Source organism: Typopeltis vanoorti, chromosome 15 (genome assembly GCF_054136105.1).
Source record: "Typopeltis vanoorti isolate ZY-2024b chromosome 15, IOZ_Tvanoo_1.0, whole genome shotgun sequence".
Taxonomy (NCBI): Eukaryota; Metazoa; Arthropoda; class Arachnida; order Uropygi; family Thelyphonidae; genus Typopeltis; species Typopeltis vanoorti.
In genome coordinates, this window is record NC_143563.1 from 110,171,121 (window position 1) to 110,459,478 (window position 288,358).

At 38.0% G+C, this 288,358-nt stretch overlaps 1 protein-coding gene across 3 annotated transcripts; it reads right to left on the bottom strand.

Annotated features, from left to right (window-relative positions):
* Window positions 1-645: 645 nt before the first annotated feature.
* On the bottom strand, window positions 646-162,942 carry LOC150099075 (uncharacterized). Of its 3 annotated transcripts, XM_090405058.1 has the most exons (13): window positions 162,499-162,942; window positions 120,450-120,521; window positions 120,099-120,170; window positions 119,734-119,805; window positions 119,369-119,440; window positions 118,087-118,158; window positions 113,001-113,072; window positions 96,191-96,349; window positions 76,611-76,753; window positions 60,222-60,398; window positions 33,439-34,019; window positions 18,025-18,168; window positions 646-5,370 (listed from the first exon to the last, which is right to left on the bottom strand). In XM_090405058.1, exons 1-13 carry the CDS (start codon window positions 162,634-162,636, stop codon window positions 5,366-5,368), a joined length of 1,779 nt encoding a protein of 592 aa, XP_090261184.1. In that variant the 5' UTR covers window positions 162,637-162,942; the 3' UTR covers window positions 646-5,365. The 3 variants fall into 3 exon arrangements, with proteins under 3 accessions (XP_090261184.1, XP_090261185.1, XP_090261186.1); XM_090405059.1 differs by lacking the exon at window positions 119,734-119,805; XM_090405060.1 differs by lacking the exon at window positions 113,001-113,072.
* Window positions 162,943-288,358: the final 125,416 nt, after the last annotated feature.

Consider the following 288,358-nt stretch of genomic DNA (forward strand, 5'->3'; position numbering starts at 1 on the left):
CATTAAATTAGTGGAAGTATTTCCCAAGTTTCTAAAAATATTTAAGCAGATGGTGGGGAATGATCCATATAGAATAGCAAATTATTTTTTCTTTAAATGGAATAAACCCCAATTTCATGCACTTGAAAGTCCATTATAGACTAATGGAAACAGAATAACTAAGCTGTGTTAATTTGTTAACTCAGTCTCAAATTTAAGGAAGAGGTAGCTACTATGAATACTACTGAATAGAAATTTTATAATTAAATATGTATCAAGAATAAAAAATATATATGGAAGGAACCATGCCAAACTGATATGTCATTTTAGATTTCAGTAGATTCAAACCTCAATGCTTAGGTAAAGCATTCTCTTATATATACTACATCCCAAGAAACAAAATCTCATCTTGTCGATAAATGCTGCTCCTTCCAAACATAGTAAAAGGAGAGAATTGAATTTTTTATAGTAACTTTACCTCTGAACAATCAAACTGCTTATAATAGAATTCTCTTTTGTACCATTTATTACTTAAATATTATGACAAAGTGTTGTCATATTTTGTGTTAACGAGTCCTCTCCAAATTTCACAGAATATCCTTTTTTACCACTTATCTTTAATGTTAGAATGTAATTGTATTAATAAAATAAACATTTGGCCAAATGGATGCTTTTTAAAAATTTATTTAAACAAACATTACATGTCATAATCACATATACAATAAAATATTTAGAGAAATTCTACAACAATAAAGCAATTAATGTGAAATGAATTTGTGTCATTCTATTATAATTTTCATAGCAAAAATATTTACTAACATTATAACAGATGGAACACACATTCAACTAATAGGTACTTTTCGAAATCATTACATCAGAGAAGCTCAATATTTAATCAACTCACAGGAGTATTCTACTGCAAAAAAATACTAAGTTACTGCCATTTAAGAATAATTCTTTTCACATGAAACTGATTTTACTAAAAGTAGGAAATTTTTTTTTTTTTGGTAGTTTTCACAATACCAAATAACTGTTTATAAGAATATATATATTTTTTAAAGTGAATTTTCAAAAAAAAAAATTTTTTTTTCATAACATGTTTCTTATTATATTCTCTGAATGCTTCAACTTATCCATATAAATTCCAAACATTAACAAAGCTTCAACAATAAGATTTCATAGTTAACAGAAACATTGAATTTCACAACAGTAATGAATCTTATCCAAAAAAAAAACTTGGGTAGTTCAAATTATGCTGCAAATATTCAGAACTTTTCTCTCACACATATGGCACCTGAAAATTTTCTCATGTGCCATAACATTTCAAACAAATTACCTTCCTATATATTTATTGACTGAATACTAGTTATGATTAAAAATGAATCACTTCGAAATGGCAATTTTTTGGAGACAGAAAGGAGGACCTTTGAAGATATAATCTTTAGATGATCATAATATATAAATGAATTTATTCTGTTGAACTGTATAAATCAAGGTTATGTTGTCAAAATTTATTACATATGCACTGCAAAATCTCTATTTTATCAGTTTAAGGTAAAAAAAAAATAACAGATTCAAGATGTATGCATGCTGTTTTGCTGCAAAACAGCAACAACTTCTTGCCTTCCATATGAGAATACAGTTGGCTACATTTTTCCAGTAACCACAAATATATATGAGTATTACTGGCCAAAGTTATTCATTTTTCTACAAGCTTGTAAAGCACAAAGTTATAGGCATCAAAAGACAGTCCATGTCTGGAATACAGAAAGAGGACAAGTGGTGCAGTGTGAAAAGGATTGGTATTGCTGTTCTGGAGGAGAGCATAATGGCTGGAACACTCAGAGGTATATTTCAAGAGGATTTGGATGTTTTTGCATTATGACCAAAAAAAAGGAAATTTCAAGTTTCATCTGTCAAATGAGAGCTTATTCTATAGTAGAAAGGTTGACTAGGTAGGATATTAAAATTATCCTTTTTTTTTTTCCCACAAGAACCAAGTAAGAATTTCAACACCTAAAATTTGGGAAAGAAGAAAGTGTTAAGAGAAGCCTATTATCAACATAAAGTGGTGATTCTTCAGTATGAGTCCTTGCTTACATTTGGAGTAGTGACAGGACAAAATATTAAAAACAGACAATTAAATTTGGTTTGAAAGTAGAAAAAAAAGGGCAAGTTAGTGGTTTTCAGAAAATAGATTTTGGAATTGAGAAGTAAAAATAGTTTAACAGAATTTGTCAGTAAACTGTTACTGTCAAAACAGATAAAATCTGTTAAAGCAAATATCCCTGACAAAGTGGTGGACTAGGTTTCCAACAGATTTGTTTTACAATCTTAACTGTTCATATCCCAAATAGATTTTTTTTTTTTTGGGACAGTACTGTGCCAGATGATGTAATGTTTCATTCAACTTTTCCTGCTGGCAGAGAATGCATACCAGAACCTACTGTTTCCCAAAAAATAGTGATGTAGCATTCTGTCATACGCTAGCTACTTCTGCATTGCTTTTCATTATGAAAAGTGTATATAATATACAAAGATACTTCCATTAATGTGTCTGACTGGATTTTTAAGGATACAACAAAGCAACCGAAATATGAGAAGAGTACATGTGAAAATGCAAGTTTTGTTTGCATTTTATACAGATTACCGATCTAGTTTAAGTCATTCATCTTTTATATGCACACAGATAAACAATATAAAAGTAATGAGAAAACATCTTGTAAAAGAGGTTTCCCAATTATTATACATATCAAATTAAAATATATTGCATATAAGGTGATATAATAATAAATTTCAATATTATATCTGCAAATTTTTCTTATCTGTTTCTCCATCTTTTCTAAATTATTCCAAGTATGTCAAAATATCTTTAGGGACTAAATAAAGAGAATGCCTTCTACTGTACAGACTCTAGAAGCAAATAATCATGCTGAGAAAATGCATATATTAGCATAATGGAACATAACAAATATTATGCTTTTTTGATTCTGCCAATATCACGCAAAAAAGTTTAGCTTTTTTAATAAACTATTTACTTTAGAAAACAGGATTTCTAATGTGGCAAGTGCTTAACACTCACTGAGCAATGAACATAATTTATTTACGAAAACAATGGTTGAAAGTTGAGAATCTCCATTTTCTAAACTAATGCATGTATATAATTAAGAAAGTATGAAAATGATCTAAGACAATCATAAAGACCAGAGAGCTAAATAGCAAGAATAATACTCACATTGTTTTTGTAAAACATGAAAGGCAAAATTATTGTATAAAGCCATTTTAAATTGGCCTAGATACTTGGCACAAAAATATTGTAATTTTCTATGTGAATCAAAATGAAAAGTACTAAACCCACTCAGAAATGAAATGAACCAAAAAAAAAAAACCTTAAATAGAATAATTTACTACACGTGGCAGCAGTTAGGACATGGATAGCTTCGAGAAGCACCATCATTATGCAAGTTTTTGGCAGTATAACACACATTTTTTTCATCCTCCTCATTATCTATGAAAGATCATGCAAGAAAACCCTTGTCTAACCAAACTGGGCAATTATTATTTTGACAAAGTAGAAATACATTAATATTTTTTCTGTGATTCAGATTTTCTAATGCAAATTAAACACACTAGAGGTTGAAAAAAAAACCATAGCACAGAATGTAAGGAATTGACTGACAATCTGTTGAACAGCTGTAGGAGAAAAGGTTGTCTCAAAAACCAAAATAGTAAATGTGGCGAAAGCAGAGAAAGAAATGATGCTCTTCAACAAATTTGAAGATCAACTGTATATGAATGCTGACCTACTTGTCACCCATGTTTATACGGAGTTTGGAACAACCAAGTGGAAGAAATTCATGTACCAGTTCTGCCTTATTCAAAAGGCAGAACTGTGTGCAGACAGTAGTTAAAATTCTTTTTACTAAGTGAGTGATCCAATAACAAAAAATTACTTAAAAGCTTGCTCGTTGTTAAAGCAATTATGGAATCTAATCTTAAACTAATTAATGCAGGCTTATTCTCCACTGTAGAATAAATGTGCCCCCCCCCTGCAAACAAAAAATTCTAATACCTATATTCCCTTGAACTTTGTTAATAAAGAAAGCACTGTGAAATAGTTCCCAACAATCACAGACATAATCAAGTCAAATGTATACATCACTAAAAGCACCAAAAACCAGTTTGAAAAATTAAAACTTAGAAAATAATTTAGGAGCATCAATGAAAATTCTTAACAAAACTGATGAATGTAAGATACACATATTGCCTATTAAAAATTCATACCTAATCCCATTACTGTTTAGAAAAAAAGTACATATACCCATATGTACTTTTATCAGTCTTCACATAGTTTGCCATAAAATAGTTAATAGTAATTCAAATAAATCACTGCACTTTATTAAAAGAAAAGTAACCCCCTTCCAGTTTACTTGCACTATTTCACTATGAATTTTAACATTTCCAAACACAGATACTGTGAATGTAATAAATCCTTGAATTATGTTTTAAATATAATTTCATAATAAAAACAGTCAAGAGTATCACCAAAATTGTCTTATGAATAAAATCAAAAACATTAAGCTCATGCAAAGAACTAGAAAAATAATGTGTTAGTATAGCAATGCACCGTACAGAATGCTGCTGTGTTGTAATTACAACAATCTCTCAATTATTCTCACTCTTGGAAAGCAATTTACTGGTTAGTTAATTAAGGTACAGTTGCAAATGCTACTTCAGCAGTTAAACAACATGCTAATTCATTCAACAATTGGATAATTGAGAGAATATTATTATATGATAGATTGTCATACTAGGTTTATCATTTTCACAAAAACAATAAGAAGCCAAAGACTTACGTCACTGAAATATAATCCCCTTACTCTCTCTTAGAAGAATAAACACTGTTTTATATCAAAGTTAGTAACATTCAGTTAACAATAATCATGTCTCAATATTTACATTATTATGACTAGTAAAAGCTATTTAAATATAACATGTTAACTAAAGAAAAAAAATGTTCCTCTAGTCAACTCCATTATGACCAAGCATTACAGAATATATTCAAGATTAAATATAAACATTTCTATAAATTAATGTGTTTGTTATATATATTTATTTGTTTATTTATAAAAATCAACTTATTTACATTTCTAGTGTTTTTAAAACTTTTACAATCATCAACATTTATCATTTTCTTTTTAGTGGAAACAAACAATTTTTTTTTAATGTATTTGCATTATTTCTCAGAATGGGCTTTTCAAGTGATCAACCACCTCTTGGCTAGCATATTATTCATGCAAGTCTTAGTTCTTTAAATACATCAAAGATTCATGCTTTCCAGTTTTTTTCACCCTTGTAAATGACATTTGCAGGTGCTCACTAGACTTTATTCTGGGTAGAAAAAATGAGAAAGCGAAAAGAAAATTCGGGTTATTTTCAAAATTTACAATTTTACTAAAACTGAAATATTTCATGTTCTTTTTTTAAATGAAAACGAATTATGACTATTTAGTATAGAATTGTTCAAGTAGCAAGCCTAGTTATCTCTGTGGATAAAGCATCTGCTTTCCAACTGATATGTCATGGGTTTCGTTCGTAACTATAAATTCACATGTATGCCATAGTAATTAACTTTTTAATAATATCTAAATATTTCATCTTAAGCATCATAAGACATCATCAGTACAGTTATTAAACAACAATAGAAATTACATAAAAAAAATACATTAGTGCACATGCTTACATTGGAATCTTATGTATACAGTAGTGTGTTTAAGAACTAAATAATATTAGGCTATAATTAAATTAAAATATAACTTATACAGTTAAGGATAACAATTTCCCAGACTTCTGGGATAGTGAGACAATCGTTACAGCTAAAATTGGGTCTGTGCTGTAAGGCATCAGCACTTTCTTTATACAAATGCTCATGTTTATGTGGATCGATGTAGTAGCTTGGTGTGTTGGCATTTTTAACTCCATGTTAGGCGAGACCAGATTTGTGAGGTTTCATAAGACGGATGAGGGCTTAATGTTCAGGAATGCATTTATTTACAGATCTTCCTGTTTGTCCATAGTAAGACAAGTTACAAGAGCATGCCACTTCAAATATACCAGATAGCATCAGTGGTAAAAGTTTGTCTTTTGGAGAATGTACCAATTGTGAATTTGGTTTATTCGTAGCAGGGAGTTTGTATTTCTTCAAAATTTTTGACAAATGTTCAGAGATGCCTTTGTTATATGGTATAGAAGTCCTGTGGGCTTCTTCTTGTCTAGGTTGATGTTTTGGAGGACGGCTAATAATTTTTGAGTTGTTATTGGATTAAATCCATTTAGTAAGGCTGTATCTTTAATAATTTCCAATTCTTGTTTTAAAGATTATTCAGAGGAATAAAATTGGTGCGCTCTGGATACCAAAGATTTAATGATGACATATTTTTAAGATAGGTGGTGAGCCAACGTATTGTGGATATAACGACCAGAAAAAAGTTGGTTTTTGATTGACAGAAGTGGAAATGGAACCATCTTGATTAAACTGGATGTGTATAACCGAGGAAGAAATATTTTGCAATGATTCATTTTCTAGTATGAATTTGATGCAAGGATGTAGGCTGTTGATATTATTTAGAAATGAGTAAAGTTCTTGTAAAGTTCTTAAACAAATCTGAAAACAAACCCCAATTCAACATCACCAGAGTTAAAGATCGGTACCATCAACATAAGAAACCTGAATGGCAAAGAAATGGAGCTAGCTGAGGAATTAGACAAGTACCAGATCGATATAATAGGGGTGACTGAAACAAAAAAGACAAAAACTGGTGAGATCTTTCTGAGCAATAAATACAAAATGTTATATTCAGGCAACGACAATCAAGGAAAAGAAGGAGTAGCCATAGTATTCAACACAAAATACGAGGCTAATCTTCTTGAATGGCAGGCAGTCTCAAGTAGAGTAATGTGGGCAAATATGAGAATGGAAAACTGGACAATGAGACTTATTTGTGCCTATGGTCCCACAGAAGGTTCTACTAAGGTAGAAGTGGAGGAATTTTTTCAGGCTTTAGAAAAAGCAACTGACACAATGAAAAAGGAAAAGTTGGTCCTTGTTGGGGAGATCGAAATAGCAGAGTAGGAAATAATTGTGAGACATACAAAAATATTATGGGAAAATTTGGAGAAAAGAGCAAAGCTAATAATAATGGCAAATATCTGTTGGATTTCTGCTCAGGACATGGACTGGTTATTATTAACACCATGTTCAAACATAAAAATGTGCACAAATTCACATGGAGAGAAGAAGCAAGGAATAAGAAAAGTCTCATTGACTATGTTATTGTTGATAGTGATGTTTTCTCCCTGGTGCAGGACACCAGAGTGTACAGAGGATTTAAAATTGGAAGTGATCACTATTTAGTCTTGAGCAGGATAAAATTGAATTTCATATTGAAAAGAATAACATGTAAGAGGCTAGGAATAAGAAGTCTCATTGACTATGTTATTGTTGATAGTGATGTTTGTTCCCTGGTGCAGGACACCAGAGTGTACAGAGGATTTGAAATTGGAAGTGATCACTATTTAGTCTTGAGCAGAATAAAATTGAATTTCATATTGAAAAGAATAACATGTAAGAAAGTTTTAAAGCGAATAAAAGTTGAGCAGCTCTCAGATGTGAACTGTAGAAAAGATTATTGAAAAGAAAATGAAAGAGTTTGAGAACAGGAATCAAACCTTGGAGATTCAGTGGCAAACTCTGAAGAAAACATTGATTGATTCTGCCAGAGAGGCATGTGGTGAGGTTGTGTGCAAGGATAAAAAAATCAGAACTCCCTGGTGGACACAGGAAGTTAAAGAGGCAGTGAAGTAAAAAGAAGAAAGCATATCAAAAGTTCCTGCCAAATAAGTCAGCTTTTACTCTTACAGAATACAGAGACAAATGTAAGAAAGCTAAACAGTGTGTAAAACTAGCTAAACAAAAGTCATGGAGTAATTACTTGAAGTATGGAGTAATTACTTTGAAAAACTGCTAAATGAAACAAGCAGTGATGACAGCACAGTGATAAAAAACACTGACCAGGCATGCAGTCAGGAATACATATCCATACTTGAAGTAGAAAAAGCCATCAAAGGCTTGAAATGTGGAAAGGCAGCAGGAGTAGATGATATTCAACCAGAAATGCTGAAGTATGGTGGTATAAAAGTCTTACAGTGGCTGCACTGCATAGTCCAGAAAGCCTGGACAGAGGGACGAATTCCCGATGATTGGAGTAGAGCTCTCATAGTACCCATATATAAAAAGGGAAATAAAACTGAATGTGAGAATTACAGAGGTATTTCCCTACTGAGTGTTCCTGGCAAGATCTATGCAAGTATACTTGAGAAACGGTTGAGAAGAATTGTGGAAGAACAAGCTGGATTCAGGCCAAATAGAGGCTGTCAGGATCAGATCTTCACTTTACGACAAATAGTCGAGAAAACATGGGAATATAACAGAGATCTGTATTTAAGTCTTGTCGATTTGGAAAAGGCATATGACAAGGTGCCAAGAGAGAAACTATTCAATACACTGTAGTTATATGGTGTCAATGGGGCATTATATCAAGCAATACCTAGTCTTTATTTGAGTTGTAAGTCAGCAGTTAGAATTGAAGGAAGTACAGGAAGATGGTTTAATGTTAAATCTGGTGTGAGACAAGGATGTACATTATCCCCTCTGTTATTCATTATCTATATGGATCACATCATGATGGAAAGTGGTATTAAACATGATATCAAAATTGGAGTTCTTAATCTCAGCTCTTTGCTTTATGCAGATGATGTTATACTTCTAAATAAATCCGCTACAAGTCTGCAAGATTCTCTGACTAAATTGAATAGCTGTTGTAATAGATATGGTATGAAGGTCAGCAATAAAAAGACAAAGACAATGAAAATAGGCAGAATCATTGAAAATGTCAACTGTGTTGTGAATGGAGAACCTGTGGAACAAGTGAAACATTTCAGCTACTTAGGCACGATTTTTAGTGAAGATGGTAAATTAAATATAGAAATAGACAACAGAATCAGCAAAGCTGGTATGGTAGGAAGTCAATTGAATAAATTCATATGGAATAAGAGAGAAATTAGTCGGAACACTAAATTAGCTGTATACAAGACAGTGTTCAAACCAGTTTTAACTGATGGATCTGAGAGCTGGGTCAGAAGTAAAACACTTGACCAAAGACTAGAGACCGCAGATATGAGAGTCCTGAGAAAGATTAGAGGCGTGAACAGACGGCATCAATGGCAATATCATATTAAAAACGAGGATATTAGGAAAGAACTTGACATTGTCAACATCCGGGAATGAGTTAGCAGAGCTAATCTCAGGTGGTATGGTCACTTAAATAGAATGGGAGAGGAAAGATTAGCAAAACAAGTGTTCTCTGCCAGGTTGGTAGCAAAACGACCCAGAGGAAAACCAAGATGTAGGTGGATTGATACGGTACAAAGTGCCTTAAAGAATAGAAATATAAGATCTGATAATATTGGAGTCTTGACAAGTAACAGACTGATTTGGAGGAAAATTGTAGATAGGAAGTTAATAATGATGTAATTTTTTTCATGTAGTACTATCATATCCTGTACACTCCTTGAGGGTACATGGCAGGAATTTGATGATGATGACGATGACGTAAAGTTCTTGTTCCGTGTGACTCCAGACTGCAAAGACATCAACATATTGTTGGTTTTGGGTCAAGATTGAAAATTCTTTCTTCTAGTTTATAATAAATTTAGTTTAATCCTTTATCCAAGTGTAAGCAAACAAAGTTTGTGCCAAGACTGAGGTAAGGTGGTGCAACTCCGAGCAAAGGTGGACAAAGTTCTCAGTATCTCCCATAATGCAAAGCACATCTCCTTGCAGACACGTCTACTGCTATTCATTAAGGGAAGTGCCACTACCCAGACTGGTTTTGACCTTTATTGAGGTCTCGTCAGTGGGAGGAAGAAGCAATAGGAGAGGTCATATTTACCTATAAAAGTTGCCAACAGGTGTACCACCTTATTATTGAATTACTCTGGATTTAGAGAAAGATGTTGGAAGTTTATTTTGCACTTGGTTAGACTATAATAAATTTAGTGAGACAAGGAGTGATGAGAGCTTGGTCCACCTTTGCTCGGAGTTGCACCACCTTACCTCAGTCCTGAAGATATTTTCAGGCGCAAACTTTGTTTGCTTACACTTGGATAAAGGATTAAACTAAATTTATATCTAACCAACTGCAAAATAAACTTCCTTTCTTCTAGTTGACTAAGTTAGGTGATAAGGGTAAGCCCATTGCTGTTCCTTCCTGTTATTTATATATTTTATCTTTACATGTGATTGTAAATTTGAATAATTCCACAATATCGGATGGAAATTTTTGGGTTAACAATTCTTTTGTATCTTTGTGAGGGATATTAGTGAAGAGAGACACAATGTCAAAGCTATCTGACAGTTTAATGTCTTGAAAATATATACACGTTAGCACAAGAATAATGTTTAATTTGCCAAATATAAAAGAGTACACAACATCTTTTCGATTCTTACAAACCAACACAGAACAACCAAGATTCAATACATCGAATTCCAATTCCTTACATTTCTGGGATTTCAGATCCAATTTCAAGAATTCTAAAGAATTATGATCTAACAGCCACTTATACACCATACAAATTATCCACCCTGTTTCCTTCATCTAAAGATAAACGCTCAACCTTGTCTCTACCTGGTGTGTATCAAGTTCCTTGTAATTGTAATCTTTCTTACTTTGGACAAATTGGACGTTCCATAGAAAAAAGAATTCAAGAGCATCAGTCATCAATTCAACACAACAAACCTGAGAAATCTGGATTAGCTCAGCATGGATTAGAAACAAACCACAACATCCTCTGGTCCAAAGTAAGTAAGGCCTGTATACTTAAAGTATACAGGCCTTACTTAAACATCTTAACTTGATCGTAATGACTGTATATCTATATCAAAAATTTGTGAAAGTTTAATCAGGATAACACATTAATTTTTTTTTTTTATCAGTATAATGTTATTTACGATCATTATATGAATTTCTGAATTAATATCTTTATGTTTTTTTTTTTAAAAAAAAGTTTACTCTTCTAATACTTAGCGATATGACATCACGCGTTGCGTTCTATGTATGAATGATCAATTGTTCGTATTCTACTTTGTTTTTTAAAACTATTGCTATGTAGCCACTGAATATGGTTTGTAATATTCAGACCGAAATATTTGGCAAATTAAACATTATTCTTGTGCTAACGTGTATATATTTCTAATCATTATGTCACAAGTATCGTTAAAAAATGAGTTTAATGTCTTTTATTTTTGTGTGGAATTTTTTGGAAGAAGGTGAGTGGCCTATGAGGGGACGAAGAAATTGACAAAAATTTTGATATTTGACTGTGCCATATGTGTGAATTTATAGTTATGAATACGCCACACGTTTTACTATATAAGAAATGGGTTTTGATTCCCACCAAGGAAATGGATTTTTGTAAAAAAAAAAGTCTTTAGCTAAATTTCAAAATACTATATGTGCATCTGTGTTGTGTGTACACACACTTTGATTTCTGCAATGACAATCCCAAGAAAATCTAAAGATTACACAATCCAGGAACATTTTCAAGAGGCTAAACATTCTTCAGGTCTACACAATAACTGGTTTCAGGCAGTTAAAAATATAATCTATGACCTAAAGAGTTTCAAACATGCATTCTGGGATTTGAATCTACACTCTGATAGTAAAATGTAAACTATCCTCTCGGCCATCTAGACCAACAAACTAGTAACATTTGCTCAACATGAAAAGAGATGAAATAGGGTTTTCTTAACCAGCATCTTCCATCCCCTTATTTTGCACTCCTTGTAAAAAAACAAAAGCACTATTTAAGCATAAAGATTACATGTAGTCTTTAAAAGAAGAAAAAAAAAATGGATACAGACTTGTTTTAATGAATATGAATATTTCATAACTTATCCATGGCTTTTTGATGAACAGACACACAAGTAAGAAAAATACAAGTGACTATTTTCTGCATCTGCCATGCTGAAATTTAAGGTATCACATTCAGAGAGCATATTGTGTGAAATGCTGCATTGTTTTTTTTTTTTTTTTTTTGCAGTCATTCTCACACTTGCCTCATGGTTGCCTGCATCCACCCTAATAGCTTTAGTGTTTTACCTAACTTTGCACTTCATTATTAAACAACACTCTCTCTAGACACTTAACTCTGAATCTATTTAAATACTATCCATCAAATTCAGTCAATCAGTCTGCAAACTCCACAACCTGTGCATCGCTTCATTTGCAATCATTCCCTCCTCTTCAATTCGTCTATCATAGCATGGCAGCCAACTTACAATCTTCACGCTCTTCTTTTTTGCTTCTTCCAAGAACTATTTCACATCTTCTCTCTTACAATATTTTTTGCCTTTCAACTCATTAGTGCCAGCCAAAACAATCATCAATTCTTTATCTTTTTTGCATCCTGACAGCTCTTCACCAACATTATTAATTTTCCTGCCAGGGAAACAGGATATAGTCATACTTTCATTAAGTACTCTTCTTATCATGGAATAACCATAAAAATTTTCTCCTCATCCTCTTTCTCTTGTTTATTTCTACACACCTGTTACATTTTCTTCTTCTCAGCTCTAACAGTCTCTTGACATTCTGCAATCTTTCCATCTCATGCTTTGTTCTGTGAAGGACTCTACATAAGTGCGTTATTCCTCTCCATTTTATTGACCTTCCACCACCACATTCTCAAAATTTTCGACAGAAACATGGAAAATATATTATCTAAAAACATTACATATTCATCAGTCTCACCTACTTTCCATAAATCTTTCAACTTTCATGATGAACAAATCTCACATATATTCCAGTGAACAAAATATTCCACATCCAACCCACTCAACGTCTTGGCCAACATTGCTTTACTTTACTATTGGGCCATTCTGACACTATCTACTTTAATACAAATATACAACTTTTCTTAAATCTAAATAATTTAGATCTAAGAAATTATTCACTCTCACACACAAAACAAAAATTGTTTTTTTTTTGTGTGTGTGTGTGATTACTTTAATAATATTAATTAATTTTAAAAAATTACCTTTTCATCAGTGTTTACAATGCTAAAAAGTTAATTCATGGAAACACACATCCTTTCTCAATTTAGAATCGGACAAATCTCCATTTAGATTTAGTAACGGTGAACTGGCATTCATGTCACTTGCCCCCAATTCCAACTTATTCAAATCATTCTGTAAGTGCTACATGTCAGTCATATCAGTAAACAGATGTCTCCCAATGTCATTAATATACAAAATGAATAACAATGGACTATGAAGTGATGCCTAGGATACATTTATTGATACCTGTCAGTCAACCATTCTCTTATTCAAAATAATAGTTCATAATCCAATCTCATATCCTCCAATTTATACAACAACCTTCCATGTTATATCCAGTCAAATGCCTTAGCAAACTCCATAAGTATCAGTGTATCTATTCCCAATTCTCATCCAACCACAACATTATTGTAAAATGCAAGCAAGATATTCAAACATGACATTCCCTTAATAACTTCATGCTGTTCATTGCAAGGTACAGATTATTTATCGGCCAACTTCTGCACGTAACCTCTTACCAACTTTTCCAAATTCTTCACTGCTTCAAAGATATCAATAGCCATGTCTTTCTTTGCCCTTTGTGCAAATAGATCATATATTCTTTCACTCCTGTGTAATCCACCCTCTCATGAGATGCAAATTACACAACCAAGTTCAGCTTAACACTTTAGCATCTGTACTCCATTAATAAGTATAGAATAACATATATGCCACAGTAAATACTTTATGTAAATATTTTGTCTTATGTATCAGAAGACATCATCAGTACAACTAATGAACAAAAATAGGAATTGAATTCAAAAAATAATAGTGCGTATGCTTAGATTGGAATCCATCTACATATACGGTTGAGTGTTCATAGATTAAAAACTACTGGGCTGAAATTAACATTACTTAAATTAAATTAAAATACAGCAGATAAATTATTGAATACATTTGAGAATAACAATTTCCAAACTTTTTTGGAATAGTGAGAGAGTCAATTTGATTAAGATTACGTCTATAAAGTAAGGCTTTAGCACTTTCTTTATATAACAGTCCATGTTTATATGTGGATCTATGCAATAACTTGCCCTTTTGCCACTGGATTCTGTGATTAGCATTTTCAAATCCATGTGGTGCAAGGCCAGATTTGTGAGGTTTGATAAGGCAAATGTGGTCTTGATGTTCAGAGATATGTTTATTTATAGATATTCCTGTTTGCCCATAGTAAGACAAGTTACACAAAGATGGCACTTGGTATACACCAGGTAGCGTAATTGGTGAGAGTTTGTCTTTTGGAGAAGGTAACAAATTGTGAATTTGATTGAAGGGTTTGTAGGTAGCAATGAGTTTATATGTTTTCATAATTTTTGCTACACATTCAGAGATGCCTTTAATATATGGTATAGGAGTCCGTTGGGCTTATTTTTGTTTGCATTGATTTATAGGGGATTGGTTAATTATTTTTGGGGATGTTTATTTAGTAAGGCTGATACAGACATGTATCAGCCGTAATAGTATCCAGAGCACACAAATCTTGTGTGCTCTGTATACTAAAGATTTTATGATGCCATATTTTTGAGATGGATGGTGAGCCAATGTATTATGGATATAACCAACCTGAAAAAGTAGGTTTTCAGTAGACATAAGTGAAAATGGATCCATCTGTTTGTACTAGATGTGCACATCAAGAAAGGAAATGCTTTTTGTTGTTTCCTTTTCTACTGTGAACTTGATACAAGGATGCAGGGTGTTGATTTTTTGTAGAAATGAGTAGAGTTCAGGTTCTGTGTGACTCCAAACTGCAAAGATGTCATCAACGTAGCATAGCCACATTGTTGGTTTTGGGTCGAGAGTGAAAATTCTATCTTCTAGGTGTAGTTAAGTGATAAGAGTGAGCCCATTGCTTTTCCTTCCTGTTGTTTATATATTTGATCTTTCCATATGAAGTAATCAGATGTAATTGCAAATTTGAATAATTTCCCTATGCCCAGTGAGGCAGTAAATTCATTATTCGATCATATGATTTAACATCTAAAGCTACAGTGGTATTGCCTTCGTCAGCTTTGGTGGTAACTATACCATTATTACGTTTTATTGCGATTCGAACAAATATATTCCATATTTAGATTTCATATGCGATATCGAAAAGAAAACCAGTTATTTGTCTAGCATTGAAGCTAATAGACTAACTTTTGAAATAGCCAAAGTGATCTATGATATCCAACCATCAAAATTGAATATTCCATCAGCAAAATTAAAAGACCTGAATTCCCTAAAACATAATAATATACTTATCACCAAAACTGGCAATAAACCAAAACAAAGGCAATGCCACTGTAATCTTAGATGCTAAATCATATAATCAGAAAATGAATTTACTGCTTCATTAATGCAATACTTATTCCCAGCTTAATAATGATCCTACCAAAAGTCATCTAAAAAAACTCAACAAGTTACTGGATGAAACAAATCTATACAGGAAGAAAACATCAAAACACTCAAAATATACCATGCAAGACCTCACAGAATATATGGTTCACCAAAATTACATGAAAGTAACTGTCCATTCAGACCTAATTTGGATTCTATACGCAGTCTCAGATATAAAATATCAAGATTCCTGTCTAACATTTTCCATCCCCTGACTGACCACTCAACCTCTGCGATAAAAAACTCCATAGAATTTCATACAAAGATAAAAGACAAACTAGCAAATGCAGACATGTTAGTATGCTCTGACATTGTCTCTCTCTTGACTAATATCCCTCATCACAAAGAAACAATAGATTTATTAACCCAAACATTTCCATCAGACATAGTGGAATTATTCAAATTTGCAAACATATCTGATTACTTCACATGGAAAGATAAAATATATAAGCAACAAGAAAGAACAGCAATAGGCTCACACTTATCACCTAACTTACTCAAATTTTTTTCTGGAACACCTAGAAGATAGAATTTTTGCTTTTGACCCAAAACCAACAATGTGGCTACACTATGTCGATGACATCTTTGCAGTTTGGAGTCGCACAAAAAGAACTCTACTCATTTCTACAAAAAATCAACACCCTGCATCCTAATATCAAGTTCACAGAAAAGGAATCATCAAAAGGTATTTCCTTTCTTGATGAGCACATCCAGCACAAATAAGATGGATCCATTTCCACTTCCATCTACTAAAAACCAACTTTTTCAGGTTGTTATATCCATAATACATCAGCTCACCATCCATCTCAAAAATATGGTATCATAAAATCTTTAAGTATCCAGAGCAAACAAGATTTGTCTTCTGAAGAATCCCTAAAACAAGAATTGGAATTTATCAAAGAAAGCCTAATTAAACAAATACAATCCAATAACCCAAAAATTAATTAACCACTCCCCTACAAATCAATGCAGACAAAAAGAAGCCCACAGGACTCCTATACCATATATTAAAGGTATCTCTGAATGTGTGGCAAAAATTATGAGAAAATACAAACTCATTGCTACCTACAAACCCATCAACCAAATTCACAACTTGCTACCTTCTCCAAAAGACAAACTCTCACCAATGATGCTACTACCTGGCATATACCAAGTGCTATTTTTGTGTAACTTATCTTACCATGACAAACAGGAATATCTATTAATAAATGTGTCTCTGAACATCAAGACCACATCATCAAACCCTCACAAATTTGGGCTTGCACAACATGGAATTGAAAATGCTAAAAAAACGTCAAGCTACTATATAGTTCCACATATAAACATGAATGTTTATATAAAGAAAATGCTGAAGATTTACTTCATAGACCTAATCTTAATCGAAATGACTGTCTCACTATTCCAAAAGTTTGGGAAATTGTTATCCTCAATTTTATTCAATAATTTATCTGCTATATTTTAATTTAAGTAATGTTAATTTCAGCCTGATAATTTTTAATCCATCAACACACAACTTTATACATAAAGAGATTCCAATTATGAATGTCATTTGTTAGTTGTACTAATGATGTCATATAAGACAAAATATTTACATAATAAAAAAGTATTTACTGTAGCATACACTGTTATTCTATCATTATAGATACCCACAGATTAATTACACATCTAATATGTGTAATTAATTATCACTAAGCTTTTGTTGTGTAAAACTTTTATATACCCTGCCTTTATTTTTAACAAAGACAGACCTTGTCTTTCCATCCAAGATTGCCCCTCTTGTTGAAATGCTTTCACGGTGATCCAGATACAGTGGAGAAGTGTTAAAGATGATGTGAGGATTGTGAAATGTAGATTTCGAGGACAAACTAAGAATGTATGGACTGCACACACTAACAAACAGGAGAAAGATGGGTGATAGAGACCTAGGAATTTTTCATTTCAAAGAAGGCAAGAATAAGGCATTCTTGGAAGTTGAGAATAAATGCAGTAAAGAAAAGGGTGAGAGCTAGATTTTTCTCTCACAGAATGGTGCATGATTAGTATAGCTTACTTTTTGAGGTAATGAGTGCAAGTAGAGTAAATGAATTCATAAGGTATGACAACTGGTGGGAAGTGATGTGTAGCCTCTGTTGGTCATTAAGTCCTTGACTCTCTGGAAGTCTCTAATAATTTATTTTCACTATACTTCTAAATCTTTTTTTTTTTTTTTTTTTTTTTTAATTTTCTTCTCCTCCACACTACTATCAATGGAATCCAATGCCATACCATCACATTTCCATATAGTAAAACCTGTGGTCATCTGGAAATAGGTTATTGAATCACAATGATATCAGCCTGCAGGACAGGAAAGTCATCCATGGCACGCTGAAACCAAGCAAGGCAACATAGTAAACCAAAAATAAACAATAAATTTAAATTTAAAAAACAACTTTAATACACTGACAAATGTTACTCACTGCTTTCGCACGCTGCAATTACATGATAAGATGAGCTTTCTGGTAAACTTCTTTGCCTAAGTGTGGAGTATCGCTTGGGCCGACTGCTACCTGAAGCAATAGGTTTGGTGAAAGGCACTTCAGAATCCACACTTTGAACTTTACCTAAGGAATTTTCATATGCAAAAATAACTTGTATATTAAACAAAACCAAAAAAAACCTTGAAATTAAATAAAACAATGAAATAAAATTATTTGGGTAAGAGGTTCAATACTGGTTTGCAACTATATATATATATAATGGCCAATGGCCTTCTCAAAGATATCCTCAGTAACAGGGTTTAATGCACCACTAATGACAGAGATATCTATAGTAGCATAATTAATTTAGTATAGAATAATAATACCATATCAAACTATACTCCCCTCCAGCATTGTGTGTTTAAGAAAATTAACAATGTAGACTAGATAATAACTAAAAATATTTAATTACTTCCTATATTTTGCTGAAGTTAATCAGCATCTTCAGGATTTAATATACTGGTATTGAACATGTACAAAAAGGCATAAGTCAGTAACAAAAATGGAGCAAGAGAGATACAGGATGACCTAAACTCTTATAATTACACCATCTATTGGCTTTGGTTGGGAGTTCTTAGGTGTTGGGATGACTCTCTGCTGATGAGGGTTCCCCATATGAAAGGCAATTTGCAACTATATTTGTTTAGGATGGGATAGTTGCTAAGAGCTTCAGCAGGTTAGAGGAAAAGCCTCTCGAATTTAAATTTGCTTTGGTGGAGTAAAGTGGCTTTATTCCAATGGATCCTGTGCTGGGTATCCAGAGCATGGTCTGCTATGGTCACTCAGGATTAGCAGTGTATCTGCATGGATGTGTTTAATACCAGCATACTAATCCTTGAAGTTGCCGATTTAACCTCAGCAAAATATATGAAGTAATAATTAAATATTTTTAGGTATTGTCTAGTCTACGTTGTGAATTTCCTTAAACAATACAATGCTGGAGAATCAACATATAAGCATAAACACCAAGTATACTCCCCTACCATCTGGATAAGAGGGGAGCCTTCCAATATAATTTGTGAACTTAAGCATGGAAGCTGGGAGGAGAAAGCATTATATTACACTTAAGCAACTAGAGCTATGAAACAGGCACACAGCAACTGAATATTTTGTTTTCCTGATCAGCTGGCATGTTATGAGAGAAAAATGCTTTTTTTTTCTCTCATAACATTAGCCAGTCCTGCATGGAAGTGCAGGACTGGCTAATCCATGCTTATTTGAAATAGCTTTGTAAATGGCACAATTTTTTACATTCTACAGTTCATTTTCTTTTAAAAAATTATTTAAGAATGTACTCTCTTATTATTACCCAAGACTCTATGGAGTCAAAGACTCATCTGGGAGGTCCTTTTATCATACCATGCTTTAAACACTCAAATTCTGTGAAGACACCACACTCTCAGGCAAGGCATTCCAATCATTCACAACTCTGCATGAATTATACAGTTTCCAGGGATGACCTCTGTTTCTCCCCTGATCTCCCACTATTTTCTATAGAACCTCTCCAGCATTGATCCTATAACAACCCCTTTGTAGGTCTCCCCTCTTCCTCCTATCCACCAGACTCTGCAAATTGCATCTTCTCAATCTTTCCCCATACTCGACATTCCAGGTTAGAAACTACCTTAGTCAGTCGCCTCTAGACCCATTCCAACATCTCTTCGTCCTTCTGAAAACCAGGTGACCAAATCTGGGCAGAACAGTCCATTTGTGGCCCAATCAAAGACTTATACAATGGAACAAGAATGTTCCTACTTCTACAAGTCAGTGTCCTCCACATCATTCCCAGAAGCCTTTGTGTTGTCTTCACAATTTTGGCTATGTGTCCTCTAAATTTCAGATCCTTATCCACTATCACCCTCAGATCTTTTATTTCCTTTACCTCCGACAATATATCCTCACCAGGCATAAATTCTGCATCCCATCTTTGTTTTCCAAATTTTAAAATGTTACATTTTGCAACATTGAACTCACATCCCCATTCCTGTGCCCAATCACTCAATTGATTCAAGTTTTCTAGTAAGGCCACATCTTCTCTACTCTTCATGGTTCATCCCAACTTTGCATCATCTGCAAACAACTGAATATCTCCATCCAAATCGTCACCAATATCATTAATATATAAGTTAAACAGTAATGGCCCTAAAACAGACCCCCTGAGGCACACCACTAGTGACTTTCCTTTTCCTAAATATCAATTCCCCCATACACAACTTGTTGATACCTATCAGATAGCTGGTCTCCAATCCAATGTACTAATCTAATATCCAACCCCATCCACTCTAGTTTGACTATCAACTTATCATGTGGTAATCTATCAAAAGCCTTTGCAAAATTTAAGTATATTACTGTGTATCCTTCTCCTCTGTCCAAGGAAGCAGTCACCTTATTATAATAAGTAAGTAGATTACTAAAACATGACCTCCCTTTAGCAAATTCATGCTGTCCATCAAAGATAATACCACTGTTGTCAACCCAATTCAGAATCCTAGTTCTATATTGATGCTGGGGTTCTATCACCTCCCTTATGAAGCAGCACAATCTTGTCCTCCTTCCACTCCTTAGGAACTTGACCCAATGCAAGACTCATATTAAAAAAATATGTCAAGGCCAGCATCAACTCCCTGGCACATTCCTTCAGAATGCATGGTGATATATTATCAAGTTCCACAGCCTTATTAACATCTAGTTTGCTAAACTCCCCATACACCTCTTGCTTACTTACAGTCAGTCTCTGCTCCTCCCCATCATCAACTGCTCTCAATCTTTCCACGGAGTCACATTCACAAGATTGAAAGACCTTTATGAACTGCTCATTAAGTATCTCCACTATACATTCTACAACAGCTGTCTTTATACCATTTTCTCCAATCAATGTCATTCTTCCTTTTGCTGGCTACATATCAAAAGAACTCCTTAGGATTCTTTCTGGCTTCATTAGCTAACTGCTGTTCATACCTCACTTTAGCTACTCTCACCAGCCAAGTCACCTGCTTTGCCTGGCCTTTGTAATCCTCATGGAATTCGTTATTTCCACTTCTCTTATGCTGCTTCCATAATGCCCTTTTTCTCTGTATTCGCATGCTTAATCTCTTTATTCATCCATTTCACAGCTACCTTATTTAACCTTCTCACCCTTAGAATACATTTAGACATTGCATCTATTATAGTTTTTGAAAATCCCCCGAGCTGCATTGATCTCTTTTCCAGCTAACTCTTCATTCCATGCTACACCTGCAAGCCGTCTCCTGAGCTCTTCATAATCAACCCCCCCCCCCTTGCAGTTCCATATATACCCTTTGCTCATAGAGGTCCTCATACTGCTGGCAACCACCCAGGTAATCACCTCATGGTCCCTCTCATCAATTGGTGGATGATTTGACACCTCATTTATAATTACATCCTCTGATGAGATGACCAAATCCAAGACCCTTAATCCTCGTGTGCCCTCTGTTACATACTGTCTGAGGTAGTTATCCCTCAAAAACTCATTTTCTTTACTTCCAGTTGCTATCTCATCATTCCAGTCTATATTGCCATAATTAAAATTGCCCATAATGATCATTCTTTTCTTATCTGCTTGGCTAATTTGATCATACATTTCATTATCAATACCACCACTTTACCTGATCTATTACAACATCCAACCAAGTATTTTATTCCATTCATCTCTACCTCACACCATACTGCCTCAAAACCACTGACACCATTTCCCTCTTGCATCTCTACTTTGTATGGACATAACTCTTTCTCTATCATCAATAGCACTCCCCCCCTCCCCTTTTACCCCTTCTATCCTCACGAAACACATCATACCTTCCATCTCTATTCCTGTCAGGATGTCGTCCTCATCTAACCATGTCGCACTTACTCCGACAATATTTGGGTGAACAGACTCAATTAGTGCAACCATTTCATCTGCCTTGTTTCTTACACTTCTAGCATTTGCATACAAACACAACAGCTCATTCATGTATCTACAGCTAGTTCCACCGATACCACTCATTCGATGTGATCTCTTCATGCTCTACTGGGGCCATTTCCCTTTCTGCTTATTCATTTTAGAACCCTCTTCAATTCCAACTGTTTCCTCTTGATCCCAGGTCATCCCATTCCTTTCCTGTCTGCATCCTCTTGGAGCATCCACCTTTCTCATGCTGTGTACCCGTCTACCCAGAGCCTCCCAGTTTCCCTGTTCCTCTTGCACACCCATTCTCTCATTTTCCATATGCATGCCACTCACTTCCTCATTCATAACCACCTCTTCAATCTCTCCTGCTCTTCTGCATCACTTCCCACTTGATCTGATTTATTCTCTGTACTCACTTCTCTACCACCCAGCAGCAGTCTTTCCAAGCGACTCACACCATAACCACTGAAATGCAGTCCATCTCTCTCTCTTATATAGTTCACTTCGTCCTTCAAACTCATTCCACACATTAACAAACTGTAGTCCTTTCTCCTTGCACATTTCAGCTAACACATCATTCATAATTTTTGCTCTCTGCCTCATCTCACCACAGTCATACTTAGGCAACATGCTTACTAGCCTTCCTGTCACACTCTTCTCTTTTATCCGTCTAAGCAGCCTCCTGATATTTATTCTGACATGCTCTTTGTCCTCTGTCAAGTCATTCATACCTATTAAAACCATCAACTCCTTTGCTTGCTCCCTCCTCATATCCAATGCCTCAATCACTCTACTCATTTTACTGCCTGGAAAACATACCTTGTGCATCCTCTCATCCAGCAATTTTTTAATAATGGAGTTGCCATACAACACCACTCGCTCATCTTTCGTACCAACATGATTTGTTTTAATCGTTTTCATCTGAAGTTTCTTAATTTCATTCCACATCCATTTCATCTCTTGCCTCATCCAACCCAATTCAACTTTCAAATCTCGAGTCACATTCTCTCTATCATTCAATCTTTCTAATTTTTGAACTCTCAACCCCCGCTTCACACTTTCACTCTCATTCATCCTTTTGAGTTTCTATACTTTCAGTCCATGCATCCAACTTCGCTATCATTCATTCTTTCAATTTTTCCCACTTTCAAACCTTGCGTCACGCTATTTCCAGTTTCATTAGTTTTCTCTCAATTTCGTTGCCTTCTGCCACATTTACCTCACATTTGTCCTTTTTACCATCCATTACGGTTTTCAAATCACTCGTTTTCTTTTTCAATGAATTTTGAACATTTTTGCCTTTCTTTCACATCATCCTTCTCTTTCGAATGAGCACTCATCGAATTCTCATTTAGCTCACACTTCGCACACACCTTCCATCCGACCTAAATATCCACAAATTATCTATGTAATCAAAAGAATACATGTAGCACACCTCGCACTTCACAAAACGACTGAACTCTAAGTTAAAGTCATGCAATGACAAAGCCACTGCCATCTTTCCTCTCCTGGTTATTACTCTAAGATCTAATAACAACGAATTTGTAATTAAGTTTAGGCAAAATATCCCACACACTAATAATACTAGTAGCGCACAACTTTTATAGCAGCTCTTACTCAAACAAACACTCATATACAATTAATTATTTCAAGAATAACTTATCTGAATTTGAAGCTCTTCTTACACCCCGCTGCTGCCCTTGCCCTTTTGTAGAACAAATTATTGGTCCACATAATTGTTTCGATGGAGCAATGTTAAAAAACAATTTTCAGTCCACACAATACAGTATTAAATGAAAAATGCAGTGAAGAAGAAGATACGGATAAACAATATTATATACTATTTCTTTTGTACCATATGAGTTTCTTTACAAAATACAATATGCTTTCCACTATTATATGCCTAACTGTTTTCTGCAGTTGTTTCCAAGACCATCCTGTCATATTCCCCCAGGTTTTTCTAAGTATCTTTTTGGTATACGGTTCTTCACTACCCCCCCCCCCAACATTATATTATCGTGCAATCTTTCTAAGACAATTTTTCCATTCTTTCATTTTCATTTTTGGATTCAATCATTTTTTGTTGTCACTGTTTAATATTTTTCTTATCAATAGTTCTATTTGTCTAATTCTGTATGTTTTGTATATTTATTGTCATGTCATATTTTTACAGATTTCATTTAGCTTGTTTATCAACTTTTGCAGTTCATTTGGGGTCTTGCAATAAGGACGAGATCATCTGCATATTTGATATTATTTATGTTTAAACCATTGACATTGATTCCAGGCTCATCGTCTATTGCCTTCTTTACAACTTCTTCTAGATATATGTTGAATAGGCATGGGGATAATGGGCATCCCTTGCATTACTCCTTTTTGGATCTCTATAGTTTCTTTTCCTTTCTTGTCCTTTTTAATTATAGCATTTGTCTTAGAGTAATATTTTATCAGAAATTATATTATATATTTGTCTATTGCTATTTCTAGTAGAATTTTAAGAAGGATTTCTCTGTTGATGCTATCAAAAGCCTGTTTAAAGTCCACAAAACAACAATATAGTTCTTTATGGTCTTTCCAGCTGAACTCTGCTAGTTGGTGCAGTGTGAAAATTTGGTCTATTGTTGAATAGTTTCTTCGGAAACCAGCTTGTTCTATGCCTATCATTTCTTCGTAGGTGTTTTTTAATCTATTTTGTATAATTCTTATGAATATTTTATAGGTGTGGGAAAGTAAATCAATTGGTCTGTAATTTCTGCAGTCTCTTCTGTCTCCTTTCTTGTATATTGGGATGATCTTTAGTTCTCCAGTCATCTGGCTCTCCTGTTTGTAGTATTTTATTTAATAGGGTTGTTAAATATTCTATTGAGATGCTGCTTCCATATGACCACAGTTCAGTAGGGATAGTATTAATGCCTGGTGCTTTATTGTTTTTCATCTGTTTTATTGCATTTCTAACTTCTTCTTGTAAAAATTTTGGGTGGTCATTATTTTCTTCTATTGTTGGCATTGTAGTTTTGTTTCCTTGGTGGAAGATAGTCTTGAAATGGTTTGACCAGATTTTTCTTATATCTTCAATATTCCCGGTTTCAGTCATCTTGTTGTTTATCATTGTTACTGCTTTTGCTGAGAATTCCTTTGTAATTTCTCTTACAGTATCATGGAAGACTTTTAAGTTTTTTTGTTGGTATGCTTCTTGGCATTTCTTAGCTTTTTCTTCTAACCATTTTTCTTTGGCTTTTTTGCATAGGTTATCAACTTTATTTTTTAGTGCTCAGTATTTTTCTCTATTCTCTTCATTGTTTTGTTGGTTTACAAGTATCTTGGCCTCTCTTTTCTCTTCTATTGTAGCTACGATTTCTTGGGTTATCCACTGCTTGTTTATTTTGAGTTTGTTACTTAGAGTGTCTTTTGCAATTGATAACACTGTTTCTTTTCCTTCTCCCCAGTATTTTCTACTGTTCTGGAAGATGAAGGGTTTTCATTTCAAGCACATCTGTTTTAAAAATCGACTTCTGCTTGATGTTTTCTTCTTTTCCGATATTGTTTTTTCCTGTTGAATTTTAATCTTCACTTTGGCAGTTAATATTTCGTGGTCAGTGTCGAAATCAAAACTTCTTAATGTTCATACATTATTTACTGATCTTTTCCATTGTTTGTTTATGATGATAGAGTCTATGCAGTTCTTTATATTACCATGATAAATTTAGTTTAATCCTTTATTCAAGTGTGAGCAAACAAAGTTTGGGCCTGAAAATATCTTCAGGACTGGGGTAAGGTAGTACAACACAGGACAACTCGTAGCAAAGGTTTCATTAGACCGTTTATATTACCATCTGGGGATGTCCATGTATATTTATTATTAGAGCGTTGATAGAACAATGTGTTTGTAATCATTAGACTGTTTGCTTTACAGAAGTGGAGTAATTGTTCTCCTCTGTCATTAAGCTCTCCGTATCCAAATTTCCTCATCAGATCTTTTTTGTCTGCTGTGAACTGTTCTATTTTAGATTTAAAATCTCCCATCACTATCATGAGTTCTCTATTTTTGGGATTTTTTATTTCCTGTTGAAGTTCTTCATAGAAATTTTCTATTTCTTCCTCTGAATGGTTACTGTCTGGTGCATATATTTGGATTATTTTAATTGCTTTACCCTTTTTCTTCTGCTTGAAGTTTGGCTGTAATTATTCTAGGAGACACTGGTTTTATTTCAATTACTGAGTGTGTAAGTTTCTTTTCAATTAATAATGCAACTCCTTCTGTGTGTATGTTATCTTTTTTTCCTGATAGGTATAGTCTTCCTTCTGGTAAATCCATGAATCCATCTCTGCACCAATGTGTCTCTGATAAACCTAAAATACTCCATTTCAGTCTCTCATAAATCTACAAAACTTAAATACAGATTCTTGTTCCCGTGATTTCTTAACTACAATATCTGATCTTGATGACCAGTTAAGCTAGAACCCAGCATGTTCTCCAAATTCCTCAGCCACAATTTCTCTTAGTCTCTTGTCAAGTACACTTGTACAAATTTTACATGGAACAATTAGTATAGAAATTCCTCTGTAATTCTCATTAAGTTTTATTTCTTAATAAAACTTAATGCAAGATAAAAAATGTTGAACAGATGACATAGTTGAACTATTTAATGATCGCTTTATTAGTGTTTCATCCTGGTACTACAGGCTTTATTCCTAGATGAATGAGTGGTGAAGTGAATGATGTATTCCGACTACTGAGTACCTAAATGTTAATACGGCAGAGGAGCTAAATGGATAATAATAAATTTAGTTTAATCCTTTATCCAAGTGTAAGCAAACAAAGTCTGCTTACACTTGGATAAAGTGGATTGGTTAGTGGATTGATTGCACCTGAAAATATCTTCAGGACTGAGGTAAGGTGGTGCAACACCAGGTAACTCCGAGCAAAGGTGGACCAAGCTCTCATCTTTATCCAAGTGTAAAATAAACACTTGGATAAAGGATTAAACTAAATTTATTATAGTCTAACCAAGTGCAAAATAAACTTCCAACATCTTTCTCTAAAAGAACTAGATGGAATTTTATGTGTTTTAAGAGAATGTGCTATGAAACTGACCGTACTAATAAAGTGACTGTTTAATGCAAGTTTCGCAATGGGGCAGATTCATGGAGAGTATGTATCAAAATATAGACCTATTCGTATTTCTTCTGTAGTAGTGATGATTTTGGAGAAATTGGTAAGAATCCATGTACAAATTGGGCAGATGAGGGTAATATTATTTATGCAGGCCAGCATGGATTTGTTAAAGGGCATTCTTGTTTTAAATCTGGTTACCTTTTTTACAATAGGGTAAGAAGAGCAGTAGATGAAGGTAAGGCATACACTGTCATTTTTTTGGATTTTTCCAAAGGAATTTGACAGGGTGCCACATGACAAGTTGATTTTTAAGTTGCATCATATGGATTTGGATATCAGGTTAGTGGATTGAATTGGTGATTGGCTTTCTGATAGATATCAAAAATAGGAACGTTACAAGTTGAGTTCCATAGGGTTCAGCCTTGGGACCATTGCTTTTCAATGTTTATGTCAATGATATTGTCAAATAACTACAGGGAGGTGTTCAGTTGTTTGCAGATGATGTGAAGCTTGGGAGGGTTATTAGTAATAGTGCTGATGTTTTTGCTCTTCAAGAGGATTTGAATAAGCTGGAAAGGTGGGAAAAGGCATGAGGAAGTTAGTTTAATGCAACTAAATGTAAGGCTTTAAAATTTGTGATCCACAGAAGGGTGGATCTTGGGGTGATTATGGATGGAGATTTAATGTTATGGAGGCATATTGCAAAGGTGTCCGCACGGTCAGCCTAGTGGCTATGAGCTTTGCAACCATATGCCTGGGGAAGGAGTGTCCTAGGTTCGATTCCTGTCGACGGCATGAGGAGCTTAAGGATCTTCCTCAGCTAGCCAAGTTAACTGGTCTTTGGCATGGACAGCAGGATTTTTTCCACCAGTTTATCTGGGGGTTTTCATCCCGCAAGCAAGCGAACTGGCCCCATGAACACACACAGATTACAGTCAGTAATACTGACCCAGCCATAGGCCTGATTTGTCAACTATGTCGGTCTTAAGCCTAGATAAAATTTGGGGGGATTGAGATGGTGCCATACCTTCTCGTAAAAGGGACTCACGGATTGTATCATAATATGAAAACTAACTATTGCAAATGTTGTGAAGCCATTTTCAGAGAAATATGGTAATGTTGAGAAGAACATTGACCATAAGAGATAAAAGTGTGCTGGTCCCATTGTATAAAGCTTTGAACAGACCACATCTAGATTTCTGTGCTCAGATCTGGTCACTAGGATTTGAAGGGAATGAAATAACCTTGGAGAGAGTGCAGAGACAGACAAAAATGATATCAGGACTGTATAACATTAATTATGAGAATAGACTGAGGCACGGAGACCGCAGAGTTTGGTGGATAGAAGGCAAGGGGGGGATACGATTGAAACATTTAAGTTGTTGAAGGGTTGTTACTGAATCAACACTGAAGATATTTTTCATAGAATGAGGGAAAGGAGCAACGACAAGGGGCTATCCCTGGAAGTGTATAGGAACGTGGAATGCATTTCCTGACAGAGTGTAGTGAACATGCAGACTATGGATGATTTTAAGGAGTGGCATGATAGACTTCGTTTCACTAGTGTTGACCTCCTGCGATGAGTCTTTTGATTCCATGGGGATCAGGAAAATAATAACTTCAAATCTTTTTTTAATAGCTCCAGAACATTTTGCCACCTTCTTGATATTTATCATCTATATTCTTATTGTCCGCGCGGTTAGCCTAGTGGCTTAGTGCTTCGCAACCATATGCCTGGGGAAGGAGTGTCCTAGGTTCGATTCCCGTCGGAGACGTGAGGAGCTCAAGGATCTTCCTGAGCCATAGCCAAGTTAGCCGGTCTTGGGCATGGACAGTAGGGTTTTTTCCGCCAGTTTATCTGGGGTTTTTCATCCCGCAAGCAGGCAAACCGGCCCCGTGAACACACAGGTTACAGTCAAAAAAATACTTACGGCAAGGAAGGCAACGGGAAACCACCTTGCTCATAATCATCTCCCTAGTATAGTAGCATATATAGCTACCCTCCCCTGGCCGTATGGCAGAAGGGAACAGATAGATAGATATTCTTATTAGTCTTCCCATGACTTTTGTTTAGATGCTTTTACATACAGCTTAGCTCTCTTACATTTCATTTACAGCTCTCTTACATTGCTCCACGAGAATACAATCTGTATTCTCTTGGAGCATCTGCTGACTTACTTGCTAAAAACGTTTGAACGCTTTCTTCTTTTCTAAGTCTGCATTTTTACATCATGGAGTTCTATATTTTTTTTATCCTTGTACACAACTCCAAAATATGCCTTATTAGCTGATTCAATCAAGATTTTCTTCAGAGAGTGCCCAAGTCTCCAAGGTTTAATTCTTGTTTTCAAACTCTTTTCAATTTTTCTTAAATAATATTTCAAGTAGAGTCTATAGTTCATCTGTAAAAGCTGCTCAACTTTTATTCTGTTTAAAACTTTTACATGTGTTTTTAATATGATATTCATTTTTATCCAACTTAAAACTAAGTAATAATCACTTCAAATTTCCTGTGTACCTTTGTATCCTGAAACAGTGAGATACTTTTTTTTTCCCATCTTTTGCTTCTGTCAATATAGTGCACATTTTTATGTTGAAACATAGTATTAGTGATGACTAGTTCATGTTGCAAACAGAAATCCAGCAGGAACCAAGAACTTACCATTAGTATTAGCTTTACCCTTTTCTCCAAATTTTCCCCAAACATATCAATATGTCTAGGATTAATTTCTTACTCTGCTGATATGATTTCCAACAAAGGTGTATGTTTTGCTAGCAAAACACAACAAGCAGAGTTGAGTTTTGCTAGCAGTGAAATGGACAAAGGTTATCCAAACCACAGTGATAAATATTTTAGAGACTGGAATTTAGAGTATAGAAGTTAAGAATCATGAAGTTGTGATCTGTGCACATCAAGGTTTGTCAAATAAAAAAGAGGAGTGTAATGTGCTATTATCACCAAATTATGCATTGGATCTACTCCAGCTTACCAATTGGTGGTAAGCTGGAGTAGATCACTGTTATACGAAGGAAAGAGGATAGGCAAAAGAACAGAACCTTGTGGAACCCCAGCATAAAGAATCATCTAATATCACATGAAGTGTGCATCTGGTCAGAAAACTGGCAAGCCAATCTCAGATTTGGAGTGTGGGGGGGGGGAACAAATGATGGACACTTAATTATTACACCTTTATGCCATAGCTGGACTAACTTCCAAACTGCAGGATAGTACTAGTGAATAAAAAGAGAGCAAAAACAGGTGACAGAGTGGGAGTCAACTCTGGTGTACAAACCTTGAAACAAATAGAGGAATGACATCAGGACAAGTAGACTTTTTGGTATCTAATTTGTACAAGATTTTTCTGATGTTTTCTGGCAAAAGGTCAGACAAGCCATTGAGTGATAACTATTTTAAATGGTTGGGAGGAGGGACATTTACCAAGATGATCGTCAGGGTTGGAGGAGACATAAGAAGACAGGAGGTGGTTTTTTCTTTGTAGATAATGCAACAGAACCATCCTGATGTAACAATGGTGGTCAATAGAGACTAAAAGGCATGGTTGCCACTTGGACAGGAGTTACTATAAGGAGATTCAATTATAAGGGATATACTTAATGAAAATGTGATGAAAACATGTTTCCAAAGTGTGAAAATCAAGGATTTTAGTGAATAATTGGTCTGTCCCAATTGACAATATGTACTTGTTGTTATTAAGACTTACAGTCTACAGCTCTCATGAAAATTTATGACATACAGCTTTCTCTATGCCGTGGAAATTCTTATGTATTGCCATGGCTGCTTGCATTCCAAACAGGTTATCTAGAATAAGAAAGCAAGTTGTGGTAACCAGCTCTCTCAAGGAGAGGAGGATCCCATCGTAAAATGCCAATAAATTGCTAAAACTCTGGCACAACTGTGGACTTGAAAACATTTTAAATGCTTTTCACTAATATATGGTTATCATTCCTCTCTGAAACTGTTAACTCTGAGTACTCATTTGGCATAATAATCAGTATAACTTTCCAAGCAAACCAATGATCTCCATCATAGGCCACAATAATTAACATACTGCATAACAGTTAATTTTCCTGCAAAAAGATAGGTATCAAATAACTTTTGAAAGGATAGTATAGAATAAATTTATATACCATTTTGGTTATGTTCATTCTAATTCAAGATTATTTTGCCTAGATTCAACACACAAACTGCCATTTTGACAAAAATACGAGAAAGTAACTAAAACACTTTTTTTGAATGTTAGTCAAGCGGGTTTTAATTTATTGTCCTACATGTTTCGCCGATTTCTGCTATCAGCATCTTCAGGGAATACAATTGGTAAGCTATATGAAGGTAACAGACTAGGTTTTAACTGACAGTTCTAATTCATACAAAATTAGTATTGTGCGAGGCAATGCGCGTGTCTTGGGAACATGATTTATTTGTTATGAGACATAATGTAATTGGCGTGAAAGTTAATTTCTTTGATGTTTAGTGATCTGATTAAAGCTTTCCAAATTTTCAGTAGGATTAGACCTTGATTCTTATTTAGGTTTCCTATTGAACGGGCAACTGTAGCAGCCTCCTTGAAGGTTCTGGAATGGTAGTTCTCTTCTATATAGGGCATACGACTCTTATCCCTATATCTGAAGATGATATCCTAGAGCAAGCCTTGACGTCACATCTCTGTTTACAAACATTCCAGTTGTGGAAGTCATCCATATCTTAGACAACTTGTTCCCAAGAAACATCACTACTTTGTCCAATCATTGTTTAACTTCGAACTATTTCATTTGGCAAAAAACAGTCTCCAAACAACTTACCGGATTAGTAAGTTGTTTGTAGACTGTTTCACTCCTTCTTGCGCTGACTTATTCATGGAAGACCTAGAGGATAAAATTTTATCCCAAATTACTCCAAAACTGAAAACTTGGTACAGATATGTTGATGACATCTTTATCATTTGGAATCATACAAAAGAAGAACTAATGGATTATCTCAACCAAATCAATAGTTTCCACCATACCATCAAATTCACATTAGAAATTGAAAAAAAAATGAAAAACTTCCATTTCTAGACATTCTAATAAAAAAACAAACCAATAACAGTATCAACCTGTCTGTGTATAGAAAACCTTCGAATACTGGACGTTACCTCAATTTCCACTTGTCTCATCATATATCCCAGAAACTTAGCATTATCCATATGCTTAAGAAAAGAGCTATACATTACACACAGACCAAGATGACTTACAAAAAGAATTAACTACAATATCCAGAGAGCTATCCTAAAAGACTGCAACAATATCCTCTTTTCGGATATACCACAAAGACAACGTGATGACACCCAATACATCAGTACTATAACTATTCCATTTGTCAGTAGTATTTCCAAAAAATTGGCTATCCTTCTAAAACCACACAATATTAGAGTAGCATTCAAGCCAGTCAATACTATTCGGAAATTTTTAAGATCACCGAAAGACCCTCATCCATTTTACAAGTACTCTAGAGTATATAATATACCTTTCTCCTGTGGTGTTAGTTACGTTGGTCAGACCTCTAGAAGCTTTGAAACGAGACAAAAAGAACACATAGGATATGCCAGAAACAACAGACAAGCTATTTCTTGCCACTCTGCCTCTACCAACCATCTCATTGAGTGGGATAAGAGTCATATGCCCTATATAGAAGAGAACTACCATTCCAGAACCTTCAAGGAGGCTGCTACAGTCACCTGTTCAACAGGAAACCTAAATAAGAATCGAGGTCTAATCCTACCGGAAATTTGGAAAGCTTTAATCAGATCATTAATCATCAAAGAAATGAACTTTCACACCAATTACATTATGTCTTGTAACAAATAAATCATGTTCCCGAGACACACACACACACACATTATCTCACACAATACTAATTTTGTATGAATTAGAACTGTCAGTTAAAACCTAGTCTGTTACCTTCATTTAGTTACCAATTGTTATATATAGTTACCCTGAAGATGCCGATAGCAAAAATCGGCAAAACATGTAGGACAATAAATTAAAACCCACTTGACTAACATTCAAAATGTGTTTTAGTTATTATACAAGTAGTCAAGGAAGAAAATCACTATGAATATGAGAAAGTATTTTTAAATAACTTTCTCACCCAATACAGCAGCCTCAGAAAAATTTTTAAAAGAATGAGATCAATTTAAAAGGAAGTACTGTTATAAATCATCACCACTATGATATTCAAGCTGATCTTAAAGTGTGAGGCATATAAAAAAAAAAAAAAAGAAAAGAAAAAATGCTCTGCACATAAAAGTTTAGAAATTAAGGTACTTACACATATATTTATTTAATTTCCTAGAGAATTTACTTCCATAATCAAATTCTGTTTTGCTATCCTCAACTGACAAATTCTGCATTTCAGTACTAAGTGATGCAACTTCTAAACCATGCTGAAAAGAAAGTGTGCTGTCACCAGCTCCTCTGTACCACTCTTTGTCACAAATCTGGTGTTCATCTGGTTTTTTATCTTTTATACGTTTCATAGCAGAAAATTCATTTTGATCAGTTTTATGGATCGAGTCCTGTTTTTCTGTAAGCATAACTTTTGGAGATTTGTTTTTTGTATAGTTTATCCTTCTACTATTAGAAACTGACTCCTTGTTTTCTAAACATTTATTATAAATATCTTGATTATGCACAGGAATATGTACATTAGAAACATCATCATCATAAATATTAGCATTATGACTGGGAATAGAAGGGCTGCTATCAAAAGGAAGTTTGTTTTGTCTTCCTCTTCCCCTGTTTTTTCCCTGTCTTTTACCTTGGCCCCGGGGATTACCAATTATGTTGGATTTTTCTCTAAAATATGCTTCTTGATCTTGCCAATTACGAGTGTACCTTGAAGGTCCACGCCTGAAAATAAATAAGAGGTATTAATATTTGAGCTAAATGTAATATAATGGTTTATTTTTAATTATAAAACAATTAAAGTTAGTACAGATATTACTAGACTCATGTAAAACATTAAATATTATACAGAATAGCACACTGGAAATATATCACAAATGAAACATTAATATATCACCAACAAGAGAGAGAAATAAAGAGAAAATAATAATGTTAATGTCATTAAATATTTAAGCTAAAAGCAAAAATAAACAAAATGATACACAGAGAAGACTGCATAACAAGAGAGCATAAAAATTAGCATAAAATAGCACCTTATGGACATTGGTATGCCTACTTAATTCCATGCAAGTAATGCGCTAGGTAGTAATTTATTATTTCTAAACATAAATGCCAGGAGAGTCTGAAACAAAGGGTTGAGTTCATTGCTTTATTGAATACAATATGGCCTAAGATTCTTGGCATTAGTGAAACCTGACTATCAGAATCAGATATGGTAACTGGGATCGAGGGTAATGGGTATACTATTTACTAGGAATGACAGAAGAGATAGGAGAGGAAGAGAAGTACTACTAATGATATCAGATGACTTAAGTCCAGTTAGGGTAGAAATGCAAGAAAATAATGAGTGTAACAATGTCTCAAGTAGCAATGAGTTTGAGTCTATCTGGTGTGAAGTGGAGGCTAACAAAATGAAATATACAATAGGGTATTACTACAGATCTGGCTGTTCAGTTGCAGGGGATGAAGAAATGCATCATCATCATCAAATTCCTGATTTGTACCCTCAAGGGGTGTACAGGATATGCTAGTACTACATGAAAAATTTACATCATTAATAAAAAAACTTCCTATCTACAATTTTCCTCCAAATCAGTCTGTTACTTGTCAAGACTCCAATATTATCAGATCTTATATTTCTATCGTCCAAGGCACTTTGTACCATATAAATCCACCTATTTCTTGGTCGTCCTCTGGGTCGTGTTCCTGCTAACCTGGCAGAGAATACTTGTTTTGCTAATCTTTCCTCGCCCATTCTGTTTAAGTGACCATACCACCTGAGATTACCTCTGCTAATGCATTCCTGGATGCCAACAATGTCAAGTTCTTTCCTAATATCCTCGTTTTTAATATGATATTGCCATTGATGCCATCTGTTCACGCCTCTAATCTTTCTCAGGACTCCCATATCTGGGGTCTCTAGTCTTTGGTCAAGTGTTTTACTTCTAACCCAGCTCTCAGATCAATGTTAAAACTGGTTTGAACATTGTCTTGTATACAGCTAATTTAGTGTTCCGACTAATTTCTCTCTTATTCCATATGAATTTATTTGATTGACTTCCTACAATGCCAGCTTTGTTGATTCTGTTGTCTATTTCCATATTTAATTTACCATCTTTACTAAAAATCGTGCCTAAGTAGCTGAAATGTTTTACTTGTTCCACAGGTTCTCCAGTCACAACACAGTTGACATTTTCAACGATTCTACCTATTTTCAATGTCTTTGTCTTTTTATTGCTGACCCTCATACCATAGCTATTACAACAGTTATTCAATTTAGTTAGGGAATCTTGCAAGCTTGTAGCGGATTTATTTAGAAGTATAACATCATCCGCATAAAGCAAAGAGCTGACATTAACATCTCCAATTTTGATATCATGTTTAATACCACTTTCCTTCATAATGTGATCCATATAGATAACGAATAACAGAGGGGATAATGTACATCCTTATCTCACACCTTTACATTAAACCATCTTCCTGTACTTCCTTCAATTCTAACTGCTTATTTACAACGCAAATAAAGACTATGCATTGCTTGATATAATACCCCATTTACACCATATAACTGCAGCGTATTGAATAGCTTCTCTTTTGGCACCTTGTTATATGCCTTTTCCAGATCGACAAAACTTAAATACAGATCTTTGTTATATTCCCATGCTTTTTCAACTATTTGTTGTAAAGTGAAGATCTGATCCTGACCACCTCTATTTGGCCTGAATCCAACTTGTTCTTCACCAAGCTTTTCTTCCACAATTCTTCTCAAACGTTTCTCAAGTACACTTGCATAGATCTTGCCAGGAACACTCAGTAGGGAAATACCTCTGTAATTCTCACATTCAGTTTTATTTCATTTTTATATATGGGTACTATTAAAGCTCCACTCCAATCATCAGGAATTTGTCCCTCTCTCCAGGCTTTCTGAACTATACAGAGCAGCCACTGTAAGACTTTTATACCACCATACTTCAGCATTTCTGGTCGAATATCTACTCCTGCTGCCTTTCCACATTTTAAGCCTTCCATGGCTTTTTCTATTTTAAATATCGATATATATTCCTCCTGTATGCCGGTTGATTGTTTTTTAACACTGTGCTATCACTGCTTGTTTCGTTTAGCAATTTTTAGAAGTAATTATTCAATACTTCAAGGATATCTTTTATTCCCATTTTCATGTCACCATTATTATCTCTAATTCCTTTTACAGCACTCTTTCCTCCATTTCTAAGCTTCAACAAGCTCCAGAATATCTTACCACCTTCTTGATATTTATTTTCTATGTTCTTGCCTAAGTCCTCCCATGACTTTTGTTTAGCTAGTTTTACAGTGTTTAGCTTTCTTACATTTGTCTCTATGTTCTCTAAGAGCATAAGCTGACTTATTTCCCAGGAACTTTTGATATGCTTTCTTCATTTCCTTCACTGCCTCTTTAACTTCCTGTGTCCACCATGGAGTTCTAATTTTTCTATCCTTGCAGACAACTTCACCACATGCCTCTCTGGCTGAATCAATCAATGTTTTCTTCAGAGTTTGCCACTGAATCTCCAAGGTTTGATTCCTGTTCTCAAACTCTTTCATTTTTTCTTTCTAATCTTTGTGTATTTTTAGTCTACAGTTCACATCTGAGAGCTGCTCAACTTTTATTCACTTTAAAACTTTCTTACATGTTATTCTTTTCAATATGAAATTCAATTTTATCCTGCTCAAGACTAAATAGTGATCACTTGCAATTTCAAATCCTCTGTACACTCTGGTGTCCTGCACCAGTGGAAAAACATCACTATCAACAATAACACAGTTAATGAGACTTTTCTTATTCCTTGCCTCTTCTCTCCATGTGAATTTGTGCACATTTTTATGTTGGAACATAGTGTTAGTAATAACTAGTCCATGTCCCGAGCAGAAATCCAACAGATATTTGCCATTATTATTAGCTTTGCTGTTTTCTCCAAATTTTCCTAAAATAGTTTTGTATGTCTCACAATCATTTCCTACTCTGCTATTTAGATCCCCAACAAGGACCAACTTTTCCTTTTTCATTGTGTCAGTTACTTTTTCTAAAGCCTGAAAAAATTCCTCCACTTCTACCTTAGTAGAACCTTCCAGGGGACCATAGGCACAAATAAGTCTCATTGTCCAATTCCTCATTCTGATATTTGCTCACATCACTCTATTTGAGACTGCCTGCCATTCAAGAAGATTAGCCTCGTATTTTGTGTTGAATACTATGGCTACTCCTTCTTTTCCTTGATTGTTATTGCCTGAATATAACATTTTGTATTTATTGCTCAGAAAGATCTCACCAGTTTTTGTCTTTTTCGTTTCAGTCACCCCTATTATGTCAATCTGGTACTTATCTAATTCCTCAGCTAGCTCCATTTCTTTGCCATTCAGGCTTCTTATGTTGATAGTACTGATCTTTAACTCTGGTGATGTTGAGTTGGGGTGTGCTTTCAAATTTGTTCCAGTAGCTGACTTTTTGTTGTTCGCCCTGCTTCCCTGGCAAAAACAATGGAGGGTCTTGTTTAACCGGGCAACGCCCCAGCTGGCATGAAATTTTGTCATATTGTACTATCATTTATATATTGGTTTAAGCCAATAAGAATACAATTTGATCAGCTAAATCCCAAATTGGCAGCCCATCCTTGTTCGTTCAGTATCCTGGTAGAGACCCAAAAGGGTGCACCACGAGAAGGTGAGGATTGGACATTAGGTCAGAAGCACTGGTTGGTTCTCTGCATTCCTTTAAAGGCTATGTGGAGGTCTCCTCTCAGTTATACAGCTTTGACCCTTAAGCACCCCATGAAGAAATGCATCGCCAATTTATCTTTATGGGTGCTAAAGGAGTGATCATTATGGGTGACTTTAATTTTACAAACATTGATTGGGTAGATGAGAAATCTCATGATAAAAAAGTGGAATTTATTGAATTGTTGCATGACAACTTTCTCAAGCAGCAAGTGAAAGAAGAAACTCAAGGTCAAAGAGTGTTTTATTTGCTCATAAGCATCAGAAGGGTTCACTGTTAAGAATATGGTTATTTTACCACCAGTTGGTGACAGTGATCATGCTGTGCTTTCTTGGGAAGTATCTAATTGCATTGATGCTCCAATTAGAACAGGTTACAAGTTGAACTAGAAAGTTGGAAATTATGATCAACTTAGGAGAATACTATCTTTGGTCCAATGGTATCAGTTAGTGAATGAAAAAAATGTCAGCAGTGCATGGGAATCTTTGAAAACGTGCTTAAATGAGGGGTGGTATCTGAATGTATCCCTAGTGTTCAAACAATAAATAGGTTGGGAGTGAAATGGATGTGCAACCTTATTAAGCAAGAGATCCACAAGAAGATGATGTGGAAAGAATATCGTGAGAATAAGAGTGAGAAGAGCTATGAAATACGTAAAGCTCAGGGCAGAAAAGTAACAAATATTGTACTGAAAGCTAAAACAGAGTATGAAAAGAAATTGGCCATGCAAGCTAAAGGAAATCCAAAAGAACTTTATCATTATGCCACAAGCAAAAGAAAGAATGAATGTGAAAGAATAACTTTATTCAATGCAGATGGCACTTTAGTGTCGGAAGCTAATGAGATCGTTCAGTTAATGAGTGCTGACTTTGCTAAGATATATTAACCAGGTGTATGTAACATGGTGCACAGTGCTACTGTTACATTACATGAAGAGTTAGAGGTTCATGAAAATGATGTTGGAGAGCTGTTGAATAACCTGGATTTGTCAATAGGAACTGATGGAATATCAATTAAGATTTCCACATGTTTGCATAACTTGAGTCTCAGCTCAGGAATGATACCATAGGAATGGAAGGAATGTATGATAGATCCATTGTACAAGGGTGGTGCAAAAACTAATGTGTAACTACTGACTTATCAGTATCTCTGGTGTGGTAGTGAAGATTTTAGAGAAGTTGGTAAGAACACGCATACAGAAATAGGTAAACAAACAAGCTATACTCTGCAAGGAGCAGCATGGGTTTAGTAAAGGAATGTCATGGTTTAGCAATTTGCTCATGTTTTATAACAATGTTATAGCCGAGCTGGATAAAGGGAATGGATACACTAAGATAATGTTAGATTTTGCTAAGGCATTTGATAGGATACCACACGAAAGGCTGTTGCATAAACTGGAGAATATGGGATTGGAATATAAACTTGACTTGGATCGGTGGATGATTGATGACAGATAGAAAGTGTATATGGTGGGTGGGAATCTGTCAGATTTAAGGTGACCAGTAGTGTACCTCAGGGTTCAGTCCTTGGACCATTCTTGTTTAATCTATACATTAATGATATTAGGAAACGTCTAACAGGAGACGTGCAATTGTTTGCCAATGATGTGAAGATAGGCAGAGCAATCAAGGAATACTGCTGATATCCAGCACATACAAAATGATTTCAATAAACACTTCGGCATGATAAAATTTCCAACAATAAATTATATTAGTAGGGTTATGCCACAAGCAACTGACGATGCTAGGGATCTTGGTGTAATGGTGGATAGGAATCTGAAATTCAAAGGTCAGATAGCAAAAGTTGCAAATACAACTTAGAGGGTAATTGTGATGTTGAAGAGAACCTTGACATGTAAGGAAGTCATTTTGCCTCTTCATAGGCCTGGATAAGACCACACCTGGATTATTGTGCACAGATTTGGTCTCCCGCATTCCAAGGGAGATAAAGAAACTGTGAAAAAGGGTGCAAAGAAGAGATACAAAGATTATATCTGGATTATGGAATTTAGATTATGAGGATAGATTGTGAGCATGTGGATTGCAGACTCCGCTTAACAGGAGAAAGAGGGGTGATATGACAGAGTTCTATAAACTTTTGAATGGATATTATAAAATATCTGATGAAATTTTTCATTATATGACAGGTGGGGAGAGAAGATGGGGTCATCCATGGAAGTTAAATTTGTTTGCAGTCAAGAAAGGGATAAGTTTTTGTCTCACAGAGCAGTGCGTGAGTAGAATAGTTTGCCTTTAATGGTAGTGATTGCATCTAGTGAGAATGAATTTAAGGGAAGGTAGCTGGTTTGGGTGATTTATAGCCTCCCTCGACTCCCTGGAGGTCTCAGATAATGATGATAATAATACCCATGCTACTGTGCTTTACATATCTCATGTAAGATATGCTAAGCAAGAAAGGTTTTATATAAAATCCTTATGTGAGTTGAATCTTAACTATTTACCTGTACCATGTTTTTATAAACTCAATAGTTGTATCTGTGACTCATTTAAGGTATATCACAGAATACCAAACTGTTGAGCACTCTCTTAGCTGGTCTATAATTCTGGGGATCCCTTAATTTTTGGAACCATGGCAGTTGGCTAGTTTGTATTAGGATAAATGTGGATCTGGCTTTATTAATCTCCATTATAACAATTATTTATAAATTAATTAAGATGATTTGTAATTAAGAATAATTCCTTTATAAGTTAGTAAATAACAGAGGTGAAAATGTAGAAGAGATGACAATGATGGTTGGTATGAGTGGCATAACAGGTAGTGTGGATCGTGTAGCAAGAGATTTGAGATTGCTGTATACATTGTACAACAGAAACGTGAGGACAATAGAGTGTGATGTCTTGGTGTAATAATGCAGAGTGAAGAGAAGAGCAGTGACGATGAATGAGATGATAGCAAGAATATGTAGGAAGAGAGATCCGGAATAATTGGGTGCTTGGAATACATTTCAGGATGGAAAGTGGAGCTGTATGCAAGAGACCGATTACATTTGAATGAAAGAAGGATGCAGGCATTTGGAGAGACTGCTGTTTTCTGGGAAAGTGAGTATGTTAAGGCAAAGAAACTACAGTTCCAAAGGTGGAAGGTGCAGTGATGGTGGCTTGAGAAATGAGAGGATGTATACTATATTGTAGTATACACACTCTAATATATTACAGTATATACTGGAGTCTGTGTAGAGTAATAATAATAACTATGCAAATTGCAATATACAAACTGACAATGCACTGGTTTTCTGTATACAAATGCCAGGAGCTTTAGGAATAAAGGGAATGAGTTTGTGGCATTAATTGAAGACTTCTGGTATCAGTGAAACTTGGTTAACCAAAGAGAATGTTCTGCCAAGAATAGGGTGTTACTCATGGTAAGAGATGAATTGTGCTCTATTAGGGTAGAGAATGAGGGGGGTGGGAAATAATGCTAATGGCTTTGAGAGCATATAATGTTAGATGTATATAAGATAATTAGTAGGATGCTGCTATTGAGCAGGAAATATAGATGGTGATGAGTAGGAAACATTTAGGCAAATTAGTCTGACAAGTGCAAAAAGTGATTATGAGAGACTTCAAACAGAGCAATATAAATTGGACAAAGGAAGCGGTATAAGTACTAAGGGAAGTGAATTTTTGGACTTGAAGGATAACCATCTTAGACAGCATGAAGTGGAGGGAACACAAGGATCAAGTGTTCTGGACTTGGTCATAGTATGAGAGAATTTGATTGTGAATCAGATGTCATATTTGCCCCCAGTTGGCAAGAGTGATCATGTAGTCAGGACTTGGCGCATGAATAGGCATGTAGAAGTATCAAGGCAGAAGGAATTTATGTTGAATTATAAGGCAGACAACTATCATAGACTTAGAAACAACCAGCTTGAAGTGGTATAATGGATGAAAGAATTTGAAGGAAGAGAGGTCACTAGTTACTAACACCATGTTTCAATACACAGATGTGCACAAATTCACATGGAGACAAGACACAAGAAATAAGAAAAGCCTCATTGACTACGTCTAATATCTTCATGCTCATTCAGGATACAAGAGTGCACAGAGGATTTGAACTTGGAAGCAACCGTTACTATAGAATACTTTGCCACAGTAAACAACTTTTTTATAATGTAAATATTTCGTCTTATGTATCATAAGACATCATCAGTACAACTAACAAACAACAATAAAAATTGAATTAAAAAAAAAAAAACAGTAGTGTGCATGCTTAAATTGGAATCCCTCTATGTATACAGTTGCATGTTTATGGATTAAAAACTACTGGGCTGAAATTAAAATGACTTAAATTAAAATATAGCATATAAATTATTGAATACAACTGAGGATAACAATTTCCCAAACTTTTGGAATAGTGAGGCAGTCAATTCGATTAAGATTAGGTTATGAAGTAAGGCTTCACTTTCTTTACATAACAATTCATGTTTATATGTAATAACTTGGCATTTTGCCCTTATATTCATAGTAAGATAAGTTACACAAAAATAGCACTTGGTATATGCCAGGTAGTAGCATCATTGGTGAGAGTTTGTCTTTTCGAGAAGGTAGCAAGTTGTGAATTTGGTTGATGGTTTGTAGGTAGCAATGAGTTTGTATTTTCTCATAATTTTTGCCACACATTCAGAGATGCGTTTAACATGTGGTATAGGAGTCCTGTGGGCTTCTTCTTGTCTGTGCTGATTTGTAAGAGATTGGTAAATTATTTTTTGGGTTGTTATTGGACTGTATTCGTTTAGTAAGGCTGTTTCTTTGATAATTTCCAATTCTTGTTTTAGAGATTCTTCAGAAAAACAAATCTTGTGCGCTCTGGATACTAAAGATTTTATGATACCATATTTTTGAGATGGATGGTGAGCAGATGTATTATGGATATAATGACTTGAAAAGGTTGGTTTTTGGTAAGATGGAAGTGGAAATGGATCCATCTTATTTGAGCTGGATATGTACATCAAGAAAGGAAATACCTGTTGATGTTTCCTTTTCTAGTGTGAATTTGATACAAGGATGCAGAGTGTTGATTCTTTTGTAGAAATGAGTAGAGTTCAGGTTCCATATGACTTCAAACTGCAAAGACAGCATTGACGTAGCAGAGCCAAATTGTTGGTGTTGGGTCAAGAGCAAAAATTCATCTTCTAGGTGTTCAAAAAAAAAGTTGACTAAGCTTGGTGATAAGGGTGAGCCCATTGCTGTTCCTTTCTGCTGTTTATATATTTTATCTTTCCATGTGAATTAACTAGATATGATTGCAAATTTTAATAATTCCACTATGCCCGATGGAAATTTTTGCGTGTTTCTTTGTAAGGGATATTAGTGAAGAGAGAGAGAGAGACAATATCAAAGTTTACTAAGATGTCTGCATCTTATCTTCTAGTTTAATGTCTTTTATCTTTGCATGAAATTCTATGGAATTCTTTATCGTAGAGAATGAGTAGTCAGTGAGGGGATGGAAAATGTTAGACAGGAATCTTGATATTTTATATGTGAGACTGCCTATAGAATCCACAATAGGTCTTAGTGGACAGTTACTTTTATGTAATTTTGGTGAACCATATATTCCGGGAGGTCTTGCATGCTATGTTTTGAGTGTTTTGATGGTTTCTTCATCTATAGAAGTTTTGTTTCATCTAGTAACTTGAGTTTTTTGAGCTGACTTTTGGTAAAATCATTATTAAGCTAGGAGTAAGTATTGCGATCACGAAGCAGTAATTTCATTTTCTAATCATATGATTTAGCATCTAAGATTACAGTGGTATTGCCTTTCTCAGCTTTGATGATAAATATATTATTATTACATTTTAGTGAATTTGGGGCTTTTAATTCTGCTGGTGAAACATTCAACTCTGATAATCAGGCATCATAGATCACTTTGGCTATTTCAAACTATAATCTATAAGCTTCAATACTAGACAGATGGCTGGTGCTATCTTCAATGTTATGTATAAAATCAAGATATGGAACACGTTTGGGTGAAATCACAAACTTATGACCTGTTGCTAGTACGAGGTGTGGCTATTAAATAACGAGACTGGTTGCAAAAATGTGGTTTATTATAATTGTACAACTTAATTGTTATCCCCTTCAGCATACCTCCATCCTCTATCTATACACCATTGCATACAAATTTTATATTGTTGGAAACAGTGCTGCAAGTCATCAGGTGTTATCTGCTTCAGTAGCACTGCCATTTTCTCCTTTATCTCATTCACTGACTGAAAATGGGTGCCCTTCAAATGCAGATTTCAACTTTGGAAAAAGTTGAAAGTCCCACTGAGCAAAGTCTGGCAAGTAAGGTGGATGGTCCAACACTGGGATCTTCTTATCAGCCATATACTGCTTTACAGACAGTGCACTGTGGGCTGGAGTGTTGTTCTTCCACAGATCGGGTCTCTTCTTCCTCACTCGTTCTCTCAGCTTGGCCAGAACCTCAAGGTAATAATGTTGGTTAACTGTGTGACCCTCTTGTACCCATTCAAGCATTACTATGCTATTGATTTAAAAAAAAAAAAACTATCAGCATTGCCTTCAGTTTTGACTTGCTCATTCTTGCTTTTTTCATTCTTGGTGACATGGGAATTTTCCAGTGTATCAATTGTCTCTTTGTTTCTGGATCATAGTGGAAAATCCATGTCTCATCACATGTGATCTTCTCCTGCAAATCCGACTCCACTGTCAGCCATTCCATGATGTCAGTGCAAAGTTGTTTCTGGCAAATCGACTTCACACGTGTTTCTTTTATAACTGCCTACAGACAAACTACAAGGGACAGCAAACAATGCTTACCTCAATTGCTTCTAGAACCTTCAGGGTCATTCATGGCACAAGCGCATCCCACTGCTATGAGTACACAATTCACAGCCCACCTTGTCTCGTTATTTAATAGCCACACCTTGTATATTTTGCTCATCTTCAGTTACAGGCTGGACAGATAAGTTACCAACCCATTTGTCAGCAGTTAATTCAGTTGTATTTTTGTTAGATCATTCTAACAATGTTATGTTGATATGTTTATGATACTTTTTTCAAATGCTTTAGTACCTGCATTTTTGGAAAAATTATTAACCACGTGTAGCAGGTCTTGATTTTATGTATTTGGCAGATCACCTTCCAATTCTGTTGTTTTTGTGATGTTTAATGTCAGTTCCTTTTTCGAAACTCATAACTGATTTAGCAACAAGGAATGGCTAGCTTTTTGATACCTGGCGATTTAATGACTTCAACTTAGCAAAAGTGGGAATTAGTTTATAGTATCTGCACTAAAAAAATTAGATTCTGGCACACAGCTTACTTTCAATTGAAGCTTTCCCAGTAAGTTGCTCTTCTGTGCTGCCGACTCCTGTTTTTTTAATTCAATTCCTATTGTTGTTTGTTAGTTGTACTGATGATGTCTTATGTATCATAAGACATCATCAGTAAATCTTACCATCATAAAAAAAAGTTATTTACTGTGGCATACGTGTTATTCTATAGTCATGAATACCTCATATTGAAAAGAACAGTGTGTAAGAAAGTTTTAAAAAGAATTAAATTTGAGCAGCTTTTAAAAGTAAATTGTACACTTGACAATACAAACATTATTGAAGAAAATTTACAGCAGTTTGAAAACAAGAACCAAACCTTGGAGTCTCAGTGACAAACTCTGAAGAATACACTGATTGATTCAGCTAGGGGAGGTATATGGTGAAGTTGTCTACAAGGATAGAAAAATAACAACACCAATGTGGACACAAGAAGTTAAAGAAGCAGTCCTGGAAAAGAAGAAACCATACCAAAAGTTCCTAGCAAATAAGTCCACAGATGCCCTAAAAGAATACAGTGAAAAATAGGAGCAGCTAAGCTGTGTGTAAAAGTAGCTAAACAAAAGTAATGGGAAGACTCTGGTAAGAATATAGAAAATAAATAGCGGGAAGGTGGAAAAATGTTCTGGAGGCTATTAAAGAAGCCTAGAAATGGAGGAAAGAGTACTGTAAAAAGAATCAAAGATGATAAAGGTGAATGAAAACTGAAGATGAGGATATCCTACATGTCTGGAATAATTATCAATTCATCTCAAAAGTAATGTTGTTTTTAACATTAAATTTTGAAAGGATATAAAAGATAAACCACTTGCTAATTTAATGAAGTATATATTCTCCATTTGAATCAATAAAGCTCTTCCAATGTTGTAAAAGTCTCAGAACACCATTTTTATAGAATTCAGGTTTAGAGACAAAGAAGTCGCATAGGCTCAACTCAAGTGCTTCTAATATATTATATTGTTTTTCATTTATGAAATGTTGCAAACTTTGAAATAAGTAGTAATCTGAAGGAGCAAGATCAAGAGAATATGCAGGATGTGGAAGCTTTTCCCAGCTGAGTTCCTCAATCTTGGTATAGGTGATTCTAACACTATGAGGACGTGAGTTATCATGGCAAAAAACAACACCCTTTCAATTAACCAGAGAACAACTCTTTACTTTCAGTTGTTTTCAATCATTCAATCCTGTTACCTTGCATGAACCCACTGAGTTCAGCACTTAACATTCTTGTTAAGTACCCACTTTGGATCACCAGTGACGACACGACTCGAAAACGGATATTGAACCTCCAGTGCAGATATTGACACACTCTCTTCAATTGTTGTTTGTGAGTTCATGAGGAATCCACTAGACACTATTCCCAGTTCTTGCAAATGGTGATGGGATGATCAATGATGATGAATTAAGATCTTTTACTAATTCTTCAACAGTTGCATTGGCATTTCTTGCAACACAGGCAGCTTGATTGGAAGGCAATTTCAAATAGAGTAATCTGGGCACACTGCAAAATGGTGAAACAGAAAATTAAATTTATTTGTGCCTATGATCCCACAGAAGGTTTTTTAAGGAAGAAGTGGAGGAATTTGACATTAGAACAGCAGATGACAATAAAGAAAATGGAAAAAGTAAAAGTTGTCTATGTGAAGATCTGAATAGCAGATTAGGAAATTAATCCCACCAGGCATATAGAAACATTTTGGAAAAATTTGGAGAAAAAAAGCAAAGCTAACAATGATGGCAAGTATTTACTGGACTTCTGCCCAGGACACAGACCAGTCATTACTAACAACATTTTTCAACATAAAACTGTGTACAAGTTCATGCAAGGAGAGAAGACACAAGAAATAAGTAAAGCCTCTTTGACTATGTCATTGTTGATGCGATATCATCATTCTGATTCAGGATATAAAAGTGTACAGAGGATTTGAAATTGGAAGGAAAAATGGAGATCCTATAACACGAGAACAAGTAAAATATTTCAGCTGTTTAAGTACAGTTTTTAGTGAAGATGGTAGGTTAAATCTGGAAATAGACAACAGTGTCGGATTTACGTATAAGCTAAAAAAGCTACAGTTTAGGGCCTCACAATCTGCCGGGTCCTCAAATAAAAAACAAAAAGACCAGCTGATGTAATTTAAAACAGTAGGGGGCCTATGGGTTTTGTATAGCTTAGGGCCACAGCAAGTCTAAATCCGGCCCTGATAGACAACACAAAAAGCAAAGCTGGTATGGTGGGTTGCCAGCTGAATAAATTTATATTGAATAAGAGAGAAATTAGCCAAAATGCCAAACTAGCAGTATACAAGACAGTATTTAAACAGTTTTAAGTTATGTATCTGAGAGATGGATTAGAAATAAAGCACATGATCAAAGACTAGAAACTACAGATATGAGGGTTCTGAGAAAAATTAGAGGAGTGACCTAATGGCATCAATGGCAGAATCATATTAAAAATGGAGATATTATAAAGGAACTTGACATTACTGGCATTTAAGAATATGTAAGCAGAGCTAATCTAAGTGGTATGGCCACTTAAATAGAATGGGTGAATCAAGGTTAGCAAAACACTTGTTTAATGCCAATATGATAGGAAAAAGACCCAGAAGTAGACCAAAGTCGAGATGTATTAATTCGCTCAGAAGTGCCTTAGAAACATGAAATGTTAGATATTACAACATTGGAGTACTCCAATGTTGGAATTGATTTACAGGAAAAAAATTGTTGGTAGGAGATTAATAATAATATAAACTTAATCATGTAGTGCTGTCATAGTAACCTGAACACCCCCTTTGGGGGGGGGGTAGATATCAGGAAATTGATGATGATGAGGTCAGTACGGGATGAGAAAACTCCCTCCCATCCACTACTGACACCAATCACAGATTGTATAGTTCTAGTGAAAAAGATAGTGATTTCAAGTAAAATTAACTACTAGAGAAATCAAACTGCAGTAGATGAAGAAGAGGTGAAGAAAAGTTGCATGAGGTATATAATGCTACGGCTAAGAAAATAACTAGTATAGTAAGAAAAAAAAATTAGAATACAAGGAGACTAGTGCTGCAATCCAAGGAGAAACCCAAGAGATTGTTTTTTTTTTTTTTCTATGTGGCCAGTAAGAAGAAAAATGATTGTGAATGGATGATAGGATGCTCCATCCTGCTAAAGCAAGTTTTATTCCTAGAGGGATAAGGAGTGCCATTCTAGATGTCAGTAAGGGAGAAGGACTAGATGGGATTTTGCCATGTATTTTACAGGAAAGTGCTAAAGAACCGAACTTCCCATCTTGCAATGGGACAAGTTCTTGAGGAGTGGAAGAAGGATAAGATAATGCCACTACATAAGGGTGATGGTAGAATGGAGGTAGCCACAGACCAGCTTGTATTTCTTCTTTGGTTGTTAAAATTTGGGAAAAATTAGTAAGAACTGGTATACAAGGAAATATCATTTATGAAGGCAAGCAAGGATTTGTTGAGTAATCTGGCTGCCTTTTATAATAGAATAATAAGAGCAGTGGATGAGAAAAGGCATATCCTGTTATATTTTTGGATTTTTCAAAGGAATTTGACAGGGTGCTGCATAAAGTGGTATTTAAGATGCACAATATGGGTGTGGATATCAGATTATTGGATTGAATTGGTAGCTGATTATCTGATAGATATAAGAGTGTTGTATATGAGAGAGAAATATTGGGACCATTACTGTTCAATCTTTATGCCAATATTAAAATATCAAATTTTATGCCAATAGTTGTCATGGAACTTCAAGGAGATATTCAATTGTTTGTAGATGCAATGCTTGGGAGGGTTATTAGTAATGATGATGATGTCTGGACTCTTCGGAAGGATATCAATAAGCTGGAAAGGTGGGGAAAAGAATGGGGGATGCCAGTTTAATACAGTTAACAATAAGATTTTGAAATTTGGGATCCACATATGGAACGTTTCTTGGAGTTATACTGGAAAAAAAAAAGTGAAGGAAGCAAGGGATCTAGGAGTGACTGTAGATAGAAATTTTAACTTCAGAGAATGGATTGCAAAGGTTGTGAAGACAACCCAGAAAATTGCTGCAATACTGAGGAGGATAATGGCCAGCAGAGAGAAAAAAAATTATGGTGGCAGTTCCTTTGTATAAAAATTCTGATCACAGGATTTGAACGGGATGAAGTAACCATGGAGAGGATGCAGAGTATAGTTCGGTGAATAGAAGATGAAGGGGGATGTGATTAAGATATTTAAGCTGTTAACAAGTTGACACAGGAGAGATTTTTCATATGAAAGAATGAGAAGGAACAAGGACAACAGACCACTCCTGGAAGCTGTGAAAGAAAATAGTAAGAGGATAAGAGTAAGTGCAAACACTGAATGAGTTTAAAGGGTGATACGATAGACTGTGTTGTCTAAAATTGACCTCCCATGATGAGTCTCAAGACTCCATGGGAGGTCAGAAATAATACTACTAATAATTCCAAGAAAACTGTTATTTTGGGAAATTAATTTTGCTATCACTTTTGTATTTGAAAAGTATTTCAAAGATGCAATTTTCTGACAACTAATCAGCAGCACCTACCTAGAATTTTAGCATGAGTGGAAAGATTCCAACTTTCAAGTATTATATATATATATATATATATATACAGGGTGGTTCAAAATTCCGCATACAAACTTTGAGGGGAGGTAGAAAACATCAAAATCAACCATATACACATCTGAAACCATGACCGGAAATGTCACCCAGAAGTGATAGGTGGCGCTGTTCGCCAGTTGAGCAATTGGGGCTTCCTCATTCATGCTTTCAGCGTCGTATGAAGAACATGAGTCCTTTTACGAACACCAATCTGGCAGACATGCACCTCGTTTATGGGTTAGCTGAAGGTAATGGATGAGCCACTGTATGAATGTACTGCAAAAGGTACTCAAAATAGACGTGTAACACATCACCAAATGTGTGCGCATTTGCGTCAGAATTTATTTGACTATGGATCATTTGGGGATCGCAGACATGATAGTGGGCAGCCACGATCGATGCAAAATCTCACTATGGAAGAGGAGGTGTTGCATGCAATGGACAATAATCCAGAGACAAGCACACATGCTGTTGCCTCTGCTATAGGAGTATCTCGATCCAGTGTATTGCACGTCTGCACTCTGAGTCCTTACATCCATTTCATCTGCAATGGGTCCAGTTACAGATGGCCAAAGATTATCCTCGATGTGTGGAATTCACACAGTAGTTTCTGCAGAAAAGTGCCATAGACCAGGCTTTTCAAACGTGTTTTGTTCATGGATTAAGCTTCATTTACCCACAAAGAGGTCTTCAATCTCATGGGCCCACGCATGAACAATGCTCATGCGTGGGCCCATGAGAACCCACACGATGTGCAATCACATGCTGAACAACAACATTTCACCATTAATGTATGGGCAGCTATCGTCGCTGACTGTTTAGTCAGACCATACCTGTTACCATCCCGACTGGACTCCCAGAAGTGTCGGACCTTTCTGGAAGAAGTTCTGCCAGATTTACTGAACAATGTTCACAATGACTGTGTGTCATCAGATGTGGTTCCAACACAACAGGGCTCCAGCCCATTTGGGCATTTCTGTGTGTCAGTATTTGGACAGGTCCTTTGGGGTTCGATGGATTGGGCGTGGTGGACCCGTCGCATGGCCCCCATGCTCACCTGATTTATCGAGCATTGATTTCTTTCTATGGGGGGGGGGATCCTTAAAGCCATGGTGTACGAAACACCTGTTGCCTCTGACATGGACCTCGTGGCAAGAATCACCATCACCACTGCTAATATTCGGGAAACTCCAGGTATTTTCAAAAATGTATGGCAATCAATGCATCGTCAGTGTCAGGCATGTATCACTGCTAATGGTCGTAACTTTGAGCACCTGATGTGAAACCATATTATGTATCCAACTATTATTGAACTGTTCAGTTATGCCTAATAAAGTTTTTTACACTACTTACTGCCTTGTGTTATTTCTGTATCTTCGTGTCCCTGTTAGTACCGTCCGGTGGCATTTACGATCATGAACATCAAAATCAACCATATGTGAATATGGTTGATTTTGATGTTCTCTACCTCCCCTCAAAGTTTGTACGTGGAATTTTGAACCACCCTGTGTGTGTGTGCGCACGTGCGTGTGTGTGTGTGTAGGAAAGTTGACTTATGTTGACTCTGCATGATTGTTACCCAAGTGCATTTTGCATAAACTTTAATAAACTTGTACAATCTACATAATTTTTTTTTCTTTCCATATGAAGATTTGTTCCTAGTTTATTTATAAACTATCTTTCCCAGAATGTCATTGCTTTTGAGGACACCGCATTTATGGAGTGCTTGGTAATATGATAGATTAAATGTTCATGGGTTACAAAAGTTTAGCTGATAGGCAGAAAAGAAGAGACATGATAGAAGCATATAAATTACCAAATGGGCTTTACAGAGTAAATGCTCAAGAAGTATTTCAAGAGGACAGCTACAATAATGTAGCTGTTCGAAGTTTTTCCACTTGATTATACTATAAATTAAAGATACCAAGAAATTATATACTTGGTTTAATCCTTTATCCAAGTGTAGGCAAACAAGTTTGTGCCTGAGCTATTTTCAGGACTGGGGCAATTCGTATATAGAAGCTTATAACTTCACATCTTAGTATTCCATAATGCAAAGCACATATCCTTACGGGTATGTATAATGCTATGCATTATGAGAAGGGTCACTACCTAGACCAGTTTCGACCTTTATTGAGGTCTCGTCAGTGGGAGCCAGACCCAGAGTTGATACCAAGGTTGAAGTAATGCAGAAGTCATATTTTTCATATACAAGTTGCCAAAAGGTGTCACACATTATTAAAATATTCTGGATTAAAGATAGCTTATAGTTATTAGAGATAGTTAATAATGTGGTTTAGCAAGGGTTCAAGGATTAGATTTTTTATTTAGAGAATGGTAAACAAATGGAATGGGCTACCAGAAGTGTTTTTGTAAATGCATTGTCAGTGAACAATTTTAAAAAATAGTATGATGGGTACTGTACAAATAATGGCTATTACTGGCCTCCTATGATGAGACTTTGGATTCTGTTGAGATGCCCATATAATAATTTTTAAATGTTTAACTTAGTTTTGAACACTTACACATTAATGTTAGTATCTGTTGAGTTTCTTAATCATAGATATATCATGCAGCACATTTAAACAAACATCTTCACTATCAAATTTTCAGTCCTTGGTTTAATCAATCCTATTCTTAAATAGTAAACACCATGCAATGAAGTTCTGGATCATAAACCAACCTTAAGATTGTCAAATTAAAATTCCTGACTGCTGTTAAAGTGGAAGAATGGGCTAATGCAGATAGTGGATGAATGTTTCAGCAAGTGGTCACATAAATGCAACAAAAATCATTATTTTCCTTCTTGAAAAGGTAATTTCCTTTATGGCAGATAACATATCACTAAATGAAATGCCAAGTTAGTCCAATTATGACCTCACTTCAGTTCTACCCATTATTTATGACCAGAAGTATATATTAATGAAAGCCTGCTAATAATTAGGATAGGGTTTGCCAGTCACTGAGTGGAACCACTGATGAATACCTTTGAGTGATTGAGAGTTAAAATGATACTTCAGGTCACTCACTGAGGTGAGAGTGATCTGAGGGATTGCCTAGTTTTGGAGATGACCCTTTACTTATGTGGAACCAGTCTGGGTAGTGGCCCTTTCCCATAATGCATAGCATTATACACAATTGAAAGGAAATGTGCTTTGCATTAAGGGATACTAAGGCAATTAACGAGAAGTCACTAGCTTCTATATAAATAGCCTAGTTGTGATGATATTTCACATGCAAACTTTGCTTACACTTGGATAAAGGATTAAAGAAGATTATAATTTCTTGGCATCTTTTATTTAATTTATAATCAAGCAAAAAAACTTTCAACAACATGCACAAAAGTGGACAATGTTCATAAAATCTACTGTGGATTGAGAATAGTGAAATTTGCTAGGTGATGAAGGCAATGGAATGAGAGTTTGATGGTTAATTTTATCTCTCTCTTGTTCTTTTCCTTATGCAGTACGATAGATTCTAGATGAACAGGAAAGACTGTAAAGACAAAGTCTATGTAATAATTCTGGAGCAAAATCGAGAGCATTTTCCCTCCCTCTCTCAACAGCATTCACATAGTTGCATCTACAGTTTACCTCTAAAAACTGCTCAACTTCATTATTATTTTTATTTTGTAAGAAAGTTATAAAAATAATTTAAGCTGAGAAGATTTCAGATGTGAACTGCAGATGCTATTATAAAAACAGTGAAACAAGAAAAACTGGGAGTGAAAACAACAACCAAATCTTGGAGTCCCAATGGAAAACTGAAGAAAACATCAACTGGGGAAACATGTGGCAAAATCATTTGAAAACAATAGAAAATTTTTGACTTCATAGACTCAATAACCAGTCCAGGAAAAGAACAAAATATATCAAAATTTCCTGGCAAATAAGTAGATGATAAATAAATAAATAAATCAGCAGATGCCCTGAGAGAATACAGAGAAAAATGTAAGATAGCTAAGCTATGTACAGAAGTTGCTAAACAGAAGTCATGGGAAGACTTGGCTAAGATAGATGAATATCATGAAGTTGCAAAATGCTCTGGAGGCTGATGAAAAAGCTTCATCAGCTTTTTCATCAGCCTCCAGATATCAAGATGATAAAGGTGACAAAATATAAAAATTGGATTTCTGGAATAATTATCGTGAAAAATTGTTCAATGAGAATGACAGAATAGCAACTTATATTAATAACTGATGTAGAAAAAGCCATCAGAAACCTGAAATGGAAAATAAGCTGAAGTAGTGGTATTAAACCATGCTCAAATAAGGAAGGATAATGTTTTACAGTGGCTACACTGCATAATTTGGAAGTCCTAGTCAGATTGAATTCTGGATGGAGTAGAGCTTGCATAGTACATAGTTACCACCTATAAAGAACAAAGCATTAATGTAAGAATTAGAGAGGAATTTCCTATCCAGGTAACAGTTAGGCAAACACAACTGAGAAGAGGCTAAAAAAAACTGTGGGTTCAGGACAAATAAGGGCTTGTCAGGATGAGATTTTCACTTTAAAACAAATAGTTGAGAAATCATGGGAATGTAAGAAGGATCCATATTTTAAGTTTTGTAGATGAGGAAAAAGCATACAACAAGGTACTTAAGAGAAAAGCTTTACAAAATACTACAGTTATTATAGGAAAATGGCTTAATGTAAAATCAGAAACGTAAGACAAGGATGCACACTATCTCCACTCTTATTTATCATCTACACCAGTATTTCCCAAAGTGTGGTATACATACCCCAGGAGTACATAAAAGGTCTTATGAGGTATGGTAAGAGGCACTTTTTTACTTTTATATTTTTGTTGCTGTATTGTCACAGATAAGTACAGGTGTATTCTATAATTAATTTTTCAATAACTAAAAAAACATAAAGGAAGTTTTAAAACAAATATTAATTTATGTGAATACCTCTCTTTTGTATTTCTTATACCCTTTAATATGGATTACTGGTTAAAAACTTAAAATTTCATATTTTTTGCTACTGTGTGTGAGTGTGTATTGGATTTGTATAACAAATTGTATTTAATAAATTAAAAAGTGTATTTTAAAAGTAAATGTAAATGTTTTAAATAAATAATTAAATTTATTACAATATTTTTAATAAATCTAAAAATAATTTCCCATATTTTTACTTTATTATAATGCAAAGGTTAAAAAAGAAATACCTTTAGAATTATTTGTGTTTGAATGAAATATTGTCAGAACTTCTACCAATTTGCCTTGCCTGAGAGGGGGGGGGGATAGCAACATTAAACCTGATATCAAAACTGGAGATACTCACCTTAACTCTTTATTCATGCAGATTATATGAATCTCTAAACAAATCCAGTACATGTCTTCAGGATATTTTAACTAAACTGAATAACTGCTGTAACAAATTCTGCATGAAAAGCAGCAATAAAAAAGACCAAAACTATCAAAATAAATAGCGAACAACATTCAAAAACATCACCTGCATTCTTAATGGAGAACCTATATAATAAGTAAAACAGGTTCTTAATTGAGAATGAGGACCTGTATAACAAATAACTTATTTCAATTATTTAGGCGCAATTTTTTTATTAAAGATGGTAACTAAATATGGAAATAGACAACATAAGCAAATTTGGTATGGGGGGAAGCCAACTAAATAAATTTATATGGAATAAGACAGAAATCAGCCCAAACTGCTAAGTAGCTGTATACAAGATAGTTCAAACCAATTTTAACTTCTGGATCTAAGCACTGGATTAGAAAGGAAACAAGACTTTATCAAAGAGATCACAGATAAGAAAAATTAATGGATTAAACAGATGGCACCAATGGCAGAATCATATGAAAAATGAAGGCGAAGAAGGAGCTCGACATGGTTAGCATTCAAAAATACGTTAGTAGACCTAATCTAAGGTGGTATGATCACTTAAAATAATGAGAGAGAAAAGGTTACCAAGGCAGTGTCCTAAAAGACTAAAATATAAGATCTGACCATACTGGCATACACATAATAACACTATATGATTACATAACAGACTAATTTAGAGAAAATTGTTAGAAATTAGTAATGATACATGTTTAATCATACAGTGTCATAGTATCCTGTACAATGGTGTGGATACATAACTAGAATTTGATGATGATTTTTGAGCACAAAAATTTAGAACCAAAGCAGGGATACCATGGACTAGATGACTTTTTGGTATCCAAGGTATTCAGGATTCTCCTGATGTCTTACTGATAAAAATTCCACAGAAAGCATGCAACGAACTGTTCTTGGGAAATGCTTTGTATTGGTAATCTCGGCAGGATTTGAAGGAAGTGAATGATGTCAGGAGATCTGCCTCATCTTTGGATGATTTTTATGATGAAAACACTGTTGGGCAGAAGTTGTGCCCAATGACTGTAGCAAAGGAACAGATAATTGCTTGACTGCCATTTGAGCAAAAGACAAGTCTTCTGCAATTGGACCTTTCAAAGTTAGATTTGGATTTCATGGTCTGTTACAAGCTGCAGTATGGGCTGAGAAAAGCAAGAGTTTTGTTTTCAAGATATGCAAAATTTGTTTCTTGGATTGCCCTGGATTATAGCTGGATGAAAGCCTTTATGCCAGCAATTATCTCAGTTATCTGGTAAGAGCAGACAAAAGCAGTAATCAGTCCAAAAAAGAGTAGACATCATGGAGGTCATCCCATTTGGGATGACCAAATCTTCCAAAAAAAAGTGGCTAAATTTATTTAGGGATAAAGCAGCATTTACGTGCATCACTTCATAATACAATACAATAATACTGTTAACACTAAGTTAAACCCTCATAAGTAAAATGGAAAGCATAACACACACACACACACACACACACACACACACACACACACACACACACACACACACACACACACACACTCTCTCTCTCTCTCTCTCTCTCTCTCTCTCTCTCTCTCTCTCTTTTTCAAGATAGCCTAATTCTAATCAACCATTTTATTACATCCCAGGGTAGATGAATAGTGTATTTCATATATACCTTTCATTATCCAAATTTTATCCCATACAACTTTTGCATTGTAAATGATAGATGATGGAAACTCTTAACTGTCCATCACTGTGTTTGACTATGATGTCTAACATAACATGCTTTTGCCCAAGCACAGTTAAAAGCTGTAAGATATAATGTAATACGGTAAGCCTGAATTGTAACCTATGCTCTGTCTTGATTATTTTTTGGTTACTTCGCACTTAGTGTTCTACCATGGCTTTGGAAAGAGTGTAAACAGATATGATGTTTTAGAATTGCAGTTATTGTTATTTGGGCAATATAATCAGTTACATACATCAATGCTTTGCTGCAGTCATAACTGCTTCTGCTTTAAATTTTGCAAGTTGGGGAAAATGTGTTCCAGTCAGCCTTGTCAATTTTCCACATGAGGTGTCTGAATTAGAGAACATGGTTGTTCCTGGTGGAAATCACAAAGAAATAATAGCTTCCATATATGTTCTCTCTGGCATCCCACATGGACAGTGTAGGAATGGCAGCGGAGCACAGTTCTAGATCTGTTACAGAATGTTACAGAATACAAGCAGGCATATAAAACAAGGTACTGCATTCATTAAAAAGAGGGGGGGGGGGACATCCTTCTCAACATATGCTCAACAATACAGCTTTTCCTATTTGTGTTAGCACTATCCTATAGAGCATTATTTCCATTGAAGTCATAAATATGGGCTGAGGCAGTTTCAATATAAGATTATTAAATTAAATAAGATTATCTTAGTTGATTCAGAACCTTATGATAAATAAATGAAATATAATGTAGTTAGAAATCTTGTTAACAGGTGGATGGCTACTGCTTCCAGAGCAGTATTAAGCTGGGTGTGCTGAAAAGCAGTATGATTGGCCACAAGGATAGTGACTCGTCCATGAGTAGGCACATCTCCATTTCTGTCTTTATAAACAATAGTGAAATGTAACAGTGAGGTGAGTCCTTATTGGGTCTTAAATGTCTCCTGCAGACAGAAACAGGTTTATATTTGGTTTGTAGGTTGTCTAACATCATAGTAGCACACAATGGATAAATTTATTATTAAACAAAAATATGATTCTGAGGGAAATATTAATGATGAGGCAAGTACAACTGGAAGTAGTAGTAATGACGTCGTTGCAAATACGTCTCATACAGAAGAGAGCATTATATGTAGTAAAATAGGAAAAAATAATAGACAATATTCAGACGAATATTTAAGTTGCAGTTTTACATGGACCAGTGAGGAAGAATATCCTATTCCTCAGTGTCTTGTATGCAGGGAAAAACTATCCAAGAGCGCAATGGTTCATGCTAAGTTGAAATGTCACTTTATTACGAAGCATGCTAATCTTGCTTCAAAAACTAAAGATTATTTCAAGAGATTGTTGGACATTAAAGTTAAACAAGTAAAATATTTTGAAAAGACTATTAAAATTTCCGATAAGGCACAACATGCATCATATAAGAGATGGTTGAATTATTTGCTGTAAAATTAAAACCACATATATAGCAGTCTCTTATTTTATCAGCATGTTGTGAAATAGTAAACATTATGCTTGACGATGAAGCAAAAAAGAAAATTATGAAAATTCCTCATTCGGACGATACAATAAAAAATAAAATTAAAGGTAAGTCAGATGATATTGAAAAAACAGTTACCAATAAACTTTCCAAACAACATTTTGCTTTACAAATTGACAAGTCCACTGACATTAGTAATAAAGCTCATATACTAGGATTTGTTCATTTCATTAATGAAAATGAAATAGTGAATCAATTTCTATGCTGCAGAGAACATACAACAGGACAAGATATTTTTTACTTTATTACATCATATTTAGAAAATTTTAAAATTTCATGGGAGCTGTGTGCAGGAATTTCTACAGACGGTGCCATCAATTGTAGACTCTATTAAAGGATTTATTACCCTTGCAAAGAAAATAAACCCAAATATTATATCTATGCACTGTTTTTTTGCACAGAGAATCCCTAGTTTCAAAAACATTACTGACAATATTAAAACCTGTACTAGACCAAGTTGTAAATATGGTAAATTACTTCAAGTCAAGACCTTTAAAAGCATGCCTTTTTAAAAAACTTTGCATATATGAAGTTTTTAAAAAACTTTGCTTACATGAAGTTTCTAAAAAACTTTGCTTACATGAAGTTTCTAAAAAACTTTGCTTACATGAAGTTTTTAAAAAACTTTGCATACATGAAGTTTTTAAAAAATGCATATTTGAAGCCAAGTACGAATCTTTGATTTTTCACACTGAAACAAGATGGTTATCCAAGGGTAAAGTGCTATTCCAAATTTTAGAACTTAAGAATGAATTTTCCAAATAGATATTATTTTGATATATCTATAGCTGACATTTTTAATTACTTAAATAGAGTTAATACAAATATCCAAGGGAAAGATGAAAATATTTTGACATCCACTGACAAAATGTCAGCTTTTCAGAAAAAAAGTATCTCTTTGGAAAAACTGCATATCAGAAAAAAATACAGTAGATATGTTTCCTTTGCTCCATAATAACAACGTCGAGGGAATTATTTCCGTTAAAACAGAACATTTAACAATATTGGAAGAAAAGATTTCAAGTTACTTTCCTTCCTTAAATACACACAATTATGACTGGATTTGAAATCCATTGGGCACAGTTAATACATCAAGTTGTGAATTTTCGGTACAACAAGAAAATCAATTAGCTACCCTGTCAATGGATCGTATGCTAAAAATGAAATTCTCTGAAATAACTCTTGAGGAATTTTGGATTTTTGCCCAAGCTGAATACCCAACTCTCTCCACAAAGGCAATGAAAATTTTATTACAGTTTTCATCATCATATTTGTGTGAGCTCGGTTTCTCAATATTACCAATATAAAAACTAAAAAGCGTTAAAGACTTACTAATATAGACAAATAGATGGGGTAGCTATATCACATATTAGACCTAATATTGCTGAAATCTGCAAAAGCCGACGAGCTCAAGTATCACATTAAAACAAGTTCCATTTTTATAAAAGGCAATTAGTTTTATGACCCTAATGCTTTTGATGTTCCCCAAATTTTTCTTATAATCAAAAGTGTTCTGTGACTTCTAAAAGGTTAAGAACCACTGGCCTAAACAATAGAAAAGTGTAGTAGACATTATTTATATTTAATATAAATGAAAGAAATATATTGCATTTTGCACACTTTTTTTTAATTACAAATTCTGACCTATTCTCACCCATATCTCCTTCTTCTTCTGGCACGAGGAGCATTTTCTTCACAACGTATGTCATAACCATACACAGCTATTATTTCATCTTGTGTTTTTGGAGCTTGTTGATCTTCTTCATACTTATCATGTGCCCATTTGTCAGAGCTTTTCCACAGTCTATTCTTTTTCCTCTGTGTCCTTGTGCTAAGGGGGAAAAAGTTCATAAAATGCTTTAAGTGATTATACTGGTTCAAATGCACAAACAATGAACAAAAGAAGTGGAGGGAAAAAGAAATTTTAAAACTGTACTGGCTAGTTTCATATCAGCCTGGTTGATCAAGTGGATAATGTACCCACTCTTCAACCAACAGGCTATAGGCTCAAATCTATCCATAGACACACACAGGGCTCGACAAATATGCTTGCCCACAGCGAGCAGATTTTGTTAGCTGACAAGTGGCTGCAGACAGACTGGACACAACGGAATATCTTTATTTAATAAAACCTAACTTTCTAAACAAAATCTTTTAAAGTAAAAACAGATGGAGCATTACTAAGCACGTTAGTAATGGAAGGGGAGGGTAGGGTCTGGGATAAGTAAAGTTTTTTGCATAGCGAGTATGGTTTTACATTATTTGTCAAGCCCTGGGCATGGATATTTGTGAATATCCATATTACATTCATGTCTTGAGTAAGACATGAATGTGATCATACAGTTGTGTAAGACTACCTTCCTGCTTACTGGCAGTATGAAATGGATCGAAAAAGTTACATGTTTGAGTTAAAAAAAAGGGTTTCTAGATTATATATAAAAAATTTCTAATAAATTAAAAAAAAAAAAAAAAGAACTACAGACAACCAAAAACCAATGTTACTAATGTACTACAGGTTTACAAGCTTCCATGAGTCATAGTAAAAAACACTTTAATATATATTTGATTTATAAATAATTTTTAAATAACTATCATTAAATAATTATCGTTAACTATTGCTAAAAGTTTCAAAATTTTTAATATCAGTTTCATAATTACACAAAGAATTACAACAATTTCTAACCATTACTTTAATATGATGCACAGTTCCAATAAATTCTCCAGATGACCACTTTTTCTAATGGAATATCAGGTTTTTCATCCCACAAAACAGGCAAACTTTCCAGAAGAACAAGTGCAATTTATAGACAAACATTATGCAATAGCCAGACAATACAATAGCTTGAGTTGTGTCTGTACTCACAAACAAATGGGAAAAAAAAGCAACCAATCACAGGCAATTGAACCATCAACAGCAACAACTTTTTTATGACACACGACTGGCCGAAAGGTGGATGACACATAAGACAGAAGACTTCCCTGCGAAACAACTGTAACAGAATTCATATAGTTTCTGCAAGTCTGAAAAGGCTCAAGTGAGAGTATTTAATACTGTAGATGTTTCTCTTCTGATAATTATTGGAAAGAAACAAAACATGGGCTAAACGGTAAATTATCCAAACTGCAAAATGCATGTAAGTAAATGTGGTTAGGGATATGAAACATGAAAAAGTGTTCCTACAAGTCTGTTGTAGAGACCTTCACTACAACCATATTTCTTTATGGTAATTACTATTTCATTCTTCCTCTTTTTCTTTATTTTTCTTCCCATTTGCTGTGCTCCACTTCTCTCGAGTCTTTTTTGTTATCCTTTCTTCCAGACCATCATCACTGGGATCCAACACCCTACCAACCATGTTTGTTGTGCAGTGTGATCCATACACATCTGGAAAGGGGGATTCAGGTAGCTGGATGACCAGACCAGGATCAATCAGTTAGTGGACTTACCTGCAAGAGTCAACAGGCATTGCAGTAAGTCTCTCACCCCATGGTCTGGGATTGGGAACCAAGGCTTGCTGCAGTGCTAGGAATAGCATCTGGAGAAATCCTGCCGTTGTATTCCTGAGCACAGTCATTGCTTGCTGGTCTGTCGTCATCCACATCCAAAAGCACTCAAGCATGAATTCTTCATCCTCAATTGTTTCAGGGGCTCTAACAAGTCTCAACCCAAGTAATAATACCATCATTACACCTTTTGATAACAAAAGGTATGTGACACAAGATTAAATGTACCAGTGTTTCTGATCATTCAAGCAACAGGTGAATGATCACCTCTTGCTTGAATTTTCTATCCACCAAAGCTGTTAAGAAAGAACATTCCTTTTGGAAACATCATGTCAGCAACATTCTGAGAAAGTGCTGAGAGCAACATCAATGGATGGAATACTAATCAATTTAATCACTGAACAGCTGCCTACCGCTGTAGGCAATGCTTTATATCTTGATTACGTCACAATTTACTGTCACTCTTGTAACATCAGGGTAACTGAGTGTAGTTAGCAGGGGTGTCAGAACTAGATTTTTTGCTTAGAGAGTGGAAAATGAGTGGAATAAATTGCCAGACTATTATGGGTGCAATGACTGTGAATGAGTTCAAAGCAAATTATGACAGATACTGAGCAAATGTATGATAGTTCTTATGATCTGTTCTTTGAACAGATCATAAGAAGAATAGAATCCTTTTATGTCAAGTTGTATGATGATTCCCCAAGACTTAAACCAGTATTATTATCTAAGACCTCCAGGGAGTCAAGGACTCATTGATGGTGACTATAAATCATCCAAACCAGCTGTAATAAATTCCCTTATATTCATTCACACTAGATGCACTCATGACACTTAAAGGTAATAAACTATTTCGCTCAATCAATGCTCTGTAAGAGAACAACCTAGCTCTTACCCTTTTCTTAACTATGAACAAACTTAGCTTCCATGGATGCCCCCATCTTCCATATAACGAAAAATTTCATTACACAATATCCTATAATACCCATTCAAAAGTTTAAGACCTCTATCGTATCACCCTTCTTTCTCCTGTTAACCAGAGTCTGTAATCCACAAACAATCTGGCCTCATAATCTAAATCCCACAATCCGGATATAATCTTTGTAACTCTTTTTGCATCCTTGGAATCCAGGAGACCAAATCAGCACACAATAATCTAGGTGCAATCTTACCAAAACTTTATAAAGAGGCAAAAATGACTTCCTTATCCTTACATGTTAAGGTTCGTTCAACATGGCAATTACTCTTCAGTTGTATTTATAACTTTTGCTATGTGACCTTTGAACTTCAAATTCCTATCCTCCAATATGCAAAGATCCCTTGCCTCCTCAATTTCTTGTACATAACTCTGCTAATATAATATACTGCTGGAAATCTCATCATGCCAAAGTGCATAAGTTTACATTTACTAACATCAAACTGACACCCATTTTCGTTAGCCCAAATTTCCAGCCTATTCAAATCATCTTGTAAGTGCTGAATATCAATAACATCCCTGATTGCCCTGCTTACTTATCTTTGCATCATTGGCAAACAACTGCACATCTGATGTTAGACCCTGCCTGATGTCATGAATGTATAGATTGAACAATAATGGCCCAAGGACTGAACCCTGAGGTACACCACTGATCATCTAAAATCTAGCAGATTCACATCCACTGTATACCACTTTTTGATATCTGTCTGTCAAACCATTCCCTGATCCAAGTCAAGAGTTTATATTCCAATCCATATTCTCCAATTTATGCAACAGTCTACCATGTGGTATCCTATCAAACTATCTATCTCAATGGCTTTAACAGGCCTTTAATGCCCACAGCCCTCCAAGCATGCTTGGATTTCGTAACCGAAATACGAGGATAGAATGGTCACCCCTATGCCTCGAGGTGTTCCTGGCTGTATCCCTGTGTGTTCACAGGGCCAGTTTGCCTGCTTGCGGGATGAAACACGCCATTGGCGGAAAAAACCCTGCTGTCCATGCTCAAGACTAACTAACTTGGCTATGGCTTAGGAAGATCCTTCAGCTCCTCACGTCATCGACGGGAAATGAACCAAAGACACTCCTTCCCCAGTCATACGGTTGCGAAGCGCAAAGCCACTAGGCTAACCGTGCAGATGTATCCTATCAAACCCCTTAGAAAAATCCAACATTATCACAGTGTATCTATTCCCTTTATCCAACTTGGCCATAACATTATAAAATATAAGCAAATTACTAAAGCATTAACTTCCTTTACTAAACCCATGCCGCTCCTTGCAGAGTATAGCTTGCTTGTCTACCCATTTCTGTATGCGAGTTCTTACCAACTTCTCAAAAATCTTCACTACCACACCAGAGATAATGATAAGTCAGTAGTTAGACCCACTAACTTTTGCACCACCCTTGTACAGTGAAACTATTATACATTCCTTCCATTCCTGTGGTATCATTCCTGAGCTGAGACTCAAGTCATGTTAAAGGCCAAACCAATTCAACTTGACATTTCTTTAGCAAATGGGCTGATATTCCATTCCATCTCTCCCTATTTAACAAATTCTCATCCATGTTATGCAAACAGCTCTTCAAACCTCATTTTCATACCTCTAACTTTTCATCCAATGTAGCAGTAGCAAAGTGAGCACTCATTAATTGAACAATCTCATTAGCCTCCAACACTAGAGTACCATCTGCATTAAATAAAGTTATTCTTTCGCAATCATTCTTTCTTTTGCTTGAGGCATAACAATAAAATTCTTTTGGATTGCCTTTAGCTTGCATAGTCAATTTCTTTTCATACTCCAATTTAGCTTTCTACACAATACTCGTTACTTTTCTGGCCTGAGCTTTATGTATTTCTTTATGTATTTCTCACTCTTATTCTCATGATATTCTTTCCACATCATCTTCTTCTTGTGGATCTCTTACTTAATAAGGTCACATATCCATTTTACTCCCAACCTATTTATTCTTCAAACACTAGGGTTACATTAAGATACCACCTCATTTAAACACTTTCTCAAAGATTCCCATGCAATGCTGACATTTTTCTCATTCAGAAACTGATACCTTGGAACCAAAGATAGTATTCTCCTTCCTGCTTTGTATTTCAACATGTATCCTGTTCTAATCTGAGCATCAATACAATTAGATATTTCCCAAGAGAGCACAGCATAATCACTGTCACCAATTGGTGGTAAAATAGCCATATTCTTAACAGAGAACCCTTCTGATGCTTATGAGCAAATCCAACACTCTTTGACCTCAAGTTCCTTCTTTCACATGCTGCTTGAAAAAGTTGTCTTGCAACAAGTAAATAAATTCCTCTTCTTTCTTATTATGAGATGTCATATGTATCTATGTATACCAATCAATGTCTGGAAAATTTAAGTCACCCATAATGATCACTCCTTTTGCACTCATAAGGATAAATTGGCAATGCATTTCTTCATTCCCTGCAACTGAGCTGCCAGGTCTGTAGCAACACTCCACCATATATTTAATTTTGTTAGTCACCACTTCACACCAGATGCTCAAACTGACTGCTAAATGGGACATTGTTATCTTGCATTTCTACCCTAACTGAACTTAAGGCATTTGATATCATTAGTAGTGCTCCTCCTCCTCTCCTATCTTTTCTGTCATTCCTAAAATAGTATACCCATTACACTTTATCCCAGTTACCATATCTGATTCTGATAGCATCTTTCATTAACGCCAACATTCTTAGGCCATATCATATTCAATAAAGCAACGCACTCAACCCCCTTTGTTTCTGATGCTCCTGGCATTTGTGTATAGAAATAATAAATTACCACCTAGCCTATTCTAATAATTAGATATGCAGTCTATTTTGCCTTGTTGTAGAACTTTCTCTTTTCCCTCCCCAGAAATACTTTAAAGGTCCAAACCCAAAGCATATTTTCCCACCCATTCGCCATATACATAACCACGTTCGAACACATTTATATCTTTATCACGTTTGCATACAATAGCTGAACTTTCACATACATTTTCCCCATTCCTCCCTTGATGATTGTATATGGAAATAAGAATGTAATATCTGGAAGGGAAGAGGAAGAAATATGCCCTGATATTTTATAAGAAGTTTAGTATGCAATGGATAGCATGAATAATGAACAGACACTAGGTGAACATGAGTTACCAATAGAAGTTCTGAAAGCAGATGGTGTATCAGTCATGATTCTTCTTCCTCTTAAGTAGCTTCTCCAATTTGGAGGTTAGAATCGTGGCATGCCAGAATGTCCATTCCTCTGATATCTAATTAAAGGGCTATCTCGTAATAGCTCTTGTTATCCATCCATTTGTTTAAATCATCAACCCAAGAAGTTCTCGGTCTACCAGGAGATCTTCTTTCCTCTAATTTTCTCTTCAATATTTCCAGAGATGTTTTCCCTGCTTTTGGTACACATTAACTTCAATATCTCTTCATTAGTTTAAGTTAAGGGATATTATATCCCATATTGTTTCTTTGCCGAATAAGAAGCAATATGGGATATAATATCCTTTAACTTAAATAAGTTCATGTCGCCGAATTGAAGCCTTTGGGTCTTCATTATTATTAATAATCTCTTCATTAGTTTTTTCATCCTTCCAAGAATCTTCAGTGCTCTCCTGTAGCACCACATCTGAAAGGCCTGCAATTTCCTGATTATGGATTTTGAATATGTCCACATCTCACATCCATAATTTAACATGTACCATATATAGGATTTCATTATTCTTATTTTAGTCTGTTTATTTATTCCAGAGGCCATTCATAATTATTATTCCAAAATGCTCCTTTTGCCTTAGCTATTCTTGATTTAATTTCCATAATTGTTGTTTCATATTCTGTAATCATTACTCCTAAATAATTCTAAGCATTTCCATTTTGAATGAATCCCATTGATACTTTAAATCTGTGTTTTGTTGCTGTTTTTTGCTTATTACTACAAACTTGGTTTTATCTATAATTGTGATTCTTTTTAATTAGTATTTCAACTATATTTTGTAACTCTGTTTTTCATTTCACTATGAAGACCAAATCATCAGTAAATTTAATAATTCTATTGCGATTTACTTTTATTCTCATTTCAATTTCTTCATATTCTTTCATTATCATTTCACTGTATATATTGAAAAGTGATATTATACACCCTTGTCTCACTCCTCTTTTGATATTTTCTTCTTCTTCACTTCCATCTAAGACAGGTTGAGTCTTCTCTTGAGCAGGATCTTCCAGTCTTCTCTATTCCTTGCTGTTCGAAAAAGTTCCTTATATGTTCTGCATCCCGAGACGTTCTTTATTAATTTCAGCCAGGTAATTCTTGGTCGTCCAGGTCTTCTTTTTTCAGTTGGAAAAGTATTGATTAGGACATTAGGAAGTCTGTCTGCATCCATGCGTACAGTGTCCAAACCATCTCAGTTGTTGTTTTCTAATTTTTTCTATTATTGTCTTTTTATACAATAGTTCTTGTCTGACTGTGATGTTTGTTTTCTTTTCTATCCAACTTGTTCTATTTATTTTTCTTAAGCATTTCATTTCAAATGCTAGCAGTTTTTTCTCCTCTCTTTTTTTAACTGTCCACGCTTCTGCTCCATAGATGACTGTTGGTATAATTATTGCTTCATATAATTTGATTTTGACTTGTTTAGATATCTTGTTTGTTTTCCAGATTTTCTGTAATTTTCCCATGGTGGTCCATCCTATCGCTATTCTGTGTTTGATTGTTTTGAGTTCATCTATTGTTTCTGTTAGTTTTGATCCAAGGTATATGAAGTTGTCTACTTGTTCTATTTGTTCTCCATTTAGGGTGGCCGAGATGGTAGTTCTGTTCCTCCCTATTTTCATCACTTTTGTCTTTTGTATATTTATTGTCATGTCATATGTTTTACAGGTTTCGTTTAGCTTGTTGATCAACTTTTGTAGTTCATTTGGGGTTCTTGCAAGGACGAGATCATCTGCATATTTGATATTATTTATGTTTAAACCGTTGACATTGATTCCAGGCTCATTGTCTATTGCTTTCTTTACAACTTCTTCTAGATATATGTTGAATAGGCATGGGGATAATGGGCATCCTTGCATTACTCCTTTTTGGATCTCTATGGGTTCTGTTGTGAGTGTGTCCTTTTTAATTATTGCATTTGTCTTAGAGTAATATTTTATCAGAAACTGTATTATATATTTGTCTATTGCTTTTTCTAGTAGAATTTTGAGAAGGATTTCTCTGTTGATGTTATCGAAAGCTTGTTTAAAGTCCACAAAACAACAATATAGTTCTTTATGGTCTTCCCAGCTGAGCTCTGCTAGTTGGTGCAATGTGAAAATTTGGTCTATTGTTGAATAGTTTCCTCGGAAACCAGCTTGTTCTATGCCTATCATTTCTTCGTAGGTGTTTTTTAATCTGTTTTGTATAATTCTTATGAATATTTTATAGGTGTGAGGGAGTAAATTGATTGGTCTGTAATTTCTGCAGTCTCTTTTGTCTCCTTTCTTGTATATTGGGATGATCTTTCCAGTTCTCCAGTCATCTGGGATCTCTCCTGTTTGTAGTATTTTATTGAATAGGGTTGTTAAATATTCTATTGATATGCTGCCTCCATATGACCACAGTTCAGTAGGGATAGTATCAATGCCTGGTGCTTTATTGTTTTTCATCTGTTTTATTGCGTATCTAACTTCTTCTTGTAAAATTTTTGGGTGATCATTATTTTCTTCTATTGTTGGCATGGTAGTTTTGCTTCTTTGGTGGAAGATAGTCTCAAAATGGTTTGACCAGATTTTTCTTATATATTCATTATTCCCGGTTTCAGTCATCTTGTTGTTTATCATTGTTACTGCTTTTGCTGAGAATTCCTTTGTAATTTCTCTTACAGTATCATGGAAGACTTTTAGGTTGTTTTGTTGGTATGCTTCTTGGCATTTCTTAGCTTTTTCTTCTAACCATTTTTCTTTGGCTTTTTTGCTTAGGTTATCAACTTTATTTTTTAGTGCTCTGTATATTTCTCTATTCTCTTCATTGTCTTGTTGGTAATGTAATTTTGTTGGAATTCTATTTTGATATCTATTATTGCATTATTAATTTCATTTATAATTTGTGTGTTCTGATTCCAGTATAATTCTATTATTATTCTGAGGTCTTTTGTATCAATTTGAATGCCTTAATATTTCAATTAACTTTTCATGGCTTTCTATGTCAAATGCTTTTTTCAAAGTCTATAATAAAGCATATATATATATATATATATATATATATATATATATATATATATATATTATTATTTATTTCTACTCATCTTTCAATAACAGTTTCTAACTGATAAATTGCATTAATTGTACTTTTTTCCTGGCATGAATACTTTTTGATGCTCACTTATATGGCATTTAATTCTATAAAACATTCTATATGTTATTATTTTCATTGTATTTTGAAGCATGAGATATTATACTAATTGTTCTAAAATCATTACATTCTGCTGCATTATTATTTTCTGGTATTGGTATTGGAATGCAAATAGATTTTATGAAATCTTCTGGTAGTATGCTTGTATCATATATATTCTGTATTATTTCTATTAAAAATCCCCCCCCCCCATCTCTTATCAACCCATCAGCTGATATTCCATCACTTTACCATTAGGTAGTTATTTTATTGTGCTTATTACTTAGTCACGATTATGTTAAGTAAAATTTATACATCATGCCTAAGATAGAGAAGATATTAAAAATTACTGCCTTATCAGTCTCCTTTCAAACAAGATACAAAATTTTTACAAAAATCATTAGCAAAAGAAAACAGACTACTCCATTTTTGCCAAACTCCAGAACAAGCAGGATTCAGAAAAAATTACAGCACCATTGATCATATATATGTAATAAGAGAAATAATTAATAAAACAAATGAATACCCAAAACCCTTAGGTCTGACATTCATTGATTTTGAAAAGGCATTTCATTCAATCTCAACATTAATTATTTTAGAAGTCCTTAAAAATCAAGGAGTTGAAAAAGCATCCATTGATATATACTTAGTCATATATACAAGTAACCCTCATATAATGCAGATGTTAGGTTCCACAGAAATGCTGCGTTATATAAACCACATTATGCGAGACTCAGATCACATAGAAAAAGTAGGGTCATGTTCTGAAATCGTTTTTTTTTTTTTTTTTAATTATATAAAGAACAATGACATATCCAACAAAAAATATTTTTATTTAATTCAGTTAATTCATGTAAGTTAAGAAAACGTATAAACTATGAAACAAAATACATAGTATAAACTTATATAAATACAAACTGTGACTGTCCATCTGACTGTTTCAGACCCAGTCAGAATTCAGAAACCCACTAATGTAGTTAATACAGTAATGTACCATTTCTCCAACCTAAAAAATGACTGGTATGTCAACTGACTTCTCTGTGGAGCACCATGTAATAGTACTTCAATTATCCAAACTGTGTTCTGATAATTGAAGAGTTGGATAAACAGTTAACAAAAGCATATAAATTGACCAGATCCAGAATTAAACACACAGCTGTGGTATAAGTGGTATGGTTCATAAGTTTTAGTACAAAAATTATAAAAAATCAAAAACACATTAGAGAAAGATAAAACATTTATTATTCCAATTATAATTCACTGGCATCTATTCATCACTGTCTTCAAAATGAACATTTCGTAGATGTTCTTTATTCATGAGTGGTCGGACGTTATCATCACTTGGAATCTCTTGGACATCATTTGTATAATTCTCATTGCATGCTTCGGCTGGTTTAGTTATCAAGAAGTCAGTAATAAAACCTTGCTTACCACTATGCTGCAATTTTTTATTACGTTCATAATATGGAGCTAAACAAATATCCAATTGTCTCGTGAATTTTCCGGAGCACTCCATTGAGGGATCACTATCAGTAATAACTTTCCAACTTTTTTGCCAAGTCCAATCCTTCTGCTAATTTCTTTAAACTGAATTCTTTAACAGATTCATCAAAATCAGAATCTTCGCAGAACTTTCCCCACCTTTTGATTTGACATCATGTATTAATTGTACCAGGTCCTCCTAATTTAAATCTATTTCTCCATCAATTAATTCACTAATTTCGATTTCAACTATATCGTAAAAGTCCTCTAAGTGGCCATTAATATAAAAATAAAATTTTTACATAAAAGAGCATTACATATCGTATGTAACTCACCAGAAAATAAAGTGCTCAGTTTGAGATTAACACACTTATGATTTTTAATCTGCTTTCCTGACAGAAAACAAAGACAATTTTCAACAATAAACACTTTATATGGTAAACGATTGACATACAGGCATGCTAAAGGGTATTTCCCCCTAATACAAATTCACTACTTATAACTACATTTGCGATGCAGTAGACCCAAATTTAACGAAGATAAAATTTGATTTTTAAGTCACAGGGTGAAAAATATATAAAAAAATAAAGGGTTACTACAATTTGTAGACCGTGTTTTTATCAAAACTACGTTGTATAAGTACTGCATTGAAACATTGAACAAGGGTTACTACAATTTGTAGACCGCGTTGTATAAGTACTACATCATACGAGGGTTACCTGTATATCAATTCAACTACATCTTTAAATTTTTAAAATCAGCAACAGATACGAAATTTCCTATAAAAAAGGGAATTAGATGGGGAGATGCCATTTCACCTAAATTATTGATGGATGACATTTTATAATATAATAAGGTAATAGAGAATTTGGATAAAAGAAATGGCTACACTATGATACTGCTGGACTTTGCAAAAGAATATGATAGAATACCACATGGTAAATTATTATGTAATTAATAATTTTATGGATAGAGAGGTGGCTGATAGACATTAGAGGGTGGTCTATGGTGGAGTAGAATCAAGGTGATTGATGGTGACTAGTGGAGTGCCCCAAAGATCTATACTAGGACCACTATTTTTTTAAATTGTACATTAATGATATACAGGAGATTGGATGGTGGTGGTGGGGGGGGGGGATATTCAGTTGTTTGCCGATGAGGCAAAACTGGAGAGGCAATAGTTGATAAAGGTGATGTAGATATCTTGCAGGATGACTTAAATAAATTGGCAGTGTGTGCAAAGGACAATGGTTGTCAATCTAATGTTGTAAAATAAAGTAATGCACCTTGGGATGAAACGATTACATACTTCATATCATAATGATGATACTAGATTACAGGAAAATGATATGGCTAAAGATCTGAGGGAGGGGTTATGGTGGATAGAGATTTGAAATACAGAGGACATATTGCAAGAGTTGTCAAAATAGCTCAGAGGATTACCTGGATGTTGACAAACACATTGAAAAGTAAAGAAAGGGAGGTTATTATCCCTCTTTATAAGGCTATGCCATTATATTCAGCCACATCTTAACTACTGTGCACAGATTTCATCACCCGATTTCTTGGGAAATCAGGAGTTGGTAGAGAGGATTTAAAGACGAATGACTAAGCTGATAACAGGTCTGTGGAATGCTCCCTATGTAGTGTGTGAGTTACAAAGTTCGGTTGATAGGTAGAAAAGAGGAGACATGATAGAAACTTATAAAATATTAAGGGGGTTTGATAAAATTGACCAAAAGGAAATTTTTCATCATCATCATCAAATTCCTGATGTACCCTCAAGGGGTGTACAGGATATTATGATAGTACTACATGAAAACCTTACATCATTACTAACTTCCTATCAACAATTGTCCTCCAAATCAATCTAAAATATATCAAGAGTCCAACATTATCAGATCTTATATCTCTGTCTCCTAAAGCACTTTTTAACTGTATCAAACCACCTATATCTTGGTGGTTTTCCTGCCAATCTGGCAGAGAACACTTGTTTTTACACCTGAGATTAGCTTTGTTAACACATTCCTGGATGCTGACAATGTCAAGGTCCTTCCTAATATCCTCATTTTTAATATGACATTGCCACGGATGGCATCTGTTCATGCCCCTAATCTTTCTCAGGACTCTCATATCTGTGGTCTATAGTCTTTGGACAAGTGTTTTATTTCTAACCCAGCTCTCACATCGATAAGTTAAAATTGGTTTGAACACTGTCTTGTATACAGTTAATTTAGTGTTTTGACTAATTTCTCTCTCAAGCCATATAAATTTATTCAATTGACTTCTTACCATACTGGCTTTGTTGATTCTGTTATCTATTTCCATATTTATTCACTAAAAATCATGCCTAAGTAGCTGAAATGTTTTACTCGTTCTATAAGTTCTCCGTTCGCAATGCAGTTGATATTTTCAATGTTTTGGCCTATTTTCATTGTTATTGCTGATTTTCATAACAAATTTATTAAGAGTTATACAATTCAGTCAGGAATTTTGCAGACTTGTACTGGATTTATTTACAAGTCTAACATCATCTACATAAAGTAAAGAGCTGGGATTAACATCCCCAATTTTGATATCAGGTTTAATACCACTTTCCTTGATAATGTGATCTATATAGATAATGAATAACAGAGGGGATAATGTACATCCTTGTCTGACACCAGAATTAACATCAAACCATCTTCCTGTACTTCCTTCAATTCTAAATGCTGACTTAGAACTCAAAGACTAAGTATTGTTTGATATAATGCTCCATTGACACCATATCTGTAGTGTTTTGAATAACTTTTCTCTTGGCACCTTGTCATATGCCTTCTGCAGGTCTACAAAACTTAAATACAGATCTTTGTTATATTCCCATGATTTCTCCACTATTTGTCGTAAAGTGGAAATCTGATCCTGACATCCTCTATTTGGCCCGAATCCCACTTCTTCACAAAGCTTCCCTTCCACAATCCTTCTCAACCATTTCTCAAGTATACTTCCATAAATCTTACTAGGAACACTCAGTAGGGAAATACCTCTGTAATTCTCACATTCAGTTTTATTATCCTTTTTATATATGGGTACCATGAGAGCTCTACTCCAATCATCTGGAATTCGTCCCTCTGTCCAGGCCTTCTGAGCTATGCAGTGTAGCCACTGTAAGACTTTTATACTTCCATACTTGAGCATTTCTGGTCAAATATCTACTTCACATTTCAGCTTTTAATGGCTTTTTCTACTTCAAGTATGGATATATATTCCTGATTGTATGCCTAGTCAAGTGTTTTTTACCACTGTGCTGTCACTGATTGTTTCATTTAGCAATTTTTCGTAGCAATTACTCCATACTTCAAGGATATCTTTTTCTCCAGCTTCAAGGATATCTTTTTCTCCAGTTTTCATGTCACCTTTATCATCTCTAATTCCTTTTACACACTCTTTCCTCTATTTCTGAACTTTTTCAACAGCCTCCAGAATATTTTGCCACTTTCCTGATATTTATTTTCTATGTTCTTCCCAAAATCGTCCAAAGTTTTATTTAGCTAATTTTACACAGTATTTAGCTTTCTTATATTTGTCTGTATCTCTAAGAGGACAAGCTGACTTATTTGCCAAGAACTTTCTATATGCTTTCTTCTTTTCTTTCACTGCCTCTTTAACTTCCTATGTCCACCATGGAGTTCTGATTTTTCTATCCTTGCAGACAACCTAACCACATGCCTCTCTGGATGAATCAATCAATGTTTTCTTCAGGGCTTGCTACTGAATCTCCAAGGTTTGGTTCCTGTTTTCAAACTCTTTCATCTTTTCTTGAATAATGTTTGTGAACTTAAGTCTACAGTTCACATCTGAGAGCTGCTCAACTTTTATTTGCTTTAAAACTTTCTTATGTGTTCTTCTTTTCAGTATGAATTTCATATTGAAAAGAAAACAAGGAATAAGAGAAGTCTGATTGACTATATTATTGTTGATATTGATGTTTTCTCACTGGTGCAGTACACTCTAGTGTCCTGAAAACATCAATATCAACAAGAATATAGTCAATGAGACTTTTCTTATTCCTTGCCTCTAGGGGTCATCTGTGGAATTTGTGTAAGAGTGTGGTTGGTAAGGATATACAGACATTTTTTGCATGGTGAATGAATTTCCAGAATGGATCTCCCTGACAGTGAGTGAGTTCAAGGAGTTGATAGTTTTTTTTTTGTATAAAATATTTAGCTGGGTCTCTCAGAATGAATCTTTGGGCTCCATGGAGATACTGTATCATTGTAAAACCTCTCATGATATGCAACTTCATAACTTATCGTGTACATTTTTACATGTTTTTTGTTTAGGGAAATGTACTTAGAATAATGTTAATTTTTTTGACAGAAATAATCTTTTCTGTAATAATATCGTATTGAACCTTTGTAAAAATAATGTGGCACATAACATTATCATGTAAGGCTATTAAGTAATGTTAAATCAGTAAGTCTAATGCAAAGATTAGTGAAGAAAATTCCAAAGAACAATTGAAGAATGACTTCAGTATGTCCGAAGGTAAATACGCGACCAATTTTGAGAGAGATGCGCATGTGTAAAATGGAGGTCTGGGCCTACATAAGGCAATTCATCGGGAAAGAATTTTGTCTGAGGGTTTTGTAAGCTTTCTCTTACCTAAGTCCCTGTCATGCCAAGATCGCTGTTGGAAATCTAAAGAGAAGTGTTGAGGGTTCTGAGTCTTCTACCTGGGTACATTGCCACGCAAGAAATATTGTGTCTTTCATCTTAAAGGGAAGGAGAGGTACATCGCCACCATGTTAAGGGTCCTGTAAGGCAAGGCATAGTCAACAACCCTGACAAGGAAGAATTTTAGCAGGAAAACAGGATTGTGTCAGTAAGCGGAAAGAAAGACAAGAAGAATTATGTGTGAATAAAAGGTTAATGTGAAACACTATCTGCTGAACAAGAATGTATGTCAAGCGTCTATGTTTATGATGTACATTAATGGTGAATTAGGTTTAACCAAAGTATGTCTTATATTCAGTTAATGTTATGCTAGATTGTGAATTACCTTAGAACTAAGATTAGATTAGAAAGGCTTGAGGATAGCAAAAAGAAAACTTTTTGTAATGACACTGTGTATATACATGAATGTAACTCACTCTGTACATATTTCTGTTTGACTTATTAAATGGCTTGTAAACAACACATTGGACTGATTCTGTCAATGCACTAACCCAAAAATTCGAACCTGCATAAGGTAGATGTTTATATGAATTATATTTAAGCCACAACTAGTTTAAAGTAAGAATAATATAAGTGGGGAATATATACGATATCTGCTTAATCTTTGATTTAAGATCTTATATTCTCATACTCAATATATAGTCTACCTGGTGCAGTTGATAAAACAAATAAATTTATTAGACTATAGAGCATGAGAAATAAGATACAGTAGAAATAGATAAGTGGTGGCAGTCGATAGTTAAGGCAGCCAACCATTCACAATAATTAAGTAAAAGAAAACGTAGACAAAGCACATAAAATAGAATACAGATGGCAATATAACAAATGGTGCAGTCTTAATTATAACATAATAATAACTAAAGTAGAATATAACAATCACAATCAATTCCATTGAACAACAACACATACTCTAAGTACTTTGAATAACTGATTCAAAAACAACGCTGAAATTATTTAAAAATCAATAAAATCATACTCATTGATTTCATTTTCTTGTGTTGAATCAAATATTCTATCATCATGCTCATAAAACGTTCCTTTCTTTGGAATATACTGAGGATTTCGACGATCCTCATCATAATCAGGAACTTTCTCTTCAATACAAGGTGATTGCACATTCTGCTCAAGAAAAATAAAACAAATTAGGATATATTCAGAGATATCTTCTTATATTTATTATTAGATGAGGATCTATTTAATATGGTCATGTTGGATTTATGAAATTTGGTAACAACAAGCAGATGATACATAAACCAATGGTAATGATTAATTCATATAATTAATCATGTAATTAATTCTTATCACACAGAATATTTTTATTATTATAATTGACTTATGTATACATTTCATGTAAAATTAGTAAAGCGATCTGGACACAGTGCAAAAAGGAGAAATAGAAAATTAAATTTATTTGTGCCTATGATCCCACAGAATGTTATTTTAAGGAAGAAGTGGAGGAATTTGACATTAGAACAGGCAGATGACAAAGAAAATGGAAAAAGTAAAAGTGGGTCCATGTTGAAGATCTGAAGAGCAGAGTAAGAAATTAATACCACCTGGCATAGAGAAACATTTTGGAAAAATTTGGAGAAAAGAGCAAAGCTAACAATAATGGTAAGTATTTACTGGACTTCTGCCCAGGACACAGACTAGTCATTACTAACACCATGTTTCAACATAAAACTGCGCACAAGTTCATGCATGGAGCAAAGATACAAGAAATAAGTAAAGCCTCGTTGACATCATTGTTGATAGTGATATCATCATTCTGGTTCAGGATATAAGAGTGTACAAAGGATTTGAAATTGGAAGTGATCATCATGTAGTGTTAGGCAAAATAAAAATGGATATCACATTAAAAAAAACAGTATGTAAGAGTTTTAAAAGAACTAAAGTTGAACAGCTTTTACAGGAAAACTGTACACTTGACAATACAAACATTATTGAAGAAAATTTACAGAAGTTTGAAAACAAGAACCAAACCTTAGAGTCTCAGTGGCTCTGAAGAAGTCTTGGAGTCTTAAGAAGCCATTGATTGATTGATTCAGTTAAGGAGTTATCTGGTGAAGCTAAGTATGGATAGAACAATAAGAACCCCATGGTGGACAAAAGTTAAAGAAGCAGTTCTAGAAAAGAAGAAAGCATACCAAAGTTTATAGCAATTAAGTCAGCAGATACTCCCAAAAAATACAGTAAGTTATGTGTAAAAGTAGCTAAACAAAAGTCATCAAAAGACTTTGGAAAACTGTACACTTGACAATACAAACATTATTGAAGAAAATTTACAGAAGTTTGAAAACAAGAACCAAACCTTAGAGTCTCAGTGGCTCTGAAGAAGTCTTGGAGTCTTAAGAAGCCATTGATTGATTGATTCAGTTAAGGAGTTATCTGGTGAAGCTAAGTATGGATAGAACAATAAGAACTCCATGGTGGACAAAAGTTAAAGAAGCAGTTCTAGAAAAGAAGAAAGCATACCAAAGTTTATAGCAATTAAGTCAGCAGATACTCCCAAAAAATACAGTAAGTTATGTGTAAAAGTAGCTAAACAAAAGTCATCAAAAGACTTTGGTAAGAGTATTGAAAATAAATATCAGGAAGGTGGCAAAATATTCTGGATGCTATTGAAGAAGCTTAGGAATGCAAGAAAGAGTACAGTAAAAGGAATTAAAGATGATAAAGGTGACATGAAAACTGAAGATAAGGATATTCTAGATGTCTGGAGTAATTATTTTCAAAGACTGTTAAACAAACCAAGCAGTGACAGAGCCATACTAGAAAATTTTCAAGAGGAATGCAAAGAGGAGTATTTATCAATACTTGAGGTAGAAAAAGCCATCAAAAACTTGGAATGTAGAAGGGCAGCTGGAGTAGATGATATTTAAGTATTTCTGGTTGAGGTATAAAAGTTTTGTAGTGGATACACTGCATAATTCAGAGGGTGTGGTCAGAAGGGCGAATTCCAAAAAATAGTAGAGGAATTTCTCTACTAATTGTTCCAGGTGGGATTTATGCAAGCATACTTGAAACAAGATTGAGAAAGATTGTGAGAGAGAAACTTGGAGAAGAACAAGCTTCAAAAACACTTCAATTATATGGGGTGAGCAAAACACTATACAGAGCAATACATAGTCTATATTTAAGTTGCAAGTCAGCAGTTGGAATTGAAGGAAATACAGGAAGACAGGTTGACGTAAAATCAGGGGTAAGACAAGGATGCACATTATCTCCACTCTTATTCATCATCCATATGAATCACATTATGAAAGAAAGTGGCATTGGGCCTGATATTAGAATTGGAGATGTCAAACTTATCTCTTTGCTTTATGCAGGTGATGTTGTACTCCTGAACACATCTGGTGCAAATCTCCAGGATTCACTAACAAAATTGAATAACAACTGTAGCAAATTTGGCATGAAAGTCAGCAGAAAAGAAAAAAAAAAAAGACCAAAATTATGAATATAGGCAAGAGCATAGAAAAATTCAGCTGCATTCTGAATGGAGATCCTATAGAAGTCAAATATTTCAGCTATTTAGGCACAGTTTTTAGTGAACATTGCAGGTTAAATCTGGAAACAGACAACACAATAAGCAAAGCTGGTATGGTGGGTAGCCAGCTGAATAAATTTATATAGAATAAGAGAGAAATTAACCAAAATACAAAACTAGCAGTATACAAGACAATGTTCAAACCAGTTTCAGTTATGGATCTGAGAGTTTGGTTTAGAAATAAAACAATTGTTTAGAGACTAGAAACCATAGATAGTGGGCTCAGCAAAATATTAAGGGAGTGAACCAATGGAATGAATTGCAGAATCATATTAAAAATGAAGATATTAAAAAGGAACTTGACATTATTAGCATTCAAGAATGTGAAAGTAGAGCTAATCTAAGGTGGTATGACTACTTAAATAGTATTGACACTAAACACAGTATCTGGTTGGATGAAGCTTGTCTTCTCCATAGAAGCAATTTTAAATATAAATGGCTTTTCAAAGAAAATTACAAAGCTCTTTTACATCAGCCTAACCTGAATCAGAACGATTGTCTCTCTCTCAAAAGTTTGAGAGATTCTCATTTTATGTAAACATCAAAAATAGTTTTAATATTGTTTATTAATATTCATTTCCAGCTCATGGCAACAGTTTTTAATTCGTAAACCAATTGTTGTATGTACCCTGTACTGCTGTTCTTTGATTTGCTTGTTTTTACACGCTGATGATGTACTGTTATTTTCAGTACGAAATATCTCTACTTTCATTAAAGTTACTACTGACTATAACTTGTTATTTATAATAATGCCACAGGATCTTTAAAGATTAGACTTAAATAGAATGGTAAGTAAAGGTTAGAAAAACAGGTGTTTGGTGCCAAGATGACAGGAAAGAGACCAGAGGAAGACCAAGGTCTCCTATGGTCTCTTTCCTGCCATCTTGGTATATATAGTTGGACTGATTTGGTCAGAAGTGCTCACAACAGAGTGCTCATAAGTAATAGACTGAGTTGTAGGAAAACTGTTGACGGGAGTTTAATAATGATGTAAAGTTAATCATGTAGTGCTGTCATAGTAACCTGAATATCCCTTGGGGGTACACATCAGGAAATTGATGATAATGACTTCATCAAGGAGAATGGAAGACTGTAGAGGTTGCACAGAAGGATAAAGGGTAATAGTGTGATAGGAAAGGTACTCAGTGTGTTACCCAGGTATGACAGTGATGAGAGAAGACAAACAACAAGGATTATTAATGATATATTAGCAGAAATGTAAGTAGAGAAAGGAGTGCAATTTTTTAATGTGTGGAATGAATATGAAGGATGAACTGAAACTGCATTTGAATGGTTTCGGTGCGAGTCATTTGGAGAGAGTGCGGCTGGAAGTGAGTAATAAATGCAGAGAATGAATCTAAGTAAGAAGTGATGTGAAAGAGGGAGAGTAAGGAAGGAGGGATTGATGTGGTGCTGAATGGAGAAGGGGGTAGCAAGAGTGTAGAGAATGAGAGAACAAGTGTGGAAGACAAATCAGGGAAATGGGAGACTCAGGGTGGACAGGGAAACACAAGTGTGAGAAAGGTTGATGCTCCAAGAGGATGTGAATGGATGTGTAGACAAAAAGGGAATGGGATTGCCTGGGATGTAGGGAGAATAGTTGGATTTGAAGAAGGTTCTGGGATGAGCAAGGAAAAAAAGAAATGGTTTGAGGAATGTATGGAGGTCACTTCTAATAAGTTGTATCACTGAAACTTGTTACAGATCCCAGAATGAGATGCTATTCGTGAGTGAATGCTAGAAGTATCAGAAATAAAGGAAATTAAATGGTCGAGTCAATTCAATTAATTTAACGGAAATTAAATTAATTCAGTTCATTCACCCAAAATTGTTGGAACAAGTGAGACATGGTTAGATAAGCTTGACATCCTGAGAGGAAGAGAGATGGAAGGGTACGATGTTTTTCATGATGATAGAAAGGGTGAAAAGGGAGGTGGAGTGCTATTGACGATAAAAAAAAAAAGAGTTATGTCCATATAAGGTAGAACTGTAAGAAGTGGTGTTTTTGAGGCATTGTGGTGTGAGATAGAGGTGAACAGAATGAAATACTTAGATGTTGCTATAAACCTGGTAATGTGGAGGATTTTATTTATTTTATTCGTGTGGGTTCCCCTCCCCCTTATTCTTCGACCGCCTCTTAGACTGGTAGAGCCCTCCTAATGAGGGATTAATTACTATATCCTATGACTGTAGCCTGTGTTCGCGAGGCTTGCTTGCAGAATGAAAAACCCCGGATAAATTGGGGGAAAACAACCCTGCTGTCCACACCCAAGAACGGCTAACTTGGCTATGGCTGAGAAAGATCCTTAAGCTCCTCATGTTGTCGATGGGAATCGAACATAGGACATTCAGGAGGACAGTGACTATGAAATGTACAGCAATTCCTCGATTAATGCGTTCTTTAAAACAGGCGCATTAATCGAAAACTCACTAATCGAATATAATAACCTATGGGAAAAAGTATAATTCGTTCCACACTTTGTAGAGCTTTGCTTGGCTTTGTGCAAAAAATAGTTGATTCATGCTGAAGGGAAGAAAGAAATGAAGGAAGTATGAATTGGTCACCAACACACAAAATCATGTGTTTTATAGATAAAATTTCCCAACTGTTATACAAGCAAAATAGTTACCACTTTAAAAACTACAGTGATCATAAAAGAGAAGTTAATTTTCCGACATGTAATAATAAACAACTCATCCCAGAAAATGGATTGATTACCCTATTATCGGAATTGATTCTCCTTTTTGTGACATGCGCAGAAGTGTCAAAGGGTCTCGAATCTGTGGGCGTACTATAGCAGACGACATAAATTTTGGCAGTAAAAATTTGGAACATAGTGTACATGGAAGCAGTGTAGTATGCCATTAAAAATAACTTTAAAAATGTTTTAAATCGGTAACTAAATTATTTCATTCTGGTGAGTGATTTTTTAAAATAGTTAGCCATAAAAATGCATAGATAGAAAATTTTTAAAATCTGTAACATTTATTTTTAAGATGTATATAGGCGCACTAATTGAATTTGGGTATCGGAAAAAAATGACACACTAATCGAAAATGCACTAATCGGGGGTGCATTAATCGAGGGATTATTGTATAAGCAAATTAGACAAGCAAATAGGAAAAGGATGATTTTAATTATGGCAAAAAAATTGGAATGACAAGATAGCAACCAGAAGTAAAGAAAACAACAGAGGGACAACTGCCTCAGACAATATGCAAGGGAGCATGCAAGGATTGACAGTCTTGGATTTGATCAACTCATCACAGGATGTCATTATAAATGAGGTGTCAAATCTCCCTCCAGTTGGTGAGTGACCACAAAGTGATTAACTAGGTGTTTACCAGCGATGTGGATTTGGGTGAGGGAAGGGAATATATGGAACTACAAGGCTGGTAATTATGAGAAGCTCAGGAGCCATCTTGCAGCTGTAACATGAAATGAGAAGTTGGTAGAAAGGAAATCAATTGATGCTTAGATGTTATTCAAGAACTATCTGGTAGAAGTAATGTCTAAATGTATTCCAAGGGTCAGAAGGTTAAATAACGTAGATATGAAATGAATGAATGAAGAGATTAAACATACAATACAGAGAAAGAAGACATTATTAAGACAATATGAGTGGTAATAATTCCATGAGACATACAAAGAGCAGGCAAGGAGGATATCAACTCAGTTGATAAGGGTAGCAAAAGTGCTGTATGAGCAGCACTTAGTTAATGAATCAAAAAAACGGAGTTCTTTTGACAAGTAGCCAACAAAAAAAAAAAAAAAAGGAATGTTTTTTTATGGTAGGATGACACTGATTGGAGAAAATAGTATAAGAACAAATTGTGCAAAAGATATAGTTGAGGTATTTAATGATAAAGCCTTTCATCCTTGTGACTGTGACATCATGAGGAATTTGAGAGCAGTAGATGAAGAAGAGAGACTGACTGCAAGTGAGCAAGGTGTATATGGGATACTGAGCAACCTTGATATTAATAAGGATGTGGGACATGATATATCACCACATATTTTGAAGGAATGTGCCATGGAGTTGACATCTGCCTTAGCATATTTGTTTATTATGAGTCGTATACTGAGTCAAGTTCCAAAGGCGTGGAAGGAAGACAAGACTGTACCACTTCATAAGGAAGATGACAGAACTCAAGCATCAAATTATAGGCTAATCTGTGTATTAGGTGTTGTGGTCAGGTTAAAGTGTTGGCTGGGCAAGTGAGAACCAGATTCTAGAATTGAGTTGGCAACAATAGTATTTGATGGACAGCATGATTTGCTAAAGGGAGGTCATGTTTTATAACCTATTTACTTAATACAATAAGGTGACAGCTGCAATGGATGAGGCGATGGATACATAGTAGTATATGTAGATTTTGCAAAGGCTTTTGATAGATTACCATATAGTAAGTTGATAGTCAAACTAGAGCAGATGGGTGTTGGATATTAGGCTAGTGCATTAGATTGGAGACTGGCTATCTGACAAGTATCAACAAGTTGTGTACAGGGAAGAAATATCTCAGAAGAAGAAAGTCACTAGTTGTGTGCCTCAGGGGTCCACTGTAGGACCATTGGTGTTTAACCTGTATGATAATGATATTATGGAAGATCTGAATATGGATATTCAGTCATTTCCAAATGATGCAAAGTGTGGAAGAACTAAGAGGAGTAGAGTAGATGTTGTGGCCTTGCGAGAAGACTTGAATAGACTGAGTGAATGGGCATAGGAATGGAGATACCAGTTCAATGTTGCAAAATGTAAGGTTTTAAAATTTGACAAACAAAGATGGTATGTAGAATTTATGCTTTTGGGGATATATTGTTGGAGGTGTAAGAAATAAGAGATCTTAGGGTGATGGTGTATAAGGATCTAAAATTTAGAGGACAGAATGCTAAAATTGTGGACAACACAATGAAATTTGCAATGATGCAGAGGACACTGACTTGTGGAAGTAAGGAGATTCAGGTTCCATTGTATAAGGCCTTGATTAGCCCACATATGGACTACTGTGCACAAATTTGGTCACCTGGTTATTACAAAAGGATGAAAAGATATTGGAAAGGGTCTAAAGATGATTGACTAAGGTAGTTCCTGGTCTCTTTAATGTTAAGCATGAAGAAAGGTTGAGAAGATGCAATTTATAGACTCTAGTGTAGGGATGCCCAGACCGCGGCCCTCCGTTGATTTTCTGGCGGCCCACCTCACCGTGTATTATTTTTACACGATAGGCAATTTTTAAAAATGGTACATGTGCAAAGCAAAGTAGCTGTGACGTCACGATTGCCTGTCTACTTACGATAATCGGTTAGCAATAATGTTAACAAATTTTATAATTCATCTATTTGTCATATGAGTATTTTGTTTTCGTAGTGCGGTTGCTACAATTTATTATCAACCCTAGGAAACGGTAAAAAATAAATTCTAAAATGGATAAAGCAAGGCCAAGTAGGAAACGCAAACTACAGGATGAAAAAGGGTAATTTCAGGATAGCTGGACCGAAAAATATGGTTTTGTGCAGTCGTTTAATAATATCGTGTGCTTGATTTGCAAAAGTGCTGTAGCCATACCAAAAGAATACAATATAAGGAGACACTATGAAAGTCTGCATTCTAAAATCATTTTCAAATCTACCCGAAGAACTACGTAAAGAAAAGATTTCATTTTTGAAACGAGAATTGACAGGTCTGCAAGTGATGTTTACAAAACCTATTCAAGATTCAGAAATTGCAACAGAAATAAGTTTTGAAATATCTCGTCTTATAGCAAAAAATGGTGCCGACCATTTACAAATGGAGATTTCGTTAAAGATTGCCTTGAGATAGCTGCTAAAAAAATTTGTCCTGAATCAGCCAAAAATGTTGAGAAAATTCAGTTAAACAGGATGACTGTGCAAAGAAGAATTACTGCAATGTCAGAAAATATAAAGGACCAATTAACATGTTATTCAAAGAAATGTGCCTATTTTTCATTACCTATTGATGAATCAACTGACATTACTTCCACAGCCCAGTTGTTAATATTTGCACGTGGAATAACGCAAGAGTTTGAGGTAAGTGAGGAGCTGACAATGAACTAAGAATGAGTTCATTGTCAGATCAAACGAAAGGTAATGACATGTTCACTGGGCTTTTGGAACAGTGTTCCAAAATTGATTTAGATTTGACAAAATTATCAGGTATCATGACTGACGGAGCTCCTTCCAAGGAGCTAATTCTGGATTGGTAACATTATTGAAACAGCATGACGATGAGTTGATACAATTCCACTGTACATCAGGAGAGCTTGTGCTCTAAGAAACTTGGATTTGAACATGTCGTGAAAGCTGTGGTTTCAACGATTAATTTTATAAAATCCCATGGTCTTAATCACTGACAATTTAAAAATTTCTTGAAGACATCGAAAGTGAATATGGTGACTTAATTTTTTACACAGAAGTGAGGTGACTAAGTTGTGGACAAACACTGGAGCGGTTCCTAAATTTAATTGATGAAATTGAAATCTTCATGACTGAAAAAAACAAAAACATCCCCGACATAAAAAATCCAGATTGGTTATGTGACTTAGTCTTTCTGGTTGACATTACTAATCATTTAAATACGTGACTTCAGGGCAAAGATCAATTGGTTACTCAACTTTACAGCCACATTTTGTCTTTTCAGTGCAAGTTAAATCTATTTCAAATCCAACTGAAGTCAGGGAATTACATCCATTTTCCTAATTATAAGAAAGTTTCTGAAAAGTTCAATGTCAACTTCAAAACTGTGTATGTTGAAAAGATTGATAACTTGATATCAGCCTTCAAGGATCGGTTTTCTGATTTTAAAAAAGTGAAACTGTTGCTAGATTTATTTAGCAATCCTTTTGCCATTTGGCCCGAAAATGCACCTGAATCAGCACAGCTTGAACTCATCGACATTCAAAACGATCAGAGCCTGCGAAATAAATTTAACGAAGGCAATTTATTAAACTTCTATCGTTGTGTCGATAAAAACAATTATAAATGGTTGCTAGATAATGTATTAAAATGTGCAAGCCTCTTTGACTCAACATATATTTGTGAACAAACTTTTTCAGTCATGAATATTAACAAATCTAAAAAATAGGAACCGCTTGACTGATGAAAATTTAGAACCAATTTTCGAGTTTTGTAGTTGGCTACTACAAAACTCGAACCAAATATCAAAACAATCGTCAAATCAATGCAATGTCACGCATCAAATTAAATTTACTTACTTTTTATTACTTTTCTTGTAACAATTATGATAGGTATAAATAAAATAAACAATACATGGTAGATAAATTTCAAGTTTTTTTTGGCAGCCCTCCCATAAGTAACAGTGGAACTATGCGACCCTCAGCCTTAACAAGTTTGTGCATCCCTGCTCTACTGGATAGGAGGAAGAAAGGGTGATATGATGAAGATATGGAAGTTGGCATGGGGTTGTTATAGGATTAACATTGAAGAGGTTTTTCATAAAATGGTGGGAGATGGAAGGTAGAGCAAGAAGTCATCCCTGGAAGATATATAAAAAAGGTGAGCAAGGGAGTGAGCAGATTTTTTTCTTTTTGTATGGAGAGTTGTGAATGATTGGAATGCATTGTCTGAAAGCATGGTGACTGTAGAGAATTTAAATGTATTTAAGACACATGATGATGAACTATGTATATGACAAAGGGACCACCCCAAGAAATGAGTCCTTGGATGATGATGATGATGATGATGATAATAATAAATTGCCCTAGCATCCCACAATACAAAAGCACACTTCCTTTCAGACATGCATATTACTATGCATTAAGAGAAGGGTCATAACCGATCAGTTTCAATCTTTAATGAGCTCTCATCAGTGGGTACAACTTCCATGATAGGCCCTAACAGACTTTTCTAACAACTTTACTACTACTCCAGAGGCTAAGTGGCTAATTATTTGCTCTACCTGTTCTGCAATCTCTTTTGCAATAGAAGTAACTTCATTTTTTTTCATTACGCTGAGACTTAATTAAACAACTCAGTCAAAGGGATTAACAATTTTCCTGCATATTTTGTTAACATATGTTGTTATCTAACCGTATTACCATATTTGCATGGTTTTGCAATATCATTAGCATTCCACAGTTAATCTGTCACTATTCTCTCATCAGATGCTATTTTCACCTGGATGATGTACCATAACAAATGATCTCTCAATAATTCAGCTCTTCTGAATTATTTCTTCTGCTGCCATCCTTTACTAACTCGAGTTATTCTTCCACACTTGTTCTTCCTTTTATTTTTGCCTCCTTTATGACTTTCTTCTAGATTAAATGTTTGCTGCTCATGAAAGTATGTCATATTTCTCCAAATATCCCCTCCACGATTTCTCTTTATGCAACTCATTATTCATAACTCTACTAAATGAATTCTTCTTCTTAACTCATGCAATAGTGTCTAACAAAACACTCCTTCACTCTTTCTTCAAACATTCCACAATGTTTTCCATGCTTCAAGCTACCTTTAAGTTGATCATACACTGTATATGCCTTATTAACCAAAAATTCCATATGTCTGGCCACATTCCTGATCAGGGCCAAATGGTAATGCTCTTTCTCTCTAAATTAAACAAAGTGACCACATTTTTGTGGGTGTATCCTCTCTATTAACAAATTCAACATTTTTAAATCCTCAGCATATCTCTTAATAATATCCTCTCAAAAGTAACAATCTATTATTAACTCTATAAATTCCTTTTTCTTCATCACATGAGCCTTTTCCACTTTAAATTGCTTTCATTGTGATTTCTTTGGGCAATTGATATTGAGAGAAGAAAGTTAAAATATTTTGGACACATTGAAAGGATGGAAGGAGGACTTCTCAGAACAGTAATAGAAGGTAAAGTTCCTGGAAAAAGAGGAAGGGGAAGACCGTCAATGAGATGGATGGATGGTGTGTGTGTGGAGTGACTGATCTTCAGAGAGCTGAAGCTGCCAGAAAAGCATACAACAGGAGTACATGGCGAGGCCTGGTGTGGCATATCACCGAGCATCACAGTGACTATATGGCATCTGTGGATGTCCAGCGAACATGTGATGTGATTTTTTTGGGCAACTGAGCTAATCTATACATTTCCTTTTCCTCTGCAGGACAATAACAGCTCAACTATATATTTTGTCCTGTTTGACTACTCTATACCAAATAGTCTTAAATCTACTGCTGCTCAGGTCAATAATGTTCTTCATTCTGTTTCTCTCTCTCTCGTCTATTTCCATGGATATTGTCCTCCTCCTCGCTGATGACAATTTTTGATCAAGTCTCAATGACCAATATAACAAACTCCATATCATTTCTGATACATGTAGCAGCAATAAATAAGTATAATGTAATAAATGAATTGAAAAGAACTTTCATCTTATGAAAGCCATCATAGTCACTGAATCAATTCACAATATTAATATTTTCAAACTGTATATAACTGCTGAACATCAGTAAGATAAAAAATGTGTGTGATATTTAGCATAAAGTCTAGTTTTTGATACTATTGCTGGTTTTAAAATTACAGTTTCCTTTCAATGGTTAGAGATATCTACTTTGAATAACTCAAAGCAAATACAAATAAAATCATAATCAACATAGTTTCAGATTTGTTGTAAACAACATCAGCATAAAATAAAAATTAGATGAAATTTTCCTAAGGTGGAGACTTGTCATGTCAGGGCCGCCCCTAGGAATTTTTCCGCCCCGTGCAGTAGCATATTTTGCTGCACCTTCTCCCTTATTTTTTGTATAGTTTATGCCTACTTTTGCTGCCACAAAAAAACTTGCTGCACCGTGCAAATGCACGTCTTGCACCATCAGTAGAGCTGGCCCTGTTTCATGTCTGCTGCCATGGCAGCACCTCCCTGTGATATGGCTGTTGCGTTGGCTAGGCAGCAGTACATTAAGGTTGGTATGGAGTGGATGATGGATAAACAGCTAATAGACATCAAAGAGTAGCATTTTTACCTGTTTACTTTATTAATTATTGATATAGGGAATTTTTATTTTTGAGGGGGGGGGGGATATTCAATTATCTTCTAATATTGCAAAACTGGGGGAGAGACAATAGATAATTTAAATAGACTAACAGTAGGGACTAAGGATAATGGTTACAAGTTTAATGTGGCATAATATAAGGTTATGCACTTTGGAATGAAAAGATAAAAAGCTTTGTAAATATTATAATGACGGAAATGGATTGTAGGAAACTGATAAGGCTAGGGATTTAGAAATTACGATGGGATATGGATTTCAGGAGTATATTGCAAAAGTGAACAAAAAAGCTGAAAGGATTGCTTAGATAGTGACAGACAAAAAAAAAGATGGAGAATATAATAAAAACACATAACTGAAGGGATTTTATAAAGTAAATGCTAAAGAAATTTAAATTTACATGAATGGAAAGAGAGAGAGAGAACAAAAAATCATTCCTAGACGGCATGTGCTTGTTTTAAGATATATTAGAAAACAATAATGAAGGACAATGCTACATTTAGTTGGTATATTCGAATTACTCGAAGGTGTAAATAAGTGAACCATTATTAATAAGTCATGCAAGAATGGGAAATGTAATGGAAAGAATAAGTGTGAGTAGAAATACTTTCATTAATGGCAAACGAATTATTAATAATTAACATTTGTGATATGTGTGTCCTATAAGTGAGCCTCTGTAGCTCAGTCAGCATAGATGAAGCCCTTTGGTCGGAAAGACCTGGGTTCGATTCCAGTCAGTGACTTGAGGAACCTTTATCCGGCCTCTTTCAATGAAAAGTTAGTTAGATAAAAAACCCTCTCGGTCTGATAAAAACTTAGGTTTTTCATCCCTCAACACAGACAAACTGACCAGTAGAACATACGCAATTTACAGACAATACTTAGAGACATAGGGGTAACCACTTTATGCTTGTATTATGGTTGGGAAGTCCAAGGATACCTGGAAGGCCATGGGCACTTAAGTGCCTGTAAAAGCCAGTGATGGATGAATGTGTTGTATAACTTGCTGGGTAGAGTGAATAGCATGTGATCCTATAAAGTCTAGACATGCATAAGTGAATTTATGATGGCATAATTAAACAAAAAACTTATGAGGAGAGGGAAAGAAATTTGTTTGCAAAGTATAAATAACTAACCAATAATAAACAGCTACTATATACATTTAGTGGGGTGCAAAGTCCAACTCTACTTCCCCGGGGGTGTTGGGAATCCTAACCATTATCGGACTTGCACCCAACACTACTAACAGAGCTCTGGCGAACACTTCAGAACCCTGGTGAGGAGAGTGTATATGCGACCACAGCAAAGATGCCACTACAGCAACAACAGAAATGGTCCCAAGTCATGTGCAGCCCACACTCACCTTTCTACGGTGGAAGTAAGGCACCGAATGAGTCCAGGGGTGCTAAGAATCTCGCGGATGAAAACAGGCCGCCTCTTAAATCTATGAAAATGGCAGTCAGTATCCTCAATACTCGAACTTTGGTAAGAAACTACAAAATAGATTTATTAATCAAAGGACCAACTAATATCGACTTTGATATCCTGCTAGTGAATGAAACAAAAAGATTGAAAAAACTGACAGCAAGATGGTACAATGGCTCACAGATACTCCTCAGAGCATCCTCAAACAATGGCAAACAAGGCAGAGTGGGCTTCATTGTTAAATCTAAGTTCACCAAGTCAATCCTTTCTTGTAACATCATATCTGAAACGATAGGTGCACTCCTAATTAGAATAGAGAACAATATAACAATAAAATTAATATCCTAAAATTAATATAATGCTCCAACATCTGTAGCTGATAATCAAGAAATAGAAAAGTTTTACATGAATCTTCAATAGGCATTAAATTACAGGTCAACATACACATTTGTTGGTGGTGACTTTAATGCCAAAATAGGATGTGGAAAAGAAAACGAAAAGTTTATTGGTCCAAATGGCCTGGGAGAAAGAAACAGAACAGGAGAGAGGTTAGCTGAATTTGCTGCAGCTGAAAAACTTTTTATCATGAACGCTTTTTCCAACAAACGCCCAGGTTGTTGAAAGAAGATGGACTTGGCAATCACCGAATGGAGATACAAAAAATGAAATTGACTACATTTTAACAGACTATAAAAAAACTGGTACAAAATGTCGGTACAATAGACGAAACATACTTCGACATAGATTCCGAACACAGATTCCTCAGAGCCATTATAAGAATAGACCACAAAAAAGAACAACATATCAGAAAAACATCAAACCACAAAAGACACTACCAAAAGTTCAGGAGAGTACATAGAAGAGACTGAATGGACTATTAAGAACTGTTACATAAATAATGACTATATCATCATCAACATCAAATTCCTGCCATCTACCCTCAAGGGGAGTACAGGATATGATAGTACTACATGAAAAATTTACATCATTACTAACTTCCTATCTACAATTTTTCTCCAAATCAGTCTGTTACTTGTCAAGACTCCAACATTATCAGATCTTATATTTATATCGTCTAAGGCACTTTGTACCGTATCAATCCACCTATATCTTGGTCATCCTCTGGGTCGTTTTCCTGCCAACTTGGAAGAGAACACTTGTTTTGCTAATCTTTCCTCTCCCATTCTATTTAAGTGACCATACCATCTGAGATTAGCTCTGCTAACGCATTCTGGATGCTGACAATGTCAAGTTCTTTCCTAATACCCTTGTTTTTAATATGATATTAAAATTGATGCCATCTGTTCACGCCTATAATCTTTCTCAGGACTCTCATATCTGCGGTCTCTAGTCTTTGGTGAAGTGTTTTACTTCTGACCCAGCTCTTAGATCCATAAGTTAAAACTGGTTTGAACACTGTCTTCTATACAACTAATTTAGTGTTCCGACTAATTTCTCTCTTATTCCATATGAATTTATTCAATTGACTTCCTACCATACCAGCTTTGTTGATTCTGTTGTCTATTTCCATATTTACTTTACCATCTTCAGTAAAAATCGTGCCTAAGTAGCTGAAATGTTTTACTTGTTCCACAGGTTCTCCATTCACAAGACAGTTGACATTTTCAATGATTCTGCCTATTTTCATTGTCTTTGTCTTTTTATTGCTGACCTTCTTACCATATCTATTACAACAGTTATTCAATTTAGTCCGGGAATCTTGTAGACTTGTAGCGGATTTATTCCGAAGTATAACATCGTCTGCATAAAGCAAAGAGCTGACATTAACATCTTCTGCATAAAGCAAAGAGCTGACATTACATCTCCAATTTTGATATCATGCTTAATACCACTTTCCTTCATAATGTGATCCATATAGATAATGAATAACAGAGGGGATAATGTACATCCTTGTCTCACACCAGATTTAACATTAAACCATTTTCCTGTACTTCCTTCAATTCTAACTGCACTTACAACTCAAATAAAGACTAAGTATTGATCGATATAATGCTTCATTGACACCACCATATAACTGTAGCGTATTGAATAGCTTCTCTCTTGGCACCGTGCCATATGCCTTTTCCAAATCGACAAAACTTAAATGCAGATCTTTGTTATATTCCCATGCTTTCTCGACTATTTGTCGTAAAGTGAAGATCTGTTCCTGACAGCCTCTATTAGGCCTGAATCCAGCTTTTCTTCCACAATTCTTCGCAACCGTTTCTCAAGTATACTTGCATATATCTTACCTGGAACATTCAGTAGGGATAAACCTCTGTAATTCTCAGATTCAGTTTTATTTCCCTTTTTATATATGGGTACTATGAGAGCTCTACTCCAATCATCGGGAATTCGTCCCCCTGTCCAGGCTTTCTGAACTATGCAATGCAGCCACTGTGAGACTTTTATACCACCATACTTCTGTATTTCTGGTCGAATATCATCTACTCCTGCTGACTTTCCACATTTCAAGCCTTTGATGGCTTTTTCTACTTCAAGTATGGATATGTATTCCTGACTGCATGCCTGTTGAGTGTTTTTTACCTGCTGTCATCACAGCTTGTTTCATTTAGCAGTTTTTCTAAGTAATTACTCCATACTTCAAGGATATCTTTTTCTCCCATTTTCATGTCACCTTTATCATCTCTAACTCCTTTTACAGCACTCTTTCCTCCATTTCTAAGCTTCTTCAACAACCTCCAGAATATTTTGCCACCTTCTTGATATTAATTTTCTATATTCTTGCCAAAGTCCTCCCATGACTTTTCTTTAGCTAGTTTTACACAGTGTTTAGCATTCTTGCATTTGTCTCTGTATTCTCTAAGAGCACAAGCTGACTTATTTCCCAGGAACTTTTGATATGCTCTCTTCTTTTCCTTCGCTGCCTCTTTAACTACCTGTGTCCACCATGTAGTTCTAATTTTTCTATCCTTGCAGACAACTTCACCACATGCCTCTCTAGCTGAATCAATCAGGGCTTTCTTCAAGGCATGCCACTGAATCTCCAAGGTTTGATTCCTGATCTCAAACTCTTTCATTTTTTCTTCAATAATCTTTGTGTATTTTAGTCTACAGTTCACATCTGAGAGCTGCTCAACTTTTATTCGCTTTAAAACTTGCTTACATGTTACTGATGACTATATTGACTTTATTAATAAATTCAATGAGTGCAAGAAAAATTCAGAAATTCCTGTAAAACAAAAGAAAAGAGAACAACTCTTACCTCAAACTATAGAACTACTGAAAAAGAGAAGGGAACTGAAGAAATCTGAAGAAAATTTTCTAGAATACAAAATCATCTGTAAGTTACGAAGGAAAAGAATTCCAGAAGGCTACAAAGCTTTCAGGATACAAAAACTAAGAGAAGCAGTGCAGGCAAAAACCAGCCTGAAAAAAATAGAGAAAGACTTAAATTTTAAACAGTCAATTCCATCTGCTTTACAGGATCAAAATGAAGAAAAACATACTAATAGAAAAAAGATGGAAGGAATTGTGCAGAATTTTTATAATGATCTTTATGCAACTAAGTGCCAAGTTTCAGAACCTATCATTCCAAAACCAAACAATATACAAGATGTACTTCTAGAAGAAATAGAACATGCCCTTAAGAAAATGAGTAAAGGGCTCACGACTTGATCATGTTAAGGCTGAAGAAATCCAACAGGTAGTCAAATTATTTTCAAAGCTTTGGCTGCCAGATTCATGTGGTATTTCAAAGAAAGAGATTCCAGAGAAATAAAAGACCTCGAAAACCATACTTCTATTCAAAAAAGGGAACAAGGAAGACATAAAAACTATCACCCAATCTGTCTACTCTTTCACACATATAAAATCATGAACAGAGTAATACTGAACAGAATCCAAAACACTCTCAAAGACAACTCTAGTAGAGAGCAGGCAGGATTCAGAAGAGGCTTCTCCACAACAGATCATATCCAGGTCATTTCACAATTAACAGAAAAATGCAGGACTAATCTTGCCAATCTTTTCTCTCTCATTCTGTTTAAGTGACCATACCACCTGAGATTAGCTCTGCTAACGCATTCCGGGATGCTGACAATATCCAGTTCTTTCCTAATAGCTTTGTTGATTCTGTTATCTATTTCCATATTTAATTTACCAGCTTCACTAAAAATTGTGCCTAAGTAGCTGAAATGTTTTACTTCTATAGGTTTCTCCATTCACTATGCAGTTGATATTTTCATTGTCTTTGTCTTGTTATTGCTGATTTTCATAACAAATTTATTAACAGTTACTCAATTCAGTCAGGAATTTTGCAGACTTGTACTGGATTTATTTAAAAGTATAACATCATCTGCATAAAGCAAAGAGCTGGGATTGACATCTCCCATTTTGATACCAGGTTTAATACCCTTTCCATCATAATGTGATCCATATAGATAATGAATAAGAGAGGGGGATAATGTACATCCTTGTCTCACACCAGATTTAACATTAAACCACCTTGTTGTACTTCCTTCAATTCTAACTGCTGACTTAAAACTCAAGTAAAGACTGGGTATTACTTGATATAATGCCCCACTGACACTATATGACTGCAGCGTTTCGAATAGCTTCTCTCTTGGCACCTTATCATATGCCTTTTCCAGATCTACAAAACTTAAATACAGATCTTTGTTATATTCCCTTGATTTCTCAACTGTCTGTGGTAAAGTGAAAATCTGATCCTGACAGCCTCTATTTGGCTGAATCCAGTTTGTTCTTCACCAAGCTTCTCTTTCATAATCCTTCTCAACTGATTCTCAAGTATACTTGCATATATCTTACCAGGACACTCAGTAATGAAATGCCTCTGTAATTCTCACATTCAGTTTTATTTCCCTTTTTATATATGGGTATTATGAGAGCTCTACTCCAATCATCGGGAATTCATCCCTCTGTCCAGGACTTCTGAACTATGTAGTGCAGCCACTGTAAGACTTTTATATCTCCATACTTGAGCATTTCTGGTCGAATATTATCTACTTCTGCTGCCTTTCCACATTTCGGGCTTTTGATGGCTTTTTCTACTTCAAGTATGGATATGTATTCCTGACTGCATGCCTGGTCAGTGTTTTTTACCACTGTGCCGTCATCACTGCTTGTTTCATTTAGCAAATTTTTTGAAGTAATTCTTCCATACTTCAAGGATATCTTTTTTTCCTGTTTTCATGTCACCTTTATCATCTCTAATTCCTTTTACAGCACTCTTTCCTCCATTCCTAAGCTTCTTCAACAACCTGCAGAATATTTTGCCACCTTCTTGATATTTATTTTCTGTGTTCCTGCCAAAGTCCTTCCATGACTTGTTTAGCTTACTTACATTTGTCTCTGTATTCTCTAAGAGCATTATTCAAATACTGAACTCTAATTCTATTTATTACCTCTCCCCATGCAGGAATCAAGATGGTCAAAGTCACATCCTTACTATTATCAATCCAGAGTTTTTCAGTGAATATTATTTGTAATATATGCTAAAATACATATTTTTTTATTCAATTAATTCATAAAAATATACTGAACTATGAAGTAACAATTGTGATGTAGTGACAAATGTAAAAATTTCTTGTACCTTTTCATCTAATCCTTCATCTAATAATTCAAAGTCATGCAACAAAAGACTGTGTTCAAACAGCTCATTTTCTACTTCAGCAATTCCCTCTTCTCCACCTTCTTCATCAATTAGACCTGCTGGAAAGCTTATTTCTGATCGCAGATCATCTTCTGATAACTAAAAAAAAAACAACAATGATAAATTGATGTTAACTTTTTTTATCAGCAACTTGAAAAAAAATTAAAAATAAATAAACCAATACAACTCATCTTTCAAACCATTTTCGCTCCTAAACAACTGCAAAATCCATTATGGGCTATAGTATGGCTTGTTTCTACAAATGGGACTCTGGCAAGGAGAATATTGCTATCTTAAAAGTATTCCTTCCCTAGATGGATGCAAAGCCAACTAGACCTCTAGGGTGGATTTCTTTCATCACCCAGTGAAACAACCCCATCCTACGTATTTGCCACTTCCTACACGTAACAGGTGGAGGCTTCAATGTTCATGCTCTCTACACCATGATTACTTATATGTGGAGCCAGTACCTCTTCCATTTGAGGGTAAAGCAGTGAAATGGTCTCTGCAGACTAGACAACAAGTATTACGTGGGACCAAATTACGAGGGTAAAGCAGTTAATACGTCAGGAGGTTTCCTGATCAAGCAAATAATCCTACTGATGCTTACTTTGTCAGGTTGTACCTGGAGTGAGTCTGAGGATAACATCTTGCAGGGTGCACTGCCTGAAGACTTGGAGTCTGGATACTTCCGGTGTAGGAGTGATAACAACAAGTCTTTCACCCTGATATATGCACCTGCTATATAAATTTTTCTGATATTTTGTTCACTAACATGACAATAAAAAACTATAGAAACAATGTAGTAAAAAAAAACTAAAATAATAATAATATCAAAAACTCAGAAAATATTTTTTAAAAATCTATCAAAAAAAGGTGCAAAACTGCAAAAAAACAACAAAAATCTACACTCAAAAAATCAAACAAAGGATCAAAATTCCATGTAAAAAAATACAACTTTCAGACTGACTTCACTAGCATCTGAGGTCTCAATTCTAATAAAAATTATGTGCACCACTACCTACAAACATCCAAACCTAATATGTTATTCATTACCTGATTCTCTTCCATCAAGACAGGTTGAGTACTTCATGAGTCCATCTTCTCCGCTCTTCTCTTAATAAAGTCTTTCTTGAAAGATCTTGAAGGCTGTTGATCTTAGCAGCTTTCTTAATATTAGTGATCCAGCTTATCCTTGGTGGTTTTCTGTCCCTGTAGGACAACGTAAGGTAATCTCTGTTGATTTATACTTAATCTCAAATTAATATCCTCTGGAACTGCATCTCACTTCAACTTTTATCATCACATCATGCATGATGCCTTTTATAAAAAAAGGGTGGGACATGCACATTAGTCTGATCTGATGCCCCTAATCAGACCTGGAATCCCTTTTATATAATCTGATTTAGCTCAAGATTTCTTTACTTCACTTTGTTGCCATCATTTGCTGTCTCTACTACTCTCCTATCTCTGAAAGTTGATTATTTATCAACTATGATCTAGTTACCCTAACAGTGAGAATCTTACTTGATGATTTCAATGTCCAAAATTTAGACTGGCTTCCCATCTCTAACTTCACAAACCAATCTGAAAGAGAAGCTGAACTATTTACTTGCTGTCAATTTAACACAAACTGTTCACCAACCCACAAGAATTCCAGATGATCCTTTTACAAATGCAAATGATTAATCTTAACATTTGAAATAAGAATTTGAATTATCTTTTTTTTTTTTTACTTTATTTTTACATTCTAACATTTTAGCTACTATGCTCCATTGCCTGTGAGTTTTTTTTTTTTAAAAAAAAGATAAGCCTTATAAACTCAAGGGGCTTACAAGCTTCTCTAGAGGAAGCTTTTACAAATGTCCATGCCCATGGAACCACAAACTGTTTGTTAAAGAGTAGGTATGCTATCCGTTTGGCCAACCTGATCAATAATTTTGTTGCAGTAATTCTAAATAACATCATATTGTTGACCAGAGAGCAATAATATTATGGTATTGAGATACTCATCACCTAAGTGTTTTTATATTAAATACTTTATGTAATTTATGTGCATAGTAGTTGATTTCTCCTGTCTATATTCATGTCAGAGGAATAAAATTGAGATTTTTGTAGTTACAGAATGTCATATCATGTGATAATTATCAGCAGATGGAACTGTATATGGAAAGAAATTGGTGGTGCAAACAGTTCAAATATTATGTTTTAACCATTCAGTTCACAAGTGTTTATATACTTTTGGAATGGTAAAGGAATCCTTCTGGTCAATTAACAGCCAGTAAATGGAAATATCAAAGCTGAATCATATCATAACGTGACGGTGGTACACAAATGTTGTGTGCTGCCATCCAAAAGAAACATGTACTTGCAATGTAAATTACTTCTAAATTTTTTAAATGATGAAGCACCTCTCATTCTGTGCAAATGGAGTTAGAGGTGCTTCCACTACAGTTGTAGCTCCTACTTCTGCCGATTGTTTTCTGTCATCTCTTTCAGACCATAAATTAAAGAGATGCCAAGAAATTATATTCTCGGTTTCATCCTTTATCCAAGTGTAAACAAACAAGTTTGCGCATGAAGTCACTTCACAACTGGGTTACTTGTATACAGAGGCTAATAACTTCACATCAATTGCCTTAGTATCCCATTATGCAATGCACATATCCTTACAGACATGTATAATGCTATGCATTATGGGAAGGGTCACTACCCAGAGAGGTTTCGACTTTTATCGAGATCTCATCAGTGGGAGCCAATCCTAGAAGTGATACCAACATTGAAGTAATGCAGAAGTCATATTTCCATATACAAGTAGCCAAAAAGTGTCACACCTTATTTCTGAAATACTCTGGATCAGAGACAGATGTTGAAAGTTTATTCACTTGGTTATACTATAAATGAAAGATCACATGAAATTATATTCTCGGTTTCATCCTTTATCCAAGCGTAAACAAACAAAGTTTCCGCATGAAGTCACTTCACAACTGGGTTACTTGTAGTCAGCTAAGTACAGGAAGAAGGTATGATGTTAAATAAGGTGTGAGACAAGAGTGTTGATTATCTCCACTGTTATGTATTTCAATTCAATAATCCTGCTATATAAATAACCCAGTCATGAAGTGACTTCATATGCAGACTTTGTTTACTTACACTTGGATAAAGGATGAAACCGAGAATATAATTTCTAGGCATCTTCAATTTATAGTATAACCAAGTGAAAAAAAAACTTTCAACATCTATCTCTAATACAGAGTATTTTAGAAATACTCATCACCTAAGTGCGATGAGTATACAATAGGCAAAAGGTGTCCCACCTTTTGGCTACTTGTATATGGAAATATGACTTTTGCATTGCTTCAACCTTGGTATTACTTCTGGGTCTGGGTAGTGACCCTTCTCATAATGCATAACATTATGCATGTCCATAGGGATACGTGCATTGCATTATGGGATACTAAGGCTATTGATGTGAAGTCATTAGCCTCTGTATACAAGTAACCCAGTAATGAAGTGACTTTATGCACAAACTTGTTTGCGTACACTTAGATAAAGAATGAAACTGACAATATAATTTCTTGGCATCTTTAATTTATAATATAACCAAGCCATAAAAACTTTCAACTCTTTCAGACCAGTGGTAGGTAGCTCAGCTCTTTCAAGCACTCTCTACACTTCACTCCTTTGCAGCATCTAACCACTCTCTTCTAGGTTGTCCTTTTCTGTTAATGGTATTTGTTCTACAGAACATGAAAGCATTGAATCCTGCTGTCATCTGTCTTGCAGATGTGTCCAAAAAAGTTCAGATGTATTCTTATTATTTTCTACATTAGATTCTTTTTCCAATTTACTTTTCTGTGGAGTTCTTCATTGGAGGGATGCAAAATTTACATCCTTCCATTTCATAGAACTTTTTTTATAATACTTTCTTCCAAATGCCAATATTCATTTTACTGAGTCTTTGACCATTATCAGTATCTAACATCCATAGAGAGCAATCTAGTACTCTCAGCTTTGTATCAATGCTCACTGTTTTACTGTTTCACATCTTATGCACCTGCAAGCTTACTTTCACTTTTGTTATCCAAGTTCTTACCTCCTTTTCAGTCTAAATTGCATATCATGTTGCTCCCTAGGTATGTTCCTTACTCCATCGAGCTCATATTTGTTGATCTTTATTTGCTTGTTGATCCTCTTATCCACCAAACAGTTTTAGTTGATTCAATGCTCATTATCACTTAACATCTCTTTCCTTCACTTAACTATAGTACTATACTTTTTCATTCTTCTTTATCTTCTTCAATAATGACTGTGTCACCTGCAAATCTTATGTCATTAATTTTTGTAATTTGAATTGAAATTCCACTTATATTTCAATTTATAACATTTATTGTTCTTTACAAAATCAGGATAAAGATGCTCGGGGATATCTCTCATTGTTCAGAAGAGACTCCTTCTTTTTCCACTATTTCTCATAGCAACTTTTACACTATTTTTGATATTCTGTAATAGATATATCAGATTCCTGTCCACTCCATAAGATTCAAGTATGGCACACTGTCACCTTCTGATCTTTGCTATTAAACGTTTTCTGAAAGTCAACAATCAGGCATGTACCTTCATATTTTTACAAGCTTTCTCCGAGTAATGTCAACATTAATATTTGATGCACTATACTCCTGTCTCAACTAAATTCTGCTAGCTCACCTTTCTGTTAATATCATCATAAGCATATGACTTGGTAAGGCAGGTGTTCTGTAATATTCTGCACTCCATTTTGCTTCCTTTTATTATTGAATGAATATTAAATTGATCTTGGGTATTCTTTTGGTGCTTTCCCTTCATTCCAAACAATGTTACACAGCTAGTGTAGCTCATCTATCATTATTTCACCACCTCACTTCAAGCATATCTCGGGTGACCTCATGTTCCTAGAGCTTTGATGGTTCTTCTGATGCTTTACTTCCCTTGTAACCTCTTCCCTCTATATCCATCTCTGTGTGTATGTGCTTGATAGTCATATTTCCTTCATCTTTTTTTTTTTTTTTGAACCTCCAAATCTCCATGCGTCTTATGTAACTGTTCATCTCGCCCTCCCATCCCATTTGTGTTCAAGATTTCACCCTTTTTTCCTCCTTTATATTTCTCTGCTGCAGGCTGCATTTCTCGTTGATGTTTCTAATCATCTTGTATACTTCTGTTGTTCTGTATTCATGTTAGTATTCACTCATATCTTTGCACTATTCCTCTAATCACCTTGCCTTGTTCTTTCCAACCACTACTTTGTTACATTTTGCTCCATACCATTTTTCCACTTTCAGTGAAATATCTCTTTTAATGCTCACTGGATTCTCTGTTTCTAGGACCATTTCTTCCATTCCTATTTTTTTTTTTTTTTTTTAAACTGCAGATACTACTTTGTTATTCTTATTGCGTTTTAGGTCTTGTGTACTCTATTGTGTGAGGTTAATATATATATATATACACACACACACGAGGATGGTCTGAATAGTTCTCAGCCTAACAATGAAAAAACAAATTTATAATTTCAAAATAATTTTTATTTTTCACCATAATCTCCCTTAAGACTAATACATTTATTCCAGCACCATTATCCCATCCCTGCAGTGGTTCTCAGTAAGATCTGCAAAATACCCCTCTACAGCTGCAATCACCTCTTGATTCAAATAAAAATGCTGACCAGCAAGGAAGAGTTTTAGTTTTGGGAAGAGACAGAAGTTAGAGGAAGCCAAATCTGAGGAATAGGGTGGAAGTTCCAACAATTCATAGTGCAGATCCCTTAATTTTCCCATTGCCAAAACACCTTTGTGGGCAGATGCATTGTCCTGATGAAAGATGATTTTTTTCTTCTGCAAACCGAGTCTTTTCTCATAAATTTTTTCGTCTAGTCTGGTTAAAAGATTGGAATAATAATCCCCGGTTATTGTTTTATCCTTTTCAAGATAATTAATAAACAAAATGCCTTTAGCATCCCAAAACACAGATACAATGACCTTTCCTGCTGATGGAACCGACTTTGTCTTCTTTGGGACTGAACAACCGGCTTCTGTCCACTGTTTTAACTGCTCTTTGGATTCTGGTGTGTAATGGTGAATCCAAGTCTCATCCATAGTAATAAATCAACGCATAAAATCAGTTTTATTCTTGTTAAAACACTACAAGCACTGTTCAGAGATTTTCATGCGAGTACCTTTTTTGATCTGCTGTGAGCAAGCGCAGCATCCATCATGTGCAAAGCTTTTTCATTTGCAATCCTTCACGCAAAATATATCCTACATGTCCTTTTGAAATGCCTATGGTCTCAGCAATTTCATGTACTTTGATTTACCAGTCATCCAATATATTGTGCACTTGATCAACAATTTCTGGTGTTATTACACTTTTTGGCCATACCTTCAAGGCTGGTATGGCCAAGAATTAGTTAAACTCAGCAGCTCATTTCTTAATTGTCAAAAACGAAGGAGAAAAGTGCCCATAAACTTTTATGGGCACTTCAAATGAATTTCTTTTGGCATTAAATCTTTTACAAAGAATTTTATAACCGCACGATACTCAATTTTATCCATTTCAAGGGATAGATACAACATTTTTGCTTCAGAAGCTTTATAAAACAAACCTTGATAGAATGACTTGCAATTTTACATGAATGCTTATGACAGATGTACCAACATAGAAAAAAAAAATCTTGCCGATAGTGTTGCAATCTATGGTTGAGGCCGAGAACTTTTCAGACCATCCTCATATATATATATATATATATATATACATTCTCTCAATTCTTCCACAAGTACCTTCATGTGTATTCTATTGTTATTATCTGACACCTCCAGGGAGTGTAAGGACTCATTGAGGGCTCTTACAACTCCATCTCCACCATTCAATCACCAACTAACCGCAATTACACCAACACCATCTACCACAACTAGTATTTCCACAGACAATCACAAACATCCATGCCCACGGCGAGATTCAAACCTGCAGTCTTTTGGCTGGAGAGCAGATAAGCTATCTGCTTGGCAACGAGGCCGGCACTTTCTCTGATCTTTGACTTTGAAACCACACCTTCTCGTGTCATTTGGGTTTCAAATTAATATTAGTAATCAACTATTAGTATGCACATTCTTTGTTTTTTCATCAGGTTATCTTCATGTCCACTTTCTGCATACTTTTTGCTGGGAATTTTGTACTGCAAATTACTTGTCATACTTCAAAGCAAACTCAAGCATCGATATCTGCTCATTACTCTTTCCAATTCCTCATTTTGATTTGTGACTATGACATTCCAATACTATCCGATGATCAGTATGTTTATCTTTGGTATTGATTTTGAAACTGCTTCTCAGTTGTTACAGAATAACTATTTCTTCAGTTATATCTGAAATGGGTGAATAGTGGGTGAATCAACAGAAAAAATAGATTATGACAATACCTCTGACATAACTCCATTAGAAATCTTTGAAATAGAAAAAAAATTAAAACAAATGAAAAAAAAAAATAGAGCTTCTGGGGAAAATTGGTTTAATAACAGAAATGATTAAAGAAGGTGAGGATATTCTAAAACAAAAATTTTCTCCAAAAAAGGGAGAAATACCCCAAATACGGAATACTGCAAACATTATTTCATTGCATAAAAAAGGAAGTAAATTAAAACTAGAAAACTACACGCCTATCAGTTTGTTATCCCACATTTATAAGCTTTTCACTAGAATTATAAGCAATAGAGTAGAAACAAGACTTGATTCAATACAGCCTTCTGAACAAGCTGGTTTCAGAAAAAACTTCAGTACAATAGATCATATTCAATCAATAAGCCTGCTTATTGAAAAATGGATACAATGTTCTTCTTCATATGGCCTTCATAGATTTTTAAAAAGCTTTTGATTACATAAAAACACCCTCAATAATAGAAACTCTTAGAGATTATGGCATTGAAAAACAATTTATTAACATAATAAAATATAAAAGGGGTGCTTAAGGGTCAAAGCTGTATAACTGAGAGGAGACCTTCACATAGCCTTTAAAGGAATGCGGAGAACCGACCAGGGCTTCTGACCAAATGCCCAATCCTCCGGCTGGGGGGTCGCCTGGTTAAACAAGGCCCCCATTGTTTTCGCCATGGAACCGGACGAACAGCGAAAAGTCAGCTACTGGAACAAATCTGAAAGCACACCCCAACTCAACATCATCAGAGTTAAAGATCAGTACTATCAACCTAAAAAGCCTGAATGGAGCTAGCTGAGGAATTAGATAAGTACCAGATCGACATAATAGGGGTGACTGAAACAAAAAAGACAAAAACTGGTGAGATCTTTCTGAGCAATAAATACAAAATACTATATTCAGGCAATGACAATCAAGGAAAAGAAGGAGTAGCCATAGTATTCAACATAAAATACGAGGCTAATCTTCATAAATGGCAGGCAGTCTTAAGTAGAGTAATGTGGGCAAATATGAGAATGGGGAACTGGACAATGAGACTTATTTGTGCCTATGGTCCCACAGAAGGTTCTACTAAGGTAGAAGTGGAGGGATTTTTTGAGGTTTAGAAAAAGCAACTGACACAATGAAAAAGGAAAAGTTGGTCCTTCTTGGGGATCTAAATAGCAGAGTAGGAACTGATTGTGAGACATACAAAAATATTTTGGGAAAATTTAGAGAAAAGAGCAAGGTTAATGATAATGGCAAATATCTGTTGGGTTTCTGCTCAGGACATGGACTGGTTATTACTAACACCATGTTTCAACATAAAAATGTGCACAAATTCACATGGAGAGAAGAGGCAAGGAATAAGTAAAGTCTAATTGACAATGTTATTGTTGATAGTGATGTTTTCTCCCTGGTGCAGGACACCAGCGTGTACAGAGGATTTGAAATTGGAAGTGATCGCTATTTAGTCTTGAGCAGAATAAAATTGAATTTCATATTGAAAAGAATAACATGTAAGAAAGTTTTAAAGCGAATAAAAGTTGAGCAGCTCTCAGATGTGAACTGTAGATTAAAATACACAAAGATTATTGAAGAAAAAATAAAAGAGTTTGAGAACAGGAATCAAACCTTGGAGATTCAGTGGCATGCCTTGAAGAAAGCCCTGATTGATTCAGTTAGAGAGGCATGTGGTGAAGTTGTCTGCAAAGATAGAAAAATTAGAACTCCATGGTGGACACAGAAAGTTAAAGAGGCAGTGAAGGAAAAGAAGAGAGCATATCAAAAGTTCCTGGGAAATAAGTCAGCTTGTGCTCTTAGAGAATACAGAGACAAATGCAAGAATGCTAAACACTGTGTAAAACTAGCTAAAGAAAAGTCATGGGAGGACTTTGGCAAGAATATAGAAAATTAATATCAAGAAGGTGGCAAAATATTCTGGAGGTTGTTGAAGAAGCTTAGAAATGGAGGAAAGAGTGCTGTAAAAGGAGTTAGAGATGATAAAGGTGACATGAAAATGGGAGAAAAAGATATCCTTGAAGTATGGAGTAATTACTTAGAAAAACTGCTAAATGAAACAAGCTGTGATGACAGCAGGTAAAAAACACTCAACAGGCATGCAGTCAGGAATACATATCCATACTTGAAGTAGAAAAAGCCATCAAAGGCTTGAAATGTGGAAAGTCAGCAGGAGTAGATGATATTCGACCAGAAATACAGAAGTATGGTGGTATAAAAGTCTTACAGTGGCTGCATTGCATAGTTCAGAAAGCCTGGACAGGGGGATGAATTCCCGATGATTGGAGTAGAACTCTCATAGTACCCATATATAAAAAGGGAAATAAAACTGAATCTGAGAATTACAGAGGTTTATCCCTACTGAGTGTTCCTGGTAAGATATATGCAAGTATACTTGAGAAACGGTTGAGAAGAATTGTGGAAGAAAAGCTAGATTCAGGCCAAATAGAGGCTGTCAGGAACAGATCTTCACTTTATGACAAATAGTCGAGAAAGCATGGGAATATAACAAAGATCTGTATTTAAGTTTTGTCGATTTGGAAAAGGCATATGACACGGTGCCAAGAGAGAAGCTATTCAATATGCTACAGTTATATGGTGTCAATGGAGCATTATATCAATCAATACTTAGTCTTTATTTGAGTTGTAAGTCAGCAGTTAGAATTGAAGGAAATAAAGGAAAATGGTTTAATGTTAAATCTGGTGTGAGACAAAGATGTACATTATCCCCTCTGTTATTCATTATCTATATGGATCACATTATGAAGGAAAGTGGTATTAAACATGATATCAAAATTGGAGATGTTATTGTCAGCTCTTTGCTTTATGCAGACGATGTTATACTTCGGAATAAATCCGCTACAAGTCTGCAAGATTCCCAGACTAAATTGAATAACTGTCGTAATAGATATGGTAAGAAGGTCAGCAATAAAAAGACAAAGAAAATGAAAATAGGCAGAATCATTGAAAATGTCAAATGTGTTGTGAATGGAGAACTTGTGAAACAAGTGAAACATTTCAGCTACTTAGGCATGATTTTTAGTGAAGATGGTAAATTAAATATAGAAATAGACAAATGAACCAGCAAAGCTGGTATGGTAGGAAGTCAATTGAATAAATTCATATGGAATAAGAGAGAAATTAGTCGGAACACTAAATTAGCTGTATAGAAGACAGTGTTCAAACCAGTTTTAACTTATGGATTTCTGAGAGCTGGGTCAGAAGTAAAACACTTGACCAAAGACTAGAGACCGCAGATATGAGAGTCCTGAGAAAGATTAGAGGCGTAAACAGATGGCATCAACGGCAATATCATATTAAAAATGAGGATATTAGGAAAGAACTTGACATTGTCAGCATAGCTAATCTCAGGTGGTATGGTCACTTAAAGAGAATGGCCAAAGAAAGATTAGCAAAATAAGTGTTCTCTATCAGGTTGGCAGGAAAATGACCCAGAGGAAGACCAAGATATAGGTGGACCAAAATATAGGTTGATGATGATAAAATATAAAAATAGGCCAGTCTGGTTGGCCAAGTGGATAGCGTATCCGCTCTACAGTGAAAGGGCTGCGGGTTCAAATCCCGCCGTGGGCATGGATGTTTGTGATTGTCTGTGGAAATACCTGTGGTGGTAGGCGGTAGATGGCATTGGTGTAGTTATGGTCAGTTGTGATTGAATGGTGGAGATGGAGTTGTAGACCTGGTGCCCTCCCTCGATGAGTCCTTGGACTCCCTGGAGTTGTCAAATAATAATAATAAGAATATTTATAGAAATGCAACATCAAATATCATTCTTAATGAAATAAGCAAAAAATTTCACATAAATTAAGGAATAAGGCAAGGAGACACCATTTTTCCCAAACTTTTCACATTAACAGTAGAACATATAAAGTGAAATTTAGAATGGTCCAATAAAGGAGTCAATATTAAAGGAACTAAATTAAATAAATTAAAGATTTTCTGATGATATTCTTATTATTGAAAACAATATGAAAGATTTAAAAGAAATGATAGAAGATCTAATCACTAAATCACTAGAAATTGGATTAGACATTAATTCTGAGAAAACCAAAATAACGACAAACCAAAAAGGATACAATGAAAGATGCAATGTTAAGGTAAACAATAAAGAAATTGAAATAGTAGATGAGTATACATACTCAGGAAAATTGTTAACAATGAAGAAACAAAGAGTCATGGAAGAAGTGAAAAGAGCAGGAATGGGATGGGCAGCTTTTGGAAAATTGAAGAGATTTTTAAACAGCAAAATAAAACCTGAAAACAGAGCAAGACTCTTCAACCAATGTGTGTTGCCTGTTATGACATACGGAGCAGAAACCTAGTCAATCTAAAAGGAAATAATAGATTAAATGCAAAAAATAGAAAAGAAAAAAGAATGGAAAGATGTCTACTAAATATAAGACTCAGAGATAAAATCAAAAATGAAGAAATAACAGCTAAAACAAAATTCTCAGATGTGTGGACAGACTTATGTGTTCGTCGAACATGTTGTTTATTATTTTAACGGTATAATAGAACACAGAAACTAAGTAAATAATTAATTTATTAACTCGGTGCTGATATTTCGCTGGTATTATAACCAGCATCTTCAGAGCACAAAAACATTGTTTGTCACAATGTGCGAGACTAAAACAACATGGTGTACTTAAACAAAATTGTAGCAGCAACACAAAGACTAGAGTCCTGATTTTGGCGCCCTCTATCTGAAAAAAAAAAAAAAAAAAAAAAAAAAAAAAAAAAAAAAAAAAACGCTATCATATATTACTAGAGTCCTAGAAAAGTGCTAGTTTTTTCTTAATACGACTGTCTCCCAGATCTTCGGCAAGTTAATACAGCCATATTTGTTGAGATTTGGAGTGTGTTTTAGGGCTTCTGTCGCCTCTAAGAACAATCTCTCTGATTTATATGGGTTTCTGTGTAGTACTTTTGTGTTTTTCCAGTTGATCCTGTGTGCAGGGGTATCCAGAGCATGGTCTGCTAGGCCCGACTTCCCATAATGATAATTCCGGACGTATCGTTTATGTTCGCTAATGCAGATATTCACAGTTCTTCCTGTTTGACCGTAGTAGGCTTGATTGCATGAGCAGGGTACTTGGTAGACTCCTGGATGTGATAAAGGAGGAATGCTGTCCTTGGGTGAGCGGATGAGGGTGGCTAATTTGCTACATGGTCTGAATGTAGTGCGTAGTTTATGTTTATTGAGAATTCTTGAGATCTTTTCGGATGTGTCTTTAATGTAAGGGATGGTGACTGTTTTGTTGTAGTTCTCTGTGGTGGATGGTGGGAGGGGTTTCTTAGGAGTGTTTAGTATTTTGTTTATTTTTTGCCGATTGTAGCCGTTGGCCAAGAAGGTGTGGCGTAAGTGAGTCAGTTCAGCAGTAAGAGCCTTGTCATTTGAACAGATTGCTCTCGCTCTAGGATTCTACATCCAGGAGTCTACCCTGCTCATGCAATCAAGCCTACTACGGTCAAACAGGAAGAACTGTGAATATCCGCATCAGCGAACATAAACGATACATCCGGAATTATCATTATGGGAAGTCGGGCCTAGCAGACCATGCTCTGGATACCCCTGCACACAGGATCAACTGGAAAAACACAAAAGTACTACACAGAAACCCATACAAATCAGAGAGATTGTTCTTAGAGGCAACAGAAGCCCTAAAACACACTCCAAATCTCAACAAATATGGCTGTATTAACATGCTGAAGATCTGGGAGACAGTCATATTAAGAAAAAACTAGCACTTTTCTAGGACTCTAGTAATATATGATAGCATGTTTTTTTTTTTTTTTTTTTTTTCAGATAGAGGGCGCCAAAATCAGGACTCTAGTCTTTGTGTTGCTGCTACAATTTTGTTTAAGTACACCATGTTGTTTTAGTCTCGCGTATTGTGACAAACATTGTTTTTGTGCTCTGAAGATGCTGGTTATAATACCAGCGAAATATCAGCATCAAGTTAATAAATTAATTATTTACTTAGTTTCTGTGTTCTATTATACCATTAAAATAATAAACAACAAAATTCTCAGATATTGGAGAAAACATACTTTAAAAGAAATGGAAGGGACATATCACAAGACTCAAGGACAATGGATGGACAAAAGTTTTACTGGAGTGGCGGCCATATGAAGATAAAAAATCAGTTGGAAGACCTGAAAAAAGATGGTCAGATGATATAAGAAAAACCATTGGAACTCTTTGGAATCAGCAAGTTCAGGATTGAAACAGATGGAGGGAACTGGGAGATACCTATAGCCAGAAGTGGTTATAAAATGGGTTAAAAGAATAATAATATTGATTTTGAGAATGCATCTTAGTTGTTATAAAATAACTATTTCTTCACTAATTTCTGAAGCAGGTGACTAGATCTGGTCCACTGCAATGTTGAACAGTCTTCCTAACAATCCTTGTCATTATCATTCTTTTGTTTACTGGTTTAACTCTGCCATTGCCAGTCCCAAGCCCAGATGAGAAAGGAGAAGGGTTGTACTTGTGGCTGGCAAGCACAATATGGAAAAAACATATTGCTACAGAAAGCTCAACCATTGTTGGAAAACCGATACAAAACCAAGAGGGAGAAGTACTGGGGAAAATGAAGCAAGCCAGTGAAAGCCATAATGGGGAAGCTGACAGGCAGAAAACACTCTTTAGCCCAAAACTTTTAACCAAAATTGGATGCTGGAATATTAGGACTTTGTATGAAAGTGGAAAAGCTAACTTACTAACCAGAGAAATGGACAGATACAAAATAGAAATACTAGGTCTAAACGAGACAAGATAGAATGGAGCGGAGAAATCCAACTAACAACAAACAAATACATTTTATACTCTGGAAATCAAAACGAAGATGACACACACATAGCAAAGGTGTAGCTTTCATGCCAACAACAGATGCTAGAAGAGCACTAATTGAATGGAAACCAGTTTCTGAAAGAATCATCAAAGCTAGATTTAAAACTAAATACAGAAATGTGACTATAATCAACATATATGGACCAACAAAAATGCAAAAACAGAAGAGAAAGAAGACTTCTATGACATGCTGCAAAAAAGAAGTAGATGAAGTAAAAAATAAAGATATGCTTTTAATTATAGGTGACATGAATACGAAAGTAGGAGATAGTAACGTGGGATATGAACGAATAATGGGAAAAGAAGGTTTAGGAAACTGTAATGAAAATGGGGAAAATCCTAAAAGACTTTTGCACTTTTGCACTGAGGAAAGTTACTCAGAAATGAAGCAGACATAGAAAAAAGATGGGTAGAACATTTCCAAGAAATTTTAAATGAAGAAATAGAAAACCTAGAACAAGAAATAAATACAGGAACTATAACTAAACTAGAAATAACTCAGGCAGTAAAGAAAACAAAAAACAATAAAGCCGCTGGGAGTAACAATATATAGGCTGAACTACTGTTGAAATGCTACACCTGCTATATAATCAAATATGGGAAAAGGAGGAATGGCCAGAAGACTGGAATACAGGACTCCCAGTGAAACTGCCAAAAAAAAGGGAGATATAACACTTTGTAAAAATTGGAGAGGGATTTCACTTCTAAATGTTGTAAATAAAGTATTTACTAGAATATTGCTAGCGAGAATTAAACAAGAAATTGAAACTAAACTGAGGAAAGAACAGGCTGGGTTCAGGCCAAACAGATCTTGTATTGACCAGATAATAACATTAAGAACAATTGTTGAACAATTAATTAGAGCAGCAGAGTAGCCTATTTGGGATTCATCAACTTTGAACGTGCATTTGATAGCATAGACAGAAAGACTATATGGAAGTTAATGAAGCACTATGGGATTCCTCAGAAAATCATAAATATAACAAAGAAAACTCATGAAAAATACAAAATCCAAATAATAAATAATGGAAAACTATCAGAACCATTTGCAAAAACACAAGAGCAAGGCAAGGATGTATACTCTCCCCGACCATCTTTCTGATTGTTATTGATTGAGGGATGAGGAAAACATCTGAAGAAAGAATTGGCATTCAATGGGGATGGTCAAATAAAATCAGTGACCTGGATTTTGCAGATGATATATGCCTTTTGGCACAAAAACATCAACACCTCCAAAAGAAAATAGATAATTTAAACCAGGAAGCAAATAAACATGGAATGAAAATAAATCATAACAAGACTAAAGTAATGAAGATAAATCCCAACCAAATTAGTCTTTGAAATACTAGGGAAAACACTGGAACAGGTAGATAACTTTATCTACCTGGGATCAGTGATTAGCACACAAGGAGGAACCAAACAGGACATACAAAATAGAATCCAGAAAGCACAGATTGCATTCAGTATGATTAAGAAAATTTGGGGTCCTAAGAAATAAAATTAAAAACCAAAATTAGGCTCTTCCACACTAATGTTAAACCAGTTTTACTATATGGAGCTGAGACATGGTCACTAACAAAGGAAAACATGAATAAAATGCAGGTCTACATAAACAAATGCTTGAGGAAGATACTAGGAATATACTGGCCAAATAAAATAACAAACATAGAACTTTGGGAGAGAACAGGTCAAACCAGCATCAGAAATGAAATCACTAAAATAAAATGGAACTGGATAGGTCACACAATCAGGAACCCAGATAAAGAAATAGCAAAAATTGCACTAGAATGGAATCCCCAAGGCAAGAGGAAAAGAGGCAGACCCAGGATAACATGGAGACGAGAACTAGAAATGGAGGCAAAACGCCTGAGATGTTTGGAAAGAGATCAAAAAAGAAGTATTGAATAGTCAGATGGAAGTCAATGGTTGAGGCCCTATGCTCCACAGGGAGCGAAGAGGATAGGTAAGGTAAGATAAGGTTTACTGTTTTGTATCCTAATAATGCTTCTCAGTCTCTTTAACAGAAAAAATATGATCCCTTCTTGTGTTGTACTTTTCCCAGATAAGATGATTCTTCTGCCTTTCTTCTCTCCTAACTCTGTGAAGCACACCTCCACTAATTCATGGATGTCATGCCTGTACTGCTCCATCCCCTCACAAAGCAAGCATATCTTTTCCAGGAGTCAACACAGTATTTATAACAGTATCATATATCAAATAATAATGGAAAAGACTAATTTATTCTCAATACAACTATTTCCATAAAAGATAAGATGGAAATAATCTGTGTATGTGTGTGTGTGTGTGTGCAGTATATATAAGTTACTATTTGTCACTTTAAAATTATATATAACATCACGAAAGATGGCTAAGTGGAAGGAAAACAGAGAGAGAGAGAGAAAAAACACTTACCGTACTACATTCTGAGTATTCTCTTCCCTCAACCACCTCATCATCTGATCTTTCATTTTCAAGGTTGAGTGCCTTTAAGTAATTGTAATAAAATATTATTATCCACTAATTATTTTAATCAATATTCCCTCATTTTGCTGGCCCATGTGCACATGAAAAACAGTTTGAGCACAAGTTTCCAGTCATGTGTTCTAATGGAATATTTTCATATTAATACTGCCCTTTTTTTGTCCGGCTATTACTGTAAAACTGTGAGGAACAAATTAATTTGTTTAAATATGCATAGCTACAAAAATCACCATATGTACAAGTTGAAGTGACTGTTACCGTCCAAACAGCAGACACTCTAAACAAGCCTCTGCAACTTGCTGATGTCAGTGTTAATTCAGCCACACAGTGCAGAGCAAAAGTAACTAATTGCAGTGAATTAACTTGGAATGGGTTAGAGTAATATTGAAGTGAAGACCTGGAGAAATTGCTAAATAAAATAAATGACATGAACAGCTTAGAGGGAACATTGATTTTAATCTTATTCCTTTATTACTTCTCCCATATACTGATGCAAATGATGTATATATATAGATAGATAGTCAGTAACACATATGCAGGATTGTTTGGGGTAGAGTCCATAGGATCTGATTTTCCTAAGGGAAAAGCTTTGACTTTCTGTACTCTTATCTAGCAATTTGCAACTAGCAAAAAGAATTTGATATGCTAATAAAAATCCAAGTCAGAGTGATGGTAGGAAATCAGTACACTAATTATCAATTTCATACATTAATCTTTTGGCAGAGAGATGCACTCTTCTTAAGAGAGATCTATAGGAGAATCTAGACCCTTTAGATCTCCTACATATGCCACTCAACAAATTATCATCTATTGCACTTTTAAATTATACAAAATAATTAAAACACCATGTAGCAAGGACTTAAGTTTCAGCTATTATTCACATTATAACTTACTCTCTAACAGTATTAACTCAACAAGATAGAAACAAATTTTAAGAAATAATTAATGATATCACTGATCATTATTAGGAGTAGTTCTTGTTTTTATGAGTGTGTTTGTTTTGTGAATAAAAGTTTATCACTGTTTATTATGCAATCACAATGTGGTACATTGGATCAATGCAAAATAAGAACAATGGCAGCCAAGACATCATTGTTTACACGAGTTCAACATGAACAATTCTGTAAAAGGTTGTGCATAGATGTAGTCATTAGTGCAAGTGAATTGTTTGTGGCTTGAAAGCAATCATGGCAAAAGGGTATTTTTTGTGAATACTAGAAACAAGGTCAATTCAAAAGCAACAGAGTGAAGAGATGAAAGTAATGGGCAAAAGATGTGAAAGTAGCACTGAGAAGATATTTGCAGGAGTGAATGAAATATGAATAACAAAATGAAAGAAGGATGTGAAACATGACATGAATAATTAGGTGGCAGTGATGAGGAAAACAGCACATTTGATCCATAACTTGAGCAACTGGAAAAGCATCTAGTACATATGGTAAAACATCAAAAAGAATGAAAGAAGTGCATGGGAAGAGTATGAAAGAGGAAGAAAAGCAGAGATCAGGAAAAAGTATTGTATGGCAATTCTACTAATAAAGAGATATGCTTGATGACAGAATGCCAAAATCAAGTTTGTTCAAAGGATGCTAGCCAAGTTGTTAGAATGCCAAGAGAGAAAGTAAAAGAACTGATTGTTTTAAAAGGTACGAATGATCTCAAAAAAAAAAAAAAAAAAAAAAAAAAAAAAAAAAAAAAAAAAAAAGTCAGAGACAAAAATTACTAGCATTAGTGAGACTTTGGTTGACAGTAGTTAATATAATTAGAGCAACAGAAATACTGCATTTTCAGGAAGGATAGAAAGAACAGGATGGAGTGATGAATGCATCTAAAAAAAGGTAGAAGTTAAGCAAGTGGAATACAGGATTGAGGGAAGCAACACATCTGAAACTATCTGGTGTGAGAAACAATCAACAAGACAAAATAGAGTAAATAGTTGCTGTTATAAGTCAGGGATGCACAGAAATATGTTGGCACCATGTATCAGTAACAATGAGTATAGGCCATGCAAAATTGGAAAGTGCATTTGCAGGATGGAGATGGAATTTATATAGCCAAGAGATAATTCCCTGAAACAGCATAAAAAGATGTATCCACTAGCAAGTAGCCACTTTGCTCTAATGATGTGAGTGATCAAGAGTCTTGATTGATGAAAGGCTGTAAAAACATGAAGAATTTTCATTTAAGAAGAAAAGGTATATGTGAAGAACCAGTCATTATGACAAAATCAGGAGGCTACTTGAAGAGGTTTGATGGCATAAACTGGAAGGAAAGGATGTTAGTTGTGCATGGGAAATGGTCATGATCTGTTTGAGAGAAGCAATATTAGAATGCATAACCATAGTTGGGAGGATAAATCCATTCACAATCAGTGGCAAGCACAAGAGAGAAGTGTGTCTACATGGTAAGGAAGATAAAAGGAAGAATGATTATGGACAGATAATATTAATGAATTCTGATAATAAAAAAAGGTAGAAATAGAAGAAATACTGCAGTTAAGTTAATGAGTGATCACTTTGCAAGAGTACATTATCCAAATGGAGATAGTGTAGAGTCTTTGGACTCCCAGGAGGTGTCGAATAATAATAATAATAATGTGAGAAACCATTATGAAAAGACAAAAACAAACTAGAAGTGTTTAAGATTTTACAAAATATCAATGTGAATGATGCAGTAGGAGTTTATAGAATTTTGGGGATTTATTATTATAATAAAAAATCAGCTAACGCCTTTTATTCCCAAATGGGGAGTAGGCAAGGCCGTTTTTTTAGCCCCATCTAACTTTTGGAGACTGAGTGGGCAGTTCAATCTCCACTGGTAGCCCAATCAGAAATAGCTGGCCCAAGGCTATCACTAATTAAGTGACACGCAGTGAAGAGAGACAGCTCAACAAGTGCCGCCATCTCATGGTCCCTAACCTAACACAATATATTTAATGTCTGAAATAGTGTGGGTTCTACAGTCGATTTCCTTGAGTTTAAGGGACAAAAAACCCAAGTTTCCGGGAGAAAAAACCCGCTTGCCTGTGCCAGAGATCGACAAACTCAGGAACCGGTTGAAAAAAAGCTTAGAAAAATTTCCTCTAGATTCGAACCGAAGTCTTCCTTTGTGAGGTCAAGTGCCATGGTGTGCAAACAGCACATCCACTGAGCTACACAGACTCTTATTATAATTATTATTATTAATAAATCAGTTGATTTATTAAGTTGCTGATATAAACAGCAGCAGCTTAATAAATTATCTGGTTTAGATGGAAGAAAATAACAGAGGATTAAACAGAAGAAAATGACAGTACAAAGAAGTCATTCTATTACAAATCCAAGAGATTATTTCTGGAGTTGATATCAGTAATGAAGCACTTCTAATCTCAAACAAATATGGCTGCATGAATTTACCCAAAATTTGAACCTTCAAATCTCCTATGGCCATTGGACCTTCAGTCCAATGGCCATGGAATACTTATATAACCAGTCCTACTGACACTATTAGGATTTTATTTATTTTGTTTTGTGACAAGTGCTTTATGTTTTGAGAATACAGATTCGAAATCTAGTGAAATATCAGCAACTTAATCAATTACAATGGCTTATTTTATTTTTCTATATTTCTAAATGGAAGAAGCATGGAGAGGCTTTCCATCCAGAAGTGGACTGAATGAAGAAAGCCGTTAATGATGTACTAAAGAAAATCAGATAAGGAAAGGACTGAGAAATAAGGGAGACCGGAAAGTAATAAATTTTTTGAACTACATTTTTAATATAAATTTTATTAAAGAACAAATTAACATTATTCAATTCTATAATCGGCATCATTAATTATAATCTTATTCCAACGATCTACAAAGTTTAGAATTCGTTTTTTTTTTGAAAAAAGTTTTTTCTTTGGAGGCAAAATATGATATCAAACTCCTTTGGACATCATCTTGCGAACGGAAGGTTTTATTTCTTATGCTGTGTTCTAAGGACCTGAATAAGTGATAGTCACTAGGGACAATATCCGGCGAATATGGAGGATGTGGTAGAAGTTCCCATCCTAACTGCCTAATTTTTTCTTGAGTCATTCTTGCAGAATGTGGTTTTACATTATCTTGCTCCAAAATTATCCCTTTTCGACTGACAAGTGCAGGATGTTTGATTAACAATGCTTGATGTAGTTGCTCTAATTGTTCACAGTAGATGGCTGCTGTGATAGTTTTACCTTGTTCCATGAGTTCACAATGAATAATTCCATGAATATCCCATCAAACACACAACAGACCCTTTCGTGGATGAAGTCCATCTTTAGGTGTTGGAATTGGAGTTTGATTTGGAGAAAGCCACTGTTTTTTGCGTTTATTATTCTTATACACCACCCATTTGTCGTCACCAGTTGAGACTCATTCCAAAAAGAGGCCATTTTGTTGTCTGGTGAACAATGAATTGCAAATCGCCCATCTCTGTGCTTTATTGTTTACTGACATTTCATGCGGTACCCATACACCCTGTTTAAGAACCTTGCCACTTATGCAAGTGCTCTTGGACAGTTGACCATGATGAATTAAGTTTCTTTGCTAATTCTTGTATGGTTTGTTTTGGATCTGATTCAACAAGAGTCTTAAGAGCATCATCATCTAGAGTAATAGGTCTTCCAGATCGAGGACGATTAGAAAGATCAAAATTTTTTTCTGCAAATCTCCTAAACCATCGCTGACATTTGTTAATCTTCAATACATCTCCATAAGTTGAGCAAATGATTTTGGTAGCCTCGGTAGCATTCTTTCCTTGGTGAAACAAAAACAGCATACAATGACGTAAATGATGCTCTTCATCTTTAAAGTCTGCCATATTAAAAAATAATAATCTAAAATTAAATAAAAACAGATTTTTTAAATAGAAAAGTAATGCTAATATTTAAATAAAAATAAAAATTAATAATTTATGTGTTATTTAAGAAAAAACAATCAGCTAAAAATGACTTATTAAAACTAATTGATTACTTTCCGGTCCCCCTTATATATGGGGTAAGAGAATCCACTTACTGTATTATGTTCTGAAGATTCTTTTTTCTCAACATCTTGCTTATCTGATCTTTCCTTTTCAGGGGGAGATTCCTTTAAGTGATCAAAATAAAATACTATATCAAGAAAAATATAAAATTATTTTCTTCATTATTAATTCTGCTATGACTAACAGCAATAATGGATTTATATCTAATCAAATTTTTATTTGAGTAAAAATCAACATGAGAAAGAAATAAGTTGGAAAAAATTATATAGTATTAGTAACAAGATATTTTTGCTGTGTTATCCATATACAGGGTGTTCGGGATAAATTTGACAGTTTCGTAAGGAAAAAGAAAATCTTCTTTGTATCTATTAAATTTAATGAATTGACAAAAAACATTACAGGCAGAGTTAATTACAATACTATCAACAAGATTTACTCAAAATAACCACCATTAGCATCGATCACAGCTTCAATCCTGCTTCGGAACCTCGAACAAGCTGATGCTACAGTCTCTCTGGGAAGGGCCGCAAAAACTGTTTTAATTTTATCCATTAACTGGGCTTTTGTATTACTGGAAGTGCGATTGGTGTCTTTTTCAACTGTGCCCCATACAAAATAATCCATGGGGTTAAGGTCTGGGGAGTTTGGAGGCCAAACATTTGGACTGGTGAAGTCGTAGAAATTTTCAGACAACCATTTTTGACTTTTCCCAGAGGTGTGGCAAGGGGCCGAATCCTGCTGCCATACATACGGCCTACCATTGGCTACCCTTGTTATCCAGGGCTTGACTACAGTGTTTAGCAACTCCACGTAGCCTGAATTCCAATGCCAGGGATCTTCACAACACCTGTTCCTGCAGATTTGCGAGGAATTCTGCTGTACGAATGCAATCAGATCGTCTGCAAGGGATCTTTCTTCTTGCTACATCCTCGTAGTCACCATTGCAAGTCTCTAGTTCATGCCTGATTGTTTTTACTGTATTCAGGGAGCATTGGGCAGCAGTCGAAATATCCTTATTTTGATGGCCGGCACGAATCATCATGATACAAGTTATTCTCTTCCATGATTCAGGTGGGTTCCAGCTATCCATCCTTTATGACATCTTGTATATGAATGAAGAAGGGTCCAACCTTTTAAATGAAGAGAAGTGTGTGTTAATACATGTAACTTACGGAAAAATATAATTAATTATAAACATGTCAAATTTATCCCGAACACCCTGTATATGACATTGTTAATTCTCATGATGATGTATTAAAGAAAATCAGACAAGGAAAGGACAGAGAAATATATGGGGTAAGAGAATCCACTTACTGTATCATGTTCTGAAGATTGATTTTCCTCAACATCTTGTTTATCTGATCTTTCCTTTCCAGGGGGAAATTCCTTTAAGTGATCAAAATAAAATACTATATCAAGAAAAATATAAAATTATTTTCTTCATTATTAATTCTGCTATGACTAACAGCAATAATGGATTTATATCTAATCAAATTTTTATTTGAGTAAAAATCAACATGAGAAAGAAATAAGTTGGAAAAAATTATATAGTATTAGTAACAAGATATTTTTGCTGTGTTATCCATATATATGACATTGTTAATTCTCATGATGATGTACTAAAGAAAATCAGACAAGGAAAGGACAGAGAAATATATGGGGTAAGAGAATCCACTTACTGTATCATGTTCTGAAGATTCATTTTCCTCAACATCTTGCTTATCTGATCTTTCCTTTCCAGGAGGAAATTCCTTTAAGTGATCAAAATAAAATACTATATCAAGAAAAATATAAAATTATTTTCTTCATTATTAATTCTGCTATGACTAACAGCAATAATGGATTTATATCTAATCAAATTTTTATTTGAGTAAAAATCAACATGAGAAAGAAATAAGTTGGAAAAAATTATATAGTATTAGTAACAAGATATTTTTGCTGTGTTATCCATATATATGACATTGTTAATTCTCATGATGATGTACTAAAGAAAATCAGACAAGGAAAGGACAGAGAAATATATGGGGTAAGAGAATCCACTTACTGTATCATGTTCTGAAGATTCATTTTCCTCAACATCTTGTTTATCTGATCTTTCCTTTTCAGGGGGAGATTCCTTTAAGTGATCAAAATAAAATACTATATCAAGAAAAATATAATTATTTTCTTCATTATTAATTCTGCTATGACTAACAGCAATAATGGATTTATATGTAATCAAATTTTTATTTGAGTAAAAATCAACATGAGAAAGAAATAAGTTGAAAAAAATTATACAGTATTAGTAAGAAGACATTTTTGCCATGTTATCCATGTATATAACACTGTTAATGATGATCAGACAAGGAAAGGACAGAGAAACGGAGAAATATATGGGGTAAGAGAATCCACTTACTCTATCATGCTCTGAAGATTCATTTTCCTCAACATCTTGCTTATCTGATCTTTCCTTTTCAGGGGGCGATTCCTTTAAATGATCAAAATAAAATACTATATCAAGAAAAATATAATTATTTTCTTCATTATTAATTCTGCTATGACTAACAGCAATGATGGATTTATATCTAATCAAATTTATATTTGAGTAAAAAAAAAAAAAAAAAACACATGAGAAAGAAACAAGTTGAAAAAAAAATTATACAGTATTAGTAACAAGATACCTTTGCTGTATTATCCAAGTATATAACACTTTTTTCTTTCCATGATTCTACACAGTTTCATTCAGAACAGATTTCAGCTGTTATCATCAGACCTCTACAGAGCCAAGAGGGAAAACATAGTAGGGCCTCACAACAACGAAATCCAATGTTCATCTAAATGCACCTTTAAATGCATTTACTGTTTTTAATACTCATCACATTCAGGAACTGCATTTCACTAATGACTCTCCACTGCAATAGGAGAGCAATTGCCAACTGGATTACTCAAGCATTAAATAGCTAAAGGTACAAATACATTATGCTGTAGCAGAAGTCATTAATCAAAGGTTCATTCATTTGAAGATCAGATAATTGAGAGATCACTGCATTACAATGTGGAAGATTTCTAATCAAAACATTTTAATACTTCCAATGTTTCAGAAGAGTCAAACACTGCTTTTATCAATGAACAATGTACAAAAATGTACATGCAGGCACCATGTTGGGTAAGTGAGGATGATGCAGAACATAAGGGAAATAGGCCTAAAAACCCTAAATAGTCTCACTTAGTGGGCTAGAATGGATATTCTTGGCCATTGGGCTGATTGTTTGAGGATGAGATTTCCACATAATTGGATTTAAGAGATATGCACAAAGAAAAATGCTGATTTCATTAAGGGGAAAGCCATTGGCTAAAAGGGTGTCCCAGACACAATTTCAGTGAAGAGAATAGTGAAGTCAGAGTAAAGGCTTTCCTCTTCACAAAATCAACAAAACCCTGCAAATCCTCCAAACCCAATCCCTCCCTCCCTCCCAACACACACACACACAGAGAGAGACCTTCTTCAAACCATACCAAAAATTAGCTACCCTTATCCACTCACCAAAAGATCCTCACCATCATCTTGACTATCCAGGGAATGACTATCCCTTGCTCCTGCAAATTTTCATATTTTGGACAACAGAAAGAACCACTAAGATCTGGAGGAATTTATATAGAAGAGTCCATTACCTACACTACAGGCCATTCTGGAGTATCAGACCATTCATGGATACAAATCACCAGGTCCAATGGAACAAACCTCCTCTTTTATACAGGAATGGATATAAGTGAACAAATTCAGCTACCTCATTTTACCAAAAATCTGCAAGACTGTTATTTTGACACCTACAGCAAGATTCCATTACTAGTGAAGTGTGCCTTGTGCACACATGCTTAGCTGCAATTCTTTATGCCATAAAGATGCTTTGGTGACCATGGTGAAATACTGATTTAATAATTTATGAGATAAATAAATTTAGTTAGTAATTTGTTGTTGTCATCTGAGCAATTCAGGTATAGGCTTTTAAGGTCCTGTTCCTGCTCTGCAGATGAATTTGGTCTTTCCATCTGAGTCTTGGATGTCCGTGGTCTCTTCTTCCTGTAGGTATGCTAGTTAGTAATTATTATCTCTAAATGTATGTTTTCTCCACAAAACATCACCATACATGATAATCAATATCCAAGAATCTAGACCACATTAGAATCGAACTTATAACAGATTTTTTTTAAGCATCCTAGCACTATGTAAGCAAATGCTGTATCCACAGGGCTACACATATACTGTATAGGTGTTTTAAGGATTAGATATTCTGGAAATCCTACCCTATAGACTAAACATATATCTTTCTTGATCCATTTCAGGCCTACACATATAATTTCTATATTATATAAACTGTAATTTATTTTATCCATCCACCTGGGGTTGAAAACATTCTTGAAATATTTTGTAAGAATTCATATTGAACATGCAGTGGTGGAAATTATTATTATTTTCCTGACTTCCATGGAGTCACAAGACCCATCGTGGGAGGTCAACAAAGTCTATCACACCACCTCCTTAAACTTGTTCATTGTCTGCATGTTGGCCATCCTCTTAGACAATGCATTCAATGCTCCTACAACTCTCCATTCAAAAAACTTACTTCTTACCCTTTTACTTACCATTCCCTTCTGCAACTCTCAGGGATGGCTCTTTGTCCTTGCTCCTTCCCCTCATTCTATCATATGAAAAATCTCCTCGGTGTTAACATAACCCCTCAAAAGCTTATATGTCTCAATCATATCTCCCATTTGTCTTCTATCTACCAAACTGTGCAGTCTGTATGCCCTCAGTCTGACCTCATAATCAACATTGTACAGTCCTGATATCATTTTTGTTATCCGTCACACTGCATCCTCTCCAAAGTTACTTCATTTCCTTGAAATCCATATGTGGTTTGATCAAAGCTTTATGCAATGGGACCAGCACACTTATCTTTTGTGGTCAATGTTCTTCTCATTACAGTTGCAACCTTCGCAATATGTCCTTCAAATCACTATCCACAATCACCTCAAGATCTCTTGCACCCTCTACTTCTTCCAGTATAACCCCACTCAGTGAGTATGAAGTATCCCATCTGTGGATCCCAAATTTTAAAGCCTTACATTTAGTTGCATTAAACTGACACACCCATTCATTTGTCCATCTTTCTAGCCCATTCAAATGCTCTTGAAGAGCAAAAACATCAGCACTATTATTAATAATCCTCCCAAACTTCACATCAACTGCAAACAACTGAACATCTCCGTGACAACATCACTGACATAAAGAATGAACAGCAATGGTCCCAGAACTGAACTCTGTAGAACTCCACTTGTAACCTTCCTACTCCCTGATATTGCTCTCCTATACACAACTATCTGATATCCACCAGAGAGCCAATCACCAATTCAATCCACTAACCAATGGCAGCCTGTCAAATGCCTTTGAAAAATTGACAGTGTATGGCATTAACCTCATCCATTGCTCTTGTTACTGTAGTGTAAAAAGGTAACCAGCCAAATTACCAAAACAAGAATGCCCTTTAACAAATCCATATTGTCCTGCATATTGCTTTCATCTACCCAATTCTGTATATGAGCTCTTACCAATTTCTCTAAACTCTTAACTACAGAAGAAATACAAATAGGCCTATAGTTTGATACCACCCTTATGCAATGGTACTATCTTACCCTCCTTCCACTCTCTAGGAACCTGCCCCATTGCAAGACTATCATTAAATAGCCAATTTATTGGCACATTCACAGTTGCAGCGCAGATTTCCCTAAAACGTGGTGAAATGTTAATGAGGCTAGATTCCTACCCCCACACACACACCTTATTAACATTTAGTGTACTCAGTATTCGGAATACATCCTCTTCCTTCACTTCTAACACTTCATCACTCAATATCCTTCTAGGAATATGGCCTGCTGTACTGGGATGAAATCCTAATAAAGTCATCATTAAATAGTTCAAATATGTCATCTGCTTTGGTCACCAAATTCCAATTTTCATCCAACAAGGATCTATCCACTATTATTTTTTCCTACTCACCACACAGGGAAAAAACTCTTGGAATTCTCCTCTCATATTCTAATTTTTATAGGAGAATGAAGTGGACCTAAATAAGGAAATAACACACTTCCATGTTATCCTTCACATTACAAAGTGTGAAATCAGAAATTTGCAGAAGCAGCAAGAGATTAGCAGGGTTGAGAAGAGAAAGCAGTAGGTAGTCCAAGGTAAGAATAAAGATCACGTGAACAAATGAGAAAAACAAGTTAAAGAGAAAATTATGTATGGAGACTATGATTAGAGGAGTACTTAAAGAAACCATAACAAAATCACATTTTGCTCACACAAATATTAACGATATTCGTTCTGCCGTCCAGATACAAAAAGGAAAGGCAAAAGAACTAATTGCCTTGGTTGGCACTAATGGCAGAAGCGAACTGAAGAGGAAATGATAACAAACAAATCAATACACAGGTTGCATAGAAAGAATGATGTAGGATGTGTGGACCTATGGTCTTAGTATGACAGGCGACTGTTAGTGTAATCTTGCCAAATGTTATAAGCATTAGTGAGATTTGGCTAACAGCAGATGTAGTTACGGGGGGGGGGGGGGTACATGTTAAAATTACATGGGATAAAATTACACTGCCAAAATTATACAAGGAAGAAATTACACAAGGATGAAATTACATATAGATAAAAATACACTAAGAAAAAATTACACAAATTTGAATATTTACACCAAAGTTTTTTACTTCACAGTTTTTAAATTTTTATGATGAATTTTATATTTATTTTCAGATAAGAGTTCCGTTAATTTTGTAATACTTTATAAGACCTACCTGTTGACTTTAATTCGATTAAAATATTATTGGTATTTTGTTGTCAAATTAAACACATAAACTTTCTTAATATTGCAAAAATTACTTTTATTTAAAAAAAATAATAACAAACACTAAGTCATATAAGCTACACAACGTAAAAAATCCAATCGTCTATTAGAGTCGTAATTTTGTACAATATTTGAAATACATTGCTTTAACGAAATGTACCTACGATGTCCTGGGTTTCATTGACCAATTAAATGCTGCAAATAGTTTGTATGTTGTAAAGATAATTCTTTAACAATGTTATCCAAAAATTTCCAAACAGTTGGATGGGAACACTGAAAGAGCAACTGAAATTCATAGTGCCATCCTTCAACTACAACTTGTAGTTCTAGCTATACAGTTGGCTGCAGAGTGTCTATGGTTCCAAGTAGAAATATTGAATAGAGGTTGTCTATAAGTGCCGTTCCTGAGCTGTTGACCTCGAATATATGTACGTTCGAAGTAAAGGAGAACTTGCTCGATTTGTTCATTATATTCGTCTAAATTAGAGAACAGATCAGCAACTTCTAAAAATGTTTCTAACACTTCTTCTTCTGGTAAAAGTGCAAGGGATCGTAACATTTTAATGTGTACTGCAAATGACTGATTGGATTCATATAGAGATTTTAGTCCACATTCATTTACTTTGCTTATAATAGATTGTGATAAGTGGAAAAAGCAGCCACCAATTTCGATGTTTTCAAACACGGTACGGAAAGCATTCATTGCTGCTGTTTCAAAATCAGTCAAAATTTTTCATGGTCGACCTTGAGGAATTTTCTCCAGTTACATGTTCAGCATCTTCACATATATTTCTTCCTTTTTCCCTGGTAGAAGAGCCAGTAGCCAAGGAAATGCAATGCCTGAATCATATTAGACATAGATACCACATAACTGATAATATATTTCTGGAAAGACTTTAAATGTACCATCTGCTAGCCAAAAATCGTTTACTACAAGTTGATCTAGAAGAGTCTTGTGACCAATTAGTATTATACGTTCTGGATCTTCTGCCCCGGAATCATGAATAATCCATTTAGAGTACTTCTCTGGTATTTCAAAATGTTTGTTATCTGGATTTGACAGAACGTTTCCGATTGTTTTAGCTTTGGATCTATTTAATCGTCTCGTCATGGAGCTCTTCTTCGGTAGGCACATTTTTAATCCGTCTGTTAGATATAATTGCACGAGCCATTGCGTCTGGATTCGACATTTTTCTTTTCATTTGATTTGCAAGTTGATGAGCTTCAGATTCAAAAGTCCTATTAACATGACAGTGTTCTGAAGACTCATGGATAATCTTGTTATCTCTGGTATGGAGCAGCGGTCGACAATGTAAAGTTCTAAACTTTGCACACTGCCAATGAATAGTTCCAATAGCAGTTTCACGATGACGAACAAATTCAAATCCTTTGTAAATTATAATTTGAACCGCCTTTATTACTAACGCCGTACTCAAAATCAGCCATGGGTAAATTAAAAATTAATTAAAAAAATTAATCACGAAATTTATTTCGTTGCAAGTTATACACTAGTTTTGTATTATGAGTCAGTAAACTAGAACTGAAGAATGTGAGACAAAAATTTACTTATATACCTTCACCCAAACAATTCTTAGAAATTCTTGAGCAGCTCATTGTGATTAGCAATTGTCGATTGGTTTTACCTTAGGAAATTATTCCTTGTAAATCTGAGGTAAGTACTAATTAGAGTAGCTAATCACTACATCACTTTGAGTTTCCAACTCAACCACCTCCCTAATCCCCTTGCCCAAATCTGCACTAGTGATTTACCCCTTGCTGGTTATAAATTTTGTACAATTTTTGGTAAATTTTATTTTATGTGTAATTTCTTACTTGTGCATTTTTTCCTTTTAATTTTTTTTCTTAGTGTATTTTTATCTATGTGTAATTTTTTGTTTGCGTAATTATTTCCCTGTGTAATTTCTTCCAAGTGTAATTTTTGCAGCGCAATTTTATCCCGTGTATTTTTTTCCTGTGTAATTATGTCCTTTTTTTTTTTTTTTAATTTCGTATCCAAAGACAAGTAGTACAGTAGTAAGTAAGTGGTACAACATGATTTACAACAAACTAGGATACATTACAATGAGATCAGCTTAGATTTGATAGGTGAATTATACAGGGAATAATAATCAAATATGAAAAAAAAAGGAAACTATACATAACTTATATACAATAAACACGGTCAGATGTTCCTCCAGTATCTTGCACAATCAACTGCTCTTTCTGTGCAGGATATAAGGTCCTCTTTTGCACAAGGCGATGGAAGAAAGGGACAAGAAAGAAAGTGTTCCATGGACTGGGTTGTCCCACACTCACAATTGTCTGGGTCAGTGAGGTAGCCCCATTTGATGAGGTTTTGTTTGCAGCATCCTGTTGTCCGGAGTCTGTTCAGGCTTCTCCAAGTATTCCAGTTCAAGTGGGCATCATGTGGAAGATGTTCGGCTGTTGGAATACCAGTATTATTTTCAGGATATAATGCAAGCCATTGTTGAAGTCTTGTCTCTGGGAGGTTTTTAGGTGGTTCAATAGTTGTCAGGAAGCTATGTTGGGATCTTAGTCTTTGGGGCATTGCGGTCTGGCCGAACAGTGGGTGGCATTCATCATTCATTCATTTGTCTGCTTCTTTCATCAGCTGAGAATGCAGATCTTCAAATTGAAGGGGGTGCAACACCAGCCAAAGTATACAGGTCTTTTAGTGGTGTTGGTTTCAGGCATCCTGTAATTAAGCAGCAGCTTTCATTCAATGCTGGATCAAGTTTTTCAGCATGGCAGGATCTGGACCATACTGGGCAAGCATATTCAGCAGAAGAATAGAAAAGGGCAAAGGCAGAAGATCTCAGTGTACTAGGGTCTGCACCCCATTTGGAGGAGGTAAGCTTTCTTAGTATGTTATTTCTTACATTCACTTTTGCCTTTGTTTTTTCTATGTGGGTTTTATATGAGAGGGTGCGTCGAGAGTCACACCAAGGTAGATTGGTTTCCAGGAATGTTCTATATTAGAGCCTTCCCAAGAAATCTGTAGCTTCCTTATTGTTAAGGTGGAAAAGGCCAGTCTGGGTTTTCAAGGGGTTTGGTTTTAGTTGATTGCTGGTATAGTATATGGTTAGACTATTTAAGGCAAGTGATAGAGTAGTTTCAATGGACTTGAAATTTTTTGACTGAGTAGCTATGGCAAGGTCATCAGCATAGATAAAATTTCTAGTTCCTGAAAGATGGGAAGACATTGATGTTGAAAAGTAATGGTGATAACACACTTCCCTGGGGGAGGCCATTTTTTTGGCCTCCTGTTTTCCAAGAGTGATTGGATCAGGAGGACAAGGCGATAGTCTCTAGTTATTCTGTATATTTTATTTCTGAGTGTGAGATGGTTTATGGTATCATATGCTGCAGTTAGGTCTACAAAGACTACTCCTGTGGCTAGTTTTTGCTCATAACCATTTTCTATATATTGAGTGAGGTTGAGAATTTGTGATGTGCAGGATTTGCCTGGTCTAAAGCCAGCCTGCTCAGCAATAAGATGGGGTTCGATTAGGGGTTGTAGCCTATTCAGAATTAATTGTTCATAGAGTTTAAAAAGTTTGCTGAGTAGTGATATAGGTCTGTAATTTTTTGCTTTGGTTGGGATTTTCCTTGGTTTCAGAAAGGCCACCACTTTGGCATGCCTCCAGATAGTTGGTATCTTTAAGGTTCTGAGGCAAGTGCTGCATAGGTTTAATAAACACTCTTTAGTCCTGGTTCCAAAATGTTTAATCTGTTCATTACAGACATCATCAAGGCCTGCAGATTTTCTAGGTTTTAATAGGTTTATGGCAGCGTTGAGTTCAGTAATGGTGAAATCTGAGTTAATCATATTTTGTTCCTCACTTGGGGTTCTAAGTATCTTATTTTTTGTGTGTTTTTTAGTGAATTTTCCATTCAGCAGCAGCTGGTGAGCAATTTGATTAGCTGTTACCTGCAAATGCTCATATGGCTTAGTGAAATCCTTCCTAATTCTGTTGATAAAGTTCCATGCCTTTCTGCTACTATGGATCATATCAAGGGCTTCTATTTCTTTTTTCCATGAGGAATGCCTTTCCTCTGCCATCTTGGAGCATGATTTTTCTCCTGCTTGGATAGTCTCTTCTGAGAAGGGGTTGGTATTGTAAAGTTGTAAGTAATCGGCATACTGGGCTTGTATGTCCCTGGAAAGGCCTGAAATGTAGTTTGTGCGGCATCCTCGGGGGATGTGTTTGGTAGAGATTTTCCTCAGTATTTTTATGAATTCTGGATACTCTTGAGGGTTTGGAGGGACTTCTTCTATGGAACGGTTAAGATCTTCCATGAAACCCTTCCAATTAGCTTTTTGGAAGTTAAATCGTCGTCTGTAAGGGACGGTGTTAAGCATAATTGCTGGGTTGAATTGAAGCATTATAGGTGTCTATGTTGAGTATGTGGAATCCGATTTAAAACCTTTTTAACACAGATGTTGGATATTTTTGAGCTAACAAATATGAAGTCAGGGTTATAGCCTCACTTCCATCTGCCACTGTTGAAAGATGCAGCGAGTTTTGGATTATGTATCAGGTTTAGAGAAAGGTTTCAGCCCATTTTTCAACAACTTCTCCATCTTCGTTGGACTTTGTGTAACCCCAGTTAACACTATGGCTGTTAAAGTCACCTAATACAACATTAGTCATGTATGCATTATTATTGAGGAGGATGTCAGGGAAGGAGAAAGCTTCTTCTGGTGGTTTATAGACTGAGGTGATTGAGATATTTTTAAATGTGATCGTAATAATCTCAATGTTTCTGTTGTTCGTTGAGTCAATGGATGATGGGATCAAGTTCTCTTTTGTAAATATTGCCCTGCAATATTTATCGTGGGGTATTTCTTTGATGAGTTTCATGCCATGGATGTAAGGTCTTGCAGCACCTTCTCCTCTGTGAGTTTCTTGCAGGCAGAGCACATCGCAGTCATTATCTCTGCAAATATTTGCAATGAGATCTTGCTTGACAATGGAGAAACCTTCAATATTAAATGATATTATTTTTAGGCTTGACCCCAGGTAGGATCCTTTAGGGCAGAAATTTGGGAGCATTTTAGTTCGATCACTTGTGTTTGGTTGATAGCAGCTTTAGCTTCCCCTAATGGGTACTAACAGGGTGCAGGAACGAGAACCTAGCTGCTGCGCACCCCCATTTTGTCCTGACACAGTTACAGGGATAGAATGTGAAGAGTTTAGTATTTTAGAAAAGATAGAAAAGATAAGAATTGGAGATAGGCAGGATTGTCGCTGTTCATTTGAAGGAGCCTGGTTTGAGATCAAATACCGTTCATTGTCTGCATGGCCAACATGCAGACAATGAACAAGTTTAAGGAAGTGGTGTGATAGACTTTGGTGACCTCCCACGATGAGTCTTGTGACTCCATGGAAGTCAGGAAAATAATAATTTCCACCACTGCATGTAAGATCGGGATAAGCATTCATCACCGTATGCTTTTTGAAATGCATCAAATGCTTCATAAAGCATAAGGTGATGAATGTTTATCCCATACTCGAGTTTACGAGTGGTTTAAGCGATTTCAAAGTGGTTGTGAGAAGTTGAGAATGATGAAAAGCCGGACCATCCAAAAACTGGACCGAGCAAAGTTAACATCCAAAAAGTGGGTGATTTCTTCAAAGAAAACCCAAAATTGTCCGTGAGATTGATTGAAGATGAATTGGGGATTCCAAAATCAACTGTGCACAACATTTTGACTGAAAGTTTGGGCCTTCGTAAATTGAATTTGCGATATGTTCCCCACAAGTTGACTGATGACCAAAAAACGTATCGAATTGAACTGCAAGGATCTTGTTAAAATGTTGTAAAGACTCAAACTTCCTTATGATCATTACTGGTGAGGAAACATGGTGTTTTGAGTATGAGCCCAAAACAAAGTGCCAGAGTGCTGAGTGGAGACCACCAGAAGAGGGGCATCCGAAAAAACAGTTGCTTGGAGAAGTCAAAAGTAAAGACAATGCCGATTTGTTTCCACGATTCCAAGGGCATTATCTACAAAGAATTTGTTCCACCTTGCCAAACGGTCAATGGTGATTGTTATCTTGAAGTTTTGAAGCGATTTGATAGCAAGAATTCATCGCGTACGGCATAAATATCGTGACGACCGACCCTTCGTCAAAACACATCGTCACTCTTGGCACTATAACTCGGTTTCTAATGAAACAAATGTCATAAACAGTTGGCACAACACTAATGAAGGTTGCCACTTTCGACAACAAAAGATACAACAGGTGGCGCCACTAGTTTCTTCTATTTTTGAAAAGTTCGGTTTCTTTTTGGACAGAGGGTGTATATATATATATAGAAATTTAGAAGATTGGAGTTTGGAGGACATATTGCTAAGGTAGCTCATAAGCTTACTTGGTTATTGAAGAACACATTTACAAGTAGAGATAAGTTGTTATTTTCTTTATAGGGCCTTGTTACATCCACGTTTGAATTACTCTGCTCAGGTCTGGTTTCCCAAGTTTCTTGGAGATGAGGAAGTGAAGGAGAAGATTCAAAGGCTAGCGACCAAGATGACGAGTGGTCTGTGGAACATTCCTTATGAGGATAGATTGAGGGGGGGGGGTGTAGATTGCAAAAGTTGGTTGATAGGTGAAAAGAAGGGATATGATAGAAAAACACTTACTTTAAAAGGTTTTAGAGGATTGATGCAGAGGAAATGTTTTAGCACTTGGCTGGACTGGACAGAGCAAAAGCATCCTTGGAAGTTAAGTAAAGGTGTGAAGACTAGATTTTTCACTTGGAGAGTTGTAAATGGAATGGGTTCAAGATTCATTTGTGAACACATTGTTAATGAGTTCAAGGAGAGGTATGATAGATTGTGTGGATAGCTTGGGTCTTCCACAACGAGTGTTTGGACTCCATGGAGGTGGCAGTGAAATAATAATAATAATAATATATATATACACATATAAAATTTCTACATTTCACACTTAAAAGCTGCTCAACTTCGATTCGTAATAAAACTATCATTCTTTTTAAACAGAATGCTCATTTTTATTCTTCTCAAAAATAAATAAGGTTTTAAAATTTGGGATCCACAGATGGGATGCTTCATACTCACTTGGAGTTATACTGGAAGAAGTAGAGGAAGCAAGGGATCTTTATGTCATTGATGCTGTCACAGGACTACAGAGAGATGTTTAGTTGTTTGCTGATGATGTGAAACTTGGGAGATTTATTAGTAATAGTGCTGATGTTTTGGCTCTTCAAGAGGATTTAAATAAGCTGGAAAGGTGGACAAATGATGGAGATGTCAGTTTAATGCAAATAAATGAAAGGCTTTAAAATTTGAGGTCCACAGATGGGATACTTTATACTCACTTAGTGTGGTTATACTAGAAGAAGTGAAGGGTGCAAGGGATCTTGAGGTGATTGTGAATCGAGATCTGAAGTTCTAAGACCATAGTGTAAAGGTTGTGAAGACACCTCAGAGATTTGTGGCAATGATGAGAACATTGACCACAAGAGATAAAAGTGTGCTGGTCCCATTGTATAAAACTTTGATCAAACCACATTTAGATTTCTGTGCTCAGATCTGGTCACTAGGATTTGAAGGGAATGAAGTAACCTTGGAAAGCGTGCAGAGATGGGTAACAAAAATGATATGAGGCCTGTATAACATTGATTATGAGGATAGACTGAGGGCATGCAGACTGCAGAGTTTAGTGGACAGAAGGCAAGAGGGTGGGAGAGATATTATCAAAACATTTAAGTTGTTGCAGGGTTGTTATCGTATTAACACCTTTGTGTTGACCTCCTATGATGAATCTTGTGACTCCATGGAGGTCAGGAAAATAATAATAAATGGCGTTCACTTTTTTTTTTCTGAATTTTTTTGTATTTTGAATTAGTCTGAAGATATTGCAGTACAGTTAGCGATGCATGCAAGAACTGCTGCTAAGAAGATGAGCTATTTTATTAACATTCGGCCAAGGCTAAATATTAAGATAGTAAGCATTAAGATGCCAAAAATTAAATGGCCAGCTTGATTGGATAAGTAGATATCATACTCTCTAACAAAAAAATTGTGGGTTAGAATCCTATCATAGATGTTTATGAATGTATTGGAGTGGGGAAAGATCCACATTTGTTCTATATAGCAGGCTTTCTGGATTATATATAAAAAGAATTAAATAAATCAATAAAAACAATACATATAAATAAATAAAAACTTAGACCCCCAGCTGTAATGCAATATACTATAAGTTTACAACCTGTCAAATAGGTAGGGGTCACAAGAAATAAAAAATAGCTTATCGTTGAAATGAAGAAGTGTGTTTGTAATTTATTATTATTATGGGTATCTCCATGGAGTCAGTAGACTCATCGTGGGAGACCCAAACTATCAAGACATATCTCTTCTTGAACTCACAACTGAGACAGGCAATGCATTCCACTCATTCACCACCCTCCAGGCGAAAAACCTTGTTCTCACACCCTTGTTAACCGCACTTTTCCTTAATTTCTAGGGATGACTTCTTGTTCTTCCACCACTATCACACAGCTGAAACATTTTCTCCTGCATCAATCTTATAAAAACCTTTTATTAATTTAAATGTTTCTATCATACCCCCTCTTCTCTGCCGTATTAACCAACCTCTGCAATCCACAAGCTCTCAATCTATCAATGTAGGGAGCATTTTTTACATCACTCACCAACTTAGTCACTCTCCTCTGAAACCTCTCCACAACTTCCTCATCTCCAAGGAATCCAGGTGACCAGACCTGAACACAGTAATCCAAATGTGGAAGTATCAACTCTTTATAAAGGGGAATAATAACCTCTTTATCTCTGGATGTTAGTGTGTTCCTCCATAACCAAGTAATCCTATGTGCAATCTTGGACACCTTAGCAATCTGTCCCCTGAACTTCATCTCCCTATCCACCAACACCACTAAGTCTCTAGTCTCATCAATCTCTTGGAGTACCGTTCCATCGATGTAGTACACAGCTGATAATTGTGAGCTAAGTGATTATTACTATCTATATATACATAATAGTGGAGGCAACTAGTCCTCTGTGCAAATCTGATATCGATTATTTTTGTATGGATACATCAGTGAGAGTAATTTGTGGATAAAATGAAGAGAGAGAGAGAGAGGAATAAGAATATGTCAGGAATGTGTGCTGATTATACACAGAAAAATGCAAGTATAATTTCAAATGAAGGATCACATGAGCTGTCAATGCAGATAGCAAAGTGTACAAGAAGGAATGTAAGCATGAAATGAAATGTCCAAGCTAGCCAAGAAATTAGTGGCAATACTCAAGGAGTTGGTAGGTCATTCCCCCTTCTATATCAGAAACACACAACACTTCATAAACATAATCAAAGACGTTACATTAGAAAAAGATGATTTATTAGTCAGTTTTAACGTCTCTGCCCGCTTCACGAATGTCTCAATTAATGACACAATCCTTCTTTTACAGAACAAATTCCCTCCAGATATCATAGCACTCTTTGCACAAGTATTACGTTCTGGTTATTTTGTGTGGCAAAACACTCTCTACCTACAAAAAGAAGGCACAGCCATGGGCTCGCCATTATCCCCCCCCCCCATTGCTAACTTTTATATGGAACATTTTGAGCAACATGCTCTAGATTCCTCTCCTTTAAAACCCAAAATCTATCTTTGATATGTTGGCGATGTTTTCGTGATCTGGCCCCATGGCCGTCAGACACTAGACACTTTCCTTAGCCACCTAAACAAACAACACAAACGCATACAGTTCACAATTGAGATTGAAAAACAGAACACACTTCCGTTTCTAGATACACCTGTCACACGTCTTCCATCTGGCAGTTTTTCCTTTACTATTTACCAGAAACTGCCACATACTGGCCAATATATACACATAAACTCCTACCACCACCCAACACAAAAACTAGGTGTCATTAATACTCTAAAAAAACAGGACTTTAAAGATTTGCTCCAATGAACAAGCACTGAAAGATGAAATTAAAGTTATCAGCAATACTTTTCTAAAAAATGGTTACAACCAAAACACCATTAACAAACTTCCCTACAAGACCTCAATAAAAAACAAAGATAAACCAGACTACAATAAAACTATAACTATTCCTTACATTAAAGGGACATCAGATAAAATAAACAGAATACTACAGAAATACAACCTCAAAGCCACCTTTAAACCTCCTGCAAAATTACAGAGCTTACTCAACTCATCCAAAGACCCACCCTCCACTGGTCCACCCTGGAGTATACCATATTTATTGCACCTGTAACCTACCATACATAGGGGAAACAGGAAGCACAATTCCTATCAGACAAAAGGAACATAAACGACACATTAAATATAATAACTATGGTGAAGCTGGCCTTTCTGATCATGCCCTGAACACTTTACATAGAATTGACTGGAAAAGCACCAGTTGTTTACATCACACCAAAACATGGTATAACCGCAAATTTAAGGGAGCCTGTGAGATTCTTATCGACCACCCCAATCTGAACAATAATGATGGTCTAAAAATCCCAAGCATATGGAAGGCACATATTCTACCCACTGAACCTTTCTTCCTAAGAGCTAACTATAAACAGGACTGTAGATAATCCAGAATCTTAAATCTAATATAACAACTGTCATGTTAAAATAGGACATCATTGTTACTGTAAGAAAATTATCAATATGAAAGAATATTTCTCCCATGTTATCTTAAATAGGATTTAGCTTTGATGTAGTTTCGTTTCTAAATATTTAATGAATTTTTATCTGTATCTTTTTTTTTTTTTTCACTAGAGATCATGCAGTAGAATAACTGGTGATCAAATCATTGTTTCTTTAGCTTACTGTGGGAAACTCAGATGTAACTCAGCTTGTCCTTATATATACTCCAGATGATGACCTTGATATGAAGGTCGAAACTTTGGGAAATTAAAAATAGTTATTTATAACATGGTTGTAAAGTCCATAATCTCCAAAATGAATGAAATGAAATGCTGAGAATGCATTACAGTAGTGCAAAAAAAAAAAAAAAAAAAAAAAGTGATTAGGGTGACAGAAGTAACAGGGAAGGAAATACTGCAGCACAATGTTAGAAATCTCAAGGTACTGATGAATGCTTTACAATATCAGACCACAGTTGAAGAGACTAGAAAACAAGTGCTTTGTAAGTAATATGAAAGACAAGAAAAGATACAAAATACGAGAAGAAAAAAAAAAGCAGAAAAGCATGAAAAGAATATGGTAACGTGTAGTGATTCCGCAATTAGGGATGTGCTAGATAAATGGAGTAAAGAGCATTTTCTCTGTGCAAAGACATATAAGCAGGTAGCACATATGGAAGAAATTATGAGTGTTGGTCAAAACAAATGACTTGAGAAATGAGGAATATGAAAGAATATATTCAGACATTGGTGGATGACGTGAAAAAACTGCAAGTCTGTTGCAAAGATATATGGGTGAAGTGAACTCTGATGGAGAGTTGCTGTGATAGCAATTAATTCAATATGAAGATTTTATAAGAGATATCATGTGCAGCATGCTTCTATATAGCATGATTTTCATGGTTCACAGGATTTGTACTTGCATGGAAGATTACACTTAAAAGGATTTGGTGTTGGGTGCTTAGAGACTGCCATTTAATGAAAATATACAGTCAAGGAAATTAGACATGTCATGGTGGTTGTGCAAAATCTTGGATGTGAACACTTAAGTGAGTGACTGAAATCAAGACTGTACACATGAGAGAGAGAGAGAGAAAGAGTGACAATATGGCAGGGATGACCTCAAAAATGATTAGACTAGTTTTGCTTAACAAGAAAAGTGATGACAATATCAATGGATAAAGAATATAATTTGAGGAATCAGCTCAGGCTGCTTATTAAGACAGTCGGGTTGTAAGAGTTACCTGAATACCAGTGACCAAGTGATCAGCTATCATGCATATTCTCTAATGCCAAAAGCATCAGGAATAAAGGGAAAGAACTCTTAGCACTGATAAATGCAATCAGGCCAAACATTATTGACATTGGTATTAACAGAAGAGGATCAGAATGTAATGAGTACAGTGCATTGAACAAGGATAAACAAGATAGGCAGTGTGGGAAAGAGTACTGCTAACTATTACAGATAAATTTAACCAAAGTGGTGTATCTCAAATGAAGGCAGTAGTATAAGTAAAACAGACAATGGATTCAAAGCTGCTTGTTGTGAGACAGAGTAATGGAACATAACTCAGTGGTGCAATAGACCAAGATTATCTGAAGGGGGGAGTTGAGCTACAAAGATTAACCTGATGGATAACAGGGATATCACTAGTGATTTCAAATATGCAGATACATAAGGAAAGAAAGAGAAAGCCTGCAAGAGAGAAAAAGAGAATTTAGTTACTGTAAATTCTTAAGCAGCATGTGATGGGACTGGATATAATAACAGCATCTGAGAACATGTCTAAAAATGAGCTGACTGTTATTCAACCAAATGGTGAGGATAATTATGCAGTTCTGACTTGGGATATCAATTCATAGGAGAGCTTTAAGACTAAAAAGAGACATATGTGAAACTATAAGGTGGGTAATTATAATAAACTGAGAAAATAGCTTGAAATAGTGCCTTGGCATGAAAAACTGTGCAGAAGAAAAATCAGCTATTGTTAGTAGTTTTGGATTTATTGGTAAAAAGACAGCAAAGGTCATACTGTGCCATTACAAAGGCTACAGCAGTATACAAGGTAAAAATATAAAATATATCATTAAATTAATTATGTGTATATATGTATTATACAAATAACCAATCTGGTTGGCCAAGTGGTTAGCATATTTGCTTTATAAACAAGAGTCTGCAGGTTCAAATCCTGCTGTCAGGGATGGACCTTGTCTTCATTCCTTCCTCTTGTTCTACCATACAAAAGAACTCCCCAGTATCTACTGTAACTACTTGGAACAGTTTCAAATGTCTCAATCATATCTCTCTTTCTTTTATCTACAAAACTTTGCAGTTCACATGCCCCCAACCTATTCTAATAGCTAACACTGTACAGTCCTGATATTATTTCTGTTATCTGCCTCTGCAACCTTTCCAAGATTAATTTATCCCCTTCAAATCCCAGTGACCAAATCTGAGCACAATAATCCAGATACTATCTGATTAGAACAATGGACAACCTTCATCATCTTTGCAACATGTTCCCAAAACTTCAAGTTTCTATCAATCATCATCCCAAGGTCCCTATGTCCCCACATTTCCTCTAGTACAGTTCCACTAACAGAATATGTATATCCGTATGTATAAAAAGTATATCTGTACCGTGGGTGGGCTATGAATTTTTTCCCTATTTTTTTGTATGTTTTATTTATTTTTTTTACAGTCCAGAAACCCTGCTCAGAGACCAAACATGGAATGTTTTCAAGCCACTTCAGGCCTCCAATAATTCATCACCCAGTGGTCTCACACTGGGTGATGAATTTCATTTCCCACCTTAAGACAATCACAAACATCCATGTCCATGGTAGGATTCAAATCTGCAGCCTGTTGGTGGAGAGTGGATACACTAACTACTCAGCCAACCAGCTGTACCCATTTGTCAAGCTTACTCAAATTCTCCTGAAGGGCTACCACATTTGCTCTATTACTAATAACCCTTCCCAACTTTGCGTAATCTGCAAAGAATTGAATATCCCCCTGCAATCCACTGACAATGTCTTTGATATAAAAGTTAAACAGTACAGGTCCCAGTACCAAGCCTTGTAAGAACCCTAATTGTAACCTTCTGCTTCCTCAATAGCACTCCTTCACATACAACTCTCTAATATTTATCAGAAAGCCAATCTCCAATCCAGTTTGCTTAACCTGACATCTAAATCCATATGGCATAACTTAAATATCGGTTTATCGTGTGGCATGCAAACGTGTTAAATGCTTTTGTAAAATCAAAAAGTATATGCCTTTCTCTCATCAAGTGCTGTTGTCACTATTATAAAAGGCAATTAGATTACTAAACGAAGAGCACTACTTAACATATTCATGTCAACCCTCACAGATAACATTATCCTTGCCTGCCCAATGCTGTATAAGATCTCTCACTAATTTCTACAAAACCTTAACTGCAGAAGAAATATAAACTGGTCTATAGTTGCAATTCTTCCATTCTACCACTACCTTTATGCATTGGCACTATTTTACCCTCCCTCCACTTGGGCACCTTTCCCATAGCCAGACTCTCACTATGAAGCCAAGTCAAAAGAGTTGTCAGTTCTTTATCATATTCTTCCAAACTACATGAGCAAAAATCATCCATTCTCATATTCTTACTTTACTTATTATTAATATTATTATTAGTAACTATAGAAATTAATACAGAATTAATAAGGTTATATTCATAGTGAAACCAAAGATCAATCTGTACTATTGATTATTTGAGAAGGTAATAAATTTTAATTCAAACCCACATACAACTTTCCTGCATTAATTTCATTATAAGTAAAAAATATTTTAACAAATAGTGCTCAGCAGAAATTACAAAACCTGCCTTGACAACTCAGTATATGCCACAGCTTTTTTTTTTTGTAAAAAATGTAAATAAAGCTGCAGGTTCAAATCATGGACAACACAAGCCTGTTCACAAAAACCTGCTCTAGAAAGTAACAAACAAGTTGTTCAGTTACAAGGTCTGCAATCTTTTCTCCAGTATGGAACTCACACTGCTGCAAAGAAAATTAATTAGTAAATTAGAAGCTATAAATAAAGTTGTCTAAATGTATGGGATTACTTGCTTTTTTAATTTTTCACTTAACTGAGTTTTGTTATTCAAACCTCTATGATAACTGAATGGAACACTAATCACGTAATGCCTTGAGTTTCATGAAAAATGCCTATTAACATGTGACCAGAGACCTCCAGGGAGTCAAGGACTCATTGAGTGCCACACATCGCCCACATCAGCTGTCATACCTTCTCTTATATTCATTCATGCTAGAAGCACTCACTTCAACAGGCAATCTGATTTTCATGCTACTTTTTGTGAAATTAAAATCTAGCTCTCATGACTTTCTTAACAGCATACACATTCAAATCCTGTGGATGTGCCTTCTTGTTCTTTCCTCACCTTCCGTAACACCCTTTCAGACATTTATTGATTTCTACCATATCACCTTCCTGTTGTTCATGACCTATGTTCCATAATCCCGATATCATCTTTGTAACACTTCTTTCTGCCCTCATTACAGAATTAATAAGTATATCACTTGGTAAGTGTATCACTTGGGAAGTGACTAAGTTTATGAATGTTTCATTCAGAAAAGGTTACATGCGGAACTACAAAGAAGGAAATTATGACCAACTGAGAAGCATACTGAGTTCAGTGGAATGGGATTGGTTGCTGGATGGAAAGAATATCGACAGCACATGGAAGCATTTAAATAATACTTAATGATGCAATATCAGAATGTGTCCCGAGAGTTCGAAGAATAAATAGAGTAGGAGTCAAATGGATGTGTAATCTTATTAAGCAAGAGATTCGTAAGAAAAGGCCAATGTGGAAGGAAAACTATTTGCATAAGGATGAAGTCTGCTATGAACGTTATAAGCAGCTGGTTAGAATAGTCACAACTGTTGTACAGAAAGCAAAGTCTGTGTATGAAAAGAGACTGGCTCTGTGTGTTAAAGACAACCCACAAGAATTCTATCGATATGTTGCAAGTAAAAGAAAGAATGAATATGAAAGAATAACTCTTCTAAATCCAGATGGTGTGAGGGTTACAGATGCAAAAGAGGTTGTTCAGTTAATGAGTGCCCATTTCACTAAAAGCTATCAACCTGGTGAACGCAGCATTGAGCTCACTGTTACCTCTTCACTAGATGAAGAAATGCAGGTGGTGAGGTCGAGGTATTAGAACTGTTGCAAAAATTGAATAAGAATTCAGCAATAGGGACTGATGGAATATTAGCACGTGTGATAAAAGTGTTCAGCTGAACTGGCCATTCCTTTGACCAGGATGTTTAATATGAGTTTCAGAACAGGGAAGATTCCACAGGAATGGAAGGAATGTATGGTAATTCCATTGCACTAGGGTGGTACAAAGACCGATGTATCTAACTATCAACCAATTATTATCTCGGGAGTTGTGGTGAAGATTTTGGAAAAATTGGTTAGAGCATGCATTCAGAAATGGGTTGACAGTGAATCTCTACTTTGCAATGAACAACATGGGTTTACTAAGGGAAGGTCATGTTTTAGCAACTTGCTCACATTCTATAACAATGTTACCACTGAATTAGACAAGGGGAATGGATACACCATGATACTTTTGGATTTTGCTAAGGCTTTTGACAGAATACAGCATGGAAGACTGTTGCATAAATTGGAGAAAATAGGTATGGGTTATACAATATTAGCATGGATAAGAGGATAGCTGACAGACAGATATCAAAAAGTGGTATACGGGGGATCTGAGTCTGCAAGATTTAAGGTAATAAGTGGTGTACCACAAGGATCAGTGCTTGGTCCACTGTTATTCAATGTGTATATTAATGATATTGGGAAGGATTTGACAAGTGACATACAGTTATTTGCTGATGATGCAAAGATAGGTAGAGTAATCAGGAATGCTGCTGATATGCAGTCTTTGCAGAATGATTTGAATGGGCTGGAATTGTGGGCATGGGAAAATGAGTGTCAGTTCAATGTCAGTAAATGTAAAGTCATTCACTTCGGCATGATTAAATATCCAATGTCATATTATATTGGTGGGATTAGGCTAAAAGAAACTGATGAGGCTAGGGATCTGATATTCTGGAGAGAGTACAAAGGAGAGTATATGAAAGAGGGGTGATATGATTGAGACTTACAAACTTCTGAAAGGGTCATACAGGATTTCAATTGATGGAATTTTTCAATTTATGGAGGGTGAGGAGAGGATGAGACAGCATCCTTGAAAGCTGAGAATGAAGGCCACCAAGAAGGGTGAGAGAGCTAGTTTATTCTCTCAGATGGTGGTGCATGGTTGGAATGGATTGCCTTTGGATGTTGTGAGCACAAGCAGTGTGAATGAATTCAAGAATAAGCATGATAGAAGGGTGAGAGGGCTAGTTTATTCTCTCAGATGGTGGTGCATGGTTGGAATAGATTGCCTTTGGATGTTGTGAGCACAAGCAGTGTGAGTGAATTCAAGAATAAGCATGATAGCTGGTGTGTGTAGTATGTCTCTGACTCCCTGGAGGTCTTAATAATAATAATAATATATCGTAAGGAAACCAAAGGGAACCCTATACTATTGATTCTTTAAGAAGTTAAGATTAATTCAAATCCACAAAATTTTTATGCATCAATTTCATTATAAGTAAAATATTTTAATAAATAATAAAGAAGTTGATGTGGAAACTCACTTTGCTAAGATATATTAACCAGGTGTATGTAGCATGGTGCTACTGCTGCGTTAGATGAAGAGTTACGGGTTCATGAAAATGAGGTTGAAGAGCTCTTGCATAACCTGGATAAGAATTTGTCAATAGGGACAGATGGAATATCTGCCCGTTTGTTAAAGGAATGTTCAGCTGAATTGGCTAGGCCTTTCACACATTTGTATAACTTGAGTCTCAGCTCAGGAATGGAAGGAATGTATGATAGTTGTATTGCCCAAGGATAGTGCAAAAACTGATGTGTCTAACTACCGACCTATTAGTATCTCTGGTGTGGTAGTGAAGATTTTAGAGAAGTTGGTAAGAACTGGAATACAGAAATGGGTATACAAGCATTCTATACTATGCAAGGAACAGCATGGGTTTACTAAAGGAAGGTCATGTTTTAGCAGTTTTCTCATATTTTATAACAATGTTATGGCCAAGTTGGATAAAGGGAATGGATACACTATGATAATGTTGGATTTTTCTAAGGCATTTGATAGGATACCACACGATAGGCTGTTATGTAAACTGGAGAATATGGGACTAAAACATTATCTATTGACTTGGATCAGGGGATGGTTGACAGACAGATATCAAAAAGTGGTATACAGTGGGTGTAAATCTGCCAGATTTAAGGTAACCAGTGGTGTACCTCAGGGTTCAGTCCTTAGGCCATTATTGTTCAATCTATACATTAATGACATCAAGCAGGGTCTATCATCAAATCTGCCATTGTTTGCTGATGATGCGAAGATAGGCAGGGCAATCAGGGATGCTACTGATATTCAGAAATTACAAAATGATTTAAACAGACTGGAAATCTGGGCTAACGAAAATGGCTGTCAGTTTAATGTTAGTAGGTATAAAGTTATGCACTTTGGCATGATTAGAGTTCCAGTGGCATATTATATTAGGGAGGTTATGCTACAAGAAACTGAAGAGGCAAGGGATCTTGGTGTATTGATAGAATAAGAATTTAAAGTTCAAAGGTCACATAGCAAAAGTTGCAAATACAACTCAGAGGATAATTGGTAAGTTGAAGCGAACCTTGACATGTAAGGAAAAAGTAATTTTGCCTCTTTATAAGGCTTTGATAAGACCACATTTGGATTACTGTGCACAGATTTGGTCTTCCAGGTTTCAAGGGGATAAAAAAGCTGTGGAAAGGGTGCAAAGAAGAGTTACAAAAATTATATTCGGATTATGGGATTTAGATTATGAGGACAGATTGCAAGTATGTGGATTACAGACTCTGGTTAACAGGAGAAAGAGGTGTGATATGATAGATGTCTATAAACTTTTGAATTTGGGTGTTATAGCATTTCAACTGATGAAATTTTTCGTTATATGGAAGGCGGGGAGAGAACACGGGGGGCATCCATGGAAGTTAAGGTTGTTCTCAGTCAAGAAAGGGTTAAGAGCTAGGTTTTTCTCCCAGAAAGCAGTGAGTGAGTGGAATAATTTGCCCTTACGGGTAGCGAGTGCATCCAGTGTGAATGAATTCAAGGGTAGGTATGATAGTTGGGTTGGGTAATTTACAGCCTCCCTCGATGAGCCCTTGACTCCCTGGAGGTCTTAGATAATAATAATAAAATAATAATAATGCACAGAATATCAAAGCCAGCTTTGACAGGTTAACATGTTGTCAACATATTATTATAACATAATAATACGGATATTATTGAATAAAGGGAATGGATACATTATGATACTGCTGGACGTTGCATTTAGCGATGTCCAATAGTATCATAATGTATCCATTTCTTTATCCAACTCAGCTGTAACATTATTATAACGTAAGTGCAGTCAGCCTTGAGAGCAAATCTGTAACAGTACTCCAAGGTGCAGTTGTATCAAGGCTTTAAAACAGGCAAAATGACCTCCTTATCTACATTTCAGTTACAATTCTTACATGAACATTGCGTTCTATTTGCGATCTTCGCCATGTGACCTTTGAACTTTAACTTCTTATCCACCATAACAATAAGATCCCTAGACTCATATTCTCAAAACATAATTCCACTAAATAACACTGATTCCAGTAGAAAGGCTTATATGTTGGTTATTCATAACTGTCATATTTCAGGAAATTACAACACGTACTGAATATTAATTAGAATAACTTTAATAATACTTCTGATATTTACCAGCAAAGTCAAACTGCATTATCAGGGAATACAGAACAATGTGATATATGCATTATTAGTGCCTGCATAGACTGCATGCAGGCACTAATAATGGGTAAATGAGGCTCAAGAAAGGCAACCAAAGATGGACCTACAGTCCTAAATAGCATTTCTCAGTGGGCTAAATTATGTGGTCTTGGCTGTTGGGCTGAAGATCTGAGGATCGGTGCTCCCCAAATTTGTTGATGTTTGAAAAGTTTCTTAAGGATGAGGCAGATTTCAGGAATAGCCTCTCATATTTGTATTTGTTGCAGTGGAGTAGAGTGGCCTTCTTCTAGTGTATCTTGTGGCAAATGTCCAAAGTTTTCCAAACCTCAACAAATTTAGATGCATTAAACTTTCTCAAATTTGAGAAGCACTCATCCTCAGACAAACAGCCCAACACAGAGAAGACCACACAATTTAGTCCACCAATGAATACTATTTAGGACTCTAGTCCAAACTTTGGTTGCTCGTCTTTCTTCAGCCTCATTTATCCAGTGTTAGTGCCTATGTACACATCATATTTTCTGTGTACCTTGATGATGGCAATTTGCAGAAATATTGGAAGTATTAATTCAAGTTATTGTAATTTTTAATTAAAACTGAATTGACATCCATTATCATTGTGCCCACAGTTTCAGCTTAACTCTAGTCATTCTGAAGCCAGCACGGGTCAGTCATTCATTGTTCAGTAGGTAGGCTGCAGTGGCAGAAAAGTTAAAGTCTGATGTGCAGAAAGATCTAATAAGTGACTTCCAAATATCACAAAATCATTTCTTGGTTTCTGTTGAGTGTGTCTTATGAGTGAATAACCATCGTTATTCACTCATAAGCCTCATTGATGTTGCAGGCACTGAATTTGTCTTCTATGTATGGCATGGAGCTCTTGTCCCATTCAATACTGTGGCATGTGTGAGAGAAGTGGTGTTATATCCTGGGGGGGGGGGGGCGTTAATATTTCTTTTATATTTTGTTTCTTTCGTTCTTTCCTTTCATATATATATATTCCTTCTTTATACACTCGCTTGCTTGCTTCCGCGTCTCTATCAACTCTTTATCATGCAGTCTTAGTACACACCTTTGGCCTACTTAATATAGTGATATTATATTTCTTGTGCGAATAATAGGAGGTGGTATTCTTATGGATGAACCAGCCCTTCTATTCTTCTGATAACTGATTCCTATTTCAACACTGAGAAAATTTATTTGAACTGCGCCACCCTGCGTCTAGATAATTGAAAGCGTAATATCCAGGAATCAATGATCAAGGAATACAATATCACTATTTCTTTAAAGACTTACTATATGTTTATTTCTATCCTTATACACATTACAGTCATGGTCTTATACTAATAATTTGGGTTCCTGCTTAGATCCGACATTTTATGAGTGGTAAAGATGAAATTATGTCAGGCAAGCACATACTTCAAATTAACACAAAACATTTATTATACTAAAAACATAGAAATTACACACACTTTAAGATCTTAACTCACATTTAAATATCAAGGTTAAACTCTTTCTTCTAGAACAACACAACTCAAACTTCATTAGCTTATCTGGCTACTTAGCAGAATATCTCAGGATTACACTTAGCTCACATCAAAAGAACATACAATTTTATCAACTGAGATCAAACATAAACTCATATATATACAAGATAATATTCAACTTGATCATACAAATTGATCTCAGCTCCTTCACTATAAAATTCCTGAAGTCCTTTTCTCTAAATTTCGTTACTCTAAATAAAATCTTATCAAACTTCCTACACGTTCTCAAGGAACTTACATTATCTCAATACTCACATTTCTGTGAGCTTACATTAACTAAACACACGTTCTCAAGGAACTAAACAAGATATCACAATCCATTCTCGAGGAACAAAGAAATTACTAAGCCACATTTCCTTGGAACAAATATTAAACTCTCGCATTCGTTCGACATGAACCCTTATTAAGACTACACATGTCCCTTCTTTATGAATCCAAAATGTGAAGACAAAGAATTTCTTACTGGGACTGAAGTCATACTTTCATTCTCAGCTCGATATCTGGAATGGTGGTTCCTCTTTCCTGTTCCATAGACACTTATATTGGGAGACCGTACCGCATACCACAGGTGGAGGTTGAGTCTTCGTCAGTAACATACAGCATGTCATGTTGGAGGCTTAATGGATTTTTTACAACACTCAAAAAGAATTAAAATAGAATTTAATTCTTTTTGAGTGTTGTAAACAATCCATTAAGCCTCCAACATGATGTCCTCACAGCACTTAAGCCTCTACACACGAAAACATACAGCATGGCCCTGAGGTTCCTCATCTGCCTTGGCTATCACAGGAGTGCATACTTTCTGACTACACGACATCATTCCATAGGTTTACTACCTTAGAGGTCTCCGTGAGGTTCGGCGTCTACATACTGGAACACAGGAACACAAGCTGGCGCAAAAGCAAAAGCTCAGAGATAAGAGCTAAGAACTAAGAGATAAAAGAGCGTTTTCAGCTCTGCTATTCCGTTTTGTATCTCGCGCCTTCTTCTCCCATTGGTTCTTCTCTTTTCATGAACAGCGCATGTCTCTTTGACAACTAGCACCAAATTCACTGCCTACTATCGTCCTTGCCACATTGCATGACAAGCAGCACCAAATAGGACTCTAGCGGATGATACATCTTTTGCATGCGTTACTCATGCTCGGAATCTCATGCCTTCCCTGGCAGGCACTTTAAATAAGGGGATTAAGGTCCCATGCATAGTTTACAGCATACATATAAATTACTAAGAATTAATCCTTTTTGTGAACAGTACTGCTTACAATTCAAAGTTGTTACTTATATCTTACAATTTAAGTGGAGTACAATATTAGACAAAATCTTACTATTTAGTTCTGATTAACAAGAATTTGCTTTAGAAATGGCAGATCACGTTAAACTCTGAATGAGATACTATAATTGTACAATTCTTCTCATTCAGAATTTAACAGTGGAAAGCTGGGTCTGAAATGTCTTCTCTGTTGTTATTAACATCTCCAATATGCTCTTTTTTGTTTAATTTTCAAACTTCTAGATGTAAGCAAGACCAGAAAAACACAGAATATTGTCACCTCCAGGATGTTTGTTGAAAGAGTTGTGGTCCTTCGGTGAACGTAACAGAGTTTATATCGTCATAATGGGCTTGAAAGCCATGCTTATGCATGAGATTTCAGGAGACTGGCAATTTCAAAAGAAAGTTTGCCAATATAAGGGATGGAAAGCAAAGCTCTATAGTGAATGTCAGGGATCTGTTAGTATTCTTCGTGCCATTTCTTAGAATATCCATTGCTGACAAACAGTTAGAGAAGAGAACATAATTCTTCCCTTAGTGTTTTTTCATCTCCTGTAATAGAGATTGCCCTTTTTTGTCAGTGTATGTATAATATCTAATTTTTGCAATATATGATGCAATGAAGAGAAATTAAGTAACAACCTATACTCATGCAGATTGTTACCAACATTTCTCTTCATTATACGAGCTCTATTGCATTCACCTAAAGACCACAACTCTTTCAACAAACATCCTGGAGTTACAATATTCTATGTTCTTGTGACCTTGCTTACATCTAGAAGTTTGAAAATTAGACAAAAAGAGCATATTGGAGATGTTAATAACAACAGAAAAGACAACTCAGACATAGCTTTCCACTTCTCCCACACTCACCACAATACTGAATGGGACAAGAGCTCTATGCCTTAAATTCAGTTCCCACAACATCAAAGAGGCTATGGTGGTTATCCATTCACAAGACATACTCAACAGAAACCAAGGAATGATTTTATGTGATATTTGGAAGTCACTTATTAAATCTTTCCACACACCAGACTAACTTTTCTGCGAACTATCATGCATACCTACTGAACAATGACTGATCCGTGCCAGTTTCCATGCTACAAGTGTTTCTTTTTTTTTACTTTTGTGTAACAGTTCCTACATGTTTGGTTTTAGTTATGTAATGGTTCATGTTCACCACTTATTGTATTTTTTTGTTCTTCCTAACTCAAACTTCCTAGTGGCTTGTTCATCCTACTGTCAGAAGAGGCCACTAGCATATGTGAAAAACTAGTCAGTTCAACTATCTATATCAGTAGTTCTTAACCTACTGATATAGATATTCTATATCAGTAGGTTAAGAATTATATTCTATGTTTGGCAACATTGTTCAGAATATTGCTTGTTTGGCAATACTGTTCAAATTTATTCGCTGCTTATTTTTTAGAATTTTTACATTGAAAGTTAGGTAATTGGCCTACTTTTTAGTCTGAATTTTCTACATTGAAAATAATTAATTTGGGCTATTTTTAGCAGAATCCACTACTTTTATAATCTTTATCTGCTATTTTTCCTAATACCTAATACAACCCTAGTTTGTTGATTAAATCTAGCCAGCGGTATCGTGTGGTGCACTTCGTTGATATTGTGTAGCACTGTAGCCCATTAAAATGAGTGAAAAGAGAAAGTGTTGTCAATATTTCAGTGAATATTTAAAATATGGAGTTATTCTGTCTGTAAATAATGAACAGTTACCAATGTGCTTAATATGTGAAAAAACTTTCTCAAATGAAGGAATGAAGTCATCAAGAATGATTGAGCATTTAAGAACAAAGCATCCAAATAAAGCAAAAATGGATGTGGAGTACTTTTGCAAATTAAAGACTAAATTTAAAAATTGTCCTGGACTTAAAGGGTTGGTTGCAAAACAAAGTAACAACAAGAGAAGGGACTCATTGTGTCTTACAAACTTTCAAAATTAATTGCCAAATGTGAAAAGCAACATACTATTGGTGATAAATTATAGCCACATACCGGCTATAAATGAAGTTTTAGATACAATGATTGGCCCAGGTAAAGTAACATCAATTCCTTTAAGCAATGGTTCAACAAGAATTGACGAACTAACAAAGGACATTGAAAAAAAAACTTTGTGATGATTTAAAAAGCATAGAAATTTCTTTGCAACTCGATGAGACAACTTTACATGACAACGAAGCTTTGGTAATGGCCTACATGCATTATATAAATACTAAAGAAGAAATTATTGAAGAGTTTCTATTTGCCGAACAACTGAAATTGACACAAAAGGTTCTACAATTTTTAAGGTTGTTAAAGACTTTAATGCTTTAAACATTCCTCTCACAAATATTATTGCATGTGCAACTGATGGAGCACCAGCTATGATTGGTCGTCACCGTGGATTTATAATACATTTAAAAGAAGCAGTTCCAAATATCTTTACAGTTCACTGCAGTGCTGTCTACAGCACTTAGCTGCAAAACAAAAGGGAATTATAAATGCTTTTATCGACAAATTAACATTCTACTAGCAGAATATTGCAAGACAAGATTTTCTACAGTTCCCAAGTCTACAAATAATAGGTGATGATTTAACATTAGATACAGATCATCATCATCATCATCAAATTCCTGACATGTACCCTCAAGGGGGTGTACAGGATATGACAGTACTACATGAAAAATTACATCATTACTAACTTCCTATCTACAATTTTCCTCCAAATCAGTCTGTTATTACTTGTCAAGACCCCAACATTATCAGATCTTATATTTCTATCGTCTAATGCACTTTGTACCGTATCAATCCACCTATATCTTGGTCATCCTCTGGGTCGTTTTCCTGCCAACCTGGCAGAGAACACTTGTTTTGCTAATCTTTCCTCTCCCATTCTATTTAAGTGACCATACCATCTGAGATTAGCTCTGCTAATGCATTCCTGGATGCTGACAATGTCAAGTTCTTTCCTAATATCCTCATTTTTAATATGATATTGCCATTGATGCCATCTGTTCACGCCTCTAATCTTTCTCAGGACTCTCATATCTGCGGTCTCTAGTCTTTGGTCAAGTGTTTTACTTCTGACCCAGCTCTCAGATCCATAAGTTAAAACTGGTTTGAACACTGTCTTGTATGCAGCTAATTTAGTGTTCCGACTAATTTCTCTCTTATTCCATATGAATTTATTCAATTGACTTCCCAACATACCAGCTTTGCTGTTTCTGTTGTCTATTTCAATATTTAATTTACCATCTTCAGTAAAAATCGTGCCTAAGTAGCTGAAATGTTTTACTTGTTCCACAGGTTCTCCATTCACAACACAGTTGACATTTTCAATGATTCTGCCTATTTTCATTGTCTTTGTCTTTTTATTGCTGACCTTCATACCATATCTATTACAACAGCTATTCAATTTAGTCAGAGAATCTTGCAGACTTGTAGCGGATTTATTTAGAAGTATAACATCATCTGCATAAAGCAAAGAGCTGACATTAACATCTCCAATTTTGATATCAGGTTTAATACCACTTTTCTTCATAATGTGATCCATATAGATAATGAATAACAGAAGGGATAATGTACATCCTTGTCTCACACCAGATTTAACATTAAACCATCTTCCTGTACTTCCTTCAATTCTAACTGCTGACTTACAACTCAAATAAAGACTAAGTATTGCTTGATATAATGCCCCATTGACACCATATAACTGCAGCGTATTGAATAGCTTCTCTCTTGGCATCTTGTCATATGCCTTTTCCAAATCGACAAAACTTAAATACAGATCTTTGTTATATTCCCATGCTTTCTCGACTATTTGTCATAAAGTGAAGATCTGATCCTGACAGCCTCTATTTGGCCTGAATCCAGCTTGTTCTTCGCTAAGCTTTTCTTCCACAATTCTTCTCAACCGTTTCTCAAGTATACTTGCATAGATCTTGCCAGGAACACTCAGTAGGGAAATACCTCTGTAATTCTCACATTCAGTTTTATTTCCCTTTTTATATATGGGTACTATGAGAGCTCTACTCCAATCATCGGGAATTCGTCCCTCTGTCCAGGCTTTCTGAACTATGCAGTGCAGCCAATGTAAGACTTTTATACCACCATACTTCAGCATTTCTGGTCGAATATCATCTACTCCTGCTGCCTTTCCACATTTCAAGCCTTTGATGGCTTTTTCTACTTCAAGTATGGATATGTATTCCTGACTGCATGCCTGGTCAGTATTTTTTACCACTGTGCTGTCATCACTGCTTGTTTCATTTAGCAGTTTTTCAAAGTAATTACTCCATACTTCAAGGATATCTTTTTCTCCTGTTTTCATGTCACCTTTATCATCTCTAACTCCTTTTACAGCACTCTTTCCTCCATTCCTAAGCTTCTTCAACAACCTCCAGAATATTTTGCCACCTTCTTGATATTTATTTTCTATACAGATTTGGATTGTTATTGTTCCCATCTTCTGACACTGAAAGAAGACTTGATGATCAGATTCAAAGATTCTGATGAGCTTAAAATACCTGATTGAGTCTCTTAAATCCATTTCTTTCTTATGTCACTTCTGTTCATCCAAATTTGTGTGAAGAATTTATTGACTTAAAAAATGATTTTGAAACTCAAGTACAATTTCAACAGCATGGATATGAAAGATTCTGGCCAAATATGCAATGTAAGTATCCTCAGCTTTGGCAAGAAATAAAATTACTACTCATTGCTTTTCCTTCTTCGAACTTGGTCAAGAAAGGATTCAGCGTCGTGTTGCAATTGTTAGCTGAACAGCGAAATAAACTACAAATAAGTGAAAGAGGAGACTCCGTTTGTCGAACATTAAACCTGATATTGAGAAATTAGCAGGATCTCATCAGACTCAGGGTATCCATTAATGATTGGCTTATTAAATAGAGTAAGTTTACATCTTTTTTTTTTTGAGCAAAGATTAATTTGTATTCAAGTAATTAATTTTTAATTAACTATCAGTTCAAATATGTTGATAGTAACTTAGGTTTGCCTAATAATATATTATAATTATCTTATTGAATCATTAAATTAGTGAAAATTGTGGAGGGGGCACCAGGCCATTCAAATATTTGAAAGGGGGCTCCAAGCAAAAAAATTCCTTTTCTTGTTTGGAGCAAAAATTTTCCTTTTATCCCTTTCTGAACTGAATTTTTTTTTCCAAGCGAAAAAAAGTTTTCTTTCTATTTATTTTATCTTTAGGTCTAAAAAAGCAAGAGTATCAAGTATTTTGATGAAAAATACATTTCAGGATAGGAATTCTGACCAACTGATTCTATATGGAATCATTATATTCTGGTAGCAAATATTCAACTTCTGAGCTTATACTCTATAATCCAATATATGCATATTATTCTACTAAGTCATAAAAATTGATATTGGTAAGATTTATACGTATAATAGTACCTGTTATTATATTAAAGAAATGGAACTACGATGTACGATACCAATTGGAATCATTCGCCACGTAATATGGGCTACGAAAGCCGAGACAGTGATTCCAATTGGAATCACTAGGGCAGAAAGGGTTAAAAAAAGAATTAAGAACCACTGAGCTATATTATCAAAATCTATTAAACCCAGTGTTAGTTATCATTTGTGACATTCATTTTTTGGTCGGAAAATCTACACTCATCACAATACAATTACAAATTAAGTCAGTTCGTGAAAATAAAGCAGCTAAAATATCCATGAAACTGAATTTACTAGATGCAAAATTTTCTCCTTGGTGTCTAAGGCATCTTCAGTACACCAATGATGAAACACAATGAAAATGCACATAATAGAAATATTTTAAAATGCACCATCATATGGTCAACAAATTTCTAATTCTAAAAAATAAATAAGTAAATAAAAGCATATATACAATTATAATAAGACAATCATTAGGAATTTACAGACTGATACAATATTTCCTAAAAAAAAGGATAACTAAATGCTATCAGATCTTAAATTCAGACAATGTACAAAAGCTTTACAGCAATTTTTAAAAACCTGTTCAACAAGGAATTTATTTGTGTAAAAGTTTTTTTTTTAAATAATTATGAAAGAGAAGGTATGAGAATGCCATCTAAATAAAAGATTCATGTATTCCATTTTTCGTGACAGGACAAAAGAGCATTATAATGTTGAGAAGCCTCAGAACTTTAACAAATAGAATCAGATATTCTCTTAATATAGAAGAGGCATTCGAGAGATTTCTTTCTCAAAACTAGAGACTGGGAGCCTAAAGGTGTTAAATGCTTTGTCAATAAAAGATTCATTAACCATGTAACCAGCCTTGATCCAAAGTGCATATTAAAATTGCATACCATTGATATACAGTGATTGGAGAATGATATAAGACTCAGGCCAGAAGAGTGACTAATATGGTAAGGAAGGCAAAACTGGAATATGAGAAGTGTTTGGCACTAAGATCCAAAGATAATCCTAGGGAATTTTTTAGCTATGTGGCCAGTAAGAGGAGAAATTATTGTAGAAGAATGACATTGTGGGATAAAAATGGGAATAGAGTGACTGATCCAGAGGACATAGTCGAGTTGTTCAATAAACACTTTACTGGAGTACTTCATCCTGGAGAAGTAAGTTTTAATACTAGAGGAATAGAGAAGGTTCGAGGTTTAAAAGTGCAAGAGGAAAGTGTGTTCCAAATACTGAGCACTCTGGATGTCAGTAAAGCTGTGGGACCGGATAGTATTTCACCACGGGTTTTGAGAAAATGGGCTAAAGAACTGACAGCTCCATTGACCTGGCTTTTCAATGAAAGTCTGGGTACGGGAAAGGTACCCAAGGAACGGAAGGAAGGTAAAATAGTGCCATTGCATAAGGGCAGCAGCAGACTCGATGTGTCTAACTATAGGCCAGTTTGAGTTTCATTAGTAGTTGTTAAGATCTTGGAGAAATTAGTGAGGGACCATATACAGGGTTGGGAAGATGAGGGTAATATTACCTCTGAGAGTCAACATAGATTTGTTAAGGGCTGCGTTTGCTTTAGTAATATGATTGCCTTTTATAATAAAGAGACAAGAGCAGTTGATGAGGGAAAGGCATATACATACTGCCATTTTTTTGGATTTTGCAAAGGCATTTGACAGAGCACCACATGATAAGCTGATATTTAAGTTGAAGCACATGGGTTAGTCAACTGGATTCAGGATTGGCTGTCTGATAGGTATCAGAGAGTTGTGTATGGTGGAGCAGTATTAAGGAGGCAGAAGGTTACAAGTGGGGTCCCACAGGGCTCAGTACTGGGACCTCTATTGTTTAACCTTTATATCAATGACATTGTAAATGGATTGCAGGGGGATATTCAGTTGTTTGTAGATGATGTGAAGCTGGGAAGGGTTATTAGTAATAGTGCAGATGTGACAGTGCTACAAGAAGATTTGAATAAACTAGACAAATGGGCAAATGAATGGGGTGTCAGTTTAATACAGCAAAATGAGGTCTTGAAGTTTGGAATACATCGATGGGAGGCTGCATACTCGATTGGAGGAGCTGTACTGGAAGAGAGAGAGAGACAAGAGATCTGGGGATGATGATTGATAGAAAACTGAAATTCAGGGAACATATCGCAAAGGTTGTGAAGGTAACCCAGAGGATTCCTGCAATGCTAAGACGGATGCTAACCTGCAGAGATAAAAGAGTTATTGTTCTATTGTATATGACCCTGATCAGACCACACTTAAGACTATTGTTCTCAAATTTGGTCCCCAGGATTTGAAGGGGATAAGTTAACTGTGAAAAGGGTAAAGAGACAGATAACAAAGATGGTTTCAGGACTGTACAATGTTAGTTATGAGAATCAGCTGAAGGAATGTGGACTGCTATCTATCTGGTAGATAGAAGAAGGAGAGATGATATGATTGAGACTTTTAAGCTGTTGAGAGGTAGCTCGAGGGTTGACACTGAGTTCTTTCGCTTGGTGGAACAGCAGGAAGGAGTGAGTGATGACATGAGTGATGCAAAACGAAGCTGTGAGCAAGAGGGTGAGGAGTGGTTTTTTTTGCATGGAGGGTAGTTCAACTGTGGAATGAATTGCCTGACAGAGTGGTAAGGGCAAGAACGGTCAATGAGTGGTATGATAGACTTGTTATTTCATAGGAAGGATAACTCCATGATGAGTCTTTTGACTCCATGGAGACCTGAATAATAATAATAATTTCAGCATTGTGCTGGCCTGGTTGGGCGTGGTTAGCATATCCACTCTCCAGCCAAAAGGCTGCGGGTTCAATCCCGGCATGGGCATGGACATTTGCGATTGTCTGTGAAAATAATAGTGGTGGTGGGTGGTAGATGGTGTTGGTATAGATGATGATGGTAGTTGCAGTTCTTTGTAGTTAGTGGCTTGTGAGGGGTGAAGACGAGTAAGTGCCCTCCCTCGAGTCTTTGGACTCCCTGAAGGTGTCACGTAATAATAATGATTTTGTTTATTTATTAATGTGAGATTTTCCTATTCCTCAACTGCCCCTTAGAACTGGTTGAACCCTTCTAATGAGGGATAAGTACTATATCCCTCATTAGGATATAGTACTGTTTGTTCACAGGGCCAGTTTGCCTGTTTGTGGGATGAAAAACCACAGATAAACTGGGGGGGACCCAGTTGTCCATGCCCGAGACCAGCTAACTTGGCTATGGCTGAGAAAGATCCTTAAGCTCCTTGCGTCGTCAAATAGGAACTGAACTTAGGACACTCCTTCCTCAGGCATATGGTTGCGAAGCCAAAGCACTAGGCTAACTGCATGGACATAATAATAATATAATAATATACTTAATCCAAATGCATGTTGAAGTCATTAAAATAATTTTTTTTTTTTAAAATTCAGATTTCATATAATTTAATTCTTGGCATAGAAGGTAATCACAGAACATAAACTATGAGCACAGCATAACAAGGTTTTGATGGTTCATGGATGTAACCATTAGTGGTTATACAAAGAGCTGTGAGGCCTTTCTACATTGGTCAAATTTAAAAAAATCTGATGATCTTTGGTTATCTTCTTTATGGCAAATACTATTGTATCAACAGTATTTGCCATAATTATTATCTTATTATAACTGTATATATTTTTGTTTATTTTTTTTTTAATCAGGAATCAGTTGACTATTTGCTGTCTTATTACATTATGGTGATGTTTTTAAAAATATTTTTTTATATACATTTTTATTGTGTTCTATTGTTAATGTACTGAATATGCCTTAAATACCAAGTCAAAAATTTTGTCCAGTAAATTTAATTTAATGTAAGTTTAAGACTTCCATATTTATTTTCACAAACATGCTAGGTTAGGTACCTATTTTGAAACAAATTAATTATTACCAGTTAACCTAATAAAAATTGCATGGCAAATGCAAGCAAGGCTATAGATATAAAGTGGCGGCTTATAAATAATATGTTAAAATATATACTTCATAGGATGCAGGTCACCACTTTTTTTACCTAAGGCTTGCATTTTACATAACAGTTTTCTTGGTCTGAGGACACCCAAGGAATGTGAAGTGCTAAAATATACAATTCAAAGTGTCAGTCATACACAAAAGAAGTGGGGTGAAATTATTGTATTGATGAAGTTTCACTTCAGGAGATAGAACATTGGAGGAAGTAACAGATATGGGAGGGTTGGCAGATAATGAGTTAAAGTCTAGAGGACATACTGCCAAGTTAGAGGTTTTTCAGTAAATAGCTATCATAATGAAAATGACACTGACTGTACAAATAAGGACGTGATACTGTCACTGCATAAATGCAGTGATCAGGCCACATCTGGTCTGAGCACAGATCTCATCATTTGAATAACAGAGTAAAACAGAAACGGAGAAAATGTCATGGTCTGTGGAATGTTAAGCATGAGGAACGGATAAAGAAATGTGTTCTGCAGTGAGACTTATAAGCTGGCAAGAGGACACTGAGATAAACATAGAGCAATTATTGCATAGGTATCAGGCCGTGGAGACAAAATAAGGGCATCATTCCTAGAAGCTGCATATGAGTGTGCATAAGCTGCATATGCATATTAGTGAGAAGAGGGGGAGTCAAGAGTTAGAAAATTAGAAAGATTTAATGATAGAGAGAATGTGTCGCGAGATTCGTAAAGTGAATTGGATTGGATGAGGCAAGAAATGAAATGGATGCGGAATGAAATTAAGAGAATTCAGGTCGAAACTATTAAAATAAATCATGATGGCATGAAAGAGTTAATGAAAGATGAGCGAGTGGCGTTGTATGGCGACTCCATTATTAAAGGTGTGCTAGAGGATAAAATGCACAAGGTATGTTTTCCAGGCAGTAAAATGAGTAGAGTGATTGAGGCATTGGATATGAGGCAGGAGCAAGCAAAAGAGTTAATTGTATTAATTGGTACAAATGATTTGAGAGAGAACAAAGAGCATGTCAGAATGAATGTCAGGAGGCTGCTTGGAAAGATAAAAGAGAATAGTGTGACAGGAAGGGTAGTCAATGTGTTGCCTAGTTATGATTGTGATGAAATGAGGCAGAGAGCAAGGATTATGAATGATATTCTGGCTGAAATGTGTGAGGAGATGGGAGTACAGTTTGTTAATGTGTTGAATGAATTTGAGGGACAAAGTGGGCTGTATGGGAGCAATGGGCTGCATTTGAGTGGTTATGGTGTGAGTCGCTTGGAGAGACTGCTGCTGGAAGGTAGAGAAGTGAATAGGGAGAATGAATCAGATCGAGAGGAGAGTGATGTGGAAGAGCAGGAGAGTAAGACAGGAGAGATTGAAGAAGTGGAAATGAATGGGGAAATGAGTGGTATGAGTATAGAAAATGAGAGAATGGGTGTGAAAGAGCAGGGAAACGGGGAGGCTCAGGGTGGACAGGGGTACACAGTGTGAGAAAGGTGGATGCTCCAAGAGGAGGTGAGAGCATGTGTAGGCAGGAAAGAAATGGGATGACCAGGGATCAAGAGGAAACAGATGAAATTGAAAAGGGTTCTAAAATGAAGAAGCAGAAAGGGAAATGGCCCCAGTCCAGCATGGAGAGATCACATTGAGTGAGTGGTATCAGTGGAACTAGCTGTAGATCCAGAAATTAGCTGTCATGTTTATATACCAATGCTAGAAATATAAGAAACAAGGCAGATGAAATGGTTGCACTAATTGCATCTGTTCACCCAAAGATTGTCGGAATAAGTGAGACATGGTTAGATGAGGACGACATCCTGACAGGAATAGAGATGCAAGGGTATGATATGTTTCGTGAGGATAGAAGTGGTAAAAAGGGAGGGAAAGTGCTATTGATGATAGAGAAAGAGTTATGTCCATACAAGGTAGAGATGCAAGAGGGAAATAGGGCCAGTGGTTTTGAGGCAGTATAGTGTGAGATAGAGGTGAATAGAATCAAATACTTGGTGGGATGTTGTTATAGACCTGGTAATGTGGATGGTGGTGATAGTGAAATGTATAGTCAAATAAGCCAAGCAAATAAGAAAAGGGTGATCATTATGGGTGATTTTAATTATGGCAATATAGACTGGAATGAAGAGATAGCAACTGGAAGAGAAGAAAATGAGTTTCTTGAGTTTTTGAGGGATAACTACCTCAGACAGTATGTAACAGAGGGCACACGAGGATTAAGGGTTTTGGATTTGATCAGAGGATGTAATTATAAATGAGGTGTTAAATCTTCCACCAATTGGTGAAAGTGACCATGAGGTGATTACCTGGGTGGTTGCCAGCAGTGCAAGGACCCCTGTGAAAAAAGGGTATATGTGGAACTACAAGGGGGGGGGGGATGATTATGAAGAGCTCAGGGGACAGCTTGCAGGTGTAGCATGGAATGAGGAGTTAGTTGGAAAAGAGATCAATGCAGCATGGGGGATTTTTAAAAACTATTTAGTAGATGCAATATCTAAATGTATTCCAAGGGTGAGAAGGTTAAATAAGGTAGGTGTGAGATGGATGAATAAAGAGATTAAGCATGCAATACAGAGAAAAAGGGCATTGTGGAGGCAGCATAAGGGAAGTGAAAGTAACCAATTTCATGAGGTCTACAAAGACCAGGCAAGAAGGGTGACTTGGTTGGTGAGGGTAGCTAAAGAGAGGTATGAACAGCAGTTAGCTAATGAAGCCAAAAAGAATCCTAGGGAGCTCTTTCGGTATGTAGCCAGCAAAAGAAAGAATGATTATGGAAGGATTACATTGATTGGAGGAAATGGTATAAAGACAGCTGTTGCAGAATGTGTGGTGGAGATACTTAATGAGCAGTTCATAAAGATCTTTCAATCTTGTGAATGTGACTTCATGGAGAGATTGAGAGCAGTTGATGATGGGGAGGAGAGACTGACTAAGTGAGCAAGAGGTGTTTTGGGAGTTGAGTAAACTAGATGTAAATAAGGCTGTGGGACTTGATAATATATCACCACGTATTCTGAAGGAATGTGCCAGAGAGTTGACACCTGCCTTGACATATTTTTTTAATACGAGTCTTACACTTGGTCAAGTTCCTAAAGAGTGGAAGGAGGGCAAGATTGTGCCACTTCATAAAGGAGGTGATCGAACTCAAGCATCAAACTATAGGCCTATCTCTGTCAGGTGTTGTGGTTAAGTTGTTGGAGAAGCTTGTGAGAACTAGGATCCAGAGTTGGGTTGACAACAATGGTATGATCATTGATGGACAGCATGGATTTGCTAAAAATCCATGCTGTCCATCATGTTTTAGTAATCTACTTGCTTATTCAAATTAAGTGACTGCTTCCTTGGACAGAGGAGAAGGATACACAGTAATATACTTGGATTTCGCAAAGGCTTTTGATAGAGTACCTCATGATAAGTTGACAGTCAAACTGGCGCAGATGGGGTTGGATATTAGATTAGTGCATTGGATTGGAGACTGGCTATCTGATAGGTATCAACATGTTATGTATGGGGGTGCGATATGCAGGAAAAGGAAAGTCACTAGTGGAGTGCCTCAGGGGTTTGTTTCAGGGCCATTACTATTTAACTTGTATATTAATGATATTGGCGAAGATTTGGATGGAGATATTCAGTTGTTTGCAGATGATGCAAAGTTGGGACGAACCATAAAGAGTAGTGAAGATGTTGTGGCCTTGCAAGAAGACTTGAATAAATTGAGTGATTGGGCAGGGGAATGGGGATGCGAGTTCAATGTTGCAAAATGTAAGGTTTTAAAATTTGGAAAACAAAGATGGGATGCAGAATTTATCCTTGGTGAGAATATATTGTTGGAGGTAGAATAAATAAGGGATCTGGGGGTGATAGTGGATAAGGATCTAAAATTTAGGGGACACATCGCCAAAATTGTGAAGACAACACAAAGACTTCTGGGAATGATGCGGAGGACACTGAAGTGTAGAAGTAGGGAGATTCTTGTTCCATTGTATAAGGCTTTGATTAGGCCACACATGGACTATTGTGCCCAGATTTGGTCACCGGGCTTTCAGAAGGATGACGAGATGTTGGAAAGGGTTCAAAGACGACTGACTAAGGTAGACCTCTGGAATGTTGAGTATAAGGAAAGATTGAGAAGTAATTTGCAGAGTCTGGTGGAGAGAAGGAAGAGGGGAAATATGATAGAGACCTACAAGTTGGTAAGGGGTTGTTATAAGATCAATGGTGGAGAAGTTCTACAGAGAATAGTGGGAGATCAGGGGAGAACCAGAGGTCATCCCTGGAAACTGTATAAAGAGGGTGTGAGTATGTGAGTAGAGGGGTGAGAGGCAGGTTTTTTCTTGCAGAGTTGTGAATGATTGGAATGCCTTGCCTGAGCGTGTGGTGTATGCAAAGAGTTTGAGTGTGTTTAAGACACGGTATGATGAGATGTGTGATAAAAGGACCTCCCAGATGAGTCTTTGACTCCATGAGGTCTTGGGAAATAATAATAATAATAATGTGTGAATAAGAGAGAGTTTTTTTTTTTTTTTTTGCATGGAGAACAGTAAATGACTGGGATGCTATACCTGTGTGTGTGTGGAGTGCACCAATCTGGCTGCCTGTGATCACAAGGCCATGAAAATAATACTAAATTATTATTATCAACAGACCCCCCATGGAGTCTAGAGACACATCATGGAAGGTCATACTCTATGCAAAAATTCTACTCCTCATTCCTTGCTCACACCCACCATATACAGTTTCCAGAGATGGCCTCTTGTTAATATCTGGAGATGTTCTCCACATCTCCAGATATTCTATTAAAAATCTTATTCGCATTAATCTGGTAATTAGGCCTTACCACCTTACACATCTTGATCATGTCTCTCATCTGCTAGGCTCTATAATTTTCATTCTTTCAATCTATTCTCATATTCCACATTCCAGAGACCAGAAACCAACTTAGTCAGCTGCCGTTGGACCCTCTTCAACAACTCATCGTTTTGAAAACCAGGAGACCAAATCTGTGCACAGTAATCCACATGGAGCATCATCAAAGCCCATCATCATCAGCGCACAATGGAATCATAACATCCTTACTTCTACACATCAGTGCTCTCCACATCATACCCATATTCCGTTGTGTTTTCCTCACAATTTTAGCAAAATGTCCAAGAAATTTCAAGTCCCCATCCACCATCATCCCCAGATGTTTCATCTAATTGGTGTCCTCTAAAATAGCCCCACCAATCCTATACTCTACATACCATCTTTGCTTCCCAAATATTAAAATCTTACACTTCACTACATTAAACTGACATCCTCATGCAGTCTACTTCTGATAACTCTCCATATGAATAAATGTATATCACTATTTAAGCATTTTCCAATGTTATTTATATACAAATTAAGCAATAATCTCCCCAAAAGGGACCCCTGGGGCACGACTACTGATTTTCCTCTTCTAGGATATCACTCCCCCCATACACAACCTGCAGATACCCCTCAGACAGCCAATCTCAAATCCAGTGCAGTAATCTGCTATCCACCATATCTGTTCAACTAGTTTGGCATGTGGCAATCTATCAAAAGCCTTTGCAAAATCTATCAAAATTTACCATGGCAAATCTAAATACAGATTATTATTCCGGGGGGGGGGGGGCTGATAATTTAAATACCAGTTAGGGTTAAAGGAATACTCTCAAGTTATTATGAAGTATACTAAATTTAATTTTTCTGTATAGCAAAAATGAAAGCTGGTAGTTGTAATTACCATGAACATTTTTTCTCCTGTATTCGCTGCTTCGTAAGGTTCCTGAACAACTTCACACATTTTATCACTGGTTATAGTTTTAATAGGCATCGATGTTTCCGTAACATTTACCGAGTCCGGTCGTAAAATAGCTGCCATAATAGCTCAATTATGTTATCCTAAGAATTTTGCATAAATCAACATTTATAATTTAAAATGAAGTAAGTAACCGCATTATTTACTTGCTGGCAATTCACCTGTTTGTTCTTTCAAAACAAGTCATTTCACACTTTATTTTTAAACAGCGCACATATTTCTAATATTGATTAAAATAACTTGATCAATTACGTGTATACGAAGTCACTACACATTTATAAATATCAGGCATTGTTAGAAAGCTAACAAAATTAGTGAGTGACATTGAATATCACATAATGTTTTAAGTTGGCAGCGAAAACTCACATTTTTCTAGGTTAATCGTCCTTACTGATTATAGCACTACTCCACATAGCGGCTGTTTAATAATACAGATAACCCGGTTTTAGACTCTGATTTTTTTAACAAAAATTTTGCATTTCTGATCAGAAAATATCTCCGTTATTCATCATATACTGTAAAGAGGAATTAGAATTTCCCTTGAATTATTTCATGTGTGTGTGTGTGTGTGTGTGTGTGTGATCATAGGCTTTTACTCGGTTGTTGTGATATATTAAAACATAGATTTAATGACTTAAAAAAACGAGATAACTTATAAAGATTTTAATGAGAATAATACAACTAGTTTCGGCTTATAACAGCCTTCCTCAGGTATTCATAAAGGAAAAGAATAGTAATAAACATTGAAGTATCTAAAACAACTGGAAATTACAGGTAAAAATTGCCACACATAATTGATACATGAAAAAACGTTTTTTATGTATCGATTATGTGTGGTAATTTTTATCTGTAATTTCCAGTTTACTTCAATGTTTATTAGTATTCTTTTCCTTTATGAATACCTGAGGAAGGCTGTTATAAGCCCAAACTAGTTGTATTATTCTCATTAAAATCTTTATAAGTTATCTCGGCTTTTTAAGTCATTAAATCTATGTTTTTTTAAAAAAAAAATAAATAAATAAAATAAAATATATATATAATAAATATAATAAAATATAATAAATTAGTATTTATTATTATTAAATTATATTTTTATTATTATTAAATTATAAAAAATCCATGAAGCTATAGACTGTACAACATAATTGTATTACATGATATAATGTATCACATATCACATATTATTATCATTATTAGACCTCCAGCGAGTCAAGGACTCGTAGAGAGAGGCCATACATCACCTACACCAGCTGTCTTACGTTTTCTTAAACTCATTCACGCTAGATGCACTCACTACATCAACCGGCAAACTGTCCCACTCACTCACAGCTCTGTAAGAGAAAAAAATAGCTCTACCACTTTCTTAACTGCATGCAAACTTAATTTCAAGAGACGCTCCTTGTCCTCTCCCTACATTCCATATAATGAAAATTTTCATTAACCAATATCCTATAATGTCCTCTCAAAAGTTTACAGACCTCTATCATATCACTCCTCTTTCTTCTATCTACCAGTGTATGCAAGTCCACATACTCTCAATCTATCATCGTAATTACATTCCATAATTCCGATTTTATCGTTATAACTCTTCTTTGTGATCTTTCCAAAACTTTATTCCTTTGGAACTCAGGAGAACAAATCTGCTCTCAGTAGTGCAAGTGCAGCCGTATTAAAACCTTGAAAAGAGATAAAATAACTTCCATATCCTTACATGTCAAATGTTGGTTTCAACATCGCATTATGCTCGGAGTTGTATTTGCAATTGTGTTGTGTTCTCTGAAGTTCAACTTTCTATCCACCATAAATCCACGATCTCTAGCCTCGTCAGTTACTCGAAACATAATCCTACCAATGCTATTGGATATCATGTCACGCCGAAGTGCATAACTTTAAACTTACTAACATTGAATTGAGGGCCATTATCGTTTGCCCACATTTCCATCCTCTTCAAATCACCATGTAAATGCGGTATATCAGTAGCATATTTGATTAACATGCCTATCGCTGCATCGACAGTAAACAACTGAAGATCTTCTGTCAGCCCCTTTCCAATATGATTAGTGTATAGATTAATCAACAATGGTCCAGAGTCTGAACCTTAGAGCACACCACAGGTCACTTTAAATATGGCAGATTTCCATCTCCCATTTATCACTTTTTGATAATACCTATCCATCAGAAACCCAATTATCCAAGCCAACAGTTTATATTCTAATCCCATGTTGCCTACTTTATGCAACAGCCTTTCTTGTGGAATCCCATCAAATGGCTTAGCTAAGTCCAATGGTATCATAATGTACCGTTCTCTTTATCCAACCCATCCTTAACATTAGTATAAAATATTAGCAAATTGTTCAGGCACGACTGCCGTTTAGTAAACTCGTGTTATACCTTTCAAAGGGGAGGAGGTGGAGAGAATCCAGAGACGAGTGACCAAGATAATAGCAGGACTATGGAACGAACCATATGAGAACAGGTTGAAGATTTGTGGGCTGCAGAAATTGGTTGATAGGCGGAAAAGGGGTGATATGATTGAGACATTCAAATTACTGAAGGGTTTCTATAAGATCAATTCAGAAGATATTTTTGAGAATAGGACTGGTAGTGGGAGGACTAGGGGCCATCCATGGAAGCTTGGTAAGAGTGTGGTTAGCAGGGATGTTAGAGCTAGGTTTTTTACTTGGAGAGTGGTAAATGAGTGGAATAAGCTGCCGGAATCTGTTGTGGGTGCCACAGACTGTAAATGAGTTCAAGGAGAAGTATGATAGATACTGTGTGAATGTTGAATAGTTGTTCTTGACTTGATGTTGGGCCTCCATCGATGAGTCCGAGGACTCCTTGGAGCTGCCCGTAATAATAATAATAATAATAATAATAATAATAATAATGTACAAAGTATATTTTCTTTGTCGACTAATTTTTTTATATGCGAGTTCTTACCAACATCTTTAAAATTATCGTAGAGATACTGATAGGTCGATAGTTAGATACACCAGCCTTTGCACCACCTTTGTCCAATGTGATTATTATACATTCCTTCCATTCCTGTGGGATCTTTACTGAGCTCCAATCATACAAACATGTGAAGGTGTTTAAATTGTTGTTCAAATTGTTGTGAAGGTGTTCAGCTGAACATTTCTTTAGAAATGTGCTGATAATCCATCTTTCCCAAATGCCGAATTCTTATCCAGGTTATGTAACAGCTCGAGAATCTCCTTCACATGCATCTCTTTAATGAATGTTGTGGTAGCACTGTACGCTATGTTAAATACACCAGGTTAAAAGATCTTCATGAAGTGAGCACTCATCATTGTCAAGTCACAGATTAAAAAGAGCCAATTCCAAGGAATCTGAATTCTGTTGATAATAAAACAACAGACTATCAATCACTGTCTGCACTTTCTACAGCAACTGCCATAACGATGTTTCCAGAATAAAGTTATCGATTCGATTCACTTCATCAACTAGAAAGTTTTTTTTTCTTTTAGAAGAAACTGCAGTTCTTAATTCCCGAAACTCCGCAAAATCGATCCTAGAAGACATAAAAGCACATATCAATAAATAGTTGGGATTTAGGAAAAGGTTAGAAACATCGTACTCGGTAAGAAAACGAAGGTGAAGTCCTGGTGCCTACTATCTACCGATTTCAAAACAAAAGATAGAACTAAAAGATTGTCATTTGGGGAAGGAATGAAAAGAAGTTATCAAAAAAAAAAAATCAGCTAACGCCTTTTTATTCCCGTATATAGGGAATAGGCGAGGCCGTTTAGCCCTATCTAACTTATGGAGACTGAGTGGGCAGTTCAATCTCCACTGGTACCCAATCAGAGATAGCTGGCCCAAGGCTATCACTAATTAAGCGGCACGCAGTGAAGAGAAACGGCTCAACAAGTGCCGCCATCTCGTGGTCCCTAACTCTAACACTCGTATTTAATGTCTGAAAATAATGTGGGTTCTACGGTCGATTTTCTTGAGTTTAGGACGAAAAACCAGAGTTTAAAGAATTAAAGAATGTATTTCATTGCGATTTCCGCAAAGTCTAAAGACATTCTAGAAGGTTAGTCAAAAGTAAAGAATGCGGGGTCGGTTAACATGATAAATGGTAATATAAAGCAGAAAACACGTGAACTCTCAGTGGGCAATGACGTCACTGATGTACCCAAAGAAATGAACAACCTCTTTCCAAACTATGGTACTTTTTGTTTTTTATTCTGCAAAGGATAAAAAAAAAAAAGGAAAAAAATGGGATGTGACTATATAAATGTCGAAAGCTAAACATTATCATTAAACATAAGTTACAGTTCTTTACATATATTATTAATAAATATTTCGAACACGGAAAATATATAGAACACAAACATTGCTTCAGTTATTCCGCCATTTAAAGGAGGTAATAGAAATGAAATCAAAAATTACAGACCAATATTTATAATATCCACAATCTCAAAGATTACTGAAATCCTAATAAAAAAAATAATTAAAAAAAACGATTAAATAGCAATCTAAATACCATATCCTTTTACGGATCTAATCAATGTGGCTTTTGATCAGGATACAATACCGAAAAAGCGCTATTGGAGTTCCCTAAAATAGTTTATAGTGGAATAAATACAGGAATGTACACTGCAGCCGAAGGCGTTCGACTGTGTTCATCATGACCTACTACTACTGAAACTGTTTAGATAAGGCATTAGAAGAGTTACTAATAACCGGTTCAAATCCTATCTGAATAATAGAAAACAATATACCAGCTACGGCACATTTAACAGCGCAACAAAAATAATTAAATACAGAGTCCCGCAAGGTTCGGTGCTAGGACCCATCCTCTTCTTAATATATGTTAATGATCTGCGCGAGTACAAACTTTTTGTATGATGATATCCTTCGCTGACGATACGGCATTAGTATACACCGAAACGACCTTTGATCTAGAAAATCGGATTAATCGTAATATGTGGAAACTAAATAAGTGGTTTAGCAATAATGGACTTAAAATTAATACCGATAAAACGATATATATGTACTTCACGTTAACAGATAAGCTAAAACAATATAACCATAAAATGGCATGAAAGGAAAAGTAGTGACATCCAAAATTGTAACTGCAGCTTTGTCAAAAAATCAGTCAAGTATTTGGGCCTCCACATCGACAGCAACCTAAAATGGAACTCCCACATTACATTTTTAACAAATAAGTTGAAGTTCGTAATTAACAGAATATATTCTGTTAAAAAATTTAAGAAAGTTAATGCGCAGCATTCTTAAGATGCTTATACTATTCTTGGGAAATTTCCTCACTGCAATATGGATCACCTGTTGGGGAGGAGATTATTACAAACGATCTGCTTCCATTGATACGAATACGAAACAGAATAAGAGCTATAACCGTTACTGACTTCCCACATTCACCCAACGATCTGTTTGCCATTACACAAACTGTAATGTTTGCCATTACACATATAATAATACAACCACAAATATATGTAAGAAAGAACGTTGTAAGTTCTTCGGTATATAATGTAGACTAGGATTACGCTGTGGCCGGGAACTTGCTGGCAGTACCCAAGGCAAACAAAGAAATTTTTCATAAATCTCTTGAACACCTAGCAACAGGCAGCTACAATAAATTGCCGAATGAATTCAAGTCTGTAACATCAGGATACACTTTCAGAAAAAGATTGAGACACTACCTCATGGGGCTAAATAATGTTGACATTTATTTTAAACATATCTTATAAGAGTTCACTATTACTTACATATCATGTCCAATTATGATACTAATCTATTAACAAGTACAGGGTGTTTCAAAAAGAATGTCCCGATTATAAAATTGTATATCTCTGCAACCACGAACCACAAGCGAATGCGACTTGTACCATGTGACCAAATGTTGAGTGAAACTTTAGGCTTTACTTCATAGTTGGTAATGTATTTCGTAACTGTACCACATTTTCATTATTAAATATAATTATTTGAAATCGGGTCATTCTCTTTGAAACACCCTGTATATTCCATGTTCTATGAGCCATCATAGATACAGTCACTGGATTTTGCAGTGACTCTGCTTGCATATATGAGAAAAATATTTTTATTTGTCTATAACAAAATAATCAGCCAAAAATAAATGTAAAAATCAACAGAAAATATGATAGAAATGCTTGAATTGTACATTTATAAATATTATGTATACGTGATGAGAATAATAAACTTTGTATAATTTTAGAGGGAAGAAAATTTACCTACATTAAATAAAACACTCATCTGAGGAAATTTGTGAATTGGCAGTAGATTGGCTTTTTCAGTAGATGATGATACAATAGAACATTTCTAGGTAATTTCTAGGTAAATGTCTTCCCTTAACCGTTGAAAGCACTCAATGCTAAATGCCTCCTTTGAGCTTCTACCAAAATTGATCACAAGAATCTTGCATTAACATTAAATCTGTCTTGGCACAAATGTGTTATCATTTTTGAACTCCCTCGGCATCCAGAAAACTAGGATTTCTCCTTTATTCAAGAAGCTAATTCTGAACAACTTTATAAAAATTGCACATCCGACTAGCTGTGGAATATTACTCTCACATATGGGACTGTAACCCTAAGAGCTCCCTAAAAATGTTCAAATATTAATATAGAAAAGAGCAATTACAGTAGACTGATCAATGATCCATTGCTTACCAACTCACTTTCACATAGGCGTCTTTTGTCTACAGCATGAGTCTTCAAAAAATATTTCGATCGTCACGTCGACTGCTGTCTACCGGAACAGTCTATATATATGAGGATCTTTCTCAGATATAGCCAAGTTAGCGCAGGGTTTTTCCTTCCACAAAGCAGGCAAACTGGTCTTAAGAACACAGCGCTTCATAGACAATTACACATGGTTGAGCGTGGGGTAACGACCCCACCTCGTAGTGAGTTATGAAACCCAAAAATGGGAGGCCAACGTCCTACGTGGGGCTGTAGTACCAAAGAAGAAGATATAAAACTCAGCTAACGCTATTCTTCTTCTTTATCTAGTGATAAAGAAGCTGGCCCAAGACTATCTAGTGATAGTCTTGGGCCAGCTATCTCTAATATCATGGCGTCCAGTGAAGAGAGGCGACTGACAAGTGCCGCCATCTCGTGGTCCCTAAGCCCAATGTCTGAAAATAGTGTGGGTTCTACGGTCGATTTTCTTGAGTTAATAGGACGAAAAATCGGAGTTACCAGGAGGAAAAACCGTCTTGCCCGTTGATCGAATAACTAGGGAATCGGTCGAAAAATGGTTATTAAAATTCCTCTAGTCGGCGACTAGAATCGAACTTACGAGGGTCTATCTTCGGGCACAGGAGCTATATATATGTACGAGGGTGGCCTGAAACGTTCTCGGCCTCGACCATACATGGCAACACTATCGGAGAGATTTTTTTTTCCTAAGTTGGTATATCTGTCATAAGCAGACATGTGAAATTGCAAGTCATTCTATCAAACTGATTTTGTGCGTCGATTTATTACTATGGATGAGACTTGGATTCACCATTGCACAACAGTCAAAACAGTGAACAGAAGCCGGTTGTTTAGCGCCAAAGAAGACAAAGTCGGTTCCATCAGCAGGAAAGGTCATGCCATCGGTGTTTTGGGATGCTAAAGGCATTTTGCTTATTAATTATCTTGAAAAGGGTAAAACAATAACCGGGGAATATTATTCCGATGTTTTAACCAGACTAGACGAAAAAATTCATGAGAAAAGACCCATTTGCAGAAGAAAAAAATCATCTTTCATCAGGACAATGCACCTGCTCACAAAAGTGTTTTGTCAATGGGAAAATTAAGGGATCTGCACTATGAATTGTTGAAACATCCACCCTATTCCACAGATTTGAATCCCTCTGACTTCTATCTCTTCCCAAAACTAAAACTCTTCCTCGCTGGTCAGTTTTTTCTTCGAATCAAGAGGTGATTGCAGCTGTATAGGGGTATTTTGCAGATCTTACTGAGAACCATTACAGGGACGGGATAATGGCACTGGAGTAAATGTATTAGTCTTAAGGGAGATCATGTTGAAAAATAAAAATAATTTTGAAATGATAAATAAGTTTTTTCATTGTTAGGCCTAAAACTTTTCAGACCACCCTCGTATATAATATCTATATATATATATAACCCTCATCATTCTTCTAACACATTGGCCATCTTAATCAGCTCTCCAAGTACACTCTGAATGTGGGCATAACCTTAAGTCCCTTTTTCTATAGTTGTTCCCCCCCCCCCGCCCAAGCACATGTCAGCTTCATACCCTACGACACCACAATGGTCCCAGCTGCGATGACCTCCAGAATATTTAAATATCTTTTCCAATATTAGATTATCGTTTTCATTCTCTTGATTCCAACGTAACAATAAAACTCAGCCATCAAACTAACGTCCAATTGCTATCACCGTAGTACTCTCGAAAGTGATCGCGATCATCAACAATCAGCTCCTTGGAGACCAGCGAATTAGCGACCACCAATAATTCAGCCATTTTAATTGTACAGTCGATTTCCTTGCTAACCTTATCCACTTTTCGACAAAAAGCGTGTAAAAATTTGGAGAAACGCATGCAGCCACTCTTCAAAGCCATTCGATTGTGTCTGGCATTGAGAGCTTCTGAACGAGTTGCCAGCTTCTTCTGTGGTCGTTCGTTGCTTGTCACGACAGATTGTTTCCTCAAATCAGAATTATTTATCAGAGCTAGATAAATTATTCTCGCCCATGCTTTTCCTCCTGTTCATAATGATGGTGTCACTTTGACTTTAAACTTTATTCATAATTTTAGCTGATGCCAGTACTCTTCATTCCAGAAACTCTGTACTCAAATTAGAAGTGCTAAGATCTTCCATAAGCAATAACTTAAATCCTGGTCTCCTCACCATTCTCAAGTGAGGCGAAAATAACTTAGTGAATTTCAATGCTATTAAAACCACTCCTGTCTTATTATCCGTAAGAACAGGGGCGAATGCTGGTCTTAAAATTCACGCTTGCTCTTGTTATCATTCAGGGAATGAGAGGTGTGATTGAAATCTGATTATCGGAATAATGAATTACGGTATTTAGAAATTTATGTACATTTAATCATACAAATACAACATTTATTTTACAAATGATATTCTATATTTTTCAATTTAGTTACTTGAATACAAATTCTACCCTATAGTTCTTTATGAAATCGGTCAATAACATCGTCATAAAAATTTGATTGTAACTTCGTTTTTCCAAGCAACACGCACACTTGTAAAGGCTGGCGAGAGCTACGTTGACTGCGTATGGCCTGTGTTTAAGCAACAGAGTGAGACGACGTGAAATGGCTATGCGCGCGCATGAAATCACACTGCTGCTGCGAGGACCTGGAAGCTCACACAACCGAGCAAGCCAAGGTAGCTTTGACTAGACGAGCAAGCATCGGCCTTCGATACACAACGCAAAGTTCAAGTATTACCGCGCAAGCAAGCTTAAAACGTCTTCTGTCTACAAAAATAAAAGCCTAAATGGAATGCTTATAAATGCATGCATTTATTATCATATAAATATATAAATATTACTTCTTTCTCAATTAATGAGCTTGCGCAGCAAGCATAACAAGCATGGAGAATTCGCCACTGCGTAAGAAAGATCCTAATTCACTCCACTTACTTTTGATCCTTCAATACCAGATTTACCTTCTTGGACTGACTATGACATTCAGCTTTTTCTGATATAAACATATTACATCAAAAGTCTCCTCAGCCTCCAAAAACTTGTTCCTTTTCGTTTAATAAAAAAACAAACATTACTTCTCTCCTTGATCACTCCTAACACTTAAGTCTTAGATCCGACCAACGTTTTAATACTGTTCTCACATTTTGGGTGGTGCACCCAAAACCACCGCAAGCATTCCTGATGACATACATAACAGGATGATCTGCTTAATAGGCAGATTGTGTACTTTCATGAGCGCTACCATTCCTCCAGTTTCTTCTTATTAGAGATGTAAGAACTAGTGCAGCCACTGGTGAACACACACACTCTCCAACTTCAAACACACTAAACGAACTTCATCTGCTTTATCCCATCCACCTCTCTTCTTTGGAACAATGGCTACCCTACTATTTTTTCCCAGTGAACACACACAAAAAAAAAAAAAAAAAATCAGTTACTGCCTTTTATTCACCTATAGGGAGTAGACAAGGCCGTTTTAGCCCTAACGTTTGGAGACTGAGAGGGCAGTCTCATCTCGTGATTCCTAATCCTAATACCATGATTACTGTCTTGAAATAGCGTGGGTTCTATGGTCGATTTTCTTGAGTTTACAGAAGGAAAAAAAAAAAAAAAAAACAATTTTCCTGGTTTTCGAAGCGGAAGACAGAAACCGCATGACCGTGCCAGAGATAGACTAATTCAGGAACCGGCCGGAAAAAAAAAAAGTGTAGTAAACGTTCTTCTAGTAGGCGACAGTTGAACTAGCGAAGCTTTTTCTTCGGGCGGTCTAGCGCCATGAACGGCACACGTCACTTCCGCTGAGCCGCACACGAAGTTCTGGAGACTGAGGGGGCAGTTAAACCTGCATTGAATACAATTCCCAACTTATTAAGAACCACATTAAGAGATTACTTTCCACGCATAGCAATATTGTGTTATACGTCGTGTGACATTTCTTGTGTGTGTGATCATTGTAAAAGGAAACGTCACCAAAAGAAGAAATGTCACCATACTTGCTGTAACTTCAATATTTTGAAGTTACAGCACGTTAAGAATGATTTCATGTAACTTATTTGACTAATCTTTTATCCACCAAAAAATTATATTTTTTATACCTTTGTTTAATGAGAGAAGAAATGAGTAATTGGAATCAGTGGCGGCCCATACATAAGCACTGTGACACTGCCGCACCCTGAAGGAAAAAATGAAAAATTTTAATTTTGTTTGTGTTTATAAATAATAACAATGCTTACAACATTATATTAGTGCAGTACAACATGTTAAAGGTTACAGCTTATATTTTGACATTGATTGAATAGTTAATAATTGGAATTGTTCGATTAACGCTTTAATTATGAAACAAATGCACTACGATCTAACGCCGATATTCGTTTGCACTTGTCATTGCACGTTACGTCATTAAATACACTGCTGTCTGGGCAGTGTATCTTATTATTGCGCGCGTTATTTCTGTGAGATATGAAAAGTTTATTATTGGTGCGTGTGCGTGGTGAACTATTTTTTGTCAATCTTATTTTATTTTGTTAAAATAACATATAATTATTTATTTATTATAGATACAAGGCTGAATTATGAGGAGTGTCACTGTTGAAAATATGAAAAGAATTATGAGCTTAGCGGTTTGCCTGCCTGGTTTGATGAAGAAGTGTTTCCTTTCTTTTTCAATTGTTTTTCTTTATTTATTGAGGTAAAATTTTAGAAGATTCGATGTTTCCATAGTTCAATTTAATTACTCTTCGAAATGGCCGCTCTTAGCTAAGCTGCACCTCCTAACTCGTCGACTGCGGAATGTGTGAACGTATGACGAACTGAGATCATTCATTAAAGTGCCTTTTAGCATTAGTAGGGACGTGACAATATGCAGCCAAAAGATTCGATCCTTTTAGCAAAGCATACATCCAGAGAATAATTGAAATTTCGATCTCTGAGAGTAAAAGAAATCTGGCATTTTAAACTCAGAGGCGTATCGAACTGACTTCAGCTTATTCAACCAAAGTTCGATTTCGTCATTTTGTTTCTGAATGATTAGTCTGCAAAATAAATTTAAAAAAAAAAAGGTACGATGATTTAATTCTAAACGTGTAGATGGCAGCACATACGAATATGAAATAGTTTGATTTTCAAGTTTATCAAGCATGATAAACTCTGAATGCGCGTTTACGTCCTCTGTTTCAAATTATTATTATTATTATTATTATTATTATTAAATTTTGTGTTGTTCAAAGCAGCTCTTCTAAAACTGCTAAATGACATGTCCAATACCAACAATAAGCACAACTTATACATCAATCAACGAATCGTTTCTGGAATATAAAATAAAATAAAGCAAATGTTTAAGAAATTGTAACGCTGGGCGATTTGAGAAATCACTGGTAATTTGGTCGGTTTTCAAGCAATTTGGTCGGATGAGTAATTTGGTCGGTTTTCAAGCAATTCACAAAATGAGTAAGCACTTATTCTTGTCCCCTTCCCCCCACCCATCCATATGCATATCGCTATCCCACTGTGGCTGACGGGCATCACTGGAACTTTGTATTCGGGATCTTTACTGAAATGTGTCGAATTGTTTCAATTTCATTTCGGTCCGACCGTTTTCTTAGTGGCACGGTTAAGCTAAACAAGATTATTTGTCCACAATATAAGCTGACAAAGAGAGCCAATTTTATTTTGTCGCTAATACTGTTCGACGGAAACTAAAATGACGCGACTAATTTAAAGAGAGATCATAAATACCATCAAGTAAATGAGGAATTCGTTATAATTTTGTATCGTTATGCTAATAAAAAATGATCAGAAATTATCCACTCTTGCACCTGTAAATTGGTGGCTTACAACGTATTCCTATGACCAGATATACGGTCGGATAAGCAGCGTCTTATAACTGCTTACGTACGATACAAATCTGATCTGGATGAAACTGTGTTGGAGCAGAGTAAGTTGATATGCGCTCTCGCAGTGAGGATTACATCCTGTCTGTGCAACAAGATGCGAAGTATTCGATAACAACGAATCAAGTTACATCGTCAACAAATTACAATGGTCATTATTCAGTGTTGAATAATACTATAATAATAATCAATACGTGCGAATGAGATTGAGATGAGAATGAGAGTTTAGTACTGTATTTCAACTCCAACAGAAGTAAGATGCTGCACTCAAAAACGATGTAGAATAAGGTTACAAAAAGAGCAACTATCTTGAGTCATCATACTGGAGGAGAGATAACACTTCATATATTACACGCCAAGCCTTTAAAGCGAAAGCTTTTAAAGCATGGAGAGTGCTTTACAGGCAGAGCTGAGTATTTATAGGCGGTTAACCAGAACAAATAGCAATAAAGCGTTTCCTAAAGAGGCCCTGTGCAACAAACGCGATTGTGCTATGAAAGCCTCCGATCCCTTTGAAAGAACAAAATCAACCATGCTCGTTAAATCTCGATCTCATTCAAGCCATGTCGAAATTAGCTTCTAATTTTATTAACAGTGAAATACATTTGGTGGCTCTTCTATAAACTCCACCATTAACCTCGTGGGAGACTGGGGGGGACTGCACTTCCCCATTTCATCAATGTTTGTCATCAGAATAACAGCGTAGCACAATGAAAGGGTTTTGCTCAAGGAGGCAAACGCAAAATTTCCATCCCAATTATTTGTTGAAATGCATAAACAATGGGAAAGCATTATGAAAAGAAACCCCCTCCCCCCGCCTCTTCTAGTTTAGCTCACGAGAACAACTGCTCCTTACCCTACCCCCCACTTCGTTACGCCGCTGGGGTGACAATTGTGATAACTTCACAAGACTCCTACGAAGCCGTTATTAAAGCTAGCAGCTTGAAGCTCCTCTGCACCATCGTCAACGATGGGATATTCGAGCTCATCAGGAATTTGAAGTCTCATGCGAAAGAACGTGTCCTCAGTTTCCTATTCGTTACTTAAATATCAGTGAGTTGGCTACATGCTGCAGCATTTTCTAATTTTATTTACAATCCCACCTCTGGAATCTGGTCTTGGGTGCAGAGATGGAAAACGTTATTTTAATGAAACGAATTTTCATTTTTTCGTTAAGTCCCAAATTAAAGTACAGAATCATGAAAAGCATCGTGCGTACCCGAAGTTCATCTGGATTAGAAAATGGAAAGGTGACTGTATATAAATATGAACAGGGGGAGAGTGCAATTACTATGCAAAAAAAAAGGGGGGGGGATCGCAGAACCTTTAGCCATAATAGAGACGGAATCCTTAAATTATTACAAACAACATCTTCTAATGTGTGTAGGAGGACAGAATAATCTTTGGACTAAATGGCGGTAATTTCTTATTCATAACGATAAATTATGAAACTTGTTGGCGTTGAAAAGGAATACTTTTGTGCAGTATTTCTTGACGTGATCTGGGGATTACATTTTTCGTGTCCTGTTATCTGCTTAAGAAAATCTCCTGTTTGATCTTCATTTTTTTTTTTGAGGAAAATACTGACTTATATAACTATGTAAGCAGTAATGGACTTAATGTCATCCGTTCACTGCACATTGTAACACGGCAAGATTAATTTATATATATATTTTTTTAGTTTCGATCAGAATTACGAAAGTTTGCAATGAAATCTGTGATTTCAGTGCGTTGGGATAGATTTCTCACCAACCAGATTTCCGTATTGTGCAAGCAGTCTTAATCATGCAAACTTTTTACGGTTTTTAAGTTTAAGAATGCGTGGTCATTCAGATTTCACGAGATACTGTCCAATGACTTTTGCATCTAAAGAAGCTCGTTTGCGATTATCCATTCGAGTTACAAACTCGGCTTATGAAGTTCAACAAAAGTGTGTGCGGTGTTTCATTTTGTCTAAACGAAGACTAATTCTTTGAAAAAAATAAAAAAAAAAGAGTTGGATTTTCGATCTCTAATATTTTTCGTAAAAATGGAAGAGAGATTTGTCTGTAGTTTAAGTCTCTTGTTGTCCCCTTTCCTTTAGCCTGATATTACAAGAGTCTTTTTAGAATTCATCCGAAACACACAAGTTAAACACGTACAGTAAAGGTTCAGTTGTGTGCAATTCCTTGACGATGCTAATATTTTTGTTGGAGTTTTTAGTGCTTTTTAAGCTCGTTTTACCGCTTCTAAACATACTTAAGAGTTGTTATTCTTTGTGTAGTGGAAATGACCAATGCCTATAAGTATTCCACGGAAGATTTTCGCTGACTGTGACAAGATGATTACTGAAGTCACCTGAGTTTGTTCCACTGCTGTTCATATAGCGACCGATATGCTTATAAAAGACCCCATGGCGAGTGTGGGAAAAGTTCGGCCTGAACCGCCTTCTCTGTTGTTAGTCACGTCTGTTCTTTTTTTTTGTCTTATGAATTACGAATTTTCTAGAATACTATTCTGCACTCCTGCTCTGCAACAAATTCCTGGCATTCGCCACAGAACCTCAGTTTCCATCCCTTATATCGGTAGACATTCTCCCAAAATCGCCGATCTCCTGAAATCTCATAACCAAAGAATGGCTTTCAAGCCCATTGCGACTACACGAGCTTTATTACATTCACCTAAGAACGGCAAACATATCAACATTTTCACTTCTCCCACAATAGCGAATGGAACAAGAGCGCAGGGATGCTCACTAAATTCGTTTTCACGTACAACCAATATTATCCCCCCCCCCCTGTCGTGTTTTATTGCTTTTAGAACACCAGATACCATTGCAGTCAGAACATGCTCTACAAAGTACCGGTTTGCTTGGGAAAGTAAGATCTTAATCTAGCCTTGTGTTAATCCCGCTCTTCGTTCAAAATTGTCTTCTTTGGGTATTTTTAACTCACATTGACGTCAGAGCCTGAATAGCGGTTGAGGTAATTCAAATAATTCGAGAGAACGTTACTCGCATGAAGATGCATTTTGTGAGTTTTGCGTCATTTACGATAAAAATTTCCTTGTTGAATTCGCACTTCGTCGTGATATTTTTTTTTAAACTGATGCGACGGGAAAGTTGATGTCGACATTTCTTCGCCAACCTATCTTTACGCCATCAAGAAGTTTTCAGTGTCGATCACTTACTAAGATAAGCAAGCGAAAAGATATCGTATGTGTGAGTGAGGGTGGGTTGGATTTGTAAGCTAAAGAATTTTATGATTTCGAAACGGAGGGATACTTTTCATTAGAGTTGTTAATTTGTCACAAAACAGGATCGAAATGTTCACGTCTTGAAGTACACAATTCGGCATTGGGAATCGTATGAATTCAAACGTCTCTACTTAGCAAACGTCGTCGTGATTTCTTGTTCTTTGTAGCAAGTTTCACTAATATCTAATCCCACAAAATATTCTTCATTCTCTTTCAAAGAAGTTCGAAATCGCTGTTCTGCGGACTTTATTCTAAACTTTTTTTCTTCCATCGCACAAGTTTCCAAAATTCCGAGTGAGCATTTCGTTGAAGACTCAAGTAAGGGTGATGAATCGTTTCTTAAATAAACGGGGTCATCGAAAAAGAAGGTCGCAAAGCCAAAAAGCAAACGACGTACGAAGAAATTTTCAACAAAGCTGACAAGAATGAGCGACTTAATGACGAAATTGAGACGAAAGTAAGAAAAATTTAATTTTACTATTTAATTTGAATTGTTTTCAACTGCACATTTTGTGTCCTTCTGCGCGTTCGAGAAAGGCTGCGAATTGGTCCGACACAATCATCCGGGGGTTTCGTCGAGAGAGAAAGCGTACGGACAAGAGGACAGAGTTCAAAAGTATCTTTTTCGTTCACGTTTCACAAACTGTGAAAGTCTTCTCACAGTGTTTCGAGTCTTATTTTGGAGATAAAATATTTCTTTTGCGAAAATAAAGGAATATTAAGTGAATCGACACCAAAAAATGTCCTCTCACTGCGTGTTTAATTTAGAGATGTTCTCGCTGATTTGGGGGGAAGGCTCTCAAATTTTTCCCTCCAAGAAGAAAGTTCTTTAAGGGTTCATGATCACGCTTCGGATGCGATCAGAGAAAATCTAAGACAGATTATCTGTCTTAGATAATCTGTCTTAGGGTGTAAAGTGACAAATGGAATCATGGGAAGACTTTGCTAAGAATACACTGAAGAAGGCGAATATCACGAAGGCAGCAAATATTTTAAGGCTATTACAGATGCTTCGAATAGAAAAAGAGTTCAGAAAAGGAATCGCAGGTAATAAAGATAATATAAAACTGAAGATATTCTAAATGTAATTAACTTAAAAATATCGATGAATTAAACACGCAGTGAGAGGACATTTTTTGGTGTCGATTTTCTGGAGGGATGCACACACGCCTGAATGAGAAACCTTCATGCAGATGTTCTAGGAAAGCTATTTAAGAAAGCCGCTGCTGGTCAGTAATCGACGACAGTGTCGATCACAATGAAAAAACAAACAAACAAAGGATCTTTCGGAGTGCGATAAAGGGCAAATTGTGGGCGCACGTCTGGCTGGAGTAATGATTTTGAAAACAGCAAAGCGGACTGGTTTATCAAAAGATGAGATACCTCGGGTGTTTAATCGGTGAAAAAAAAAAAAATCTACTTTCTTGTCTAAGAGGCATAACTGTGGTCCTAAGACAGTGTCAAGAACGAAATTCATCTAAGAAATATTTTACAGACGAACAGAACTTTCTGCGTGCAGCAGTTGATCGAATCATTTAACGAAGGCTGTTTCCGATCCACATCTCACCGAACTGTGCGCAGGACATTGAAAACGATCGATATGAAACCACTGGATTAAATAAGTTTATAATTCAGCGGCAGGTGTGTGTACACATCCACACTCGGGCCGAAATGGGGAAGGCAGATGAAATTCGACCAGAAATGATCAAGTATGGAGGTTAAAAGTCTTACGGTGGCTGCACTGCCTAATTTAGAGGGCCTGGTCAGAAGGCAGAATGAGTGGAGCAGAGCTCTCACAGCGAAAAGGGGTAAGGGGTCCTGGTAAGATTTATGCAAGCATCCGTGAGAAACGGACGTAGAAAAATTGTGGAAGGGAAGCTTGGTGAAGAACAAGCTGGATTCAGGCGAAATAGGGGGTGTCAGGATCAGGTTTTCACTTCAAGACAAACAGTTGAGAAATCATGGGAATACAACAAAGACCAGAAGAGGCAATCAAGAGAAAAGCTTTTCAAAACGGGGCGAAGGGAGCATTCTACAGAGCAATACACGGTCTCTATTTGAGTTGTAAATCAGCAGTTAGAATTGAAGGAAGCGAAGTATGTGTAATCAGGTGTGATCGCTACTCTTAGCGTCATCTACGTGGGTTGCATTACGAAAGAAAGCGGCACTCAACCTAACATCAAAACTGGAGCTGTTAATCTCATCCCTTCATTTCATGCAGCTGAGATCATAAAATCCGGTGCATATCGCCAGGTTCTCTCGCCAAATCGAATAATAACTGTGACAAGTTGATGTTTGAACTGGACAATTGACCACCTTTTCTACAAAAAGTTCAAAATGCATTTTCACTGTCCTGCTGGTGCGAGAGTAACTTTCCTGAAATAACGATGCAAGAGTTACCTTTACGGCATCGGTGATTTTAATCTCACACTCAGAATATCGATTGCGCTGTAAACGTAATCTCGCACTAATCTTTAATTTTGTTTATTGCGTAGTCGTTGTTAAACCATCTTACAACGAACACACCTGTAAGATTCATTGCCTTATTCTAAATTCCCTAACTAGTTTTTCTGATCATCTCAATTTCGGCACGTGGTTGAGGAAATGGCGTTTACCTCCGGAACGCTAGACCGTCCGAAGAAAGACCTTAAGTTCAATTCTAGTCGCGGACTAGAGGAACTTTTTTCTGCGCAGTTCTTCGGTTGGTTCCCGAGTAAGACGATCACTTGCCCAGCAAGTAAGGGTTCTTAGTCCCGTATCTCAAGAAAATCGACAACACTCCCACTGCTTCAAGCATATATATTTGTTTTGGTCAGATATACTTGATATTTGTCGTAAATTTCTCGCCTGAACTCGTTGAGAGCTTGCATACTAGTGGTGGATGTCCAGGTGGCGATCCGTTGCTCGACGATCTTCCAAAAATCAGTTAGGACTAAGGAGGAGCTTCGCCTACTCCGTTTAGGAGTTACGTGGTTTGTTTTTACTCGGCAATCACTAAAATTCATAAAATGACAAATTCAGAGAAGAAATTCATGAATGACAGAATTTTATTGCTCTTTATAGTCCCATCCATGAATCGAATTTATTATTACAAACAATTCATTTATTTTGTGGAGAATTGCAAATGGGGGTGATAATCAAGCAACATTGCAATTACCGACTGTGCGTATGAGTTACTCGCAGATTAACCGAAGAAAGAGAGACAAGTTACACGCATGCGTCATAAAGATCGCTTTTGATGGCTTCTACAATCTTAGAAACTTGTCTGTTTCGGTATACGCGGAATCTCCTTATTTGCGTGCGGGGTGGGTGTTTGAAAAGCAAAACTCAAAAGGAGTATTTGCAATCCACGTGTCGCCATTTGCGGGTTCATGACGTTCCTTGATTACAAGGTGACGCAGATCCTAAAAATAAAACTCATTAGAGGCGTGCAATTACGTGCATTGCGGATGCACACAGTTAAAAAAAATTTTTTTTTTTTTTTCGTTCGCAAAGAGGAAAATGATCAGACACATTCAGAAGTCATTCCACACGTACATTTACCGATAAAGCAGCCAAGTCAGCACGTGTACCTCCATCCCCCCTTCAGTTCAAAGAACTCAACGCAGTCGTCAAGTTAATTACGCTCAGAGTTTTTTTTTTTTTAAAAAAAAAAACAACATCCCCGGGTCATTTATTGCAGTTGATTTCGAAACTCATTGTGAACGAATGCCCACCCTTTCCCATTGCGGCATTTTACGTTCATAAAAACGCACGGGACAGGAGCCTGAATAGCAAAGTGGGTGGGGCGGTAATTCTTGTTTATAGAGCCTCGGTAGCTGCATTGATGTGGACGAGCCGCTTTGGCTTGAAAGGCTCGGGTTCCAACCCCACCACGACGTGAGGGACCTTCATCGGGTCTTTCCAATCAAACAGCGAGTTGTCAGGTCTCTTTGGGATACAGATCGTCAGGCACAAATACTTCCCCTTAGGGGATGCTGCAGAGGAGTGGCGTGCGAGAGGGCTACATCATATCGCAGTGATCCCTAATCGGGGAACTCGACCTGTCTTAAGGGAGGAAGAATTGAAGATTCTTGCTCATAAAGACAGTCAATGATTCGGTAAAGTACTTCACGTAAGGGATTCTTTTAGTCTAAGCTCGTTAGTGTTTTACGCCGCTTAAAGAGAGCTTTCTGGGTGTTCGAACCACTCTTAGAAACCTTGAAACGCACCATTGAAAATGTGTGTTGACTGCCTCGTTCCGGCAGTCACCCACAATACTAAGTGGTTTACTACCCAACGTGGAATTGCCGTAATAATAAGAAACTCTTTCTTCCGATGGGGAACCGAGTTCATGGCACAGGAGGAGGGACTTCGCTCCAAGGGGAAACACGAGTGCAACCTCACTTTCTGCCATCGATTCTCTTCAACTGCCAGTCATGGCTGGTCATTCATCTCTCTCTCTCGTAGCGAATGAAACGAAAGAAAAAGCTTTTCCCTGCAAGCCACCAAGAAGAGGATTCTTGCGCTTTCCTCGACCCAGCAATGAGGCGATCAGCGGCTTACGTCTTCGAATTAAATCCAAATTCATTCAGAAACTGACGAATTTTACTGTTTATTCGTTCACTTCCCAATAAATAAACAAAGCGTCATCTGGGCTTTATTTATCGGTGCTTTACGGGTGGCATAAACCTCGAAAGCCTCGTTTGTTTTAAAAGCAGCGTCAAATTGCATTTGTGCATAATCACTTGGGGCGACTCCTCTGATTAAGATGCTGCCCGCTGAATACGTTCTTCGTTTAAGAGACAATCGTAAGCAGGTCCAGCTGCAATTACAGAGGTCACGCTGTTCTGATCAAGATTTCTCTTTTTCCCTCGACAAGGACTTCTTGCGCTGCTTCTACGATAGACCAGAGACGGGCCGTAATACTTCGCTCAGTGCAATTGGAGTGGATGAACAAAGGCCATAAAAATACTTCTCAAGGCGACAGAAAAATCTTAATTATTCCACAAATCTTTCATAAGCCCACACTCATTTGTGCAGCCATATTTAAAATCGGGGTTTGAAGACAAAGTACTTAAGAAATTGAGAATTTCTGGACTTCGCGTGTATCGATTTCACACCATCAAAGTCAAGGGAATCATAAAATGGTGTTCGAACGCATTTTTTTAACGATTAGAAAGTGGCTAAGTCGGGTTCGAGCAGGATTATCAGCAGTACAGAAAAAAAATCAACACAATGCAAAAAAATCATTGAATTTAATATTTTAGAAAATATCAAGATATCCCTGTACGCTTTTGTTAGCTTGCGTTAGCGAAGTGTAAGTGGGAAGTTACACCATATTAGGGGGTTCACATAAGGGCAACAGTACAGTATGTTTTCCACTAATGGATTTTCAGAAAATATCAATTACATTCATTGAAACAAAGTAAAACAACTGATCTGTCTCGTGTACCGATTTATTCCCTCATTTACGATTTAAATACATAAAAGTATTGGATTTATCCCATACAAAAGTATGGGATAAATCCAATATAAATGCGGAGGGGGCAGTCCGTCCCGGGCGGCACTTTGAACCTTTGCAGTTAAAACAGTCTCGAGAACTCATTTCCAAATATTGTAATCCTACTGCGATTTTCCTCACAACTGCTGTAAGTATTGCTTGTTGTGAGAGGAGTTTTTCGAAATAAAATTGATTAAGAATGACCTACATTACTATGAAATAGACTTCGCCAATGTCATCGACGATTTTCTAACAGAAAAGCAAGAAAAATAACATTTTAGAATGTTGAAATTAAAGTTTTACTTCAAAAATAAACACAGTGTTTTTGCCAACACCTGGTAGTGCAATGCTAGGGAAACTCGTATTAAAGGTGGAGTAAGCTTTGGTCTTTGAGTTTCTTATTCGGCTAAGAAATAATGTGGAATTCAATATCCACTTCATTTGGAATATTTTACTTCGCCGAAGTGAAGCCTGCTGGCTCTTATTTCAGTAACAGGGTTTTAATTTGTTTTCCTAATACGTCGTTTGGACTTTTTGTAGTATTTTTGATCGTATTGAGAGGGCGGCAAACTCATGGACCTCCCCGGGCGGCAAAAGCTCTAGCTACGCCACTGATTCATCCTTCACAGCCATAAGGTTATTGTAGTTGTTTCATCTGCAATATTTTTACTCGGAGCAAGTCTCCCCTCCATGAAATGACAGCTCCCCCCTCCCCCTAAAACGTCTTTCGTAAAACAAATTGGCCTCTTGGTTGACAGCCGTAATTACACCGTTCTGGGCTATAATTCAAGAGCGCAGTCCGACCCAACGCATTTTCAACGTACGCTGACCTGGGAGATACGGAAAAGTACAAAAAAAAAAAAATCTTTTATAAAATTCGCCGCTTTGTTTCGGCTGAAATATTTTAATAACAAAATCAAATTGAATAAAAAGCGAATGTTGGAATATTCTGACGTGAAAGTAAAACTTTCAGTCGTTTATTACAGCTCAGTCTGGATTGGTGTGGGGGTTGTTAGACGAGCTTCAGAAGCATCTCGAGATGCTTTTATTTCAGACGAATTGTGCAGATTCGTTAGCGAATCCACACAATTAATAAAATAGGAAAAAATTAGCGTGACTGGAAAAAAACTTGACTGGAAAGCGTACACACTCACACACAAAGGGGGTGGGGATAAAAAATCGTCGATTTCACCACGACCATACGTCGCTATCGTACGTATTGAGATAACGAAGCATCGTTAATTATTAATATTAATAATTGTGCGTCACGCTGATGTTTCGGGTTAAGTTGAAATGACTGAAATTGTGAAACCAAAGCTATAAGGCAGTAGAATCCATTTGCGTGTATTCTTCGGTTGTCTTCTCTGTTTTGTAAGGTAAAAAACTCGGAAAATATTCAAATTATGCTTAGTAGGTTTTTTTTTTTTAATCCCGAGACCACGTACTCGTACACGCGTAGAAACACATACAATCGCCGTAACAAAAAGGGCTCTCGCTTCTTAAGTGACCTTTTCTCATATAACGATACTCGAACACTTTCTTTCGTTTGCTTGACGGCATCTTTCAGCTGTGTGGTCGGAGGTCCAGGGCTGAGCACGCCCACGCACGCAACTGCCGTGTGACGCGGAGGCAAAACTGCTGGACCATCGCTTGTTTTCGTGGCGAGGCGAATTGTGCGGACGTTTACGGGGTCGAACCGGAGATCGTCCGAATGCCAAATCCACTTGTAGGCTCGAACTTCTTTTGAAGCGAGAAAGGATTTTAAAGAATGGCACAAGATGCCGAAAGGAGGCGCCACTCTTCGCACACGGGACCAAACAGAAAAGCAAGTGCAAGGCCAGACCCCGCATTTAATTCATTCTTCGTGTTTCGCTTTGTTTGAAGAGTTCGGCCCATCGCAGCGTGACGAGGGGAGCGCAAGGAACGCACGACTTTGTTTGTTATCGTCCGAAAGATGAACTCATCCGATCGGAGAGCCGAGAATGATTGCTGACGTCATCGCGAGGTGTTTGTTTCCTTCCACCGCGGTTGTCTGAAGGACGCGACCTTTCCCAGGGATCTCGCCGCCCGAGCGATAAATATCCTTGACTCGTGTCTTAAAAGGTCGGACCGACCTCATCCCGGTTGCTAAAATTACGTCCGCCGACAGCGGTCGTTACCTAAACGGACGACGTGCCCTCATCGCTGTTGTTATGCCCAACATAATATCGGCTCGTCTTATAGCGCGAGGAAGATTGATGAACTTTCCTTCCGAACTGCTTGTAACGAACAAACACCTTCGAGGGACAATCATCAAAAACCACGCCACTTCCAACATACTCGGGAGAAACAGTCAAAGCGCACAAAATCGTCCTTTTTTCGCAAGCAACAATTTTAATGAAAGAAAGTCGAGCGTCTCATCTTCATTATCAACAAGGTCTCTCTCTTTCTTTCTTTCTCTCTCTCTCTTCATCAGTCAACAGCTTTCGATGGTGAATAATCAGATTTTCAAGCCTCCTTTCAAGTGCGTTTCCGATCGGAGACGCTTCGTGTATTCCCGGGGGAGCACCCATCCGAATCGTCCCTGAAAGTGGAATCATTTCAATGAAATGTGATAGTCGAGGTCCTCGTGAAACTTCGCGAATTCGTTGCAGTCTTACTTTAATTGGGCCTAACTTTCGTTAATTGCAGGATGCTACGGGGCGGAGAACTTTTTTTTTTTTAATTGGGGGAAGGAGACAGAAAACACACTGCTCTCGTTCGGCAGGCGCAGTTCGTCGAGTGGGATTTTATTTTTGTCACGAGTTTTGCATTCGCGCGAGGTTGCAGTAAAACCGCAAGCCTCGAGACCTTCCTGCGCTGCGAATGAGCGATGCAATTCGAATTTTCGTCCAAGTCTGCGGAGATTGCGTTTGTTGAGGTTACGCACTTTGTTGATATACTTAGTGGCAGATTTCGGACAAAAATGTGCCGAAACACATTTCGTCGTCGGTGTCGCAAGCAGCCGCTTAGGAAAGCAAACGCGTGTTGCTTTTCAAGCAGCGCGGATTTCAAATGTTTAGAGAAATGATTGTAATCAAGAAAATCGAATTGGGATGAGATTGGTAATCGCAAGTGGCGCACTCAGAGGGGGCCCCCAAAGGGTCCCGTCACCCTCCCCCCAAAGAAAAAGAAGAAAAAAAAAACACTAGAAAATTTTCGAAAAATCTTTTCTTAATTAAAATTCATTTTTTTCTTTATGTTGTGTCTTCTATTTGATATATATACGGCTGAATATATATATATATATTCAGCTGTTTGTATATAAGGAGGATGGGAACGCACCATAAATAGCGCCGAAAACTTAGGCCGTATCCACACTGATCTTTCAAACCGCCAAAACTCAATTCATTAAGCATGAATTCAATAATTCAGTCTTCGTTGGGAGAAACGAAGAGAAGGATAAAGGCCTGTCCTTAATGCGGGGAGGGATGGCTCTATTTCACCTTGCCTTCACCCTGGTCACCGCGTTGAAGTAGAGCAGACTCTCTCGGTCAGATTGGGAAGTGCACATTTTGCATGCACGTGCGAAATCATGGGAAGAAAATCATAAACATTCCTGCCCATGACGGGATTCCAACCCGCATTCTATCAGTTGGAGGGAATACGCTAGATGCTCGGATTACCAGGCCGACACACTCCCATATTCCCACGAGGATCTTAGCTCCGCCAGAGACGATCTGACATCCTCTTGGTACCGAGTTATTGAGAGCAAGAACGCAGTTTTCGCGATAAACAGAAAGCCACCCCTCAAAGCTTTGAAAAAATGAGCGCAGAAGAGTTCTCGAGATTTTCATCCGAAGAGTGTCCCAAATGAAACGAGATGTGATCACGATTGTTGTGGCTGCAAGGAAACTCCACACAGGCCTGAACCCACTGGGACAATAACTGATTGCGGCTGCACGATAGAAATGATTGCGAAATGTTCACTGGGATGAGAAGAAAGGAGTAAATAAATATTACTTATTAAATATTAAAAATTTTAAATATTAATCAACACGACGTTCTCAGAACTGTAATCTTCTTCTTCTTCAACCTTTTGGTTCTGTCCACTGCTGGACGAAGGTCTCCCCCATGATTTTCCAGACCACTCGGTTTTCTGCCTCTCCCATCCATCTCACTCCTGCAATTTGTTCCAGTTCATCCCTCCATCCTCTTCTCGGTCTTCCTCTTTGTCTTGCTCCATCCATTGGTCTCCACTCTGTTGTTTTTCTAGTCCATCTCCCGTCACTGCATCTGGCAATATGGCCCGCCCATCTCCACTTGGCCTGTTTAATGTATTTTACAATATCCGTGACACCGTTTGACATCTTATCCGGGTATTTGTCTTCCTATCTCTTAATGTTATTTTTAGCATACTTCTTTCCATGCGATGTTGTGTTGTTTTCAGCTTTTTGTTTAGGGCTTCTGTTCAAGTCCATGTTTCTCCTCCGTACGTTAGGACGGGAAGTATGCACTGGTCGAAAGATTTCCTTTTCAGACTCATAGGGTTGTCACTTCTGAATATGTCTCTCATTTTCCCATAAGCCATCCATCCAAGGTGAATTCTTCGTTCAATCTCTTTTCTTTGGCAATCCTCAAAGGATAGCAATTGGCCCAAATATACATATGAAGTAACTTGTTCTATTTCGTGGTTTTCAACTTTGACAGTTCTTTGGTTTATGTATTTATTCATCGTTATTTTTGTTTTTTTTCTCTATTTATTTTTAATCCAATTTCTTTGGAGGCTTCGTTTAGCTGATTTAGCCTTTCTTCCAGATCTTCAAGGTTATCTGCTATCAGGACAACATCATCTGCAAATTTCAGATGATGCAGCCTTTCTCCATTTACGTTTATTCCTTTTGTTTCTCAATCAAGGCTTCTAAAGACTTCCTCTAGTACAGCTGTAAATAATTTAAGAGATATCGCCTTGCCTGATGCCTTTTTGTATTGGGAACTTTCATTGTTTTTATATAAATCAATTACAGTAGCCAATATGCATTAAAATGACTGTTTTAATTAATCGACGCGCAACTATTATCCTTCGAGATATAAGAAAAGATGCGAATAATGAGACTACGCTTTCGTCAGCGTTTCATCTTATAATTGTAATAATAATAATAATAATAATAATAATAATAATAAATAAGTTAAGTTTGTTATAGTTTATTGTATTTCTTTATAGAAATATAAAGCCAGTATATTTCTTTATACAGGCTGCATTTAAAGATTTGAAGATTTGTTACTAGATGGCGCCACAGATAGCACTGAAAAATATCTATGGCTGTGTCTTTCGTATTTGTTGATTCTAAGCCCTGACAAATAAAAAGAAAAATTTCAACCCTAATCCTTGTATAAAACATCAAAATGGAAAAATGCTACTAGAGACACAAGATATCATAAAAAGATGGAAAGAATATGGAAAAGAACTGTTTGACTCTGATCGCACAGGCGTACCAGATATACAAAATATGGATAGTGAACCAAATACGCTCTAAGTCAAATGAAAACAGATAAAACACCAGGCCCTGATCAGATCCCTATTGAATTGTTAAAGAAGGTAAATGAAAACACACTTAATGACCTAAAGGTTATTTTCAATAACATCTATGATACAGGATACATCCCTGATGATCTAAGGAAATCCATCTTTGTCACTATTCCCAAAATTCCAAGAACTATTGAATGTTCAGAATATAGACTAATAAGTTTAACAAGCCATGTTACAAAATTACTACTGAGAATAATCCTAGAAAGAATAAAAGACACTTTGTCAGTAGAAATAGAAGACACGCAATCAGGTTTTCTAAAAGACAAAGATACAAGAGAAGAAATCTTCAATTTGAAAACATTATGTGAAAGAAGCCTTGACAACCAGGAAAAGCATATATCTTTGTTTTATTGATTACACCAAAGCATTTGATTCAATAGATCACAAGAAATTAATACATATCCTAGAGATTAATGGGTTAAATGGAAAAGATCTACGTATAATTACAAATACATACTGGAATCAAATGGCCTAAATAAGATATAAAAATACATATTCGGGCAACTTTGAAATCAAAAAAGGAGTAAGGCAAGGATGTGTCTTATCACCCTTGCTGTACAATATATATAGTGAGCAAGTTTTTAAAAATATTTCAGAACTGAAGGGTGTAAAAGTCGGAGGAAGGAACTTCAACAACTTCGGGTATGCAGATGACACAGTTCTTATAGCTGAATCTGATCTGAAGATGACCTTCAAAACTTAGTCACAGAAATTTACAACAGAAGCTTAGACATGGGATTAATTATTAACTTAAAGAAAACAAAGTGCATGACTGATTATAACAAAAGAACCAATAAATAAGAAACTAAACATAACTGTTAACAAAAAGAAAATTGAACAGGTTCGGCCTTTTTTATGTTTGGGACAAATGTTTACAGACAGAGGAAATTCCCTTAAAGAAATAAAAAGAAGAATAGAGATAGCAAGAAACTGATACGAAAACTGTTCTAACATCCAGAGACATTAATATAGATACGAGGAAAAGATGAATAAAATGCTATATCTGGTCAAGCCTTCTCCACAACAGTGAAACTTGGACTCTGAATAAAGAAGCAGAGAAAAAATTAGAAGCTTTCGAAATGTGGACCATCAGAAGAATGTTGGAAATACCATGGACAGAGAAAATGAAAAACGAAGATGTTTTAAAGAAAGCGAAAATGAAAAGAAAGTTAATGAAAATAATTAAAGAGCGAAAACTTAAATATTTTGGACATCTAACTAGACAAGAAGGCATTAAGAAATTAATATTAGAAGGGAAATTGGATGGGAAAAGAGGGAGACCCGGGAGAATGTGGTTTGAAGACATTAAGGACAGGACTGGCTTGAAGTACCATAAATGGTACAGAGCAGCAAAAGAAACAACAAGGTTCCGGGACATGGTTGCCAACCTCCTTCTAGGGGATGACACTTGAAGAAGAAGCGGAAATTATGGACGAGGGAAATGTTGACTGAATTGTCGCGGAAGGGAGAGGCATTCCTTTCTTTTATCACATCTAAGGAAAAGCCCGATTCGCCAATTAGGTTGGATCATAAGGTTTACACGCGATAAACGGTCATCCTCTTTAATTTGCACGCTGCGATGCACACAAGCGCTTTGACAGTTTCGTTTGCCAAGGAAGAATGTTTACCCACACAACCTTACTGTAAAAGCAGTCAAATAAAACCCTTGAGAGTAAACATACGCTACGAAAAAAAATTCTTTTAAAAAAATGGAAAACATAAGAAAGTGAAACAGACGCTTCATCTCAAATTCCGGAAAGCACTGAAATTGGATCCCAGTTAAGATTGTTAAGATTGGCAGTTTGTGTACTATTAAGGGCGACGAAGAATATTAATCAGTGTGTGTGTGTGTGTGATTATTTACTGTAAACGACAGAATTAGTCTGTTGCATGATCGATACGCGGAAGGTCGCGTCTAACCTGTTTACTAACAGCGACAACACATTAAAAACAAATAAAAATAATTGGATCGCAACAGAAGGGAACAAACTGGCGGCTGTGTTGGAGTTCAGTCCCTTCGGATGGGCGGGAGAGTTTCCCGATTTGAAATACTCGACCGTCAACGGTGATTGGAGTTGTAACAAAATAGAAAACGAAGCAATCGGTGCTTGGACGCATCTGATTTGGCAAAACGGGCCCCTTCTGGGCAGAAGGGGTCTGCCGCTGTTCCCGTAAGTGCACCGAAATTAAAAGTAATAATCCGAAGGCTTCGATAATAAATGATGGAAACAAACGAAATTTGTGACGTCACCCCCCCTCTTCGATTTAGTGGGCGCTTTTTTTTATTTTTATTTATTTATTTATTTATTTTTTATTGTCGTATATTTTGATGCGCTGGCACTGCCACGTGTTCGAAGTTTACTGACCTGCGCTACGACGGAATGTTGTGTTTCTAATAAAATCCGTTTATAATTCGTTCGCCCATCTTCGCTGCAACCGATAACAGTCTTGCGTCAGAAATAATCGGTTCGGTTGACGTTAATCGCTGATTTCCCAGTCGATAATCGTATCACATTGGGGGGGGGGGGAGGAAATGACGTCCGCACATCTCGAAATGTAAGAAGACCGCGCAGAATTAAACTGCTTGGTGAATTCAGATGCCGCAGGAGGGAAAATCGTTCGTCGGAATTCGCTTAAAACGCGGCTGATTCGTCTGCGTCTTGGTTGGCGAAAAAGGCGAGACCGAGAAAACGATCGAATCCTCGTGAAGGACAGAAATTATCGCTTGGCCATCCCACGCACACTCATCGTATCACATGCACTTGGAGCATGAATAAGCGTCTTCAAATTCGTTTCCACATCGACGGTGCGACAAACTGTTAGCGGGGCTTCGTCGTTTCCAGTTAGCAACGAAACGTTTTTTTTTTTTTTTTTCAATTAGCTTCAAAGAATGTTTTTAACGTTCCTCCAGATGGATGGGTATGGTGGTGTAAAACTCGATGTAGCTTGGAAATACCAAAACGCTTTATATCGATTTTTACAGAGGTCAAGTCTCATGGGATTGTTACAAAAATAACCTCCTTTGTCTCGATATATTTTATGCTAAATATTAATGTAAGTGATCCTATGGGAATTGACTGTCTTTACTGCTTTAACAAAAATTTCTAGAATGTCGAAAACAAAAGCAATGCTTTGCATCGGAACTTTGTATAAGAGCTCTACATGAGGGCATAAGAAAGTTGTTTACAATTAGGTGTATGAGAAAGTTGTTTGCGAGCTCTGCGTATAAACACCTTCAAAGTTGGTGTCAAAGAGATCGGCAACGTTCAGACAAGATAGGATTAGAGGAGTGCGCGGAGGAGAAGAAAGGACGGGTCCGTCTTAACAGAAGATGAAGGAGACGTGCCGAACTCTTCGGGAATTACAACCCTTGGTACAAGGTCCCGGAGAATGCAAAATAAAAAGGGGCCGAGAGGGGCAGTTAGAGAAATCGGCAGTTAAAGTTATCAGAGTCGGCAATTAAAGGCAGAAATATCGGCAGTAGGATCCAGAGGACCAGACGTTACAGCGAACCCATGCCAGAGGAAAAGAATGGGAATGACGAGAGAACAGCCGATGCAAATACTCGAGCCAAGTGTCGGTCGGATGTCTTTTTACCGCGGGAGGTCAACCGAAGCCAAAAGTCGCAGAGCGATCTTCATGCCCGTTTGCTGAAACCTCTCGCTTGAGCTTTTCGAGTACCGGAAAATTGCAGTCTAAAGCCCGCCAATATCCTACCGAAACGCCCCCTGAAGCAAGACTCTCCAAACGGAAGCCTAAGGCCCGAGATGAAAGGAAAAGCACTTTAGTGCAGGAGCTTTGGATGAGCGTGCGACGCAGAGCCTCTGGAAGTTTGTTCCTTCTTTTGTTGCCCGTTCCTTTTGTAATCTAGGAGATACGTCATAGATAGACTGATAAGAAATAGCAATGAGAAGTGTCCATAAGAGAGTCCTCTGATTTGTTATTAATTGTAATATAATTTGTGAGATAACTTGGCATAGCTAGCTAACCTGTTAGTCAGAGTTTTCAATAATTTCATTTAATAAGCGGAGAAGTAATTGAGTAATTGTATTGTATAGTTAATTAGTATTGAAAAGGGAAAGTTTGTTTCTTTATGCTGAAAATCTAACGGATGGGTAGAGAGAGTAACCTCCCTATCGTTTAATTAATTTACTTTGATATTAATATAAATAAATCTGTTTTATTTATATGTCAACAGAGTGCCGCCTGATTCTTTAAATTACAATGCACTGTTCCGAAAAAACTCGTCGTTGCGAGCGGGAAACAACTAAGGCATTTAAGTACTTGAGAAACCACGACTGTTTACGTGAAGTTTTTACGTAAACTTCAACAAAGTTTACGTAAAAACTTGGTTGACGGAGTTTATGCTAGTAAGAGAGAGAGAGAGAGAGAGAGAGAGAGAGAGAGATCTACCGGACATTTTATCGAGTCTTATGCCGATATTGGTGGCGCAGTCTTACAAATAAATTTTCCAGTGTTCAGAGGCATACGACTAGTAAATACGAAAGGGGGATAAACATGGTACGACAGAATAAGAAAGTTTTTAAAACTTACAAGAAAGATCCGTATAGAAATCGCAAAAATCTTCATAACGAATCGGTTCCTTTATTTTTAGAAGAAGAGAAAAGCAGTAACCGTGTAAGGTGAGAATGAAACAAAGTGGAAGCCTTCTAACTTTTTATTAAGGATTAACAGACGAGGGATATTTCACGCAGATCGCAATCAGTTTAATAAAATGCGGCCCAAAACTCACGAAGGGTTTAAAATGTGAATAACTTTTTTTATTATTAATTTTTTTCATTTTATGTTTTTTTAGATATTCTGAGGAACATTTGGGAAAATAATCGTGGAAAAGTTCACAACCCGACAACGAACCAGAATCGTGCAATTTTATTTAGAAAATCAGCCTTCGTTTATTATTAGTTGGCAATTAATTTGATCTTATTAATTGGCCATCGCGTTATCCACATCTGACGGCTCCGACTTCTTCCTATCGGGTTACCCGAACAAATGTGAAAAGGTGGATGTGCACAAGCCTCGGACAGTCCAACGGCAGAAGGAGAACATTCGTGCAGAAAAGAGGGCGCTGCAGCCAAAAGCATCGACAGCTGTCGTGGAACATTAATAAATAGAAAATTTATGAAATTTTAATCCCGACTTAACGGCCACCCTCTATTGGAAAACGTAACATCCGGGTATATCGTGGGTAGGGCGCCGCGTGATGTCTGAGATGATTCAATTACCTTACTGATAAAGGGAACTGTCGCATCCGGGGAACGAAAGTTCCATTGCGCCCATGAAGTCGAAACAGACAATGCGAAAGCTGGGGCTTGATACGCCCTCGTGCGCAAAGGGAAATCCGAGACAGATCATGCACGCTTTGGCTGTTTGTGGTCCCACATTTAAAAGACAGTCAACCTCCTCTCGTATTCCAGCAGGAAGGGCTTTGCTCACGGGATTCTCCTCCTCCTTCGATGACCGGGCGTTGGATGCGAAAATTGACCTGTCCCTTGACGACCGAGATCGCTCAACTCCTTTCCCCTTCGGGGATGATGCGAATGCAACGCAAAGTGTTCCACGAAGGTGGAGGACGTTCATCTGAAGGGGAGTATCATAACTGCGGTGATCTCCGTATCGTCCGATACGACAGACAATGTTTGAACAGCAAATGAAACGCCGTCGTGACTTTGCGTGTGGTACGAACGGTGAGCAAAATGAAAGTTGGGGATGTTGAATCATCACGGATTTCATTACGCATCGCGAAACCCGGATGTCAAGCTACTGATTAAGATGCGTGCGAACATTTTTGCATCCTTCGATAGAAAAAAAAAAAAAAAACGCAGCAGCTCTAAGGCTTCACAAGTGTTTCATTTCCATAGACGATCTGTGCATTTAAGACTGAATACGGGAAAAAACATCCTTCATTCAGCGAGATGAAGGAAAAACCATTCGAAAAGACGCTGCTTAAAGAATGAAGCGCTATTCTGGTAATGGGCACGCGATCTACAGAACATTCCTGATTTAAACGAGTGTATGGCTGAAAAGCCGTCAGTGATTTTGGGAAGACTGTGTCATTCATTCTCAAAAACAACAACCCTTGACCCCACCTAGAGGGCGAAGTCAGCACACTGGGAGAGGAGCTCGAATATTTCGTGTTTTTGTTAGAATTCATTTCTGCACTGTGCGATTTTGTGATGGGTCCAACCTTGTCAAGGCGATTTAAATACGCCGCATAAAAGTAGGTGCTTCTTGAACCTGCGTGTCTTCGTACGTTATTCAAGTCTTATATTTCAAGTAACATTTTGAATCCAAATTTCTAAGCTGATCATTTACTACTGTGGATCAGGATTCAAAACTGTTGAGTGCTTAGCTGGAAGTGAAGTGCACCGAAGAGGTTCAAGGCCGCTTCAATTTATGCCCGCAGAAACAGTGACCTCTCGAGCTACTCTTCGACAATCGACCTGTCGACAGTCAACCTGCCTTGCTCAGGACGAGATTCGGAAAATGAGAAAAAGAAAGTCGCAGGCACGAACTAGCTCATTTCAAGGACGCGTGGTCGATTCGACGACTTGCAACCGAATCGAAAACGAATCCATTCCAAGCATACTCGGGATGGGATGGACGCACGAGCGAGTACGAAGGACAACTAACAGGAGGCAGCTTGTCTTCGTTATTGCACTGTTCAAGAAAGTATTCCACGCGCTTAATTAAGAAGGAAGTCTCGAAGGCAAATGGGAAAAAGAGAGAGAGAGAGAGAAGGCGTGGAATAAAAGGACAAGAATGCTAGATTCTTATTTAGGGTGGTGGAAAACAAAGAAAACCACATCGCAATCGCCAGCCTTCGGTAAGAAACAACATCCAGAGAAAAGGTTTTATGTTTGCGACTTCCAATCGCATTTTTATGTCTCAAAAAGGAAACGAAATCAAACTCTTCGATTCACGATTGACCTTTCAAAAAAAAAAAAAAAAAAGCCGTTCAAATGATGCTTTTTGAAAGTTCACTGAAAGAAAATTACCTCTGGGAATACGAAAAAGGCAACTAAGGTCGGGATGTGTTCTCCGGGGGGGGGTTCTTTTGAGGGAAGGAAACCCCCAGGTTTCCAGGTGGGGGAATCCGATCAAATCTGTTTGAGACCAGTTTCATCTGCCTTCGGGTGAAAATCCTTCAAGACGGCTCGCGTCGGGACGACCCACATCGTCCCAAGCAAAGGTCACACGGCTCGAGCTACAATACTCTGCAGACGCGACAGGCGTGGGGGATTTAATCCTGTCTCGAGTATTAATAGTAGCGAGAATGACCCACGTGCATGTGGACCGCAGCATTCCGTTGCATATCAAGCTACAATCGCAAAGTGTTTCCGATGTTCTCACCGCAGTTTGCGAGGCTAAACGCGTGTCTGAGCTCAGCCAAAAGTCGCAGTTCGGAACATCTTTCGCTAATTAATTACTTTTTCTTTTAAAAAGTCATTTTTTTTACCAGAAATCCGATTTTTTTTCAATTTTTTAAAGCTTGTTGGTTCTAGATGTTTTCCACGCACACAGCAATAAATGCTGTGCACGCACACACACACACACACACACACACACACATTGGGTTGCATGTGCCGAAGTTACATAAAATTTCTGTTTGCAGTTTTGTTTCGTGAGAAGCAAACGCACTCACCGAAAACCTTCTTCGCTTTTTTAAGGTATGAAAAAGAAAACTATTTTCGTACCGAGAAAGTTTTGATTTCGATTTGGCAAGTCCATACGAAGAAAGTGGAGGGTGGTTTCGAAACTACCGCATCGTCATTTAACTATTTGTATACGGTTTACTGATGCTGCAGTTTCTGTAAAGAACTGTCGAGCTTTTGGATTCTTCAATGGGTAAAAAATGCGCGAGGAATGGCATCCTCATTAAGTTTGTAAATATGCGGGTTTTAAGGAGAGAATCTCGATCCCCGAGTCAATCCCCCTCATAAGGAGGCTACGAGTTCTTTCGTTCCCACAGAACAACGCAGCACGTAATGAGCGGTGCAGTTTCATTTTTGTCTCCGTCGCTTGTGATGCACGAGCTGAAATCTTCTCCCGGAATGTGACCCGAAGATTATGAGAAAAAAATAAGAAATTGGATGATTAGAATTCCTGTTCGCCTTCTTCGCAAACTCTTAAAGTGCTAACACGAAGTACTCGAAAGCTTCAGTTGATGTAACACAATATAAACCGCTGCAATACGCACGAAATACTTCGGGATTCCGGCGACTATCGTGAGTGTGTTTTTCATGGAAAATTTCGTTCGGTTCGGTGCTGCCTGAATCGCGTCGTCTTTTATTTACTTCGTTTTTCGACCAGCTTAATAGCGAAGCCACGCCTCTTTCTGGCATCCTGCAGCACTCACGCGAGGACACAAATATATATAATTCATTTATTTTTAATTATCGCACGTGTTTTCCTGGCCGATTTTCCGGCTTTGTGCGATGAAAAACCCCCGTTTTAAAACGGGGGGGGGGGGGGAACCTCATTGAGTGATTCCATTTCGATCGCTTTGTTAGAGGTATGCAGGGCCGGTTTATCATCAGGCGACCCTATGTAATCGCCTGGGGACGTTAAGCTCTACGATGGCTCAGGAACGACTCACTGGTGTAGCAGCGACATCTACAGAGCACGAAATTGCATCTACAATCAATAAAGATGAATCAATTCAAAACTTTGCCAAAGCAAAAGCCCGAAAGATTAATTTTTGTATTTAAGATGTAATAACTTTTTTGGTATACGGATATTAATTAATAAATAAATTTATTAATAAAATTTTAATGTTCGTAATGATATTTTTTTTATAAATATCCTCACGTGTGCTTGTGTGAGTATGACAAAATATATATATAGAGAGCGATAATGTATAGGGTCGCCTAAATTTTCTTTGCCTAGGGGCGTCATATACTCTCGGACCGGCCCTGGATGTATGCGTGCGTACGCCAGAGAGAGAGAGAGAGAGAGAGAGAGAGAGAGAGAGAGAGAGAGAGAGTAATTTTGCAGCCCAATTCGTTATCGTCTTTTACCTTGAAATCTGTTCATAAATATGAAAGGCGGGAGGGGTGTGCAGGAGGCCATAAGCGCAGCGTGGACGCGATTTCGCCGCCCCGTTTGAACGTGCAATAATCGAATGAAACATCCGAGTGTTTCCTGCGCACGCATTCTAATCAGGGTGTCGCCGCTTCCATTTCCTGTTGGGAAACTGATTAGTCGGAAATGCTGCGCGTCATTTACGTCAACAGATCTACCTTATCCTGTGACCTTGCGGGAATTGTGGCGCCACGAGAAGGCTCGCTTACCTAGAATAGCGCCGGGGATCGGTAGGCGCTCTTTCGCAACGACGGCGGGCAAGAGGATCGCGCCGTCGTCGAAACCATCTCGTTTCGTATTTTCACGAAGGATTTCCACAACAAATCGGCGAAAGATAAAACAATCGCGTTCAAAACTGAGCAGGAAATGTTTCGCAAACGAATCCGTTTTCCCGCACGCGACTTTTCGAATCACGTGAGCATCGGCGGAATTCGGTGAAATGCAAATTTAAAACAAAAACCGCAGATTTGTTAGCGAATTAAACGGTGTATTTTCGGAAGCCAGGCTGCACACGGCGGGGGTTGCTCTTAAGAAAACCGTAAAAGACAAGAGAGGATGAAACCCTCCCCCCCCGCAAGATATCGATAGCACGCTTCCTCTTTTCTCCTCATAAGAAATCACGTTTCTTTCTTCATCACTTAATCCAATCCCACTCCAGATTTAATCTTGATTTGAGAATACAAAATGACGCATCGCACACGCCCTATGACTGAGCATCTGCAATGATCGCCAATACATGACACCCGTGGTTTCCTCTGACCCCTCTCGGGCAAACGAAGTAGCGCCCGAGCACTGCTTCGTTCGCCTTGCGTTCACAGCGGCCGTGATTCCCGAGAGCTACAGGGCATCCCCACCCTATGCGACCGCTAATTCGCAAGTAGTAGAGAAACAAAAGACGCAACAAAAATTAAAAAAAAAAAAAGAATTTTAATTAGGAAAAGATTTTTGGAAAATTTTCTAGTTTTTTTTCCCTTTTTCATTTGGGGGGGGGGGGCCTGTTCTCCTGTGGGTGCGCAACTGTGTATATATATATATATATATATATCTTTCTTGCTTATTCAGAAGCAAGGACGGATCCTCCCCCCCAACACACACACACACAGCAGGCTTTATTTTCGGGCCCTTCACCGCTGCATCTCGCAGAAATGGTGCAAACGCGACATGCAGCTTTGGGCATGTCCATATTTCCGACGTATAAACGACGCAGTGAACGTGCCCGAGCAGTTCACATTTCTTCTTTTACAGAAACTGAGATTCGGAAGGTCATAAGTAAGGAGAACCCCCCCCCCCCCATCCCCTTTACTGCCTTCACATCTTGGGATGTACTTTGAAGTCCTTAATCTCTGAGTTCTTCCTGCAACTATTTCAGAATAATTTACTTTCATGGGGGGGGGGGGATTATTCTGCGTAGTATTTCCCGACGGGTCTTGCTCGGAGGAGTTATGACGAATGCGTCAATCTTACAGCACAACACAACAGCACAGGGGGGGCGCTAAATTTTTAATTAGTTTTTTTTTTTTTTTTTTTTTTTTTTTTGCGTAACCAGAAAACGCTGTACGCCAAGCAAGGAATTTCGAGCCCTTTCAGGTAGGGTGGGGGAACCCACACCGGGCGACGAGATTCATCTTCTACCCCAAAACACCCATGCCGGGATTCGAACCCCTACCCTATTGCCCTCACAGCATGAACCCTCGGTTATGCAGGCGGGTAGGTGTCGCCTGTTATCTGAATTGAGGTTTTTTTGGGGGAAAATTTGTTTCAGCGATCGCAGTCCACGGGTGCGGCGCATCATTTCCAAGCGACCTTTCGCTGAATAGCTTCGAAATCTTTCACCGCATTTTACGCTCGATTTTAATTTCGCTTCAAAAGGTTTTAGTGAACTGCGCACATTTTTCCGAAGCTCACAATTCAAATCGAATTCTCTCTTTCAGCGCACTTCAGTCATAACACGTTACTGCAGGATGGAAACTGTGCGCCTCGATGAGAAATCCCGTCGGGGTGTTTCTTCTCTTCATGCAGATTGTCAGTGGAGGACTGCTTTTGTTCAAAAAAAAAATATATATATTTTTTAAGAAAAAATAAACACGCACATCAATCAGTCTTCCTGACAATAATTACTTTCAGGAACACAAAAAATTATTAAAATCCTAAAACCAAACGGTAAAATTGTTTACCGCCTGACCCACGGAAAGCTGTTTGGATTCGTCAAGTGTCGAGAAAAGCATTTCGCGCAAAAGAGACTCGCTCATCGCTGCTCCACACGAGCAGACTAATTTACGAGCGCAATCTAAAACCAACAACACCTTTAAGTGTCTCAAAGTGGGATTTCCTCGTGCAACTGTGTTTACAGAAATACCCCTCCTCGTATTAATCCCCTCCGCCCACTCGCGGTATTAATACGAACTAAAAATATTTTAAAAATCGACTCCGCTTCAGTGCTAAAAAGGAAGCGGGACAAAAGGACGGTCCCCTCAGCCAAGTATCAGGTTGGCATTTCTAGGAAGCTCTTAGGGAGGACGCCATTCGAAATGGAAACAGTGGGACGGATGGTGTAGAATTAAGGGCTGTTCAGAGGTAAAAGGAAGGGGATGCCTTCTTGGATGATGAAGAGGGGGATGTTGGTGATGTCGATCTCTAAACGAGAAGGCTCCTCCTCGTCAGATAGTCGGGTGACGATCAAAATGAAGACCGGACGAAGAGGGTTCTTTTGTGCAATACATAAAACGCAATTAGGCTTAACTGGCATCGAAATCGAAAAGGCCATCAGACGCCCGCTGAAAAATGGGCGGAACATCGGAAATTACGTTGTAGAAGTTGCCAATCTGGAAATTGTTATTTGTTGTGTTGTGCAGGATGTAGGAAATGATTACGAGGAGGGGGGGGGGTGCATTGGGGGAAGCTTCTCCATTTCGCATTGACCCTAAGTTGGGTTAAACGCTTTCTAATATTGAGTCGAATTGTGATATGCGGAACCGGAAAGAAGAAGTAAAGAAAGCGAAACGTTTTTAATGTGGGAAAAGAAAATAATCCGAAAGATTCGGGGGAAGACAAAGAATTCTGCGCCGGAATAAAAACCGTGTTCACATTGTGGTGCACACCTCGCGTTCTTCCCCTGTTTTTTTCTTCCATTTCTAGTCTACCGGTGTTCTGAGGGGTGGAACTGGAGACGGCTCAACACCCGCTCTATTCGGATGCAGAAATAAAGTGACTTTGCAAGTTGTCCACCAGGCGGACACTTGTAACGTAACTAGTAATCGTAAAAGTGTCTTGAATCGTCGCGTGAATTTCAGTTTTAAGCGCGCTGGAAAATGAGGTCCAAGATGAATTTCATCGCTGTGTCAGCCTCACTTGTTGGAGGCTCGCAGTGGCTTAATAAATGTTCGATCTCGAGTGCGGAGTTTTCGGACTACGTAAATTTAAAGATTTAAAGAATGTAAATTTAGATTTAAAGAATGCAAAAATAAATAAACAAATAAAAAAAAAAATGGAACCACTCACGACGGTACTAAAGTACTATAGGTTTATAACCTTTTGTGTACGGATTAAAAAAAAAAAAAAAAAAAAAAACTGGAAGGAATGCCGGGAATGGTGTGTGCGTCAGTACCTAAAACGCATGTCATTTTTCGTTAAATTTTAACCTCCGATTCCAGCGCTACTTTTCTGAAAAGAGGGCAAGTGGGAGATACTTTCTGGTCCGGCAAACCATTCTGGTGGAGGGTGAACCGAAAATCTAATGAAAGCATTGAACAACAGTTTAGGCGAAGCGAGGGTCAAATGGCGCGGGTCACTTCGTGAAACAGTTCATTCCTTTTTCTTATTTAAAAAAAAAAAAGGAGGGAGGGGACAATGAATTATTTATTTACCCGCGTCCGTTATTTCAAATGAAACTTTGAAATAACGGACGACTACTCGGAAGCGTTAGTTTAGCTCCCTGACCCTCCTCCCCTCCCGAGAGTTCATTTCAGACTTCAGGATCGCTAAATTGAAACTTGTCGTTTTCGTTTCCGCCGGTTGCGACTTCGCCCGAATGCTTCCTCAATCGAGCACTTTATGTTTGCTAAGCCACCGCCCTCGCACGGCTCATGGGACAACAGCCGGACGATCGCCAACATTCGTGTGCCGTGTCTTTTTTTTTTTTTTGAGATGGGGGGGGGGGGAGGAGTTGCGTCACTGAACATAAGGAACTATTTCTGGAAGCGGATGGATTCGCACGATTGCATTCCGTTTTCCACATGCAGGAAGGAAGCTACCGTCTCTAAACTGAGCGACCTTCTAAACTTCCTTAACCCCCCCCCCCCCAAAAAAAAAACAACACTTGCTTTACTAGCATTTATGAGGGGGATACGGACCTGAACGTCACTGAAATTTTAGTATAAAAACTGGGGGGAGGGGGAATTTCAGTGAAGTTCTTCAAAATACATCGTCACTGAACTCCCCCCCCCTGCTTCAAATAAAGGTGGACCAAAATTTGCTTACAAAGCACTTCTTTCGCATTTAATTAAGGTGAGATTGCCTTCGCGATTTTTTCCTTTTCTTTCATTAGAACTGATCGAACGATTTTTAGGAGGCGTAAAAAAATGTGATCGACGAAAGAGAAACCGTTTTCGCAAAGCAAACGCGGACTTTCAGCAAGGAGATCGAACTGAAGCATATTCTGAACCGCTGACTTCCTTTCCTCCCGTGTGGTGTGCAGTGAGGACTTTTTCCCCTTCTGGTCCTACGCAAACACGTTTGAATTATTTGTCGGTCCTTCCTTCACTCCAATTGCAAAGCTAATAACCAAACGGGATTAGCCGATATGGGAACTACACCGGAAGTCCTGGGCACAAACAGGAAGAAGGCGAATTAGTAGAAGTAAGCCTATTTTTGGCTTTCCGATGCAGCGCATAACCAACCTACTCGAACTCCATTTCTACCGGAACTCCCTCGACGTCATAACCGGATGACTAATGGTGTAATCTCGCTCTGCTTTTCTACTTTGTCAAAGCTATTTTTTTTTTTTTTTAACCTTTCTGGCCATTACTTTTGTCAAATGTGGTTCGTAGACACACTCCCCTCTCGCATCCCGATGAGCAAGAAACGGAAGCGCTTATACTAGGGGGGGGGGTATGTTAAGGCTCCTTGGATGAGATCAAGATGGACGTGAAGCCAGCGTCTCCACTTAGTAAGGTTTTCGTAATATTCGCAAGCCGAAGCGCAGTTCTCTAAGTTGATTTTGCGCACCGATTTTGGGTGAAAAGCCAGTGCAACCTTTTTCAGCTGCACGTAGTTTAGAAATCTGTCACTTATACATTCTTACCATCAAATCACAATGCCAATTTTTTTTTTTTTTTTTTTTTTAAGTTTTCCGAAAAATCCACTTTAGCCTATTAAGAAATGCCAGAGATTTGCAGGCGGAAATATCTTTTAAGTGTTCTCAACCCGAAAATGTAATCTGGCGGTGGCCCACCCATCACAGACACGGAAAGAAAAATTAGAATGAATTCTCCGATTTCGAAGCATAAAATGGCTGCAGTGAAACGCGCAAACCCCGTGAAACACACGCAACTAACAGATGTTTGATGGGTCATGCTTTTAGCTTCCTCGACTGCAACTCATATTTCTCTGTGATGTAATACTTTTGTTTCTCCCGACTTTTTTTGATTGATTCCTGTTTCTGCCGCCGATGTGCACAGTAAATCCGGGTGCGTTACATCTACGAGTGACATAATATCGTCAATACATTAACGATAAGTTGTCGAGGACGAAATGCGGTGGTGTAGGCAAAATCCGTTCGCTGAAAGCTGCAGTTCATACTCCAACATGCTGCTGATTGTAGCGTAAACGATTTCTACTTAAGCAGTTATTCAAATAGCTTAAATAACTTGCGCACTAAGGATTCAAAGCCATGACGACAGCAGCGTGTCACCGTGAGCACACCCTTAGTGTCCGAAATGGTACTGTTAAGTGAACCGAACGGTCCCTCACCAGGTCAATCGACAAGCAGTGCAACGGCATTCTTGCACGCTAGCGATGAAATCTGCCGTTCATTGTAACAGCTGCTGAACTCGCTGTTGCTCCGTGGACACGCAAGATCGCTTGTCCGTGGAATAAACACGACGGCCCTTGTTCCTTTTGAAAAATAAGGGGAATCCAAGCATTCAACAAAAGATTAATTTGTGCTGTGCATTAATATTTCCACCACGTTGGAAATCTATTTCACTGTCCCACGCTTTAAATGGTGGTGGGCGCACCCAAAGGTGGGGGCCAAGGAACCCTGGCCCTCCAAAGAAAAAGGAAAAAAAACACTAGAAATTTTTCCAAAAATCTTTTTCTAATTAAAATTAATTTATTATTATTTTTTAGTTTCTGTTGTGTCGTGTTTTCTATTTCTATACTGCTTATGAATTAGCGATCACTGCCGATGCTCCGTCATAGGTAGTATGCGATGCGTCGTGTGTATTCTCAAATCGTCCACTCAAATAGCCCTCCCAGATTAAATGCTGAGTGCGCTACTGGTCCCACGCATTCTAATTTGATTTGACATGAACATTAAACGGGGGGGGGGGGGGAAGGACTTCCTCTCTTACTCCATACGAAGTTTTCTGAGTGGTCAGTTTGCCTTAATAAAGACAGAGAGGAGGTGCAAGTGATGCGAAATGTGTTTTAAGGATCCTCTTTTGACGACTATTTTGTTCAAAAAATTAATATTTAATTGTTTACTTAACGATAATTTAAGTGTCGAAATAATCTACCTGCAATGAGTGGCTATTTTATAATTAAAGACGCAAGAAAATTTCGGTATTACATTCCGCGTAGAAATGTGGAAAGCCAGTGATCGCATCTTAGATGGTCTTCAGATGAGTGGTTTTCTGATACTCCACGTGTCCGGTTTCGAACCAACCTCTCCATGTGATCCACAAGCGGGTACCGTTGCGGGTCTGTTATCGAAGTATTCTTCGGCCATTCTACGGTTGACGTGCGTCCACTTCGCGAGAAAGCTCTTTGACCCGCGTTTCCCCAATCACTTCAAAAAAGAACCTTTGGCAGTCAACCGAGGTCACTTTCGTGTCGGAATGAACCATTCCGCAATAAACATTTAAAATACTTTCTTAATTTAATTCCTGTTTTCCTTCTAAGACATCCCAACAGCACTTCTAATTACGATTAGAAGATGATTCGTTTTCTTCTCACTTCAAAAACTTTTTCGACATTACTGTTTAAGATTCCGAAGAGACTGCCGAGGCCACGAGGTGAGTGTACTGCATTCGTTCATTGCGCTGTGTTCTGTGGCCGCTTTGAATCTAAGAGGAGAAGAAGAAACTATTCGCGCCATCATCTCTACTTGCGATCGGCGAACTCACTTCCCGACGAACCTTCCTTTACTTCTTGGACAGGATTCGAGCACGTGTCTTTTCAACCCGAAACACGCGTGTACACAATAAATGACACGCGCGAGTGCGGAGCTTGTTTCCAACTGGAGGTCATCTTCCAAGGAGCACCACAGGATGAACAACCCCCCCTTTCTGCGTCATTTCAGGGAAGTGAGGTTCCCTTTTCCCCTCTGGAATTTCTCTTCTTTATTTTTTGCAATTCACCACCCACCAGTGGGGCATCTTGCTGCGACCACTTCTTCGGTCTCTACCGACTCCCCTTTTACGATTTGTCAAGAAAGGAAATATTTTGACGAAGTGTTTTAATGAGTTTCGAAATCCGTCGTGGGAATGAAGTTCCGAATCGGCAGAGTTTGATGCAATGGAGGAGTGTTCGGTTCCATTTAAAGCAGCGTTTCCATTGCAAATATTTTTGGCAACCCAAATTTGCCCTCAGATCTGTTTAGAAAGTTTTTTCTTCTCAATCGATGCAATCTCTTCGCAATTCACTTAATCGTAATCTCATCGTAAACACCGCTCTCGAGTTAGTAATCAATTCCTTAGACTTTCCCTAATTTCCTATGAGATTATTCTCAATGCGAATCTCAACACATCCGGTTATCCAATAAATTGAAGATGCCAAGAAATTATATTCTTGGTTTCATCCTTTATCCAGGTGAAAGCAAACAAAAGTTTGCGCCTCAAGTATTTTCAGGACCGGAGCAAATCGTACATCGAATCGAATGGCTCCACATCATTCATCTGTTTGCTTACACTTCGAAAAAGGATTAAACCAAGAGTATAATTTCTTGGCATCTTCAATTTATAGGATAACCCAGTGAAAATAACTTCCATCAACTGTCTCTAATCCAGAGTAGTTTAATAATAAGGTTTGACACCTTTTGGCTACTCATGTATGGAAATATGACTTCTGCATTTCTTCCTTCTTAGTATCACCCGATCAGTTTTGGAATTGTGGCGCGTTTATTACACTATGTGTCTTGATGATCATGCAAGTTTTGAATCAGTGCTCTTACCAAATCAATTCAGAGTCCTGCAGCAGTGCCGGTAAGACTACAACTGCACGGTAAGCGTTTTTTTTTTTTTTTTTTAATATCAGCTGTAGATACTGCACATTGTTACGCATGGAAAAACAGCTAAATGAATCAGTATTTGAGGAAGTATACAGAGAATTTATAAGACTAGGTGAACTACTTAACAACAATTGGCCGGGAAAAGTGAAACTTTACGAAAAGTTTCCCCCGGAAAGAGTCACAGACGCTGTCGCAGAAGATCAGTCAGAATCGGTGCCTTCTACTCCCTCAGACCTTGTAGAAGTGCGTGCACGCAAAAAGCGAAGAACAACAGAAGAACCGCACAATGACATTAATGAAATGGAACAGGGTTCGGACGCCGCTATTTCTCACAAAGAAAAGGTGCCTCCGATCATCCTTAGAGAAAAGCAGAAGTAGGCAGCTTTAAGATCCACAATCTCCAAACTGCACATTGGCTTCATTAAGGCCAAAAACATGGATGAGGCACAAAGATCCAGCCAGCAACAGTGACAGACTATAGAAGGTTGTCCAAAGAACTGGACAACCAGTATCATACCTTTGCGCTCAGCTCCGAAAAAAACTTAAAAGTGGTCCTTCGTGGTGTCTGTGAAGACAATGACACAGCAGAAATAGCTGCTGACCTGAATTCTCAGGACCTGCCTCCAGTCAAGGTCAGCAGAATGTACAAAGCAGACAAGACTCCCATGCCATTAGTCCTAGTCGAGATTCATAAAATATACAAGGATATCTACAACTTAAAAACAGTCTGTGATATCATCGTCACACCAGAACCGCTCCAGAAAAGATCATCTGGGCAGTGCCACAGGTGCCAGAAGTTTGGCCATGCCAAGAATCTATGTAGAGCGGAATATAGATGTTTGAAATGTGGGGACAGCCACCTAACCAATACCTGCACAAAGCCGAGGACCACCTCGGCCAAATGTCCAACTGCGGTGGCCCTCATCCTGAGAACTACAAAGGATGTACTCAGCATCCAAAAAACAGACGGATGGAGGCAGTCAATCAGCCCTCCTCCTACAGTATAAGAACACCAGAGGCCCAGGCATCAAAACCGGAGACTCAGCGGCCACAGTAGGAGACCTCCAAAAATAGAGACACCCAAAAGCAAACAAGAAGTTATACTGATGTGACCCGTAGAAATAGACCAATACCAGAACAAAATCAACCAACAGCACCTAAAAATCTAACAGCTGTTATTACGGCCTCACTAGCAAACATGCTACAAAATTTCAGCCTATCAAACCCTACTGAAACCTCCACTAAAAGATTTCTTCGTGAAACGCAGGTCATCCTCACAGCTCTCATAAATGAATAGTAACAAACTCATACCAGCATCTCTTCAGATAGTTGCTTGGAATGCAAATGGCCTCAAAAACAAAATTCTGGAACTCCGAGATTTCACATATAGGTATCAACCAGATTTTATATTAATCAGTGAAACTCATTTAAGACCCTCTGACAATCCTAAAATAAGGGGTTATCGCCTATACAGAAATGACAGTTACTCTACAGAGGAGGCGGCACTGCCATCTTCATTAAAAACTACATTAAGCACCACTCTGTGAGCAACCCTTCAACCACTAACCTTGAGATCACTGGCGTGGAAGTAGTCACCAGCTCCAATGGCAAACTAAAAATCTACTCAGCTTACAACCCTCCCCAAAAAGCACTACTTTACTCTGACCTAAATGCCATCTTATGCATCAGAGAGCCCACCATTATAGCCGGGGATCTGAATTCCAAGCACCCTGCGTGGAATTGCACTACCACCAACAAGAATGGTTGCATCCTTTCTAATTACTTAGGATCAAGCAACGCTGTTGTGGCAGGCCCCACGGAACCAACTCATCTCAGTACGTTTGGCACTGCTGACATCCTGGATATAGCTATCCTGCAGGATATCAAACTTCAATACAGCATCATATCTATGGATGAACTATCATCCGATCACAACCCAATTCTACTACAGCTGGGAAAACAAGAATACCTGTGTCCTCCTTCTCACTCCTACATAGCATGGGAAAAACTGTCAACAGCACTCAAGGTTTATATTGGACCTGTTCCTCACATACGCACAAAAGAAGAAGTAGAAACTGCAGTTACAAATCTCACACAACAAATTAATTCTGCTATAAGGGTAGCTACCGCCTACAAATCTGCCCACAAGCCAGATCGTTTGCCTGAAGACATCATGAACTTGATCAGAGACAAAAACACAGCTAGGAAAAGATTCCGTAGCACGTGTGCACCACAAGATAAAACAGCTCTAAACAGGATAAATGGGGCAGTAAGAGATGCACTTAAAATTCATAGAAATCAAGTCTGGGATAAAAAGTTATCCTCTATCTCAGTTCCCCCCCCCCCATAATCTCAACCCGGGGCTTAGTTCACACAGATGTAGATAAGGTAGAAGCCATACTACAGAATCTAGAGGAGCAGTGCAAACCTTCTTATAACAACTTAGATTTCAATCACCTGTATAAAATCCACAGACAGGTCAGACACGCATTAAACCTCCCAGATACCAGCGCTGACCATATTGCACCCATATCACCTGTTGAATTATATGATATTATTAAAAAACTTAACAATAAAGCTCCTGGACCAGACGGCATCTCAAACATGGTGATCAAGCTGCTGCCTCGAAAAGCTGTAGTGCACCTGACCATTATAATTAATGCAATCTTAAGACTTCACTATTTTCCTTCCACCTGGAAACTGGCTGATGTAATTCCTATACATAAGCCAGGCAAAGACCCACACCTACCGCAAAATTATCGTCCAATCAGTCTCATTTCCAATCTGGGTAAGGCTGTGGAGAAAGTCATCCTCTCACGATTCCAATCCTCAGTAAATGACCTAAACATCCTCCCTAAAGAACAGTTTGGTTTCCGGCAACACTATAGTACTACCCAGCAAATCCACAGAATTGTGGAATACATCACCACCAGCTACAACTGGCGCCAATGCACAGGAGCTGTTTTCTTAGACTTATCCAAAGCATTTGACAAAATCTGGCATTTTGGTCTCCTTTATAAACTTATCTCAGTCAGTACCTCACTAAAAATGGTTCATCTAATCCATTCATATCTTCAGAATAGATCAATGCAAGTCAAAATCAAAGGTTCTGCATCGTCCCAGCGCCATATCTTTGCTGGAGTGCCGCAGGGATCTTTACTGGCTCCATTGCTGTTTTCTGTATACATGTCAGACATCCCGCACAATCCGATGTCTTCATTTTGGCCCTGTATGCAGACGATACAGCAATACTAACGAGATCTCTTCGACCCCATTTCATTACCAGAAAGCTTCAAGAAAACCTTCTAAAGCTGGAGGGTTGGTTCTCCAAATGGAGATTGGAAGTCAACCCCCCAAAAAGCTCAGCCATTTTTCCCCCGAAAAGGCCAATATCTTCTGCAGGAGATGTGTTACTATTCAATACTAAAATTCCCTGGCAGACAGAAACAAAATACCTGGGTGTAATTCTCGACAAAAAGCTATCTTTCAACCTTCCATCAAGTCTACGTGCGCAAAAGCATCTAAAGCTATAGCTCAGATCTATCCGCTAATTAATAGAAATAGCAACCTCAGCAACAGAATCAAATTGCAGCTATACCAGATGACGATTCGTCCTATAATTACCTATGCCTCTCCGCCCTGGAGCCACACCTCTAATGCTAACATTTCAAAATACAGCGAATACAGAACAAATGCTTGAGAATGATTCTGAACGCCCCGTGGTATGTTAGAAACAATCAACTTCATAGATATACAAATATTCCTTATATTTTCTCTTTTCTACAATCCTTAGCATCCAAGTTTTTCCTAAAGACGTCCACACACCCCAACGATCTGGTTCAGCAAGCTGCAGCATACGAGGCAACGGACATATCCGATTATAGAAGACCAAAAGCCATATTAACCTCCTATAGCGATGCATAATCTCCATGCCCATTCAGGGCGAGCAAACTGCTCAATTTTACCCTCACTGTAACCACAACAGATAGCGGGGAATATGAAAAGCATCTTGCTTCACCCCTAAAGACACAACTGTCAATTGTCAACTTAGTATCACCCCTGGGTCAGGCTCCCACTGATCCTCTTTAGCTTAGAAGTGGTCGTCTCACAGAGGTATGAGAGGTTCTGCTCGGAGGCAGTTTTTTGCCCATCTCTGAGTAGGGCCGCCGCCGAGTTTACGGCTCTCCTCGGTGGTTGGGGTGAGCCTGCCATTGGTCAGAGCCAACGCTGAGAATTCCTATCCGTGGCAGGGTGGGCCTGTCACTGAGCGGAACCACCGCTGAGTAAAATGATCCTAAGGTTGGCTCGCACTTACTGAGTTTAGGGTGATCTGGGGAATCACCTGAGTTTTTGGAGACCTCCTTTCAGTTATGTAGTGAAACCGGTCTGAGTAGTGACTCTTCCTATAATGCATTGCATTATACATATCCGAAAGGATATGTGCTTTGCATGATGGGATACTAAGGAAAGTGATGAGAACTTAGTCCACCTTTGCCACGAGTTGTCCCAGTCCTGAAAGATGCTTCAGGCGCAAACTTCGTTTGCTTACACTAGAATGAATCAAGGATTAAACCGAGGATATAATTTATCGGTATTTTAATCCCACCGCATCTATCAAGTGGCCGAGCAACTTCTGAAGATGAACGAACAACTGGACAAATCAAATCGTCACCACAATCAATCATTCCAAGCAGATACTAAGAAGCTACCCCTCACCCTTTCATTCACCAGTTGCGCATCTTTTGTGTTGCGGCAGAGATATTCGGGTCGGCGTACCGCCGAGAATATTGCGCACTTTTTGCTTTCTACAAATTGCAGAGTCCCGTAAGCGAGTCTGAATGGCTTCGAGGCAACGTCTGCTGCCCGCTTTCTCTCCGACTCCAGTCGATGTGTCGAATGGACAAGAATTTTGGGTTTGAACTGAACTTGACCTCGCAATGCAACTAAAGCCCCGCTGAATGGCATCTGCCACGCCCGAAAGAATTCACGGCAGTGAAATCGATCCTTTTCTAATAAAAATTTCAGCTTATATCCTATGAACTCCGTGTGCCGATTATCACTGCTGTTTAGGTGCGTTTGCGACCCTCGATGAGTCTTTGGACTCTGGAGGTGTCATGTCATGTAATAATAATTTTGAAGTTAATCTTCAACGATTTAGAATCGTTAAAAGTGAGGCCCCGAAAGGTCATCATACTCAGTGTACACGTCGTTATTCGATAACACCTCGTTTATGAACTGAAACTGCATTTTTAATAACTTCCAAATTGCATTTCACAGAAAAAAGCCAGTTAGCATTTTAAACACTTTTTCGCTCCTTCCAATTCCGTCACCCTGATTGTCGCATCCTCACTCTTTGGCTAACTCTCCACTTTTGGTCCGGTTTTCGGTGTCGGCTATTCTTATTGCTTGTCGGCACAAATTTTGAAGAGATTATGCGTTACTTACTTACCAACTTACTACTTCGTCATTGTTCCGTCTAAATGTTCCGGCTAAATGTTCCGTCAAGTGTTTGAGCAAGATTCTACACCCGCCTGATTTAGCGCTATTCCTGCTCTGCTAGCAAACCTATCTGAATATCTCTTTTTTGTAGATTCGCTCGCTACCCGAGTCTACTAAGTCAGCGTGCGCAATGACCTTGTTCAGAAACTTTCGACAATCTTAATTAATGATTGCAAATTCATGAGATCCGTGAATATGCGGAAATAAAAATGACCTTCCGAAATCAAGTCTGTTATTTGAAGAATCACTGATTTAAAGAATGCCATTTACGTTCCAATGGCAACCATGATTGCTCGTGTAATCTCAGCCGATGGTCAGTGGTGATTTTTCTTGTAGTCATGGTTAAGCTACTCTCTTAACAAATTCCCCCCCCCCGCATTACAATACTGTTCCCGTATTAGTGGTGATGTACCAAAACCCTCGAAAAATCTCTCTGTTTCGGTGAAATTGCTCCTGATGGTTCATCATCAGGCTGATTGTGAATGTTTTGCGCTTGTTGAGAGTACGAAGCCATTTTTGGTGCAATTTACTTCTTCGTTATTGTAAATTCTTTTTTTTTATTGTTCACTTGAGAAACCATTGTGTTGCAGAATGTTGTAAATAGTAAAAATTGCTTCTTTTATTAATTTTTTTATTGTTTCCTAGCAACAACCTCTTCTTGCGAAGAAATATTTTCTTTAGTAAATAATAAAGATCAAGAAAATAACCTTCGTGATAAATATTTTCTTTGTTTCAAATGAAACAAAGAATAGCATCTTTTTTTTTTGAAAAGAATATTCTCTTGTGTTGCAGAGCCGGCGGCACCGCGAGTTGGAAGTAAGACATCGGCCGCAAGCCACCCACGACAGTTTCAATTTTTTTTCTCAGTCTTCAGGAAGAGCTTAGAACTTAGTTTTTCAGTTGTTTCGCCAGTTCAGCTCATCACAAAGAGAGAAACCCGCTTTGGTAGAATCACGAGGGAGAGAATATTCCTGTGTGAGGTCTCTCTTGGTATTCGCTTCGAGTCGAAATTATTTTCGAGTCACGAAAAGTGTTTCACGCATCTGAAGCGGGAAGGCTTTCCACTGTTAGCGTTATCCGACTAAAATCGCATTAGGCTTAACATGGGAGTCACGTGGTGTAAAGAAAATTTCACTCAAACATTCTTCAATCTAGAATTCAAAAGAAGACCCAGAAAGAGTCCTCTTTTTCTTCAGCATGCCAGAAGTCGTGGAAACGCTAAACTGATGGTAGTCATTATTTACGAAACAGAATAACTCGTAACGTGAATCTCTCGTTCTATGTGAAATTCCTGATGCGAGTACACGCGGTGGGATGACAGCACTACGCAATTGCACTAACATTAGCGGTAACTTTTAGTTACTTGTAGTCTTCAATGATGTTATTTCTGTTATAATATTTCTGTTCTTCTAAGGCACTTTGTACCGTATCAACCCATCCATGTCTTGGTCTTCCTCTGGGTCGTTTTCCTGCCAAAGAACACTTGTTTGGCTAATCTTTCCTCTCCCATTCTATTTAAGTGACCATACCACCTGAGATTAGCTCTGCTAACGCATTCCTGGATGCTGACAATGTCAAGTTCTTTCCTAATATCCTCGTTTTTAATACGATATTGCCATTAATGCCATCTGTTCACGCCTCTAATCTTTCTCAGGACTCTCATATCTGCGGTCTCTAGTCTTTGGTCAAGTGTTTTACTTCTGACCCAGCTCTCAGATCCATAAGTTAAAACTGGTTTGAACACCGTCTTGTATACAGCTAATTTAGTGTTCCGACTAATTTCTCTCTTATTCCATATGAATTTATTCAGTTGACTTCCTACCATATCAGCTTTGTTGATCCTGTTCTCTAATCCCATATTTAATTTGCCATCTTCTCTAAGGAACTGGCTAGCTAAGTGAGTTTCGACGGTGCTCTTTGGAAAGTAATCACCAAACAAAGAGGCAAAAATGTTGGCGGACAATTACTGCCCAAGTACGAGCAGTGAACAGCTAAACTCACTTTCCTACGCAATGAATGTTTGCCATCATTGAATCTCGCCAGCTGGATATTTAGTTTTGATGCTATTCTGTGAGACGGAAGAATAGAGAATGGGAAAGGCCTTTCCCATTCTGGGTAAAGCATGGGGATGCAACAGGCAGATAATAACAACAGACGGCGAGTATTATTACGTAAAAGGAATGTATTTGCACGTGTAATATGAAATGTGCAATCTCGCTGACTCGAACGGCAGATGTTTTACAAAGCGCGTGTATTATTCCTCCCTGACTACGGGCGGGGAAAATGTTCGTTCTTTTAGTACCAAATTCATCGTCAGTGGCATGACTTGCTTTGCTAGCACAATCGAAGGTCACATTTCAGTGATGTTGGATTACGTTTCACCGAATTATTTCAAGTGCGCTGTTGTGTTACTGGAAAAAGAGACACGTGTTGTTGTTCCTGACCCGATCTCATTCCCAAATCCTTTGCTGGAGTCCGGACTTCGGAATATTTCGAGCGAAGCATTACCTGAGTAATCCGATAGCACCAATTAATGTCAAAATATAACCCTCGATCGCTGCACTCTCATGACAGGAAGATAAAATAACTGCGTGGTTGAGAGAACAAGAAAGGAATGCAACTGCCAGTCTTCCATTATGTTCGTTCAGGAATGACAGAGTTTGCAACGATATCGAAACATCCCCACTATAAACGCTGCATCCACAAGCACATAAAACAACCTGCGAGGGAAGAGTCATTCGAAATGCTAAATTGAAAATGATATTAGCAAAAGAGGAGAAAGAAGTCGAGAATATTTTCCCATGCCAAACAAAATACGTTGTGGAAACAGTTCTTGCGTTTCTGTGGTAGTTTTTAATATTTTTTCGTCGGTGCATGAAGTAGACCGAGCGCAGGCTAAATTCTAATGACCACAACTGAATTTGCCCGATCATCAGTTTGCAGATCACTAAATAAAAGAACTTCGGAAACCACACACACGTCCGATGATATGAAAAAATGTTCAGGCCTACTCTTCTTATCCCGCAGATGCTGGACGAACGCTCTACAAAACATGAACAAAGACATTGCTGTACTCAGTGCGATGGAATGATTGGGCAAAGAGGGGACAGATCCGCAAGAAATATTGAGCATGAGTTCAGGTTACAGAGTTGCTGCACGCAGGTGTGGATCTTTCAACCACAGAATAATGGCGTCAACTTTCAGCATCCTCTCAATGTTTTTCAAATGTAATCAGTGGCATCTCCCGAGCAAAATATTAAAAGGCTTCCGCATGTAAGGTTTGCTGGGACTACATCCGAATTAACTAAGGCTTTAACACCAGTGGATTATGTCTCTTCGAGCCAGTTTTCGGGATGAAAAACCCGTCGATCGCTGTATGAGATTGGCTAACTGAATTTAGTTGAAATGCCCTCTTAAGGTTCTTCGCATCGTAGACGGCATTCAAACCCAGATGGTCTCTCCAACCAACCGTCATCATGGAAACCAACGAAGCTACACGAGCTCTATTTTTAAATTATCATCGCTCGGCGCTTCACAAAATCCGTAAAAGCCATTAATAATAACGCAGATCCGAAATTTTCTTTAAATGTTCTTTTAATTGGCCTCAATGCTGAATTTAAAATCCGTAAGTACCTACTTTGACCGCACATTAGTGTCGCAAATTATTGCATGATGACTATGTGAAACAAAGAAGACAGTGCGTAGCGATTCGAGTTTTGTAGGCTAAATATAGAGTAGGTGCAGAAATTAATAGAAAGCTTACGTAAAGTAGAGTACGGTAACAGTGGTTTGTCGTATGGAATGGTGGGTATGCAAGAGTGCAATTTACGCATTCAAAATTAATCGAACGAGTGTTAGCGTAATTAAGGTTCTCATCCACACGAAGTTACTGATGAGAGCGGGGATGATATATCCGACAACAGGAGTTAACGAACAGAACAGGGAAACGGTAGATGAAGCGAAATTAAGGTTAGTTAGTCAGAGTGCAACGAAGGTCCAATCGAGTCACAGTTCTGTCCATCAACCAACAAAAGTTCACTCCCATAAAGTATGAAAGGATTAAAAGCCCCAGTTTCTTCTGGAAGCATCAAAATAGCCTTTGGTCTCCATGCCGGGTCACGAAAGTTACCATAACACTTTGCGAGCATCTATTTACGTCATTATGAGTTAATGTAAGACGATATTTCGAAAACATTCCCCTGCGTTTTCATCAACGAAGACATTCCTGCTGTTTTGCTCAATTATTAAACATAGCGAAAACTTTATAAATAAAGACGAACAAGTACAGTAAATTGTGTGCGTGGTGCGCAGAACGTCTAAATACTTAAAATATGATAACTTTAGCACCATACAGATAAGGGATAAAGAAAGGCTCGAGGCCCTTTTAAATGAAATTGGGTGCCCCGAAACCCTGAAGAAAGCCGCAGCTGTGATCTGAATCTGTTTACAAACAGGAAAAAAATCGCTTATTTCTGAGGTCACAAAATCCTACGTGGAAAACTTCCAAAAGAACGCGACTCATTTGAGAAAGAAAATTAATTTGAGCTTCATTTCGCAATCAGAACAGCTTTCGATTAGCAGTGTGCAATGCGCCCATCATTACTTCCACGTGTATACTGCAAACTGGATACGTCATCAGCTTCATCATAATACGTATATTTAGATGTTATTGGTCCCGGTAGTTCCTCTGGGACCCCTGCCCCAAGAATGGATTGTAGAATTTGCGTATAGGATCGAAAAATCCGATCCTTCTTAAAAGAACCTTCCACCTCGGTCTCGCTAATTCGGCAGTGGTTGTAGAAACTTTAATTTCTCGGTGTATTCTTAGTGCAGTTGCTATAAATGACTGCATTGCTCTTCCGAATCAGCCATGGAAGAGTTCATCGAGAGGGAAGGGTTGCTGTGGAAACAATTGTCTGCAGTAAGGTCTGCTCGAAATGCTTTCGCTCCTTTATTTTCCTCATCCCTGAAGATTCGGGTGATTGCGACCAATCTGTCACGTGGCAGATACACGCGTAGAGTGATTTAGATTTTGCAAATTTGCTCTTACCTGTGTCACAGAGTAATCGCTTAGTATGGTGTCAGCACTGACCTCCTTCTCCGTTTATTTATAATCGTCTATGACGCATTTCGTGATTTGTTCCCCCCCCCCCCAGGGATATTTTATTCCTCTCGTGTTCCACCGATAACTTTCAGCCAACGCCAGAAATATGGCTGTAAAGCAGCTGACCGAGAGAAATTTACCGACTCGAAGATCACGCCAATCAAAAAACCACGCGCAGGGAATTCTCACTTTGCCAGCTTATTTCCTGCTCGCGTTCTCAATATTTTTTCCTTTGCAAATGAAACGCCAAAGAACTTCAGCCTCATCAACACCAAGTTGTGAACGTCTACTACTATAATGCCCCCGTCCTTCCGAAGTATATTATTTTTTGAAATCTTCAACTGACCGAAGGCTTCGTGTGTTTGCTGGGAGTTTTGATTTTCTGCTTCCGTGACGGAGGAGCGTAAATTCAAAGAGCGTTAAGGCTATTCATATGTCATCGCTTTCTAAGCTAAATCGCTTGTTGAAGCAGAAATTGAGTGACTTGCCAATGGAATTTCTTTGACTTCCACGTGATCAGTTAATTAACGAATTAGACGAAGATATGTGCTTCTATTCATTGCAAAATCTCCCACCGTACTAAACTAAGCGCAATTGATATTCGTTGTAAAACGGACTGCTATTGCATGCTCATACAACCAGATGCAAAGTTGTAAAAACCCATTGAATATCTACCTGGACGTGCCACTAACCTGCTTTACTATTATTATTATTATTTACAAAGAGGTATTCTAGCAAACAACCACTTTTGAATTATCTCCACCTCATTTGTAATTCAGCGAGGGTGCTTTAAGGTTTATTTCGTGTATATATCTCCTTCAAAGCGCTACCCGACCCTTGCTCCCAACCCCCCCCCCCTCTTACCTATAGAAAAGTGAGCTGCATTCCAATGGAAACAAGTCCCATTCACTTGTCATTTCCTGAACTTGATTAACGATAAGTCCTCCGACTTGTGCATACGGCTCAGTCTTTGAGTGGCGAAGAACTGTAAGGCCACATCGAGCAGTCCAACCGGTTCGTCTTGGAGCGAAGTTATTTCAAAATGACCTTATAATCCGGAATGCCTCGTTGGAAGGCCTCAGACAACATCACACTGAAGAAATATTCGTCAGCACGCAGGCGATGCGAACCGTTGATGTGGGTGTATGAGACAAGATCGAAATGAACAGAAAAGACCGAAGTTTTGGATTTGGACTTTGCAGTTCGGCAATGACACAAAGATCCAGTTCACGAGAAAGTTTTTGTGTTTGCTGAAGTGAAAGATGGCAACGATGAGCGTGCATCTGACTGAGAAACGCATCGCGAATGCAAGTTGTTTATGGGAATGAAGATGCAGCATTGTTCAACCCCGAGTCGAACTCGCCCGCGATACAAATCGCTTGTAAGGCAAATCCACATAAAGACAAGAAAAATTAATTCTTTCTAGCTACTACTGACTTTGGAATACCACATGGGGGGATAATAATTAAAGCATGGATTTTAAAATGTCCAAGTTCTATCTTCAACCTGACAACGCACAGTCTCCGACAAGTGCATCAACGACTGCAGAAATTCACTGAGTTTCAACGTCTTAGACTTGACTCCATCTGACCTCCGTCTCTTCCGGAACCTGAAGAGATGAAGCACCACCATAGTTTGTGCTGTTACCATTCAGTAGGGCTGTCGATATCGATGCTCTTTTGTTTGAAGAAAAAAAAAACTGGGTTCGGATCCCCTGTAGGATGCGTAGACATTTAAAAGTTTTTTTTTCCATCTGAAGACGAGTTAGTTGGTCTCCATTGGGTGGTGAAAGAGAGCCTTTTTTTTATCTTCTTCTTCCGGACACTCGACCTTTACACCTCCTATGAGACAAACCAATCATAAGAACACAACACACTCGCCTCATAGCCTTGGTTGTTGCGGCCGTAAATCCAAACAACCGCAACCATTCCGTAGAAACCAACATCACTTCATGCGTTACTTACGATGAAAATGCAAACTCGTGTGTGAAGTTGTTTGCTGTTTTGTTCGCCTTTCTGAAGCTTTCCTCATGTTGTCGTTGAAATTTTCTTAGCTAAATTCGCAAATCTTTTGTGGGATTGTCTTATTTTGAAGAACCGAGCGGATTAAATGCATTTCTGTCGCCATTTGCGTGTCCGCAAAATATTTTAATATTTTATTAAAAGAACTTCGGAAATCGTCGCATTCTTTCCATTTAGTCCACAAATTGTCGAGTGACACTCTTCCCAGATATCGAAAGTAAACTTTCAACATCGCAATCCCATCCGCTGATTATTTGTAACAACATTAAAGTCTTTGAACGTGTTCCTTGTGGATGCAGATGCCACTCGATTTGGTCGAACTGGCGTGTCTTCTGATCGTGAACATCGGGTGACATGTCGAGGAAAGTGCGTATCAGCTTCCTCTTGTTTGCTTCCCTTCGTGGACGTTGACTTTTTGGTCAAGTTTAGCATTGCTGCTCTCTTCGAAGACAAAACTCGTCAATTTCATATATTCGGGTGGTTGGGACATCTTATATTCGCTTGGACCACTGATGATGAGTGGAAGCGCAACATCTGACCTGTTCAGCTAATTACGAAACTGGCTTTCTCCGGCGAAAACCTGTTGGGAAGAAGTGAAACTAGATGGCGGGTGATTTTCGTGATGAAAAACCACCTTTGCTTATTGGAAGCATGAAATGGTTGATGCGTTTAGTCTCAAGAGTAGGATTCTGGCTTCCGTTATCAACCTCAACACGCAACGCGAGTAGTGTCCCTTAAAGAAATGGCAAACATACTGTGAAGACCCACAGACTCCCTCCTCCATTGCACGGTACAACAGTAAACCATTCTGAAGGACGATCTGGTGCAATCAATCCCCACAACTGTCAAGAGTCTGGATGGTCAATCCGACCATAACCTAAGACAAATGCAACTTCTGTCGTTCGTCTCCTTCAGAGACAAACAAGGCATTTCAGAAGATAATCTGTTCTTCAGAAAGACAGAAGGATCTTGAGCAACTTACTCGTGAACTCACGTGGTCTTGATGGTATCCTAAAACTGCACTCAAAAATTCGGAAATAACGCCTGTTCCGTGTCGATTCCATCCTCCTCGATACATGGTTAGCATTTAGTGCTCAACTTAGAAGCAAATTCATCCCGTCCACTAAAGAGGAGATAAAATCTTTCGACTGACTTTCTGAAGTCTTAAAATAATGAAAAATGCCGTCCAACAGTTAAGCGGCGACTAACTCTTCAAGAAATGGAGTTTGTTTTCCACTGCATGCCATGGTGGATGGTAGCTGAAGATTCGTCCACCAATCCAGGAATGTCCCATGCTCTTCTCCCACATATAAATCAACCCCTCCCCCCGATCTTTTTAACTCCGCCCCAATTCTTTTCCACCGTATTGCTGCTGGTAGTGGACTTTATTCCTCCTATGAGAAAACGCTCAAGCATCCATAACCTGCGGTTTCCCTTCCATTTGCAGTGGGTGAGGACAAGTTAATGCTACAAGAAACAGAAAGTTTTCTTTTAACAAAGACAAACCAAACAAAAATTTACTTCACTTTCCCTTCAAACAATATCCAAATTCCCAGACACGATCAGATCAGATCTCTCTCTCCAGGCTGCGATTTATGTTTAGCTTTTCTGGATCCAAACGCATCGCATTGATATTTTCGCAGCCTCCTAAAAACATTTTTCCATTTTCGAAAACACACTTCTTCTTTATCCAGGTGCTGTCTATTCTGTACAAATCCCGAATAATCTTCAGATATTTCGGGTAGAACACCAGTTCCCGTAAAAATCCTTATTCTAAATAGCAGATAAAAAAAAAAAAAGCGTGGCGTCAAAAACCTTTGGTAATTTTTTTGTTGTTTCTCCTACCCACAAAAGGTTATTTGGCGAACCTATAGTACAGTTTTGTATCGTGATTTTTTTTTTCTATTTTTCAATCAATTGTATGCATATATATTTTTTAAATTTATTTTTACATAATCTGAAAAAACCCTGCTCTAGAGACCAATCAGGGAACTTTTAAGTCGCTTCAGGCCTCCAATAAGCGAGGCTTTGGTCTCACGTTGATGATGAAATTCATCTTCCATTTAAAGACGATCACAAACATCCACACCCACGGGGGAATTCGAATCCATCGTCTATTGGTTGCAGTGCAAGCAAGCTATCCACTTGGTCAACCAGGATGACAATTTCTTGCCGATCTTACGTCAGGTCATGGGGCTACAACGAGATATATTTTCGTGAGGCAAAAGATGCGTAAGAAGGCTTCGTGCTTAAAGATCTCCGACTTACTTCTCGAGGCATTGCTCAGCCTCGTTTTATTTCAACGCTGACCAGCAGCTGCATTCGGTGACTTCAAAAGCGCGTAAACGTCCTCCAGTTCAACGAAGTGAAAGCGAATTCTTAAAACGTGTTCTTCCAGAAAGTTTTCGCCATCATTATTTGAATTCACTTCAGATGAGTTTTTGTTATACGGACCCCACCTGAAACCCACAGGGGTTGTAAAATCAGGAAACGTCCACTGAATTATTTTGGGAGGAACAGAAAGTGTAGAGGGCGCTGCTATTACCCAGTAATGATTACGAAGCATAATAAAAAGACAAAGGAAGCACTCTGACTTGGAACATTCCTTCTTCAATCTGATTGCTCAAGAAATACTGTGCAATTTCTGTTATTGGCGATATTTCTTAGCGGTGGCTGATTTCAATCAATCAATAAATAAAAAGAAAGGATAAGCTTTAGTTTTAAATGTAAACATTTCATTTAAACATTTCTAGCGTTGCACGTAAGAAAATCTTTGTACAGTTCCCTTCGCAAACATTAAAACTGCAATATTTATTCGTAATAAGGCTCAGCTCTGATTTTTTTTTTTTTTTTTTTTGTTTCTGTAACTTAAACTTGAGAAAAAAAAAATTATTTTTGCGGCTATGTTTTCACGCCATAAAAGATCTCATACGGATATAGCAGGGTTTTTTCCTCCCGGAAACTCGGGTTTTTCATCCCGCATACAGACAAATCGGCCCTTCAGAACACACGCAATTTACAGACATAGAATACTAGTTGTAGTGGTGGTGGAGGTGGGCGGTAGATGGCGTTGATGGAGATGATTCGTAGTAGAGGTTCGGTGTAGTGGTTGAGACAGTTGTATCAGTTGAGAGAGTTGTTGTTGTCCTCCCGCGATGAGTCTTCGGACTCCTTGGAGGTGTCACGAATAATAATAATAAGAAGAACTGCACTCTCGTTTACAACAGGCGATGCTCGTACTTACGTCTCATCGCCATGTTGTTTACCGCGCCAGCCAGTAAAAATTTGGAAGTATAAACTGCTGCGCGAAGTTTATACTTCCAAAGGGGAAGCGAAATTAGTGAGATTTAATTAATAATTTAATTAATACTATTAATTAACTGTTTGCTCTATCGCACAATAAAAGTGTTTTTGTAAGCTCTTCTAAATTTCAATTATAAGCTGTGTCCGCCTCTGTCGATATAGTTTGCTAGACCCACCCATCTCTCTCGGGTCATTGCTGTTCGCAAATAATTTTTAATCAGTTTAACCTTGGAAAAACTTATTTCCGCACTTGCTACGTTAACAGCCCTACCTCAATATGGCTGAACGAGCGCCCTTATTAAGCCGCGGCGTGAAGCAGGCGGCCTCTATGCTACACCCTGTCGACGGCACTGCGAGAAAAATCCTAATCATTTTTAAATTTATGTAACTGAATTCGAACCGATTTCAATGATTCGTGAGATGTTATTTCAATTCATTCCTGCGATGAAGTTAACTCAAGTCACATCGCATCGAAATGCAACTAATGCCAGTTGCATCTAAAAAAAATAATAATAAATAAATAATAATAAAAAAGGAATTCATCGTGAGCGCGTATGTTTTGTTTGCACTTTAAAGTATCCCCATAGCGATGCTCCACTTTCTCCTAAACTCCTTGGGAGAATTTGCTTTTCTTGCTGAGAGTTTTTCCAACTTCAGGATCGTTTCGATAATTAGCCGACTCGGAGAAAAGCTGGGTCATCGTATTAAGTTCGCCTCTCGCAGTCCCAATCAAGAAACACTAAAAAATACGATGGGGAAATAAGAGGAAACACTATTCATAAGCAGTCGCTTCTATACCAAAAATGAAGTCCAAAATTATGTCATGCTCCCCCCCCCCCAAGTTAAATCAGTTTTGTTATTCTCTCTCTCTTTCCGACAACTTGTGTTGATTTCCGATCGAGAAACTCTCTTCGTTGATGAGATATTTCACATTAAACAACATCCTAAGACATAGCAGGTGAGGGATGATCGGAATTGACCCTACCCTCGCAAGGGGCCAGGTGAGCGAGGGAAGCAGTCAGTCGCACGTGCAATTCGACTTCAAAAACACGCTTCGGTTTTTAGCAGTTAAACTGAAAACGTATTTTTGGGCTTCAAATTAACTTTTTAAGTCGTTTTAAAATTAAAAAATAGAATTTGTGATGGTGACAGAAACAGCGCGTGGCCTGAAGAACGGTTTTGGGTTAAGTTCACATTTAAGTTTGTTAACAGGAAGCGAAGCTATTCAGCATCAGAACGGAAACAGAATTTTTGAGACGAAATCACATGACTGAGCGATGTCCAATCATAAGGGATCGCATTCGGTCGGTTCTCGTGAAGGCCTTCTTCGCTTTCTTTAACACGTCCAACCCGCAATATCCCGTCGCTGTCCCACCATTGCGATTTTCGAGAAAACGTAAAAATATCAATTTATTCGACATTTCGTCTCCTACTCGTACAAAACTCAAATCGTCACACCGCTTACGAGGAACCGCTCCCAATGATCGGGACTGAGGGGAAAAAAGTGGGATTTGTTTATTTCCAGCGATGCATCTTTTATTTGATAATTAAGAAAATGGGTTTTCGATGAATGCGAGAATTAACGATGAAACGGACTTCAATAAAATGGCGGAAGGGGATTCGTCAAGGGCGTTAAAAAAGTCAATTGCGTTTGAAAGGGGTGGGATGAAAAAGAAATGGATTACGACAAACCTCCATTTGCTTCCAAGGTCGTCGTGAAGTGTGTCATTAAAAGTGGATTATTTTGCTGCATTTACTTTGTTAAGTGCTCGACAAAAAAGTTAATTAACTCTCCGATGTTTGCTTTTCAGAAGCGAAATTTAAATACTGCTGTCAACGCATTCGAGGGATTTCGTCTTGTTCGTGGTCTACGCTTATGTTTGGGTCACTGAAATGTCGTCGGATGCGACAGCGTAAACAACGTGCGGAATGGAATTCCGAGCAAAGCGCTATCGAATACGCGATGTTGAACGTGACATTTAGGATACGGAATATCCGTTTAATACCTGCCATCGATTGTGTCCGATACCGCGACATAAGAACCGGTCAACAGCGAGAGAACTCGCAGATTTCGAAAAAGAACCTAAAGTCCGATGGGATGGTCCAGTCCATGGGGGATGTCTGGAGAACGTTTTGTGCCCGAGTGCATCCCAGCTGAAGTTCGGCGGCAGGGGTGAAATAATCCTTCGCTGTTTCTTCCAGTCCACGTGGATTATTTTGCCTGGAAGGATGAATGCACGCTCGTGGGGAACGAAGGGGCTTTCTACATTAGGAACGTTTTTCGGAAAGGATGTCCGTCACGTCCGACTGGAGTGTCTACCTTGACGAAACGGAATAGTTTGGGGAAAACGAAGTGGGAAAATGTGATGGGCGTGGACGGATTCCCCGAGAGACTGATGGCCATGAAGATCCGATTTTAAAATCGGTAGATGGATATCGAAAAGGCTAACGAGGGTGGAGATAAAGGGACCATCCCCCCCCCCCCTACATACTATTCGGGTGTGCGAGATTTACATTTCTCCGAATAGCGTGTTGTCCCAATATCTATTTTGGCAAAACGCACGACCCCAAGATAAAACGAGAGAAAAAGGTCAAGTTTTATGGAAAAAAAGTATCCGCTGTGACAAAACTGGGGCCCGAAAGGGTCCTCCAAGTTTCCACTCGGATTCCAGGAGAACCGACGAGGACGAAGGAGTCCTGGAAACTTCAATGACAACACGGAACGTGCAATTTTGGGCGACTCGTGCCGAAAATTACGCAACTTTCAGGTTACTTTTGAAAACCTATGAAAAGGTTCTTTGGGTGAGCGAGCGTGCGGATAAGGGAAGGAAGTTTTATGTTTTCGTAAATGCGATGAGGAGTTTCGTCCTGACGCAAACGAACGACCAAAAAAATTGAACACAAAACGTCCTAAAATATAAAACTGAACTGGGAATTAAAACTCCGATCGACAGACCTCGTGCGTGTCGGTTTTCGTTTAGTTTTGTTTTAAAACAGAATTGCGTTCGTCTTCAGTTCGTCTGTTTTTCAATCAAGATCAGACAGGTTTGAACTCTCGAAATGCGCGATTGGGAAGATCCATTTCGAGGTCATCGCATTTTGCAGACGGGCAAAAATAAAAGAAAAAAAAAGATTTCTTAAGGATTACCACCAGGAATGACGATTAATAAACAAGCGCGGAAAGGACGCGAGAAAAACTGGAGGAAATATGGCGACCGCACCCTTGGAAGCCAGCGAGGAGACGCTCCCATCTGAACAAAACACTCCGTCAACTTCTATTTTTAAAAACGATGCCTCGAAGTGAGAACCTTTTTCTACGAAAGGTGAATCCATTCCACGATGGTCAGCGTTTCTTCTTCCCGGACTACTTTCTTTCTTTCGTGCGCGTAATATTACAATGGCATCCCCATCGGTCGAATCGTCCTGCATGGCAAAGCTCCAAAATGTTGCCCCTCCCGCCCCCGGGGACATCTTTTTCGAGTCGGCATTTACAGAAATCACTCACAGAAATGCTCGACTACATCCGAGTTATGTTGAAGTTCTTTTGTTTATTTATTTATTTTGTGGCGTTTCAGATAATTGTGGGCAGTCCGTCATCTACGAAAGATTCAGCCGCAGCTCATCATGGAAATGCCACAAAATTTCCCGCTTTAGAATGTGCAACACTCTGAAGTCATTCATGATTATCACGCAACACACAAACTTCACATTACGGCAGATTTCGGAGTCACCAAATTCGTCTTCAAACTATTTATTTTTCTAAATGTTCGCCTCTGTAATCAAGACCGACACTCGGATTAAAAATTATGTGAGAAATAACAGCAATCTTGTGCGCTTCGATATGCGGTAGAAAATGAGTGTTTTCTGCAGCAAATTTCGAACCAAATGACAATATTGAAACGAACTTTGAGGATATAAAAATAAAATAAAATAAAACTCCAGAACCTGGATTCGGTGTTGAAAACGCGAAAAGTAGATTACGATGAATCGCCAATCAGTTGTTAGCGCATGCACAATCCATCGTTGTCATAGGAACAGGAAGGCATAACGTCATATCCGAAACGAAACACTCTCGTTATGTGACGCAAACTTTTCGAGTTATTTGCTTAACTATATGTTAAGCAAATAACTCTAATCCTCGAGTCAAAAAAGTGAGAAATTCTTAAACATGTAATCACGTGAAACTACCGCATTTTTCTAACTAGATACGATAACCGAAGGACAACGGAATTATTTGGCGGACGAGAAAAACTTCAGTTCAGAACTGGGATTTTTTTTTCTCAAGTTTCTCAACGCAACTCGCTGCGCTCCTTCTACACAAAAAAGCAGCTCGTTTCACACGACAGCCCACCTGGAGTCGCTTAAAAGAAGCGGATACGCGGAGAATGCAACATACAGAAAGAGTGTTTGCCTATGTTTGACCTTTGCCCTTTCCGTATTAGTGAAGGCAGAATTCACATGAAATATCGCTGCAGGAATTTTGCATCCACTTCCTCCTCTCGACACAACAAACTTCGAAGCCAAGATGGTACGCAAACAGAACGTTCGTTTCCCGATATCCAAAGCAGTCGTAACTTACGGGAAAGAAGGGTTTGGGTCAACTTTCCTTTTACGCGAGCGATTTTTCGTTTTACTTTCTACAAAACGATGCACAACTCACATGAAGCATCACCCCCCCCGCCCGAGGTGTCAGAATCTTTAGCACACTGGTGAGCTGGGAATGCAGAAGGAACTTGCCGATGTTCTTTAAGAACAGCTGTAAGTTCCGCTCGCTCGTTGCAGTTCAAGAGAAGCTGATGTGGCGGATTTACAGTTGAACCGTTTTGCGATTTCGCAGATTGGAGGAAGAGGGAGGGTGGGGTGTTGCAGGTCAGTAATTCGACGCCTCCACAGAAGCAGTTGGAGAAGAGTTTGATGAGCTGCCTTTAATACTGTACTAAACTGCTCAATGCCATTTCTCGGGGGGGGATTAATGACCCCCTTTTTTTTAAGCAGCGTTCCATTCCTTTGCCTCCTTCATGAATAGTTCCACGGCCATCTGTCGCGTCTAAATTTGCACTGCGATTCCCCCCCCCCCCAACTCTCCGCAAAAGCGACTTCGCACATCGGTCAAGTTTCGGGTGAAATGTAGGATGAACCCGTTTTCTTCTTCGTTCGCTCAACTGTTGAAACAAGTGTCGTCCAGCACTGTTTCCCATAAACTTGTGGGGGGAGGGGATTGTTTACATATGTGGAAGAAGATGAATCTTTGATCCACCTCCGGATTATGTCGTGGATTTGGGATAAGAAAATAAACAGGTGGACTGAAGAAAATGGCGACATTAATGTTATGTTCCTTCCTTTTCAATTTTAATGAAGCTGGAAAAGAAAATTCAGTTAATGAATAGCGAACTCATCTAACAAAAAATAAATTTTGTTAAATTAGAATATTAAAAAAAAAAACGAATAGTCAATACGAACACACCACGCGTGTTGAGGGTTCGTAATTTTTTTTAATAATAATAATAATTATGCGATTTTGGATGAGTTCACGCCTTAAGTAGAACAAAGCTAAGGCGGGGCTGGCGACTTCTTGGTTTCTAAATTCATTTCGAAAGCTTCAGTGCAAAGAAGATCCCCTCTTCTAATTCGCTTCTATTCATGTGCATCCCACCCATGGAGGGTTGTCAACTGATCGCGGAACGGAGTTTATAAACGGGAAAGGAACCTTTTAGGCTACTTGCGATGTGCATTAAGCAACGCTGTGTTGCTATCACATCCGGCAGTTAAATTCATTTTCAGCCATTTGGGGTCAAATAAAAATGGCCCCTAACGTTAACCTTCTTAATCTCCTTATGGTCCAGGCGGAAACCATTCAGCTAAATTTGTGGCCCTTCTTCGATTGCATTATTATTAAAAGCTGTGGGGAAAAGGCGAAGCAAATACGAGGGTTTAAGGGGGGGGTTGTGATATCGAATATTCTTAATCTTCACTTAGAAATGTGTGGTCGATCATTGAAAACAGCTTGAAGAAATAATTACTAGAAACGCCACACGATTAAGCGAACAAAACTGCAGGAAACGAATATTGCAACCCGAAAAGATCACAAAACATCAGTGACGGCTCGTGGCTTGAAATCGTCGGTGTGTGCTGCAACTTTCGAAATATACATACACACTGTAAGTACAGTGTATACGTGTTTGGATAAAATACCAAAATTATGGTAAAAATTAAAAAAAATTAAACATCAAAAAATATTGTTGATTATCGATGAACATAATAGTTTGGTATAATTCGAAATTACTTAAAAATAAAATCCATTATCATAATCCCAATGATGTTCTAAAATAAAAACTATAATAAGTGTTATGTCTTTAATTGTAATGTCCAAATATTTAAAGAGACGGAGTAAACACGATAAGCACGAAGAACACTCTACGACGCAAACTGCATCTAAACCACAGTGGAACTGCGCGACGGACAGTGCCGCATTACGCTAATAGCTCGCATTTCACTATGACGTGCATATGCTTGCGCGTGTAGCAATATGACGCTGTGGAAAACACAGTGCTCCTTCGCCCTCCTAACTGCTACAAGATGGATTTTTATTATTTTTTTATACAAAATAAGAGAATTGTTGATGATAAAATTAAATATTACAAGCAAATATAAATAAATTAATAAATATATTAATATATCGAGAAAAATTGGGGGTGCTGCAGTTCCGTAGTGCGTATGCTCGAGCCGCCCCTGCAAAACATTAAAATGTAATCGGAAAAACGGAGGGAGAAAATGCTTCGCAGCTTTGTGTATTTATGTGATCAGAATAAAACTTCGCTTATGCAAGAATCCCATCGATACAAAAAATGCATACAAATAGTGGGGTACAGTGGGGGCATTTTCCCAGGGTCCCGCACTTCCTGAATGGCCCTCATGGTTCTCAGAGCTATCGGTTGCTGTGATATCTCCCTGTAAGAGTCGGCTTGTCCGTGATCGAATGCTGAGCTGGTTTGGAAACGGGCAAATGGAAAAACCTTTTCTTTATAAAAATCATAATATGAAAAAAAAAGAAAAAAAAAGAGGATTTTTTTTTCATTATTCAAAGTGAAATTCCCAATATTATTTTTGCTTCATTAAGGGGGAAGAGTTCTGTTCCCCCCTCCCGCGGAATCCTCCGCAAGCACCGTCTTCTCATTATGCGCAGCTGTCATCGGCGGTGCACGTCTTTCGCTGCGTTTCGATCCAAACGGACTTCTTTGTTGTACAGCCGAAGAACCATGCCGAGGTCAGAGACTCGACACTTCCGTGTGTGCGCGCCTAGCCCTGATGTCAGATCCTGTTCGCGTTTCATTTGCGACGACAGTCAACGCGAAAGCTTCTGCCTACGTTAACCACCTCGACGTTCGCCCTCGTGTTAAGCGAGGCCGTCTGTCCTGGAATAATTAAGTTGTTCGCGACCGACATCGTTCGACGACTTAAGAATTCCCACAGACAATCGTCCCGATAGTTTTCGCCTCGTCTCTCGGAATTCCAGCCATCCCGTTCATTCGGAAACCCAACCGTTGTTATGTTCGAAAGTGAAAGCTCTTAAACCGTGCTCACCACGACCTCTCTCTCCATGTGACTGGTCCTTCGTTCATGTGTTCTTGCGACTGTCGGAGCAGCGGTTGTCAATTTCAATTACCACTTTCGACACGAGTCGTCTGCTATTCGATCTGCGATGTATCCACTTTCTTGTTGCCAGGGCAACGACAAAATGGCAGCCGTTCCATTTCCACCTGTGACGTACAGTTCTTTGTTCGTGCCGTACTTCCTTCAAGTAAGTGCTTTGTTATTCAAAGGAATTTCGTTCGATACTTTATTTTAGCTTCAAGTTATTTCCTCCACGAGAGTTTGTTAATATGCTTTCGGCTGACTGTAAATGAAATCAAGCGTGGCCTGTCACCACTGCTGTTTGACGTCACCAATCACTGAACCAATAGCGATGTGATCTGTTGAAAGGCAATAAAGAGCAAATCTCGATATCAGAGCGTAACTGGCATGCTATGCTCGCAGCTTTACCGCAGTGCCCCGAAGGCTTCAAACTACGAACAAACCGTAAAAGTGTCGCAAAAATGAGTGTTCTTTTAAAACCTTCAAAGCGAAGTTAAGCCACGCCCACATTGCAACTGTCAACAGATCATCCATAAACAGTTTTCGTTTCCGAGCAAACCACACGAACGCAGATTACTGTGTTTAGCTGAAATTCCAAACTTTTGTGTGTGTGTGTGTGTGTGTGTGTGTGCACTTACTTGCTTGCAGGAATCACTTTCAAGTTTCCCCGTTTTTAATAATTTCAAAAAATTAAAACTGCATAATTTATAATTAACTTATACAGATTTATCATTTAAAAAAATTTCTGTCGATATAAAAATAAGATCGATTTTGATATCGCCTCGCACACAAGTGCGTTGTTACTTACTTCTGCTATTTTATTAGAAATTACGCAATGTATTCAAACATGGCCGCTGCATGCAACTTGCAAAAATAAATCAGATCTTTATATTTTTTATATTGCGGTGATTGGTCAACGGACATTAGAGCGGGAAGAGAGAGTCGCCTGTAATACGATTATGTAACATAATTATATAATAAGTCGTTTTAATTAACAAACTCATTAAAATTGTTATGATTACGAAATATTCCACTCTGCACGTCACTAGAACAACTTCTCATGGACAACTCGAAGTGTCATTTATTGTCGTATGCTATCGTTTCAACCCATTACACCTCGCGCTGCAGCTGCTCTCCCAATACAAAAGATTTATCACTCTTAAGTCATTTCTCATTTTAGAAATATCCGAACTCGTGAGACAAACGGAAGTACGTCACTTGATTTGTATTTCCCGTTTCTCAATGTTTCCTTTGCTACTTCACAGTTTTGTAGCTTTTTAGTGTTTTTGATTTCGTTTTCTCCATTATGGCCATTAAGGAAAAAAAAATGCAATTTCCATTAAAAGTCGATTAGTGAACTAAACTGAAACATGTCCAATAAAGTCCGGTTAAATATGTCAAGGGAAATGGACAGACAGACAGAATAAACAGAACATTTATGGGATAACTCGGGAAATAAAAAAAGGAAGTAAATGTGTGTGTGCGTGTGAGGAGGAGAATGTAACAATATTACTGTCATAATAGATCGCGCGAGCATTTTTAAGAACAAAAAGAGGTCTGTTTAGGGAAGTCACACACATTGCAAGTGTTTGTAATCCCCGATTTCCGCAAATGGAAGGTGAGTGGTTGAAAGCATGCCGCAATTTTCGATTCTACGCAGAAATTCTTTTTTTTTTTTTTTTTTTTTTTTTCTGGGAAGGGGATTATTAGATGACACGAATTTCTATACTAATTCCAAAAAGTTCGTTTCACCTGGTATCATTCGATAGCAATAAGTTGGGAGGGGGGGGGGGGGGAACGATTCTAATTTTAAAGGTAAAGAATTTTTTAAAAAAATTCCTTTCGGAGTGGTTATTTCCGGATCTCTCTATCCACTGCCCTGTTACGTCCCTTTATGTTGCGATACGTAAGAGATGCTTCCATTTAAAGAACTGAAATAGCTCGCCCGGATTTCCACGCACGGTGTTTGGAAAGACCTGGGTTCGAATCCCGCCTACAACACGCCGAACTTTAATCAGGACTTTTCAGATAAAGGCGAGTTAACCGGCCTCATGCGGAGATGGAGGGTTTTTCATCCGGCATCCAGGACAGTAGAACGAACATCATCACTTTGCGTGCAAAATATATTTCTAGGCACAGGGCCGACCACCTTATCCTGGAGTCAAAATCTCTCGAACGGCGCTTGAGGATTCGTTAAGAACAGCAGAAGTAGAAGGTGATGCGTCATCGCCAACATTGGCTCTCTTACATTGAGTAGCAGACAACAGGAACGCCAAGGGTCTGAGTCTCCCCTCTCTCTCAAGACGATTACATCTCTATGGGGCCTAAGTTGATTAAGTGTCCTCGAAAATCATGTTGATTTTCTGTACCACAAAAATGTTACATTTCCTCTTTAAAAAAAATAAAAAAATGGTGAGTTAATTTTAGGGCCACACTTGCATGAGAACAATTTATGCAAACCTCCACTAGAATGAGGGTTGCCATTTCCCCCTTACTCAAGGCTTCTTTTTGTTGCCTCTTTCTATTTTATACACATATTGATCAACACTCACAGAAATAGCACCAAAATATGCATTTCAAACAAGACGTCCTTCATGAGAATCGGCAATAATCCAACATATCATGGAAGCATCCCAAAGTAAGACGAACATAATACGGCATCGAGAAATCGTAGAACTTTGGCTAAATTATATCTATCGTGTCATCGTTGCACAGAATGTTATAACCCTCCCCACTTCGCAACTGGCGTTCTTCAATGGATTGACCAAGAGTTGACCTTAAAAGCGTCAATCGAGTGACTCATTTAGTGCACGCTGGAATGAAACTGAAAGAGCGATGGAAAGACTGCCGGATGTTCTGTGCGGTCATTGTCCTGTGGGGCTCGAGCAAAGGCGAATTTTTTTATTCTTTTTTTAATTTGATCCAAGTAGTTTGCTTGAGGATGCAATTCAATTGTGTGGTACTTCCGAACGGGCTACTTCCTATAAAAACAAAGAAGTGTTGGACTTCGCCTCATTTAAGTGTCAAAGGCATTATTAACACTTGGCTGCATTTTTATTCTACTTAATTAAGTTTTTACTCCTACGACAGTACAATATGTTGAACGATCCTACGTGTAGCCTAAGAGCAACAGCTCATCCAGGTATGTTATTACGTTTTAATTTATAAACGCTGCATAATATTTGGCACCAATCAGTAGTCTCTACGTAATTCAGCAATGGGAGGTGACGAGATATTAAAGAATTCACGAGGTTGGTTACGTCATCTTATTAGCAACAATAAGAAGCAATTATCAATACTATTTCACATAATTTAAAGGCGCTTGTTCATACATAAGAAAATCTTCATCTAAAATGTTTAAGTAAATTTCTTAATAAAAATATTTTAAATAGAGCAGATTCTCACTACAGCGAACTCCCAGTTCACCATACTGAGAGTTTGCTGTAATTTATTTATTTATTTTTTAATAGCAGTATTGAGCATGTGTTACTGGTTACCGCGGTGCCAAGGAGTCTGAAGTCCCCCTCCCCCCAAACACACACACCCCTTTCAAGGATTCATTGCTTCAATTTCGACGGAAATCTCGGTGCGTTTTTGAATTTGTAAAGAAATTGTCTTCATTCTGCGAACGAGACAAATTCTGTCGCTGATAGATCATCCCCCCCCCCTACGGATAACGAATCGGAAACAGTTTGGTAAACACTTTCACTGGAACTGACGGCCGCGTGTCTGTAAATAGCAGCGACCTCAAAACCGAGAGATATCTGGAAACGAAGAACCATAGTAGCGCGTGGTCACGTATTTCTGTCGTGCGATGAGGATCTTGGCACGTAAGCACAACCTTCGCTAGGCCTCTGAAAATTGTAAAGGGCACGACTGGGGGAGGGGGGGGTTAATGATGACATCACAAATTGTAGGACGCCTTCAGTAAAAAAGAAATTAAAACAATATAATAATAAAAAAACACCAGGAGCAGGAAAAAATATACAAATGCACGTGTTCAATTAATTAAAGGCCAAATTTTCAGATCGCGCACTTGAGAATACCGCTGTCCTGTTCATGTGCACTTCGCAATTTTCCTCGTGAGAAATCCAAGAAAGGACAATTCAAGCACGAAAGTAATCCGCGCTGTTTGTCGTGTGTATTGTACACGAACCCTTCTCAACAGGTAGAACGTTTGGGGAGCATCTCATTTAAGCTTTTTGAAAAAACCGAATCCGTGGTGCGACCAGGATGACAGTGTCGCGGTTTTTTATCGAAAAATATTTTTAAAATGTATGACGGCGTTCACACTTTTTTTTTTTTTTTTAGCACAAACCTTAGGTACGTGTTCAAACAGGGGAACATCTGCAGTTGGGGAAGTTTTCACTTTTAACTATCATGGCACGAGGTGAGTGAAAGAGTTTGAAACGGGTCAACCGCGAAGATTGTGCGGACAGGCTTCCCGAAGAAACTGACACCACCGTGTATTTCATCTTTGCCAGTGAAATACAGGGTGGTGTCAGTTTCTTCGGGAACCACATTACGAACCTCGAACCACATTATGGATTTTGTTTCGTTGGAGCCTGACGGCTCATTTCGGAGGCCTCAGCTACAAGTCAGGGTATTCTGATCGCCAGGTGAGTTCATCGTAAAATTTAATACGACAGCAACGAGAGACATTTTCGGTCTGTGACCAAAGCTGTGGTTCAATGGTGCGCTCATTTCGACTGCTCCATCACATCGCGGGGCCCTTCGTTTGCTTCGATCACTCGACGAACAGCAAAAAAAAGAAAAGGGGGTCGTCTTACTTCCGCCGATTGCACTAAAAAAACCAGTCGGAATGCGAACACAATTCGCTTCTTAAGTGAGGGTGTGCACGCCGTCTTACACTCATTTCTCGGGTGTAAAATGTTGTGCAGCTCTTTCTCTGGACCGACGTTGCCACTGAGGTGTGGTCTCGAAGCGCGTGCTCAATCTTCACGACTGCGCCTCTCGATGCAGAACTCGAACCAGGTTTCTATTTTCTTATTTCGCAAGGAAAGGTGGCATTCCTCGGTGACTAAATTTATTCGCGTAGTCCTCCTTGCGTAGAAAGCATGGGGGGGGGGATATTCACGCGGCGTGTTAACTTTTCTTTTTTGTTTTCCTTTTCCCGCTGCTCATGACGCAAATGAATACGCCAAGCGGATCTTGCACGAATGATAAAAGCGAAGTTCTCTGCTGAAATAAGTCGACCTCTCGTCGGCGGTGATTGCAGAATACAAATAAGGGGCGACTGCTGTCATCAAATGGATGTAAAACAGCGCGTGCACTTCCATCCCTAATTTTTTTTTTTTTAACATTCGATGAAGCTCGTCTGCGACTTTAGTTATCCTTGTGCTGAAGGTGATTGAAGCTTGCTGCATGTTTTTGATAATCTGAAAGGATTTTCATCTTAGAATTTTGAATATTTCAGTTTCTCAGTTGCGTGTTCCAATTTTTTGCTGGTTTTCGATTCAGATTAATGGCAAAAAAACAAAGAAAATAAAACTCCTGATCTCTCTTCATTCCTTAAAACACAAACTTCTTTTAGTCTCAACTTTGGAAATCGGTAGGTAGCTTGTCTCCACACTGCGTTGCATTGGCAGCCGAGCTCATTTCGACCGATGGTTTGTAGACTAAGAGAACACGCCAGATCTCGTTTTCCTAATTTCGAACCGATTTTTGTGTGAAATAGTGCGAGTTCTGTGGTCGGTTTTTCTTTTGCTTGCGCAAAAGATCAACAACTCAGATGGAAACGCCTCGAGAAAGTTCCTGTAGTTGGTGACTACAATCTAAACTATGATGATCTGCTAGATCGTCTTCTGTCAGTCTAGCATCATTGAAGTTAGCGCAAACTCCCCTTGTGACAATTTGGCAACGAAAACAACTTCTTGAAATAGCGTCAGTGTGACTCTTCATCAAATCACTAAAGGAATAATAATAATAATTAAAAAAAAAGATGTGTTCAAGAATTTCAGGAGAAATCAAACAAGATAAATGGAAGTTAATAGTAGACGGTATTTATTTCCCCTCCCCATCCTTTTCCATTGAAAATTTGCTTTTTCTCCAATAACATTTTTACGTAAGAAGAACAAGGAGTTTTTTTTGGGGGGGGGGATAAATGCCGCAAAGGAAATGGGGTTCAGATGACGGAAGCGATTCTTTCGAGCGCATCATTTGATGGATAATAAGATGGGAGTCGCGTTCAAGGCCTCAGAGACCACAGAATTCTTGATTTTGTGCGCGAATATCCACCGCAGATCTCTTTGACGAAATTCTTTTGGAGCCGCCACTTCCGGTTGTTCACAGCTGAAAGCAGCATGTGGTTGTTCATATTCGCAATTGTGTCACCGAACACGTTCCGTTGTGAGATCAGCAGTTCTCAAAGGGTGTTCTCTCGGGAGGATCGGAGAACATTTTCACGCTTTGCAAAATATTACCACGAGAGCTTCCAGAAGGACGTTTTTTCTGCAAATAGTTCGCGAATGCATCCGAGAACTCTCCTATTGACACGAGAGAAGTTCTTGTTAAGCAGCAGGCTAAACAAGGGGGTGCATTCGGGGTTTTGTTGTTCGGATGACGGACTGCACCAAAAATCTTCTAGAAGCGACATTTTGCAACCTCCGAGGCGAAGGGTGACAGGAAAAGGAATTTGGTAACAGCTTCGCTCGTGTTCGTGCGCCAGGAGGTCGCGAGGGAATTCACTCCACCTGACAGGTGTCAGAATTTTCGTGCACGCGAAGTTGGCCACACATCACGTGACCCGAAAATGCGTTTCGGGTTAACGAAAGACACCCGAGGTTCCTGTTCGATTAATGCTGCGGGGAAAAGGAGAAATCGCTCGGAACGCGCTCCCACGTGGTAGCGGATGCGCCTGCACGTTTTCGGTAATGATTTGTTTCAACTGTTCTCCGAAGCGGAATTTCGTTTATCACGTATTCGACTATCGGTTCGGTCAGCAGTTGAATCGTCATCCACGCACATCGCGGGTTTCAATTTTTCCCAAGAATTCCGGTTGCACCGCTGGAATATTCCGCCGAACATGGCGGAGCTGCAAATTCAGTAGAAAGACTTCCCAGATGGGATTCGAAATATTTCATAAAGACAGACACCCAAGGGCACATCCGAGTGATAAAATATCATCTGCATTCCTCTTTTGCATTATAGCAGGTCGACGAAACGCACATCTTTCCTCTTTTTTTTTTTTATTTTGCTTCGATGTGCTGTTTACAACGGAGCAACCCTCTTAGAGGTGTGTGCATGTGTGCGAGCATTTTAAGGCTTCCCTCCGTTCCTTCCTCTTTCCATTTTAACGCTATCTTCAGTACTACTATCAAGCACAACTTGTAATGCACTTCGATCCCTCGTGCTCCAAATTAGTTTGGGTTATTAATCAGTCCAATGATATTTTCCAACAAACACATTTAATGTACGCAATTTTTTTTTTTTTTTTTGCAGAAAACCCTTCTTTTTTTTTCCCCTTAGCGACCACCTCCCCACATATCCATTTCCCTTTGCATCCAAACTTAAAGAAAAATGTCTTTAAATATTGAAAATATTTAAAAAAAAATTTAGGATTTGAGCGGCTTTTTTTTTTATCATCGCATCGCAACAGAGTCGACTAAAATATAAAAAACAAGTGAAGTTGAGAATTGTTTTTTACAAAACAGCTTCGCGGAGACTTTGCTATCTTATAGCACAGAAATTCTTCCTGCCATACAAACCCAAAATTCACTTTGGTCCAGACTGGGCAATTTGATCTTTTTTGCAAACTGAAGTCTGTACGAAGAAAAGGGAATTTTCCTCTGCAGACTGTGTGTTTGCAAAACCCCAGGAAGCGTTAATGCTACCTCGCCTTGCACTCTCGGGTGCAGTTTGAATCGGCGTATTGAGATGCCTCCTCGTGCATTTTATCAGCAAATAGCCGATGTATTTGACTGTTTGTTACACCACGCAATTTTTATTTTAACTCATTATTTTATTTATTAATGGGATTGATTTAATTAAACTGTAGAGAATCCGAACGCATACGACTTCCCAAAGCAAAAAGCCTCTCCTCCCGCTGGGGAATAAAACCGACACCTTTATGTTCATTCTCAATTTTATGTCGAAAATGTGTTTCGGCTAAATAGCAAACGGTTCGGCCAGTTTATTCCCACTTAATTGCATTTTGAAAGAATGCAGTTCAAAATAAAGAAAAGCCGACGTTTTGGGGATTGCTGTTGCCAAGTCGAGCGTTTTAACGTAGTCCATCGTTTGTTAGTTCTATAGCACGTGCACATTTTTATTCGACTGCGACTGTTAACGAGATTGCACGCTGAGAACTCCTGCATAACTCTGGGGCAAAAGAATCGCGTAAGGGCTGTTGAAGTCTTGGTTCTATTCACTTTTTCCTTCGTTCATTTATTTTTCCTAATTAACAGACGCGGATTGTTGCTGTGCGGCAAATTTCGTCCTTGAGATTAACGAAGTTAATAATAAACGGAGATAATACACGAAACGTTCCGTAAAAATGCGAATAGGTTGTCATGTGGGTACGCCGTACGCTTGTGACATCCGCTTCTTTCCCTAAACTTTTCTCGAGGTTACTGCTATCATTTCTCGCTTGACCGCATCGTTTGCACGGTTGGTGCGCAGCAGGTGTTGCCCGAGCTCCATTGACGTCAATCGAACCAGGTGCACGTGCTGGTGGGACTGCTTCCGGACCCGGAGAATGCGCACACAGATCGCAGCCAAACAGGTATGGCTATTTTTACACCGCAGCTCGACCTCCGAATCGCAAGAAACGCCCGCTGCAGGTTTTTTATTCTTTCGTCTTTCACACGACCCCAAAAAAAATCCTGCTGCGCCAAGCCGATGTGTGTCATCGGAGACAAGAAAACGGTGCCGTGCAAAATGCTTCACGTGCATTCTCAGAAGCGCCAAAAAGATCCCTGTGTAAACTTTCCCCGGCATTCGGGTGAGCGTCGTGAATACAAAGTAGATGTCGGGATGCACGCGGTGTGGATTGTCTGCACGTATTTCGGTGCTGTAAATTCGTGTCTATTTGACCACACTACAATCCCTACGTGCAATTTACTGCTGATCTTTGCACGATGTTTTTGGCATTTCCGTCTTCCTTTACTTTGCCAATGCCTTCCACTTTTCGTTAAACGCGCGTGCTCTTCGCCATCCATGGTTTCTTTTGCGGTGGGAAGCTTCATTTGCGCTTCGTGTGAAACTATTTCTGTTTCATAGCAGAGTCGCGCAACTCTGCATTTGTGCGCCCCCTTTTATTTCAATCGAGCCCTTCGTTCACACAGTTCGACTTTTTTCTCGGAGACAGCGAAAAGTAATCTTGCAGAACTCGCAGCTACGCTCACTTCGTGAGAATCGTTTGCTAAAACATACATTTCCGGCATTTGCAATAAGACCAACGCCTACAATAGAGTACGACATCCAAATTTTCGTTTGTTCCCCCCCTCCGGCCTGCATGCAACACAAGGAAACGGGGTCGAATGCCCTTTTTCCCCTTCATAATAACTGGACGTGAATGTGCTAGTTAATATGAAGCGTATGATCCCCCGTCTGCCAAAACCCTCCCCACAAGCGAGAATTACGAAAGGGAAACTCATACAGTAAACTCAACTAGTGGTGGGCCTCTAATTATTATTATTCTTTTTTATTATCATGAAATGTAAAAATCCCTCTTAATTCAAATATCGAGTACGATGGCAACAGGCTGAAATTACCAATAAATGGATAGAAAAAAATACGATGAGTATTAGAGGTCAAGCATAGCTAGTACGGGCCTCCTGTTTCTTCGTGGATAACCTTGCGACCAGTCGGTGACCTGGCCGCGCAGGTTCCTGAAAGCCTTCGTTTTCTTCCATGTGGTCCCCCAGAAATATTCTTCGCCGGGGTGCCCTTCTTTGTTGTTGACCGACAAGGGGGAGGCAACCCTCACAGCACTTAGGCCGAGTGTGCTTCGCTGCTAGTTAACACTCGTGTCGCTATTCCGGCATCGCAGAAATATAATCGGGACGGGGTCGTACGACATAAGACCGAAGCGTGGACACAACGCAGGGTAAATGATTAAACATAGCATAAAGTTTTCCAGATTTACCTGAGTTAAGGGGGTTTTATTATTATTTATTTATTTATTTATTAAGAGAGCAGCCGAAAATTCCATGAAAAGTCTCGTTTGTTTCAACTCTGGAGAACTGAAGCCGCTTTCTTTCATCTCATTCGGTGCATACTGCGCATGCGCATGGCGGGATCCAGGCTTCGCCGTTCACGGTGGGTGGCAGATGTATTTTTACGCTCATGCTTTTCAGGCACAGGCTCGAAAGCGGTGCTGAGAAACGAAATTTCAACCCCCCCCCCTTCTCCGTTCGAGGTGTCTACAGTTTATTGCAGTGCACCTGCAAGCAAGCAATCCCACCACACAAATCCCCCTTTGACAAAACGTGGAAGAGTTCAAGGGCTGACAGACGATGCTGTGAGGGATGTTCCTAGAATGCTCTTAAAAAGTAACCAATAAAAGACTTAAATAACATCTTTCGAATAAATAAGAATAAAATAGGGACGTGTGGCATCCTCGAGATAAGACAAACTTTAAGCTCTCCTACCCAACACCATCCGCACTGCTTCGCTTCCTTGAGCCGCAAGTCCGATTGCTTTCACTTCCCTACCTGCGTGCAAGTTTTGTATTTGTATTTGCACACCGTCATATTTTCGCGATGGTGACAAAGCATCGCATCGTTTACCTTCGTTCCCAGACGGTGGGGTTTCGTACTCATTAAACTGCTAATGTGACGCTCAAAATATACTAGCAAACCACGTGATCAAGAACAACATGGGCGACATTTCCCCAAGTCGCCTGCTTTCCTTAGATGTTCGTTGGCGAGCAAAAGATCGTTGTGTTGAAATTGCTTTGTGTCTATTCAACAGGGGGTGGGGGAACAAAATGGATATACATAAACGAGATGAAGGGGGTTCGTTAAAAAAATTTTACTGCTTTCCGACTCGGCTTCAAAAGACTTCGTCCAGCAAATGAGATGAAAGATTCTTAACAAGTCCCAGAACGTAAGCAATGAGATTTATGACAGGAATCTTCGTATTAATCTTCTCACCTCGTGGAATCCGAGAACTGTTTTTCCGGGACGGTCAAGTGTGTTGACTGTCCTGTAAGTTTAGTTGCATCCCAAGCAACTACGAGAAAGGCTAACTGGGTGTTGTTTTGAAAAGCCCTTATGAAGGTTCTTCGAGACGGGATTCGAACCCAGGTGTTTCTAGCCAAAGGACAACCGAGGCGGCCGAGGTCTTGCACCGATTCGTTTTTTTCTGAACACGTGGGTGTGATGTGCTCGCGAGAAACACGAAGCCATCGGAAAGTAAATAAGTCGGCACCTTACCGTGAAGCTGTAGACGTGCTCGTGGCCTTTTCAATCCTGCTTTTGTTTGGAACGGATGACAAGCCTTTCTCTCATTTGGAGAAAGGAGACTCCCTTTGCGAAACGAATCCACTGGCCGTGGCTCGCTTTTGTCACCAGCTGGCATGCTCCACTTGATTGCGTTTCTCTGAGGTCATCTCGATCGACAACATCTCCAGTTGAAGGCAAATTAAGGTGGCGTCGACTGTTTCACGATTTGTTATGTCGAAATGCATCGAAAACGCGCTGTTGTGGCAAGATCTGATCGAACCACATTCTCGTGGAGCTTCTACGATCGAATCCAGTTTGCAATCGAAACACAAAAGTTCGCGGGCGTTGCCAGGTGTTTCTTTTCTTAATGTTAAATACCCCTCCCTCCCCTCTCCCGATCGAAGGCCGTAAATCCATCGTTAGCACTTGGCTTATCGGGGAGGCAAAAATAAAATAAAATACGAACATGAACAAAACCAGAGATCAAAGTACGTAAGATGACTTTGCGTCGCACTGTAAGATAAAGAAGAACCCTCATCCAATGTAAACTTAAAGTTTTGGCTTTTCTCACATGAGAAAAGCCCAAACTTTGTTATTTTGATGAGAAAAGCTTCTGCTGAAGCTTTTCTCATCAAAATAACAGAACCGAGAAAAGAGGTTCACGTGATTTTGGTTCCTAAGATCTGCGTGCCACTTATGGGTACACACATCGCTTTAGCCTCTCCAGAGGCACTTTTCGAACTGTTCCAAGTGTTTTGGTTTTCTTCTTTCACTTCCACCAGCCGATGGGATCCTGAAGGGTTAAAAAAAAAAAAAAATCCGTAGAGAAGCAACGAGAGCAGATGGTTTGCTGGATACCTGGCTGCGGTATTTCTCAGAAACAGCTTACCGGAAGTAGCTCAAACTGTAGAACAGATTTGAGAAGAGAATTTCAGTCCAAAAAATCATTTTGGATTGGAATACTTTCTATAACTTGCGATGGTGGATAATCTGGAGCTACATTCTTCTAAGTCAGTCGAGCGTCCAATCCTCGTGAATCCAATGGAAGAAGCGCAAACAAACAATTCTCGCAAGAATAGGGAGGGAAGGTTTTTTTTTTTTTTTTTTAAAGCGAGATGGGGAATGAAAAGTTCGACGAACTGTTTCCAGATGAAGCATTTTCATCTGGAAAATGCTTCATCATTTCCATAACCTTGTTTAGGAACGCAGAAACGCACACTAAAATAGACGTTGTGTTCTTGCACTCACTTTGCATTTTTTTAACGGATCCAAAAATAACAATCCAGGATTTTGAGGGGCGGGGTGGAAATCTTCTCAAGACCGAAACGCACTCGATTTCTGTCAATAATTCGTTTGTCAGGCGCGGGATCCACTGGACTTTGGCGCCGATCGAAGCTTCAGCAAAATGGGACTCATAAGGCATATTCCGGTAATTGGACCACATTTTTTATTATTATTAAGCTAAAAGCACAATAAAGAAATAAAACCCGACAAGTTTCGTAAGTCGTTTGACTTGGGTAAAAGGTAACTGAAAGTTAAAACAACAAAAAAGAGAAATTCACACTATTCAGTTGTAGCCGTCTGACTGTTTATAAAATGAAAAAATCAGAATGCTGATTCAAAGCAGTGCTAAGTTTAAACAATGCTGGATGATGTCACGTTCTGTTGGTCACGATCATAATGTCCGAGATCTGAGTGATTTTTTTTTTTTTTTTTTTTTTATCAAAGCTGATCAAACTTGGTGTAGAATTAAGCCTTGGTTTTTATTGCATTGCGTTGGAATTCTAAGCATGTTTGCAGCTTCTTTAAATTTCCTCACGTAACAGTTTTTTTCTATATAAGACATGTTTGTTTTCTGCCAAAGTACATTGTGGCCGTGGAATGGAAAGCTAGACCTGATTTGTGCGTTCATGCGAATTTTCAGGACTCGTCAAAAATTACTTCCAATCCCAGAAGATGAGTGAAGGACGCTTCCCTGGCGTCGCAATCCTCGCCCTCGAAAAGGAAGCGGCGCAAACAAAACACACTTCGATCACATCACGGATTCACTCGCTGTGTGTGCAAAACCCGCGCAGTAAAATTTTGAGGGACGTTTTAAGAAATATTTTGGCTGCATTTTGTCAAACAGAAAACGAAATCTGATTTTTCTTGATCCGAAGTGGAAAAAATAAAAGTTATTAACCCATTTCGGTCTCGCCCCGCTGAGGTTTTTGTACATCCAACGATGATCCAGAAAAATACTCTACAGATAATCCACAAACACGACGGGCCGTATTGTGTGCCGTATAATCGCGCAATGTTTCTGCGATTTATCACACGATTCACCGAAAATCGATTCCGTTCCACTCTAAACAGCCAATCATCACTCATTTGCTCAACTCCTTACGACTACTGCAAGTATCTTAAGACCAGCTCGTTATTTTTCGAAGGCAGTACCAGTGAAGCCCCCCCCCCCCACTTCCTTATCGGTTTTCTATTTGCAATCTCGGTCCCTTAAACTATTAACCCGAGGGTGGAATAGCAAACATATACTTCGGTACTGAACTGCGACGGTCGATTCCTTTGCTATTAAGATCGCGGGGTGTTTCATTACTTGTGTCGTTTGTTCCTTTATATAGGGTGTCCCAAAATTCACGCAAGAAGTAATTTTGATGGAAAACAGGTTTTTAATTAAAAATTGTAATTTCTTATTGATTCATAAAGTATACAGTATAGGGTTATGCATGGAATAGCATATCGGGTAAATGGCCTCCACGGCTTTGATGGCACATACGCACTCTTTTGTCGAAATTTTCCATGACCGTTTTGCATAAATGTGGCTGAATTTCGTTGATACAGCGCTCAATTTCCTCCCTCAAGGCGTGGGTGGTCGTGGACTTGTTGGAATAAACCTTAGACTTCAAAAAACCCCAAAGAAAAAAATCCAACGGCGTTAAGTCACATGATCTGGGCGGCCAATTCTGATCACCAAAGCGGGAAATTACACGACCAAGAAATGACTCATGCAGTAATTGAATTGTTTCTCGGTCTGTATGGCATGTGGCACCGTCTTGTTGAAACCACATGTCGTCCACATCCATATCTTGCAATTTAGGCACAAAAAACTGGATTATCATGTCGCGATAGCGAGCACCATTAACTGTTATTGCCTTACCAGCCGCATTTTCGAAGAAGAATGGACCGATGATGCCTCCAGCCGAAAATCCGCACCAAACAGTGACACGTTGTGGATGCATTTGTTTCTCAACAATCACTCGTGGATTTTCTGAACCTCAAATGCGACAATTTTGTCGATTAACGAAGCCATCAAGATGAAAATGAGCCTCATCGCTGAAGATGATTTTGTTCGAAAAATAAGCATCCACTTGTTGTTGTTCCATAATCCATTCAATGAACTCTCTTCGCTGTGTGTGGTCAGTAGGCTTCAGTTCTCTTTGTAAGCATAAAGATGCAAATCTTTCGTGAGAATACGATGTAGAGAGCTTCTCGAAATGCCCAATTCAAGACCACTGTGCCGAATTGATGTTCCTGGACTCTCAGCAACACTCTCACGAACTGCTTCGATGTTTTCTGTCGAACGACTTTGTTGAAGGACGGCCAGAGTGTATAAGATCACTAATTGATCCAGTTTCCTTGAATTTTTTAATTAATCTTTCCACAGTTGATGAAGTTAAATCACTATTCCGACCATATTTTGTACGAAAATTGCGAACTGTAGCTGCCAAACCTTCATTATTTTTAAAATATTGCTCAACAATGAAAATGCGTTGTTCTTTCGTGTAGCGCTCCATTTTTAATAACCCTGAACTGTCAGCTGTCACGCGGTCTTTTTTTTTTCTCGTTGGCAACACTTTACCGCACAAATGGTGCTAAATTTAGATCTTGCGTGAATCTTGGGACACCCTGTAGAAGGAAGATTTGGAATTTCGAAGGTTCGCCGTACGAAAAAACCTTGAGAGCCGAACTAGTGTTCAACCGACATGTGATTGCAGCACTTAACATTTGCAGTCGCTCCAAATGGTGCGTGATGATTACCAGACTCGACTTGCTCGATTAAAGCACATACGACTGTTCCTGGGCGAGAAACCACGATATTTTACCTCACACCAAGGTAAAAAAATCTGAAAGAATTACCTAACTTGTCAGAATAAAGAGCTTTTCCTCTCTCTCTATTTTGCATGCCCTTCTCCAATACTTTTGCTAATTAAAAAGAAAGCAAAAAAGCAACTCGTTCGAAGTGCGTTTGAATAAGTGGGGGCAGATTCGCGTCTGTAAATGATCTGCTTACTTCGAGGATTAATGGGGAGGGCAAGGGGGATCATCAGAACCGAAGGGAGGTTGAAACTGAATACTTTCTGGTTCAGAAATGCTAATTCGGAGCATAAAATATTCCGAGAACAAAAATATCGGAAGTGCTTCGACGCTGACTTTCCGATGCTTGAATCCGACGGGAGCAAATGAACGCATTTCGGTTTCAGACGCGTTTAAACATAAGAAGCCCGTCAAGAAGTAAACGCATTTGTGTCGACTCACCTGACACGACGTTTCCCCTTTCAACGGACTTCGGTCAACGACATGAACCTTGCGAGGTGACAGTTTTGGTGTGGTGACGCCATTTCGCGGGAAGAGGTCTTCGAATCACTTTCTTTTGAGACTTCTTTTTGAAAGGGCTTGTGGCGTCTGCTTTGGAAAAATCATTCAACTTCAAAATAAGGAAGAAAAAAGATCCTCTGTTTCCCTTTTTAAGGAGAAAAATCTCTCTTAATAGGACAGGCCGTAGTAGTTTACGGGGGGGGGACGACAGTCAATCGTTTGCGACAGCATTTCTTTGTTTAATATACAAGGGGTCTGTTTTTCCTGTTGAGCGAGAAAGAGTCGGACAGTCATAAAAATTACAAAGTTGCATTACGTGATTCATATACGGTCCCTTGTAAAAAAAAAAAAAAAACTTGATATAATGACAAGATTGAATCCGCACGACAACTCCTCTCCCCACCCCCGCGGATCAAGCATCACCCGGATATTGGAACCCGTTTTCGAAATTTCTTATTTTGCATTCCGATGAGCTTGCTACACACGAAAAAGGTTGTCGCGTGTGACAACCTGCATAAGCACGTGCATTTCGAGACCCCGTTAATAATATTAAGACAAAGTAACGAAGGAAGACGAACACGTTTCAAATAACGGTGCAGGACGAATAATTTCTGTCTTCGTATTAAAATATCTTCGATTTTGTTTCTCAAATTGCGGTATTTTTAACTCAAACCCCGTGATGGGGTTAAAGCAACAAAAGTAGGAATTTTTTTAAAGTAAAATTCTATTTACAGAAGAGAAAGGCACAATTTATTAATATTAATGCCTCAAACTAAATATTGTCCATCCGAGCGTAAGGGATCGAGAAAAAAGGGATCAATAATTTTGTTACTTGAAAACTATGTTCCAAGTAAAGTTTATTGTCACAATTTATGGCATTCGATTGTGTTGGGATTTCCGCTCAACAGCTCTTGGTGAACGGAAATATATGTTTCGAATAAACGAAAAATATATTTCGTTTCGGGAAAGACGCTGCTGTTGCGTGTGGGAGTATCCAGTGGCATTTGGATCCGTGATGAGGTCAGACGTTATTACTTCGTAGGTGGGAGCCGCCGCAGGATACATCGCTCCCCCAAGTTCTCTATGTTTGTAGTTACGTGTGGTCACGGGCCCACCTGCCTGTTTTGAGAGATGAAAACCCCCGCCTCTGTATATGAGACGGGCTAACTCACCTTTAGTCGAAAAGACCCGATAAAGGAATCGAACCCAAGGGCTTCGCCTATACCGACTGAGATACGGAGGCTCCACCGAAGGGCGCCGAATATAATTTATGGTTTGTACCTCGGAAAATTGTATACTACTGCATTAGCGCACTTAGGATTTAATCTTGGGGTGGGGTGGGGGGAATCCCAAGTTGAGTAGACGATTTGAGAATACACACGACGCATCGCTTACGACCTATGACGGAGAATCTGCAATGATCGCTAATTCATACGTAGTATAGAAATAGAAGACACGACACAACATAAATTTAAAAAAATGAATTTTATTAATTAGGAAAAGATTTTTGAACATTTTTATAGTTTTTTTTTTCCTTTTTCTTTGGGGACCATGGCTCCTTCGCCCCCCCCTCCCCCTCTGGGTGTGCCACTGTACTACTGCTGGGTTAAAGTTATTTCGACATCATTATGTTCTCCATTCCTCGCCAAGACTTCGTCCTTCCAATTTCGAAATCAATCCCGCGAGACTCTCTTTTACCATCTGGTAAAAAATTTAAGCTGTGAATCCGTTTTCGTCTTTCTTAAAAATTCCTTTCTTTACTATAAGAACATTCCGGTTTAGGGAATTTCTCATTATCAAATCTTCTCCGTACCACCACACGCACGCACCAATTCATAAACCTGAGAAAATTAAGTCGAATGTATTCGCTCCACGAACTACTGCTTAAAAGGGGGATTTGGTGATATTAATTTACCGCTGCAGTCTCTTTCTGTTCCTCTTCAATTATGTTTAAAATATGTTACGTGAGGCCCATTAAACCAATAGGTGTGTGTGCAAGTATGTATGTATGTGTGTATATATAAATATATATATATATCTTAAGCGATCAAACAAATATAATACAACCAACAGCTTTAAAATGATTTTCCCACCTGCATTATGATCAGACATTTACTTGAACAACAGAAGATGGCGCTACTTGTTGTACATAGTAAAATTGACGATTTTCTGTAGCCTAACGCGAGTGCAGTGGTTGTTATCTTCGTTTGAGACGTGGCGCTTGGAGGACGCTGCACACAAATAGGTCACACGTATTTCGAAATTTGAGTAGCACATGACCAGTACGATTTTGAAGGCACTTGTAATTTATATATTTATTCGTATGGAGTTCCCTCCCTTTTCTCCCTGTCCCTATTGGGGCCAGTTGAGCCCCCTCATGGGGGGTTAAGTATTTATGGCTGAAGTGTATCCGTCTATGTGTGTTCAAGGGGCCAATTTGCGGGATGAAAAGCCCCAGATAAACTGGGGGGGGGGGGGGAACCCTGCTGTCGAGACCGGCTAACTTGGCTATGGCTGAGGAAGATCCTTAAGCTCCTCACGGAGGCGACGGGAATCGAACCTAGGACACTCCTTCTCCAGGCATATGGTTGCGAAGCTCAAAGCCGCTAGGCTAACTTAGTGGGTGTGCGCTTCGCAACCTTAGTGGGTTGCGAAGCGCACACCCACTAAGCTAACCGCGCGGACGCAGGTGTAATAATAATCTGCTATGACCAGTACATGCGCAGTCATCATTCGAGATGACAACACAATTTTATACGAAGCGCTGCTTGCATTTTGATGCATCGAGAAATGTTCAACCACTAAGAAAATAATGCATGCATTTATTTTGTTGATCACTGAGGAACCATACCATTTCAACATCCCCTCCCCCCAAGGGTAACCAACTCTCTGGGAGTTTAATACCTTATGCATTATGTGGAGTGCTGTACGGAGATTCTTTAGTAAGAGGTGGGATAGATGAGAGTTTGGCAAAATCGTACCAACCTGGTGCGAACGTTAAGGATGTACGCGATTCAATTAGAATGCAAAAGCAGAGGGTGAAAGAATCGATAGTAGTAGCAGGAACGAATGATTTGAAAGGGGACAAAATGGCTATGAATGAGGATGTGAAGGAATTGCTTAAAGTGGCAAAAGAGAAGAGTGAGAGAGAGTTAGGATGGTGAGTCTGTTACCGCGGTATGACAGTGAAGGGTATAGAAGGAGGACCAAAATTGCTAATGACTTTATGCGCAGATTATGCAGGAGGAGTGGGGTGGAATTTGTGGATGTGTGGAGCGAGTTCGATGGGTGAAAGGATTTATATAACATGGATGGTTTGGATTTGAATGGATTTTGTGTACGGAAACTTGAAAAAGTGTTGTTGAATGAAGTGGATGTGCAGAATCAGGGAAACTAAAGTTATTAAGGGGGGGGGGGAGGAAGAGAAGTAGATATGCAGACTTTAGGGAGACAGTTGAGTATGAATGTGTATAATATGCCCGAGAAAATAAAGACAACAAATCAGAATGGGATAGTTAGTACAAGGCATCAAAATAGGAATGGGACAAATGGGCTTCTGCAATTCATGTACACTAATGCCAGGAGTATTAGGAACAAGAAGGAAGAATTTTTGGCCTTGGCTGGCACTTCCAGGCCACAGGTTGTTGGTATTAGTGAAACATGGCTGACTGAAGATGATATACGTGTGTAGAGGCTTAAGTGCTGTAATCCCCGTAGATGTCCTAGTGACTAGGACGAAATATAAGAAGAATTAAATTCTGTTTTAATTCTTTTTGAGTGTTGTAAAAAATCCATTAACCTCCAACATGGTGAAGATGATATAGCTAGTGGGTGTTCAGGAATGACAGGGAGAATAAAATGGGGGAAGGAGTGTTATTGATGATAGCTGATGAGTTGCAGCCAAGGAGAATAGAAGTTGAACTGTAAGATAGAGAAAGGAGCACATTCGAGGCTAATTGGTGGGAGAACTGAGGCTAGCAGAACAAAATATACAATTGGGTGCTGCTTTAGACCAGGTGATGGAACAGATAGTGGCGATAGTATGCATAAACAAATTGATGAAATGCGTGGAAGGGGGATAATTATTATGGGAGATTTCAACTATGGTAGCATTGATTGGAGTGAGGAGAGGACACACGGAAGGAAGGAATTGGATTTTATTCAATTATTAAGGGATAACTATCTGAGACAGCATGTAATTGAAAATACTAGGGGGGTGAGAGTGCTGGACCTGGTAATAGCATCTCAGAATTTGACTGTAATGAATATGACCATGTTGCCACCTATTGGTGAGAGTGATCATAGGGTCTTGACTTGGGAGGTGGCAAAAGAAGGGGAATTTACAATTAAGACAGGGTACATGTGGAATTATCGTGCTGGCAAATGTATGACAAGCTTAGGAGTTTGATTGGTTCAGTGCCATGGTATGTAAAACTGCAAGGGCTGGATGTTGATAGTGCATGGGAGGCGGTTAAGAAGTGTTTGCAGGAGGCAATGGCTGACTGTATACCTAGAGTCCGAATAGTAAATCAAGTAGGGGTTAAATGGATGAATAACACCATTAAGCTTGAGCTGCAAAAAAAGAAACAACTATGGAGGGAATTTAAGGAGAAAGGTGACTGGCAGGCACATGAACAGTATAAAGCGCAGGCCAGGAGGGTGACGAGTGTGGTAAGAAAAGCAAAAGCGGATTTTGAAAGAACATTAGCCATGCAGGCTAAAGAGAATCCTAAACAGTTTTTTCGATATGTTGCAAGTAAAGGAAATAATGTATACGGCAGGTTGATTTTAAAGAATGCCGATGGTAGGGAGGTCACCGAATCAGTTGATATAGTGGAATTACTGAGCGCGCACTTTGCAAGAATATATCATCCAGGTGGTGATATTGCAGGAATGAATGAACCAACAGCTTATACGGGAATTGTGGTGAATGAAGTGGAGGTGAATAGTCTATTACAAAACCTCAATGTCAATACATCTGTGGGATAGGATGGTATACCAGCTAGTGTCGTACGTGAAGCGGCTAAAGAACTGTCAGTGCCCTTAACCATTTTGTTCAATTTGAGTCTCGGGTCTGGGTTAGTCCCGAGGGGGTAGAAAGAGGGGAAAATAGTTTCACTGCATAAAGGAGGATCCAAGACTACGGTTGTAAATTACTGACCAATTAGCATATCAGGAATCGTTGTCAAGGTCTTCGAGAAAGTAGTCAAGAGGAAAATACGGGAATAGATAGATGAAAATGGGGTACTGCATGGGGGGACAGCATGGTTTTGTGAAGGGTAGATCATGCCTCAGTAACTTGCTCAAGTTTTATAACAAGGTGACGGCTGAACTGGATAAGGGAAATGGGTTTACAGTGATACTGCTGGACCTGGCAAAGGCCTTTGACAGGATACCACATGGAATACTAATCCGTAAACTGGAGCAGATGAGGATAGATAGGGTGGGTGAGATGGATAGGTGGGTGGTTGATGGAGAGATATCAAAGAGTAGTTTATTCAGGAGTAGAGTCCAAAAGACGGCCTGTAACTAGTGGTATGCCGCAGGGTTCTGTTCTTGGACCACTGCTGTTTAATCTGTTCATTAACGATATAGGAAAGGATCTGAGAGGAAGTGTGCATCTGTTTGCTGATGATGCAAAGTTGGGTAGAGGAATAATGAGTGCACAGGATGTCAAAATCTTGCAGGATGATTAGGATAGTTTGGAGGACTGGGCTAAGGAGAATGGATGTCAATTTAATGTGGAAAAATGTAAGGTTTTGCATTTTGGAGTGAAAAGATTAGCAGCAGTATATCACATTGGTGTACTCCAGGAGATTGATGAGGCCAGGGATTTGGGAGTGTTGGTGGATAGGGAGTTGAAGTTTAGGGGGCATATTGCAAAAGTGGCTAAATCAGCTCATCAAATCACTTGGCTTCTGAAAAATACTTTAACATGCAGAGACAAACAAGTTATTGTTCCTCTGTACCGAGCCCTGATAAGACTTCATCTCGACTACTGTGCCCAGTTATGCGCCAGGGTTTCTTCGTGATGGGGAGGAAGTGGAGAGGATCCAGAGGCAAGTGACTAAGATGATAGCAGATCTATGGAATAAACCATATGAGAACAGGTTGAAGATTTGTGGGCTGCAGAAATTGGTTGATGGGGGGGGGGGTGCTATGATTGAAACATTCAAATTGCTGAAGGGTTTCTATAAGATTAATTCAGAAGATATTTTTGAGAATAGGATTGGTGGTGGGAGGAATAGGGGCCATACATGGAAGCAGGGCAAGAGCGAGGTTAGCAAGGGTGTTAGAACTAGGTTTTTTACTTGGAGAGTGGTGAATGAGTGGAATAAGCTGTCAGAGTCTGTTGTGGGTGCCATGACTGTGAATGAGTTCAAGGCGAGATAGATACTGTGTGAATGTCGAATAGTTGTGATGAACATGATGTTAGTACCTTCCTCGATGAGTCTGTCGACTCCTGGAGTTGCCCGTAATAATAATAATAATAATAATAATAATGTACTTGCATTGGGGTGTTTCGTAGTGGGGTAGTGCCGTCGCTCTTCTTGATAATTGGCATTTGTTCTCTGTACATCAAACGAGACTTCATTTTTCAAATTTTAAGGGAGGACCTTCTCGCATTGGGATTTCAAATGTTTTTCCTTCGTTATGACGAGGGAGGCGGGCGGGGTTGCAGAACGTAAAATAATTACAAAAGTGAGACAGGGTTTGGGGTAAATATGCGTACCTAATGACACAATGAAGGTGGAGCCCGAGACAAAATCGAGGCACGTGGCTTATCATATAATAGGGCACATGCAGAACGCAAAAGACGGAGGGGCAGATAATTGTCCTCCGTGTGTCGCAAAGATGTCAGAGGGTCGAAGTTTTTCTTGGCGAAATATTTTCAATTGAAATACATTTGCAGAAGATGTTGGCGCATTATTTGGAAGAAAAATTTGCCGGCTATGAAAGAGTTTTATCTGATGAGCCAAGCTAATAACATCGTCTGCTGAGAGTGCACTGGAAAAAATGAAAAAAGTCGGGTTTTGGAGCGCGTGATTTCCCCCTCTCCCCGGAACTACGTACCAACCGAGTGCAGCAAATCCGAAGAGTAAACGAAAGATGAACAGTAGGTTGAACGATTGCTGCTTTCGGGCAGTTCTTATTGCTTCCGGATAATCCTCTGCTTGGGGACGTTCAAAAAATTATTCCTGCTGAAAATAGCGAGAAAACAATCGGTGGGAAGGAAGAGTTGCGAAAAAATATCGGAGCCTTGACTACAAGCAAGGCTTCCATTACACCACGCGAAAAGTTGGGAGAAAATAAAATAAACACATCGCTGTACTTGCGAAAAATGAAAGGGAAGTTGCTGAGGTTTATTAGTTCATCTCGATTAAGTGGTTTCCTCAGCTGAAACAGATTTAAAAAAAAAAAAAAAAACGCATTGCACACAAAACATGTCGCAGTTATACGAATGTCTGTAGACTCGGCGTTAAAAGAATCAGAAACCGAAATAACACTAAAAAAGGAAAAACGTTTTTTTTTTTGTTTTTTTTTCCCGAAAGTTTAATAAGAGGCTTCATTTGCGCGTCTAATTTTAAGGTTCAATGCTATAATTACTACTGATGTGGGGGAAAAAAAATCAAAATGGTGTATTCTGGGCATCAAAATTCTGCTTTTCAACAGATAACACGAAAGCAAATTAATCGGAACTGCTTCAAAATAGGGCGGCGAATTCGAAAACTGCGAACTGCCGGAACGAGTTTTGCGCCTTCCCTTTCTTAAGAGAGCTTTTGATCTTCTTCTGCGAGGAGGGGAATACGCGCTGCGATGGTGCTCTACCTGGAAGAGGTCGCGAGGGAAAAACCCCCATTAGGAATGGACATTCGTGTTATTTTTGTGGAAAAGGTAAAGTGAACTCCAACACGTTCGCCTTCGCTGTCTACGATTTCTGTTTCGTACTTTTTTTCCCCCCGTATATAACGAATGTGGCCAGCGACGTCTTAACTTCCTCACTCAACTCGAAAACGATCCTCGCGCATTTTTCTAATAAATATCGCGCAGTAGTGCAAACAATAATCGTTGTGGCGCGTTTATTTATTGACTTAGGAAGGCGCGAGTTCAATGCGCGCCCCTGTCTTAACTCGGCACGCATCCGACGTATAATGGACCGCTTGCAAACGTGCCATTGTACTTCCGGTTTCCGTTGATTCTTTACGAACCCTCACGGGGAAGAAAACTTAAGGTTGCAAAACAGAGGTGCGATGCGACCTGGAAATTTGGCCTTTTTGTTCCTGAGTCCCCCCCCATTCAAAGAACGGGCGTCGCTTGGTGTCTCAACGATGTCGATTCCTTTAAATTGATTGCTTCGCCGTTCGATACATTTATCACAAGGCGGACGACGCCGATAGATTTCCCTAAATTCCGGTTTCGCCCGAAATCGATTACCGAAATTCTGCGTATCATAAAACACACGGAACTGCTTGTTAAACTGCCGCCATATTGGCATCCACCGATTAGAATGAAATGGGATGGGCGCGCATGCGCACTACACTTTGCGGAAGTGAATTTCACAAGATGTTGGAGATTTCAAAACGGGCATCCTTCAAGCGAAAATTCAATTCCATAACGGACGAATTTGGTCGCTTTGGCGCTCGTGCTCCTCTAAGCAGATTCCCGGATCGAATTCGAAATAGTTTTTGCGCAATAGTTTCACTAAATTTCACCCGCGCGTCCGAACGCACACGTATGAGTGAAATCTGGCGAAGACTGAATGAAGAGTGTTCCTGAGTTTTGGTTGTAATTACGGCCAAATCAGTAACGCTTTAAGCAGTGGCGGCCGGCGAAAATTTTAAGTGGGGGTGCTGCATGTACAAAATAAAAAAAAATTCTTTTTTCCATAATCAGTAACGAATTTATTAATAAATAAATTTGCATATTAAAAATTGCTTTATTAAAAATATTTCATCCTCACCACGAACGAACACCAATAATAAAAATTTCGTATCAATAGCAATGACAAGCGCAAACGAATATCGGCGTTAGATCGCAGTGCATTTGTTTCGTAATCTACAGCGTTAATCGAACAATTCCAATTATTAACTATTCAATCAATGTCGAAACATAAGCTGTAACCATTAATATGCTGTACTGCATTTATATAAATTTATATATGTTATTATTTATAAACACAAACAAAATTTAAATTTTTCATTTTTTCCTTGGGAGTGCTCTCAGTGCTTATACAAGCCGCCACTGGCTTTAAGGCTAATCACGTGCATCCTTCAGTTGGGTTGCAGGATGAAAATGAAATGTCATGCGGCGGTCCTTGTTTCGAATTATGACCGAAGCAGCTGAGGTGCATTATTGCGGGTGTTCTTCTGGCCGGTTTGCCTTTGTGGAAAAAAAAAACCGTCTCGCTCACCCTTCAGTTGAAAATTCCTATCCACATCTTCGGGATTAAAAGGTAAATCCTTGTGTCAGTGACGTGATTGTTACTCCCTACGTAGGTATCGCATCGAGAACTGATCTTGAAAGTGTCCAATTGAATATTTAGTTCGTATTACTTCAGTGATCAGCGGATCTCCATTCCAAAACGTAGATGCTAACCAGCGACAGGTGAATAATTAACAGCATTTAGAGTGTCTTTTTTTTATTTTTTTTATTTTATTCAATTGTGGGAAGCACCAAGAGGTGAAACAGAAAGCAAAAACGGTGTTTTGTTAAAACACTGCATCATGACTCTCGCAAATCCGTAATTTTCCGCTATAATTACCGGAAACATGACTATGGCGATCCACCTACAGGCCTGTTAGCGGAAGGAGCAGCCCAAGAGGAAGTTTTCGTTCGATATCTTCGCTTTAAGTGGCGAATCAAGCACAGAAAAAAGTGACGGGTCGAAAACAATAACGTGCGACAAACTGATACTGCAGTTGGAGTTATTTGATTCGAAAAATCAGGCAAGAACGTTGCTAGGGAAACTAGGGACTACAAAACCATTGGCTCTGATAATCGCGAGCGTTCTTAAGGCTCGTTTACCCCCCCCCCTTTTTTTTTTGAGAGATGAAAAAAAAAAACAGTTTCTGGGAGCGACAAATCCTTCCATCTGGCTATTGTAACTCATCTTCAGATGAACCAACCCACCATAAAATGGGTTTTCACATCCAACGCGACAAAGGAACCCACCCACGTCTTCCGACTAAAGGGAACTTACGCAGAACCCCCATTTTATCTAACTCTCAACCCGTCTACGGTGCTCCTAGGCGATAGGGTTTTGTGCATGCACGCTTTACAAAAATTGCTGCGAGTTGGTTGCGGATTCGGACTTGAAGCGGAATCTTTGCTTTACTACAGGCGACTACCATCGAAGCGCATGACTATAGCGAATTTCCGTAATCGAGCTAATGAGGGTCACTTCTGATTAGTTACGGTACGAATCAAGGAAAGTCGTTGATTGTTATTTCAAGAAATCTCAAATTTGAAATAATAACTACGAGTATTTCAATCCACTTTTTTTTCTTTTTTCCTGGTGCTTCCTGTTACAGCGGGGCGACTAATTAAAGTTAAATCAGGCAAAGCATTAAAATGTTGCGGATGTCCGAAATGAAAGCAAGAGCAACACGCGATTCCGTGTCATTTCCGTGTGATTTTTGAGTCATTTCCCCTTGTGAATTCATTTCGGGACAGCACCGGAGGGGGTTGCACGCGACACTAAAACGAAAGAAGCACATCCTTTCTGATTATCGAAGCACACACGAGCCAAGCTGATTTCATAACATTGCCGAGCCTCTGCTCTTTCTCCTTCCAATTCTACGACTGCTCACGCCACTGAGGTCACCTCAAGAAGAACGCTTTTATCACCTTCGTATTCACGTGCTCTGCGGAACGACACGAAGATCGAAAAGTGTGGTAATTAGTGATCACGGGAGAGAGAGAGAGAAGGAAGGAAAAGTACCATCCCCTGACAACAGGGCTGATGGGCAACCGAAAAAAAAAAAAAAAATGAAGAAGTATTAATTTATAAACTGAATACTTACATCATGACTGTTGATCGCTTTCGACTCCACCCGATAAAATATCAAAAACATTCTGTTGCAGCGAAAAATCAGCCATCGCAGAATTATTTGGAGAGGCAAATATTCGCGCTGTTGCTCGTCAACGCAGCAAAACGGTTTTTTTTTTCTCTCCCTGCTGACGAGTTTACTTCCTTTGAATTCTGGGTTCGAAATGGGCGAACCTACGTTTCGCCGACCCAGCGGCGGAGATAGGGATGTTTGCCTCTCGAGAAATTAAAGTAACGCATTTTTATTTTATTTCACAATAAAAGAAAGCTGGGGGGGATGTTCTTGTATGGCGAGAAATGAATACTCTCAACGGAGAACCGAGGAAATGTTGAATAGATCGCCGTCTAATATCTCGAATGCCCGCTGGAAACCAATGTCTGGATTCGCAGCACGCAATTCAATAAATGGGCACACCCCCCCCCCCTCCAAAAAAAAAAGAGAAACAATCCCCGAGAAACCAGAATGGAAGAATATATTCTGCAGCTTCGATCAAATGACAAAAACAAAAGTACTTCGAGTTGTAATAAGAAATTCGGAAGAAATGTTAAGAATATTTGGCCTAATATAGATTCCAATGGGTCCTCGAGCTTGTATTCTCCCCCCCCCTGTTTATCCCTTAAGATATCGTTAAAAATGTGAGAACAACTGCGCGTGTGACTTGTATGTAACTCTAAATATGAATCGATGGCAGCACGTACCAACAGCGAGACACGATTGAACCTGAATGTCCTTGCAGAGGCTCACTCGATGCCTGAGGATCTCTTCATTGAGGGGATGGACCCACTTTCATCCTTAATTCAACACAGCCGCAATTCTTGAAGCGTCAGCCGGGACAGAGTACATTATTTTTCCAGTTAAAAGAAATTCCTCGTGTGTGCTGTTGTTATTTCACTCTGAATCTCAAGAGAGAGTAGTTCCCGCCTCTTTAAACCCATCTTTCTATTTTTGTCCTTGGATAAATGGAGCAACTGGTCTCGTATCAAGGCATCCCGTGGGTGGGGCAGTGCTTGAATGCCGCGTTAAAAAATGCTTCGCTTACCTCGAAACTGGCCACAGCAACAGATGTCAGGTGAACCCATTTTGGCTCATTGCCGTAATTGGATACGGCTGTGCGTGGGAGAGCCATCAAATAAACAGCGCGAGGAAAATGGCCACACTGCGGCAGAGATGTCATCAGATACGCGAACGACTTCGAGTGACAGCAAAGTTGTTGCGGTCGAAGATTAACACTACGAAAGCGGAGATGAGTGGAAGCAGTCGTTCTTTTGAAAAGACAGACAAAGGAAACGGACAGTGAAGAGAGAGAGAAGGATACAGAAAGGAAAAGAGCGGAACCATTAAAAAAAACGTTGGGTGAAAATGCGGAGAAAGTAATTCGAGCCGATGGAGGGTGCTCCGGCATTAAAACAAGAGTCGAAGGTTAATCTGCGTTCAATTAGAGTGAAGGAGGAAAAACATTGAAATGGGGGGGGGGAGTTGGCGGCATCAAATCCCACGCCAATTAAAGTGAAGAGAAAGCCAACTGCAACATCACGACAGGATGCGAGCTTTTTTTTCATTTGTGTATTTTAAAAGATAAAATTCGAAGAGAATGTAAGTAGAAGATGAAAGCACGAGACAGGGATAAGCGGAAAAGGAAGCTTTCGCGAACAGAACTCGGACTAATGAAACCATTCGAGTGTCAGTTTTACTGCACTCGTGATTTTCGAATGAATAACGCAACTGGAGGGCGGTAATTCGGAGGTTGCTTCGAAGCAAAATGACGTCTTCCCATCAGACGTTCTTTAAATTCGAAATTTAAATTCGGTTTCAACCAAGTCGACTTGCCTTTTGGGAAACTGTTTTGCTGATGATTGACCCTTTCCACATAGGGAGCGCACCTGTCGACTGTTATTTGATTTGCGGGGAGTGGGGAGAAACTGTCATCGTGAAAGTGGTCACCTGCCTTCAGCTGAGGGTCCTCCTGAATGTTACCCACAGGTAAAAGGGATTCGCAGGCAGGCGTTTACAACCGGAAGGTTCCCAGCTCATATTTTGCTGAATATCTTAGAATGGAAAGATCGACTTCCTCTTTTTTTTCTTCCACCGGGGAATCCTCAGACGGGTTCATCTGGGATTAACCCGTCCTCATTTTTCCACTGGGGATTCTAATTTATTCCCACACGATGCAGACGTACTGTAAAGTACAACGACCATTCTTTTGTGGGTCAGATATTAAAACCGACGGACTTCGCTCGTTTTTTTTTTTTTTTTGTGCGAACGGAAAATAGAAAAGTTGGACCGTTCGTTCGTTTCGAAGGACCCGGCAGGAAACGCAACTCACTTACCAAGCATGTGGAGGTTTCCTCCACATCCAACAGTTGTAAATGATGATGAGGTTGAAATACAAGCGGGGTGATCGATCAGAGGCGCGATGTTATTCTGAGAAACTGTAGGATCAAGATGACATCACGTGTTGGGAATGATTTTCAATTCACGTTCATCGGGGTCCACCTTCCGGTTCTTTCAGCTGTGAACTGTCTGTCCATTCATTCATTCGGATTGTGTACTAAGACAGGTGTGAGGATGACAGTTGAACTGCTGAGGGTTTACTAGCAGTTTACTAGCTGCTTGTACGACAGCAGAGGTTGAAGCAATATGTTGGACTCGTTGACCAAACTCGTATCTCGCCTCAGTAACGCAGCGAGTAGGAATCAAGACAATACTGACCTTCATTTATAAAAAATCAGGGTTCGAATCCCGTTTGCTTCCTGGGAAAGTGTTTAAAGGTTTTTAGTCGGCACGGAGCGGAGGTAGCAGAACTTCACCTCCGAGAAACTCGGCTTTATCCTGCCAGCCTCACTCATTCTCTTTTATTTCATTTGTCTTCACTAACAATTGTACAGTATATAGAGGTCTGACCCTTTCTGTACGTGCCCCTACTGAGAATGCGTTTTTCTTATTTCTGTAGCTTGTCTTTTAAGGTCGATTTGCCATTCACTTGATCCCCACTTATCTTTAATGTAGTAGCTCTTGGATGCTTTACCTCAAAGATTTGTCCTGTGGAACACACTTAAGATGCCATCTGCATAGAGAAAAGAGCCAAGCTTAATATCTGGCATTCAAAGAGAAACTGAATACGAATTAAACTGGACATTGAAATATGAATATCGGATTTAGTTCCTTTCCTCAATGACGCGATCCGTACGTATAATAAATAACGGACGATCCTCTCTTAATTTTACACCAAGCTATCTTGTTTAGCATCGCTCAGTTTCAACGAAGTCACCAAAGATCGGTCGATTTCGACGATGATTTGTTTAGAATCTCGGCAAGAATGCAAACAACCTTTATAGTGTGTGTGTGTGTGTGTGAACGTAGGGTAGATGGGAGAGAAGATTTTTTTCCTCCAGGAAACTGAGGTTTTTCCTGCCGCAAAACAAGCAACCCTTCCACAAGGGGGCACAAGCAATTTCCAGTGCATCAAAGCCTTAATTGTAAGCGACCCATCAGCCCAGCAATTCCCCCTTTTACTGGGTACATTTTAGTTATCCACACACGGAGGCCCTTGTAATGCGAGGCCCTAAATTGCGCGTTACATTCATTCGTAAATCCGGTGTGAGACTAGACGGTATTTTAAGGTTGTCTTCAGCGTGTGAGACAGTCGAGCTTCAGTCAGGAAGAGTAAGCGTGGTGTAGCGTTTGAAAACTACAAATGGACGTTGATAGGTTGTGAACGGAGAGAAGCTTTTTCTCCCTGCTAAATATTTGCATTTTTTAGGTGTTTTGAGAGAAAGGAGAAATCAGAGATTGAGGAAACAAATATTGTGATATGCAAATACGATTCTTGGAGTTAACAAACCAGCTCATCAAAGAATGAAAGCCTCCGGGATAAGAGAATTCTCGGGAAATTATTTCAACCGAAAGTTTTGAAAATGAACTTTTCAATAAAATTAAGAACAAAGATATTAACATTCTGAACACGTTCGCGTTTAATCACAAGAATGGCAGAATAAAAATCCAAAAAAACCCTCAAGCGTGGCTTGGTTTCTTTCTTTAATCAATGTTAACAGCGGACGGCTGGAAACAAACCTAACAGATGGCCTTTCTTTATTTCTCTTAAGATTTTATGATAGTCCGTCTTGCCTTAAGTAATCCTGTAATAGTTAAGAGTGGTTAGAGCCATTTTAATCACCAGACGAGACTGTGTTCACTGAGACTAAAGATTTATTTTGTTTAAGAAAACTACAATTCGGTCAAGTTGAACTCCTGCACGAATTCAAGTCTGCGAAGCTGAATTCATCGAAGTCGCGTCTTCGATTTACTTTGGTTAAGAAGGAAGCCTTTTTAAGAAAGAATTTCGGTGTTTGACGCCATCACCAAAGAATGAAATATTGGATTAAACCATTTAGCGAACATCTTAATTCTAAAAGAAAACCGATTCAATTTCGTTTACTCTTCCCCCCGCCCCACCCAAAAAACCCCCTTAGCACAGCCAACTATGGAAAATGCGAGGAACTCGTTGACAACTACAGAAGGTTGCGGGCGACTAATTTCGATGTCGCATCTGAATGAATAATCACCAACGAAAAAAAAAAAAAAAAAAAAAAGATCGAAGAAAGTGATGGAAGAAATCGAGGGAAAGATGAAAATCGTGGCTGGAATGGAACCATTTAGTTTGTCTTAACTTAGAAAATAGAAGACTAAATGCAGGTGAAATTTATGCTGTTCCCCCCCTACTTTAAGGATACATTTCGGAAAACGATAATATCGGCGGAAAGGCGGCCCTCGCAATAACAGCAGGATTTAGCGAACTGTTCGACATCGTCACAAATGCGGTCGAAATGCCGGATTTTATAGTTCCGTGTCCTAATTGGGCGCGATTTTCAGCGTTCGTGTAATTTGAACAGCCGGGGAGGAGACTCGTGCAACAGGATGTTCATCACACAGTTCGACGTCGAAAGAAATTTCGAGATTAAGGGGATGTCCGGACTCGTTTTTTTTTTTTTTTTCTCCCTTATCAAAATTACGTTTGCGCTAATTAGTGGACACGAGAACGTCCCAGTCGAGTAGTAAAGCAGTTCCCCCCCCCCTCCTCCACATACACCGAATGTTGCCTCAAAAAAATTCAAGGCACACTTAAAAAGAAAATAATCTTGTTGTGCGTTCTTTCTTCATGTTATGACTTCAAGGACGATGTGACCGATCAAGTGGATCGACTCGCTTTCAGGCTCTGATGGCTTCATCTCAATCCAAAAATCTACTTCATGGATTGGGATGAAGGCGTCACTGATGAACTTTGCTAAAGTTGTCTTCGTTTCGGTTTCATTTTCAAACCGGAAATTCACCTCTTCAGAAATCTTCTTATTGCAGAGAAGATCAAAACGCGCATCGATCTTCTCCTCAGACTCGTGGGAGGTTCAACTTAAATGCGAATATTTTGTTTGTCGTTCGCATCCTGCGGCAAATTTCTATATTTTTCGTGGGTGATACCGAGTTTAAACTCCCCTCCTGTTTTTATTAACAGTTTCCGGCTATAAAGCAGCTGCTTCCCTCCCCAGTGGGACTCGAATCCCCCATCTTTCCGACCAAAGGGGGAAGAACAATGTTGTTGTGATGACTTCGCTACGAAAATCAGTGCAAAGCCCCACTAATCTGCTAAAGAAAGGCCACTTTTTTTTTTCTCTCTCTTCGACACGCAAATCGGGAGGTGCAGTTTATTTCACCAAACTGAAACCTTTCTGAGAATAAATCAACTCCGATCTTCACTAAAAATATCGAAATATTACAACACCTGCCGTGAATATCAAACAGGTCGCTTTCTATAGTGCAGTATCCTCACCCATCCACCCGCCCGCCCAGGGTTAGTCGTGGTCAACCACCAACAACTGCACATCTCCCCCCCCCCCCCTCTGAAATTTTGTGTTGAAGGAGATAAAACTAAGCAGTGGATTCCCAAACGGTTAACGACGTATTAAATGCACGCGATCGTATCCAAAATCAGGGGACACGTACGAAGAAGACAAACCATGTATTTGACAAAAATTAATCACGCACTGTCCTCCCGCCTGTAATGACTGCTTCACTGAATTGCACGTCGCATTCTCAACAATGAGAATGTCATCCAATTAGCCGCATCGAAGTTGCAGTCCAGCTTCCGTAGCACTGGAATCACTTTTGCTTTGAGATCGATTATTTTTTACACGACAAACCAACCCAGAAAAATTGGTTAAACGATGCGATGTGTGAAGATGTCCGGGGAGGAACCAAAGGAGATGGAGGCGGGGAAACGCTCGAGACTTCTTTTTTATTACTTTCCTTTTGAACTAATTGGATTTAACGATTCGAATGTAGCGGGCGATGCCCATCCTACATACCTTCGCCAAATGACAACTGGAGTTACTGATCGTCGAAATGCGACTTGGTGGTCAAGCGACTCTTAAGCCGAGTACTTGACACAGCGTGCAATGCGAAAGTTGCGGGGATTTAAATGTATGCTCGCAAGAACAACCGACACTCCATTCACAGCAGTCCCTTCTGCCGCAGGTCCTTGGATGAAGACAATGCTGGAACGCCTTGAGCGGCACGTATGGCGTTCAACCCCCCCCCCCCTGCAGCAACTGCCGGGAATATCTTCGGCGCCCTGAAACGACGCTCTCTCTCTCTCTCTCTCTCTCTTCATCTCCATGATCAGCAAAAGTGTGAATGGGATTAACTTTTTCGCACTAAGAAAAAGAAATAAGAAGCAAGAGTAAGCACGTCCCCTCTCTGCCTTCTTATTGGCAGAGAAACCGTCCGTCGGATGTTTCCGTTTTTCAGAATTCAATACGAACTCGTGTAAGAACGACTTGAGACAATCTGCTCGAATGTCCAACTGAAACGTCTTAAAATGTCTTTAAGACGTCTTAAAACGCCGATGCAGTGTTGGCTCAGAAATGACCTTTTCCACTCAAATATCCAGCGATACTCCTGACGTCATGTGGGTAACTATCGAGTCCTTCCCCGTTAGAATGCACCTCGACTGTCCGTAATGGCAATGGCGACAATCGGCCGCTTTAGTATTTCAATTTAGAAGTAATCGCATTCAAAGAAAATGAAGATGTAAGCAAGCAATCGCTGAACACTTAGTTTGTTCTTATCTTCATCGCCTTGCGCTTAACGGAAACGAATTTCGCAATTAGTTCGATGTCCAAGCGGGAATAAATCGCTAATTTATGGCATTCGCGCACCTGCAGATGCAACGCCATTCAACACCGCAACAAGCATGCCTTCACACGGATTCTGTTAACACTAAAGGGGGGGGGGGTGAAAAAATCTTTGAGAACTTGATGTAAGTCGATGTAGTCAAACCACATCGCGTTCCTCTCTAAAAGGTCTTCTCCATCAGCAGTTTAGCTGGATTATGAGCAAGAATTGGGGTTGCAGATGGATGATTGGGATAACCCCCCCCCCTTCGAGATGTCGCGAAATAACAGAATTCCAATGGCGTCAAGTCCAGGCTGCACAGAGGAGTTCCGCTACCTCCAATTCCGTTTTAATGGACTCCAAGGTCTTCGTTGGAGTCCAATCCTGTAATATTTAGTTAACTTGTTCCAATCATTTCTCAGTTATTCGCTCATTTGCTGCTCTACGCAATGCTACGCGATCGTCTACGCTACACCACTTACAACACATCGCTAATTCACACGGAATTTCTGACCAATTTGCCTGTTAATCGGAGCAAAAGGCCCCACGAGGGGAACCCGGGAAAGTATAAATTATATTTAGAATATAATTCATATCAATAAGTATCAATAAATATCGAGGAAAATAATAATGATTTAGAACGGAAAGTTCTTAATGATATTATCAGCTATCGCAGCGTCCTGAAATGTTGATCAAATGTGCAAAGGTTTCCACAGCAACACTCAACAAGACTCGGCCAATCAGTGAAAAGCATGCAAACGCCACCACATCAAGCCGCGTGATTGAACAACAAGATTATATTTGCATCTCAAACAGTTGACGATTGAATATCAGCGTCCCTGACGAAAATATTGTTAGGTCACGTTAGCCGCAAATTTCGTTATCCGTAGAAAAGATGAAGGTGGCGGATGTATCGCAGAAAACAGAGAATTGTCATTTCTACGAATTTCAGCAAAATGGAAAAAGTTGGGTGAGGGATACAATCGTTCAATCTCAAAGAAAGAGAGAGAAAAAAAAAAGAAAAAAAAAAACAGTGGCAGGATGAGATCCTAATCTCAAGATCGCTGACAATCAGACGGCAATAATTTCATCTCCGATGCTGATGATTAACTCGCCATACGCACTAAAACAAGGAAGAAATTGGAGGGAATTTACCCCCACGAAACTCAGGGATAACGATGATGGATTGGGCCTTTAATTTCAGCGAAGGTCCATCATTAAAACATTGCGACAGCTGTCGGATTATTCCGAAAAATGCCTTCAAGCGAAAAAGGATCTTCGATCGAGGCCATTCTCAACGACGACAATGCAATTCAAGGACAGGAGAGATTTCGCCATTTCTACGATGACATCCTTCGTAATAAGCTCCTGGAAGGAAATACAATCGAACTCACAACTTGACAATAAGACTCGAAAGCAAAATAAAATTTAAGCAAAAGGGAGGATCAGATCAGCACCTTCTGTGAGCATCGTGGAGGTTGCTGACGCGAATGAATTCGTTCAAATGTTGGGAGAAAATTAGCAGACGACGATGGAACTGTCATTTGCCAACAAAATTCACGTGGCTGTTATTTCTGGAAGTCGCTTGTTGGGGGAGACGTCACCAACATTACGAGGAAGAATCAAAATTTTAGGAACACTCCACAGTGAGGAGGAGAGATGGCGACGTAATCGGGTCATGGAGATGACGCCCTCTCAAAGTGCGATACTTTGATATTGCGAGAACATTCATGGACGCATGCGCATCTTGAACTCATCTCAATATTACGGCGCTGCGGAGATTTTTTTTTTTTTCTCGTCTTGAATTATGCATTTGTCACGACCTCCACAAACTTGCAATTACGGAAGGGATGACGTCAACAATCACGTGTTTGCCATCAAGAGATGGCCGCAGTCAAGGGTCCCTCTCACGGGACTTTCGATAAAAATTGCGACGTGCTCAGGCCACGCTCCGGTGAGGCACGTTTATTTTTAGCTCAAATGGACGCGGCGTAATTAAGCTCCTCCCTCATCGGTTGAGTGCGCTGCGTGTTGCGGTAACGTCTGGATTGCGTCTTAATAATTTCTTCTTCGGCGAGATATTTACGAAATGGAGCCCGCTTTTACCAATCGCACACATCGAAGATTGCACACCGCGGCCTTGCGATGTGTTTCTCAAGCACACGTGCAGACGCATATCCAATTTCCCAACAGGCACGACGTTAGCGATGAATTTTCCACGATGAGAGAATTTACTGTGAAAGGTTTTACTTTCAAAATCGGCACATTTTTCTCCTGCGGTATGTAACTAGAGTTTCACTGTGGACAGATGGGCGGGACGTCATGTTTCCAAGACAACCATACGTTCCACTTTTAGTATGAATAGGCAAAGTTAGACCATATGCGCTTACTTAAAACGTAAAACACGGACAGTAAAAATGGGACATGTACAAAGTCTAGTTGTTGTTGTTTTCTTGTACAGGTTTTGAAAGCCCTACAGAATTTGTGTGTGAGGATTAGTCAGCATGACCAGCATCCGAACTCAATCAAAACCCGTCCAAAAGCCTCTTTGGGTTTTGGACGGGATCTGATTGAGTGAATCACCCCCGTTTGCAAATTAATCTTCCGAATATGAAGAGCCGTGCATTTTAAAAAGCTTTATTATTGTCTCTAAAAACGACAGCGCTCGTTTGGAGAAACCTCGGTTCAAATCCCGTCGAAAACGTGATCGAAGGATTTTAATGAACGAAGATTAGAGCGTCTTGTGGAAGGGGTTTTCCATCCTGATATTTCTTTGCCTGTAAAATGAAAAGAAGAGTGGCAACAGACTCACGCAGTCGACCGATCATTGTAGCCTCGCGCTTTTACAACACTCCGTTTATAAGCACACCTGTTTATGGCTGTTAACTAGCTGTAAGGAGTTAGGAGGGGCGGAATCAGTTGCGACTGAAGTACGCCGATGACGTAGAGAGAGATGGATGTAAAGCGAATTTCACGTGGGTGTTAATCGATGGCCAAAGCGAATCCTGTTTCGCTCTGAAACTTCGCGGTTTCAATTTCTAAATGCTGAATCCGTGGACAGTCGAGCAAATAGCAGCGTGATTGTGATAGACAGATTCCCGTGCATGTGGGAGCGACAGCCTCCGGTTTCTCTCTGATGAGTTGGATCTGACACGTTTTCTACCCGGAATGTCGTTTTCAGCCCAAACTGAAGGTTCGCTGGGCGCACTTGATTTTTTTTTTTTCTCTTCTTCGAATTCATTTCTAAGAGATTGCATCGAATTAACTCTCCCAACACGCGATGCACTGAGGGGGGGGGGGAAGAATATTTGGATTAAGCTGAAAAATATCGGACGCATTTCCAGACTTGTAAGCGATCGGTTAATGTATGAAGGCGAAGATGTTTCTTTGCTATTCGCATGCGCTTCCTTTTAATGGCGATAGACGACACAGGGGTTGATTGTCACGGGCCTCGAGTGCATTAAGAGCACCTTTCTCGCTCGACTTCGACCCACAAAAAAAAGCCCCTTCGTTTAAAGCAAACACCCTCGCTATTAGCAAGGGCCAACCTCTAAGTGGCGGACCGACTAAACACTTCGTTTGCGTCATTCTTTTAAATCATCGCAGTTAAGAGGACGTCACGGGGTGCTTGGCAACTCGCGTCACGGCCCTCCCAACCGAGGGATTCGTAAACAAAATTGAAAACGTCGGTAAACAGGGCGCTCGAAAGACCTCCTCCGAAGCGGATCGCTTCCTTATGAGTCCGCCAGTGGGCGTTCAAGTGCTTCGGCTGGTGCAGTTTCAGCACAGCTGGGGCTCGTTACGAACCCGACACATTGAGCGAGGCAGATGTGTTCGGCTGAGTGCTTATCCGGGAGTTCGTTCCGCCGAGGGGATATTTGACTCCCCGCTTCCAGCTGTTTCAAGTTCAGACGCAACGAGTTCGTCCTATTTTCGAAATGCCGTTCCCCCCTCCCCTCCCCCGCTTTGTTATTGCTTCGTTGCAAACACGCTTTCCCCTACCTGCATTCATTCGGATCCACGGAAAAGAAAACCTGTTTTTTTTTTTCCTTCGTGAATTCCCATCTTGTTGAAGTGTTTCTTCACCTTTGAACTCATCGCCGAAAATTATGAGAGACGAACCAACCCACGCTTCAGATCTCCAATAAGAATTTCATTTTGAAATGAATGGGGGGGGGGGGTATTTAACTTTCAGTTGCGGCCAGCGTCTTGTCTTAAGCTTTTTCACGACCCCCCGAGGTTCTTTTAGCTGCCACCGTCCTCGTGTGTCCTATGTCTGTAGATGCGCGTGTTCACGGGGCCAGTTTACCTGTTCTGGGGTACGAAAACCCCAAGTTTCCGGGTGAAACCCCCCCCCCCGTATGAGACTGGCTAACTCACCTTTAGTCGAAAGAGACCAGATACAGGTTCCTCACGTCACGGACGGGAATCGAACCCAGGTCTTTCCGACCGAGCTACAAAGGCTCATTCCTGTCAGCGCAAAGAGGTCACTACCAAGAACAGAATTTCCTTTCCCGATTTCTAAAGAAAAAAATTATGATACCGAGTGCTCCTCCCCATCCCCCAAATTATATCACCACCTGAATACGTCGTTCTGGTGCATTGGAACCAGCGGCACATACACAGCGCAATTCTTGGTGCCGAGAGGGAACACGTTAGAAAGGGGGGGGGGGGACTTACTGCATGGATCCAGTGAAGCGATTCATCCAACGCTGTGAGCAGCATCAATCGATCTTCCTTAGAGTACCGATTCTGTTATAAAAATATGCGATGCCTGTACACGCGCATCGCAACCGCATCAAGGTCGTCAAGAGAAACGAAAACACCGAGTTACGAAAATAACTCTGCCGTAATTCCACTCATTTGCACGAACGGGAAACAAATATAATCGGCAGAGGGCCGCATCTGGTCTCACTTGAAGGATCGCTGCGGGAAATCCCAAATTCATCGAAACTGTTGCTATGGGTTGCTCATTTGCATACAAGAAAACATGCTATCAAATGTTTCGTGCACGTCAGTAAGAAAATTGCGAACAGATTTAGAAATTCTTCCCTCCAAAAGAGAAATCTCTTCCCGCTGTTTGCAAAGAGTTTTCTCAAGTGTTTCGTTGCACAAAGGCGACCGAGAAGAATCCGCAATTAATTTCTAACTGCTTCCTCTATGGAGGTCCCCAACTCATCTCCAGAGACCCCCCCCCCCCCACACACACACCGTTAATCCCGTGTTCTCTGATGTGCTTGCGTTTCTGGGAAGAAATCTTTCCGCTTCAGGCATGATACCAGTTAACTCACCTTCCGTTGAACAGTCCTTAAGTTCGCTCCCGGGTTGGGATTCGATTCGAACCCAGGCAAAATGACAAAGTGCACTTCAGCTCACTCAAAATGACTTTTGAGTGAGCTGAAGTGCACTTGGGGCGTGTTTGCTGACCCCAAACTGTAACTGTCTGAAGGTCTTTCCGCTGTTTGGGCTGCAGGCCCGACAAGCACGGGCCAGCCCAGAAAGAAGCCTCGCTCTCAGAGACGAAACGTGGAACTTTATGAAGCCACTTCAGACCTCCAATAACCGGGGTGGTCTCACACCGACTTATGAACGGCAGGGTTTAAACAAGAAGTCGGCTGAATGAGGAGCCGATACGCTAACAACTCGGACAACCAGCCCGGCTTACTGTACTTTGTTTTTGTGACCTTTCAACTAAGTTTTTTTTTGTGTGTGTGTGTGTGTGTGTGTGTGTGTGTGTGTGTGTGTGTGTGTGTGTGTGTGAAACTAATTTGCTATTTTTAAGAAATCAGCACTTCTTATAGTTTGCATCTGTTCGACTGTGTCTGGAGAGAAAATTAAGACTGTCACCCGAGAATGCGTTTATTTTACTGTTCTTCCGTTGTAGATCGCAGTGTTATTCACGTGAATACTAAACAAAGGGGTTGTAAGACGGACCCTTGTGGAGCACCACAATCTAACGCTTTGAAACTGCTGTTTGCAGTTGGAATAACTTTTAAAGTAATTTTGAGAGTCCTTTGGGGTGCTATCAACTTCCAATTTCTTCTTACAAGTTCGTTGAATAGTGCGTCTAAGGTTTCGTGTAAATAAAGCGAAGAAAACTGTTGAAGTCTGTTTGTTTGTCATTTTCTACGGAGATAGAAACAGTCTGTCAAGTCCAGCATAGCACGTTCTATACCGAACTTTTGTCGTCAAGCAACGATTCTGCTCAATTACTTCAGGTTACTTCACGAACAATTCTGCTCAATTACCGCAGGGGTTTGGCTTCAGGAAAGCTATTTTTGCTCTTTTAATAACACCGTGGATTTTTTTTTTTTTTTGACAATTTCTTTAACTCTCCCACCGTCAACGGTTAACTGACAATGGCAGGGTACGTTCCTGCAGATGTCAACTAGGGTCATGGGATGCATTCCTTTTACAGAACAGCAGGAAATAAACCCGGGATGGAGATGAAGCGTCAAGGTTATCAGCGGATAAACCCATTTAGCGACGGAGTTTTGTTTCCTAAATTCTCGGGAGGGCCATTCAAATTTCGCTAATCTTTACTGACAGCAAGGTTACCGAGACAAAAGAGTAAGTGAGGGATAAATTCCTGCGCCTCTTACCACCTGAAAGTTGATAACATCGGGCTTATGATTTTATCACGTGGTCACGTTGACTCGGTTGCTGACTAACGTTTCTACACAATCGGCATTCAGGTTTTTTTTTTTTTTTCTGTGTGTTTCATTTACGATAACAAATGTACCAATTAATGACCCCAAAGGTAGTTTACGATCATCAATATTACCTTCTTATCTTTTATCTTTCTTTAAAAAAATAATCGGAAGATAGAGTGATAGGTGAAATTGCAAATAAGATAACTTCATCGTGTATGAATCATCAGTTTCATCAAAATTCTGTCGATTAATACTGTTTATTTATTTATTTTTTAACCGAACAACAAAAGATGACTTTCTCTGGTAATGTGCTCATTTTTAAGACAAATTTCATAAACGCAAGGATTTATATTAGGTCGTCCAGAACAGGCTTTTACAAACATTTATGACTACAGCGGATTCGAACCCACAATCTATTGGTTAGAGGCATGTGTGCGACCATTAGTCCGACCAGACACGAAACAACCGTTCCATCTCCGTATAAGACTGGCTAATTCACTTCAGTCGATAAATAAATCTCATTCTTACGCGACACCTCCAAGGAATCCAAAGACTCATCGCCGGGAGATTCTCCTCCACGCGGCCCATCGTCTCTTCTTTTGCGATTTCGAAGAACTTGGCCCTTTGAGTAGAGCAACACATTTTCAGTTGTGCATTGCCGGCATATCGCTCTGCAACCAAAACGCTGAGGGTTCGAATCCGCCGTGGGGGTGATGTTTGTGATTGTCTTCAGGTGGGAGATGAATTTTATTGCCCGTGTGACACCACCGCCCTGCTTACTGGAGGGCTGAAATGGCTTGAAAATGTTCAATGTTTGTTTTCTACAACAGGGTTTCGGAGATGTAAAAATAAAATAAAAACATCAATTAACAGAACCTGCGAAACAATTCTTAGCCCACCAACACAAGGATTTGCCTTTCGCAAATCATTGTGTTGGTGGTTTTCGTTTTTAAGGTACAACACGAAAAAAAATTAAAATGTCAGTTTATCTTTTTACTGCGGACTATTCGTGTAATTTGTTTTCGTTTATTAAATTGGCAGCCACCCTGACAACAAAATGAAGTTTTATACAATCCCTTTTAAAGAAATTGAGATTCAGTAAAAGGAATGTTACAGAAGCAGCAGGTCTGTGTTAAAACGAACGCAAGTCGGACGCTGATTTTCTTTTAAATGAGGCTTCGATTTCCAGTTGATCGCGATGAAAACATTATCTTGCATCAGGTCAAGTTTAAGACGGGTTTGAAACTCAGCAAACGATTCCGCTGTTCGTCACGTCTTAACAAAACACCTTTCTGTCCTGTCCCATCACTTATTTCATTTTCAAGTTGCTCCGCTGTGACCTTTTCACAGAGCATGCGCGCCTCGACTGTCTTTAGAGTGAAGTTATGAATTTTATATCGGAATGAGCTCCTTCAGCGAATTAATTTGACCGGAAAGAGGAAACTGCTCAATAAGCATGTGATCGGTCGGGTTGTTAAATATTAATCTGGAAATGACCTCTCCGGAGACTCTCCTTATGAATAATGGAGAAGAAAGGGTGCTTTAAAATAAGGTCAAATAGCAGCTTCCTTTCTCAATGTCTTATTTTTCGCCATTGGCTTGTCGGATGAATTAAGAAATATCCTACGAAGGAAACTCAAAGTATTACCATACAATCGTATCTTTCTCCGTCAGTAATCCCTGAACCAGTTTTTATTTTTAACGCTTCGTTTTCAAATTATCCTCATTCAGAATCAAAATCCGTTTCCGTGACAGTGACGCAAGCAGAGGCGAGTCCTCATAAACACGCGGAATTTTCCGTTTAGAAATAACGCCATTTCCACCGAATTTATCAGGACGTTCCCTACGATTATCTTTAACCTCAATCCCAAAACAATCTTGCACCTCGTGAATGTCTCCGATTCAAAAAAATTATCTCCTTTGTTAAATTCGGACACGCTTCGTTCTGAGTTCACCGAACTCAAACGGTATCGATAATCCACGTGCTCTTTTCGATGTCTGTCTTTGTTTGCTTAACTCGGTCTCAAAGTTGTGGTTCGGTGTTACTGCAAGCAACCGATCGTGTAATCCTTAGCCTAGATAAGGGGCTCGATGTGCGATAGGTTTACGTGGGTGGATTTGTATAAAAATAAAAATTAATAATAATTATCCCCCCCCAAAAAAATGAACGCGAGTATCAGCAGTTTATTAAAAATTCATGTAGAATGGCTCACTCAAATTCACTCAGCTCGCTTGATCTTTCTTTTTGTCATTCTTTCACACTTTAATTTTTTGTTCATGTGAGCCTACGTTCAACGGTGTTGCGACGAGGGACAGTTAAAGAAATGCGTTCGTTTTCTGGGCGAATAAATTGGCTTCAGTCAGGTTTCGTTGTAAAACTGTTTCATTATGAAAAAATTCGAGGGCGGGTAAAATCTGGGGGGCGTGGAAGTTCCGTGTTGTGTTTATTTTCGTAGAAATCGTGCTTGTGGGAAAGCAGTTTCAGAAAGAAAGAAAGAAGCAGGAAAAATTTCAGAAAGAAAGAAAGAAGCAGGAAAAATTTCAGAAGTTTTCACGGATTCGTATTTAAAACGTATCTAAGATGACCTTGAATATTTTCAACCTTTAAAAAACCGACAGAAAATGTTTCTGTTTACTGATTAAATAAAACGCGATAACCCCACTGCTACTTGCGATGTACGTTCGCGGGAATACGGAGGGGAATTCGACTTCCTCCTCCGCACAGACGTCACCGAGAAATATCGAAAGTAGGCTTTCTGTGACGTCAACAACTGCTTGAAGAGTGCGAACGAACGCTGACCCAAAGTCACGAGTTTTCTACTTAATGTTTATTTTCTTTGAAATGACGCTCAACGTTGATGGATGGATGGATGGACGGACGGCAGCGCTTAAGACGGACAAAACGCTTCGTTGTAACGATCGATTCCATCGGTAGCGGCTCTGTGGAAAAAGGGCTTCTTAGGGAGACTCGCTCTCCATCACACACGTGATAATAATAGTAGTTGTAACGATAATAAATTTCCCCGGTAAGGCACGCAGAGCTGAAGATGGGGAAAATTCCATAATGATATTCGAAGTGTCATTTTACGGACGAAAATTTGAACGTCACGATTTCGCCACTCGCGGAACATTTCAAAAACAAGTCTTATCTGTCGGCAGTGCTCAAGACTTTCTTACATAACTCGTCGACCTTCTCGAAAACTGATTCATTCCTTTCATCATCAACATGAAAGGAAATCGAAAACGTTGCAAAACTTAAAAAGGTCGGCGCGAAATCCTTCGGCAACACCAATTTTAGCAGAAGTTCTTTAGAAAACCAACGACGGAAGTGATTGCGGACTCTCATAAAGAGAGGGTTTGTTTCATACCCGCATTTTCTCGTGTAAGCGGAACAGCAAATCCAAACCCGTTCATTCTGTTTTCCTGCAATTCAAGTGGCGAAGTGAAAATGGATTCCAACTCGCAAATTTCGCTTAAATGTCACGAAACCGGGAAGGAATTATCGTTCCGCCCGCCAAGAAAAATAAAATAATAACGAGTGTTTGTGTGGAAATTCACGACTCGTTCCAAACGAAGTGCCTCCGGCAGTAACTGCAGCGCACCGCTGGAACTGAACACACAGTCCGGAGGTTTCCAACCGAATCTGAAAATTGAACGGAGTTGGCGTTCCGGTGGAAGTTTCGTTGCTCAAATAAGAAACATCACGTGGTCTGAGACTCAAGTGCTCTGTTCAAAGCCTCTGTTGAGTGGCACGTTTTTTTTTTTTTTTTTGGGGGGGGGGGGTTTGAAAAAATTGGACAAGTATAAAAAGTAGAGATGCGATGCAGGATTCGGTTCTTCACGCGTCTGTCGCAAAAAAATAAAATAAGTCAAAACTTGACCACAGTTTCATGAATTCATCCAACAGTGACAAATTCCATATCATAACGCTCTAAACAGGTCGTAAGGTGTGTGGTGGGGGGAGGATACAGCAAAGCAACGTAATCAAATAGGGGACACTATAATGTGCGTAAATGGTGTGTTTTGTGATTTGAGAGAAAAAAAAAAACCCTTCGTCGCAGACCTGACAACTCACCTTAGTTGAAAAGTCCAAATTAAAGATTCTTCCCTCTATGACGGCAATTCCAGGTCTTTCAGGAACAAAAAAAAAAAAAATTCATTTATTATGAAGTAATATTGTTGTCGCCACTTTTTCAGTTAAAAAAAGTCAAAATTACAGTAATTTTTCTTACTTTCCTTCGCTCACTTGTTGCTGATCTGTCTTCTCATATACTTTTTTTCCCTTTAAATTCTTTCCAGTAAAATTCTTGAAGAATCAAGAATTTTACTGGAAATTCCTTCTGACGTACCTCTCCCAAACGACCAGTCTTTACTCATGAGGTTTGTGTTGTGCGCATGCACAAAAACGGGGATTGGCTTTCTCTTCCGAGGGGATTTTAAAAATCTCTCAAAAATGTCTTTTGTTGACACTTACGGGTTTTCATTTCGTTCCCGTTGACCAAATCAGTGCCTCTCATCAGTTCAATCTTTTTGAATGCGCTGTCTTCACATGCATGGTTCAAGTAGAAAAAATGTTTTCTTTTCAACATCTGGAAAAAAAAATGATTCAAGTAATGTCCGACTGTGGCGTGCACTTCCTGGTTGGCCACGTGCCAGGCATGTGTCACTTCGTTCCTAATTCTCAATGAACTAAGCCTACCTTTCCAGGTGGAGAATCACCATCACAGAAGCGGCAGGGGGAAATACAAGAAAGATAATTCAATTGTACTAATTGCATCCCACGCCTCGTTTCTTACCTTATCTTAGTCATGCGTGACAGACGCTGCAAAACATGTTTTAAAAGCTGTTTAAATCACTTTTAAAATTAGGAACTAAAAAAAAAGAAATCCCATCTACGATATTAAAGAGCGGAATTAAGATTCATTGACACTGCAAACCGCTGTTACGTTTTCTTCGTTCGCAGCACGGTCTTCCAACGCCAACTTGCAGGATTTTTTTGTCTTTGCCCAAGTCTCCAGAACGTTTACATTACGATAATTTTTGGCGCTTGGATTCTCCGCATTCATCGTTAACGAAATGAATCCATTCTGTTTTAAAAGCTCCTCGTACGACTTCAAAGGTCGCAAACACCGCAAGGGATGGTTCATCAGTATCTTTAAGCAAAACACTTGAACTCGCTCTGATTCTTCGATCTATTTGTAGCGATTTTCAACCATAAAACCCCCACCCGAATCAAGTTTCTTCCCCTAAATACCCTCGGCAGATATCGATCCTGTTTCCTAGTGAAGCCATTCATAGTTGAACAGCTTTACCAGGAAACAGCTTCAAAATCAAAATCGGCTTTAACTTGTTGGCGTCTTTAGAATTTCCTAAGAATTTTCCAGAACCAGTCACTGGACGAATATTTTTTTCTTACATAATACTCTTAATTCTTGGGCAGTGTTCTTTGTTTATCACGTTCTTGAGATCAGGGTAAACTCTCCTGACTCGGTCATCGCAGCGAATTATTTATTCTCGAGTTGTCTCCGCACAATTGTAGGGAATCCCCATAAACAAAATTTCCAGAGCGGTGTCAACACTATCAACATCCTCCATCATTATGGAGGATGTTGATGTCCAAGGGAGCAATCTGAAATTGAAATCCCGGATTCGACACGGTCATCTGTAATAGGCGAAATCATCGAGTCGGCGTACAGTATTTTGTTTGGCGAGCAAAAATGTAGAACTACTTGGTGTGTGTGTGTTCTCTTAATTGAACACGTCTTCCCTTCATTCTGCTTTTTTTAGGGGAGGGAGAAATTACTCTCACTTCCATGCGAGACTAATTCATTTTCAGCTGAAAAAGTCCTCGCTGTGATTCATCGCGCCCCACAGGATTCGAACCCGATTCTTATTCAACCTACGGATGGAAACATTTCTGTAACTGCGTTTGTACTTTTCACCTCACTAAATTAACTCCTTAATATGAAAACCGGACTAAAATCCCCACCCCCCAAACATTAATCACACGCTGGAATTATTTTTATTAATTGGACAACAGAGTTTCGTTGGGACGTTTTGCCTCCTTCCAGCTTTTAACTGCAAAGGAAATGTGAGCTTCAGACCCGGGAAAAAGACCAAAACATCGGTGGAAAGCAATTCGAGTTTGGGTTCACGTCGCAATAGAAACCGATGTCATTTATTTTAAGACATCTTCCATTCAGAGATGTGCTGCATCTGACTCACGTAAAAGCGATGAGAAGAAACTCGCAAAGCAGCCAGGAAGGAGAGTGGAACAGAAGAAAGAAAGAAAGACGTCAAAAGGAGTTTCGCCTTTCGCTCGAATTCTCTGCTAAGTATCGCTTTTAGGATCGGCCGATAGAAGTGCCGTCCAAAATGTTTTCTTTTCTATAAATATACGGAAGGCTAGGCTTTTATTTCTGTGTCACGACATTTGCACTCTAACGAGTCTACCACAACTCGTGCGTAATTAGCCCCACTGTCGGAAGCCCCTCAGTGAGATTTTGTTTCACCCCGAATATAGAGTCGCCATTTATTGCAACCGGAAGCGCTCTTTTCTGAATTTGCAGCAGCGCCTTTCCTGCGAAACGGATAAACCGAACGTGTATTCTCCGACATTTGAAGAGGGCGCTTCTCTGCACTCTTTGAAGTGCCGCTTCCCACTGAAACACAAGCGGACACCAAAGAGAGCGGTCGAGACAATATCCTCCTGGTCGATTGACGTCAATGCTAAAGATAAACGAACCTTTGAAGACGATTTCAAACACATCGAACTTTGCTTCGTCGGAATATTCATTTCACATGCGCTGCTCAATGACGTCACTGGTATGCGAAGGGTTAGTGTTTCATTTCAGATCGGTCGTTTCATCCGCAGCTTTGGCCGATCGCCCCCAAAGAACATAACACCATCGTACGAAAGTGGAGGGCAATAAAACGTGTCAGATGTTTCGTAAGAACTCAAGCTTTTCGACGAATCCAATGAGCTAAGTCGGTAAGAATAAGAAAATAAAAATAACAAGTTGCCGATTGCACTTGTTATTCGCTGTTAGCAGAACAGATGAACGCAGAAAATGAAAGAAATATTCACAAAAACAGTCGAGCCATAAACTAACAAAAATAATGGCGATCTAAAGAAATAGTCTGTTGTTTTAACGTCTGCTGCTGTTTCCCTTAGCAACACAAAAACAAGCTGCCATTGATTCATACATGGCGCATGCGCTTTATTAAGAAAACTCAACAACCTACGCTGTCCGACACGTGTACTAATGAAGCAGTTCTCTAAGAAAAATTCTCACTTATTGAGAAAATAAACGCGACGGACCGTGAACACAAAGCGTCCGATTATATTTTGCTTTGGCTGATGACGTGAAAGAGAAATACACCGACGCATTCAAGTCTGGTTTACAGCGGCATCCCACTCGAAAAACAAGTCGATAAAATAGCGAAATTAACCTATTTATTTAAAAATAAGGAAATCACTGCCGATAATCACTTTAAAAACATTTCGCAACCGCATTCTCGTGTATCGACACCATTCATTACCTCAACTAAAAATGAAAAAAAAATAAATAAACCTTCAGATTCCTTTTCTTCATCGTCTGTCCGTACGCATGTTATACCTCGGCTCTAGATAGCCGTATTTCATTCCAATTCGGTACTCGGGATCCACATGGAAACTCATTCAGCCATCTAGGTTTTCGTTTCAATCGCAGCTTGGAATGAATTCCTCAGAGGTTTCCGAATGATCGGAGCTTGAATAATTGCATTCGGGATTGGCTGAGGAGGACTTGAATGGAATTTGATGGATCCTGAATCCACGTGGGACAATTTGATTGAAGCAGGATTCAGAATTAGAGCGAATAATTCCTCTGTTACTAAATGGAATTGGGTGGATTGACATTTAGAAAATTTCTGCCAAAATTCGTCAAGTCGCTCGATTCATTTTGAGGATCATCTTGATCGGACCATTTGGAGTTGCAAAAATTAGCGAAAACAAAACTGCACGTCTCAAGTGCGACGGCTCTACTTTCATTGCTGAGCTGCGAAGGTTATCGCTACCCAAGTGTGCTAACCCTTTTCGAGAAGTTTCAGTTTTCTAGTTTATCCTTTTCGTATTGAAGCAAAAAAGTTCTCGAACCGCGAGTCCGATGGGGGGAGGGGGTAGATAACTGAAAGAAAGGGTTTAATATGCTAATTCAGAAGGGGAGGTTGATTAGTTTTGAGGCTATTATTTGATTAATTCCGTTAAATTAATTAAAATAAATTTCATTCTATTTAAAATGTGTTCCCATACGTTTATGTAAATTCGAAGGGTATTACACAGTTTGAGAGTTTTCCCTCCGGTTGCACATTCCAGTGCGCTGTCTGACTTGAAAGCAAATTAAGTGCTGTTTTGTCGGATTACTTTAATACACGATCAGAATAATTAATTCATGTTGTGGCTTTTTCTTTATATCCAATGTACACTGCTTGGAAAGAAGTCAACGGACACTAGAATATGCGACTTCACCAAGTAGAGCCATGTAACGAGTGACGTGTTCGTAGTCGGTATAAATTGGAGGAATGCGATGCTCCCAGTCGGTGCACCTCTACTTGGTGAAATCGCTGCGAAAATGGAACTGACGGACTTTGAAAGAGGCATCGTAACAGGATGCCATTTTGCGGGCCTATCTGTTCGGCAAATTGTTGACAAATTGGGACATCCCAGGTCAACAATCGGCGATACCATACTGGTGGAAGCGTAGGGAGTCGACTGCAAGTGCTGCCTGCAGTGGACCCTGAACGTGACCGTAGGGTGCCATGGAGGATATGTACAAACCGCCATTCGTTGGCTGACACGTTGAATGCGGAGTTCAGGGACATCTGGAACAAGAATCTACACCAGAAACATTCAGAACCGAGGCTTACAACATGGGCTTCCATGGTAGGACCGCAACACGCAAGTCCAACATTACCCGAACCAACATGCAGGATCATTTTCACTTGTGCAAAGAGCGTGTGCAGGCGACGTGGAAGCTTGTGTTATGCTACACACTCTACCGAGCAGATGGACGGGTGTGGCGGATGCCCGATGAACGTCTCTTACCAGAGTGTGAAACCTCAACTATGAAATTCGGAGGTGGCGATGTGACGGTATAGTTCTGTTTTTCCTAGTTTGGCCTCGGACCTCTCTTTGTGGTGCCACGAACAAAGTTTCGGAATAAATGAGCCGTGTTCTTGGCACGAGCTCCCCGTTTTCCATTTTTCTATTATAATACGTGTCGCCAAATTTACGACCATATGTATCTCTGGGATATATTATATTTTTCTTTTGAACAGGCCCCATTTCAATTAAAACAACTCGTAATTTTTCATCAATATTTCCCCATTCACCTGGATCTTCTAAATTTACAGAGACTAATAATGTGTTAGTTTCGTGGTCAACTACAACTAAGTCTTCTAACTGTTTTTCACTTAAATCATGCGTCTTGTTATCTTGTTTAGTTGAAATTGTATTTTCATGAAAACTGGATGATGTGCACGGTTCTTCAACTCTGATTTCTGATGTATCGAGTTGGTTACAATCTGCATCAGAATATTTTAACAAATTTTTTAAGAGCCCTAGTTTGTTTCTTAACATCTGGTTCTTTCGCAGCATGACGCTTACGATTTTGTGCACTGGATACCTTTTTTTTTAATTTTTGATTCCATTTCTATTTTATACCCGCAAGAAATTATTACACAACACGACACAGAGTCGAAATAATAGTCCGCACTGCGCTACTGTCAGTAGCCTATTGAGATGCGTATTGTTATAAATTCACTGTTGCTATCCTGTCATTACTGCGACATTGTAAAATTTTATTATTATTTTAACTTTGTATACTTGTAATTTCTATTAATTACTTGCGATGTCTTTTTTCTTTACTTTATATTTTATTCTCCGATGTAGCTGTGCGCGATTTCTCTCTCTCAGAATCTCTCTTGTTTATATTATTACGTGCTATGTTTACAAGAAAGTCAAATAACATTTATTTCGAAATGTACACGAATTTAAACATTAGGGTGATTGCTTTCTCAATCCTTCTATAAAAACTCTTTAGCAAAATTTAGAACCTTTTTTCTTCAACTTTAACACGTTCATTGCCAATCACGCGATATCGCGTGGACGTCGCTAACTAAATAAAAAAATAAAAAAAATTTGGCCACCACACGAAATTCCAATTTTCAGCTTGGCAATGAAAGTGTTAAAATACTTTCTTTAACACAAAACGTTATCTACTCTCAGTTTAGAAATTTTACTTATTAAACTCCAAGCTTACTCGCAAAGAGGTTACCTAAATCTCTCTGTTAAGTTATCTTTACAAATTTGATATCAACTTCTAACATGCCAATTGATTCTCTTAAGGACACTTCTTAACCTTATTAAACATTAAACATATATCTTAAAAGTCTTTCTAATACAACTATAAGAGGAATTATATAAAAGTTTTGAACTTACAAAGGCTCTGTATCTCACAATCCATCAAAAGTCTTTCACTAAAAGTTCTATGACAATTCTTTCATCTCAGATCTTCATCTGGAATTTTGGCTTCGGCTATAGCAATTGGGAATGTAGCGGGACTCGTACAGTTCCGGAAAAATGATATTCTCCCACGGCGAAAAGAAAAACTTACGAGCGAAGTTACTTCGGGAAATTTGCCTCGCCTTTTCTCCTCTACTTGGGCTCGCCAAAAATGCCTGGACGACTGCCGTCTCAAGTAGCTTGAATTGCCGCCTCCAAGAAAAATGAAACTGTTGTCAACTGTCAATCAGGATCCCTCTGGACTGGAAACTTTTCTCTTCTACGGCGTTTGGGACTTCTCCTTTCGGCAGTTTGAAAGCCCTGCCTGTGGCCTAGAAGTCGTTTCTCTCTAGCGACGTCTCGAACCGAGAAGCTCCTTTCTGGAAGCAGAAAACTCTTCTCTCAACCACCAACGTCTGGATCTGGGATGCTCTCTGACGATGTCTGGAACCGAGCAGCTCTCTCTTCGGCAACGTCTGGGACTGGGAAGCTTTAGCAATGTTCTAGAACCGAGCTGCCTCCTCTTTGACAGCGTCTGAAACTGAGCAGCCTCTCCTGTCTCTCTGTGGACGTCTCTGGAACTGGGTCCCCTCTACTTCTGCAGCAATCTCTGGATCCGTGCAGTCCCTTCTGTTTGCTTCAGTCCCTTTTTATTATACCTCCTCTGAGACCTTGCATGAAGTTTGGCAACCCCCAAAGAATCAGTATGATTCTTTCATCTTAAGTTTCAAGTTCGGCACGCCTTTTGTTCTCCTCCGCTTTCTTTTAATTGTAAGTTGCTGGCCATCGGAAAGTTATTTAAACCTTTCTGACTGACTTAGCAGATGTTTACACTTAGAGCCTGCAAGCCTTTCTCATACAAACAAATTTTAATAACAATCTTTCTAATGCCGCCACGTAGATCTATTACATGCATGATAAAAACATTGCCTTTGTTTTTAACATTCTAACATATTTTTATTAAAGCAGTATAACAGTTAACTTCCAGAGTATTATTTACAATACCATCTAAAACAAACTATACAATTTGTTTTAGAGACAAACAAAGTTTATTTTTACAATATTCACATGGGACTTAACCTAAGTAAACAATCGAATGTAATGTGCTTTGGAATATTTAAGCTACAATCGAGTTTTTACAGTACCATATGACTGGTTACGTAGCAACAAATGTTTTGTACGAAAAGTCGTTTCTGCGCATAAAAACCGTTCACCGTTTCACTTTAGATTCTGCAGGCAAGCATTTAGCCTGCTCTCGCTGCAAAATTGTAAACAGCCGGCAATATACAATTTTTAAAAAATTTTTATTCTGTGTATCTGGCCTTATTTATTTTAATATTGATCATTCTAAGAATTTTTTGTTTTTATGATAAAAATTTTGTTTCTTAAAAATGAGCTTATGACGCGTGTCCCGGTGCCCCCTTCGTAGCGACGCCCGCATGCCCGCTTCCGTCGGCCCTGGCCGTGGATGTTTGTTCGTCACATTAAGAGTGTCCCGTTGACTTCTTTCCCAGGAGTGTATTTTTGTCTTGACATGTTTCTCTTTTTGTGTGTGCGTTTACGACAAATACTGCGGTGCTGAAATATCCACGTGATGTGTTCATGGTCAGCGTGTTTGTATCTATTTATGGCGTCAGCGTTATTTCAACGGCGGGAATATTTGGGCGTTTTTGGCGATAAACACGTTCCTCTGTAAATACATATCCTTTCTTTATATTCGCTGCTTGGTCTGTTTAAGTGTTCAACTGTTTAAATCGTGCACTTCACGCGATGACGCTGCACTATTTGTGGAGTGATTACGCTTGCCGGCATCCCATCTGAGGCGAGAAGTAAACAAAACGGAAAAATTCCCGCCTGCGATGCAGTTTCACCGGGAAAGAAGGAAAATAGAAAAAAGTTTCAGCTTTGCGGCTTTCGCTGATTGCGTCAATCACCTCCCCCAAAGCTTCAAAACAAAAATATTTTCTTCAAAATATGTTGTCTAATGGATTTTAAAAAAAAGGATAAAAAGGAAACAAATACTGCTGCCACGTTTTGAAAAGTGCGTTAAAATTGTTCTCACCACCACTGGCGGCTCGTGGCTTGAAATCGTCGGTGTGTGTGCTGCAACTTTCGAAATATACATACACACTGTAAGTACAGTATATACGTGTTTGGATAAAATATCAAAATTATGGTAAAAAAATTTAAAAAAAAAATTAAACATCAAAAAATATTGTTCATTATCGATACAAATAATAGTTTGGTATAATTCGAAATTACTTAAAAATAAAATCCATTATCATAATCCCAATGTTGTTCTAAAATAAAAACTATAAGAAATGTTATGTCTTTAATTGTAATGTCCAAATATTTAAAGAGACGGAGTAAACACGATAAGCACTACGAACACTCTACTACTGGCGCAAACTGCATACAAACCACAGTGGAACTGCGCGTCGGACAGTGCCGCATTACGCTAATAGCTCGCATCTCACTATGACGTGCATATGCTTGCGCGCGTAGCAATATGACGCTGTGGTAAACACAGTGCTCCTTCGCCCTCCTAACTGCTACAAGATGGATTTTTATTATTTTTTATACAAAATACGAGAATTGTTGATGATAAAATTAAATATTACAAGCAAATATAAATAAATATATTTATATCTCGAGGAAAATTGGGGTGCTGCAGTTCCGCAGTGCCTATGCACGATATTTAGATAGCTCGCTTAAAATACACGAAGTGAGCACTTCCATCCTCACTGAAGGCTTAGCTCGAAATTCTCGACGGATGATGAACGAGATAAAAATAATCCAAAAGTTTAAGATTTTTAAAAAAATAAAATTTGCATAAAAACACTTTCAGTTTATTCCCTAAAAGAAATAAATTGAAAAAACGAATAAGCAATAAAAAATAAAGCGAATCTCTTTCAGCGAGTCTCATCGCAAGTGTTGACACAAAAAATTGACTTAATTTCGTACGAGTCTCTTTCACACAAATTCTAAATAGGATTTTAAAAACAACACACAAAAATATAAAACCATTTATCTTGTCTACAGACGAAATTGTTGTATTTATTTATTTACTTCAATAATGCAATTTCTTTTCATAGTCGATAATATAAATTTCAAATACAAGAAATAACAAAGCGAATTGTTTATGAACAGAGCTACAACGTGGTTTGCTTGATTGTCCGACGTCACAGCTGCGTTTCAGAGCTCATTGCTCCCAAATTCACAGCCATCGCTTCATGGAAAATCGGCATTTTTCTCAAGTATCAAAAGTTATTAAAATGAACAGGGGAACATCTTCGTTGGGGCTTTCTTCAGATGGGTATTTCAATTACCAGAAAACATTGCTGACAGAATTCTACGTCGTCGTAATTGTAGGCAGCATCATTTTCGCATTGCCGCTGGGAAGCAACGTCCTCTGTGGTCATTCAGCAGCTCAGTGCATTTGTGTAGGCTGCTTGCTAAGAGAGCTGTTCCTAAGCCTTGTTTGTGTTGCACGGTCGCAGAAGAAAAAGCTCTTTTAGATGACTAGAATAGAACCCATTACGGTCTTTCTTCTTTAGCCGTAGTGGCATGGGATTTACTATAAACTACACAGCAGACTTAAATACATTTTAATGATATACATTCCCCCCCCCCCAGAAATTCGGTTGTTTTCATAATTTGAATCCGGATTCAGTTGTCTCTTTGTAACTACAACAAAATCTGAACCTCATGCTTTTAAGTGAATAGTGCGAACAAATTACAGGAGTTGGGGTGGTTAGGAATTTGACTCTCTAAGAGCGAAGCATCCATAAAAGATCGTACCGAACAGTTACGCAGTGTCGTCGTTTAAAAAAAAAAACCCAAGTGAAATTTTCAGTCGCTGTTAATATCAACCCACTTCGTAATATGCACTGCGCGCTGTGGGAAATCGGAACAGGATTAACAGAAGAAAAGAGTTGGTGCAAATGACAAGGCAGAAATGATGAGAGGGGAGGCCATCGTGAAGAGGTGCATTCCTCGGTAGCATTCTTGCATAATGACGTCATCGTTAAAGCAACTCGAACCGTTTTTGTCTTCTGTATTGCACTGCACTACACGCACTTGTTTTGCGGTTATTTTTATCACAATTTTGTATCGTTTTACTGCTGATGGGATCCGATTAAAATCAGAACTACGATGACGGAGAAACTTTTAATAGGAATTCTGAATATCGACTTTCATTTAATTATATCCCCGCGCTAGAGTTGAGTTGTTGTATGAATATAGGCGAGGGGGGGGGGGGTTATGAAAGGCACCCTAAAGAAAAACGAATAATATTAGACTAAACGAAATGCAGAACGTAAACAAACAGCTTTAAAAGTATTTGCCGTTGTAGAGAGCATTTTGCCAGTCAGCATAAACAGAGTCTTCTGAAATAAATTAATGCTAATTCGTTCGAAGGCATAAATTCAAAATCGCAAGCAGCCCTGATTAGGAGCGTAAAATTCAATGACTCTTTAAGTTCGCAATGATAGTTGAAATTAAATCTTAAATATAATAGCGACATTTATTCGTCTGTGCTAAGTATCCGTGATGACATACGGAAACTTAGCATAGCAATTTGCATTCACAGGCCAGGGACATAATTATTGTTTTTTTGTGGGTGTGCGCGTGTGTGAATCTTGCCCACCGAAGGTTGTAAATTACTTCTGCGGTTGAGCCAACGGTTTGAAACTTGACTCTACAGCTCAAACATACAACTTTTTTATATTAGTTCTATAGGACCCCCCCCCCCCTCTCACCGATGATGGAAATGGTGATTTATAACCTATGCCGACAAACCCGATCCTATGGGGTATTTTCTATAGGAATATGTTTGTTTTATTACTTTTTTTTAACGATGTAAGAAATGGTAATGTTTTGGATCTACTGATTTTGAAAGGTCAGGCTATTTATCGAGGACCAAAGGCCCGAGGAGTTGTGGATGCTCTTCGTATCAGAGATGGTGATAAAGTCAGCCATATGAAACCTTCCCTAATTCCTAATCGCAGATCAATTACAAGTGGGCTGCAATTTCTGGATAAGAATGTATCATTCCACTAGTTCGGCATCGTATTTCTCCATGCGACTTTTTTTTGCTTCTTAATAAAGTTCTGGATAAGTCAAATGATTTCTTCTCCAATTTTAGCCCAGCTGAATGCATGAAGTGGGTCGACACACACGCACCGCTTAACTGTTGCTAGCATTGGACTTGCAAAGTTTGGGTCACTGAAGTTTGGGTCTGAAGTAGAATAAAGTGAAGATGGGAACGGAGTCGGGTAGGAGAAGGAAGTTTTGAACGCTTTTAGAAAAGTAGACTGTAACAGTGGGAGCAAACAACCCGCGGATTTATTTTTATTCCTTCAAAAATCTTCAGATGATTTTGGCTCATCACAGTTCCAAGACTATTGGTGGACCAGTGAACCAGTTAGAAATTCGGCACTTCTCGGCGTGCTATTTTCGTCGTCCGTTAATTACGTATTGGGCCTGGCTCACACGATTTCGTGCTCTCCTCTGGAAATGCACAATGAATGAATGAATGGTTGAGCAAACGAAGGGCAAAAACCGGGTGATCACCCTGCGGAGAATGCAAAGAAAGAGGGCAATCGCTTGTTCAAAGCACGTAACAAACTTATGCTGCTCCTCCCAGTAAATCATAGCCTTGACGCATTCAGCATTCGTTCCTGCTCTTCACGGGAGGGGAGAGAGAGAAGAGGTCACACTGGCGGGGCTTTATTGCCGCTGAAAGTATCGAAGGAAGAGCATTTCGTAACTATACGACGTCTGTTCAGAGGAATCCGGGCCGACTGCAACCGCAGGTAAAGCGAGACAACCGGGGTTCGTTCAGAGTTCATTTTCCTTCCAATTAGTTAAGCTCCGTCTGCAGCCCCCTCCCCCCCCACACACACTTTGCTGATCGCTTCTGACACCGCTGGAAACATTTATCAAAATCCTAGTAAAGAATGTCGAAAAAAGTGCCTTCCTGCAATTTCGTCGAATGACACTTGAAGATTTGTATGCCCCTCTATGAGAGCATCTCCAACCCCCCCCCCATACTTTTTCACTTCCCATATTGCCAATTTGAAAATAAATTTCATCGCGCTGCTTCCTTTCCCACTCGCAAAGATCGCGAGGCCAAAACCTGTTCAGCAATTGGTTGATCTCCCTGCGGAGCACGACCAGAAGCCCAGGGATTCTCTGCGCCGACATGTTCCGTATGGTCGTAATAGCAAGCACTAGGTTAAATTTCGAGCATCGAGATATACATTGCATCGAGGCGTTTTTTTCCGGCAGATGAAATTTATCACGAAGGGACATCCGGAGATCACCCCTTTCTGTCTATCGACCACATCCTACAGCAGTTTTTTTTTTTTTTTTTTTTTTTTAACAACAGTGCC

What these genes read in the sequence shown, in the direction of transcription:
- LOC150099075 (XM_090405058.1), bottom strand. Translation starts at nt 162,636, where the DNA reads ATGGCAGCTATTTTACGACCGGACTCGGTAAATGTTACGGAAACATCG. An exon ending in AATCTTCAGAGCATGATAGA is followed by an intron (nt 120,171 to 120,449) that starts GTAAGTGGATTC and finishes GATCACTTAAAG; the next exon opens with GAATCTCCCCCTGAAAAGGA. An exon ending in AATCTTCAGAACATAATACA is followed by an intron (nt 113,073 to 118,086) that starts GTAAGTGGATTC and finishes AATTACTTAAAG; the next exon opens with GCACTCAACCTTGAAAATGA.